The 281471-nt window shown below is 50.3% G+C and overlaps 7 protein-coding genes and 1 long non-coding RNA gene across 21 annotated transcripts; 4 read left to right on the top strand and 4 right to left on the bottom strand.

The window, feature by feature from the left end:
• Positions 1-42760: 42760 nt before the first annotated feature.
• On the bottom strand, positions 42761-52869 carry UBIAD1 (UbiA prenyltransferase domain containing 1). 2 transcript variants are annotated; one of them, XM_007078373.3, is made up of 2 exons: positions 52255-52869; positions 42761-45210 (listed from the first exon to the last, which is right to left on the bottom strand). In XM_007078373.3, exons 1-2 carry the CDS (start codon positions 52778-52780, stop codon positions 44723-44725), a joined length of 1014 nt encoding a protein of 337 aa, XP_007078435.1. In that variant the 5' UTR covers positions 52781-52869; the 3' UTR covers positions 42761-44722. The 2 variants fall into 2 exon arrangements, with proteins under 2 accessions (XP_007078435.1, XP_042852542.1); XM_042996608.1 differs by lacking the exon at positions 42761-45210 and adding an exon at positions 51650-51723.
• A 4010-nt stretch (positions 52870-56879) lies between these two features.
• MTOR (mechanistic target of rapamycin kinase) lies at positions 56880-188992 on the top strand. The gene is made up of 58 exons (XM_042997977.1): positions 56880-56966; positions 58935-59102; positions 59748-59856; positions 60560-60792; positions 62302-62502; positions 63454-63588; positions 71219-71494; positions 71577-71685; positions 74441-74627; positions 75306-75434; positions 76148-76392; positions 77471-77686; positions 78019-78224; positions 85164-85286; positions 85898-85987; positions 86104-86196; positions 86883-87017; positions 87259-87388; positions 88705-88955; positions 99984-100070; positions 102621-102788; positions 103268-103380; positions 103707-103869; positions 105000-105092; positions 105805-105951; positions 111467-111609; positions 114221-114383; positions 114490-114635; positions 145129-145204; positions 148160-148299; positions 154866-154966; positions 156786-156901; positions 158353-158430; positions 158638-158745; positions 162060-162185; positions 162284-162415; positions 166508-166623; positions 167582-167699; positions 169931-170182; positions 170829-170929; positions 171578-171674; positions 171924-172022; positions 172312-172434; positions 172804-172986; positions 173395-173529; positions 173739-173913; positions 175436-175571; positions 176126-176273; positions 176909-177031; positions 178635-178717; positions 179841-179913; positions 180467-180541; positions 180922-181057; positions 182477-182542; positions 184532-184612; positions 184891-184971; positions 187250-187355; positions 188047-188992. Exons 2-58 carry the CDS (start codon positions 58941-58943, stop codon positions 188060-188062), a joined length of 7653 nt encoding a protein of 2550 aa, XP_042853911.1. The 5' UTR covers positions 56880-56966; positions 58935-58940; the 3' UTR covers positions 188063-188992.
• ANGPTL7 (angiopoietin like 7) lies at positions 122047-128125 on the bottom strand. Its single transcript, XM_007078370.3, has 5 exons — positions 127410-128125; positions 124906-125006; positions 124132-124326; positions 123273-123471; positions 122047-123056 (listed from the first exon to the last, which is right to left on the bottom strand). Exons 1-5 carry the CDS (start codon positions 127777-127779, stop codon positions 122887-122889), a joined length of 1035 nt encoding a protein of 344 aa, XP_007078432.1. The 5' UTR covers positions 127780-128125; the 3' UTR covers positions 122047-122886.
• LOC122241531 lies at positions 182371-191774 on the bottom strand. Of its 2 annotated transcripts, XR_006221731.1 has the most exons (4): positions 191747-191774; positions 190241-190368; positions 190119-190160; positions 182371-183206 (listed from the first exon to the last, which is right to left on the bottom strand). It is a non-coding gene; the product is annotated as an uncharacterized LOC122241531 (long non-coding RNA). The 2 variants fall into 2 exon arrangements; XR_006221732.1 differs by lacking the exon at positions 190119-190160.
• Positions 191775-191843: 69 nt separating this feature from the next.
• EXOSC10 (exosome component 10) lies at positions 191844-217510 on the top strand. The gene is made up of 25 exons (XM_042996549.1): positions 191844-191967; positions 194507-194643; positions 196810-196933; positions 198781-198885; positions 199175-199340; positions 199720-199834; positions 201678-201753; positions 201959-202069; positions 202271-202414; positions 202940-203130; positions 204139-204295; positions 204449-204597; positions 204780-204830; positions 205484-205595; positions 207388-207438; positions 207600-207678; positions 207765-207874; positions 209574-209669; positions 209990-210064; positions 212628-212715; positions 213828-213901; positions 214428-214599; positions 215362-215423; positions 216323-216399; positions 217057-217510. Exons 1-25 carry the CDS (start codon positions 191857-191859, stop codon positions 217085-217087), a joined length of 2664 nt encoding a protein of 887 aa, XP_042852483.1. The 5' UTR covers positions 191844-191856; the 3' UTR covers positions 217088-217510.
• A 4713-nt stretch (positions 217511-222223) lies between these two features.
• Positions 222224-226273, top strand: SRM (spermidine synthase). Its single transcript, XM_042996105.1, has 8 exons — positions 222224-222492; positions 223100-223220; positions 223715-223807; positions 224632-224785; positions 225330-225413; positions 225506-225651; positions 225736-225858; positions 225965-226273. Exons 1-8 carry the CDS (start codon positions 222326-222328, stop codon positions 225983-225985), a joined length of 909 nt encoding a protein of 302 aa, XP_042852039.1. The 5' UTR covers positions 222224-222325; the 3' UTR covers positions 225986-226273.
• A 4908-nt stretch (positions 226274-231181) lies between these two features.
• Positions 231182-244885, top strand: MASP2 (MBL associated serine protease 2). Of its 2 annotated transcripts, XM_042995598.1 has the most exons (11): positions 231182-231325; positions 231434-231665; positions 231848-232025; positions 232732-232863; positions 234802-234998; positions 235072-235219; positions 238336-238454; positions 240094-240172; positions 241901-242035; positions 242537-242611; positions 244122-244885. In XM_042995598.1, the coding sequence occupies exons 1-11, from the start codon at positions 231279-231281 to the stop codon at positions 244883-244885; spliced, it is 2106 nt and encodes a 701-aa protein (XP_042851532.1). In that variant the 5' UTR covers positions 231182-231278. The 2 variants fall into 2 exon arrangements, with proteins under 2 accessions (XP_042851532.1, XP_042851530.1); XM_042995596.1 differs by lacking the exons at positions 234802-234998; positions 235072-235219; positions 238336-238454; ... (2 more) ...; positions 242537-242611; positions 244122-244885 and adding an exon at positions 233493-233593 and having other exon boundaries at positions 231201-231325.
• LOC102966136 (TAR DNA binding protein) lies at positions 242258-255852 on the bottom strand. Of its 11 annotated transcripts, XM_042995589.1 has the most exons (9): positions 255514-255852; positions 254303-254554; positions 252235-252398; positions 250928-251068; positions 249977-250147; positions 249472-249598; positions 248364-248433; positions 247358-247391; positions 243825-246577 (listed from the first exon to the last, which is right to left on the bottom strand). In XM_042995589.1, the coding sequence occupies exons 2-7, from the start codon at positions 254538-254540 to the stop codon at positions 248366-248368; spliced, it is 909 nt and encodes a 302-aa protein (XP_042851523.1). In that variant the 5' UTR covers positions 254541-254554; positions 255514-255852; the 3' UTR covers positions 243825-246577; positions 247358-247391; positions 248364-248365. The 11 variants fall into 11 exon arrangements, 8 of the variants coding, with proteins under 8 accessions (XP_042851523.1, XP_042851524.1, XP_042851525.1 ...); XR_006220966.1 differs by adding an exon at positions 242258-242608 and having other exon boundaries at positions 246479-247391; positions 248364-249598; XM_042995590.1 differs by lacking the exon at positions 247358-247391.
• Between the last annotated feature and the right edge of the window lie 25619 nt (positions 255853-281471).

The raw sequence follows: 281471 nt of genomic DNA, 5'->3' as shown, positions 1-281471 counted from the left end.
AAGGACCCATGGTCCCCTGTGAGCAGCGAGAGAGAAAGACATTTCTGGACCCCCAGAGGAATCGTCCAGAAATAGATTAGGTAAGAGGGTTCCTGCAGCTTAGACGCCCTCCCCTGCCTTTCCCCCAGCCCCACACTCCAGGATTCTGAGGGCCAGAGATGCCAAGGGGAATTTGGGTCCTCCAGGCCCAGGACTCCCTCCCTAGCAATGGAGAGGGCAGCTACAGCCAGAGTAGACAGACTATTTCCCCCTCCAATTGAAGATGTCTTCGGCCAAATGAATAATTCATTGTAAATGACTTTGAGATGAGTCGAGTCTCCATGTTGCCACCCGATTATATGTACCATAAAAAGCAATGACAGTAATTTATCTCCTTTCTCTTGAGGGGTGGGCCGTGGGGATGGGGCGGAAATACTCGGTGCGTGGCACGGGGTGATGAATCATTCCTCTCAGCGGTTAAGCTGCAAGCTGCTGACACTTTTACTGATTTGGCATTAAATAATTCCAGCCTTGGTCTGGAAGCAGAGAGAGGGGCCGACTTCCCTTCCCAAGGAGGGGCCAAGGGGAGTGACAGAAGGGGGCCACGGGGCCGTCATGCAGAATAGGGAGGATGGGAGGGGTGGAGGGAGGAAGGGGTGTGAAAATTTGGCCTCATTAGTTCACCCCGAAGTTGTCTTTTCTCTAGGCTACAGGGACACAGGCAGCAGGGACCTGCTGCTCCCCGGAAGCTCCCAGGCTTTCTAACCCTCAGGCAGCTAAGAGATGAAAGCTCACAATCCCCCAGTTCTTTCTGTGGAGGGGACCCCAAGAATTTCATAGCAACAGCTGCTTTCTTCCACCGTAGATAGCCGTGGGAGCGAAATACGGTGCCCAGTTAGCAGGAGAAACTGAGGCCCATAGGGAGTCAGCAGTGAGATAAAAGGCACACTATGGAGAGCAGTGAGATGCCACAGCCTCCGAAATCCCGACCAGAACTTTCTCCCCAAACCCAAATTGTCTCTTCGACTCACACACAAAGAAGACAGACGTAATCCCAGAGAAATCTGGAGCCACTCATACAGGGTATGTATTTTTATTTTGACAAAAATATTTTTGTTTTGCACTTTAGAGGCAGGCTGAGGACGCTACGGAAACCAAACTCTGTTCCCATAACAATACATTCACGCCCCACCCTCATCAGTGGCTGACTGCACATTTTCACACAATCCCAGGTCCTACCCTAGACCCACCCTCATTTGAGTCAGAGCCTTCAAGGGAGGTGTCTGTTGGCTGACATTTTAAAAAGCTTCCCTAATAGCAGCTTTATATGCAATAGCCCCAAACTGGAAGCCACCCAGACATTCTTCACAAAACAAACCGTGGTACATCCATACTGTGGAATGATGCCCAGCAATAAAAAGGAGCAGACTAGTGACACACGTAATAGCTAGCATAGATTTTCAGAGAATTATGCCAAGTGAAAAAAAGGCAATCCCAAAAGGTTATACACCATATGATTCCATTTATATAACGTTCTCCAAATTTCTCCAAAATTATAGAGACAGAGAACAGATCAGTGATTGCCAAGGGTCAGGGACGAGGTTGGGCGTGGGGGGGGGGGGCAGAGAGGTGATGGGGTTGGGTCGATGTCATTATAAAAGGGCGATGTGGGGCCTTTGTGCCAATGGAACCGTTCCGGGTCTTGACTGGAGGCGGATATGAAAACCTCTATGTGTGATAATATTGAATAAACACACACAAATTAGTACATGTGAAACTGAAGAAATCTCAGGTTGGTAGATTATATTAATGTCAACTTCCTGGCATGATATTACGCCACAATTTTGAAATATGTTAACACTGGGACAAACTGGGGAAGGGAACACAGGACCTCTCTGCATTATTTCTCACCACTGCTTACAAATCTACGGTTATGTCAAAACAAAAAGTTTAGGGGCGCCTGGGTGGCTCAGTCAGTAAAGCACCTGACTCGATTTCAGCTCAGGTCATGATGTCACGGTTCATGAGGTTGAGCCCCGGGTTGGGCTCTGTACTGAGCGTGCAGAGCCTGCTTGGGGTTCTTTCTCTCTCCCTCTCTCTCTCTGCCCCTCCTCCACTCTCTCTTGCTCTCGAAATAAAAAAACTTAAAAAAAACCTAACAAGTTTAATTCAAAAAAAAATGTTAAGCTAGTGATTCTATTCAACCAGGAATAAGAATGCCCTGCCATATTTAGCGTTTTTTGTAGTCACTGTCCCAATCCATACAGTCCATGCACTTCCCCCTTCCCACGTTCAAGGAGAAAACGCGCTCCCATTCAGGACGTGGGTGTCCGTGCCCGGCCCGGGGCTAGCCAGACAATAGACCAGTCCCTCATTGCAAAGCTATGGAAAGGCTGGGACTTTGGACAGGCCCAGGCTCTCCCAGTTCTGCAACTTCGGGCAAAGCACTAAACCTCACCGTCTCTGCAAAGTGGCACCTTCGTTACACCTGCTTTCAAAGGTGGCCGAAGGTCGGAGATAGGGAGGTGGTAAGCCTGAAAGATGGCGGTTGCTGGGTGACAGACTCTGTCCTCAAGTGTTCGCTAAGAACTTACAAAGCGATCTCCCCTCCCGAATGACACTCCAGGATTACAGCCCCAGAGGGGAGGTTGGAACTCAATTTAACTAGGATGTATCTGATGTGTTCCCTGCTCATGTTTTGCATAAAACAAGGCCTTTCTGTCGATTGGAGCCTTCCCGTAGAGTCTACCGTGCAGACAACCCAGCTGCCCTGACCCGTGTGTGCAGTCCCCTCCCCGGGCGTGCACGCGAGCACACACACGTAAAGCACACACACTCCTGTGCCACACACGCCTCCTTCCTAAGAAGGACTTGGATTCTGGCGGGGGGAGGGTGGCTGTGGATGCCAAGGCCGCTCGGCGCGTGGATGCCAATCCCTTGCGGAGCCCACGTCCCCACCTGGGCCAGGCGGAGGGAAGCGGAAGAGGCAGCGGGGACGCGGGCTCTTTCATTATTTACGAAGCTTTCGTTATTTCATGTATAAATAATCGATGACTGCAAAGAGTGGCGCACACCGCCCGTGGAATATTCATGAGCCACGTTCGCGGGGCTGTGGGCTGCCGCCCCGGCCGCAGATGCACCGCACTGCACGCACACTCACACACACACGCTCACGCACGCCCCCAAATAAAACCCGGCGTAATAAAGACTTCAGCTGTCAGGCGGGGAGGGAGGCAGCCTGCGGGTTCGCAGCGCCCAGAGGGTTTGCCCACCTGCTAAGGGCTGGAGCCCAGCCCCCGGCCTGTCGCCTGTCACTTGGAGGGAGGAGGTGTCCCCCGGATGGCCTCGCCAGCCGCGGCTAACCAGGAGGTTCTAGGGGAAAGATCGGGAATCCTCCTCGCCGTGTGTGCCAGTGAGCCCCCCGCCCCGCCCCCGGGGCCCTCGAGGCGCCTGCTGCACGCGAGAACCCCTGCGTGTTTCCAGTCGTCCTGATCCAAAGAGTGGGGGGGACATGATCTCTGCCCATCTTGGGGCCCCGCCGGGGGAGGGGGGACAGCGTGGCCCCCAGGCCCGCAAGAGGCTGGCCCTTACTTACCTCTCGGCCCCCGCCCCCAGCTCCCATTCCAGGCTGCAACTCCTTTCCATTCTCTGACTTTCGATGCATGCTGTCCTGTTGTTTATGCTGTTCCTTTTGCTTGAAACACTTTTCCCTTTTCCACCGATGCCCTGCTAGTGCCTACCCGCCCCTCAGGTCTCCCCCTGTAGATGCCAGCTCCTCTGAGTTATCTTCCCTAACCCCCCAAGCTAGGCTAGGCCCCTTCTCAGGGCCTGGGGACCCGGACTCCCCAGCACTTGTTCCATCTGGTTTTAAGGATCTCCTTGTTAACAACCCCCTGTCCTGGCACACGCAGGATTGTAAACTCCGGGGCGATGGCAGGCATTGGCTCCCCACAGACCTCAGTTCGAGCCCAAGCTCCGCCACTGGCTGTGTGTCCTTAGGCGGGTTATTTAACCTCTCTGTGCCTGGATGTCTTCTTCATTTTTTTAATATAATTTATTGTCCATTTGGTTTCCCTACAACACCCAGTGCTCATCCCAACAGGCGCCCTCCTCAATGCTGGTCACCCACTTTCCCCTCTCCCCCACCCCCCATCCGCCCTCGGTTTGTTCTCTGTATTCAAGAGTCCCTTATGGTTTGCCTCCCTCCCTCTCTGTGTGTAACCTTTTTTTCCTTCCCCTTCCCCTCCCCCATGGTCTTCTGTTAAGTTTCTCAAGATCCACATATGAGTGGAAACGTATGGATGTCTTCTTCTGTGAACCTGAAATAATGCGAACAGGCCCAGCCTCATAGGCTCCGGTAGGAGGATTTTAATACATTCATCCAGCGAGAGTGCTTGGCCCGGCGCCTGCCCAGGGCCCAGTAAGTGGACAGGCCCTCTTGCTCTCTCCGCAATTCCGACAACCCCTAAGTTCTGAAAACCAAAAAGCTTTTCAAAACTCATTTGTCAGCAGAACCTGAACTGCACTGACCTTGGAAGTACTTACGGTCTTTATCCACTTGCTGGAACGATTCCTACGCGTTTTGCTGCAGAAATACGAAGATGCTGGGCCGTGCCATGACACATAGGACATTACATTTCTAAAATCTGGAAACTCGTCAGACCTGAGATGCGTCTCGCCCTGAAGGTCTCTATGAGGAAGCGTGGACCAGTAGAATCCTCGTGATTCGCGTTGTCGGGAGTGTCGTACCCGTGAGCGCTGGACAGCCGGCACCTAGCCTGGCTCACATGACGCCATGCCTGGTACAGAGCTGCCCTTCCTCAATACTGGGAGACGGCTGGCAGAGCGACTGGACTTCGCCCTGGTCCCCTGACTTTCTTGGAGACTGTGTCGTCCCATCCCTTCCGTCAGAGCCCCCAGCCCCCGGCTCCAGGCCCCTTGCTGTTGTGGCAAGAGCAGGGTCAAGTTAAAACCGTCTCCTGGCCTGAGCACTGGTTTTGCACGGGGAGCGAATCACTCATTCCAAATCCCAGCTGCAGAGTGGTGGGGGGGGAAGGGGGGAGCTACTGCCTTTGTCCCCGGCTCGTGGTTAAGTGGCTCCATTCTTCCAGGAAGGCAGTGGAATGTCCTCTGGCCCTTCCCGGCCCCTCCCGCAGTGGCATCAGAGGAAGAGCCTGGAAGGGAAGGACCCACGAAATGAAATGATGCTGAGCGCTGGTCTGGGCTGGGTCCTAAGGTGTACAGGTGGTGTCGACGCTGGCGACAGTGATGCCTACAGCGGGTATAGACAGACGACGTAGATAGACGTGGACGACGATACAGAGAGATGATGGCAGAAACAGAGACGGAGATATATAGATGGCTGTACCATATCCCATCATTTTTTTCCATCCTTACCCCAAGCTCACGGGGTGGGAATTGTTAAGGATTAACAGGTCCTAATACATAAACCCACCACTTCCCCCCGCCCCCGCCGCTGAGTTCAGATCCAACTGAGGGAGATACCCCACGGTTAAAGGTCAAACGCCTGGTCTGAGCACCTACCAAACGCTCAGTTGCAGAAGGTGACAAGGTGGGGAAAGGCTGAGAGCCTTTATGGAGACCATTTTGCAAACGGGGAAACTGAGGCAAGTGACCGGAGGACAAGGATTTGAACCCGGTCTGTCTCTACTTCATTCCTCTGCCTTTCCCGTTCTCTCAACAGACCCCAGAAACAAGGGCCCCGGGAACAGAAACACGGGCCTCCAGGAGCCCATGATGAAATGGATCCCCTGTGAAACACCATTGGGAGTTGGGGAGCCTGCAGCTCTGGCCGAAGGCCTCTCCCCAGTCTCTCCCATGTCTCCATCCCTGCTCCTCCCCCCCACCCCACCCCACCCCACCCCACCCCCTCCCCGTCCTTATTCTCCTCTGTCAGATCAGCATCGCTCATTTCCCTCTGGTTACCGAGCTTGGAGAGGCAGCGCTCCCGGTTTCGTATCTGATCTGCACACCTGAGCCAAGGAAAGGACTCGCTTGCAGAAGCCACTTCTGTCTCCAGCTCATTAAACAGCAGGTACTCTTGTCTGGGTTCACCAATCCCAAGCCTGATCCATGTCTGACAGCTGGAACAAATCCCAGGAGGGATTCCGACAGCCCCAGCTGCTCTGAACACCTTCGGGGAGGGCATCCCCCACCCCCACCCCTACCCCTGCCATCCCGGAGCTGGAAAGCCCAGTCTCCCTCAGAGGCTGCCCTGATTCTGTCTCTCACACACTAGACTTGTGGTCAGTTTATAAAGCAGGCAGAGAAAGCTGCCAGGCGTTCAAGGAATGGAGTCCCAAGTCCAGAGATTAGGCCATTGCTGTTTCCCACCCCCTGCCCGCAAATGGCAAATACGTTCCCTTTAATGAACCAAGCCCGTGGTGGCTTTCCAGAATTCCGAGGCTGCACCTGAGCTCAACAGGAAGAGCCCTGTGATTGATTAGGGATGTTCGCCACAGCTGTAGCCCGGGAGACGGTGGTGCTCAGGCCATGTGTTCGCTTTCTCAGCATTTTTGATGCCTTTGGTGATGGGTGGCCTTTAAGGGAGGGACCCTGTGATTATGTCCCTCTGGGCTTGGGGGTTCTCGGTATGTGTGTGTGTGCGTGCGTGCACGCGTGTGACTTTGAAAGATACACATTTACAAAGCTGCTCATAAATCAGTGGTCAGTGAGATCCCTCTCTTCCACACCATATGGGCTGTATGACCTCCGGCAAGCACAGAACCTTCCAGAGCCTCCTTGCCGCATCTACAAACCGAAGGTGAAGCCGCCAGTTGGGACAAGGTTGAATGCATTAAAGCCCTCCCTCGCTTACGGCAATAAAGAATTTAGTTATTTTTAATTGTTACTAAAAAGCCATACATTCTACAGGCCACAAACCAGCGGTGGCAAGCAGGGGAGGGAGCCTCGGACTTGCTGGTCTCCCGGCCCCAAATAAGTAGGAGAAGCAGGAAATTCAATTTCTCCAGGACGTTGGAACCAAAGGGCTCCCTGTTGCGGGTGAACGCCACAATCAGAATTCTGCCGGAGATACTGGTGTGGCCCGAGTGGCTCAGTCAGTTAAGCAGCCGACTCTTGGTCTCCGCTCAGGTCATGATCTCACGGTTCACGAGTTCGAGCCCCGCATCAGGCTCTGCGCTAATGGTGAAGAGCTTGCTTGGACTTCCCTCTCTCTCCCTCCCTCTCTCTCTCTCTCTCTCTGCCCCTCCCGTTTCTCTCCTCTCTCTCCAAATAAGTAAACTTTAAAAAGAAATGTTGCAAGAGCGTGGCAATTCCTCGGGGCAGTAGGTGAAGTCGTTACAGTCGGCTCTGTTTTCTCGGTGGATTCTTCTCTTCTGCTCCGCTCCAACCACACTCTCCCTCTGGCCCTAACCCTAATCCTCTCTCTGCCGCCCACTCCCTCACTTCCCGCAGGTCTGTTCCAGATGTTACCTTATCAGAGCAGCCTGTCCTGGTCCCCTTTTATAAAACAGCCTCTCCCACCCCATCACTCCCTATCACCCTCATCCTGTCTCACTTCCTCATAGTACATATATCTGTTTCTTGGCTGTCATCCCCCACCCCCATTAGAATATTAGCTCCATGAGGTTAGGAATCTTGCCTGTTGTGCGCATTTCTCTATCTCCGGTGCCTAGAACAGGGTCTGACACACAGCAGGGGCTCAGTAGACGTGCACTGAGTGAGTGAGCGAGGGTTAGACATTCAATTTTATGGATGAAGAAAATGAGGCTTAGAAAGTTTGAGGATTTGCCCAATTAATCATAGCTTTCTAAAGAGAACTTTCTAGAGAGTCGTCTGGGCCGAGCACTGTGCAGAGCACTTTACATACACTGTCCTTTAACCTCACAGCAACTGTACGAAGTCCTGTCCCCACTTTACAGATGAACACCAGCCCGGGGAGGGGGTGACTGCCCAAAGCACACAGGGGGTCAGCGGGGAAGCCAGGACCTGATGCCGTGCTGGCTGTGTCCTTGCTCCGTGGCCTCTGGAGCCCGGAATCGAGGTCTTCTGACCGCCCCCCGGTGTCCCCTCCCACCAAGCGAAGGTTTCTGTGTTGGGTGGGTCATTTACTCCACCCCCCTTGTCTTTAGGAGACGCTATATCTAAATCACCGGACAGACTCTTCCCAAATTTTATAAACTCCTTGCTAAGGAAGTTCACCATTTCCCTGGTCTCCCCTGGCCAATGAATGATAATCCTCACTACGGTAAGTTCTTCTGTCAGTCTCACCTAAATCCCCTTCGCTTCATATTTGACCTATTTCTTCTCGTCCCACCTTCTACAGAGCTGGGCAAGGCCAGCTCCCAGCATCCAACAAGGCGCCACAACCAAAGTGTTCCGTTGGGAGAGAAGCCCCGGGCTCTGTGCCCCAGCAGGTCACCGCACCCCCGAGAACCTCAGCCCCCCAAGCTGGTGCCGCATCAGCCCTTGGGGGCCCTGCCCACCATGGCGATTTATGGGCTCTGTAGATCTGTAGGCTGTGCCAGAAGACAGGGGGGAGAAGCAAGGGTCAAGAGCAGCCACCATCTGGCTGAGGTGGGGTGGGACAGGGAGAGGAGGCCCACGGGGGACTCAGGGGTCATCAGGAGCATGGGGGAGAGGAGAGGTGTGGGGTGAGGGGGCAGAGACCCAGACACCCCAGATGCCTGTAGGGTGGAGACTTAGCCATAGCTGGAAAGGCAGGGTCCGAGAGGCCACCGCTCTGCTGGGCTGTAGCTGGGGGACAAAGAAGCTCAGAGCCGAGAACAATGAAGACAGAAGGGGGGTGTGGCATGAAAGTTAGCGCAGAAACCCACCTAGGGAGTTTCTAATTCTCTTTCTTCCAAAGACAAAAGCGAAATGAAGAAGGCACCCGGTGAGAGGGTGAAAGGCGTTTAGTGGAGTTTGTTTCTCTGCAGACGACCCCAGGCCCTGGTTGAAATCACAACCTAAGGGCGCCTGTGTGGCTCAGTCGGTCAAGGTTAAGCATCTGATCAAGCCATGATCTCACGGTTTGTGAGTTCGAGCCCCACGTCCAGCTCTGTGCTGACAGCTCAGAGCCCGGAGCCTGCTTTGGATTCTGTGTCTCCCTCTCTCTCTGCCCCTCCCCCACTGGTGCGCGCTCTCTCTCTCTCTCTCTCTCTCTCTCTCAAAATAAACATTAAAAAAAATTTTTTAAAGAAAAGAAAAGAAATCACAACCTAGCACTAGGCTTCCCCACAAGCTCTCAGTGTAGGAAGCCCCAGTGAGGCCACAATTATCTGTCCCCCCGCCAGCCCCAGCCAAGGCCACTCTGTCCCTGCTCTGTCCCTCACTCCCTGGTTCCTGTCTTTTTGGCAGCTTCCCAGTTTGTTGCTGGCCTCCCTCAACTTAGATTTTTCTTGCTCGATACGTTGGGGCCTCCTGTGTCCCTCTCGAGCAACCTTACTCCCCTAGGAGCTACTCTCTCAGTCAGCCTCTCGGCACCTGGCACTTTCTACCCCTTGAGGGCGTCTCTCCCTACTTCCCCCCTCCTGGTGTGTCCCCCTGGGTCTCGCTATTGTCTTTGGTCTCCCTCCCTCAGCTGGCACTGGCCTGCGTCTCTAACAGGCACCGACCACAGGTGCTCCGACCTGGCCCTGGGTAGTGAGTCCAGGCAGCCTAGGGAGTGGGACATGGGGTCTCCCAGCCAAGAGTTGCCGCAGAAGAGGGACCTCCCCACCCCCCCGCCATCTCCCCCTGCAGCAGGCAGCCTGGTCCAAAGAGGAGGCAGCACCCCTGCTTAGGGCAAACAGAGCAGGCAGCCAGAAGCTCCCTTTCATCGGGAGTGGATCTGGTATTCCAGGCCAGGCCCCGCTGAATGCTTAGGAACTCACGCGCACACACACACACACACACACACACACACGCAGCGACACAGAGCACAATAGACCAGCACTGAGCAGTCTTCTTAGCCCGCCGGGCCTCCAAACCAGACTCAAAAATTCACATCTCCTCACAGGCATCGAGGAACCAGAGACACCCTCCTGCCACCCCCAAACCACCCACCAGGGAGATGTCCCCCCTGCCCCTCAGGCTCCCAGAACCTCAGCAGGCAGGAAGGCACTTTGGACATGTCCACTGCCTGCGGAGAAGGACAAGGGCCCCCCGACTTACACCCGGCCGCACCACGGTGACGCCGGCTTCTCCCCCGCAACCACAGAAGCAGGAGGAGGAATGGCTTTCCGGACCAGCCTCTTCAGTCGGAGGAAGAAAAAGCTTTGTTCCCGGTGCACCGTGTTGGCCCAGAAACCTGCCCCTCTCCTCGGGCGGGGAACTCGGGGCCACGCAAGCCCATCTGTTTTCAGGCTTCTGTGATCTCTTTGTTTCCCACTTCCTTTGTACCCTCCTTGATTTATGGGACTGGGAAAGGCGATCTCTGCTCATTTAACTTACTTTGAAGCTGATTCAAATTGTTTCAATAACAAATTAGCCTGAATAAGAGGCAAAGTTTCCACCTGCTTCCGTGGGGTCTAGTGGTTCTGGCAGGGAGGGCAGCATACCTCCTTTGTGCGGAAATGGCCCCCAGGAACCAGGCAGGAGGGGCATCACCACTGAGCATTATATACACTAATCATATACATGGACTGGACTACATATGCATTATATATACAATAATCATATACATGCACTACATATGCACCTTATATACACTACGTACACTATATGCTATAGACTGAATGTGTCCCCCCAAAATTCATATGTCGAAATAATCCCCTATGTGATAGTATTAGGGGGTGAGGCCTCTGGGAGGTGATTAAGTCATGAGGGAGGAGATTACAGTATCTGATCCCACACACTGTTCCAGACCCAGCTTCTCCCCTGCACCTCTGATCGAGGCTTTGCCACCTGGAAATGCCTATACAGGTCCCCCCAGTCAGATATGGGGCAATATGAGCCCCAAGGACCCAGGCCGGAGCCACCCCAACCTATATCCTGATCATGGCTCTGCCAGCGCTTAGCTCTGTGACCTTAGGCAAGTGGTTTGGCGTCTCTGAATCACTGTTTCCAGGGCTGACAACAAGGATAATGGTAATTCCCGGCTGTGAGGTCACGGACACTATCCCAGGGTTGGGTGAAGACACGGTCGCCAGCAGAGAGACTCAGAGAAGACCTCTCAATGGATGGAAGGGGACTGAGGGCTGCGAATAATGCTTAAGGCCCCTTGGTGACACCCCAACACAGCCATACCCCAACCCAGCAGAGGGGAACAACAGAGAGAGGTGGCTGGAAGGAACCAGAGGACCAGGGCATTTCACGAGCACATGCTGGGAGTCTCAGGCACCACCCAGGGAGTGAGGTGTAAGCAGTGTGATGTTTCTCTGGCACAGGGCACAAGCTGTCCCCACAGCCAGAAAGTGTGGCCCAGTTAGGAACCTGCTAATAATGACATTCCCTATCAGCTCAGGACGGAAGGAGCAGGTCTCCCTGCCAACTCCAGGCTGCCCCTGGCAGTGGGAGGTCCTGGCACACAGTGCTGGGTGGGGGGGGGCCTGTCTGGGCTTGAGGGACAGGGCTGGGCTGTGGACATGGTCTCAGTGGGTTTGCTCAGAGGCTGTTTGGATGGGGGGGGGGGGCTGGGGCTTCTGAAGGCACCTGAAGGATTTTCAAAGACCCTTGGTCGTGGAAGTGTAGACGTGTCTAGGGCCACAGGACTCAGGATGGGGGATCAGGGCTCAGAGAAGGGACAGGGCTGGGTGGCCCCAGGCCCAGTGAGAGGCAGGGGCTGGGTCTAAAGACGGACTAAGCTGGCCGTGAGGAGGGGCTCGGCGAGCGATAGAGGTGGGGGCAGGGGCTCTAGGCAGACAATGGAGGGGGGACCAGAGGGGCCACAGATTGGACCACTGAGGGATCCCGTCAAGGCATCTGGGTCAGTGTGAGAAGTCAGAGCCTCAGGTGGGGGCGGGGCTGTCCGCAGCACCCCTATTTCGCAGGTGCTGGGAGCTACTGTCTGCTGGGGACAGAAGGTGACTCAGGAGGTGACAGGTGTTTCCCCTTAAAATAACTGTGACAAGGGCTCTTGTCAGGAGAGAACAGCTCAGCTCTGCCTCTGTCAGCAGCACTGCTGGCTCCTCAGAGTCCCCCCCACCCCGACACCCCCTCCGGGGCTAGAGCTAAGGCAGATGCCGGATAGGGTCTGAACCAGGCCTTCTCACCCGCACCCCAACTGCCACCGAGCCAACTGCAATCTTCCTGTCTCCCCTTCTCCTTCTCCTCCCTCCCATACTCAGCTTGATTTTTGTCCCTCAATTCCACCCCCAGAGGTAGACGTCAAGAGGAGTCTGGGCAAAGTTCACCCTCCCCGGTCCCAGGGCCCAGACTCCTCCCTTCTCAGCTGAGGCCTCCATGGAGGCCGGGTCAGCCAAGGACAGAGATGGGAAGGGGACATCCCTCTGCCTCTCCCCGGCTGGTCTGTGGGGTCCACCCCGCTGGGGCAGAACTCTCCCTGGATGGGCTGTCCACGGGATCAGCCGCCCACCCAGGTACCAGCCAGCCCCAATAAAAAAGGGATAGTCTTGCCTTCTAGAAAATATGGTGGCAGTTCCCCATTGGTAGCCTGCCCGGCCTGTGTGTCTGACGGGTGTGGGAGTGGAGGGATTATCCCCTCTCTGTCACAGCTGCCTCCCTCCCCACGGCCTCCTGACATGTGCTACTGCCATTATTAATAGGCTGCCCGCTGCAGGTGCATTCGTCTGGCCTGGAGCACTCAGCACCCATGGGGGCAGCATTCCGGCTGGGAGCTCCAGCCCCGCTCCCCCTTCCCTCCCCACCTTCCCCACCTCCCAGTATTGGCATATCAAGGCCTTGGGGCAGGAGGGAGCTGAGCCGCCCAGCAGGGACGCCCCAGAGGAGCCTCCCACCAGAGGTGAAAGGTTCATTCATTCATTCAACAAACATTTATTGAGCATCAACTGTGAGCATCATCAACCGGTCTAGGCCTCTGGGTCAGAGCAGCAAACAGACACAGTCTCTGCCCTCGGGGAGCTGACATTCCAGGGGAGGAGACAGACAGGAAGTGAGTAAACTACAAGTAAATGAATGAAATGAAAGGGAAAGCAGATTGGAGCGCCTGAAGCTGCTTTCAACAAGGGGGTTAAGAGAGAGAGCTCTCCCAGGAGGTGACATTTGTGCCGAGACCTAAGTGATGACAGGCAGCCAGCCTTGAGAGGATCTGAAGACAGCGTGTGCCGGGCAGAGGGCAGGGCAAGGGCAAAGGGGCAGAGAGGGCAAGTAAGGGCCCGTGTGGTAGGTGGGTGGGGGAAGGGTCACGGGATGAGAAGTTGGAGAAGGAAGCAGGGGCCAGATCAGGTCCAGGACATGAAGAAGAGGATTTTGGATTTGTTTTGTCGGCAGGATGGGAAGCCACTGGGAGTTTTCAGAGTTTTGTCCTCCTGAGATCACTCTGGGTCACGGGGGAGGAGGAGGCTAGCTGGGCTCTACAGATGCGACGTGGTGGGGGACCCGCCAGCGGGGAGGGGACCGGAGATGCCTCGGATTCAGGGCATATCTCACAGGCTGAGCTGGCCGAGACGTTCTTGGCCTCTGCCACTCCCTCCTCTCCCAGCAAGGACGACAAGCGTGGGAGCCAGCCATCTGGCGGCTGTGCCCCCCTCTGTTCCTCTGCCTCCCCAGCCTGAAGCTCGCTCCCACCCCCAGCTGGGTCATGAAGCCACGTCTCTGGTTACCTGGAGGGAAGGAGAGGGGGACCAGCTCCGGGGAGACTCCACCTCCGCTCCTAGCACCTCTGGGAAGTTCAACCCATTTTGCAGAGGAGAACGAAGGCACAGGGTACGAGTTATTCTTGGCTTCTGTGTTGGGCCTGGGACTCCCGCTTCCTCCCGGCAGCAGTGGGGGAGCAGGAAAGTACTCCACACCGTGCTATCCACAGGCTGCAGACGTCCACGGCCCGTGTGAATTCCAGCTCCACCAGATACAAGCTGGGTGACCCTGAGAAAATGACTTACCTCGCTGAGCCTTTTCACTTAATTAGGTCCTTCAGTGATTCAGCAAATATTTAGTGAGCACCTACTATGCGCGAGCACTTAGCGCGGATGCTGGGGATGCTGCAGCCAACAAGGGGAATTTACAGTCTCCGAGGGAAGACAGGCAACAAGGCAACAATTACTACCGGGACTTGGGATCTGCGCGAAGGGGTGGAGAGGAGGGGTGAAGCAACGGGTGACCGTCAGGAGGAAGGGGCCTATCTAGAGAAGGTGGTTGCGAGGCTGAAATCACACGTGGGAAGCCCTTGACGCACAGCCTGGCACGTGCTAAGTGCCAGTGCCCGCCAGCCACTATTGCTAGGGACTCAGAGAGAGGGTGAGGGCATCAGAACGGGCCTTCGGCTCCAAGCCCAGAGCCGGCCAAAGCAGGGCCAAGGGACAGCTGGAGCCGGCTTTCTCTCCTGCCACAGGTTGGATCTCAGAACTGGCCCCTCTTACGGGCAGGCAGGAATAGCTCGGCTCCTGACCCTCAAGTCTGGTGCTCACCCTACTTCCCGGAGTTGGAGAAGGACAGGGGACTCCCAGACCCCTCCTCTGATGGCCAACAGTCTGGGCCCAGACAATGGGACACGAACAGTGGCTCCTCACTGAGCCGCCCATGAGGAATCCGTCTCTCTAGGCTCCAGACAGAATTCGCAAGACCTCTGTTGCCCCTGATCATCGAGGGCTGGAAACCCCTCCGAGACCCTTCCTGGGGACAGCTGGAGGAAGACATGAGCCCCCTCCCAAAGTGGGATTCAGCCCTGCCTCCTGCCCTTCCCCCACTTCCTCTACCACACTTTTGCTGCAGTCATAATGATGGTTTATAACCCTCTGGGCGGGGAGAAAGTCCAACAGAGCTCCGGAGCTGGCCCGGTGGCTGCCCTGGCCTTCTACCAGACCAGAGGGGAGGGGCTGGCATCTTTTCGGGGTTCAGAGTTGGAACAAGAAGGGACAGGTGGATATCGACCTGGGATGGTCCTCTTCTGTGAGCGCCCCTGCTTCCGGCCCAAGGAACAGACAGGAGAGGTGAATTCAGGCTCCCCTGAGAAACCCCTCCTCCCCCCCCCACACACCCAGTCCCGCCTCAGCCCCGTTTCTCTCCTCTTCCCCTCTCCCAGCCCTCCCCGACTCCCCTCTTCCCTCCCCCCTGGGGCAAGAGAGAGGCACACAGGCACCTTGAAAATCATCCCGGACTCCCAGGGGGACCCCTGCTCTTTTCTAGGCATCTCCATTTCCTAGCGGAGATGGAAAAAAAAAAAAAAAGACAGACTTTTTTAGAGCAGCTTGGGACTTATAGAAATATGGAGGAGAAAGCACAGAGGGTTCCCATATATTCCCCCTCCCCCTGCACACAATTTTCCCTATTATTAACACCTTGCATTGGTGTGGTCCTTTACCCTTTGCAGTTCCCAACTTGGGGCCTCAGTGCCCTGCTCTGGTTCTGCTTCCTCACCCCTGCTGTCCAATCTAGTGCTCACCAAACGTCGGATGCACCAGGTAACTAATGTGCCTCGTGACTAACGCACCAGGTAGACAACGTGCCAGGTGACCGATACAGCAGGTGACTGATGGACCAGGACACTGATGTGACTACCGCCCTTCCTGGTGCCTGGCCCTGAGTCCCCCTGTGCCCAGCTCATGCTACCTGGCCTCCCAGCCCCTACCCACCTAGAAAGACTGACCGGTGAGAGTACAGGAGGGAGGGGCTTTGGCATTCTTGATCTCCAAGGTCTGGCCCCAAATACCTCCTCTCTGGGGCCCCCAGCCAGGTAAGGGACCGTGCTGAGACTGGACGGGACAGAACACGGAGGAAACACTGGCCTCCTTCTGGTCCCTCTGACCTCTCATAAGAAGTTAATAAAATTGCAGGCAAGGATTACCCAGAGGACATGATTTACTCAAGCTAGGGAAAAGCTTTCAATAAGGTCCCTCCATAAAAGGCCATTAAGGGAGTAGAATAACCACAGGCTAAGGGGCAAGTGTTATGGATTCCTGAGTGGTTTAAGCAGAGGAATTAAAGAGGCATTCGGAGCCGAGAGACGTTATTAATAACCACACTGGGCACTTAGAGAGGTTTTTCATCCGAGCAGCTTTGCAAGCACTACCTGCTCAGCGCTCAGGTCTCTGGTGGGTGTGGCAGGAACGAGAGGCTGGGGGATGGGCTCACTCTACCCTTAAGCGGGACTAGTGGATGGGATGGGCTGCGGTCTCAGAGCTCTGGGGTCCCTGAAAGATCCTGGGTGACACACATTTAGTGCTTAAAGGATGAGCCTCTGGAAGGAAGGGCCACCCCTGGTGGGGGGTGGGGGACATGGGGGTAAGTACTATGTCCAGCCCCCGGGGCTGAGAGGGCATGTGACATTTGCAGGATGTGGGAACAGAGAATCCCCATTTCCCATCCAGAGGCTCCAGAGGGAGAGTTCCCCTGAGGAAGAAAAGGCTACTCCTTGGCCTCCTTCTAGCTCGTTCATGAGGACCCTTCTAGAGCCTGGACATAAGCCTGAAGAAGCCTGGATCTTACCTTGCATTTGGGCTGCCCCATCCCACCGGGATCTCCTGGATGAACAGTCCAACATCCAAAAGGTCCCACCTCCTCCTCCTAACCCCTCTTTTAGGGCTCAGCCCAACAACACCTGCTCCAGGAAGCCCTCCCAGGCCCTTACCTTGACTCTGCCCCTCCACCTTGACTTTGTTCCTATTCTTCACAGGGCAGACAAGGACCCCTACTTCCACAAGTTTCTAGCCCAACAGAGCCCAGACCTAGGTCCAGAGTCACCCCATGCACCCCAGTTTCTGCTCTGGCCCTTCCTAGGCCTGTGTTCCTAGAGACGGGTGGGCACAGAGAGGCCCTCAGAGAACCACCCCGCAGTGCAGAACTCTGAGCAGGACCCCCCCCCCCCCGCCACACCTCTACCCCAGCTCCACCCTTCTGCATCCCTCTCCCCAGAATTTCTCCTCTCTCCTGCTGAAATTAGCATTCCTTTTAAATGTTTTCACACTCTCAAATCATTCCTTAAGTGCGCACATTAACTGGGAAAAGGACTGCCTTAGCTCTTTCACCCAGCCTCACATTAATCTCCACACAACCCCATCACACTTAATACGCCTGGCCCTCTCGGCTCAGCCTCGTGAAACTTCAGGGCAACTCCAGAACAGTCCCTGGTGCCCACGGCTTCGCGGCTGCAGAGGGACGGATGCCACCTGGAGGGATGAGAGTGGGGGACCCTGCCCTTCTGGGCTTGACACCCACAGGCAGAGACCCAGGGAAGCTGCCTGCCTTGGCCGCCCTTTTCCGAATGACTCAGCTCCACCCTCCTTCTCTGTAGGAGAGGAAGCTGAGAGTCTGAGAAGTAATGTCACTTGCCCGAGCTGAGGCCAAGATTTGAACCCGGAGCGTTCTGGGCTTCGAAGCCCAAGCCCTTGGCCACCACGCTGGACTCCTCCAGAAGTGGCTTGTGGAAAGAAGGTGATGGGCGGGAGGTGGTCCAGTGATGTGCTTTGGCCACCTGCTGACTATGTGACCTTAGGCAAGGACGACTGAGGGATAAGAGCAGATTTTTATTTAGAGCTCTTCATGTATGATAACCCTCATCACAACCCTACGAGGTAGATACTATTGCCACCATTCTACGGATAAGGAAGTTGATGCACAGAGAGGTTGAATAACTTGCCCAAGGACGAACAGCTAATACATAGCAGAGCCGGAACTCAACGCCAAGGAGTCTGTCCTCTTGACCTCACATTCGAATGTCCCCTCAGTAACGACAGGGGAAGCCCATCATGACTCCACTCTTCCAGGTGGACTCCCAAACGCTGACACCCAGAAACTTCTTGTTCTGAGTCCAGTGTAACTTTCAGCTCAGACTGCATTTTTAGAGCCCTCACAACCTCTCATTCGGCCAAGTGAAAATGTCAAAGAGCAAGGACCTCCCCACCCCCTGGCTCTGCCCTGCACCCCACCCAGCCAATCACTACTTGCTGAGAGCCCCAGAGGGCAACGGTCATCTGGCACCTCGCTGTGTGTGGCTTCATCCTAATAACTCCTTACTAGAATTCTTTGGACTTTTCCACCAGGATGGGCCTCCCCCTTGACAGGTCGGGAACACCCTCTCTGAATCAGCCTCCGTCTAGTAGGCAAGTCAGGGCAATGTCCAGGGGGTTCAGGCCCCGGTACTCCTGTCCCCACAAGGAACATGCCAACCGGACAGGTGACCCAGAAACAGTCCCTTTCTCCCAGGCCCCTCTGCCACTGACAAATGTTCCAGAATCCCCACTGTCAGGCTAGAGATCCGGCCTCCAGAATCTGCAGCCTGTCCCTCCCTCTGCCCCTAATGAGGGTACTCAGGCCAGTTGCCGGGTCACAGGGACAGGAGATTCCTGCATTTGCTCCAAAGCCTGAGGGCGGGAAGGAGGTGGGGGAGAGGTGGGCCAGTTGGGGGTGGGGGATGTGTAGCCGGGTCAGGAGCACGGGTCTTCACTCTCTCCCTGGGATACAGCAGTCCTGGGGCCTCCCTGATGTGATTTACCAGACAATGACAACCTTTAATGTCTGCTCGGCTATCATCTCCTTTATCTTAATACAATCTTTTCCTGTTGAACTTTCCAGAGTCCCAACTGCTATTTTCAATGGAGGGATTTTTTTTTTTTTTTATATTACGACTTGATACTGTGATTACTGCCGAGCCCTCAGTCTTTGTGGAGGGGAAATTAATAAGTTTTTCTTAAGCACTCTGCACGGGCACTGCATACTGATGAGGCCGGGCCAGCTCCCCCCATGGCAGGAGTCAATTATCGACGTGGCCTCTCGCCTGCTGGGACCCAGCTGTTCCCACGTCTGCAGGGAGCTAGCCGGTCAGCAGGTGCCAGGTCTGGTGGCCGCGCTTCTGGCCAGTGCTGGACATCCCACGAGGGGTCAGGGGTCCACCCTGCTCCATTCCCGGCTGTGTCTTGGGGCAGGAATTATAGATGGTGAATCCCGGAACTAGAAGAGACCTTTTCCTCCTATATTACAGATGGAGGGACTGAGGCCAAGCAGGACGTGACCTGCCTCCATGGCAGACCGCTAGTGGCAGAGCTGAGGCTACCCTTCCCAGATGACATCCAGGTCTTCTGACTGGCTTCCCTCCAGGGGGGAGGTGTTCTCTCTTTCAGGCTGGCCACAACCCTCCCCCCACCTTGCTGCCTCTGTCCAGTTCTAACTGGGCAGAAGGATTGACGGGGGAGGTCTCTTGCACCCACAGGGAGAGCAGATGGAAACACAGCCCTATCCCCACCAAACCCTGCCCGGCTCCCGGCACCAGTCATGCCTGGCTAAGCCGAGGGAAGGTCTCCCTAGAGCATCCTGCCAGCCAGCTGCCTACTCGGGCAGGCAAGCGTGGCAATGAACGAACAAAACAAACACCACTCCCTTCTCCCCTGACCAAGGCCATCCACTCAGCCGGGCTTGTCCCAGCTGCCCTGGGGTGGGGCTGGGGGTGGGGGGGAGGGGAGGGGCTAGGCTGACACCACTGACCCAAGGCTAGGACAGTCTTGGCAATAACGGTCCTTGGGCCTGGAGGAACCAGGAGACCTGAACATGGTCTCAGGATTGGCCTGGAAAGTAGGAGAAAGCTCCTAGGTTGGCTCTGAGAAGACAGCCCCCTCCTAGCTCCCCACTCAGACGCGATGCTGCAGAGCAGTGTTGGGTGCAGAGGTGGGGAGTCAGGCCAGACAGCAGGAGAAGACGGTCTGTTGATCACAAGGAAGCTTTGCCCCTCCCGGGATGGCTGTAAAAATGGTAGCAGTCAAAGGAAGCCCAGGCGGGAGGCTCGAAACCATCCTCTAGAAGTGGGGACCTGGGCTTCTCTGGCTGTAGGGCAGCACATTCTGGTCCTGATGTCCTTGCTCCCCCCACAATGGGCTCAGATCACCAGGCTTCAACTTCCGTTCAGCTTCCGTGCTGTGTGGTCTTACATCGCTAAGGTTGCAGAATGAAAAGTCTGGGCCCCCGTTGCCTACAGACGTCACCTGGGAGTAGAGCCGAGAAGGGAGACACACAAGATCTGGAGAAGGAAAGCGCCAGGATCCAAAGTCATCCTGTTACAAGGCCTGAGGCACATGGGGTGGGGGGGGGGCGGTGGTGAGGTTCTCATGGACCTTTCATGAATGCACTCATTCACACATTCATTCAACAAACAGAGCACCTGAGAAGCTCCCTGTCCTCCAGCATTCATGCCCTAGAGCCGGAAGGTGGCCGTGAAACAGGGAACCGCATAAAATGGCTTCATCTAGGAGATGAGATAGAGGGGTGGGAGGTGTGGTGGCAACAGGAGATGGGGGCTCTCTGCCCCGTGCAGTGGTGACCCAGGAAATGGGAAGGTCTACCCTTCCCAATGAGCTGTGGCCCCACAACTCTCTGCAGTGGAGACACATAAGGATTCTCCCCCTACTTGGGGTGCCTGGGTGGCTCAGTTGGGTTAAGCATCCAACCCTTGATCTTGGCCCAGGTCACGATCTCGTGGCTCGTGGGTTCGAGCCCTGCTTCAAGCTCTGCGTTGGTGGTATAGAGCCTGCTTGGGATTCTCTCTCTCCCTTTCTCTCTGCCCCTCCCCTTCTCTCTCTCTCTCTTTCTCTCAAAATAAATACATAAACATTAAAAAAAAAAAAAAAAGATTAAGAATTCTACTCCCCTTGCCACCAGAGGAGGCAGCAGACAGGTCCCAAGCAGACACGGTGATGAGCAGGCAAGGGCCTGGGCCACCAGTGGGGAAGCTACAAGAGCTTGGGCAGGCACCTGTCGGGGAGAGGGGAGGGAGCAGACACTGGGGCTGATCTCTGACAATAGAGTGACAGCACATTACTCTTCCAAGTAAATTAAACCCATTCATCACTGTAATTAGCAGAACTGCTCAGCAGGCCTCCGTCCGGGCTATTGCTACGTTGGCACAGGTGCGCCCTCCCCCATGGACTGGGTGACATCCCTACATCTGACCGTCAAGGGAAGGCTTGGGGGCTAGTCGCAAGGCTCATCAGAAAGAGAATGGAGACTGAGGCCCAGAGTACTCTGAAAAGGGGAGAGGCCCCTGTCTCTTCCACATGGTTCCCTATGGCCTCTTTTTTTTTTTTAGCATCTTTATTGACGAATGATTGATATACAAAAACTATACATATTTAACGTGCACAACTTGGTGACTTTAAGGTGCATCTGTGTTTTGTTTTGTTTTGTTTTTTGTTTTAATTTACATCCAAGTTAGTTAGCATATGGTGCAACAATGATTTCAGGAGTAGATTCCTTAGTGCCCCTGACCCATTGAGCCCATCCCCCCTCCCACACCCCCTCCAGTAACCCTCTGTTTGTTCTCCATATTTAAGTCCCCCTCCCTGTTTTTATATTACTTTTGCTTCCCTTCCCTTATGTTTATCTGTTTTATATCTTAAAGTCCTCATATGAGTGAAGTCATATATTTGTCTTTCTCTAATTTCACTTAGCATAATACCCTCCAGCCACATAGTTGCAAATGGCAAGATTTCATTCTTTTTGATTGCCAAATAATACTCCCTTGTATATATATACCACATCTTCTTTATCCATTCATCCATCGATGGACATTTGGGCTCTTTCCATCCTTTGGCTATTGTCCATGTGCTGCTATAAACATCGGGGTGCATATGTCCCTGTGGCCTCTTTGGAGGCTGTGTTCCACGAGCACATAAGCACCCTGATGTTGGGACACTGTGTGCCTGGCTCACCACTATAGCCAGCCCCAGCATCTAGAAGAGTCCCTGGTGCATAGTAGGTGCTAGAAAAGTATTTGTTGGATGGATACATGCGTGTGTGCATGCATTTGTACAAACTGACCACGCTGCTTGCGACACTTTTCATTTTGCCTAGCTAATTCTCGGCTCTTTTGGGTCTCAGCTTAGAGGTCATCTTTTCCCTGAGAAGCCTTCCTGTCTCCCACGGGAGAGGTTAAGTACGTCCTGTGTGTACCTGGAGTGTATGTTAAGTAACATACAACACAACAATTGGTTGGGGGCTCTTAAGTCTGTTTATCTTTTATTTTTCATTTTATTTATGGATTGATTTATTGATTTATTTCAGAGAGGGATAGAGAGCAAGCAGGGGAGGGGCAGAGGGAGAGGGAGACAGAATCCCAAGGAAGCTCTGCACTGTCAGTGTAGAATCAGATGCGGGGCTCGAACTCACAAACCGTGAGATCGTGACCTGCACTGAAACCAAGAGTCGGACGCTTGACCCACGGAGCCACCCAGGCGCCCCTACAATGGCTTGTTTATGCATCTCTCCCTTACGCGCCCCCCAAGACTAACTGCTCCATGACAGCAGAGGCTGCGTCTGGCTCACCATGGTCTGTATCTCCAAGGCCTAGCCCAGGCTTCACACGTAGAGGTGCTCAAATATTTTCTGAATGAATGAGTCAGTGAATCAATGAATGAGGAACACCAAAGCCGCTGATGGGCTGCTGAGTCTCACGTGCTCTCTTCTGGCTTCCAGTAAATGTGAGCAGCAGCAGCGGACAGAGAAGGGGAGGCAGAGCCTGAGGCCACAGCTCTGGCTGCCGGGGCTCCATTTCCAGCTCTTCGCATCTCCCCAGACTTATTCTTTAATCGTGGAGACGCTGAGCCCACAGACCAGAGCCTCTTGGTCTCCGGAGGGATCATCCTGTCGGGACACCCCAGTCTCCATGAGACTCTTGGCAAGACATCCCCAGCGCCCTCTACAGGGCCCCACCCCTCAGCACCCCAGAAAGCCACAAGGCCACGCTGGGGGCTCCCTCTAGCGGCAGACGGGCCATGGGATTCAGCTGGGGTTTGACCTTGTGCCTGGGATGGGCCACCTGGGAGGAGGAGGTGGCCTCGGGGAATAGATGATGTTCTCCCTTCCATGGTGAGAGCACAGGAAAAGTGCTCAGGAACCCAGAAGATGCCGCCCAGATGTAAGTGGGAGCAGGGGAGATGGTACAAGGTGGAGGTGCAGGAGGGTTTGCTGAGCCTCTAGGAGTGGGTGGGCTGGAGAAGGAGAGGCAGGGACCAGGAGCTGAAACCCCGTCTTCAAGAGGTCATGTGGGAGGTGGTGTGGGGAGGGCGCCCTCTGCTTGAGGAGTGTCTCTGTGGGCTCAGTGGGGGGCCTTTGGAGCCAGCACAGCAGAGTGAACCCATCTCTGTTACCTTACCTCTCTGAGCCTCAGTTTCTTCACCAGCAAAACGGGACGACGATGCCTCCCTGGCAGGTGCGGATCTTACATGAGACAGAGCAGGTGAAGCTCCTGCCACATAACTAGTACTCCATGTTCATCAGACCCAGTAAACCCCCCCACCAACCCACAGGCAACTGAACTGGGAACCCCATTTAGGCCCTGATCCTTGACATGGACACCCTCCAGACAATCCCCTAGGCTCCATCATTTTTCTTCTTTCCCCAAACTGAAAGTCACGCCCACGATGATGTTGGGTAAACAGTCCTGACCCATGACCTTTCTGAGCAAGACCTGAGGAACTTCTCACCTGTGATAGGCGGATGGCTGAGCCCTTTAGGGATAGCATCTCCCCATGCAGGTGGGAAAGTTACTGGCCAAAGAAGAGAAGGACCAAGACTTTCCCGGGACCCCACAGTTCAAGGGATGTCAGTTACCTCTGCAGCCTAATCTTCCGATTTCCTCGGAGCAACCACCCAGGTTCTAGGTGGTCCCGGTGAGGCTGTCAATCAAGTGCCCTGGGCAATCGTGATTGGTCCAAGTGTGGTCATGTGACCCAAGCAAAGCCAATTGGATCCCTTACCAGAATGTAAGCTGCCAGAGGGCAGAATGTTTGCAGGAAATTAGTCAGTCCGTGTCCCATGGTAGGGGCTCCATGAATATTCACTAAGTGTATGGATCTGATAGAGTTGCCAAGTGGGGATGTGGGAGTGCTGGTGTGCACCTGGTCCCGGACCCCAAGAGAACGGGTCAGGATTACCCATGGTCTATACAAATCTTACATGTATTAGGAATAGCTGAGGGGCACCTGGGTGGCTCAGTCGGTTAAGCGTCTGGCTCTTGATTTCGGCTCAGGTCATGATCTCACGGTTTGTGAGTTCGGGTCCCACATGGGGCTCTGCACTGATAGTGTGGATGGAGCCTGCTGGGGATTCTCTCTCTCTCCCTCTGCCCCTCCCCCGCTCACACCCTCTCTGTCTCTCTCAAAGTAAATAAACTTAAAAAAAAAAAAAAGGAATAGGTGAGTCCTCCTGGCAGAAAAACCAGGAAAAGCGCCCCTCTGGGCCAACACTGCTTTGTACATCAGGAGACAGAGCTTGGCAAGCAGAGTGTCGGGTATATTTCAGCTCCCACTCAGCCTCTTAGCTGGGAGCCTTGGAGCCGTGCCCACACTGCCAGCATATGCAGCCCCCCCCACCCACCTCCCTACCACGAGGACAGAAGAGATCACTGCTGGTGAATGAGGTCCAGAGGCAGACAGACTGAGCCCTGATGATGTCATTTGATCCCTGGATCCACCCCTGGACTCCCCAGTCACTGGAATCAAAAGAGCCCCTCTGTTGTTTAAACTACTTAAGTCGGGTTTCTATAAGTTGCTACTGAAATGTCCCGAGCAAGACGTCCATCCAAGTTTTGGCCTTACAATTGCTGAGATCTTTAGGTATGTGGATACAGTCCCTCAAACCCCATCCTTCCGCATGGACGGGAAGGGCACCAAGCCGAGAATACCTGTGGTATTTAGGAACCGGGTCATGAGCCAAAGAACTGGATGGGATTTCTAGCTCTGCCACGTGGTCCCTGGTGCTGGCTGGCCCGAATTTGGACCCCAGCTCCATCACTTACAACTTCTATAACCTGAGGCAATTACTCGATCTCACGGGACTTTAGATTCCTCATCCGCAAAATGGGAATAATAGCAGTACCTACTTCCCAGGGCTGTTGGGATGCAATGAGTTAACGGGGTGGAGCTCATTGAGTGTAACCGGCTCATGGCAAGTCCACGTAGAAAGTAGATGTCAGCTGCTAGTGTCATTACTAACTACGGACTCTTGAAGAAGTCGCCTTCCCCATCTGTAGAATGGGAACAAGAATCCCAAACGCAGAAGGTGGCTCCAAAGGTTCCGTGGCGTAAATAAAGCCATGAGTGCAGGGCTTCGCACACAGTAGGTGCTCAGTTAATGCTAGTTGAATCCGACTCTTTGGCTGCTTCGCTGAAACCTTTCGGGGAGTTCTCCTGCCCGAGCCAAGCGGAAACAAGCCGGCCCTTAGCTGGAAGCCCAGCAATGAGGAAATAAATCCTCATGCATATTATTTCTGAACAAAAGTCCTCCTGGGACACTACTTGCTGGGAGCCTTCTTGCTCTGCAGCCAGCACACAGCAGAGACCGCAAAGCCTCCCCTCTGGCTCCCTCCCTCGCTCCATCACTGCTCAGCTTGCAGGGGCAAGAGCCGGGGAGAGGAAAGGAAATTGAAAAGTCTTTGATTTGTTGGGAACCTAACAGCACCTGGCAAACACCAGGTGTCCTGAGGCCCACCCAGTCCATCAAATCACCCGCCCGCTTCTCTGCCATAGCTTCTCTGCTGTTTCTTGTAATTAGTCTGTCTGAACGTTTAGGGCAGCCCGGGGCAGAGTGGGATGTGGGGACAGGAGCATCTGAGGCTGCGGCCAAGCAAAACAGAAGGGAACCCACTGGGAAGACGACCCCTCCCTGGATGAGAAGGAGCAGAGGGGACCGATGCCCTGACACCCTGGCTGGAGACATGGCCTTCCACAGAGCCCATTTGTGGTGGCTGAGGGGTCCGCCCGCCTCTGACACCACAGCATAAGCCAGGACCCGCTTCTAGCCGGCCTCGGCCATTTACTAACTGTGTGATTGAAACGGCAAAGGGGAGAGAGGGAGGGCAGGGCTGAATTTCCCCATCTGTAAAATGGGCACATTCACCAAGTCTCCATGAGACATGGCGAAGACACCATGAATCAGAGGTGTGGACATCGTCCAGAAACGAACAGCTTTCCCTGCCTTTGGAGGAAGTTTATCCTTTGGGAGAGCTCCAAGCTTTGAGCTTCCTGGCTGGCTCGCCTCCTACTTCACGTCTGGGGGACATGAAGTTGATTCTCTATTTGGGAGATGAAGAATCAGACTGAGAGAGGGGAAGGTGGCATTGTTAAAGTCAAGCCCAAGAGAGGCGGCCCCCAGGATGAGGAGCAGCCGTGTAAGGCAGGGGGTCAGGCCCGAGCCCTGCCACTTTTGACAGATCGCTTGGCCTCTCTAGGCCTCGGTTTCCTTATCCGTAAAGTGGGCGGGTAATGATAATAAATCGCTAATACAGTCCATAGCAGATAAGAAACGTTCCCAATAATACCTAAAACACACTGGTGATTGTCTCCGTGACAGACCCGGCTCGAAGTGCAGTTCTCATCACTCTTGTTCTCATCAGCAAGCAAAGGACTCCCCTCTTCTTTCCCGTTTCTGGTGAGAGCTAGATTTTCAAGCTCCTCTGTCTGCTCCCCTGCTGCTGCTTGATTTCTTTCTCTCACAGAAACACCCTCCAGAAAGCTCCTTCCCTGAGCCTCTCTGTAGATAATAAGACAGCCCATATAGGAGCAGAATTGCAGCCTCCAGGCTTGGAGGTGGCCCAGGAGAAGGGAGGGCGGTTTGGTGCCCTTTCTAGTCCCTTCTCCGAGCCTCCGATCATGTTTTCCGTCTGAGGGCATGAGGCTGGAATCCAACGTCAGCTCGGAAAGGGGGCAGGAATGCAAGTGAGCGGCCGGGAAATCCTATAAAAAGGCTCCCTCGATTTCCCTAATTTTCAGAGATGATGATTTATAGAGACATCTATCTTCCAGCCGAAATCTACTTCCGAGGACTTGAGCCATCATCGATGTAAAACTAATGAAAGGTTTATGAGTTACCGAGCTCCCGGTACTATAGATAAACTCCCTTTCATGCCACGTTACAGCCCATCATCCGTGCTGCGGCTGCGGGCCTTTGAAGCAGAGAGCAGACCTCAGAGGTGGATCATTTTATTTTTTTTAATTTTTATTTTATTTTTTTATGTTATTTTTGAGAGAGAGAGAGAGAGAGACAGAGACAGAGCATGAGCGGGAGAGGGGCAGAGAGAGAGGGAGACACAGGATCCGAAACAGGCTCCAGGCTCCGAGCTGTCAGCACAGAGCCCGACGCGGGGCCCAAACCCACAAACCGCGAGATCATGACCTGAGCCGAAGTCAGATGCTCAACCGACTGAGCCACCCAGGCGCCCCAGAGGTGGATCATTTTAATCCTCCCCTCTAAAGAGCAGAGTCTGCTCTTGGCCTCCGCTGGTCTCAGCCCCGGCAGCGGGAAGGGAAGGGGGCCAGGTTGGCAGGAGAACTGGGGACCAGCAGAGACCTCAAGGTGTCACAAAGACGTCCTGGGGATGGACGGTGCCTACAATGTGAACGCACTAACTGTACTCTTAAAAAATGGTTAAAATGGTAAGTTTTATATTATGTGTATTTTACCACAATTTTTTAAGTTTATTTATTTATTTTGAGATACAGCACCAGCAGGGGAGGGGCAGAGAGAGAATCCCAAGCTGGCTCCACACTACCAGTGCAGAGCCCGACGCAGGGCTTGAACCCACAAACTGTGAGATCATGACCTGAGCTGAAATTAAGAGTCAAATGCTTAACTGACTGAGCCACCCAGGCACCCCTATTTTACCACAATTCTTAAAAATTAAAAAAAAAAAAAAAAAAGGCCATAGCCCTTTGGCCTGGCTGCTGCCTCAGTGATCCCTAGAGTCTGGAAGATCCGTTTTCTGAACATAGGGGACAAAGCTACTCTGAGGCCTCGTGGCCTGGAGAACCTTCTAGATGTCTAACCTCCATCTCTCTCGCTGCACTGTGAACCCCCACCTCTGTCTGATGAACCGTGGCTTCACAGATGCAATAAATATAAGGTTAGCAGGATGGGCTGTGGAGGTAGAACCCGGCTCTGCCACTTAAGGGCTGGGTGGCTTTGGGCAAGCCTACTTACCCTCTCTGTGCTTCGGTTTTCTCATCTGTAAAATGGGGACACAGCAACCCCACAGAGAGGCTGTAAGAGGTTAGCCCCTTTACTGTGCTCAGTACTCACCTAACACACAGTCAGTACTCCATAAAGATGGGGTCGTTGCTTCCCCTGTGCTCCAATTGTGCTCCAATAGCATTGTCCTTTGATATGAAAGATAAAGCAAGGCAGGGGGTGCAGCAAGCAGAGGGTGAGGAGTGTGGGGAAACACAGGATGGTGACAGAGTTTCAAGTGGGTGTGCGGCAAGGGTCTGCCTTCCTGACTACAGGTACTCATGTCAAGATTTCCCAAACAGAGTCATGGGCACACCTACATCACAATCTTTAGGGGCTGGCCACTCTGGGGGGCAGGGACAACCACCCCAGGGACCCCCCCAGTAGCCATGCCGTCAGCAGTGCTTGTCTGGAGTATAGAGGAAGCTGCCAGCCTTCATGATGGACTGTGACTTCTGAGGCCGGTTCCCCAAAACCATGGCAGCTCCTGCCTCATTCTCTTTCGTATCACTCACTCTGGGGGAAGCCACCACCATGGGGGGAGGAACTGAGGCCTCCTGAGGCCAATAACCAGCACACGGGAGTGAGCCATCTCGGAAACGGTCTTCCAGCCCCGGTCAAGCCTTCGGATGACCACAGCCCAGGCTGACCTCCTGACTGCAACCTCAAGAGAGACCCCGAGTGAGCTTGCTCCTGAAATCCTGACCCGCAGAAACTGGGAGGGATCTCAGGTGTGGATATTTGTCATTATTTTAAGCTTCCAGGTTTGGGGGTACTCTGTTGTGAGGTGATGGTCACTCACAGAGGTGACTCTGTGTCAGGTAGGAGGGAGATGGGCGGGCAGCACCAGGGGTCTCCACCTGGGGTGTGGAGCTGAGAGAAGACATCCCCGTGTACCTTCTCCACGCGCTTTAAGTGAAGACCACTGCTGTGTTCTGCTGTCTTCAAAAACACCATGCTCTCCCCGCCTCTGTGCCTTGAATAGGCTGCTTTCTCTGCCTGGAATGCCCTTTCTGCTCCTCTCATCTCCACCCCTTCCTCCTCACTTTCTTTTTCCTCCTGAGAGGAACTCCTGCTCAGCCTGCGAGACCCAGCTCAAACATGCCCTCTTCTGTGACAGCCTTCCCAGTCTCGCGTGGACCGTTTTTGTCACCCTTTGTTGGCACCCCCATGATAGCGTCTATTTTCATGGACTCCTGAGCGGGGGCTGAGCTGCAAGGATTGGTTCCATAAACTCTGGGATTTAGAACTCACCTTTCATTAATCAACCCGGCCCTTCCTGCCTGTTCACTGGCAGCCAGGGGTGCTCCATGTCAGGATGTTGAGTGAGTAAATGAACGAAAGAGCAAGCGTCAAAGGCAGCCTTGGGCAGGAAGACGGGAGCCATATGAAGGCAGGAGGAGGGCATGTGTGTGTCCCTGTCACCCTCCTTTCCTGAACCTTGTCCTTCCTTACCCATTGTTCCCTGTGCCCCCACAGGCAGCCCTCCAGAGTCCCTTCCCTTCATCCAAACCTGGAGGGGAGATGTGCCGCAGTCAGACAAGTCTGATTTCCAAAACAGGTTTAAAGGTCTTTTCCCAGAGACCCTGAGCTCATTTCTTCTTCCTCCGTCTCTGAAGTTCCAAGGCAGCAATTCGGATCTCAAACGTTCAGAACAGGGGTGCAGCCAAGTTCTTTATTACACAGAATGAATTTGTTATGTGGGGATTCTTTGGCCTGAAGGATTGCTTAATGTCCTTATGTCACACAGCATCCCAGCCTGGCCGGTGCTCGGAGGCAAGAGAGCTGTCTTGCTCACCTGCTGAGCGAGAGGAAGGCTGGGGTGGGGGAGGTGGGGCACTGAGATCGGGGAGGGGTCACCTGCGGACTCAAGTCTCACGGCTGGCCATTCCTACTTATTGAGTGCCCAGCGAAATCGAATGCCAGAGAAAAAAGCCATTTGTCTGAAGCCACACGGCAGGAAGTGGCAGAGCTGAGATTTACTCTCAGGCCTATCTGACTTCAAAGACCCCTGCCCTTGACCATTAGGCCTCATGGCATCAGGCTGACCAACCCCTCCAGGGGTACGCAGCTCCCAGCCCATCCAGGGGGGGCTGATGGGATTTGAGAAGGCCCGAGACAGAGGCCAAAGGAAGTGACAGCCTGAAGTGGAGGTTCCCAGGTCCCTGACTCCTGCAGGCTTCTCGAGCTCCCAGAACCGGAGAGTCTGTAGCTTCCTGCTTGGCTGAATTCTACTCCCGCTGGAAGGACAGCAGGGTGGATTGCCATGTCTGGTTGTGGGGCTTATCTTTTGAAACTCTGCAGTGCATGTGGAAACATGTGAACCAAAGGAAGTGAAGGAAAGATTAAACAGGGAAAGGATTGAAATCTACAGGGCTCCCTGTGCTCTGCAGAGCCTCCCTTGCAAGCACTGCTGTGATCACTCTATTAGACAGCCGGCTGGCCGCCAGCTCTGGTGGTGAGAAGGGCTGGGACCCCACCCCAGCCCTCGAGTCACCGAGAGAGAGTAGCGTATTCAAGGCTCGGGATGGGAAAGGCAGGGTATGGGAAGCAGTGAAACACACAAGTAGGTTTCACTTGAATAAAAATCAGGTCGTCCCTCAGCTCCACACCCCACATGGAGACCCCTGGTGCTGCCCCCCCACCTGTATTATTCTCCCTCCCACCTCCCACCATCTCCTTCCCAACAGTATTATTATCCATCACTGAACAACAGAGTACCCCCAAACCTGGCAGCTTAAAACAATAACAAATATCTATACTATGATCCCTCCCCGTTTCCGGGGGTCAGGGATTCAGGAGCAAGCTCACTCGGGGTCTCTCTGGAAGTTGCAGTCAAGACATCAGCCGGGGCTGTGGTCATCTGAAGGCTTGACCGGGGCTGGAGGACCTGCTTCCAAGATGGCTCACTCCCCTGTGCTCGTTGTTGGCCTCAGGAGGCCTCAGTTCCTCCCCCCATGGTGGTGCCTCCCCCAGAGTGAGCGATGAGAGAGAGCGAGGCAAAAGCTGCCGCCGTTTTTATGAACTGGCTTCAGAAATCACATGCAGGGGTGCCTGGGTGGTTCAGTCAGTTAAGCGTCTGACTTTGGCTCAGGTCATGATCTCGTGGTCCGTGGGTTCGAGCCCCACATGGGGCTCTGTGCTGACAGCCTGGAGCCTGTTTTGCATTCTGTGTCTCCCTCTCTCCCTGCCCCTCCCCTGCTCACATCCTATCTCTTTCTGTCTCTCAGAAATAAATAAACGTTGAAAAATAATTAAAACAAACAAAAAAAGAAGTCACATGCAGCCATGCCTGCATTATCTTGCTGGATCCTCGGATCAGTCCTATTCAGTATGAAAGAAGGCCACACAAGGGTGTGAATGCCAGGAATTGAGGGTTCTCGGGGACACCTCCATGGACGGCCCTGGTCAGGACAGAATTTCAGGGAAGCAAACACTCAGACGCCAAAGAAGACTCTCCCGTCACTTTCCATGAGGCTTTTCAAGGTGTCTTCCAAAAGCGACTTGTCATGTGGATGTGGTATATAGGGCAGGACTGGTGCTGACCTTCCATGGGGAAGGGGTCAGGTGGGTCAGGAGGATCATCTGTGTCTCTCAAATCATGCCAGCCCATAGGACTGAGCCCACCCTTGGCCATTGTCCAACTGCCCACGTGGCTTCTGGAGTGCTTACCTTCAAAGCAGCCCTGTAAATGTACCCTCCGGCAAATCCCAGAGACACTGCCAGTTGGACACCCCCAAATGGCAGGGACCAGAAGGGCCACTGAGATCCACGCAGGGGTCTGGGATCTACTCAGAGTTTAGTGTGGCCGTTGGGGCGAGTCTCCATATGCCCAGCCCAGGTCCTGGGCAGCTCAGACCCGCCTGCCCCTCAGGCTGTGCAGGCCGTGTGTAATTGGAATGCCAGGCAGCACCTGCCGACAATTTTATCACACTCTGTATAATGTGTAAATACCATTAAGTTAGACAGATTTTCTCATTAATTCTCGGTCCCAGTGACAGACTAGGAATTAACACAATTGATTTTCCAGTCCCTACTCATTATCAATCATCCCCCAGAACTTAGTCACATTTCATCTGTTCCACCTGGGCCCCAGCATCTATTTGGAAGCTTCAACATATATTAAACTAATAGAGAGCAATGGGCACTGCTGTGTCAGGCCCGGAAACTGGTGGGGATGAGCAAAGAAGCAAATCTTAGGCAAAAAAGTTGCTTCCGGGGTTTCTAGAAGGAAGAATGGACAAAGCATTTGAAGGCACAGTCCTGTCCCCTAGGGTGCTGGCATTGGCCAGTGGGTGCTCAGGCAAGGGTGTCAGTAACTGTATCAGTTATGAATTTCTGTGTGACAAACCACCCCAGAACTTAGTGGCTTAGAATAACTGTTTATTTGCTTGTGATTCTGTGGGTGTCTCGGGCTGCTTCTTCCCGGACTCCCTCGTGTTCAATCAGCTGGTGGCTGGGATGGCCAGAGAGCCTAAAACTGGCCTCGCACACACGTCTGGTGGTTGGTGCTGGCTTGTCAGCTGGATGGTCTGGGGACCTCAGCTGCGATAGTTCATCTCCACTTCATGTGGCTTCTCACCCTTCAGGAGGCTGGGTCTGACTCCTTCACCTGGCGGCCTCAGGGTAGTCCCCCGTGGAGGAGGGCAAAAGCTGCAAGGCCTGTCAGAGACTAGGCTGGGAAGCATTACGTCCACCATATCGTATTGGCCAAAGGAAGTCAAAGACCAACCCAGGTTCAAGGGGATGGGAAAGAGACTCTGCCTCTTGACAAGAAGACTGGAGAGTAGGCACATTGCAAACGGGCGTGCCACGGGGAGAAGGGGGGCTTGTTGCATACAGGGCACCATAGTCATCAATCTGGAAGCAGCCCCTAGCGCCCTCCTCCAATGGGCAGTGTCTTTCTCATCCTTCATACCAAGAGGAGGTGGCTTTCATTCAAGACCTGACATTGGTACCCGTCAAAGCGGGAGAGAAATGTGCATTTCAGCAACCTGACAGCAACCACATCAGACACTGAGTCAAGGGACAAGAGGTGGAGGGAGGAGATAACCTATGTCAAATTCTTACTTCTGCCTCAGTCTGACTTCACTGCCACCTGGAAGCTTCTAGACGATTTCACCCCAAAGCTGAGTAGTATGTATTCAGAAATTGCCACCTAATTTTAATATTAGCAACAGCACACACACTTACAGAGTCAAATCTTTTGCAGGCGCGCCTGGGTGGCTCAGTCGGTTAAGCGTCCAACTCTTGATTTCAGCTCAGGTCATGATCTCACGCTTCCTGGGATGCAGCCCCATGTCAGACTCTGTGATGACAGTGAAGAGCCTGCTTGGGATTCTCTCTCTCCCTCTCTCTCTGCCCCTCCTCCTGCCTCTCTCTCTCTCTCTCTCTCTCTCTCAAAATAAATAAGCTTTAAAAATAAATTTTAAAAAAAAGTATATTCAAAGGGAACATGCCTTAAAGAGGCCCATCTGCCCAGCCCAAGTCCCAGACATGGGAAATGACTTAGGCACAGTCACTGCCTTCAGGGCTTTTGGATCAGGAGTCCCTGGTTGGGGACAAGGAGATGGTTTTCCAACTTCCCAGGTTTCCTCTCCATACTAAGCCTTTTGAGTGTTGTCCCTACGACAAAACCCTGTGCTCCAGAGAGCACCCGTTTTGCCACACCAGATCTGGGAAAAGGGGAAGGGATGGATAGGGATAAGTGTGCAGGGGGGCAGAGGAGTCTGGGGGAGGCATAAAGAGCCACCAGAGGTAAGCAAGGCTTTGGGGACTCTGGCCGGATTCCTTCCATTTTCTCCTGAACGATGTTCCTCATCCAACCCCTTATCACTCAGGGGTAGGGGGCAAGCTGCTGGATGGTGGATGGTGTATTCACGCTGCTGTGGAAGGCAGTGAGGTGGGGAGGGGCCGGAGGGCATTAAGAAACATTCCAAAGGCCCTTCCTGAGAGATTCCTGGAGAACAAAGTGGGGCGAGGGGGCGAGCCCTCCCTCAGCTCTGGTATTCTGTAAGCTCACGCACTCACCTAGAATCATCACTAGATAATAATTGTCTTTATGGAAACCATTTCAAATGAATTCTAATGTGCTTTAATTATGTGACTTTTTTAGCAGTTCTGCTACAGGGAGGTGAAATAGGTTTGGAATATTAAGTAGTAAGAGGTTACAGAGGGCATCGCTGCCTCGTGGGCACCTCCCCAGTTAATTAGAGGCCTAATACCCATCAGGTGAAGGGGGTGTGGCAGGACAGGGTCTCCCGCACCCCCATCAGTGATGACGTTCTCTCTTCTTTCATCAAACTCATCGGGATGGCCCAGGGAAGCGGCCGGCTGGGGGCCTGAGCTCACCTGCAATCAGCCCCTGGCCCCAGCTGGGAGAGGAGACGGGCACAGAACAGAGATGGCCAGAGGCAAGGCAGTAGGGGCATGCGTCCATCTCTACCCGTCTCTGCCCCTGCCACCCCACTGACGTGGCCCCATCTCTGAGCTTCTGAGGTTTGAGGGTCAGCAGAGCATACAAAGTTTCCCCTCACTCTTTAGTAAGTGTAAGACTTACTTTGGCGTAAGACTCTTTAGGCTTACATCATGGGTCTGAGCAGAGCCGGGCAGCCAGTGACACGCAGGACCCGATCCCTCTAGGAACCGCTCCCCCGCGTCCTTAATTTTCTCACACAGCCCCTCAGGCTGCCCTCCCAGGGCAGCAGCCCAGAGGCTGGACATGTCTCTTCTTCTGTGTCTCTCCGTCCCTGGTGACGGGCAGGTCTTTTTTTTCCCCCTCTGTGAGCCCTCCTCAGTTATGCACTTGTGTTTCGGCAGGGCCCTTTGGGAAATACAACGCCTTCATCCAGAAGACTGACTGATGGCGGGATTCAAGGCACCGGGCAGGTTGCTGCAGAGCAATTTCTGTGCAGCAGAGCCTCTGAGCTCCCATTAAGTCAGAGCCACGGTGACCTGATGCAAGAGGATGTCCTGTTCTTCCACGAGAAGTTTTTACCCGCAAAGCAGCACGCTGCTGTCAGAGCTTGGGTTAAACTGAAGAAATGTGCTCAGCAGCAGGTCAATGAGTGAATAGATGAATGGATGAATGAACGAACGAACGAATGAATCCCAAATAAGAATAGGACTCCAGACCTTGATCCCATCAGCCCTTGACCTTATCCAACCTCCCAAATTCTGGGAGTCAAGGCAGAAGGCCAGGGGTGGCCCTTTGCCTAACGTCAGCCAAAGGTCCAGTCCAAGCAGGGCACCTAGGAGACATGGAGTCACCCCCTCCCAGAACCAGTCCTCAGCACCTGCGAGCCCTGGGCACTCAGGGCAGGGAGAGGAGGTCCTTCCGTGCACCCATTCTACCCCAAGCAGCAAGTCCCACCAAAGTGCAAGCTTCCGGAAAGAGCCTGAAATAGACGCAGATTCTGTCCCCGTTTCTCCATTCCCCCTCCTGCACTTAAGTGCCTATTAGGGACAAAGGGATGGGAACAGAGGACAATAACATCTGTTTTTCCAACAAGCAGTGACAATGCGGATCTGGGGGTGGAGCTCACGTCAGCACTGGGCCCAGATGCAGCCCTGCAGCTGCGGAAGCAACTGGCACTTGATCATTTCTCAGAGATTATCTCCCACTCAGCAGCTCCTCGCCTGTTTGCTTTATCCCCACCCGGGGAGCCATCGCCGCTCCCCGCGCTCCGCAGGGTCAGGCCTGCCTCTCTACTTGCGTTTTGTCTCTGACGTGGGTGTTTCAGGAGCAACCTGGAAGCCACAATCCTCCAATGCCACCCCTGCCTTCTAGAGGCTGGGATCGAGGTTGGCGGCATGGTTGGGGAGAGCACTGGACTCGGAGTCACAGGACCTGCCTTCCAATCCTGGCTGGGCCACTGGCTCTGCCACCTTGGGTGGCTGTAAGGTGCTTAATCTTGCCGCAGGAGCCTCGGTTGCCTCAGCTACAAAATCGGAACTGTTTTAACTCCATCGTGGAGTCGCCACGACTCTCAAAGGCGAGAACACACATTATGTGAGCCTCTCCCGGGTCAGACGGCAAAAGGGCGGAGAGCAAGGCTGGTGAGACCCTGCAGTGTGGGTCTCCTTAGATGATATTGTCTGGCGTGAAGATGATGCCTCCCGAATTCGCGGGAGCCATGCATCTGCTCCAGATGGGAGGGATGGCTGAGATAATCTGTGGGGTCAGAGAGCACCACGCACAGAATCATCCAGCCCCTTGCCAAACAGTGGGAACGCTGAGACCCTCCCCTCCCTCTGCCAGGCCCCTTGACCCTACCTCTCCTATCTCTCCTCCCGCACTCAGGGTGGCCGGCATGTGCAGGGGGAGCTCAGGGCAGCCGGTGAGGGGAGGGAAGCGAGGGGAGAGGCAGGAAGGAGAAGGGGAGGGAAGACGACAGACAGGCAGCTGTGGTTCTTTCAACATTTTTAAAGAGATTTAAATTCAAAATGAGATTTATTAAAAAAAAAAAAAAAACCGTCATGTGTTGTCCCCCCCTTCACACGAAAGTTTTGAAAATGAGATTTTTAACCAAACGAGAGCCACATTCAGAGTCAGAGAAGCGCCAGGGCAGGTCCGCCATTCCGTGGCCTTGTGACCTTGAACGAGTCACGGAACCATTCAGCCTGTGAAGCCAGCCGAGGCCACACCTCTCGGGGCTGCGGGGGGAGGGGGGGGGAGGCGGGGGAGGGCGGGCTGAGAGGTGCATGGAGAAGGGCCTTGGTGAATGCCACCCAGCTTCCCGGACTCGGAGGAGGGAGACTCACTCTGACCACGGTCAGGCGGGGTGAACGGTCTGCTGTTACCCCCCCCCCTCCTTCAACTTCTCCATCTCGGGACAGACCCCAGGATGTGAATGCGAGGACACCCTCCCCACAGAGCCCAGGAAGGGGCTGGAGAATAATATAACGGTCCGCCAGGCAGCCAGTGGAGGTTCCAAGGCAGGACCCGGCTTCTCCAGGGGGACGGCCCCTCCTGGGGAAGCAGGTGTCCCAGCACTGCCTAAGCGCGCTGAGCTGCAGCCACCCGATGGCCCGGGGGGCACAGACTACACAGCCCGCTTCCCCACTTGACTAACTCGGTTATCTTTGCTCTTCACCGTCCCGGCCTCGCCCCTTCTTGGAGAAAGAATGTCTCTTCTCAGCACAGCAGCCCGCCCCTGTGCCTAACCTCTGTTCTGAGCTGGCAAGATAACGGACGGTTCCATCTCCCTGCCTCTGCCCGCAGTTCTGGGCTCTCATTTGCTCACAGCCCCCGTGGCCTCTTTTTATCCTCTCTGGAATTGCACGGAGATTGGTTATCTGGTAATTGAGATTGTTTTACAAGGTGTCGCTCATTGCATCAGGTTCCATTAATTTTCGGTTCTTCCTGAATACCCAGAATAATAACTACCCTGTTGGTGAGGGGGCAGAGGGCAGGTACCCCCCCCCACGTACACAAGTGCACACACACATTCGCACACACTTACACATGAGCAAATGTTTGTAATTTAATGGCGACCCTGGTAAAACAGACTTCAGATATTTCCTGGATGTTCTTCCCTTGTTGAACTTTGACGGGAGCTCAAGGAGAGATGTTACCTCTCTCCACGGTACATTTGGGGGAAAGGACCCCCTTAAAGGGGTTATATAGCGTGGCTGAGCACGCCTGGTAGGCAAGCGATACAGCCTGGACTTGACTAAACTCAGTGCCGCCAGACTCCACGAGTGATACAAGGAGGGCCTGTTTGTCTGTCTTTCCTCTGGGATTGTGCAATTCCTGAGGATAGGACTGGGTCTATCCCCCAGAGCCTAACCCCAGGTGTAACACAGTTTGTAGGTGCTCAATTAATTGTGAGTGACTGGCTTGCCCCGCAGCCGCCTACAGGTGGCGCCAGAGAAGACCAGCGGTCAGAAGCCCCAGCGAAAAAGGTTCGCGTCAACAGTGAACTGGTGTTCCGGGTCTGGAGCAATAAATCTCTGCCACCCTCATTCCCCCCACACCCTTTGGGCCCCTATTATGGCACCTGCGACAGCATGAGAATAACTTATCCACGTAGGCTGTCTCCACCCGCACACCTGAGTCCTTAAAGAGCAGGGAGGGGGGCACCCCATTTATCATCAGTCCTGAGACACAGCCGGCCCAGAGCAGGCTCAGTAAAGGTCCTCGGCCAGAGAAGCGTCAACCGGAAAGCCCTGGTTGGTGACAGTTGGTGACAGTGGTGACCTCCAACCCCGTTGGCATCTCTCTGGAATCTGGCCTTCCAGGGGCCCTAGTGCGGTCTCCCATCTCCTAACACAGGGCTGTTCCTGGGCTTCATCTCTCAAGGCCATTCATCTTGATTAGGTATTGGCAGCCCTGGCTGATTAAATGCCCCACCGTCCCCTCCTGTTTGTTTCTCAGCAAGGAGGTGTCAGGGTTTTTCATCCTTCTGGCTTTGACCTTGGTGGTGGTGTCATGGCCCTTAGCACACCTGCCTCAGTGAGAGGCTGATGAAGCTTCACCCAAACTCGCGGGCAGCGGTCAAGGGACTTTCTCCAGCCGAGGTCCACCAGCACCTCAGCTTCCAAGGAAATAATCACCCTCATGGCCACCTCTTCCCGGAAGCCTTCCTGGAAGCCTCGATGATTAGCTCCATCTAGCACCCCCTTCTCTACCCTCAGGGCACCGTGGTGGCCAGTGTTTATTCTTTAGGTGACACGCCTCACTCAGCCTCCTCCCACTGCGTCTTCTGTGTCCCCAGCACTGTATGATCATCAGCTCCGGGGGCTGCTCACTCTGAAGGTAGGGAGGGGCTCCTTCGGTCTCCCCCACCCCCCGTCCACTTGGCAGCCAGCCACACCCTCGGGAAGCAGAGTGACCCACGTTCCTGACGTGGGCACTCTGAGTCAGTGGCTGGGTGGGGACTGCAAGGAACAGAGAAAATGAACGTAGGCTGGTGGGTGCAGGAGTAGAAATGTAACCTGAACGGACCTTCCCGTGTCACTGTGGGGAATGAGACTGACCAGAGCAGGTTCGACAAGCTGCTTAATTACCGTCCCTGTAGAGTTGGCCCCCTGGAGGCGTTGGAGGGTGCAGGGCTGAGGGCCTGGGCAGGGGTGGGGGATGCAGGGAGGTGCTCACCTTGAAGTTTAGAGGCCAGTGCCCAGCCCATGGCACCTCCTCAACCTTCAACAGTTCGTCTCTTCTGCCAGCCTCAGGCTCTCTGTGTGCCTCCCTCCCCGGGGCACCCGCAGCCAGGAGGTGGCGGTCCCTCCATGATGGGAACCACCTGCCAGGGCCCCAGGCCACCTCTGTGGGCCTGCAGCCGGCCCCATCACTCACCCTTGGGAGTGGTTCCAGCACCGACGAGCAGTGGCGAGGCCAGGGAAATTATGAAGGCTGGTCCCTCTTTGATGCTTCCGAAGCGCCCTTCTCTGGCACCCCCACCTTCAGCCTTGTCTGCTCCCTCGACGCCAGCACTGCCAAGAGTAGACCAACTGGCTGAGCCCCGTGTACAAGGCCACACAAGACACACATGACAGGCATGAGGGGCAGACCTTGCCCTGAAAGAGTCCAAGGTTTGAATTGTGCTTCCTTCACTTACTACTTGGATGACCCTGGGAGAATTGAATCAAGTCCCTGAGGCTCAGTGTCCTCTCTTCTGAAAAAGAGACCTTAATACTCCATTCATGGGGTTGTCCTGAGCATTAAAAGAATGTATTTTCGCTTTCAGAACAATGCCTAACACACACCTAATAAAGCTAATTAGCTATCACCTAATAAAGTGATAGCTTTATTATTGTCATTCACTCAGTCACTCAGCAAACATTCATTTCGAGGCTTCCAGGCGCCAAGAAGGCGAGCTGGATCTGAAGTGCTACCTTAGACAGTAAGTAAAACAGGTCCTTGTGCACCAGTCCTGCCACCTACTGGGGGAGACGGACAGCAGTCATGTTGACATGCCCCCAAAGGCACCAGGGCCAGCCCCCGGGCTTCCCTGTTAAACCCACCATGACCCTAATGGCAATAATGCTGAGGCTGGCTGGGGGACAGAGAGACAAGGATATGGCAGGAGGGTGGGGGTGTGGACTTGGGGTGTCCCTTGAGTCACACAGCACAGAGGGCTGCCTCTCTGGATATATTAGCATCACAGTGCGCCCCCAGACCAACTTCCCTTTCTGCCCCAAACGTCACTGACATCGTGTGATCAACACCCTCCCAGGGCTCTCCGGGTGTCCAGTGGGTCGGGGGCACTGAAGGGGTCCGTGCCTTGCAATTCTAGCCTTTTCCCCACTGAGGAACCACCTGCAGGTGCTCCTGAAGAGCCCGGGCTCAGCCCTTGTCACCTCTGCAGGCAGGGGACCTGACCTGGTTTATACCGCCCTTTGGCATCCTGGCTCAGTTACTCACGGTGGGAGGGCTGTACCGATTTGAAGAAGGGCAAATCACAAATGTCAACTGGCTGAGACCCAAGTGCCAGGTTCTTGCCAGAGGCGCCGCTTTTACACCAGCCGGCACACAGTCGAGCCCGGAATGAAAGAGGCTGACAGTCCATTAGCAGCAGAGTGGTCTGCGAGGCTCGGAGGAACAGAGCTGTCATCCACTCCACTTCAAGGGCAAAATCAACTCTTTGTGTGCGTGTGTGCGCGCGCACGTATGTGTGTGCGTGTGTGTATAGTCTCTAAAAAGAGGAACATTAATCACAGCTGTGCCTGCTAAAATAGGCACACAGACAACAATCTGACAGCACAGAGAGGAAGTGGTGACATATTTCTTGTCCTCTGTCCTTCCAACCCCTGGGAGCAGGTTTGAGAGAAAATCCCAGAAAAACAGAACCACTCTATCACAGGATTGGGAGACCCTTAAGGTCTTCTTGTCCACCCCTCTGACATCCAACGCTTTGCTTCAATGTTTCTGACAAGCCATCCTTCACTTGAATGCCTCCCGTCACAGGGAGCTCACTACTACTGTGATGTTTTGAATATCCCACCTGCCAATTTCTCTAATGGCTGGAAAGTTCTTCCTGACCTAAGAGCTTAAACTTGGGGCCATGTTAACTTCTATCCATTGGTCCTAGGTTTGACCTTTGAAGTCACGCACACACACACACACACACATCCCTCTGGTTAGTCTCCTTGACATGCCGACATTGTTCTAAGTGTCCTGGCCAGTGTGCCTATCGCTTTCGGGACAAGATCCAGTCTGTTAATCATTATCTTCAAAATGCACTTCCCATACCGGGGACATAAAATCTCTGCTGCAGCTGTTACCAGCGTGAAAACACACACGCACGTGCACACACACACGCACGTGCACACAGAAATAAAGTTGCTCTGACTGCATTTTCATCCATTTCTTATTTCATACCATATTGCCAAATGCCTTGCTGAGATCCAAGTGTATGCTATCCATGGCATGTTTTTGACCCATCCCCAGATTGACTATCAAGAATAAAAATAAACAAACAAGAAAGGAAAAGAGCTCAGAAACGGACCCAGCCCCCTATATAGAATCCAACAACACAGGGATGGCAGGGCCTGCGCTTTTCCTTGTTCTGGACACTAATCGCCTATTAATTTGCCTCGGATCACATTAACCTTGACGGAAGTCAGAACTCATTACTGACTCAAACTGACCTTTGGGCCAGGTAACAGGCTCAGATTTTGGTGTGTTGGTTTGAACACAGGACTAACGGAAAGATTAATAACATGTGATGTATTTCATTGCCCCACTCCAGAAGAAGCCAGCATGGAGTCCCCGGGTTGGGATTTTGTGCAAAGGTCCTGCAAGGGCTGGAGACGCAGGAAGTGCTTTGAATAGGGGAGGTGGACTTATTAGATTGTGCAGCGAACAGGTGCTTCCCGCCCAGCCAACACCCCTGGCCTCCTACTCCCCCCACCCGAGACCCAGGAGTCCTGGGTGATCCCAGAGGGATGGGAGTGGGCCCAACAGGTGACTGAGGTTGAATTTCCAGCTACCCCTCTGGGAAGCAGAATAAATCTGACTCACAGAAATAAAGGCACGGGATATTGTATCCCAGGGTCATTGATAAAATTCACACCCACCACATCTACTGCTGCCGTGCCACGGATCTCCCCCTTCTGATGTCACACAAGTTGATCTGGGGACCCAAGTAGACTCATTCATGCGAATTTTCTCCTTTGACCCATCAAAGCAGCCTCTCGATTTATGAGGATCCTAATGGTCAGCCATTCTCTAAGCTCTTCCTCCAAGGTTTAAAAAAGCCTGTGATTTAGGCTAATTCCAGTCACTGACAGGTGTTGGATCCGGCCGGCTGGAGGGTGGAGGGCAGAGGGCAGGCTCACATGGGCTACTAAAGGCCTCCTTGCCCCTTGACAGGACGCCCTCATCGGCCAGCTCTCTCCCCGCAGTGTGTTCCGTCTCCCACAAATTCCTCTGACTAGACCGGTATCCGGTCTGCATATCTCTGCTCTGTTCCTAGGGACACATTGTCAAATGCCAGCTGAAACCCAAATGTACTCTGTCAACTACACGTTCTCCACCCATCAGCGCAGCGACCCTACCGAGGAAACAGAAAACGAATGCAGGACAGGACAGAGGAAGTGAGGATGACCTGGCCCGGCTGGTTCTAAGCGGTCCCTCCCGTCTTTCCTAAAGGCCCCTCAAATCCGGCCAAACCCCTATCCAGATTCGTCGGCGGAGGCCAGGCGCCACACCCGCACCCCCGCCGAATGGCCCGGTGTTCCTGCGCTGTCCTCCTGAGATTCATGAATCAGTTCACAGCAAGACAGGAAGTAGGAGAAGAGCAGAGACAACTGATAAGACATTGTTTTTATTGACAAGTCTAAAGAAAACCTTCATTGAATCAGGGGGTGTAATACAAATTATGGTGACCTGTATAGAAAACCTGGCACCAAATCCGGCCTTTTAGAAACATTTATATAAAAAAATACGCGTTAAAATCTGTACCATGATGCAGTGCAGAGGCCGGATGTCACCTCCCGACACGTGTGCTTGCAAAGGTGGGTCTGGTCTGGGGATACAGGGAGCTCTGGTCCTGCGGCCACCGGAGTGAGCCCTGTGTGAGAATGGCCTGCACTGAAAAGATGCCACAAGAGCCTATCTTTGAAGGCAGGACCCCTATGAGCACCAAAATGCCACAAGCCTGGCGTCAAAACGACAGTGGTGCTGGGAAGAATGGCAGGAGAGGAGGGCCGTCCTTCCTTCTCTTGTCACTGGGCTCTAACCACCATTCGAGGATCCCGGAGCTCTGCAGTCAAACCACCTTTAACTTTGGAGGAACGTTTGCAATTTCCAAGTATGTTTTTTCCCCAAGTAGACTGACCGATCTTAAGGAACCAACTCATACTCAGCCTGCCTTTAAGGGTGAAGAACTAATTCTTGTCATTTTTGGCAGGCCGGGCCCCTGAATCACCTATCTGAAAGGCTGCTGTAATCACAACGGAAAAGCATGATGATGACGGTCTCAATCTATTTCAGTCTTGGACCAAATGCAACTGGGCAACTGTAGCCCAGAAATTACACTTTGCAGGCAATGAAGTGAAAAGCAGCATTGGAATTCCCCCATTCTGGGCACAAATGATCTCTGCACAAGGCCACTGAAGCCTTTGGGAGCAGCGGGGTCAATGCTGCTCATCTGTCTTCAAAGACGAAGACACGGTTCCTTCTCCGGCAGGGCCTTTCTTCCAGCTGAACAGGGTCAGGACTGTGTCTGTCGGCTTATTCGTTCAGGGAAGAGCTGATTTCCCTGGGGCTCTGTGGAAAGTGACAACTGTCCTCAACTCAGCTGCTAAGCTGCGACCCAAACAGTCAGGCTGCACGGACAGGAGACGCACAAATGGGAACTGGACAGAGATGGGGGGTGGGCACAGGGGAGCATCAGGAAAGGCAATAGGTGGGGGAAGAGGCGACCTTGTGGGCTTTACGGAGTCCACAAGGACAGTGCTTCTACAATTTCAGGGCTCCTAATAGCTACTGAAAGGGCTGGAGTCATTCCAGTAGATTCTATACAGGGAAAACAGCTGCCCCACCAAATTCTACCCAAAAGCAGAGTGATTTTCTCAGCTGACTCCAGGGTGGGTTTTTGGTTTTTTTTTTTTTCCTTTCCCAGCCCTCAGCTTGACTATCTTGCTGCAGGACATTCAGCTGTGGCAATAAGTGAAAGGGGGGACGAAGGACAAACGCGCCTGACACACAACGCAGGCACAAAGCTGGGAGCCACGCTGGACTGCTAACGAGGGACTCTCTCTCAAGCAGTGTATTTTAGGACGCAAGGGCTCAGGGTAAGAGACGGATGCTCCTGTGTCCTGGGGCCCAGCGCCGGTCGCCAGCGCATCCTGCAAGACCAGCATACCGGGAGGAAGCTGGCTGCGTGTCAATGGAGCAAGGAGGAGCCCAGTTACAAGGGCTCTTCAGGACCCGAGGCCAACCTGGTGGCTCCTTCACAAAGTCTTAGGGCCTTTGAATCCACTTTAAAGTGACCCAACAGCACCCCCTAGTGGAAATTATAAATAAAACAAGGGCCATGCTTCCAGTTCACCTTCTGATATGAGTGGTTCCAAGAGTCACGGTCAAACGGAATAATACAAAAACAAACCTTATCTTTAAAAGCATAATAATTAGAAAAAAGGTGGGAGTTCCGAAGCCTTCCTTAGGCCCGACTGCCAAATCAGCCTCCCTCCCGTGATTCTCCGCCTTCGACAAACACACTCTAAGGTGAGGGGGCACGGACGGGGGTGGGGAGGGCTCCCGGGACCCTCAGAGTTTGGGCAGACTGCCCGCTGGGGCCAGGACGATGCCAAAGACGTAGAAGAGCCCCAGCAGGAGGTTGAGTTTGGCAGTCCTCTGGGGCAGTTTGTTGAAAGCCTGGCTCCGGAACTGTCTCTCCAGGGAGAAGGCCATGGGAATGGTGAGCAGGGGCAGGGCCAGGCTGATGCTGCAGCGTGTGGCCAGGATGCTGAAGATCAGGTAGGGCAGGAAGAGCAGCGTGTTGTAGAGCATGTAGGAGAAGGTGGGGCCGATGAGGATGGCGAGCGTCACGATGCCGGCCTCCCTGTCGGAGTCCATGTCCCTGGTGTTGTTGGAGTGGAGAATGGCCTCGGTGCTGAGGGCGAGGGGGATGGCGTAGACCAGGGGGAAGACCGCCAGGGACCCCACCTGGACGGCGTAGGCGAACATCACGGCCAGCGGGCCGAAAGTGATGAGGATGACGAGGTCTCCCAGGGCCACGTACTTGAATCCGATTCCTACGGCCAGAAGACCCAGAGAGGAGGTATGAGATCCAGGGCTGGAAACGGATGGCCGGGAGCAGGGAGTTCTCAGACAGAGACCACAGGCAGTCGGCGAGCTCCCTGCCCTCTGGAGCCCACCTGAGGTCGTCTCCAGTGACACAGAGGGGCAGGGAACACTCCTCTCTTAGCACCCAGTTGGGCTTCGGGTCGTCCCCACGCTGTCCTTCCTACTGTCCCCCGGCAAGTCCTACAACAAACAGCAGCGGGCTCCCACCACACGCGATTCAACGGGGGAGCCCACGGAGGATCTAAATGGTCTCACGGGCCACTCTGGTTTCTCTGTCCCTTCGCCGGCCCATGCGAGACATCGCTTCCGTCGGTCAGTACCTCACAGAAGGCCCATCCCAGTCTCTTACTTTTCTCCCTCCTTCTTCCACAGCCTCTAGTTTAGAAAACCCGCAGCGAATCTCAGGGAAATCTGACGGTGCCCAAACTCCACATAAAGAAACCTTCGTCCACATAACGAGTAAAACGGCTAAGACGAGGCTCCCATGCTGCTTCCCTTCTCTGGTTCCCATGAAGTCCAAACTAACTCCCCCCCAACTCCTCCTCCCCGACGAAGTTCAAACTAAATCCTCCCCCCGCCCCGTGAACTCCTCCTGGACTGCCAACCCGCTTCAAATCCTGTCTAAACCACTTCGTCAGAACCTGCCCAGTTCTCTCCAGCGATGCCACAATCCATCCGGCCTCACTCCCATCTCCAAAGAGGAGTCATGGTCATCCTATGCCTGGAACATGGTGACAGCCATGCTTATGACCCCACCCCACCCCCAGATCTAATCTTCACGGGCAGCCAGAGGGGTCCTTCCAAAATACTGACCTGAGGCACCTGGGTGGCTCAGTTGGTTAAGCATCTGACCCTTGATTTCAGCTCAGATCATAAATTCACAGTTCATGAGGTCAAACTCTGAGCTATCAGGGCAGAGCCTGCTTGGGATATTCTCTCTCTCTCTCTCTCTCTCTCTCTCTCTCTCTCTTCCCCTCTCTCTGCCCCTCCCTTGCTTCCTCTCTCTCAAAATAAATAAATAAATAAACATTTAAAAAAATATATAATCTGACCATGCCCTTCCTCCAACATACACCTCAAAACACTTATCACAAGCTGTCCTCGGGATCCTTCACCGGCACACCTCTGGCCCCGCCTCCCTCCTCCCCACCTCACCTTAAGCTCCCCTCCTCCACTCATACTTCTGTCGGTTCCCCAAGGCCTTCAGGCACGCCACCCCGCCTTTGCCTGGCAGACTCCTACTCACCCTTCAAGACCTTAAAGACCATTCCTCAAGACAGCCCCTCCTCACCCGCTAGGCCACAGCCGGTCCCCCTGCAATATGCTCCCAGGGCACCCCAGATTTCCCCCTTCATAAAGTTCATCGTGGTTCTAATTACTCAGTCTGCATCCTCCCCTCAAACCAGAAGTTCCATGAGGGCAGGGCCTGGTGTCTGGCTTGTTCACAGCTCGCTCCCCAACGTGGGCACAAAGGCTGAACTGAACACAGAGCTACAGTAACAAGCACCTGGAGCTGGGGCTGAGGTTAAGGAAAGTGACCCACTCAGAGGGAGGCAGCATGGAGTGGGTGGGGTGTGGTACACACACACACACACACACACACACACACACACACACAGAAGCTTGGGAAACCTCCCGATCTGACCAAGCTTCCAACGAGTGGCCTCAGGATCAGGAGACAAAGAAAAGTACTGGGTCATCAACTGCATTTTAACCAGCCGAAAACGATAAGGGACGGTGGTCTGCAGATGACCTAAGGCCAGGGCAGCCAAAGAATGGGTTCAGCCCAAGATCACCTTCACACTGGTAGCTGGGCTTCTTTGCGGTTGTTTCTCTTCCAGCTTTCTTGAGAGAAAACTGGCCTAGAACACAGCGTAAGTGTAAGGTCTACGACGTGTAGACTTCCTACGTTCATATATCGCAAGATGACTGCCACCACGGTATTAGCTAACGCCTCCATTTAGTTGGGGTGCTTTGGTGCTAAATGACCACCCTCGGTTCTTTAGACTGAAGCGTCCCCAGGGAAGTGTTGTCATAGCCGTGGCCCCCGGTACCCGCCAACATGCAGCAAACGAATTCCGCACTCCCCAAGCAGTGTTGTGGGAAGTCCTCTGAGGACATGCCCTCCAGGAGGAGGTTCTCTCAAGCAGAGCAACTGGTTCCTGTACTAAGTTAGCCAATCAATGTCTCCTGCAGAATCTCACAGATTCTGTTGAGGGAACAACCTCTGCCCAAGGAAGATGCCAGGCAGGAAGGCTCCCAGCAGGGACCCGGCATGCTTCTCCACCAGCTGCCCACTCTTCTTTTGCTTACATGCCCAGCTCTCCGGGTGGATGTCAGGGCTGTAGCTACGGAAGAAAACACAACAGCTCTACAGCCTTGACAGCTGGCTAGATTACCCAAGAACATTCCCTTGGGTCACCTGGCAAAAGTGAGGTGAGCAACGTGGAATGAAACCTGGGCCTGCAAAGATAGGCCCCCACCTTGAACAGGTCCCACACGAAAACCAACCACAAACCCACTCGAGAGCCGAGAAAGGTCTGGTAGCCTTCTTGAGGTTATGTGACACAAGAAAACGATAGAGCCCTTGGGGAGAAAGCTGCTTCCTAAGAGTCGGGGCGGACGTATGGCCCGGGGCTCACGCGCTCCACCTGCTTCAGAATGCGGCCCACCTCGGAACTTCCCACCACCATTTTCCAAATGAGCCAACACAGTGAAAGACTGGATAAGTTCTCCACACAGCGGCCAGAATGAATTTGTTAGAACATAAATCAAAATGTTGGCAAGAATGTGGAGTAAATGGAACTCTTAAACATTGCCAGTGGGAATGTAATAGTACAACCACTTTAGAAAACGCTCTGGCAGGGCGCCTGGGTGGCTCAGTCGGTTAAGCGTCCCGACTCTAGATCTCATGAGGCTCAGGTCTTCATCTCGGGGTGGGGGTGGGGGTGGGGGTGGGGGTGGGTGGTCATGAGTTCAAGCTCCACGTCGGGCTCCCCAGCGGGCATAAAGCCTACTTAAAAAAAAAAAAAAAGAAAATGCTTTGGCAGCTTCCCATAAAGTTCAACATTCATCTACCCTATGACCCCAGCAATTCCATTCCTAGGCATTCATCCAAGAAAAATGAAAACATATATTCACAGGAAGGCTTAAACATGAATGCTCAGGCATAAAAGCCAAAATAGGGACACAATCCAAATGTCTCTGAACAGGAGAAAGGATAAACAAATTGTGGTATGTCCACACAATGGATACTACTCAGCATTTAAAAAGGAACTACTCAAGACCACCACGCTGAGCAAAGACACCAGGCACAAGGATTCATACTGAGTGATTCCACTTATATAAGGTTCCAGACCAGGCAAAACAATCTATGTGAAAGAAATCAAACAGTGATGGCCTCTGGATAGGGTTGGGGAGAGTGGAAATTGACAGAGAAGTAAGTTTTTGAGTCATGGAAATGTTCTGTATCATGACAGGGTGTGGGTTATACAACTGCCTGCATTTGTCGAAATTCATCAAACGGTAACACTTGAGATCTGTGCATTTCACAGTAAGCAAATTATACCAATAAACATCAATGGTTTTTAAAAAAATATATAAATCATATCATTACATAATATGCTCAATACTTTTCAGTGTTTCCCCATTTGTTCATTCAATGGATATTAAGTACTGAGTATATGCCAGGCAGTGTTCCGGGTGCCACGCGTTCAGAAAGAACAGAGATCCAAATCCCTAATCCCAGGGAGCTTACAGTTTTAAGGGGAAGACAATTAACAAAGTCTGTTATGGTAGAAGTAGTATGAACTGTGGGGCGTCTAGGTGGCTCAGTCGGTTGAGCGTCTGACTCTTGATTTCAGCTCAGGTCGCGATCCCAGGGTCGTGGGATCAAGCCCTACTCTGGGCTCTGCACTGAGTGTGGAGCCTGCTTAAGATTCTCTCCCTCTCTCTCTCTCTCTGTCCCCTCCCCTGCTCATGCTCTCTAAAATAAAAAAAAATAAAAATTTGTAAAAAGGAGTAGTATGTGCTGTGAAGGAAAATAGAAAATAGGAAAGGTACTTTGGGGGAAAACACAGGGTGTGTGTGTGTGTGTGTGTGTGTGTGTGTGTGTGCGCGCGCAGGCACTTTTATTTTACTTTACTGTATTTTATTTTTATCTGCTGCAAAAACTTTGTATTGTAATTTTAAACAGGGTAGAAAGTAAAGCCTCACAAAACAGCAGACATGTGAGCAAATGGGTGGAGGTCAGAAAGCGAATCCAGCAGACAGAAGGAGTAAGGGGGTTCCAAGCCAAGGAAAAGCATCTACAAAGGTATAGCACGTCCTGCCTGTACCAGAAAGAGCCAAGAGGACAGTGTGGCTGGAGCATGATGAGCAGGAAGAAAGAAGGGGGCAGGTCAGAGAGCTGGAGGGAGGGGAGAGGGTGAACAGATAATGCACTGTCCTGGGGGTCACTGTGAGGACCCCGGCCTTTCCTCTGAACAAGATGGGAGCCATTAGAAAATTCTGAGCAGAGGACTGATGTAGCTGCCTTATGTTTTCACAGGACTACTCCAGCTCTGATTTGGGAGCACCCTGAAAGGCATATCGATAAAGAACCTGCTGCCATTTTTGAGGAGATGACAGCGGTGGCCGGAGGTGGTGGGACGCAGCCAGATCCCAAATGCATTTTGAAAGTGGAGTCAACAGGATTTGCTGATGGACTGGATGGGAGAAGGAAGGGCCAAGGATGATGCCCATGACTTTTAGCCTGAAGAACTGGAAGGAGGAAGCTGCCACGGAATGAGATGGGGAGAGGTGGGGAGTAGGACAGGATTCTTAGGGGCGATCAGGGCTTTGGTTTCAGACACAACGGGCTTGAGATGCCTGTGAGATCTTGGGGAGAAGCTACTGAGGGAGAAGTTAGGCGAGTCTGGGGTTGAGTGGAGAAATCTGGAACAGAGGAACACCTTTGAGAGTCACCAGGTTAACAGATGGCATATGAAGCCATGAGACTGGCTAAAAGCAGCCGGAGAGTGGATGAAGTTAGAGGAAAGGGGTCCAAGGACTGAAGCTGGAGGCTGGGAGTAAGGAACAACTAACTAGCAGGGGAGCCAGAGGCCCTGTGAGACCAGAATGATCCAGCCCTGAGTGGCCTCCCCAACAGTACCTCGCTCTTCCTCTGAATCACACTGGCCTTTCATGGATCCTAAAGCACGCTGAGCTCTCCCTGACCCCAGGGCATTAGCCTGCGCTACTCCTCCAGCCCTGAAGGACTCGCTCCCAAATCAGACCCAGTTACTCTGCCCTGTAGCTTGCTCCTTATCCTTCAAGGGCCTCTTCACCACCGCCCCATGCACGTTCTACCACAGCACCCTACTGATTTCCTTCACAGAGCTGTTCGCAGCTGGCTGCTCTGTCACACTCTCCCCCACCCCTTCCTTCTTCTCTCCCCCTCTTCACATCAGAGTGCCCCAGGTCACAGTCCTGGTCTCCATGGGTCTCTATCACCACTCTTTCCTCTGGTGATCTCATCCAGTCACACAACTTTATCCCTGTGCCAGAGACTCCCAAGTATCTGCATCTGCAGTTTAGGCTTCTCCTTGGAACTCAGGTGCTTACATCCAGCCAGCCATCTGACATCTCCACTAGGAGATCTAATACATTAAGATGTCCCAAGCCAGTCTCCCAGTTTTCTCCCCCCCCAAACCTGTCTTCATCCTTCTCTAGCTCCCTTGACATCAAGTCCATCATTTCAAGTGCTCAGGGCCAAACCTCTGAGTTATGTTGAATTCCCCTGTCTCTCTCCCGTGCTTGTATCTCATCCATCAGCAAACCCTGTTCACCTTCCAAATATACCCAAATATATTCAGAATCTGACTACGTCCTCCCTTCTCTACTACCACCCTGATCCAGGCCACCAAACCTCTCTTGCCTGGATTGCCGAACAGCCTCACCTTTTGGCTTCCGTCCTTGCCCACTCACCTTTACCCGTTCTCAATACCGCACCCAGACTGATTCTTTTAAAACATGAAGGTCTCCATAATCTCTGTGCTTCTCTGCCTCCCCAAACATACTTCTCTCTGGTTTTACCTTTTTACTCACTCCCTCACTCAATATCGGACTCTTGTGGTTCCTTAAACTTTTAAGCACACTCCTGCCTTAAGGCCTTTGGTAACTGCTATTCCAAGATTTGAAACATCCTTCCTCTAGGTACATGCTTAGCCAACTTCCTTCTATCTGTGCTCACATTACCTTTTTGATGAGGCCTACCCTGATCAAACTACTTCAAACAGTCGGCTATGCCCTCCTTCCTTGCCCTACTTATATTTTCCCCATAGCACTAATAATATTTTCATATACGATGACCAGGGTACCAACTCATCGGGGCTTACCTGGAACTTTCCCGATTTCAACACCAAAAGTCCAGCATCTTGGGAACCACCTCAAGTCCTGAGCAAACCAGGACGTTGGTCATCCTAAATATAATTTATTATTTTTATTTTCCAGGTCTCCTCAAGATCTACGAAATAACTTCCACAAGGGCAGGGATCTGCGACTCCCGGGTTCACACAGAACAGTGCTTGGCACATAATAGGCACTCAATACGTAGGACTTGACCACCTGCCCATCACTACCTTAATCAGCCTGTTGCAAGGAGTCACACGGCAAACCAGCTGCCAGTAATTAGCTGTATAATTCTGAGTTCTTCAAATTTAATTCCTCTAAAATTTGAAACCGTGGCATCCTAAGATACGACCATCGAAAGAAAACCAAATAGAAAAATTTACATACACGGGATTCTGTGCTTCCTACCATCCATAAGCCAAGCTGGGATCTTCTCAAGTCACTACTGTTTTCAAAAAGTCCACATGACCTACACGTTACAGGTTTCACCTAAATGGCCTAACTCAGAAAAGAACCTTTGGAACCTCTTCTCCAGCCCTGAAACTCCGATGCAAACCAGCAGTTTCCCGTACATGCAGCCAGGAAAACAGGCCAATTCTTACCTCCCGTGTAGAGAAAGGAGCCAGACAGGCCTCCAAAGTAGATGAGAGCCAAGTGCTCCAGTTTCAGAGGGGACAGGTAGTAGAGACAAGCGGCACAGACACAGCCCAGAGTGTAGAGGAAGACTCCAAACCGGACAACATCCTGGGGCTCCAAGATTCGGTCCACCAGGGTCCTGTCATCACTCTTTTTGTGGTCAATGCCCTTGGAAAAGTCATAGTAAGTGTTGACCAAATTGCCAGCCCCGTGCACGGCAAGGACGGCCACGGCACAACCCACCAGCAGCCTGGGATCCAGGACGCCCTGGGATCTGTAGGCCAGGGCACTGCCCAAGGCCACCGGGGTGAGTGAGGCACTGAAGCTCCACGGCCGCAGGGCCAGCACGTAGGAGGCGCATTTCTGCCTCCAGGAGCGTTGGGGAAGCCTGTCCTGCTCCGGACAGTCGTTCCCCAGCAGGTCCCTGTCCCCGACCTTGGCCGTCTCTCCCGCCTGTATGTTAATCTCCCCCGGAACGTGAGAGGCCGCCATGGAAGCTGCACGTGGCTGAAGTCAAAGTTAATAGTGAGCCACCCACGGCACAGCTGCCGCTCAGCGGCGAAGAGGGGCGGGGCGGCCGGACCTGACCTTCCTTCGATTCCGCCCCGGGGCAAGGCTGGGGAGGCGGCGGGCCCCGGGGGCAGCACCGAGCCGACCAGGCAGCCCACGAGGCCCGACGGCACCGCCCCGACCTCCTGTCACCTGGGCGAAACCTGTCTCTGGACCTCAGTCCGCGGCTAGAGCCCAAGGCCGAACTGCGGCCACGCGCCTTAGGATACTGGAGCCGCCATCTTGTGCGCCAGCCTCCGAAGGCCCGCCCGGAAACAGGGACAGACCGCGCGGGCCGGGCCGGTGCTGGCGGGGCCGGGGCCGGGGCGGGGCCGGGGGCGGGGCCTGGCGGGCCGGGGCGGAGCCTGGCGGGCCGGGGCGGAGCGGCGACCCCGCGGCCAAGCCCCTCTCCCGCCGGGGGTCCGAGGCCCTCAGCTACCCGCAGACTCGCAGGAAACAGCCTCAGCATCACAGGAACGACCTCGACCGCGTGTCGCTTTACGACTTACCTAGAGCTTCCATTCACCAAAATAGGACTCACTCATTTTTTTCATTCAACAAGTATTTATTGAGCACTTACTATGCTAGGCAGCAGTGAACAAAATGGACAAAAATCAGGGAGGGCATTGAGGGCAATGAAACAGGTAGAATTACCTCCCACTTTTTAAATGGGAAACGAAGCTCTGAAATGGGAAATGATGTCTAAGAAATTATTAGCTCTAGTAATAATCACCACGGCAATAATTCCCGCTTTTTATTGTGAACAATTACCATTTGCCATGTACTGTCCTGCCTGCCTTTTTATCCATACTCTAGGTTACTCACTTATTCATGCAAATAACCGTCTTCCTCCCCACTCTGTCTCGTGGCCAGCTTTGGCTCTTCATTGCCCGCCTTCTGGAAGCTTATGGGCCATAGCTGTAGCTCATTCTGGCTGGAGGGAGCCAACAGTTAAATTTTCAGGAATTTTCTGAGCCCATCATTAAGCACAGCCATTATTAAAAATTAAATTGTACCAACTTACAATTAGATAAATTATATTTAAAACAAAGTTAACAAAACTCATTACTTCCCAATTATCTCACTCCATGTTACCATTTGTTTCTTTTGTCTGTTGTCTATCGCATTGTGGAAATATGATATAATGACGGGCTACCACTCATCTCTCCCAGCTTGGGAGGCTCTACGATATCCAAAAGACGCATCCTGTTAGAATCAATTGGCCATATGGAATTTGCAATGAAAAGCATTGTGTATTTTATTAGTACTTAGAAGTTATGTGCTAGATACATCCTTTATATTGGTGACAGTTATAATATGCACGTAGCATGTATGGACGCGGGACAGACTCCATAATTTTGGTGCCTAGTGCAAAATAAAAATGTGCAGCCCCTTAGTCAAAAAGCATTAAGAGTTTCATTAAGAGCAATACAACCTCACACAGCCCCAAAGCCAGCCCTTGTACATACAAACATACCAACATGTCCCTCCCCCCACCCCCACCTTATCAGCTAGCTGGTTGTTAAATATTTACATCTCTACTATGTAGCACATACCTGTGATGCTGGCCAGACCCAAGTGTCCTCTCGTGCCAACTTGGACAAGAGGAAGAAGCAGATATATCAAAACCCCGGCTCCATCGTTTACCAATTCTATAACCTAATCCCTCTCTATCTCAGTTCACTCACGTGTAAAGTCTGAACAATATACAACATGCCTCCCAGTTCAAGAATGTTGAATGCCTCAATGTCCAAGAATAACAGCGATAGAATTTATTGACTGCTCACATGCGTCATAGAGGGTTTTAGGTACTTTACGTATGTTAGCATTTAACCCCACCACACTACTTACTGAGGTAAGTGCATTATAATCTCTTTGGTTTTATGATAAATAAATAGGTATACAGAGATTAAGTACCTGGTCGTATAGCTAGTCAATGTTGGAGCAAAGTTTCAGATTCAGTTAGACTCCGAGCTGCTTTTAACCACTACTTTATCATGTCTAGCAAAATGCCTGATACTTTGTAAGTGCTCAATGAATATTGCTTACCATTTTAACATAAGAAAGCTCTTCGTAAACTGAAAAGAGACCTACATATGTATTGCTTACTGTTGTTATAAAACCATGTGATTGTTAATTAGAAAACAGGGCCTTATCACAACTTAGCGTGGCAAAAATCTCATATATTGCGGGTGGAAATGAAAATTAGTACCTCCCTTATAGAGAACAATATGACAATGTCTGTCGATTATACATGCATTTACCCTCTGACCCTGTAATCTGATTTCTGGGTATTTATTTGCTATAGCTTCCAGGGGAAATATTATGTACAAAAGCATTCTTTGCTGCATCATTAGTAATAGCAAGAATACAAGTGTCCATCAACAGAGGACTGGAAAAATAAATTACCATACATCCATGTGATGAAATACTATGTACCTATATAATAACAAAAGAACAAGGGAGCTTTCTATAAACTAAGAAACATCTCCAAGATCTACTAAAATTGTTAAAAGTGCAGAACAGTACAGATAGTAACAAAAAAGGAAAATAAGAGTACGTATAAAAAGAGAATCTGCCAACACGTTTTATTAGCCACAGAATATTGCCAAACCTCTTTAATTTGGCATTTCAGAACTTCTGGAAACTTAAATATCTACAATGGGCACTTCTTTCTTTCCTTTCAAATTTTTATCTAAATTCTAGTTAGTTACCATATCATATATTGTTTTCAGGAGTAGAATTTAGTGATTTATCACTTAGCATACAACACCCAAGGCTCATTGCAAGTGTCCTCCTTACTACCCATCACCCATTTAGCCCATCCCCCATCCATCTTCCTCCATCAACCCTCGGTTTGTTCTCTATCCTAAAGAGTCTCTTATGATTTGTTTCCCTCTCTCTCTCTCTTTCTTTCCATATGTTTATCTGTTTTGCTTCTTAAATTCCACAAATGAGTGAGGTCATATGGTATTTTAGACACTTCTTTTTATTACACAAGTAATTGATGGTATTGGATAAAGGAAAAAATATGCCCTCTCCGTATTTCATTGCATCTTAGTTGCATATCCCTCCCCCACCCCCGCCCTGAATAGACACACAAGAAATATATAAATGCTTTATAAGGGGTTATATTATACTTCTATTGTTGTACAGCTTGTATTTTTAAAAATGTTTATTTTGAGAGAGAGAGAGAGAGAGAGCGCACCTACACAAGCGGGGGGGGGGGGGGCAGAGAAAGAGAGAATCCCAAGCAGGTTCCGCACTGTCAGCGAGAAGCCCAATGCCGTCAAATGCCATTTTTGCCATTGATTGTTTGAAAAGATGTTTTTATTTTAACTAATTATTTTAATTTTGAAAGGTAAGCTCCACATCCAAGGTGGGGCTTGAACTCAGGATCCTAGATCAAGAGTCACAGGCTCCACCCCCTGAACTACCCAGGAGCCCCTGGATGTTTTTAAGTGATGTTGCTTTAAAAGTATTTATTTAGGAGTAGGTCATTCAGTTAAAACTTGGTTATGGGAATGATCTTGTGAGCTAGGTAATTTTGGAAAACTGGGAAATTCTCACGAAAAACGCTTTTAAACGCACACTGCATTTCAGAGAAGAGAAATCACGGGTGCATAATTAGCGCTGGTCCCAAAGTTCTACATCTTTGCTCTCTTAAAGACAGGGCACCACGTCGCTCACACCCTGGTTACAGCGGTACCCACACACCAGGATCCGGACGGCCACAGTGTCGATGCAGCGGGGAATAATAGTAGCGATGCACCGGATGTGCGCGTGGAAGTGGCAGAAATCAACTCACGAGCGATTGGTTCTCCCAAGTGGACGCAGTCCTCTTTCAAGCCTCCTTTCGTCTGCCACTGGCCGCGTGGTTTGTCTATTTGAACAGTCCCCGCCCCCTAGAGAAGCCGGGTCCCAGGCCTCACTTCTCCTTCATTTCTATTGGTCTGCCTTCCAGTCCATCTTCTCCTTGCGCCTGGCGATTGGTCCTCAGCGCTAGGAGTCCGCCCTCCCTCCCGCCCGGCTTAGAGGACAGCGGGGAAGGCGGGTGGTGGGGCCGGGGGCCTGAAGCGGCGGTACCCGCACAGGTGGCGGCAGCCGAGGCCTTGGCCGAAGCCGCGCGGTGAGTCTGGGGCCTGGCACCGACCCCTCTAAGGTGGAGGAATCTCCAGACCCAGGGTCAGCCTGGTCCGTTGGGGGGGAGGGGGGGTGCCGGGAAGTCGTCCGTCTGGTCCGTGAGGTCCCTACGGACTTGGGCGCCGTCTGAGCCCTTGACCCCCACCCGGCGAGGCAGCACCCACCTCCTTCCGGACCCCCAGGAGACCCCCGGACCCCTCAGCCTGCCGTGTGTCCCTGGCGCGGCGAAGGGCCGCCCATCAGCTCCGGTACCGCCGGGCGCCTTTGGGTCTCCATGCCCCGCAGTCACCCCATCTTCCGAGCCACCTACAGGTTGTCCTCAGAGAGGAGCAACGTCCGTGTGTGCCCCTTGCACTGCACCCTGGGGACCTCTCAAGGACCCAGTCCCCAGAACTGAGCTGGGTTCCATCCTGGGGTTTCATCCTCTCTGCCCTCCCCACCCCCATCTCCAGTTTCAGCCACCCCAACTTTAACTTCTGCCAGCCGTCACCAAGACTCTTAGGATATTGGACTTACAAGTATTTTAGTTGAATTCTGCCTGGAGCAGATGGGCCTGTGGGCCTTAGACCCTGTGAAGATACTCTGGTTTCTTCCTGAGAATGAGAATTCCTTGCCAGCCTCCCTCCCCCTCATCGCAGAGGCGGGGCACACACCCCTTCCCAGTTTTCTCATCAGGGATCCTTGGGTTTCCTCTCCCCTGAAGGATGACATTTCCTTCTGCAGCCTTTTTTTGGCATTGAAGTACTTAAAAGCCTTACAAAACGAATTATTCCCTAATTTTTTTTTTCTCTGCATCTCACAGATAATTTCAAAAATAAGAATTTTGGAAAAATTGGTGTTCTAATATAATGTGGACATACCTCCGACCGGTATATGTGTTCCTCCCGCAGCAGTCTGGGCTGAGCCCTGTTATGGCCACTTTATGGTGGTTGCCTGATTATTTGTATTTTCCTCTAGATTGTAAGCTCAACTGAGAGGAGGGACAGTATATAATTGAGGAACGAATGAGTGATCTCAGGAATGAATCAGTCTCTTTTAGCTCACATTCCAAGTTCTGGTACTTAAGAGAACTGCACTGTCCAATATCATAACCACCAGCCACAGGTGGCTTAGAGCATCTGAAATGTGACTAGTTGAAGTTGAGGTTGCCCTGAGTGGAAAATGCACAGTACAAAAAGAGAACGGAAAGTATATCGGTAATTTTTATGTTGGTAACATGTTGAAATGATATTTTGCATCTGTTAGATTTAAGAAATGTATTAATTTCATCTGTTTCTTTTTGCGTCTTTTTGATATGGTTGCCAGGAGATTTAAAATTACATTTATGGGGGCAACCGGGTGGCTCGGTTGGAGAAGCATCTGACTCTTGATTTTGGCGCTGGTCATGGTAATAACAGCTAATGGTCATTAAGAACGCACTGTGTGCCTGGCACTGAAGCACTTTTTAACATTTATTAACTCACTTAATCCGTAATTTAATACATAATTTTGGACTGGATTCGAACCCAGGCTCTGGCTTCAAAGCCCACAGTTTAACCCTGTCTGCTACACTGCCTCTTTTTTTTTTTTTTTTTTAAGTCTATTTATTTATTCTGAGGCAGGGAGAGAATCCCAAGCAGGCTCCACACTGTCAGCACAGAGCCTGATGTGGGGCTTGAACCCGCGAGATCAAGACCCAAAGCTGAAATCACGAATCGGACGCTTAACCGACAGAGCCACCCAGGCGCCCCCCACCCCTGCCTCTTTTAAAACACCAGTCATTGTGGAATGAATCAAGACTTTCTCTACATTCCTCAGTGGGGTCTCCCAACCTTTTTAGGATCCCCCTCCCCCCGCCCCCTGACAACGGGCAGAGAGGAGATCCGTGTTGAGGAACGGGCACCATAAATATATTCATGACACCATAGTTTGTTATGCAAAATATTGAGGGAAGTTTCTCTCCAACGAACCTCAGGTCAAGATGCTGGGAACCGGACCTGCCACCGCCACCACAGCCACCACCACGTCCAGCAACGTGAGCGTCCTGCAGCAGTTTGCCAGCGGCCTGAAGAGCCGGAATGAGGAGACCAGGGCCAAAGCTGCCAAGGAGCTCCAGCACTATGTCACCATGGAGCTTCGAGAGGTCAGGGCTTCTGGGCTTTGTCGTGGAGTGTTGGGCCTGAATGCACCGGCACTGGTTTCGATTCCTTCCGACGGCTGAGTGAGGATTTGGAAAACAAAGGCACCCAATTTTTCCTGTCTGTAGGGTGCGCTGGTTCCTTTGTAGTGGCACATTTCTGTGGCATTTCCTATGCTGTGCTTCCTTCCTCCTTTCCTTTCCTTTCCTTTCCTTTCCTTTCCTTTCCTTTCCTTTCCTTTCCGTTCCGTTCCGTTCCGTTCCGTTTTCCCACCATATTCCAGACCTTCAGTTCTTTCTATCTGATAACCGTGGTCGGGCTGGGTTTGAGGAGCTGGTAGCCTGGGGCTTTCTAGAGAGAGAGCATGCTTGATGTCTGGACGGTGTCTCTTGCTCATCCTTGTAACCCCAGGATGTCGCCTGCCATGGGGTAGATACTCAACAGGCATTTGGTCCACATACAAATGAGCTGTGGGTTCATCTCAACAGTTTATAGCTATAAACGTGGGCAGTAGTTCTGTCCTCTTTGGCGTGAGCCAGATCTGCTGGCCACCTCTCAGTCCTGACCTTTGGGAGCCTCCCCCCCCCCCCCCCAAGTCCCCAGCATCAGGGAGACATTAGAAGTTGTTCTGAGTACATCTTCCTCCGCAGATGAGTCAAGAGGAGTCTACTCGCTTCTATGATCAGCTGAACCATCACATTTTTGAACTGGTTTCCAGCTCGGATGCCAATGAAAGGAAAGGTGGCATCTTGGCCATAGGTAAGGGCAGGGCCTCTGGTGACGGGGACAACTGGGAATGAAGGGCGGTCACCTCTGTGTCCACTGCACCTGCGTCCGCTGCTTACTAGATGCTGAGCTCCTACCCGTTTCACGAAATTTTGAGGAGCCCTGTGGCTTTCAGTGTACTTATTCAGGTGTTAATCTTAGCAACGGTCCTGGGATGGTGGCACAGCTGATGTCTTCAGATACAGAGTCTCAGAGCCATTACGCAACTTTCGTAATGCCTGAGCCGGTGCCTGAGCCGAGACTGCAAGCCAGCTTTCTTCCCCCCACCCCGTGTGGCTCGTTGCAGGCTCTGGTTTCCCTGTCGGGCAGTTCGGCGTAGCGGGGCTCACAAATGGAAAGGCGAAGTTGGGGTACGGTGATACAAAGCATGTCATTTTCACATCCCAGGGACCGGTCTGGTGCATTATTATTCATTCTCCGTTTTACTCCTTTTCTTCTTGGGAAAACAGATTACGTGTCCTAAAACAAGGTTGTTTTGCTTTATGTAAGTAGTTCTGGCGCAGACGTCAAACCTGCTGCTTAAAATGAAAATATTGTCTGCATCCTTCCCACCTGGAAGTTGCGCTTGGTACTCAAAGCAGAGGAAGGGGTCACGCGCCAGCCTTCCTGTCAGGGCCGCGCGCTCTCCGGGACCGGACGTGCCCATCCTCACCTTTTGTCCTCCTGTCTTTCCCAGCCAGCCTCATAGGAGTGGAAGGCGGGAATGCCACCCGTATCGGCAGATTTGCTAACTATCTTCGGAACCTCCTCCCCTCTAATGACCCAGTTGTCATGGAGATGGCATCCAAGGCCATTGGCCGCCTTGCCATGGCAGGCGACACTTTTACAGCTGAGTATGTGGAGTTCGAGGTGAAGCGAGCCTTGGAGTGGCTGGGCGCTGACCGCAACGAGGGCCGGAGACACGCAGCCGTGAGTGCCCGCGGGGAGGGATGCAGCTGGCCGGGGAGCAAGGGGGCCCTGTCGGGGTCCTCCACACCACCTGTTCGGGTCCCTGAAAGGCAGGCGGTGAGGGGACGCACCAGGCAGAGGCGCTGTGCTTCTTAAAGAAGAGGGGCCTTCGGTTCTGTCCTGAATCCCTTTCTCTTTTTGCCCCAAGCTGCGTACCCAAAGAGGAAACTTGAAAGTTCTCTTCTGTTGCCCAATAGGCACAGCCCTGAGTGCGGTGCTGTCTGGACCTCTGATTTCCTAGACTCAAAACTGCCTCCTGAGCAGAAGGTTCTCCCCTTGGCCACAGGCAGACGAAATCACAAGCCAAAAGGCTCCTAAAGCCCCAGACAGCTGTCCTATCTGTGTGATCCTGTCAGTGTCTCTGTCAAGGTCTCTCTGCTGTCCTATGGGAACACAGAAATACTAGGAGGAGGAGAGGAGCGGGGGCAGTGGGAGCGGTGGTCTGCCTCCTTTCAGGCCTTTCTTGTTTATTTTCTAGGCGTTTGTTGATTGATGGGCACCTGGCCCAAACTCCCTCTTTCCCCATTGGCTCTTCTGCAGTTGGGGGAGTGGGAGCCTCTCATCCTCTCATGGTGCACCCCCACTGCTTTTTTGAGGCTCGGCCCTGAAAAAAAGCCTCGTTTGAGGGACCAGGCTTCCAGGCCGCGAGATGAGGGAGAATCTGTCCTTTGAGAATCTGGGAATGAACGTGGTGGGGATCAGAGCATCATTTGGATCCTTTCCTGTCGGCTCTGTCTTCAGGAGCCAGTACCACGAGGAGGGACCCTGGTACTGGGGGAGGGACAGCCATGTGGACCCTGCTTCAAGGCGGCTTTGTCCTTCCTAACTCTGAAACTCGGGCCAACCTCTGACCTTCAGTTTCTTCCACTGTCAGATGGACATATAGCAAAATTAAATATTGAACGGGATTCTTAACTCATTTAATAAACGTTTATCAAGGGGCGCCTAGGTGGCTCATTTGGTTAAGCGTCCCACTCTTGATTTCAGCTCAGGTCGTGATCTCACAGCGCCTGAGCTCGAGCCCCGCATTGGGCTCTGCCCTGGCAGTGTGGAGCCTGCTTGGGATTCTCTCTCTTTCCCACCCCGCTTGTGCTTTTCTCTCTTTCTCAAAGTAAATAAACATTTAAAAAATAAATAAATGTTTATCAAATACCACTGTGCTCCAGGGATGGTTTTAGGCTGTCATTGGGACAGAATGCAAAGCGTGAACACGTCTCCCTTCCAGAGCTCATGTTCTAACATTATGAGAATCCTATGTTTGTAAACACCGTAGGATAATGAACACTGAGATTTTCGATCAATTTTTCTTTTATTCCTATGTCCCCAGAGGTTCCCAGCTAGAAGAGAGGACGAGTCTGCTCCTTTCCTGATGTATATACACACAGGCTCCAGGATGGCAAGAAGCCGCATCCTGATGGGACGAAACTCTCTGATACAGACGAGGGTTCTCTGTGTGCTTTTCTCCCCCAGGTTCTGGTTCTCCGCGAGCTGGCTATCAGCGTCCCCACCTTCTTCTTCCAGCAAGTGCAGCCCTTCTTTGACAACATTTTTGTGGCCGTGTGGGACCCCAAACAGGCCATCCGGGAGGGAGCTGTGGCCGCCCTTCGTGCCTGTTTGATTCTTACCACCCAGCGTGAGCCAAAGGAGATGCAGAAGCCTCAGTGGTACAGGGTGAGGAGATGGTTCCGTTGCATTCGCCTGCAAAGCACATTTTTTAAAAATGTTTATTTTTGAGAGCACGAGCAGGGGAGGGGCAGAGAGAGAGGGAGACACAGAATCGGAAGCAGGCCCTAGGCTCCGAGCTGTCAGTGTAGAGCCCGACGCGGGGCTCAAACCCACGAGCCGGGAGATCGTGACCTGAGCCGAAGTCAGATGCTTTACCGACTGAGCCACCCAGGCGCCCCACAGCACATTTATATACAGCCCCACCTGGCCTAAGGGCCGCAACAGGGCCCTCGCCACAGAGCAGATGTCACTTTTGTGTTGGTCTCAAGTGGTTTCTGAAGCTCAGTATGAGTCAGCACTTATCTCATTGGCTTTCATGAATGCAAAGATCTGTTGGTGGCCACACCATTATTGTACGTGCCACTGAGGATGAATGAAAACGTGATACAGTAAAACTGTGACTTTACTGCCGTCTCATCACCAGTTATAAGAGCTCTCCTCTCAGAGGTGTGAAAATATAGAAAAATGGGTGTCTGAGAAGCAGCGACACACAATGATACTAATTTAAGAAGTGCCAGGGCTTGTGACATTAGACGAGAGAGACCTAGCACTTCTTAACTAAGAGCTGGTGCTACAAAGACATTCCTAAACGTGGCATTGGAGACCTGGGCTCTAGGGTTGGCTTTGCTATGTGACGTTGGACAAGTCATTTAATTTCCTTGAGCCTCTGGTTTTTATCCATTAAATGGGGATGGTCATGGCCTCTGCCTCATGGTACGGTGCACGTTGAAGCTAAATTAAACGAGAGAGCTTGGTGAATCCCTATCGTTGATGTTGCTGGCACAAGCCACTGAGCAGGCATGGTAACACCTCAGGGTCCCCCATGCAGAAGGGGCGGGCTGGTGGTCTTTCTCCCTTTGGACATTGGGTAATTAACACGTCCCGTGTCTCTAATAGCACACGTTTGAAGAAGCAGAGAAAGGGTTTGATGAGACGTTGGCCAAGGAGAAGGGCATGAATCGGGATGATCGCATCCATGGAGCCTTGCTGATCCTCAACGAGTTGGTCCGAATCAGCAGCATGGAGGGAGAGGTGAGGAAGCATGTCAGAAGGGAGTCTGGCTTCCCACATGCCGTTCTGTGAACAAGACAAGGCGAGATCCTTGTCCTTACAGAGGACGTTTTATAAGGGAACCAGGAAATAAGCAAGTCGATGAGGTCACTTCAGAAGGCACCAAGTCCTGTGAAATAACGGGTTGGAGGGTAGCAGTGGGAGGGGACTTCCTCTCTGGGGTGGTGCTGTTTCAGCTGAGACCCACATGATGTGGAGGAGCGAGCTTTGTGCTGCGTGGGGGTGTTCCAGGAAGAGGCTTTGAGGTGGGAGAGAGTTTGGCAAATTCAGGGAACAGAAAAAAGGGAAATGTGGTTGGGGCACGGAGAGCAAGGGAGGTTGGGGGAAGGGTCAAATTCTTAGGCCTCAGGGTCGCGGTCGACACTGGCTCTTATTCTCATAAACGTTGGAGATGCGTGCCCAGGGGAGCGGGGTGAGGGCCTCCATTTTTAATAATCATTGGCTACTGGTGCGGGGAAAGCTCGTGCAGTGGCGGGAATGAAAGCAGGAGACTCGTTAGGGGGTTGTGTTTAAAAGTGCAAGGACTTTTGTCAGGGAAACAACTTACGGTGGGGGCGGGGGACGTGGAGGGAGCAGGGAGAGGCTGGCTAGCCGTCAGCAGCCATGAGACAGCAAAGGAAAGTGACGGGAGCGTGCTAGGCTACCGCGCAGAGCCACCACGGGGGGCTTCCGGCCACCATCGCCCCCCCCCCCCCCCCCCCCCCCCGCCGGAGCCCTGCCTCAGCATCTCTCCTGCATCCTGCGTTGGCTAGCTAGAGGCAGCCCGTGGCAAATGTGGCCGTGGCACAAACATGGTGATGTTTTCAGAGTCGTGGCCGGGGCCGTTGTCAACTGCACTCCTTGTAGTTGATCCTGTTCTCCTGGCTACCGTGGGAGGCTTCTGGAGTAGTCTGGGCAAGTGATGGTGGTGGCTTCCCTAGGGTTGGCAGTGCGGACACTGAGAAGTGGATTCAGTGTCAATCCACTGACACTGGATTCGGGATACATTTGGGAGTAGAGCCCCATCCACGGGTCTTCCTACGGGGAGCAAGTTGGTGTGGAATTTTGCCCCAGGGCTTCTTGCTTTAATAGACCGGATGATCATTTGGTGATGGCTGTGCTGTAGATGCGGGCGGCCTGGGCTACACTGTATGGACAGCTCGGGAGTCCGGCTCGGAATCCCCATTCATGTGTACACTGTGTGACTTGGGTACGTTATTTTACTTCCTTTAGCCTCGTTTTCCTTGCTGTTAACGGGGATCTCCACCTCACTGGGCTCCTGGGAGGTTTCCAAGTACACTTGACCCTTGAACAACACAGGTTTGAGCTGCATGGGTCCACTTCTAGGCGGATTGTTTTCGGTACACATACTGGAAAACTTTTTGGGAGGTTTGTGACCGTTTGAAAAAACTCACAGATAGGAACCTCATAGCCTAGAAATTAAGAAGCTGAGTATGTCACGAAGGCGTAACATAGATGTAGATCCTAGTCTTATTATTGACCATCGTAAAATATACACAAATCTCTTGTTAGAGTTAAACGTTACCTAAACTTACGCACACGAGCACTCACAGACTATACCTGGTGCCATTTGCAGTCGAGAGAAATGTGAACAAACACGAAGGCACAATATTAAATCCTAACTGCATAAAATTAACTGTAGTACAACCGTACCGACTGTAGTAATTTCGTAGCCACCTCTGTTGCTGCTGCAATGAGCTCAAGTGTTGGGAATGTCTGGTTAAAACACCGTGCGAGGCTGATCATCTCCGTGTGCCCAGTTCACCCCTCCAGTAAGCCGCGTGTCGCAAAAGCGATCTGTCGATCTGTCTCCGTCCTCGTGTGTTTTTCGTCGTGTTCGGTGCGATACTGTAAATAAACCTTGAATAATTCTGCGGAACCCCTGTGAAGTGCCACTGGCGAAGTTCTCCCAAGAAGCAAAGTCATGATATTGTAAGAAAACGTTGCCTTGCTTGAGACGTACCGCAGCTTGCGGTCCGCAGCTGTGACCGCCCACCGTTTCAGGATAAATGAATCCAGCATTTAATCCACCGTTGCAAAAAAAGAAAAGGAAGCTGAAGCGTGAAGCTGTTGCCACAGCTGTGCCTACAGGCGCAAGTCTCTTGCACTTTTTGAGAAATAGCTTTTACATTTATTTATTTTTGATGGAGAGAGACAGAGCACAAGTGAGGGAGGGGCAGAGAGAGAGGGAGACACAGAGTCCAAAGCAGGCTCCAGACTCCGAGCGGTCAGCACAGAGCCCGACGCGGGGCTCGAACCCACAGACCGCGAGATCATGACCTGAGCCGAAGTCGGACGCTTAACCGACTGAGCCACCCAGGTGCCCCTTGAGAAGTATCTTTTGATCGCATATGGTAAATGTAGCTTTTACGTGGGTGCAGGATTGCCTTAAGGAAGGCATACTTAAGGACTCTAATGTGATTTGAGAAAAAGCAAAGTCATTATATGACAACGTAGAGCAAAAGGAAGGTGAATGACCTAGCACCGGAGAATCGGATGCCAGCAAAAGATGGTTTGATGAGTTTGGAAACAGGTTTGACTTAAAAAAAAAAAAAAGTCAAGATAACAGGAGAAGTAGCTTCTGCTGACCAAGAGGCAGTAGATGAGTTCCCAGAGGCCGTAAAAGAAAATCACTGAGGAGAAAGGGTATCTGCCTGAACGTGTTTTTATTGCAGACGAAAGTGCCCTACTCTGGGGAAAAAAAATGCCACAGAGGACATTTATTAGGAAGAGAAGCGAGCACCAGGATTTGAGGCAGGAAGGGGCAGGGTAATCCTGCCATTGTGCAATACGGTCCAGTTTACAATCAGGACGGCCCTTATCTATAAAGCCACTAGCCCTCGAGCTTTGAAGGGAAGAGGTATAAACACCAGCTGCCAGTCTTCTGTTTGTAAAACAAGAAGGTCTGGACACAAGAGCCCTTTTTCTGGATTGGTTCCCTTGATGCTTTGTCTCTGAAGTCAAGAAGGACCTTGCCGGTAAAGCGTCGCCTTGTACAGTTCTTGCCATATGAGACAATGCCCCTGGCCACCCAGAACCCCATGAGTTCAATACTAGAGGCATCGAAGGGGTTGACTGCCCCCAAACACAACATCCCTATTTCAGCTTCTGGATCAGGGTCATGACCTCTAAGGCTCGTTACACATGGTACTTTATGAAAAGGATTGTCAACACTTTGAAGAGAACCCTGATAGAAAGTCTAGAAGGATTCCGTCGCTGAAAGTCCATTTTGGTTGTAGAAGCCACAAATGCCATCAAGCCTGGACCAGTAAATTCCTGCTGGAGAGAACTGTGGCCAGATGTTGCGCGTGACTTCACAGGACTTAGGACAAAGCCGATCAAGGAAACCATGAAAGAGAGTGAAAGAACGTGGAGGTGGCCCAAAAGATGGGCGCTGAAAGGTGATACGGATCTTGGAGAAATTCAAGAGCTAACAGACACCACACCAGAGGAATTAACAGAAGACGGCTTGAGGGAGACGAGCGTTTCCGAACCAGTGCCGGACGACGAAGAAGACCTCGAGGAAGCGGTGCCAGGAAACCGATTGACACTGGACAGTCCGGCAGAAGGGTTCGAGGTACTCAAGACTGCTTGTGACTTCTTTTATGACCTGGATCTTTTTCTGATACGGGTACTGAAACAGAAGGAGACAGTGGAAGAAAGATTAGTACCGTATAAAAACACTGTTAGAGAAGGCGCCTGGGTGGCTCAGTCGGTTGAGCATCCGACTCTTGATTTCAGCTCAGGTCATCACAGTTCGTGAGATCGAGCCTCACGTCAGGCTCTGTGCTGTCAGCATAGAGCTTGGGATTCTCTCTCCTCTCTCTGCCCCTCCCCTGCCCTTCTCAAAATAAACATTAAAAAAAAAAAAAAACCATTGTTAGAGAAACGGAAAAGCAGTCAGACAAATTACAACGTATTTCTGTAAAGTTACACAGAGCGCTGCGCCGTGTCTCCAGCCTCCCCTTCCCGCTCTGCCACCCCTGAGGCCTCAAGCCGACCCCTCCTCTGCTTTAGCCAACTCACCAGGGAACTAACCAGGATAAGGACCCTTACGGTGAGCCACTCCCATTTAGTGAACGGTAAATCATCATCGTGCCATACAGTTGATGAACTCTGTGGGTCTTCGTGTGACAGTCTATTGACCGTATGGCAAGAACGGTAAGAGATGTTTTTGTATCCTGATCACCTGACCGTTCATCGTGTCAGACATCGTGTGCAAGACTCGTGTGGCAGTGGACCGCCTATTCCCGTGTGGGCGTTAGGTGAGTGAGATTTACTGTGAAGTTAATAGCATGTTGGTTTTCTTCCTGTTTTATAACTTTGCTTTCAAAGAATTACGTCACCATACGGTAGAGTTCGTGTCTCTCTCTGGTAATTGGAGAAAGTGTGTATCAACCTATCACAGGTACGTGGTTTTTAAAAAAATGTATCAGCGTTTCCGGCACTGTAATATGAATATGACTGTAATACCGTGCGCCATAAAAACTTGGTAACGACTCATTCGTCAGAGCATAGGCGAGGCTACCATGAAGCAACCGTATTGATTACACTAAGCTACCGTGATGCAGTCTTACTGCTGCTGCCTCATTATTAGTGCCTGAATCATTATACCTATAAGTAAACACGAATTTCTTTCTCACATCTTTTCATTTTTGCTATCCGGTGTTAGTAATGCATGTAACGTCCACATTGTTCTGCTTCATGGGAGATAATGTTCACGTGGGAGCTGACAGATGATTCATCTCATAAACAGACAACATAAACTTACAGTATAGAGAAATACAGGACGGGGCTGTAAATAGATTTTTCTCTTCCTCGTGATTCTCTTAATAACATTTTCTTGTCTCTAGCTTTCTTCGTGGTAAGAATACAGTGTGCAATCCATACACAAAGTATGTGCTGATTAACTGTTCTTATTATCAGTAAGATTTCCAGTTAACAGAAGGCTACTAGCAGTTAAGTTTGGGGGGAGTCCAAAGCTACACATGGATTTTTGACCTCACAGGGTATCTGTGCCCCTAACCTCTACGTTGTTCAAGGGTGGGCCGTCTACGCGAAGTGCCTAACACATCATCTGATAGAGTAGCCATTCCATGAATGTTAGCCCTCAGAGGTTTCCCGTCTAACTATAACATGGGGCTTCCCATGGATGAGCACATACAGCCCGAGGATCTTTGTTTTCTCCTAGGAAAACAGAACAGTGTCACCTAAATAGATTAAATGCATAGTACTTGGGCGGCGCCTGGGTGGCCCAGTCGGTTGAGCGTCCGACTTCGGCTCACTCAGGTCATGGTCTCGTGGTTCGTGAGTTCGAGCCCCACAGAGTCGGGCTCTGTGCTGACAGCTCGGAGCCCGGAACCTGCTTCGGGTTCTCTGTCTCCCTCTCTCTCTGCCCTCCCCTGCTTGCACTCTCTCTCTCAAAAATAAATATTTAAAAAAAAAATAGTACTTGTGATGGTACTTTATAAATCCTAAAGAATTATCCAAATGTAAGGTATCATAATTTTGTCATTGTTCATTCATTGAACAAGTTTGAGTTGAGCACCCACTGTGGGCCAGCTACACCAAGTCCTCAGAGCTAGAATAATGCAGCAGTGGACAAAACATTATATTCTAGCAGGGAGAGACAAGACACAAATAAGTGAAAATATATACGATTGACCTTTGAACATGTGGGGTTAAGGCATCAAGCCCCCCCCCAACGCACACACAGTTGAAAATCCCCATATAACTTTTGACTCCCCCCAAACTTAGCTACCAATAGCATACTGTTGACCAGAAGCCTTACCGATAACAAACAATTAACACATATTTTGTATGTTATACATATAATATATGGTATTCTTACAATAAAGTAAGCTAGAGGAAAGAAAATGGCGTTAAGGAAATCATAGGAAAAAGAGAAAATACATTTATAACCCTGCACTGTCTTTATGGGGAAAAAAAATCCGCATATAAGTGGACCAGTGCAGTTCACACTCCTGTGATGTTTGAGCACAATTGTGAAGGACGTAAGACAGCAAGCCATACAAATACATATCTGGGGGGAGCAGTCTAGACAGCTGGCTCTGCAGGTGTGAAGGCCTCATGGCGGCAGCACACTGCCTTTGGCTGGGAGCGAGATCACCACTGCGACCGAGCCGTGTGACAGGAGGGAGGTGGCGGGAGATGGGGTCAGAGGAATACCTGGGATGAGGTAAGGGGCACATCGTGTAGGGTCTCGGGAGCCACCGTACGGACCGTGTGTGAAATGGGAAGCTGTTAGCTGCTAGCTGAAACGCACGTTTCAGAAGGATCGCTGTGGCTACATGTTGAGCGGGATTATCCGCGAGGCAAGGGTGATGCCAGGAGGTCTTATTTGGGAAGGAAGTGCGGCAGCCTTAGCAGAGGACTTTGGCGGCTTGCACCCTAGCGGGAACCGTGCAGGCACAAGGAGGGGCTGGATTCTTGAATTTGAGATTTGGGGGTCAATGAGGGAGAGAGGAGTCCAGGTTTTTGTCCTGAGTGACCGGAAGGTTAGGGTGGCGTTTGCTGAGTCAGGAGGACTGAGGTGGAAGGAGCAGTGCGTTTTGGGGTAGAAGGTCAGGAGTTTGCTTTTGAACGTGTTTCAGACACCTGTTGGGCTTCTGAGCAGAGAACTGAGTTGTTCTGGGGGGATCTGGGCGGAGACCCAGATTTGGGGAGCCGTCAGCACATAGCTGTGATTTCAGGTTCCCCAGCAGCATACCAGCGTCGGAGAAGGGGGGTGCTGGGGACCTGAGGTCAGGAGGTGAGGAGCAAGCAGGGGAGACCAGCGGCGTGAGGAGGAGAGGAGACCCAGGAAAGCTCGGGATCCAAGAAGCCAAGGGAAGAGAGTTTTCGAAGAGGAGGGACTGTTAAGTTGGACCAAATGCTGTAGCCGAGGCAAATAGGGTGAAGGCTGAGAATCGAGCATCCGATTTAGCAGACTGAGAGTCCTTGGTGACCTTGACAAGGAGAGTGGAGAAAATGTCTGAGAAGCGAAAATACCTGTGTCGAGAAAAGTGTGCAAGTTGAGAAATTGTTTCCTGTCCTTCTCAGTTTGGACTGTCTTTAAGCAGCCCTTTGGCTGGGAAATAGGTGTGAATTCTCAGCCAGTCCATTTAGTCCGTGCTGCCCATGGAATTCTTCAGATTCTGAGAAAATAGCTTGCCTTAGTTGTTTCTACCTGGGTTTCCGGCGACAAGGAGAGTAGCATGTCCTCAACGGGACCCTGGCGTGGGGCCGCCCAGCACCCTGTCACCCTGTCACCCTCGCCAGAGGGTGACCTCATCGCTGTGACCTCAGGTCTGCAACTCAGCTTTCCCAAACCAGGGGAGGGGTCCTTGGCGGCCAGCCCCCTGCCGCTTCTTCGTTGTTCAGTAGGTGGTGCTCTTCTGCCTAAGTTAGAACAAAACCAGGCCCCCTGCAAGGTTCTGGGGGAATCCAGCTCCTAAAGATGAAGAGTGGGCTCCCTCCACTTGGCAAATAGTTCCCCTGCAGGGTTGGGCAGAGGAGTTGCTCTGTAGACCCCACAGGGGCTTGGCAGGTGGCACTTGTGAGTACAGGTGATCTCCCTCCCCACGTGCAGCGCCTGAGAGAAGAAATGGAAGAAATCACGCAGCAGCAGCTGGTCCATGACAAGTACTGCAAAGACCTCATGGGCTTCGGGACGAAACCTCGCCACATCACCCCCTTCACCAGCTTCCAGGCTGGCCAGCCCCCGCAGTCCAACGCCTTGGTGGGACTGCTGGGGTACAGCTCTCACCAAGGCCTCATGGGTTTCGGGGCTTCCCCCAGCCCAGCGAAGTCCACGCTGGTGGAGAGCCGGTGTTGCAGAGACCTGATGGAGGAGAAATTCGATCAGGTAGGTGGCGAGAGGCCTGCCCCCTCCTCTCCCAAGCCCCGTGCTCCCTTTCCGTGGCCAACCCTGTGTTCTCCTGTCTCAGGTGTGCCAGTGGGTGCTGAAATGCAGGAATAGCAAGAACTCGCTGATCCAAATGACAATCCTTAATTTGTTGCCCCGCTTGGCTGCATTTCGACCTTCTGCCTTCACAGGTGAGGATGTCCGTGGACACGTCATATCATTACCTGTTTAAGGGAACTCACACGGAAGTGATTCCAGAAAGTTACGTCTGCCTCTCGTTGGAAGCAACAACTAAGGGGCTAGTCTCTGGTTTCTCTGCCTCTCGTCTGATTTCAGTGGGGCCCGGCGTAGGGTTTCCACAAGTGTCTGAGGCAGCCGACACGGGAAGGACCAGAGTGTGTAGGCAGAGAGGCAGTCCTGGAGCCAAGCGACTTCGTGCGTGTGGAAGCCAACAAGTTCGTGACGGACGTCACAGGGACCGAAGGAAGGGCAGTTTGGGTTGAGCTCCTCTGCAGCAGCCCCTCTGTGGGGCGGGGAGGATGCGGTGACCGCCCTGCTTCTGCCCCTGGCGTGGTCACCCACTGCCTCACCGCTCACGGGGAGGAAGGACTGGAAGTTTCAGAGGCAGGTTTCGGGGATGATGGCCTGGGGGCTCCTGTATTCCTGCCCTGTTTTCACTGGGCAGCAAGAATCCCCGGCTCCCGGAGCTGCCCCCGCCCAGATGCTGGCTTCTCCCTTGGGCCTTCGTGGGCTACTCCGGCCGGAAGTGCTCTTCCCCCTTCCTCGATAGCCTCCGGCCGTGGAAAGACTTTGGCGTCAGACCCGGGATGAATCCTGCTTCTGTCCTTCACCGTGAGGTTTCAGACAGGTTATTTGACCTTCCCAGGCCTCCACTCCCTGACCCGTAGAGGCGGAATAACAACAATCCTTGCCTTACAAGGTGAATCGTGTTAATGCCTAAACACCTGCTCTAAATGCCTGGCACAGAGTAGGCCCCCATAAGTGGAAACCATTATTCTGTTATTACTGCCTCCTCTGCCTCCTCAGATCCATCTTAGAAGTAAGGTAAAGGGAAAAATTATAACAATACTCTAGTTGCCTGTTCATACTTAATATCCTTATCTTACCTCCCTGCTTGCTGAGTGCAGAGCCGCCGTCTCGAACGTCTCTTTGCACTTCACTGTGGTGCCCGTCGCCTGTGCTTAATAAGCGTTCAGGCCCAAATGAGAGCCAGGAGTGGAAGTGGAAGGTCAGCCTGACCCTCCACAGACGCCATCCTCTAGCACACAGACTCATTTCACACTCCCCAGTCCAGATGAAATAGGAAAAAAATATAGTTGGTGAGGTGTTAAATATGCTGTGTGTGAGAATAGAAGGTGTTGAGGAAGGATGAGACAATTAGCCACATAAAATCAATGAACCAGAGAGAAATGATATCATGAAAATTGCCCATATTTTTTTCAGTTTTCCGTTTTTCCCACCTGGTACCCAGCAGCTATTCTCTTCTTTAATGACCAGACATGCCCCTGTTCAGTAGAGCTTTAAATAATTGTGGTGTGAAAGTCTCTGGTTCAAAAGAAAGTAATAACTAGGCCAAATTTGATCAAAGTCTGTCATGTTGTGGAAGCAGTTACCCCAGTAAGTTCAAAGGACCGCCTAGCAGCAGGATACAGAGGCTCAGAGGGCCCCTAGGTTTATTCTTTTGATGTGTGTTTTTGTTGTTTTATTAAATAATATACTAAAGCGTGTCGTTGATGTTCAGCCTGGGCAGCCTCCATCCATGGAGCCTCATTGGGAAAGTGCCACATTTTTAGAGCTTACAGTTTGGACGTCGCCGCTTAAACTTCCTAATGACGGAAGCTCTGGACCTATCAAAAATGCCCTAAGATTGGGCTGGGCTCTCTCACAATATCAGATCCCTTAATCTCTTAGGGTGCTAAATCTGGCAAAGGAAATCACCCTCTTGATTTAAGCTCCCTTCCTGCTGAAATGCCGTTCCCGTCCAGAAGTCCCGTCTTCCTTGCTGACGTGATGTGATTTTCAAGCCCCAGCATGCTTCGGTGTCATTTGACCGCGCGAGCCACGAGAGAAGATCTTTCTCGTCAGAATAAATGCAGGGAGGCATATGTGCTGTCTGGGACTTCAGCTCACTGCCTCCTAAATGAGCTGTGGCCCTCAGCACCCCTCACTTTCTAATGGATGTGCGGTCTTGCCTTCTCTGCTGCCGTGTATATTCTGCGGGTGCACGGACTTGAGGCCAGCAAGATGGAAGGGAAGAAATAGAGAGAGGCAAAAATCAGGAAATTCCAACCTTCAGAGGAGTAATAACACTTTGGCTTAAATTGCCCAAGAATCGCCTACCCGTGCACATTGGCTGATGTAAACTTAATGAAAATACACTTGTGGCTTCCCAAATTACAGACTAAATCTTGTTCTATTAAATATAACTATAACAGAAATCTCTGGGTAATAGCAAAGTGATTTCCAGGCCTAAGCTGAATAGAATGGCCTGTTTATTGCAAACAGTATCCAATAGTACTTTAAATTTCAACATAATATAAAATCGTTTAGATGATTCTCTTTGTTTTTAAGCAAGATTTAACATATACTTCGTAAGAGCATGTAGTCGTTCCCTCAAAATATAGCACTAATGGGGACGATCGTGCCATGTTATTGTTTCAGAGGCTCTTTTAAGTTTTTGGTGGGTTTTTTTTTTTTTTAATTAAAGGGGAAAAAAAAATCTTACGTTTCTAATATTTCCAAAAGATGTATCTGAGGAGTGATTGCAAGTGATTATCAAGACTGGTTAATCCTCTAAATTCTTCTTTACATCTTTCCAGGCGGCTCTCTTTATTCCTAAATGTAAGTGTTTTATAGGAACTCTGGCCTTTGGTACATACACCAACCCTGACCTTGAGCCATATGCCTTGTCTTTTTTGTGATCAGATACCCAGTACCTCCAAGATACCATGAACCACGTCTTGAGCTGTGTCAAGAAGGAGAAGGAACGGACGGCAGCCTTCCAAGCCCTGGGGCTCCTTTCTGTGGCTGTGAGATCTGAGTTCAAGGTCTATTTGCCTCGTGTGCTGGACATCATCCGAGCAGCCCTACCCCCAAAGGACTTTGCCCATAAGTAAGTGTCTCTATTAGGATTTCACCCTCCGCCCCATTTGGTTGGGGAGGAAGGATGCTCTATCCCAGTTTCCATGGAGCCCAAGCCCATTCTCTGCATCATTAACCACCAGGGTGTAGCAAGTCATACAAAGAACAACCCTTCCTCAGTTGAGTTCCAACCTTTTTCAAACTAAGTGATATACGTGTGTGTGTGTGTGTGTGTGTGTGTGTGTGTGTGTGCATATGTATATATGTACGTATAAGTAGATTGGCCTGGTGAAGGGATAAGCCTCCCCATTCTAGAGCCCAGCCTTCTCGTTGCGGGGAGAATTTCTTTCCGCCCGGTGGCTGTGCTGTGCACCCTGGTCCCTGATGTACACATTGTTCAGTTCGCTTCCTAAATAGGTACCTTGGCCAGCACCGCGCTAAGCCACATGGTGCCTTTTGTGCCAATTCAGGAAAGGGGCCCCTTCCTCAAGACACGTGACTGCCATCTGCTGGGCTGTTGTAGATTCAAACGTATGGTGACTAGGGTGTGGTGGGCCCCCTAGAATTGGGCAGGAGATGACCGGCACACCAGCGAGTCGTGGCCCTGCCTGGGTAACCTGCCCTCCTCGCCCCAAGGTGATTTTGAGGTGGGGCATCACAGAATGTCATTGTGTCTCAAGTGGCCACTCACTCTTTCTGTCCTCTGCAGGAGACAGAAGGCAATGCAGGTGGATGCCACAGTGTTCACCTGCATCAGCATGCTGGCCCGGGCAATGGGGCCAGGCATCCAGCAGGATATCAAGGAGCTGCTGGAGCCCATGCTGGCAGTGGGACTGAGGTGGGTGTCGGAAACCTGAGCTCCCATCTCGGGGAGTATGAGACTCGAACCGCGGTTTCGGGGTGGTGCTGAAAGTGAGGCGTGGGTGTGTGTGTGTGAGATTGGGTAGGCGGGAGAGCTCGCGCTAAACACGGGCTAGTTTTGAATCCTGGTTTCATCTCTAGTTAGCTGTGTGATCCTGACCCGGTTACTTAACTTCTCCGAGCCTCCATTTTCTCACCTGAAAAGCGGGCACAGTAGCAGCTCCTGTTGTCTAGGGTCGTCATGGAGGTTAAGTGAAGGAGTTCATGAAATAGCCACTCTCGGCACACGACTTTGTGTATAAGAAGTGCCCGACCGATGTTTGCAGCTATTTATGTTATCATTGGGAAATGGCCTGGCTTTCCTTGCATTACTTCTCTTTCTCTGTAAAATAAGGACGATGCTCTCAGTTTGCTTCCCAGACTTTTAATCGAGACTTGGTCTTCTGCAGTACCTAAATTATATTAAGCAAGTTCCTCTCTGGCAAAGACCAGAAATTCGTAGATTGATCTGAAACCTCTGACCAGGCCAACAGAGTTCCGGTCATTTATCCTAGTTTGTAGTATCCTTTCTACTTTAAAGACCAAGCGGTGATGGGCCTAACCCCCTGCTGGACGAGAAGGGCTGTTTCTTCTCAAGGACAGACAGATGTCTTGTCCAGCGCCATACACGCCTGGCTTCCTTCCCCTCAGCCCTGCCCTCACTGCTGTGCTGTACGACCTGAGCCGTCAGATTCCACAGCTGAAGAAGGACATCCAGGATGGGCTACTGAAGATGCTGTCCCTGGTCCTTATGCACAAACCCCTCCGGCACCCGGGCATGCCCAAGGGCCTGGCCCATCAGCTGGCTTCCCCTGGCCTCACAGCCCTCCCTGAGGCCAGCGACGTGGGCAGCATTACTCTTGCCCTGCGAACTCTCGGCAGCTTTGAGTTTGAAGGTAAGAAATTGCCCCAGCTCTTACCAAGACACGGAGTGTTGCTGGGAACCCCGAGGAAAGAACAAGGGCGCCTAGCATTGCCGGGTCTTGGCTGGGGATCTGGAGACCAGGTAGCTGATCGGGTAGCGGCTCAGCCTTCTGGGCTCTTTGCATGCTTTGTTAATTCGTTCTCTTTGTTTCTCTGTCCCACCCTGAGTTTGGGGGCAGATGGTGTTCAGGGAAATTCTGCATTGATCCAAGGAATGAATGCTTCAGAGAGACGAGAAAGTCAGAGATGGAGCCCCACCCCATCCCCCTACATCCATGAAGCGGAGATGGCGTTTAATGCTTTAAAATGTCTAAGCCAGAGGCTTTAAGGTGTTTCCGTTCCTACGGCAGTATGATTTTCAGCTGTGGCGTCCTGTGTAGTTCGGTTTAGAGTTCTAAGCTGCAGATAAACCCACATTAATGCCCCTAGGGGGATCTGTTTCAGGAGAGAAAAAGGGATACTTTTGAAATTTAAGATCACGTAGGTGGTATTGCTCAAGACTACAGGGAAACAAGCAAGTACAAAAAGCCTAGATGTGCAGTCTGAATGCTTACAGCCATCTGTGGTTTCCCTCCTGTAGCTCCTTCACTTGCCTTGATTAACACCCAGCTTAATATATTTCTAATGAATAGAAAGTAGCTATATTTACACCCAGCCGACATCAGACTCTCTTTTGCTATTCAAATCTGGGAACTAAAATAGACAAGGTAAATTTGATCAAGAATTGTTTTACTCTCTGGGAACATAAAGAAAGGTTTGGGTCAGAATAAAACGAAATAATTCATCCTTTGAAGGGAATAAAGAAAAGATTAGGATGGGGGGGTGGGGGGGGGGGGAATGCCCTTTTTCTGTCTCCCAGCTCCTCTGCTTCCCTTCTGCCTCTGCTGATTCGAAACCCACTTGTTACCTTCTTAAGAGAAGAGTTCTGGGTCAATATCTTGTTGAAAACTGAATTCATCGCCATGAAATGAAAAACGCAGCCAGCAAGTTGTGGGCCTACCGTCCAGAGCAGCGGTGTTTATTTTGTCTTCTCTCTGCCTTTGTATCCAGGCCACTCTCTGACCCAGTTTGTCCGCCACTGTGCGGATCATTTCCTAAACAGCGAGCACAAGGAGATCCGCATGGAAGCCGCCCGCACCTGCTCCCGCCTGCTCACGCCCTCCGTCCACCTCATCAGCGGCCACGCGCACGTCGTTAGCCAGACTGCGGTGCAAGTGGTGGCAGACGTGCTCAGCAAACTGCTCGTGGTCGGGATCACAGATCCTGGTAAGGTTCATGAGACAGGAGCAGTCTCGGGGAGTTTGGACGCTCGGGGCACCGGGAATTAGCCAGTTTCATGGCGTGCCCTCAGGGAGGTGATGGCCGGCTCTTTCTGTGCCAAAGCGTTAGGCTTGGCTACTCCAGCCAGGTGGCGTAAAATCTTTAATCTGTCTTTAATCCTGTTGTCTTTGCTCCTGTGAGCAAAGAACGACAGGTTAGACGAGAGAAGGGTAAGTGGCAGCCTCTCACGAGGCCGGGGGCAGTGTGGGCGGAAACTGGGAAAGGACCAGAGGATGACGGCATCGAAGAGGCATTCAAAGGCTCGATTGCTCTTGCAGACCCCGACATCCGCTACTGCGTCTTGGCATCTCTGGATGAGCGCTTTGATGCACACCTGGCCCAGGCAGAGAACTTGCAGGCCCTGTTTGTGGCCCTGAACGACCAGGTGTTTGAGATCCGGGAGCTGGCCATCTGCACGGTGGGCCGGCTCAGTAGCATGAACCCGGCCTTCGTCATGCCCTTCCTGCGCAAGATGCTCATCCAGGTAATGGGGTGACCGTCACACCTAGTGGCAGTCTGGAAGGGAGTCATTGTGAGAGCCATTTGGGGAAAGAGAGATGAGGACAAGGAAGGGGAGAAAGATCAAGATGCCTGGTAAAAGCCACATTTGGCTCCAAGAGTCCCTGTTTTCCCAGCTCGGCAGTTACAGTTCAGGGCTGATCGCCTCATGAGCCTCTTCCCTCCAGCGGCACGACTCCAGGGGCCTCTTATCCCCGGCAAACCTCGTCTGCAGGCAGCTCTTTTCTTCTTCCTGGCAAGTCACCGGAGATCCCGCTTCTTGGCACGTTTGGCTCAGTCTGCTGCCGATGGTGTCAGTTTTGCTAACGCCTCTCTGTCCTCCTGCTCTCCTGCTCCCACCAGGTCAGGCACAGAGGCCCAGGATGTGAGCTTGAACTCACAACCCCGAGGTCAAGAGTCGCATGCTCCACCAACTGAGCCAGCCTGGTGCCCCAGGATTTGCAATTCCTGCTAAAACCTGACTCCTCAGTTTTTGTCTCCACCTAGCCGCATAAACTCTCTGGCCTCCTGGTCAGGGGCCCGTGGTCCAGTCCTTCTTGCCTTGAGTGATTTCCACCCACCTCTTCCGGGTCTCAGTGTGGCTCACCCAGTCCTTTCCCGCCCCCTGACTCCGCCTTGTCCCTACGTCCCCCTCTGCTTCCTGAATCTCCCATGGTTTCTTTCGAAACAGATACTTTTCCTAACACGTAAAAACTTAAACGCAGAAAAACCATTGACGTGTAACTTTCATCCGAGACAAATGTCACGTATTCACAGTCTGTCCTAGCTAAAGTGAGTGTAAGTTATATCAGTCAACAAATTAGAGGATTATATTATGTTGGCACTTCTGTTTTTATTTTTATTTTTATTTTTATTTCAAGTTAGATAACATAAAATGTAGTATTGGTTTCAGGAGCAGAACCCGACACTCAGTGCTCATCCCAAGAAGTGCCTTCCTTAGTGCCCATCACCCATTTAGCCCAACCCCCTACCACCTCCCCTCCAGCATTTAAGAGTTCTCTGCATGTAAGAGTCTCTTATGGTTTCCCTCCCTCTCTGTATTGATCTTAATTTTCCTTCCCTTCCCTTCCCTTATGTTCATCCACATATAAGTGAAATCATGTATTTGTCTTCCTGTGACTGACTTATTTCACTTAGCATAACACATTCTAGTTCCATCCATGTTGTCGCAAATGGCAAGATGTCATTCTTTTTGATTGTCGAGTAGCATTCCAGTGCGTGTGTGTGTGTGCGTGTGCACGCGCTCACACATTCTCCCCATTTTCTTTATCCATTCATCACTCGATGGACATTTGGGCTTTTTTCGTACTTTGGCTGTTATTGATAGTGCTGCTATAAACATCGGGGTGCGTGTGCCCCTTTGCATCAGCGTCTTTGTATCCTTTGGATAAATACCTAGTAGTGCAATTGCTGGGTCGCAGGGTAGTTCTATTTTTAATTTTTTGAGGTACCTCCATACTGTTTTCCAGAGTTGCTGCACCAGTGTGTGTTCCCACCAACAGTGCAAAAGCGTTCCCCTTTCTCCGGATCCTCGTCAACATCTGTTGTTTCCTGAGTTGTTAATGTTAGCCATTCTGACGAGTGTGAGGTGGTATCTCGTTGTGGTTTTGATTTTCCTGATGATGAGTAATGTTGAGCATCTTTTCAATTGTCTGTTGGCCATCTGGATGTCTTTGGACAAGTGTCTGTTCATGTCTTCTGCCCATTTCTTCACTGGATTATTTGTTTTTTGGGCGTTGAGTATGATAAGTTCTTTATCGATTTTGGATAATAGCCCTTTGTCTGATATGGCATTTGCAAATATCTTCTCCCATTCCATCCGTTGCATTTTAGTTTTGTTGACTGTTTCCTTCACCGTGCAGAAGCTTTTTATCTTGATGAGGTCCCAATAGTTCATTTTTGCTTTTATTTCCCTTGCCTCTGGACACATGTCTAGTAAGTAGTTGCTGCAGCCAAGGTCAAAGAGGTTGCTGCCTATTTTCTCCTGTAGGATGTTTATGGTTTCTTATGTCACATTTAGGTCTTTCATCCATTTTGAGTTTGTGTGTCTGGTGTAAGAAAGTGGTCCAGGTTCATTCTTCTGCATGTCGTCGTCCGGTTTTCCCAGCACTGTTTACTGAAGAGACGGTCTGTTTTCCACTGGATACTGTTTCCTGCTTTGTTGAAGATTAGTTGGCCATACATTTGTGGGTCCATATCTGGGTTCTGTATTCTGTTCCACTGATCTGTGTGTCTCTTTGTGTGCCAGTACCATACTGTCTCGATGATTACAGCTTTGTAATGCTCCTTGAAGTCCGGGGTTGTGATGCCTCCAGCTTTGGTTTTCTTTTTCAACGTTACTTTGGCTGTTCGGAGTCTTTTGTGGTTCCATACAAATTTTAGGATTGTTGGTTCTAGTTCTGTGAAAAATGCTGGTATTATTTTGATAGGAATTGTGTTAAATATGTAGATTGCTTTCAGTAGCATACGCATCTCAACAATATTTGTTTTTCCAGTCCGTGAGCATGGAATGCGTTTTCATTTCTTTGCGTCTTCTTCAGTTTCTTTCATAAGCTTTCTATAGTTTTCAGCATACAGACCTTTTACCTCCTTGGTTATTCCTAGGTATCTTAACGGTATTTTTGGTGCTATTGTAAATGGGATCGATTCCTGGATTTCTTTTTCTGCTGCTTTGTTGTGTTGTATAGAAGTGCAACCAATTTCTGTACGTTGGTTTTTATATGCTGCGACTTTGCTGAATTCACGTATCAGTTCTAGTAGTATTTTGGTAGAATCTTTTGGGTTTTCCACGTTAGGGTATCATGTCATCTGCGAAGAGTGAAAGTTTGACTTCTTCGGCAATTTGTATGCCTTTTATTTCTTTTTGTTGTCTGATTGCTGAGGCTAGGGCTTCTGGCACGGTGTTGAACAACAGTGGTGAGAGTGGACATCCCTGTCGTGTTCCTGACCTTAGCGGGAGAGCTCTCAGTTTTTCCCCATTGAGGATGATATTAGCTGTGAGTCTTTCATATATGGCTTTTATGATGACTTATGTTCCTTCGACCCCTACTTTCTTAAGGGTTTTTATCAAGAAAGGGTGCTATACTTTGTCAAATGCCTTTTCTGCATCTATTGAAAAGATCATATGGTTCTTATCCTTTCTTTTATTAACATGGTGTATCACATTGATTGATTTATGAGTATTAAAGCAGTCCTGTAGCCCAGCAATAAATCCCACTTAATCATGGTAAATAGTTCTTTTAATGTACTGTTGAATTCGATTTACTAATATCTTGTTGAGAATTTCTTCATCCATGTTCATCAGGGATATTGGCCTGTAATTCTCCTTTTCAGTGAGGTCTCTGGCTTTGGAATCAAGGTAATGCTGGCTTCATAGAGTAAGTTAGGAAGCTTTCCTTCCATTTCTATTTTTTGGGACAGTTTGAGAAGAGTAGGTATTAACTCTGCCTTAAATGTCTGGTAGAATTCCCCTGAGAAGCCATCTGGCCCAGGACTCTTGTTTCTTGGGAGATTTTTGATAACTGATTCCATTTCTTTGCTGGTTATGGGCCTGTTCAAATTTTCTATTTCTTCCTGTTTGAGTCTTGGTAGTGTGTGAGTGTTAAGGAATTTGTCCCTCCCTTCCAGATTGTCCAGTTTGTTGGCATATAATTTTTCATAATATTCTCTTATAATTGTTTGTATTTCTGTGGTGTCGGTTGTGATCTCTCCTCTTTCATTCGTGATTTTATCTATTTGGGTCCTCTTTTTTGAGAAGTCTCACTAGGGGGTTAGTAAATAAACAAATAAAAATGTGTTTATTCTTTCAAAAAAACAGGTTTTAGTTCCGTTGATCTGTTCTACTGTGGTTTTTTGTTTCTATTATCACTTACTGCTCTCATTTTTATTATTTTTCTTCTGCTGCTGGCTTTGGGCTTTATTTGCTGCTCCTTTTCTAGCTCCTTTAGGTGTAAGGTCAGGCTGTGTATTTGGGACCTTTCTTGCTTTTGAGATAGATCTGAATGACAATGTATTTCCTTCCCTCTTAGGGCTGCCTTTGCTGCATCCCAAAGGGTTTGGACTGTCGTGTTTTCATTTTCATTTGCTTCCATGTATTTTGTAATTTCATCTTTAACTTCCTGGTTAACCCATTCTTTAGTAGGATGTTCTTTAACCTCCATGTATTTGAGGGCTTTCCAAATTTTTCCTGGTGGTTGATTTCAAGTTTCATAGTGTTGTGATCTGAAAATATGCATGGTGTGATCTCAGTCTTCTTGTACCTCTTGAGGGCTGATTTGTGACCTAGTATGTGATCTATTCTGGAGAATGTTCCATGTGTACTCGAGAAGAATGTGTATTCTGCTGCTTTAGGACAAAATGTTCTGAATATGAGTCCGTCTGGTCCAGTGTGTCATTCAAAGCCATTGTTTCCTTGTTGATTCTCTGCTTGGTTGACTTGTCCACTGCTGTAAGTAGGGTATTAAAGACTTCTATAATGGTATGATTATTAATGAGTTTGTTTACGTCTGTGATTAATTGATTTATATGTTTGGGTGCTTCCAAGTTGGCGACATAAATATTTACAATTGTTAGATCTTCTTGATGGATAGATCCCTTAATTATGATAATAATGCCCTTGTTCATCTCTTGTTACAGTCTTTGTTTTAAAATATGGTTTGTCTGCTGTAAGTATGGCTACTTTGGCTTTCTTTTGACTTCCGTTAGTATGGTAGATGGTTCTTCATGCCCTCACTTTCAATCTGCAGGTGTCCTTAGGTCTCAAATGAGACATAGGGTAGCAGAATGGATTAAAAAAACAAGATCCATCAATATGCTGCCGGCACTTCTGTGTTTAGCCTAATGGTTTATTTCTTCAACTGCTGCCCTGTGTGAGGAGTGTCCATCACTTTAAGTCTTTTTAAAATACCTAAGGTTTTACGGGGCACCTGGGTGGCTCAGTTGGTTAAGCGTCCAATTTCAGCTCAGGCCATGATCTTGCGGTTCGTGGGTTCGAGCCCCATGTCAGGCTCTGTACTGACAGCTCAGAGCCTGGATCCTGCTTCAGATTCTGTGTCTCTCTCTCTGTCCCTCTTCCGCTCATGCTCTCTGTCTCTCTCTCAAAATAAATTAAAATAAACATTAAAAAAATATACCTGGGGCGCCTGGGTGGCTCAGTCGGTTAAGTGTCTGACTTCAGCTCAGGTCATGATCTCACAGTCTGTGAGTTCGAGCCCCGCATCGGGCTCTGTGCTGACAGCTCAGAGCCTGGAGTCTGCTTTGGATTCTGTGTCTCCCTCTGTCTCTGCCACTCCCCTGCTCGCACTCTCTCTCTCAAAAATAAACATTTAAAAAAAATTATGTATATGTATATATATATATGTATATGTGTATATATATATGTGTATATGTGTGTGTATATATATATACACAGACATATACACACACATATATACATATATATATATATATATATATATATATATAAAATCTCTAAGGTTTGGGGAAGGAAAAGAAATCATTGTTGAACCTACCAGCCCAAATCCTGCTAAAGAAGCTTGAAACAGAAATATCTCCTAATGAGAATATTACTGAGCTCAGCCCTGGTAACACCAAAATTTCTAATTGTTTTCAAATGCATATACAGACCTTCCCAAGGTGAATTGGACATTTTCATGCCTTGATAATAAGGGACATTACCTAAATGTGCTTTGTCCTTTTTCTGATGCCTTGATCACCAGAGAGGGCGCTGGGTATTGTTGTGGGGGCACAGCAATGCTCTCTGGCTCTGGAAATGAATCGGGGATCTTTGAAGTGGCCCTTGCCGCCCCCGAGAGTTGTGCTCTCCTCACAGGCACTCATTTTCTCCCCGCCTGCGTCTCCTTGCTCACGTGGGTCCTTTCTGAGCATCCCTGTCCATCCCCTCTCACGGCTGTCTGCTGTGACAGGGGAAAAACAGGCTGCCAGGGGGATCCAGAAAGTCAGGATTATTAAATCAATAACCGGAGACAAGATATAATGTGAAATTGTAGACTCCTCCTCTGGGTAGCTGAGTTAACATGCACTGTTCTCATGGTTCAGAGATTTCCTTCTGGCAACTTCAGCTCACCAGAAGTCTGTCTATATTAAGTTGTTTCTATGAAGTCACTATGAGTAGAACGTGCTGATTTGCAGGTGTTTTAAGGATGTCAGAACAAACATGTTATTTCTGTTCATAAAGGTCCAAGGGGAATCTATTGATATAATCCCTCACTGTTGGGGTTTAGATGTGCCTGAAACCACTACTGAGTATTAATATTTCTTTCAACATCATAGCTATTCTGACTGTTCTTGGATTCTTTTGTCATTAGTTATAAGCCCTCTTAGTGATTTGCTGTCTGGATGGAGATTTTTCTCAAAAGAGAGCCCTTCCTTCATACCTTATTTCTCTCTCTCTCTCTCTCTTTGTTTTAATGTTTATTTATTTTTGAGGGAGAGAGGGAAATAAAGTGTGAGCAGGGGAGGGACAGAGAGAAAAGGAGACAGAGGATCACTGTAGGGCTCGAACCTACGAACTGCAAGATTATGACCTGAGCCAAAGTTGGATGCTCAACCACCTGAGTCACCCAGATGCCCCACTTCAATCCTTATTTCTGCAGACCCCTGCTCATACTGTCCCTGGTGGTTTTCTCAGTCTCCTGTGACTGTGCTGCACTGTCACAGCTCTGCTCGGGGACGATCGTGGGACCGTGGGAGCTGGGACTGGTTTCAGACCGTCTCTCTTCCCACCACTGCTGTGTCCCACTGTTTGCCTTTGTGGAATATCTAGCAGCCACTTGATCCGTAGTGGAGTTCTGGTTCCTTCCTCTGGTTCCCTGCCACCTTTCCCCTTTGACACACCGTTCCTCTCTAGAATTTCCTTTATCATACGAACCTTTCTTCCCTCCAGATTTTGACAGAACTGGAGCACAGCGGCATTGGGAGAATCAAAGAACAGAGTGCCCGCATGCTGGGCCACTTGGTCTCCAATGCCCCCCGGCTCATCCGCCCCTACATGGAGCCCATTCTGAAGGTAACCCACAATAGCTAGAGAGACTGGCACTTTCTCTCCAGGTGATCTTATGTCAGCTCATTCGGGACGATGGGAGTGTTTCAGTAGAGAAGTTCTTTGGCCCCAGGCTTGGGGACGAGGGCCCCATCAGGCCCTTCTCAGCGAAAGAACTACAAAAATCCCACCAATTGCAGGAAAGGGCTCTCTTTATAAGAGATAAGAAATGATGGTTCCAGCACATCATCAAATGTGCCTGGAAAGAAGTAGGTAAATAGTGGCATAAAATTGTTCCTTCAAAATGAAGAAAAAATGAGCTTTAAAATCTGAATGCGTTTAGAGGCATGTGAAATCTTTCAGAACCTACGTGCATCTGGGCAGATGATCACACAGGTATCATTTGAGGAGGCATGGGAAACATTTTTAAATCATGGCACTTCCCAGCTCTCTCGTATGTCAGACTGGGCTCAGAAAAGTTTTAGAATCCACATTCCAGAGAAATCCTGGATTTGTAAAGCCTAGAAGTAATTTATCTGTGACTGAGATGGTCTCTTGGGTGAATTTTACTTATGTAAAAGAAAGGTTCCTGGTAGATTTCTGTCCTGCATTCATTTTCTCATACCTTCTTTTCATAGGCTTTAATATTGAAACTGAAAGATCCAGACCCTGATCCAAACCCAGGTGTGATCAATAATGTCTTGGCCACAATAGGAGAGTTGGCTCAGGTAAGGGGACAACGACTTTTTCCACAGGATGGAAAGAATGCTGTTTAGCCTCTGAGGAAATCAAAATAAGGCCATAATTTCTAATCTTCTCTACCGCGGTCTTTTTCGTTTTGTAGGTCAGTGGCCTAGAAATGAGGAAATGGGTTGATGAACTCTTTATTATCATCATGGACATGCTCCAGGACTCCTCCCTGTTGGCCAAAAGGCAGGTGAGTACTGCTCTTTCTGGACTGAGCAGGACAGGCCCCTGGGAGGCCTGGGCCCTTGTCTCTCTTCATCACTCACTGCCCCCAGCCAGTGCCCGACCCAGAGCTCGGCACACAGTAGGTGCTCAGAAGTATCTGCTGAGTAAAGGGAAGGAAGATATGGAACCAGAATTCGTTGTCATCCTGACCTGGAGACAACTTTGAGGAAGTAGCAGCTCAAAGAAAAATCCAGATCATGTATCAGAGCCCCGGCCCCCAGAGGGAGAAGGAAAGCCTGGGCCTGTGGCTGGGGAAGCAAAAGCCACGCTTCAGCAGCCCCCACCCCCACCCCCACCCCCAGTCCTGGCTTCACTTTGGCCACTGAGGCCATTAGGTGACTAACATTAAGAACAGTCTTAATTTCCCTCGAAGCTCGATTTCTCCCATTAATCATTCAGGATGTGGAAGGACTGTGTGTTTCCTTTGAGGAAGATGGGGCTCTTCTGTATCCAGTGATTGTTGGCATCGGTTTGTGGCCTTGTTTTTATGCCCAAACTCTCAAGGATTTCTGTTGGCGGTTAACAGAACTCTACTGGAAACATTTTTTCTTGGAAAAGCCTCTAATACTTCGCTGTAATTATTTAAGGAAGAGTACAGACCATGCTTTCTCCTACTGACTCGACCGACCACACGATCTGTTCCTTGTCCAGGTGGCTCTGTGGACCCTGGGACAGTTGGTGGCCAGCACTGGCTATGTGGTGGAGCCCTACAGGAAGTACCCCACTTTGCTTGAGGTCCTGCTGAATTTTCTGAAGACTGAGCAGAACCAGGGTACACGGAGAGAGGTAGGGCACGTGGCACACTCGGTCTTTAAAGATTTTGCTGGAAGAATGGAGAGAGATTGTGGCATTAACATGCTCTTGAGAGCATGTTGGTTAGACGTCCTGTCCTCCTGTTTCGTTCTCATAGCTGGCCGTTCAGGTATGAACTGGGTATCATGGAACATCGAGAGGAATACGCATCAAAGCTATGGTCATCGGATACTGTGATGAATGTTTTCTTCTTCCCCTCCCCCTCCCCACCCAGGCTATCCGTGTGTTAGGGCTTTTGGGGGCCCTGGATCCCTACAAGCACAAAGTGAACATTGGCATGATTGACCAGTCCCGCGACGCTTCTGCTGTTAGCCTGTCAGAATCCAAGTCAAGTCAGGATTCCTGTAAGTTGAGGGGACTGATGAGAGACTTATCACATCCTGCCTCACGAAGCGCTTGCCGGCTGTGTTTGGAAAGAGCCTTGGGCTGGTTAACAAATGACAGCACGTCGGCTCACTTCATGACTTTTGAGTGGAAAGTTGAGTTTTGTCTTAAACCGCAATAGGGATGCTGCTTCCCAATGTGTCTGGAATCCTTACATCTGTCCAGACTCTTTGCCAAGGGTCAACAGGCTAAGCCTGTACCCGCTTTTTGGTGCTGATGAGAGAGATGTGAATCATCACTCCCTCACCTCTGTTCATCTGTCGTTCTTTGTTAGTCCTTCTTTGATGTTTTCTATTCTCCTGGTGTCCAAGGAGCAAGAGGGTAGAATTTATCCTCTCTGTTTTAATCGGTAGGGAAATCTGAGGCCAGGCTCGGGGGCATAGACAAACTAGTAGCTCTCAGAATCCAGGGCTGTTTTTTCCATCAACTGGTCTGGCTCTGGAGCCCCTCTGTCTGTTGACAAGTAGCCTGAGAGATTGGGTAGGGTATGGGGTTACAGCAGATTCTTCTAGGGTGGACTTATTTCCGAAAGTATGAAAATCCAGCAGTGGCTCTCCCAGCCCTTCCAGCAAAATGTTGTGTTCCCCAAATAATTTGTTTCCAAACTCTATGGAAGGAACCTTGTTGCTTCCAATGTATTCTTCTGTGTTAGAGAAGTGTACCTATGATAGCACCCTGTCAGACCCAGGGTGGGTCCTGGGTCTCAGCAGAGTGGGGGCCGGGTCCCTGCGGGTTTTGTCCTTACTCGGCAGTGCCTGTCCAGCCTCTTGACCCACTGAGTTCTTACCCTCCTCAGTGTACCGTTCAGCCTCCCCTCACCCAGTCTTTGAGATCCTTGCTGTTCAGGTCTGGTGGCATTTGCCACCCCCTTCTCTGAAGTCCCTAGAGGGACCGAGCAGCTACTGAACAGATGCTGGCCTAATTTGGGGGTTACTGGGGAGTTGGCCTTGACTTTCATTTAGGGGGTGTGATTATTTTTACTGACGGTTTCAACTTCAGAGTTGTCACTTGTAATGATAAGAAGCTAAGTTAAACAGAGCAATTTAAGGAAAACCCATCATGTACCATTCTAGGCTTCTGTAGTTGGGGTCAGAGAAAAGCCAGAAACTCTTAGAAGCCTTAATGGTGACAGCCTATTCATTGGGTCCTGATGTTCTCTGTCCTCCCCGTGAACGCCGATGGCGCTCGGGCTGTTGGTGGCACGCCAGGCTCTACTCCAAGTCGGAGTCACATCACGCACGTATAGCTTGTGACTGTTGCCGTCGTTCTGTCCTAGCTGACTACAGCACCAGCGAGATGCTGGTCAACATGGGCAACCTGCCCCTGGACGAGTTCTACCCCGCCGTGTCCATGGTGGCGCTGATGCGGATCTTCCGGGACCAGTCCCTCTCGCACCATCACACCATGGTAGTCCAGGCCATCACCTTCATCTTCAAGTCCCTGGGCCTCAAGTGTGTGCAGTTCCTGCCCCAGGTCATGCCCACGTTCCTCAATGTCATTCGCGTCTGTGACGGGGCCATCCGGGAGGTAAGTAGCTAAAACCCTACCCCTGCTCCCTCCGCCTGAGCCCCAGCTGGTCCGCTGAGGCAGATTATTTGCATATCAGCTTCCTGTCGCTGCCCTCTGCTGGCTGTTGAGCTGAGCACCTGTCCTCCCTCCTCACACTTGACGGAACAGGTGCGGTTGGCTCGGCCCGGTGTCCTGGGTTATCCCCTCAGAATGGCGATGAATGGGTGGGTGGGTGTGTGTGTGTCTAGAGTTCAGTGCATTTGTTGGGGAGAATGTTCCACTGTGTGGACTTCTGGTTGCTTTCTCATGATTAGATTTAAGTCCATCAGTTTTGTGGTTGTTGTTTTAATGTTTATTTATTTTGAGAGAGAAAGAGCAGGGGAGGGGCAGAGAGACAGAGAGACAGAGAGAATCTCAAGCATGCTCTGCGCTATCCATGCAGAGCCCGAGGTGGGGCTCGATCCCACGACTGTGAGATCATGACCTGAGCCCAAATCAAGAGTCGGACACTCAACTGACTGAGCCTTCCAGGCACCCCTAAGTCCATCATTTTTAGTGAGAATACTGCAGAGGTGACGTTCTTATCAGATCTCATAATGTCAGCTTCTCCCATTAGTGTTGATCATGAGTTCGAGCACACGGTTAGATTGGCATCTGTCAGATCTTTCCATCGTAAAGTTGCCTTTTTCGTGAGCCATTGAGTAATCTGTGGGGTGATACTTCGAGACTACGACTGTCCTGTTCCCTGACTACCTTTTACCCTGTGGCTGAGTATTCATAGGTGACCCTTGCCTGAATCAGTTGTCACACTGATTGCAAAGTAGGGACTTTCTAGTTCTACCATTTCTTCGACTTTTAACAGCTGGCACATTCCTGTGAAGTAGAATTTTCCCCTTTCCTTCCCCACAGCTCCCTTTTGTTCTCTTTCCTTTCTCTGAACCACAGAACCTGCAGAGTGCTTCTGTGATTATTATACTTATGCCACTACTGACCACAAACCTGCTAAATAAAGTTTAAGGGGGCTTTTTTTTTTTTTTTAATGTTTTTGATTTTTTTTTTTTTATGTTTATTTATTTTTGAAGGAGAGAGACAGAGCATGAGCGAGAAGGGGCAGAGAGAGAGGGAGACAGAATCCAAAGCAGGCTCCAGCAGGCTGTCAGCACAGAGCCCGATGAGGGGCTCAGACCCACGAGCTGTGAGATCATGACCTGAGCCGAAGTCGGACGCTTAACCGACTGAGCCATCCAGGCGCCCCTTTAATTTTTTTTTTTTAAAGTAAATTCTGCATCTAGTGTGGGGCTTGAACTCACGGCCCTGAGATTAAGAGTCGGTGCTTAACCAACCGAGCCACCCAGGCTCCCCAGAGTACTGTGTTATAAAGATACTTGAATTAATTTTTCTGATCAGTTTTTCTCTCTGTGATAATATATTCAACTTGATGTACATTTGGAGGAAATAGTATCTTTTTAGAAAGTATATTTTCTAACTTTGTGCCTGGAGGACAGAAGTGCAGTTTATTTTTATGTGTTCAACCTCATTGAACTCTTACTAATTCTAATCATCTAGCTTTTCACTCTAGATAATCATACAGTGTACAAAAAGAGAAAGATAGGGGGGCCTGGGCTCAGTCGGTTAAGCATCCAACTCTTGATTTCAGCTCAGGTCATGATCTCGTGGCTTGTGAATTTTAGCCCCACATCGGGCTCTGTGCTGACAGCGTGGAGCCTGCTTGGGATTTTTCTCTCTGCCCTGCCCCGCCCCGCTCACACTTGTTCTAGCAATGTATGCTTTCTCTCTCTCAAACTTAAAAAAACAAGGAAGGAAGGAAGGGAGGGAGGGAGGGAGGGAGGGAGGAAGGAAGGAAGGAAGTTAGTTCTAGTTTTTGTTTTAGTCTGTAAACCAGTTAGTTATTGCTTTTCTCATTGTATATCCAGGACCTTCAACCCAATGTTGATTGGCTCAGTCAAAGTGGAAATCTTTCACCGTGGTCCTGATTTCAGTGGGACAGCTGTAAAGATTCCACTGCTGAATATAACGTTTGCTGTAGGTTTTTGGTAATTAGCTTTGAAAGGGTTATAAATGTTCCCTTGCGTTCTTAATTTGCTAAAGTTTTTATCACGAACAGGTATGGGATTTATCAACTGCCTTTTATTTGTCTGGCGTGATAATCGCATATTTTTTCCTCTTTCAGGGTGTTCATATGTTGAATTTATGGATATGTTCTAATGTTGAAGTATTCTTGAAGTCTTGTCCTAAAACCAGCTTGGTTATGATGTATTTTGTTAATACATTGACTTTACATCTACTACTTAATTGAGATTTTTTTACATCAGCAATCCTGAGTGGAATTTGCCTGTAATTGTTACTATTTCTTTTTTTTAACTATAGGTTCAAAGATCTGTTTATCTTTTCTGTTGCTTCTTAAAACAGTTTTGGTCACATTTTTCTAGGAAATTACTCATTTTATTTACTTTCTGTCTGTAGGTTTGCCTTCTGTGCACATTTCATAGAATTGGAATCATATGTGGTTTTTTGTGTCTAGCTTCTTTCACTTTACGTGATCCTTTTGAGTTCATCGTGGATCAGTAGTTTATTCCTTCTTTCTAGCTAAATAGTAATGTAATGCTATTATTGCTCGGAGGAAGTGTTTTTAATGTTTCCTATGCTTTCTTCTTGCGTCCCTGAGTTATCCAGAAATGGATATTTTAATTTGCAGATTTACAGGATTTCAGATTTCTTCTTTGGATATCTACTTCTGACTTAATTGCATTGGGTTTGTGATTCCTCGATGTTTGCTGAAACCACCTTAATAGTCTAATGCTTGGTCCATTTTCGATAAATGTTTCCTCCATGCTTGGGAATAGTGTGTATTTGCTAACGTTATCCACAAGGTTCCACGTATGTCGTTAGATTTGAACTTACTACTTGCTGCGTTCAAGTCTTTTGTATTCTTGTTAATTTTTTGTTTGCTTAATCTGTCCATTACTGAGAGAAGTGAGATAAAAACCTCCCTTTACAATGCTGGCTTTATTAATTTCTCATAGTTTAGTCAGTTCTGTTGTATGTACTTGGGGGATATATTATAGGTACGTTCAAATTTAAAATCATATCTTCCTGATAAGTCGAATCTTTTATCATTGTGCAATAACTCTTTATATCTTTAATACCTTAAAATTTATTTTGCCTAGTTTTAATATAGCTACACCATCTTTTTTTTGGAGGGAGGGAGGATGTCTTTTATTATCTTTTTACTTTTAATTGTCTTAAGGACTTTTTGCTTTAGATGGGTCACTCATGATCATGATATGTATAATAATGCAGCTAGGTTATCCCTTTAATCTAGTTTGAAAATCTTTGCATTCAGTCCAATTACATTTATTGTGATTGCTGGTAAATTTGGGCTTATTTCTACCATCTGATCTAGTGCTTTATCTGTTTGTTTATTTTCTTTATTTTCTGTCTTTTTGGGGCTTGATTTAAGCTTTCATTTTCTTGTCTTTTGCCCTCTACTTGTTGGCCATCTTTAATTTTAATAAATGATCTATAATGGGATATTTCAGTTGTAAACAAAAGCGGACAACTTCTATCAAATTCCCATACTCATTAATAATTATTAGCACTCTGTCAATTTGGTTTCATCTTATTACTACCACCCCCACCAATCTCTTCCCCCCCACATACAAACATTTTTTCTGGGGTATTTTAAAGCAAATTCTAGGTATCATACTATTTCACCAATAAAAAGCTTTTCCCCCATATAACCAAAATTACAAGACCTACAAAATTAAAAATAATTCCTTAGTATCTTCTAATATGAAGACTTCTTCAAATGTCCTTGTTTGTCTTCTTTTCTTTTCTTTTCTTTTCTTTTCTTTTCTTTTCTTTTCTTTTCTTTTCTTAAGTAGGTTTCATACCTAGCGCAGAGGCCAACACAGGGCTTGAACTCATGACCCCCAAGATCAAGACCTGAGCTGACCTCAAGAGTCAGACGCTTCACCATCTGAACCACCCAGGCCCCCTCCTTATTTGTCTTAAAAATGTATTTTTACATTTGATTTATTTAAATCATAATCCAGATAAGGCCTGCACGTGGCATTCAGCTGATATATCCAATTGTCTTTCTGTCCCCCTTTTTACCCCACTTTTTTTCATACCATTTATTTGTGAAGGAAGCAGGTCATTTTTCCTATAGAATTTCCCATTCTGGATTTGGCTGATAATATCTTCAAGATGTCTTTTAACTTCTTGTAAACTGGTTAGATTTAGATGCTTAGTTAGATTCAGGTTCCTTCTTTTGGTGAGAAATCCTTCGTACCGCATACTTCCTATTTCAACAGTTAGTAAGCAAGTCTTTTCTAAATGATCCACTTCTAGTAACATAAAAGGTAATCGATGGGCTCAGGTACTGTGATCCTGTGTTCCCCATCAGCTTTTCTCCTAATCCTTTTAGTGCTCATTGAAGATTGTTTTGTAGAACCATTATTTCATTGGCAACTGGAAAACGGTGATTTCTAATTCTGTTACCCCTTCTGGATTTATTAGCTAGCAATTATCTATAAAGAACTTTATGTTATCAACTATTTAGTTAATTTGAAATATAGTTCATGCAGGAAGGGCAAAATAAACGCACGATTGTTTTATTTATCAGTTTTTCAGAGTAATGAATCAGGTCCTTTGCAACCTCTCCAATGTGACTCAGGCACCACCCCACGACCCCTGTTGTTTTTGGAGTATCAGTATCAACTTGTGTGCGTGCGTGCGTGCGTGCGTGTGTGTGTGTGTGTGTTTTCTGTTCATTGAAGGCACTGTTTTTTCTCATGATCTAATTATCCCACTCGACGTGGCTGTTGTGTTCCTTTTACATTGCCAGTGGTCTTGGTCTTTGATCGCTTTCTTGCTTTCTGGCAAAAAAAAAAAAAAAAAAAAGATATATTGAGCTTATCAAGTACATTTCACTCAAGCCTTGTCATGGCCACTTTCAAGGAGCTATGGTTTCTTTTTTCCTTTTTTTTTTTCTTTTTAAGTTTATTTATTTTGAGAGAGAGAGAGAAAAAGAGCATGTACACATGAGTGGGGAAGGAGCAGAGAGAGAATCCCAGCAGGCTCCACACTGTCAGTGTAGAGCCTGACATGGGGCTCAATCCCTTGAACTGTGAGATCATGACATGAGCTAAAATCAAGAGTCAGACACTTAACTGACTGAGCCACCCAGGCGTCCCCGGAGCTATGGTTTCTTTAAGTGAGAGATGGTACTTAGAAACTGCAGTTTGTGTGCTAGGGTGCTCATTGCTACTGACATATCATTATTCTCAGCCATTTCAGTGAACAGACCTAGAAATAAGTAATTTTTAGAAAGAGGAAAATTAGGTAATGCATATTTAAGTTTTAAGAGTTTTTACTTTGATTTTATACTTGTTTCTCACACTGAAAAACTTGTTCCTTGGTTCTGACATTTCTATAATTACTTGCTTTATCTTGCAAAATACATACCTACATGTATCTTATATACATGTAAATAGCAAATGACCAGTATTAGTAATAACAGTAAGATTACTGAATGCAGTTCAAGGTTTTTTGCAATTTTTTGTTGTTCTTAGGCTGTGTCCTTTTGGAGATATACACCAAAATGCTGTGTTTATTTTTTATTTAAAAAAATTTTTTTTTTAATGTTTATTTCTAAGACAGAGACAGAGAGAGAGAGACAGAGCATGAGCAGAGGAGGGGCAGAGAGAGAGAGGGGGACAAAGAATCCAAAGCAGGCTCCGGGCTCTGAGCTGTCAGCACAGAGCCTGACTCGAGGCTCCAACTCGTGAACTACACGATCGTGGCCTGAGCCAAAGTCAGACACCCAACCAACTGAATCACCCAGGCACCCCTTAAAATGCCGTGTTTAAAGTTGCTTGAAATTCTTTGAGTGATTGTCCAACCAACTTGATTTATAGTTAAATTGTTTCTGCTTGTTTTCAGTTTTTAGAAATTTCTTTGAGGTTTTTCCAATTTAACTAGGTTTTCTGATTTAACTTTGAGGTTCATTCTGATTATGTAAGACATTAACATGGTTCCAGGGCCAAAACTATAAAATATGTTCAGTGAAGTCTGACTTCTCCCCGCATCCCTATTCCGTGTTTCTTCCTTCCTCTGCCATTTCCTATTGCTGCTATAACAGATCACCGCCAACTTCATAGCTTCAAACGACACAAATTTATTATCTTATGGCTCTGTAGGTCATACGTCTGACAGAGGTCATACTGAGCTAAAATCAGGGTGCCATTGAGGCCACATTCCTTTCTGGAGGCTGTAGGGGAGAATCCATCTTCTTGCTTCTTCTAGCTTCTAGAGGCTTCCCACGTTCCTTTGCCATCTGCCTCCACCTTCGGAGTCAGCAACATTGCATCTCCCTGACCTTTCTTCTGCTGTCAGATCTTTCTCTCTGCCCACTGCCAGGAAAGGTTCTCTGCTTTTAAGGTAAGGACGCCTTTGATTAGATTTGCCACACCTGGATAATCTCCACATGTCAAAGTCCTGAACCTTAATCACCTCTTCTCAAGTCCCCTTTGTCATGTATTGGTAGGTTCTGGGGATTGGGGCATGGACATCTGTGGCGTACCGTTGTTCTGCCACCGCACTTCCCCCTGAGGTAACCGGGCTTTGGTTGTTTTTTTTTTAATGTTCAATTATGTATTATTAAATCTTCTCTACTGGTAGTTAATTTTTTATTATTTTTATTTTTTTAATATTTCTTTACATTTTATTTTATTTTTATTATTTTTTTTAATTTTATTTTTTATTTTTTTTAATTTACATCCAAATTAGTTAGCATATAGTGCAACAATGATTTCAGGAGTAGCTTCCTTAGTGCCCCTGACCCATTTAGCTCATCCCCCTCCCACAACCCCTCCAACAACCCTCAGTTTGTTCTCCATATTTAAGACTCTCTTATGTTTTGTCCCCCTCCCTGTTTTTATGTTATTTTTGCTTCCCTTCCCTTATGTCCATCTGTTTTGTCTCTTAAAGTCCTCATATGAATGAAGTCATATGATTTTTGTCTTTCTCTGACTAATTTCACTTAGCATAATAGCCTCCCGTTCCATCCACGTAGTTGCAAATGCGAGATTTCATTCTTTTTGATTGCCGAGTAGTACTCCGTTGTGTATCTGTACCACATCTTCTTTACCCATCCATCCATCGATGGACATCTGGGCTCTTTCCATCCTTTGGCTATTGTCGATAGTGCTGCTAGAAACATGGGGGTGTGTGTGTCCCTTCGAAACAGCACACCTGTATCCCTTGGATGAATGCCTAGTAGTGCAATGGCTGGGTCGTAGGGTAGTTCTCTTTTTAGTTTTTTGAGGAACCTCATACTGTTTTCCAGAGTGGCTGCACCAACTTGCACTCCCACCCCCTGAGGTAACTGTTTTGGTCAGTTTTTGAATTTATCTTTCCTTCTTTCCTTGAGAGATGATGGCGCTCCACTCTGTGGATATCCCCCCGCCATTTAACCCATCCCTGTGGATGTATTTTACGTTTTTTCCACTCTTTTGATACTTCAAATAATCCTGTAACAAAAAGCTGTGTGTGCATATAATTTTTACCTCTTTTTGTACTTGATTGGCCTCATTTTTTACATTTTTAAAAAGCTTTTTATTTGTTTTTTTTTAGTAATCTCTACACCCAGTGTGGGGTGTGACCTCACAACCCTGAGATCAACAGTCACGTGCTCCTGTGACTGAGCCAGCCAGGTGCCCCCTCATTTTTTACACTTCGATCTTTGAACTCTTTGGAATATGTCCCCATGTACAGGATGGATTCATGTTATCCTTCTCTACCCTTACGATTTTGCCTCACATGCCTAATTTTAATACCTAATTTTAAAAATGAATCCGTATCTCTGTCCTTCCCCAGAATAACATACAAAACTTAGAACGATTGCTCAGACTATGTTATTGTGAAGTATCCCTTTTTTTTCTACCACCAAACTAAACATTATCGCTGTTGTGTGCAGAGACACTTGCCAACTCACTTCTCCTTATTCTGTCTCCCACCTCAGTGCTTCCTCCTAGCATCATTATCCTTCTGTAGAGCCAAGGCACATTCCTCTTGTGAACATCCATCAGAGTAAGCTCTCTGTTTCTGTTTTATCTGAAACCATTTTTATTTCACCCTCTTTTAAAATCCTTACTTAGCTGAGAATATGATTGTGGGTTCTGCAACTGTAGATAAGATCCCACGTTTTCTCATTTCTTTTGTTGAGAAATCATGATTCCTTTTCACTTAACCTCACTTTTCTCAGTGTCTGTTTCAGATCTTCTCATTGTGTTTGTTGCCCTGAAGCTCCACTATTGTGTGTAGAGATACGGATTGCTTTCTTGCATCCTCTTTGGGATTTGTGGACTTCCCGAATATGAGGATTCCACCCTTCGATTTTTTCCTTGCAGAATTCGTTTCAACCTGTAGAGCTTCTCACTTTGTCCTTAATGTCTGTTAGTTTCTTCTCTGTATTTTTCATCTTTATCTCTCTGAGATTCCCTTCTAGATATTTCTTCACTTTCTGTTTCTGTTCATGAATTCCTCAACTGTGTCTTTGGACCTGTACCTGTCCTTGAGTTTTTTGGTTCAACTATATATATATAATGCTTATTTATTTTTGAGAGACAGAAAGAGAGCACCAGTAGGGGAAGGGCAGAGAGAGAGAGGGAGACACAGAATCTGAAGCAGGCTCCAGGCTCTGAGCTGTCCGCACAAAGCCTGACATGGGGTTCAAACTCGTGAACCATGAGATCATGACCTGGGCCGAAGTCAGATGCTTAACCCAGGCGCCCTAAATTCTCACATAAATAAATGTGAGAATTTAAGCATTTTAAACAGATCTGTTTTATATTTTTATCCAATAATTCCAATATGTATAAAATCCTTGATGGGTCTGATCCTGCTACTTATTGTTTCTGCTGAGTCATGCTCTGAGTGGCCTGTCCTTATGTGTTTTATAATTTTGGATCGCATATCCTAGTCCACTGGCATTCCTTGGCTCTGAGGTCGCATCTCTCCAGATTTACATTTGCTTCTGCCCTGTGATCCAAGAGAACCTTAAGTTAATTTCTTGGCTTAGAGTTTCTCAGTCCACAGAGATGGTCCAAATAACCCATATCTAAACTCATATGAAAATGAACTGAAATTACAAGCTCTTGGGGGAGACTTTTTTCCTACCTAGATGTCACATCAAGGCTGACAGATGTCTTTGTCTCCTTTTGCCATTGGACAGCTTTAGGGGTGGGAGGGTCACCATTTCTCTTACTATGTAGCCCTCTGAAGGTCTGGCTTTCTGTGACAGGTTTCAATTCTCTTAGTATAATAACAATATTTATTACCTTTTATGCATTATCTTTAGGCTTTTCATAGTAAGGATATCTAACCCACCATATTTTCAGAACAAAACTATATGTTCTTTTAAAATACTAACGTTCAGGGGGAAAAGAGAAGAAAAATCTCATGAGAGAATCTACAGGAGAAGAAATGAGGTGGCTGCTGTGGAGGGGACACTTGTGTGTGGGTACCCTTGTGTGGCCGCTGCAGATGACTTAGCCACAGAGAGGCTTCCCCGTTACACCTAATATGAAATGACAGCAAGGATCAGGACGCTTTGTCCTTTCTGCCCTGCCATCCCCAGCGCCCTGCTCTTCCTCCAGCTTTGATTTTCTACCTTTTGTCAGGTTTCCCATAACAAAAATTTAACTAAAAAACCATTATATTTAGAGTCCCACGTCCCTTGACCTCTGGAATGTCCTTTATAGAGAACATTTCACGAAAACTGTCAGCGATTCAATGAGGAGGCACCCAAGAGATAGGTAGGAACGGCCGTCCTGAGTTGAATCGGAACTGTGCCATGTGGTGAGCAGATTGTAACTGCTTAGAATCCATTGGTGTCCTTGTGGTTAGAGAATGCGTCCACACTCCCTTCGAGCCCAACCCTGTCTGTCCTGTCAGTCTCTCCTCATCAGATAATGAGTCCGTAAGTCCGTTGCTCACTATTTGAAACAACACTTTTTATTTATCCCCAACTTACTCAAGTTTCCAAATGTGGAAAGAGTGAAAATATGTATGTTCGCACTAAATTGTCCTTATTAATGGGGGGAGGCAAAGGCATAGAGGGCTATAAAAATCTTTTGGGGAGGGACATTTAGAATATGATTCGCCACTGAATATTGACACGTAGCACTATCTGAAGATCCTAACAAGATAAAAACTATGCCCTAAAGACCTCTTTAGTAGCAGAGGTTGCCTTTCCCCCAGTCTTTTCATTCCCAGCTTGTTTTAGCAGAAGGCACCTCTTCTTAACTTTTGTACCGTATCAACCTGAACAGCTCTCCTTATCCCATCCCTCCCCCTGTTTGCTTACTGTTTTGGTTCAAAGTTTCTTAGAGTTACACTGCTAACTAATGAATTAAGATCTAATTAATTAATTACTATAAATGAACCATAATAGTTAGCTGTGTTTTTAGAAAGTAAGTGGTAGTGAATTAGAACTGAAAAGACAAGACACATTTACATTTGATTGCAAATTTCCTGTCCGTTTTTAAGTCTTCAGTAACTCCAGAAATCTTTCAGTGATAGCTGGTGTTCATGGAGCACTTAATCGTATTCACATCCAGGTATTATCCCATTTTACTTAAAATAAGCCTCGGAGACAAGTGGCCTATTACCTGCTTTTTCCAACCAAAGAAGCTGGGCGCAGAGAAGGTAAATGAAGGTCATAGAGCTAATAGGTAGCATCGTGGCTCACAAAAGCCAGTGTGGCCCCAGGGCATCTGCTGTGCAGTAACTAGCTCACCTGGGGTATGATGCCACCTGACAGTTGTTTTTAGCCCCAACCACTGTCACCACCAAAATTTTCGGTTCTGGGTTTTTTTTTTCTTAGACTTACTCTCAGTGCATAGAATGGTGTGGAAACCGATCCCATAGTTGTTTTCGTTTGTTCCCACGGACTTAGGGTAAGCCTGGGAGTTCTATGTCCTTCCTGATGCCAACTTGCTGACCTCTTCTCCATTCCAGTTTCTGTTCCAGCAGCTGGGGATGCTGGTGTCCTTTGTGAAGAGCCACATCAGACCTTACATGGATGAAATAGTCACCCTCATGAGAGTAAGTAGAAGTTAATATTTTGGCCAGTTCATCAGTGTTTGGGTCAAGGAACGTTCGGAGGCAGATTTGGATAACGTGGGCAGTTTGTGGCATGGGTCTCCAGAGAGCTGTTCCAGCCCGAGGATAAAAAGCGGGGCCCGGTTCCCCAGCGGGTGTTGACAGGGGAGGGGGTACCCCCTCAGAGGCTGTGGCACCCGAGAACAGGGGAGGGAGACTGAAGTCATTGTTCTGCCAGAAATAAACTCTCGAGTTTCTTGCCTCACACGCAACAAAGCAATTTCACTTTACTATCACAACAGTGCTCTATTGTTCCCAGGAAAGCCCTCCTTCTTACGGCCCATAAAACCATGGCCTTAAGAGAGGTTGGAGGATTGGGTTTTCGTAGGGCTATTAAATACGATGAACTCCTGGCAGGCACTGAGGAAGAAGGCGAGGCTTTCCCCCACTGCCTTTAAGAGCATAAATGCCACCTTCTGACTGTAGCAGCACCGGAGGAAAGGCTCACATCCCAGATTTTATAACCTGCTTTAAGCAGGTGCAGAGGACTCCCCATCGGTGGCGATGTCGTTTTCCCATTTGAGGAGGAGGCCTGCTTCCTGCTGTTCTGTATCATTTAAATGTCTCTGCTGGGGGACTTGCTTTGCCGAGATGGCTGTGCCCTCAAAGAATTGGAAGACAATTCATCCCCGATTTCTGTTCTTCTATGCCAGCTCTTTGTAGTTAGCTTGGAGGAAGCAGCAGGACTGAAATCAAAGTGGCTGACTTCAAAACTGGAACTTCCCAGAAACTGGGTCTCAGAACTGAAAAATCTCCTGTCTGTATAAATAATTAAAACCACTCTTGCTCCCCGACTCCTGCCACAGAGGCCTCCGTACAAGGAAGTTGAGCAGAGTGCTGGAGAGCAGGCGGATGGCCGGGGGGGAGGGGCCCAGGACGCAGCCGTGTGTACTCGTGGTTTGTACTCGTGGTTTGAAGCTGGACTAATCGGGGACCTAGTCCCCGAAAAAGACTTGGGCCCAAAACAGGGGTTTGAGGCAGGGAGCCTCACACCTGCAGAATGCAGCTTTCATTTCCTCCAAGATAGATAAGGTAGTCCAGGGCTCTTCCTTTCTGTTGATCTTGGGCATTTTCATGAGTGCCCCGAGCCTGGGACGAGAACAGTCTCTGTTAACAGTGATCCCTGGGCAGGCTGCCTGGTTTCTTTGAGGTAGAGACGCCCATAGTAGCACAGCAGAAAGGTGGGTGGGCTTTCTCTGAAGAAGGCACAGTGCGGTCCAAGTGAGTGAGCATCAGACAAACCGTGGAGGTCATAAAATCTGTGGTGTTTCTTTGGCAGAGGTTTTGGTCTAGAGAAAATAGCTTTTTCAGAGAGAATACTTCTCTCTCCGAGCAGAGAGAAATAAAAGTTTTACCAGCATCTTTTAGTATGGTTTTTACTTTCTGAACTATTAGGATTTTTTCAAAGCTGCAGTAAAAATACTTTAGGCTTCTATAAAGCCCTTCTTCTGAGGAGCTCTCTCTCTCTCTCTCTCTTTTTTTTTCCCCCTTTGACTTTCCTGAATTATTTGGGGGCCCTAAAGTATTAATATGTGTGTGTTGCCGTCATCAGTTCAACTTCTGTCATCATTAAGTCTCCCTCTCCAGAGGTTTTAGGCAAGGTAGTAGGCAGCTCTCTTTTTGAGTTGACTTGAAATGACAGCTTTTCCTGGAGTCAGAAACTCAGACCAATTTGGGGGTACCAAGGCAGGATCTGTGGCCGATCAGCCAAGTTTTTAGTAACTTATATGGAACATGACTCTCTGGGTATAGAAAAAGTGCTCCTTTTGTGGCATCACCCAGGCCTGAAAATGATGTGGGACAAATGGCAGGTGCTGTGTAGCAAAGTCTAGATCCAGAAGGGGCAGGAAACCTTGTTAACACTGGAGTTACCCCTGGTAGAGACCAGGTGGTACCCAAAGTAAAGAATCCACCCTGGGTGACCTGGGAGCCCCTTGAGTGATGTAAGCCTAGTCACTCATTCACTGTGTCAACGTGTTCCGGTGGCTGGACTCTGCCGGGTGCTGTGCTAGATTCTGGGGAGACAGAGATGGCTCAGAGGGGTTTCTTGCCCTTGATTAGTTTATAGTCTAGAAGAGGGAAGGTGGCAAAGAAAATTAAGTATTACAGGTGCTAGAAAAGAGGAGGGCAGAGGGACCCAAAGCGTGTAATGGGAGGAGAGCGAGAAAGCCTTCGTGGAAGTGAGGCTTGAGCCGGGGCTAGAAAGACCACGGGAGCTTAGCGGTCTTAGGAGTTCTAGGCAAAGAACACAGGCAAAGCACAGAAGAGCAAAGCAGCCTGGTTGCATTCAGGGAAAGGCGGTTTAATTTGCGCACTGTGACCGTGACAGGGGCTACAAAGAGGCCCGGGGAGAGGAGGGTAGGCAAGGGGTCTGTCACGGGGCAGACTGCGCTCACTGCGTATTTCCTTCTTTTTGGACCATCTCAGTTCCTTGGTTCATGTTTCGGCAGAAGGGCACCTGGCTTTGCTTCTCTGTCTCTTCCCTCTTTATAGGAATTCTGGGTCATGAACACCTCGATCCAGAGCACGATCATTCTTCTCATTGAGCAAATCGTGGTAGCTCTTGGGGGCGAATTTAAGCTCTATCTGCCTCAGCTGATCCCACACATGCTACGTGTCTTCATGCATGACAACAGCCCAGGCCGCATCGTCTCCATCAAGGTGAGTCCATGAGGGCGTCCTCTAGAGAGATTGCCGGCATCCCTCACAGTCCGGGGATGATCAGCTAAGAGCCGAGACCCTGCTCTGAGTGACAGGGTGATGCTCCATCCGAAAGAACGCTGATCCCCGAGGCGTGCAGTTAACAGGATGTTTACAGTCCTCCCTCGATTGTCCTTGTGTTTTGTCTCCTTTCATGGCTTATTCGTGGTGAATGTTTTATCCCACACCAGTTTTCTCTGTTGTCTAGCAGCTGATTCCATATCAGTTGAAATGAGCTCAGAGAAAGCAAAACAATCCCTAAGCAAAATGAAAGAGGGGGGAAGTGCTGCCAAAAGAATGTAGTTCAAGACCACTTACTGAAGGCCTTTCGAGTCCCCACAGAATTTGGAGTTACCTAAACCATCACCCCCCTCCGTGTGCTTAGATACGTGGTGCCTGCCCGTGTTTGTTCATCACCAGCCTTCTGCTCCCTCTCGCAGCTGCTGGCTGCCATCCAGCTGTTCGGCGCCAACCTGGACGACTATTTGCACTTGCTGTTGCCTCCTATCGTGAAGCTGTTTGATGCCCCTGAAGTCCCCCTGCCGTCCCGCAAGTACGCACCTGCCCTTTGGGACTAACCATCACTAACCGCAGTTAAGCCTTTCATGTTCTGTTGAAAATGTCCCTTGCTTAAGTTCCCAGGCCATCTTTCCATTTGTTGTTGTTGTTGATACCTCAGCTCCCTTTATTTTAGTTCAGAAATGTCCCAGGTTGATGGAAATCTTAGCTGTCCCCATCCCCCTGGGATATATGTTGGATCCATGTCATGTGATACCGGAGAGGCCATTCCTTCCCGTTTGGTGCCGTTAAGATAACCCTGAGCCACTTCTCGCACTTGAGGACCGTATGTTAGCAGCTACTGTCGGTTAACAATTGCAGGGCAGCGTTAGAGACGGTAGACCGCCTCACGGAGTCCTTGGACTTCACTGACTACGCCTCCCGGATCATTCACCCGATCGTTCGAACCCTGGACCAGAGCCCGGAACTGCGTCCCACGGCCATGGACACGTTGTCTTCGCTTGTCTTTCAGCTGGGGAAGAAGGTGAGGCCGCACCCCTGTGTGAACGTGCTCTTCTGCCCGGCTTTGGGAAGATGACCTTCTCTCTGAAGGTCTCTATATGTTAGTCTGTAGGTCTCAGCAACTGTCAGAGAACTGAAAGTTGTTTGCTTTTTTTGTTCCTTCATCTGTTTAGCAAATCTTTCTTGAGCCACCTCTGTGGGCTAAGTGCTGTTCCGGGGGTAACGCAGTAAACAGAATGGTGTCCTTGTTCTCATGGAGCTTCGATTCCAGTGAGGCAAAGCTAGTAAGCACAGCCTGTCTCATAAGAGCACAGAGTGTCGGTGGGGGAGGGATGCTGTGTATTTAGGGTAGAGCGCGAAGGCCTCTCTCCTGAGTTGACGTTTGAGCAGAGATGTAAACATCAGAATCCGAGTGAGCCCACAGGGTTGGATCCCAGCAGAAGGAGTGGCAAATGCAAAGGTGTGAGGAGGCAGCATGCTTGAAGGGTCTATGGAATCACGGAAAGGCGTGTGTCTTCAGAGGAGTGAGCTTCAGGGGAAAGGCCTTGGAGTTCAGGTCATAGAGATGAGGCAGTGGGGCACAGAGATGCAATAGGCCAGCGGTTCTCAGATGTCCCTGGACAGGCAGTGTCCGTGTCAGTTGCCGGCAGTCTGTTAGAAATGCAGATTCTCGGGCCTCTGCCCAGACCTGAGCCAGAAACTGCCTGTGGAGCCTGGCAGTCCCTGGTTTCATAAACCCTCCAGGTTATTCTGCTGCTCGTCAGAATTTGCACATCACTACCGTGGGTCATGATACGTACTCTGGCTTTTACCCTAGGCAAGTCTAGAAGTCTTTGCGGGCTCTGGAGCACAGGGATACTGTGATCTGAGCTGATTACCCTCAGCGCCGTGTGGAAGAACAGACTAGGCCAAGCGGGGGAGCGGAGAGAGCACAGAGGCCTCGCAGGAGCCCAGATGGAAGATGCTGGGGACGAGGAATGTAGTGCGTGTGTGCGTGTGTGAAAGGGAGACAGAGAGAAATGATTCTTCTGAATAACACCAAGCCACCCCAAACCCAAAAGAACTAGCTACAACATAGTGGCGGTAATGATCCTTTCTCTGCTTCCCACTCTTCGGAGTGGCATCTCTGACCTCTTCCCTCTTCTCTCTCAGTACCAAATTTTCATTCCAATGGTGAATAAAGTCCTGGTACGACACCGAATCAACCATCAGCGCTATGACGTCCTCATCTGCAGAATCGTCAAGGTGAACTGCACTTTCTTTCTGTTTCAGAGTCCCCCGTTGTCTTTTCTCGTTGGTATTCACGTGGTCTTAGCTGTGGGAGCACATCTAGCTTTTTAGTTCTGAACCGGCGACGGGCAGCCCATTTCTGTAAAGATAGCCAGTTTTGCTCGGCTCTCTAGGCGACCTGGGCTCTGACGCGATGATTCGGCCCTGCCGCCGCGGCCCGCAAGTGGCTGTCCGCGCGTGGACGGGAATGAGCCCGGCCACCTGCCGGTGCGTTTTTGCTTGCGGTCACCACAGCGTGCTTCTCTAGCAGCTTGCATGTGTTACAAAATCCTCATCTTCCTTTGTTTGTTCTTTTTCCCAACCATCGGAAAATGAGGAAACTCTTCTTGGCTGTAGGGCCAAGCAAAGCCAGGCAAGGGGCTGTTTGCCACCCCTGCTCCTGACACTTCGTCCCTTTGATCACTGCCCCCAGTTGTTGGGGCTTCGCCAGCTGCGTGGCTCATACTACGGAGTCCGTGCGGTCAGTGTGACCAAGAGTGACCAGCGGAGATGGGTCCGCAGTGGGGAGTATAGCCGACCCGTGGTTCATTTTGTCCGTGCGTCAAACTTTTTCCTTCTTGTTGAGGTCCTGACGTTTCCAGAAGGTGGGACCCTCCCGGGGTTTAATTAAGGGTATTTTCCAAACTGGGAGGAGCTGCAGGGTTTTTCTGTGAATCTCTGGTTGCAGGGATACACCCTTGCTGATGAAGAAGAGGACCCTTTGATTTACCAGCATCGAATGCTGAGGAGTGGCCAAGGGGATGCGTTGGCCAGTGGGCCGGTAGAAACAGGACCCATGAAGAAACTGCATGTCAGCACCATCAACCTTCAAAAGGCAGGTCCATGCTTTCCGGGGGACTTGGCAAGGAGAGGCCTGCTCTTCTGTCTTGTCTAGAACTCTTAGCTCTTGCTGCCATCAGCGTAAAACAACCAAAGACCAGCCCAAGCGTTTTTCTGAAACTCTAGGTACCGTGAACTTAGGTCATTTTGTCTGTCCCTAGGTGTCCAAATTACACATTTTTTTAATAGAGGGTAAATGTAGAACAAAGTTCTAAACTTCCTTGCAGCTTTGATAGAGTCCTTCGTTGTGAGTAACATTCTCATCTCTTACATGACTGGAGCAAAACCAGTGAGCTCCTTAGTTAGCACCGAGACTGATGCGGGCCCTTTAAAGCGGGGCTTCTCAGCCTCCCGAGACTCACAGGGCTCGCCGAACGCTGGCAGCGGGTGGAAGATACTTGCTCAGACTCAGGCGGTCCAAGGTCAGGCCTACGTTCTGCATTTCTACCGGAGTCCTATGTAAGGCCACTGCTGCTGGTCCACGGACCACATTTTGAGTAGCAAGCTTTTTCTTTTTTTAACGTTTATTTTAGTTTTGAGTGAGAGCAAGAGCGAGCGGGGAAGGGGCCTAGGGTGAGAATTCCAGGCAGGCTCCGTGCTGTCAGTACAGAGCCTGATGCGGGGCTCAAACTCACATACCGTGAGATCGTGACCTGAGCCAAAGTCAGACACTTAACTGACTGAGTCACCCAGGCACCCCCAGCAAGATCTTTTAGATCTTTGCAGACAAATACCGAATTCTCTGTGCTGACAAAAGCCTGGGATGTAACCAGTAGTCTCACCATATATGCCACCAGCCATCCACTTAAAAAATAGGCGGGTTCAAAGCATCACTAGTCGATCGGAGCAGAATAATGGTGACGTTCCTGACTTTTAAATACATACACCGGGTTGCTTATTTCCCACGTTTTGTATTAGTGTCAGTGCTTCTGGAGACTGTAAGCAGCTCCCTGTTTGGATTTCACCATCGTAGGAGTCTTCCTTCATTAGCAGCTGCCCTTCAAGTGTGGCATGGACCGAGATAAAGAACTGGGCAGGATTGGGTCCCAGCTGCCCTGTTCTCTGCTTTTGGCCCAGCCCATAACGATTTGAGCACGTGTGTGTGTGTGTGTGTGTGTGTGTGCGTGCGCGCGCGCGCGCGCGTGTGTGTTGACACACAGCTTGGGACCACTGAGGCCTATCACTGACTGTTGAGCCAGGCTTCTGCACCCGCACAGCCAGCTATAAAGTGACCCCTGCTGAGAAACGTTGGATGATCCGAGAGGGAGGTGGTGAAAGACCCCGGGGGCAGGTGTGACGCTGCTGTCCCTGTGTGGAGTGTGTCCTGCTAGCCCGGGACTCCAGGAGAAGGAAAAGGTCACCAGTCACCCGGCACTCCCGGGCGGTTGTCGAGGCCACCCTGCTGACACCTCACACTCCAGGGAGGGGCCGGGCAAAGAGGCCAGATGCACATTTCCACCCAGATGTGTTTTCAGCCCGCCTGGGTTCAGAATGTCCTTCCAACCAGGCAGCTGTCCACCTTCTCTTAGAGCTTTGTTCGGGCTATTTTAGGAAATTCCCCAGTAGTCTAGTTTGTTTCCAGGAAGGCTTGCTTTCTACCCAGGACTTGGAGAAAAAAGCGTCCCCCTTGCCAAACAGAAGGAAGAAAGAGCCTCTAGGTTATCTCACCTGAGAGAACAGAGCCAGTCCAGAAGGCCTCAGCAGGATCTCCGGCGCTGACTCTCAGACCCGTTTGTGCTTCCCCGTACTCGCGTGCTGAGCGCTCGGGGTCGGCGCGGCCCCCGCTTTTAGCCGCTTTCAGAGCGACAGTGCGCCACCTCGGCCATCTTTCTACTGGCTGTGCTAATAGAGGAGTTACACGGGACCAGAGACAGAAAAACCATTCGTATATGCCTCTAGGATGCCCGCCAGGATTTTCAGCAGCTTTACTGTCCTAGGAGAGGCTGTCTGGGCTTACGTTCTAAATGAATCAGCTGATGTCCTGTCAACATGCGCCAGCGTCACCGGCTGAGGCAGCCCACGGCGGGTGGCGGCAGAGGGACGGTGGCAGGTGTCAACAGTTACTACAGACCCCAGAGAAGCAAGAGTGGGTTATGTTTTCAATGAAAGGCCCATATGGGGGGCTCGGCCTGTCTGATAGATGGCGCAGTTGTCCGTGAAGCTAAGCTTTCCAAGCACTCAGTTGCTACCGTTTCTCAAACGCTAACCATAATGATAGCAATAATAACTACCGACATTTGTTGAGTGCTTTCAATGTGTCAGGCACTGGTGCGAGCACTTTATGTACATTGACTCATTTAACCCTCACCCTACGAGTTAGGTGCTGTCATTACTGTCACCACCGTACAGACATGGATGTTGAGGCCCTGAAAGGTTAAGTAATTTATCCAACGTCAGCTGGTAGTGGTGGAGCCAGGATTTGACCTGGATGTCGTGACTACAGAGTCAAGTCTCTTAACCACTGTGCTGAATCACCTCCGCCTTACCCAGGCTCAACTTCACGTCATTGGAGGGAAAAGACATTAGTGATCCTCCCTTTTGTATGTCCTCAGCTTTTGAAATGCCATGCACCGAAGGGGCGCCTGGATGGCTCAGTGGGTGAAGCATCCAACTTGGGCTCAGGTCACGATCTCACAGTTTGTGGGTTCGAGCCCCACATCGGGCTCTCTGCTGCCAGCACGGATCCTCGCTTCAGATCCTCTGTCTCCTTCTCTCTCTTCCCCTCCACCCCCGGTCAAAAATAAATAAACATTTAAAAAAAATTTTTGAAGGGGGAGGGCGCCTGAATGGCTCAGTCAGTTAAGCATCTGACTTCAGCTTAAGTCATGATCTTGTGACTCACGAGTTCAAGCCCCGCCTCGGGCTCTGTGCTGACAGCTCAGAGCCTGGGGCCTGCTTTGGATTCTGTGTCTCCCTGTCTTTCTCTGCCCCTCCCCTGTTCGTACTCTGTCTCTCTCTCTAAAAAAATAAATAAAAACATTAAAAAAAATTGTGGAGGGGAGGCACCTGGGTGGCTCAGTTGGTTGGGTGTCCGACTTCAGCTCAGGTCATGATCTCGCAGTTCATGAGCTCGAGCCCCATATCAGGCTCTGTGCTGACAGCTCGGAGCCTGGAGGCTGGTTCGGATTCTGTGTTTCCGCCTCTCTCTGCCCTTCCTTCGCTCCTACTTTGTCTTTCTCTCTCTCTCTCTCTCAAAAAAATAAATACACATTAAAAAAAAAATTTTTTTAAATGCCATGCACTGCAGAGCAGCTGTTCAGAGATCTTTTGTGTAGGGAGGAAGCCACAAGCCTCTGGATAGAAAAGAACTTGATGCTCCCATTTTGTTCAATAGAACAAGGTCTAAAAGTCAAGTAAGTAGTGTCAGTCTTCTTCCGGGTTCAGGGTTCTCATTGTATGATCATTGAGAATCATGCATGTAGTTTTTCAGTTTGTCTCGTAACATCTCTCTTTTAGTTTCTGACATAAAATAATAGTTTATATGATGTCACTCACTGATAACTCATCAGAAGCCAGTGCAGGTCTCCAGGTGACCCCAGGGAAGTGAGAGGTTGAGTTGTTGATGGTTAGGTGGTGTAGCACATGGGGATGTCTTTCATTCCCTGGACAATTTCACTTGAGAACCTCTGCTCTAGTTTACTCAGTTTCCCTAGTTGCGGGAAGATCCATGTGTCTGTTCTGCCAGAAAAATCTTTTTTTTTTTTATTAAATTTTTTTTGAATGTTTTTTTTTTTTAATTTTTAATGTTTATTTATTTTTGAGAGAGACAGAGACAGAGTGTGGACGGGGGAGGGGCAGAGAGAGGGAGACACAGAATCCGAAACAGGCTCCAGGCTCTGAGCTATCAGCCCAGAGCCCGACACGGGGCTCGAACTCACAACCCATGAGATCGTGACCTGAGCTGAAGTCGGACGCTTAACCGACTGAGCCACCCAGGCGCCCCTTGAATGTTTAATTTTGATAGAGAGAGAGAGAGAGAGAGAGAGAGAGAGACAGAACATGAGTGGGGGAGGGGCAGAGGGAGAGGAAGACACAGAATCTGAAGCAGGCTCCAGGCTCTGAGCTGTCAGCACAGAGCCCGACGCGGGGCTCGAACTCCCGAGCCGTGAGATGATGACCTGAGCTGAAGTCGGATGCTCAACCGACTGAGCCACCCAGGAGCCCCTGGAAAATCTTCTAAGAATATATTTTAGGGGTGCCTGGGTGGCTCAGGCATTTAAGTGTCCAGCTCTTGACTTGGGCTCAGGTCATGATTTTGAGATTTGTGGGATCAAGCACCATGTTAGGCTGTGCACTGATGGCGTGGAGCCTGCTTGGGATGTCTCTTTCCCTCTCTCTCTCTCTCTCTCTCTCTCTCTCTCTCTGCCCCTCCCCAGCTTGCACTCTCTCTCTCTCTCTTTTTCTCTCTCTCTCTCAAAAAAATAACATAAAAAATTTTTTAAGGGTATGTTGTAAAAATTGGGCTAGGCCAGTTTAAAGAAATGTCATTTTGATAATAATAGCAATCATTTTTTGCTCTTCCCTTCCAGCCGGGCACTTTAGATATTTTATCCCTTGATGCAGAAGACTGAGGCTTAGATGCAACACAAGTAATTTGCCCAGAGTGCTACACCTGCCGAGTGGCGGATCCAGGATTCCCACTGGTGTGCCTGACTTCGCAGTTACAGGTGCTCACAGGAGCGCTAACTTTGTGCCAAGCACTGGTATAAATCTCTTACACATATTCAACCTAATTAATCCTTAAAACACCCTATGAGGTGGGACCTATTGCCCTCATTTTACAAGTGAGGAAACAGGCACAGAGAAGTAACTTGCCCGAGGTCAGACAGCCAGTGAGTTAGATGACAGCTGTTTGAGCTCAAGCTGCCGAGCTCCAGAGGCTGGACCTTCCCGCCCCGCTCCCTGAGCTTCCCCTGGTCATAACCCTTCGTGCCTGGAATGCTCAGAGTCTTGAGGAAAGTTGGAGGGAATAGATCAGAAAGTAAAAACTGGATCTGTTCCATTCCTTCTGTCCCATTCTGCCACAGTGCTGTGCGCTCTGGGCTCAGACTCGCCTGATCGTAACGTGGTTCACGGTAGCGTGAACCTGAGAGTTTTCCCTCTCCCTGTGTGACCCTCTGCTGTCAGGTGAGCCAGTGTCCTCATGCAGAGGGCCCAGGGCCCATCACACACTGCAGGGGGCGTTAGACTTTGTTGAACGCATCCTGTGTGTGACGGCCCCATCCATCATGGGTCTGTAGAGCTGTTGGCTTTGCTGATAGAGGTAGGGTCCGGCACAAATGAGTTGTAAAACAGTCTTTTTCTTTATCGTGCTATATTCCAAAGGTTGCCGCTTTTGTTTTATGACTGCTAATTAGATGTTACTCTTTTGTATTTGCGCTCTGAGGGAATTTGGTCACGGGAGGTAACGACTTCATAAATCAAAGACAGAATAATCATTAAATAGATGAGGGCTCTTCACAACTGGCCCTTGAAGCTGATGGTTTTCCGTTGTCGCCTGGGGATCGCAGGCCTGGGGAGCTGCCAGAAGGGTCTCCAAAGATGACTGGCTAGAATGGCTGAGGCGGCTGAGTCTGGAGCTCCTGAAGGACTCGTCTTCACCTTCCCTGCGCTCGTGCTGGGCCCTGGCTCAGGCCTACAACCCGATGGCCAGGTATGTCGTGGCCAGCCGCCCGCCCTCTCCCCCCCACCCCCCCGCTTCAGTGTGGGATCAAGAGACTCAGCACAGAGAAAACCATATATAAGTTCCTTTTTATCAGCGGTAGCAGTAAAAGGGGCTAGTATTTTTAATTTTGCCAACTCGTGGTGGAAAAAAATAAAAAGGCAAATTGAACAAGCTCATGTCACAGGAAAAGCACCCATCTTAACCTTGCTGAGATTTAGGTCCAGAATTTTAATTACAACGTCCTTTACAACTCTGAAAACAACAATGTAACGGTTTACTCTGCTTTCCGATAATAATGATACTCTAATTCTTTACTGCTGCATTACACATAACCCCAGAACTTACTGGTCTTAAACGACGACAGTCATTTGTTTTGCTCATGAGTCTGCAGTTTGGACATGACCTGTGGGGACAGCTCGTCTCTGCTTCAGTGTCAGTGGGGCTGTTTGTCCGGGGGTCAGAGGACCCACTTGCAAGGTGGCTCATCCACACGTCTGGCAGGTTGGGGCTTTTTTTTTAATGTTTATTTTTGAGAGAGAGAGAGAGAGAGAGAGAAAGAGAGAGAGAGAGAGACCGTGAGTTGGGAAGGAGCAGAGAGAGGGGGAGAGACAGAGTCCAAAGCAGGCTCCAGGCCCGAGCTGTCAGCAAAGAGCCCGATGTGGGGAATGAACCCACGAACTGTGAGATCATGACCTGAGCCCAAGTCGGACACTTAATCGACTGAGCCCCCTAGGCGCCCCGTTGGAGCTTTTGAGTGGGAACTGCTCTGGCTAGGAGCCTTGGTTCCTCTCCGTGTGGCTCATTCTGTGGGGATCATTCACAGAATACTGGCGGGTTCAAGACTGAATGTCCCCAGGGGAACAAGGCAGAAGTGTATGATATTTGTATGACGTGGCCTTGGAAGTCACACAGTGTCACTTCTGCCACACTCTGTAGTTCAAGGCAGTCACAGAAGCCCACTCACATTCACGGGGAGGAGATTATGGATGCTGTCCATCGATAGGGGAGTAGGAAGATTCTAGGAGAACATGTGGAAGAAGAGAGACTGTGGCAGCCATCTTTGAGAAATAGAATTTGCCATAAAAAAAATACTGTTTTAAATAATAAATCGCAAACAGCCATTGAAGATTTGGTTTATAAAAAGTTTCACTGCATGTAAAAGATTTACAGTATAATGTAAACGAACGAAATGGAATACAAGATGGTGTGTGTGATTTCAACTATTAAAAACACTTGTACAGAGGGAAGAGATTAGAAAGTAATACAGCAGTGATTAAGTAGGAAGGCCTAAGGAGTATTTTTTTTAATGTTTTTCTGTTTTCCAGATTTTTCTATGACGGATAATTATTTATGATGGGGCATAAAATGCTATTTTTTATGCTTTAAAAATAGTTCCTAGGATTTCCCTGGTCGCACAGTGTGCAGATTTCACATGCTCAGCTGATGGAGCGTATCTCTCTTCTGCCCCAGGTCATGTTCGAACACAACGTCATCCAAAAGAGGCTTGTGATAAAACGTGCACGTATGCGTTTATCACTGTAGTGCCAACTGTGTGCATTTGGCCTTGGATGTAGGTCAGAAAGTTTATTTCTTAATTTACACGGGACTTCTTTTGGTCTTCGTGTTATCCTTTGAATTTCACATTTTGTTTTTTCCAGAAGATTCCAAAATTAGATGCTTGGTCTGGTTTAACCTTTTTTAATGTGTAATAAAAAGCATATGTAGAGGCATGAAATGATCAACCCATCCATTATAAGCATATCTTATAGTTTCCAAGCCTCTTCCCCCAACATTCACCACAAAAGGGCATGGGATTAAAGTTCAGATGTCGTCGGGCACGGCAAATATGTCTGTTCGTGTGATGCTTTGATGGTTTAAAGTAGTCGTAGTGATCTTAGAAATGACACCTCTGGTTCCAGGTCTCCAGTGGTGAGGTTGGCGTAGGGGATCCTTCGGGATTCTATTCGCTAACGCTTTTAGTTTCTTAAGTCCTGTTGTGCGTCTGTGACCATTCAGCTAAGGGTTCTGGTCGTGTTTTGAAAGGCAGTCATAGGTGCTGCCTCTGCCGCTTCCGATCGTAGGAATTTGGACATTACCTGAGAAGGATCCCAAGAATCCTTTGGAGATGATCATATTCTGAATCGGCTGATGCCAACTTCTGTGCTGGAAGTCCCCTTTCTGTTCGTCCCCCCGCCCACTGAAGAGAAAAAATGCGAACTCTGCTAAGAAACGTGCCTGTGAGACAGGCTATTGCCCCTCGCACCCCCACGCAGCTTGCTGTGCGCACAGCGTCTGTGCCTGCGCTGTAAATACAGGAGTCACTGGCCACGTGTGCTTGCACGAACGGAATTAAAATTAAACAGAACTTAACATTCCGTTCCTCAGGCACACTTCACCACGGTTCAGGTACTCAGTGGCCAGTGGCTACCGTATCGGACAGATACAGAGCGTTTCCAGCACGTTCTGATGGACAGCACCTGTCTGTGTGTCCGAGCAAAGTCAGTGACGCCGGGAGTAGATTGGCGGGTGTGACTTGATGGCACCGGGCAGAGGCACGAGAGGCATTGCCAACATCTTTTTCCGCTCTCTCCGCCTTCAGGGATCTTTTCAACGCCGCGTTTGTGTCCTGCTGGTCTGAACTGAACGAAGACCAGCAGGATGAACTCATCAGGAGCATCGAGCTGGCCCTCACCTCGCAGGACATCGCCGAAGTCACGCAAACTCTCTTAAACTTGGCTGAATTCATGGAACACAGTGACAAGGTGAGATGCTCCGCCGTTGTCCGGATGGAGCCCGACAGGAGCCAGGTGGGAGGGAGAAGTGGCCCGGCCCCCGCGCTCCTACGCTGTGGGTTCTGTTCTGCCCTAGGGCCCCCTGCCACTGAGAGACGACAACGGCATCGTCCTGCTGGGCGAGAGGGCCGCCAAGTGCCGAGCATATGCCAAAGCACTACACTACAAAGAGCTGGAGTTCCAGAAAGGTCCCACCCCCGCCATCCTAGAGTCTCTCATCAGGTAGGCTCGAAACCCTTTTTAATCGCCGCCTTCATCTGAAATGACCTCTCTCCCCTCCGCCGCCTGGTACCAAATCGCCGCTGTCACGTGGAGACTTCTGCTCCGTGAAATTGGCCGCCCGGTCCGGCCAGCACGTTTAAATGCGATGTGGTTGCGGACGGCTCTCCCCGCTGTCGGAGCCGTAATTGTCACTTCTGTTAACCCTCAGCACATGGGCTCCCGTTGTTTTCCAACCTGGGCCTGCTTGTCCCGGGGAAATCAGTCCAGAAGCGATTCTGGGGCAGTAGCAGCCTAGGAGCGATGAATTTGACACGGAGGTTCCATCGCCGTCTCTGGTGGGAGTAAAGTACTGACTCCACTGCCCCAAGGGCCACTGGGGTTTTGCTGCCCGAGTCTTCCTCCTCTGGGGTTCTTTGAATCTAAGAGGCAGAGCGAAGTCTGAGACTCAGTGATCTTTTCCCTTGGTTTGGTCATGTGTTCTCGTTTCGTAAGACGGTTTTGAGTCTTCTGGGCATGGACAAAAATAGGTTGTTTAATAAATTTTCTGCTGTTACGAAATTAGAAGCAGCCTCAAATGTTAGCGCCAGCTCCCAGAGAACCGTTCGCTTCCCCTAATGATTATCAGAGAATATTAACTCTGGGATCTAATTATCTTCATGTAAATGCTAACACGGTTGATTGTTTCACTACAGATAGTTTAGGGGAAAATCACCCAGCTAATAAGTACCTCCTTTGTGGCTGAAACAGTCTGCTGTGTGTGGTGCTTCCTTCATTTGAGAGAATAATCAAATAGCCAGCTTCCCCGCCAGGCCTGCTTTTGAGTCAATGCTGAGTATTCCTTTAAACACCTTAAAAAGTGACCAAAAGGCGAGAGAGTCATGTTTTTGTCCAAGTGAAGTGAACTTGGAGAGACCATTGATTTCTACGATATCACATACCGACAGATATAAACATGCCATCCTCTGGGGTCGGCTTCCATTTCAGATTAGGTCCAGCAGATGTGAAAACCTGCATTTCTCCCCCCCCCCCCCCGGCTTTGGTAATATTGTCTTCCTTGATAACTGATAGAAAATCTGGCAACTGAATATAATAACCTCAGTGTCAAAGAACCAGATTTGCGTGTCAGTTTCCTTGCTGAGCTTTCTCTGTTTGACAGCTCTCTGAAACCTCCGTGGTGCCACCCCAGGTTTTTCTCCGTATTTGAAACAATCACAGAAGCGTTAGTGTGTATACGGATTTGTAACAGGAAGGTATAGTCAGAGGCCGGGAAAAGTGTCCAAGAAAGCCATTAACTTCTTATGCCAGTATAACTGAAAATGAGTCCTCAGAAATCCCTGCAGACTGATCTTGACCTTAAGAACACAGACAAATAGAGACCTGTGCTCCCAGATGGAGCCAGTGCTCTGAGCTCCGGTTTTGTCCCGGCCTGACTGAGCCGAGTTCACAGTGCCGCCTCCCGTCTTCCCGTAACGTCACTTTTCTGTTTCCACTGGCCGCTTTTCCCACTGAAAACTGCACTTCCTACGCACCGTGGCAATGTTCTGCCATCGTCGTCCCCACAGAAAGTTTTAAGAAACGGGCTTAGGCAAAGGTGCTGTCAGAGAATGTGCGCCCAGCACCACCCCAGTCCTCTAGCCGAGCCTCGTGGAAACCCCTCCCAGGGGTCCCACCGCTGGTGGTTGCCTGTCCCTGAGTTACTGCTTGGGTCCCGTGTTGGAGACACGGCTCCTCAGTGATAGATTGAACTCCCTTCCTCGCAGTGGCTGCCGGGGAGCTCACAGCTCGCCTCACAGCTGGCCCACCTCTAATAGACTCTAACTTGACCTCTAACAGACTACAGACCCTCGACCTCTTTTGTCTGCCGCCCTCTCTCCCCTCCCAGCTTTCTTTTGTCTTTCCTGCTCTTTGCCTTCACTGTTTGTGCCCTTTCTGAAAGGTTATTCTGGTATCTATCTTTGAGTCGACCGCCTTAAATTCTCTTTGAAACAATCAGGTTAACTGTTCACAAAAATGTCTTTGCACAGCTGTTCCTTAGTTTTTGTTTTTGTATCTAAAAGCTGTGCTGTGCTGACAGTACTTTTCTCTTGCTACTGGTCTGACTTCCCACCTCTTGACGTTTCTACTATTTACTCCAGGACAAATTAAATCTCACATGTAATCCTCAAACCAGGCTCACAGTGAGACGTTATAAACGACTCCCATCTCCTCAAAGCTTGTATATATCAGTAAGTATAATTGCTTCATAAGGGAACAGAGGATTAAATGGTATTGAATTATTTGTAAACATACACACACCCCGGCTTTTACTTGGTTAGCCTGTAGCATTAGGTTAAGGTCTAGTGCCTGCTGACTCAGACCATTAGGGCCGCTGTAACAAATTGCCATAGACGGGGGGCTTACACAAGAAACACTTTTCACAGTTCCGGAAGCTGGAAAGTCCAAGGTCAGGATGCCAGCACCGTTGGGTTCTGGCGAGTACCCTCTTCCAGGATGCCCCACGGACGACTTCTCTCTGTGTGCTCAAGCGGCAAAAAGCAGAGAACAAGCTCTTTGGGCTTTTTTTTTTTTTTTTTTTTTTTTTAATGTCTCTTTTTATTTTGAGAGGAAGAGAGAACGCGTGAGCAGGGGCGAGGCAGAGAGAGAGGGAGAGCAAGAATCCCCAACAGGCTCTGTGCTGAAAGCACACAGCCCAGCACAGGGCTTGAACTCACAAACCATGAGATCATGACCTGAGCCAACACCGAGAGTTGGATGCTCAACCGACTGAGCCCCCAGGCTGTTTTTTGATGAGGGCCCTAATCCCGTTTGTGAGGGCTCTACCGTCACGGCCTGATCACCTCCCAAAGACCCTACTTCCCAATCCCATCACACTGGGTGTTAGCCTTCAGCACAGGAATTTGGGGAGACATAAACATTCAGTCCACAGCATTCCTCTCCCGGCCCCCCAAATGCATGTCCTTCTTAAATGCAAACTCCATCCATTCCATCACAACAGCCCCAAAGTCAACCCATTCCAGGATCAGCTCTAAAGTCTCATCTAAAGATCATCTAAATCAGGGGTAGACTTGAGAATCTAGGTACAGTTCATCCTGAGGCAAAATTTGTCTCTGGCTGCGAACCTGTGAAAACAAACAAGTTATATGCTTCCAGAATACACTGATGGGGCAGTAACAGGAGAGCCATCCCCATTCCAAGAGACACGGGGAAGAAGGAAAGGGTGACAGGTCCCACGCAAGGCAAACTTCATGAGATCTCCAGAGTAATCGCTTTTGGCTGGATCCTCTGCTCTCCAAGCCCTCTGGGTAACGGTCTGCCTTCTGGACCTGCTGGGCAGAGGCCCTGGCCCCACAGCTCCGCCGGCTACACGGCCCGGCGGTGGCTCTACCCCCACAGCTTTGGGCAGAGTTCATGGGCCTGTTAAAAGCAAGGCAATGGTCCTCCTGTTTGAAAACAAGCAGGCAGCCCTGCTGATCTCTGAATCAACTTCAGGATCATTCTCTTCTTGTTCACAGCCAAATAGCTCCATAGTCCCGTCCTGTAAAATCCAGGAAGTTCAACAGCCTTCCTTCATTCCCTCCTGTCTCTTTGCCCGTCTGTTCAATGTGGTAGTTTTCCTGCCGGAGTAGCTGATTAGGTCCATGCTTCATGACACCCAGTCCCCTGAGCAAAGCCTCACGTGGCCGTACCCTCTGTGCTCTCCCCGAATGCACGCACTCATTTCTCACAGCAGAGATAGGCTGAGAATTTCCCAAATCTTTAAGTCCCGGCTCCTTTTTCGCTGTTGCTTCTCTCCTCTCTCATTTTACCCTAAGCAGTCAGGAAGAACCAAGCCACTCCTCCTCAGTTTGCATAGAAATCTCCTCAGCTGATACCCAGGGTCATCATTCACAAGTTCTACCTTCCACCAAACACTACGGCGTTGAGCACAATTCGGGCAAAATTTTTGCCACTTTATAAAAAGGCTTGCCTTTTCTCTCTTCCCCGATAACCCGTCTTCCTTTCCGTCGGAGAACTCGTCAGAATGGCCTTTACCATCATATTTCTATCACTGTTCTGTTCACAACTATGCATGTTCTCTAAGAAGACAGAAGCGTTCCCTCTGGTTCTCTTTTTTTTCTTGCTGAGCTTTCACCAGAATTTGCCTTTGAGAGTCCATTCACGGTAGTCTGGGCTTTCTCTAGCACGCAGCCCAAAACTCTCCCAGCCTCTGCCCATCACCCTGTTCCAGAGCCACTTTGTCGTTTCTAGGTGTTTGGTACAGCAGCACCCCGCATCTTGGTACCAGTTTCCTGTTTCAGTCCATTTGGGCCGCTGTAACAATATACCACGGACCGGGGGCTTAATCAGCTTTGACTTCTCACGGCTCTGGAGGCTGGGCAGCCCACAGTCAGGGAGCAGCACGGTTGGGTACTGGTGGCACCCTCTTCCAGGTTGCCACGTTGCCACCTTCTCACTGTGTCCTCACGTGGCTGAAAGCAGAGCTCAGCCTCTCTGGGGTCTCTTTCATAAGGGCCCTAATTCCATCTGTGAGCCACCCCACCCTCGTGACCTAATCCCCTCCCAAAGGCCCCACTTCCGAATACATTGGGAATTGACTTCAACGTAGGATTTGGGGGGGACGCACACATTCAGTCCACAGGACCTGCTTCTCACCCAAAGTAGAAGGAAGCGTCTGATCCAAGCTGGATGCTTTCATCACTGCCCAACCCCTAGCAAGTAATCCCATTTTTTAAGAATTTTCTGACTGAGATTAGCAGAATTAAGACCAAAAACAGGGGCCGGCACTTCCTGTGCAGCAGCATACCTCGTGGAGGATGAAACAGAATGTGCTTTACTTTCCGGGATGACACTGAGTTCTCCTTTGGTTCCTGGTGATTCTGTCCTCTTTAGGGCCAGAGACTGTGTTGGCTCCTCTCTGAATCCTTGGTGTCTGTCCTCTGGCTGCACCCGGAGACGTGCTTGGAAAGTGGTGGTTCTGGTCAGAATCCGCACCGTAGGTTAAGTGGCTGGGGGCGTCCTCCAACATGAACATTGTCACGAAAAATTTGTACTTCTGTTTACGCAATTGTGTACACGTAAAAATAGGAGTGAGTTTCAGCAACTATAGGCTTGGATTAGGACGGTGTAGATGCTTTCACCCCAACTTTGTTAAGGAATAATTAGTAAATATAATTGTGTATATTGAAAATGTACAACATGAAGGCAGGTGCCTGGGTGGTTCAGTCGGTTAAGCTCTTGGTTCCAACTCTTGGTTTTGGCTCAGGTCATGATCTCATGGTTCATGGGATTGAGTCCCGCATCCAGCTCTGTGCTGACAGCATGGAGCCTGCTTGGGATTCTCTCTCTCTGTCTCTCTCTCTCTTCCCCCAAATAAATAAACACTTAAAAATAATAATAATAAAATAAGATGTACAACATGATAACTTGATACACATTATGGAATGCTTATCAAGCTCAAGATCATTAACACATCCATCACCTCACATCGTTAACTCGTGTGTGTGTGTGTGTGTGTGATAAGGACACTTAAAACCCACTCTCAGCAACTTTAAAATGTGCAACACTGACTATAGTCCCCATGCCGTGCATGAGATCCTTGGAATCTACTCATCTTACAGTGGAAAGTTTGTGCCCTTCAACCTGTCTCCCCATTTCCCCGGCTCTCTGCACCCCCTGGCAACCATGGTTCTGTTCTCTTTCTGTGGAATCAGGTGATGGTTATGGTTTTTGTTTCATTTTGTTTTGTTTTTTTAGATTCCACACGTAGGGGATACCATATGGTATTTTTCTTTTTCTATCTTACTTCACTGAGCATAATGCCCTCCAGATTCATCCATGTCATCATAAATGGCAGAGTTTCCTTCTTTTATATGGCTGAATGATATTCCTCTGTGTGTGTGTGTGTGTGTGTGTGTGTGTGTGTGTCTTTATCCACTCATCTGTCACCAGACACCTAGGCTGTTTCCATGTCTTGGCCATTGTGAATAATGCTGCAGTGGACATGGGAATACGGACATCTTTTCAAGATACTAATTTCCTTTCCTTTGCATATGTACCCAGAAGTGGAATTTCAGGATCATATGGTAATTTTATTTTAAAAAATCTCCCCATCTGCATTCCCACCAACGATGTACAAGGGTTTCCTATTTTCCACATCCTCATCAACACTTGCTGTCTCTTGCCTGTTTGATAACAGCCATCATACCTGGTATGAGAAGATACCTCACTGGATGGTTTGCATTTCCCTGATGATGAGTGATGTTGAAAACCTTTTCACGTACCTATTGGCCATTCCGCGAATGTCTTCTTTGGGAAAATGTCTATTCAGGACCTTTGCCCTTTTTTTAATTGGGAGTATTTACTTTTTTGCTATTAAGTCGTATGATTCCTTTATATATTTTGAATATTAACTCCTCACGAGGGGCTATAGATGGCAAATCATTTCTCCCATACTGCAGGTTGTCTTTTCAACGTATTGCTTCTTTGCTGTGCAGAAGCTTTTTAGTTCTAGGAGAGCCCACTTATTGATTTTAGCCTTTGGTGCCTAGAGCTTCAGATGTTTTTTTGGTTGTGGGGTTAGAGGAGATGAGAGAGAGAATTATTAGCTACTTCTGCCAGAGGCGTTTACGCTTCTCCTGCTCTTCTCTTAACCCCCTGATCTTTTTATCCTCACTTTCTAGGCAGTATTGCGCCGGCTGCTGGCGCCTCAGACTCCCCGCCTGCCTCGGGGAGTTTGTTTGAATGCCTGTCCTGTGGAATGCCCTGCTGCAGCGCACCTCTTCTCTGCTCACTCTGTTCCTTGGAAAATCCCCGCGTTCTTGTTTTTAAGATTAAACAGGCTCCCAGCAGCCCAAGAACTATAGGTACAATAGGGAACACTGAGTAGGAGTAATGGCTCACCTTACACTGACTGGCTCAAGGGAATGGTTCTTTTTGGCAAGGAAAAATGACTTCCTACCACTCAAAATGAATTTAGCATCTGTTACGGCTGAAGACATGCCCCCTCTCTGTGTTAGTTTGCTCAAGGAGAAAGAAAGTAGGAGTGTTGGTTTGAAAGTATTTTGAAGCCAGGCGGTGGCATTGGGCTCCGTGGTGATTAGGTGGCTAGATCTGACCTCTCCCAGCGGCTGCTGCCCTTGTCGGCCCCTGCCTTTTCACCTTTTCGCTTCCCTAAAGACTGTAACAAAATCAGTCTCTTTCTCACTGCTCACCCTCTGGTTTTTCCCTTAAGCTTTTTACCTTGCTCTAAATGGTAATGGTGATAATTTAAAAACCAACAAGTTTTAAAAGAATTTATTGTGGAAGGAAAAGGAAACTTCAAATGTTTACAACATCCTACAGTGTTGTATTTTTACAAAGCAAAATGCTTATAAACAGCATGAATCATTAACCATAGTGTCATCTACCTTCATTTTGCAGCCACTTTTATAGGCAAAAGAGGAAGCTCTTTGAGCCCTTTTCTTACAAAGTAAAAAATAAAAACCAATATATCTGTATTGACTGAATATCTTCAGGCAGTTTTGTGCAAGCATCCACGAGGGACTTTCCCCACCTCCTACTGGAACTCCCCAGCCGCCACTAGACCCACTTCTGCCTTTCAGCACACCGCACCCTGATTGACGTTGGGCAGGGAGGAGGCAGAGGCCTGCCGCCAGGCCCGGGACCCTGGAGATCCCTCCTGGGTCAATCCACTGCCAGCAGAATAATTTCTGTCTTTAAAGAAAAAATGTGTAGACTGAAGGTAATTTCGTTGGATTGGATTTAAAACTCGAAACTCCTTTCCCCCACCACTCCTCTCTTTTATGCCTTTCTCCATCACCCAAGGCCTCTCCTTGAAGATCAAAATCACATGATTCTTTTTAGTAAAGGGGTCTATTTTCTCCCCTCACATAACCTAGACCTCCAACTAAATAGATACAGTGATGTCACAATTACTTTCCTTTTACAGAAAAATCAAGTGGAAAGGAGAGGCTTTGAGTGATATGTCAGGGATCACCGGCACAGAGAGCCCACTCGGGCCAGGCCCCTGGGAAGTTGTGTGATGGCCCATCGTGTTTAAATAATTCATCCCATTTATGTAACGTCCTTGTCCTCTCAGTTTTATTGTGCTCCCTAGAGACAGACTCTCGTTGGAGATTCTAGGCCATTTTCCGTCCCTACCCTTTGTCCACTCCCTTCCTCCCCTTCCCTGCCCTCACCCAGCCTCCGTTTGTCCCCATTTCCCTGGCCGTGCCCCCCGGCACGCCTGCACTCAGGGCTGGAAGTCTTCCGGGCGGATTTTCATCTCCACGCGCCTGAGGGAGTAGCTCGAGCCGTGCCAGCCGTACCACGTGATGCCGTCCAGGTGCTTGTTGTGCTCCCCGAGGCGGTAGTAGACCCCGTTGAGGTTGGAGTCTGTGCAGCAGTTGTACCAGTAGCCGCCTGGCCCAAGAGAGAGATCGGGGCCGTGAGCCCGCTTCGTCCCCGCCCCGGAAATGGCGGACACACGGGACAGGAGGCTTGGCGGAGCTGCCGTTCGAACCGTAGCTCCGCAGTCAGAAGCGCCAAAGCCAGAACGCCGGGCCGTGCGGCTCTAAATCCGGCTTTAAGTTGGTCCTTCCCCGCTGGGACCAGCCCCCGAGCCCCCCCGCACCTCACCTTTGCGGAGCTGGGCGCACTTGTCCAGGCAGTTGTCGTTGTCCTTGTCCTTGGTGCTGAAGGCCGTGTTGTTGTGGTAGAGGAGGGCGTCGTTCCCCACGTCGCCGCTGTAGTTCCCCAGGAAGAGGCGGTAGCTGTTCAGTTCGTTGCCCAGAGCGAAGCGGCTGTACTCGGCGTGGCGCAGGTTGCCCTCCCAGTCCTGTTGGGGAGCAGGTGGAGCCTTAGAGAAGCAGCGCGGGGGCTGTTTCCCGCCACGCCACCGGCCTTCCCTCTCTCGGCTCGCAGCCACACGTCCGTCTGTCCGTTTGCGCGGGGGCCCAGCGAGGCTTTATCGCTTGTTTGCCTCTAGCTACCACACTAGGCTTGGGAGTCACACAACAAGGGTCCCAGAGCAAGGCTCGCTCCTGAGTCGCCATCTGGCCTGGATCAGCCCCTCTTTCTGCCTCCTTCCTGTCCCTGTTTGTCTGTGAGGTGTGGGTGTGTGTGTCTCTGTGTCCCACTCAGAGTCACTGGAGAAGGTAGCGGGGCCTCCATTCCCTTCACGACCGTCACCGGTCAGTGTCGATAAGGTTTGCACATAGAGGAGCTCAAGCCCCAGGCCCGAGTGGGGACCGCAGTGTGTCAGCACAGCTGACTGTTGGATCCCCCCGCTCTGGCCCGAGTCCAGCCTCTTGTGTATCTGCAGCCTCGCTTTTGGGAGCAAATAGGAAAAACTCTCTTCTCAACTGCACTACAGCCTGCAGGAAAAGCGCCGTAATAAGCACACAGGCCTGTAGTCAGCAAGAGTGGAAAGGGCGCCCCCAGAGTCGTGCACAGTTGGGTGTGGCACCTGCTCCAGTCCTAGGGGCCTTGTGCTCACCTCCATCTCCACACGCAGCCGGGTTGGCCGTCTGGAGAGCCGGTGGATGTGTTCGTTGCCCAGCCAGAAGTCCCCACGGATGCTGCCAAAGCCCTGCTTGTACTGCTTCCAGTCCCGGAAGAAGGAGACGAGGCCACTCTTTCGTCTCTGGATGGTGGTCCAGCCGCCGCCTGACGTCTCCATGTCACAGAACACCTGTGGCAGAGAGGATGCTCTGGTCAGGGACCCACAGAGGCAGGCAGAGGAGCCCGAGGGCGGGCCTCGTCGCCTCCCTCCCATTGCCGCAGGGCCAGTGGATGTGTGCGGGCTCACCACAACTCTACCCCAGTGTCAGCGAGCAGGAGTGGGGTGGTGGTGGCTTGCTAAGGAAGAATTGTCAAAATTGAGGAGGGGGGCAAGCGCACGTATAGTTGGAAGAGAAGAAAATCCATGTGTGCTCTCTACGTGTTCTCTCTCATCTCCTTCCCCAAGAATAACTGCTCTGGGTCGTGGCAAGAGATGTCAACAAGTCGGGTGGAGGTTATAGAATTATCTGTGTCGGAAGATTTGGTGTTTGGTCGGTAATGATTTGAAGGGGCAAAAGAGATGCCGGGGGAGGGGTTTTCTCCCCCACAAACTGAGTGTGTGTGTGGATAGCTCTCTGGGTATTCGGTGTGTTTGATTCTGTCTTGAGTTGCCCATTCTCTAGACCATGATTAGTCCTGTTGCCCCCAGCCCTGTGAGGGGGCAGAGGACCGATGGTAGAACCTGGGCCGTGGGCTCTGGTGACCTCACCTCCAGCTCAGGGCTGCCCAGAAAGTCATCGGGAGGAAGCTTGTACACCCCAGAGATGCGGTAGTTCTTCTGGTAGAGGGACGAGCAGTCATAGATGGCGTCTGTAATAGGAGCAAACCGCAGGAGTGAGCATCCAAACCCAGGGGCTCCACGGCAGGTGGGCATTCGTGCTCCATCTCCATTGAAAGTTTAAAAACTGAGATCTCATTTCTACCACGCAATTCACACGAGTGTTCATTACTAGACAGGGTCTGGGTTTTGGAGGGGTGTGGCCATTGGGAGACCAAAAGGAGGTGTCTTTTGGCTTCATTGGTGGTGGGGAAGCCCTCACCTGGATAGCAGCATCAATGGGACCGTCAAACAGGTGGTTTCAGGTTAACTCTGAAATAGATCATCCCGCTATGTTCTATTCTTCTAGGCCACCATCTCTGGGAACATTACAGTGTGCGAGGGCCACGTAATAGATGCGCCTGTTTAATAAATTCCACTTCTGGGACCGCTAGCCTCTCTTACCACGTACGTCATGAGCATCTCATAGGGTCTGATTTTGTTGTTTTCTTGGTTTATTTGGGGGTGGGGGTGGTTTTTCAGAGGGAATGGCTATTTCTACCTTTGAGAATGGCTATTTTTATCTAGATTGCCTACTAGGACCCTAATTAAGGGAGATCAGTTTAACATCTTCTTCCCCGAGCCACCCCCCCACCCCCCGCTGCTTCGTCTAACACTGCTCATTCCTCAAACGGAAGTGCAAACACCCTGAGGAACCCGTGGAGGCCTCCCCTGGCAGCATTATTAAAACAAGCAAATCAGAGCATCGAACAGGCTGGTGTTCACCCTGGGGTTGATTTAAACGCTTCCTTGGCCATCTTGGGGCTACAGCTTTGTGCCAGATTTTGTCTCCAGGTCTCAAATATCAAAGAAACCGCCTTTCCTGATGGGATTCAAAGAGCGGGAACTCTTGCTGTCCAGGAGACGCTTCCTGTCCTCTGTCTCTGGGGTTCTTTTCTTGGAGGCCCCTGTGCTGGGCCTTCGAGAAGAGCCCTTAGAGAGACGCTCACTGCCACCAGGAACTGTCCCAGGCAGAGCACATTGAGGGAGGGGGAGATGTGTGCCTTCGCCATCAGCGTCCTTCGTTTTCTGTTACTGAGGAGAGCATCAACTTACTGCTTTCTCCGATGAGCTACCTGCTTAGAGAGTCTAAAGGTGACCCAGCAGCTGGCAATCGAGAAGAAAACGGAGGAAGGATGTCCTGGGCTAGAAGAGTAGGAGGCCCAGCAGGAGAGCTGCCTTTGACCCCCAAGAAGCTCCCTGCTGGGAGGGGAGAAAACCCCAGTTGGAGGAGTAGGAGGCGGCACAATCCGAGTCCCGCCTGGCCTGCTCTGCCGCGCCAGGCCAAATCGGGACGCGCTTGTCTGGAAAATGTCCTGAGGATACCTTTCTAGTCCCACACTGAGGGGCAGGAAGTACATGCTTAGGAAGTGATTTTCACATGGTGGTTTATTGGGTAACGGGCCGTTTAAGCTTATTTCACGTTAAAGCTTTTTCTCCGTTTGAACTGAGAGTCACCAGTGACTCACCCTCTTCTATTTCTTGACTTGGTCTATGATGTGACCGAAAGTTTTTATATCAGTAATAAATGACATATCTGTAGGATATTCGCCTGACAAGTAACAATTTCCTGATGATTTCAGAAACCCCAGTTTCTTCTCTCTGAGCAATAAATTCACCTTAGCCGGTCTGAGCCAACCTAACTAGAAACCAGAAGTTATTTTAAGAAAGAAAGCATTGGATGTATCTGACGTGGGAGGCTTCCAAAAATCCAGATTTCAGCATCGCATTTTCTTATTTGCTGTAATGGGAGAATTTTATTTGAGATCCTGGGGGAAAATAGAAATCTCAGAAGTGAGGAACCTCGAGCCTCTCCTTCCTGACCCAAAGGAATTCTTCTTCTGGCTCTAGGCAGCATCTATACCTAATTCTGAGCCAGTGGGCAGAGTCAGGTTTGCAGAGACAGGACACAAAAACCCATTAATGCCCATTCCACTAAATCTTAGGGACACAGGAGAACTGTTTTTGGCAAAACTTGGTTCCTACAACGATAGATGTTACAGTTTTGGTGCTCAATCCTGGTTCCTTAGGACTGTGGGTGCAGCCTGTCGGCTCTGGGTGAGGAAGCGAACCCATCAGGGAGACTTAAACCCTGTTTCTAAGGCTTGCAATGTGACTCTGGGCAAACCACGTCGTCCCTGTGCGCTCCGGGATGGGGATTCATACCTTCCTTATGCTGAATCATGGTGTGAGTAAAGAGACTGTGCAGACATTGGGGAAATTGACAGAAATTTACAGGACATTAGAGCCGGTGGCACGTACCCGGGAAAATACACCCCCAAAGAACCCCCAGTCATCATTCTGATGGCCAAGCCATCTAGAAACCATGCCACACAGAGACGCTCCGGTGTTTGACCGAGAAGGTGGCAACTAGCGTGAGGACACGTTCTCCTTACCTGCCGAGGTCTGGGTGACAGTCTGTGCTGCCTGTAGCTGCATAATGTCGATCTGGTTGTTCATTTCCGAGTACTTGCTCTCTGCGTCTGTGAGCCGTGACTCCATGCGCTTGGTGCTGCTCTCCAGCTCCATCACCTGCATGACCACGCTGACCCAGTCCCTCTCCTGCTTCTCGCTCAGTTCGCTCAGCAGACTGCTCAGATTGGCAATCTGGGCCCTGAGCTCCTTCGCCTCCTCACAGCAGGCGGCCGCCTTGAGCTGCGCAGGTGTCTTGCGCTTCGGGGGCTTCTGTGGCCACGCTGGGTGGCTGACAAAGGCCGTGATGAAAATGCAGAGCCAGGCCATAGCTGAGAGAGTCTTTTTCAGCATCTTTCGCGGGCCTGGGTGGGGAAGGATCTTCCTTTGGGGGATCTGGGTATGCCCGGCTGAGGTCTGCAAAGCCGCAGCAAATTACAGCTGTGCACTTTCACTCCGGATGGGCTCACCACCCTGTTGCTTTCTGTCCTCCCTTGCTCTTTCTTAGCCTTTCTCAAAGCTTGGGTTTAAAAGTGCAGCCTAACTGGGCTCCCTGTACCTTTCTTCCCAAGCCTGAACGCTCTACAAACTCAGCATCTTAAATATTGTTTGCTGCCTGCACCTCCACCCCCACTGTGGCCGTGCATGGTGCCTTAGCCCCTCCCAGCTCATCTGGGAGGGTCAGGTGCCTGTTGGGTGAAGTCAGCGTAAACTTAGGCCAGAGGGGAGGAGGGACACAGGGGCGAGTCTTTCTTTCCTTGCCTGCACAGTCTCTGGGCTGAGACAAGAGGACTATGAATTTGTGTGTTTCCAATTTCGCCTGGTAGATTATGCCCCTGCCAGCCACTGGCTCAGCTCTATCAGCGAGCAGGGCAGGGTCGGAAGAATTTCCAAATTCCATTCTAAAGGTTACATAACCGTGGGGTGACTGTAAGGTAGGCAAAGAGAATTGGGAATACGACTCCCGCTCACCCAGGGAGGCCTGTTAATGTAATCCATGCTGTTTATATGAGGATCTGGTATATTTTGGCATCCTGCTGAGTGTGCTCTTAACAAGGCTGGTTATTCCTCTTTCTGATCATCACTCAGAGAATGATGTTTTACAAAACCCTCGTTCCGCCTAGATCTAACGCTGTCACGGTGGAAAATCTCCAACTTAGAAGAGCTCTAGAAATAGAAAGAGTAAGCATCTTAGGAAGCAAAAAAAGGCTTTGTGGTTTGTATCCACAGGATTTGCTCAGTCATCTTTCTTCTTACGTACTTCCTTCTTCCACAAGTGGGCCCGTATTGGCTCCTCGCACGTGGCATTTGACAAGGAGGTGTCGGAGAGGACGGCAGGGACAAAAACTCAGGAGTGCCGGACACGGTCCTGGCACGGTCATGCCGATGTACTTCCGTCGGTCTGTAGGCACAGCGGAGAACAGGCCTATCCTTGGCCCGTGATTCAAAACTTGGAACGTACGTTAAATCATAGGGAAAAGAATCTCTGTCACCTAACCCATATCGACAGTCTTATGTCCCTCTTCCTGTACAACACAGTTTGCAAATCTGAAGCTCTTCTCTATATCTGATGTACGTCCCTGAAAATACGGATGCTGTCACTTCTCATGTATTGGAACGGAAGGGCACTACTCCTTTGAAAACAAATGGGAAAAACCTGGGGCTTCGGCAAACCTTAAATACTTAAAATGAGCTTTTCACTGAGAACGAATACAGAGGCCTCTCCATCCTTAAGCAGTAACTGCCCCTGTCTTTGGAACGTGCTCCTTCTGCTTCCATGTTACGGAGCCACCGAGGCAGACCTCGTCCTGTTGCTGTTCCATGTGGGTCCTTCACACACAAGCCTGGTGCCCGACAGCCCTCCTTCCCTGCCATGACCCCCGGAGTCCCTTTACAGGTGGCACTTCTGGCCTCAGAAGGTCATTTCTGTTCAGCAGCTAGAGTTACCAAACAGGTTTTCTCCCCCCCTTTAAATCACTAAGCGGTTGTGGCTCAGGTGTCCCAGGGTTCGTTTTCTCCCTTCCTGAGTCCCCTTGCCTCCTGAGGGGTGAGGGTGTGGCTGGCCCCCCACAGCAGCTTGCCATTCCTCTCAGAAGAGCCTGTTTAGAATTGGCAGCCAGTCCCCGCTCTTATTTCGCAAATACCCAGCCCAGCTGGGCACTGCGGTCTCGGCCACATGGAGTTCATTTCACTAACACGAACCCAGCCCCAACCATCCGCATCCAACGGCCTCCTGAACCCGGTGAGGATCTTCACGTCGATCTCCCAGCCATCAGCTGACACTGAGCTTTTGCCCTGTGCCACACAGGCATGTGGGGCATCCTTTGTGACCCTGCCGTCCTGGTGCTCCCCCCGCAGCAACGTGATAGAGAGAGGATCAGTGGAGCTTTATGGATTCCCAGCCAACTTTCTGTTTGTTCTTCCCAGTGGCCACTTCCCCGGCCCAAACAGGAAATTGTTACGAATAGATTTTCATATCTGGGCAGAAAGTGAATCAGTCATTTGTATTTGCAGCCCATGTAGCAATCCCTTCTGGGGGTTCATAGGTTTGGATCAGAAGCACCTAGCTGTTAGCATGAATGCCTACTCTCTGACATTTGTTTGCTGAAAGCCTATTTCTAACATGAGGTACAAGTTAGAGACAGAAGCTTTCCTTATTTGAAGATTTTCTTAAATCACCTAAGCTGCCCAAATGTCAATAGCCCTCCCAATTAAAAAAAAAAATAGCAAATTAAGAGTGTTTCCCATGCCAGAAGATTATCAATCCTGCATACATCCACAACCCTGCGATGTCCTAGATTCTGAGTTTCTGAAAGAAAGAAAAGTAAGCCCTTGTTTTGAGTACAGCTAAGCCAGTGGAGAAAACCAGGAAGAATGTGGAGGACGAGACCAGTTTTCCCTTCTCCAAGAGGCTTTTACCTTCTCTGCCCTTCAGTGGATAAAGTGACCATAAAAATGGGAATTAACTGAGAAAATAAGGAAAGCCTGTGTTGGACATCTTGCAGTTTTTCCTTTTCTCTATTTTGCTGCTGGTGAAAGAGGGTCAGCTTGGTGTTCCTGGGGAAGATGTTTGTGAAAATCAAATTTATAGTCTTAATGAGAAAAAGCCAGTGAGCTTTTACTTAGCCTGGAAGTTCTCAGACACTTCACAGTCTGGGCCGTACTGCCTTGGGCTGGCACCAAGGACGGGAAGCCTCCAGCAGCCTGAGGATTACAGAGCTGGGTAAGACCTAGAGGTGGTCTCTCCTTCCACGCAAATGGAGCGTCATGTCGCATTGTCTCGAAAACGTCCCGATTGGAGAGCCTCCTCCTTTGCTAATATATTTCTGCCCCTGCCTGCCCTTAAACCACCACTTGCACAGTTGGTGAGGGAAACAGCTACCCTTAGAACCGGACTCTCAGTTTGTGGCATGAGTACATCTCAGAAGAACCTGCCTGCCTCGTTGTTAGTTTGATAGTGTTCTTTATGGGGATATTTTACTTCTCCTAAAGTCTTAGTGAGTCACGGCTTTGCCTTACTGTATGCGGCCATTTAATACCCGACGCTTCTTCTTCCTTTTTTTTTTTTTAATGTTTATTTATTTTTGAGAGAGAGAAAGAGTGCGAGCAGGGAAGGGACAGAGAGAGAGGGAGACGGGAGACACAATCTGAAGCAGGTTGCCGACTCCAGGCTCCGTGCTGTCAGCACAGAGCCTGACTCGGGGCTCGAACTCATGAACCGCGAGATCATGTCCCGAGCCGAAGTCGGACACTTAACCGACTGAGCCACACCCACATGCCCCAATACCTGACACTCCTGTTGCTCAGTCCTATTTCTGCCTCAGTTAAATGCCACCCACCCCAGGAGGCACATCCATCTCTTCCCTAAGTCTCCTGATCTGCCACTTGTACCAGAGTGCATTCTGGACGTGTTAGAAATCGTTTCTCTTGTGCTTCCTTCTAGAGTCTATTATTTCACGACAGCACCTGGCAAGAGAGTCTGTCTCTGCGCTCAGACTTTGTAGCAAACGTCTGTTCTGTTAGCCAGCATGTAAATTGCAGAGCATCGTTAACAATGCCGGCCCAGCCTCAACTGCCTCACCGTCCAGTTGGAGAAACAGACAGCTGAGCTCTGGGACAGTGTGACATGCTAGGAGAGGGACACAGAGGAGGAGGAGTGCCCAATTCAGATGAGGTCCGGAAGGCCTCCCAAGGGGAGTGCTACCCAGGTTTCACAGAGAAAGGAGGAGGTAGCCAGGGGTGGGAGGCCGGCATTCTGAGCAAGGTGCAGCTTTGTGAAAGACCTTGGCTTAGTAGGAGGACGTAAGTAGTTGAGTGTGGCTTAAGAGGCAGGGGCGGAGGACAGTAAAGCCAGAGAGGTGGAGGGGAGCCAGGCCTGAGGGCCCCGAGGAGTCCACGTGAGGGGCGTGATTGCTACTCTGAAGACAGACGAGTTTCTGGAAGGAATCTAAGCAGCTCCTTACCCTTGTTGCTCTGTTTTCCTGAGTCTCACCGGGAAAGGGGCTTTTTGTACTTGCCCCACAAGATTTTTAACTGGAAATGGGACGGCCTAGAACATCCGTATTTCTTGAAATTGTAATGCGTTCATATTAAATGCCCCGAAGGGATCATCTGGCTTGAAGATTAAGGAGGCGGTATATGAAGGACTTGAAATAGTTGGGTCTAGAATCAGACAAATCTGGGTTCTAATCCCTTCCCATCTTTGGTAGTTCCATGACCCTGGGCAAATTATTTCTCTGAGTTTACAGATCTGTGCAGTGGTGATGCAAATCCTAACTACTTTACCTCATTTCTGGTTCAATAAAGCAAAGGATTAAAAATAGTTAAGGCGGGGCACCTGGGTGGCTCAGTTGGTTAAGCATCTGACTTCAGCTCAGGACATGATCTCACCATTTGTGAGTTTGAACCCCGCATCAGGCTCTCTGCTATTGGCTCAGAGCCTGCTTTAGATCCTCTGTCTTTCTCTCTCTCTCTCTCTCTCTCAAAAATAAAATAAACATTTAAAAAATAATCATAAAATAAAAGATAAAAATAGTGAAGGCATTTCTGAATAAGATAAATAAATTTGGAGGAATTAAACTACGAGAAATCAATATTTATCATAAAGCTACTGTAAGTGATTAAAGGCAGCGTAGTGGTGGCACAAGGCTAAACTCACAGATGAATGGAGTGGAATCAAATGTCCAGAAACACCCGCATGTGTGTAGACAGTTGATTTTTGACAAGGTGGCACCACGGAACACTGAGGAAAGCACAGTCTTTTCGGCAAGTTCTTCCAGGTCAGCTAGGTAGCCTTACGGGGAGAAGAGGGCTCTTGACCCTTACCTCACACCACACATAAAACTTCAAGTTCAGAGGAGGCTTCCGTTCCACATGTGGAAGGTAAAACCAAAGCTTCTAGAAGATAACATAGGCTATTATCTTCGGCATCTTGGGGTAAGCAAAGATTTCTTAACCAAGATACAAAGAGCACTAACCATACAAGAAAACATTATCAAATGCAATAGAAAGAGTCATCTCTGTTCATTAGAAGACACCACGAACAGAGCGAAAAGGGAGGAAGATTATCTCCAATAGATATCTTTGTGTTTATTGCATCCAGAGTATACATACAGCTCTTCTCAAACAACTTTGAAAAAGGTAGCCAACTTAAAGATTGGCAAGAGATGTCACAAGGCACTTATTTCACAAAAGAAGATCTCCACAAGGCCAATAAACATATGAAAAGCTGCTCAAGCTCCTTAGTCATTATGGAAATTCAGATCAAAACTCTCCCATGCCGCCAATACACACACACTGCAATGGGAAACACGGACAGTACCAAGTGTTGACAAGGATGTGGAGCCATTGGGCTTTGCAGATATTTCCGGTGGAAATGTCAACTGCCGAAACCACTCTGGGGAGCAATTTGTCCGTGTCCTCGAAAGCAGAACACACCCTGTAACCCAAAGGTGCTACTTCTTGGTAGGGTCCCAACAGAAACGCCAGCACCCTTGCACCAAAGCCAGTACAAGAACGTGTGTAGGGACAGCACTCGTACGGCCAAGAGCTGACAGCCACCTACATGCCCGTCAGCGGGAAGATGGATACTTTGTGATATATTCATAGAGTGAACGAGTCTTCAGCACTAGAAGGAAGAACGACCGTGGCATGTTGGTGGCACATAGCAACACGGACGTATGTCCCAGACATCGTGTTGAGCATCAGGCGAGGTTCAAAACATGGCAAAACTGTAGGGCGCCTGGGTGGCTCAGTCAGTTAAGCGTCCGACTCTTGATCTTGGCTTAGGTCATGATCTTACAGTTTCGTGAGTTCAAGCCCCACATCAGGCTCTGCACTGACAGCGCAGAAGCTGCCTGGGATTCTCTCTCTCTCTCTCTCCCTCTCTCTCTGTGCCCCTCCTCTGCTCGTGCTCTCTCTGTCTCTTTTGATGTAAATAACTAAACTAAAAAAAAAAAAAAAAAAACCGGCAAAACTAACCAGTTGCATCAGAGGTCAGACAGTCGTTGCCTCTAGAGATGAGGAGGGGAGCCGCGGTCAGGAGAAGGCTCAGTGTTTCTGGGACGCTGGCAGCGTGTTGTGTTCTGGTTCTCGCTCTGGGTGGTATTTACAAGGGTATCTTCACTCCGCGATTTCTCAAGCTGCACACTGTGTGCACCTTTCTGTATGTGTGTTACACTTCAACTAGGAAGTTGATTCAAAAATCGATAGAGCACATGATACAGGTTAGTGACGGACACATAGTCAATGTCCAGCAAATATCAAGTATTACTGGTTAGGTATGCAGTTATCGTCTCATCAGAAAAGCCCTCCCTGCCCTTCCGAGTCTACACTAAGCGCCCCCCCCACCCCCCGACGTTAGTCTCCATCTAGGCTCTCTGTTTTCTTCTTGGTGTTTACCTTCACAGCATTCATTTCAGGGTTTTTTGGTTTGTTTGTTTTGGTTTTTGTTTTCGTTTTTTTGTGTGTATCTATTTCACCAGCCCGTTAGCTCTGCAAAAGCAAAGACCTCGTCTGTCGTATTTACCACGGTAGCTCTAACATCTATCTCTTGGCACCAGACTGAGACCAAAGAGCTCCTTATTTGGAACTCGTCAAGTGAAAGAATGAATCCCCAGCAGAAGGTTCTTTTCGCCTAAAACATCTGTTGTGGAGACTCAGAGTCTCTATCCATGGTCATTGGCGGTACTTTGTCACCGCGAGGTCTTCATCGTTGGCCCCTGCGTTCTGTCCTGCTCGGAGTCCATTTTCCTTCTGTAGGTCTTAGACACAGAATCAAAGGAAGTGGGAACTGAAAACACTGAGATCATCTGGCTCAACCTTGTATTTTAATCAATAACTGGGGGTAGCATCCTCACTGTGTAATCCCTTTGTCTCCCTGGAAACCATCCATTTGTGTCTCCCTCCTCTTTCTTTACGTATGAAGACCAACAGAAGGACCACAGAGCATTTGGAGCAAGGTTTTGTCCCGCTCCACTTTATTCCAGAGGCCTGGGTAAATGGCCTATCTGATCGCTTCCGCCTGCATCAGCCTGTTTGTTCACCATCACCGTGGCCTGAGGGGCCACACGCAACAGCTGACATCGAAGGCAGAATGAAGTCGCACGTCCCCGTAAAAACAGCCACATCTCGGGGCAGCTGTGTTCACCAGAACTTATCCAGTAACCTGACAGATCTTGCTGTCCCCAAAAGGGGATGAAATACCCATTACGTTGCAGTAGCAGAAAGTCACTCTCAGCCGGAGACAAGACCCCGTCAGAAGTGCAGGATAGGATCACACGTTCGTACCCAGGTACCCTGGCATCCCCAGAGCTTCCCTTCGGGCCGGACCTCTGCCGCCCTGACGTAGGCAGCACTGATGGGAAAAGGGGACTGTAATTCTTTGAGAACGTTCGAGAAATTGTGCCACTTGTGCCTGAGCAACCAATTAATGGCAAGCGTGACTGCGCTTTGCCGTTTACCGGCGAGGGGCTAGAGGGGTGAATAAAACCCTCTCTGTCTTAATTCTAAACACATGTTCCCAGGGTGTCACCGCTGTGTTGCTTGGAAGTATGAGTCCTGCTTCCACAGTCGTTTCCTGGCTTCTAGAAAAGGTACAGAGTCGTGTTCTTTTCCCCTACCTCTGCTGGAAGAAAAAGCACTCCGGCCAGAGGGGTGAGGATTTGCTCAAAGCTCCTCGCTTCTCGACAAAAACACATTCCAGACCTCTGGGCTCATGCTGACTTCAAAAGTGCAATGTGCCTCTAGGAATCTGTACCCCTTGTAGGGCAGCTCCACACAGGAGAGAGCGGATGAACAGAGGAAACCCCCGTGCAGCCAGAGCACAAACGCAGATTGTATCTTCCCGGGCCCATCTTTTTCTTTAGTGCCCTCTTAACATCCAGCCCTACCCAAGAGGTCAGGTCTCTCACCAGTCGCCAGGAGAGCATAAATGTATCTCTGGCTGTTCTGAAGACTTTCTGCAGGTTCACTGGACGACAGCTTGTCTTTATAGAGCACCTCAGAAACCCCAGGGAAGCTGCCTGTCAGTGTAGAAAGCCGGCCGTCCGCAGGGAGCCGTACGAAGGGAAGAATCCCGGGGTTTCCCCTAAAGCTGAACCAAAAGGACACAGGGTCTTTCACTGCAGCCCAAGACCATCCCAAAGGGAGAAGCTCGCGGTAGTTCGGTAGTAAATGTCTGCCCTTCCACTGTACGTAGCTCACCTGCCGGAACCCCTCGAGATTTAATGGGACCAGTAAATGGTGAGTTAGAGACGCTGCTTCTGATTTTTATGTACTTCTGGGGCGGGGCGGGGCGGGGCGGGGGTTACTGCTGGCAACTAAACCACGTCACAGCGCTCTCAAACCTTGAATTATATGCCCTATCATGATTCAGAGATGTTAAATTGTGTGTCTTACAACTGGTGGAGTACAGTAGGGGTTGGGTTCTGCCCCATGGCCACCCCTGACAACGTCCGTGCAGTGATGGCGAAACGTATTGGTGGTGACACCGTTGGTCTCTCCAAATACTTTTGGTCGTCTCATAGACTTTGAATCTCGGTGGCCCGTTTATAGCGTGTCATGCTCATCTTCTACTGGCTTGGCCTTACCAAGAAGTAGGTTTATTTTTCCCTCTTCCCTGACTCCAGAATGGGCATCGGTGTTCCTACAATGTGGCCTCTCAGGGGAGCGGAGGGCCACCTCACGTCCGCCTTCCCAGTTAGGTGGGGAGAAGAGCTCAGCACTGCCAGATCAGCAGACGCCAGCTCATTTGCCTTTCTGTGTCCCAACTTCGTCCCCGCGAGAGACTGAGGCAGAGCTCCCGGACATCGGGAAGCCAGGAAATCAGTATTTTACCCAAAACATCAACTCTGGTTTGAGTGAAGACATTTGGTCATGAGCCTTGGGTTCACTCTAGCGGCCCTCGTCGCTTTTGTCCTCTTCCTGACAGCTCCTCTTTCTAATCGGCTCTCTCAGAGCTCTTCAATCCACTCTGGGTACGAAGAAGCGGAAAGGAGAAAAACCTCCAGGCATCACCAGAAAAGGAGCAGTGCCCGTTGTTGTAGAATAAAAAGATAATGGCCAATTTGTCAAGAAGTGTTGACAAGAAAGATAAAGTTGGAAGTAATTAACTGGCTGACATGCTGGGAGTGATGTGTCTGCCAATGGCTCCCTAAATCAGCCGGAGCCTTGGAAATGTGACAGCCATTCATCATTTTTACAGCGCGCCTCTGACGGGCCCCTGGGTTGGAAACCCGGCCGGCACAAATCGTGCGCTTTGACACTCCGGGGCTCTGCGGCCTCTCCGTGCCTTATGCCGGGTTGTGCTAGGGCACCTGGGCCCCGCGTCCAGCCAGGGGCTGCCTGGAGGTGACGTGTCAAATGGGACAGCCTTCCGGGCTTGTCGCTGAGCGCTGTCTTCATCTTCGGGGCTTGGATTCCCAGAGCGGGCCTTGCAGACTTCTGCCGGACAGATCGCTTACTGCGCGTGCGAGAGCGCCGAATGTGTGCTCCTGAGCGGCGTGCCTGCAGGTCGGGAATCTAACGCGAGTGCTGCCCGCCCACCAGCCAAGAAGGTGCACCCGTGAGACCGATCGCAGGCCTGGGAGCCACAGGCAGGACGAAATGGTGGAGCTGTTTAAAAGTAATTGCCAAGACTGGATCGAGTGGGAAACGCCTGTGCTACGTGCAAAAGCAACATACGAAATTGTACGAATGATCTGCTCACTGCTGTGTATAGAACACATACCTGTTTATATAGAATATGCGTAGGTGAAAACAGTATTTTGAAAAGTGGTTGAATTGCAGTGGAGTTTAACCAGAAGATACACCTCCCCTCTCCAATCTTGGAAAGATAGGATTTTTTGTCTCCCCTGTCCCTAATCTGTCCCTCACACAGCTGTTGGTGTTCTTTTTTCCTCTTGACATCTCCCACTTTCTCAAATGCAGGGTTAGCATGTCCTCCAAGTATCGTGACCGACACGCCGTTTAAGCTGTGACCGAAGGAAAGGGTGGAGACCAAGTACGAGCTCTTTCCCCTTAAGCCACTCTGGACTGAGACGTCGGGAACCCATTGACTGTCCAAGGCAGGCCGCTTCTTCCGCATCAAATCTTTTTCATCTGGATGCCTCAGGTGCCCTAGAACACCAGGGACACCGAATGTCCCAGCTTTGAAACCTTCTAATGAGGCCAGCCTCCTGTCTGTGAATATGTAAAAAAGGACTAAAGTGACTTTTCCTGAGTTCCTAGAGCAGAAAAGGGAAGTTTGACCCTAACAGAGCCACAGGTGCTATCGTCATCACCTGACCTAGCTGTCCGTGGGCGACGGAGGCCAACCAGCCTGCCTGCGTTTTCCTGCTGCCTGAGTTTAAATCGTCCTCACGGCCTTTGTCCATGTCGCAGTTCAGATGCCCTCACGTGGACTTCTGTCTTCACTTACCCTCTTCAGAAAGAGGCTGCCACACCCTTGGGTTCCCCAGTCTACCCTGCTGCTCCCAGAGTCCCGGGGGAACTGCCCGATGAAGACACGGGGCCCGGCCGGCCGCAGATCTCCCTGGCTCTGTGCGGGGATCACGCTTGGCACACAGAGCTAAGCCTCGGTGCTGGGAGAAGGGACAGGGAATGGTCTGAAGCAGCTCTGCCTCTACAAGAGAAGCAGGAGGGACTGCTCGATGTAGGTGGTAAGGATGCAAAGCCACGTCCCCTTTGGCCTCATCTTGGCTGGTCAGGAGCTCCTCGGTCGGACCTGCCAAGGTCCCCAGTCAGCTGTGTTGCATGTGTCCGCAGCCTGGCGCTAAGGGAATTCAGAGAATTCTTACTTGACTGGGCACCAAATAAAACACAGACTGTGGTCTGCACTAGAAATAGACAGGAGAAAGAAGGCCCGGAGCCATTTGGGAAGCGAGTGCATAACGTTCTCCTAAATTCCTGATGGGAGCGCTAGGAAAGCCTAAGCGGTCCCCCAGATGTGACCACAGATGCTCCTTATTTGACTGACTTTCCAACAGGCTTGGGCTGCGTCCTTTTTTTTCTTAATTTTTTTTTTAAATGTCTATTTTTGAGATAGATATAGAGAGAGGACAAGCAGGGGAGGTGCAGAGAGGGAGGGAGACACAGAATCCGAAGCAGGCTCCAGGCTCTGAGCTGTCGGCACAGAGCCCGACACGGGGCTCGAACCCACGAACTTTGAGATCATGACCTGAGCCGAAGTCAGACGACCAACCGACTGAGCCACCCAGACGCCCCTCGGGCTTTGTTCTTAATAGCCTGAAGGTCGCTGAGGCAACGAGGCTAAGAGATGAGGTCAATAACCAAAGGAGTCATCCCAGAAGGAATTAGTTATCAGGCCAAGCCACTTGGGATTTGACATCAATCCAGAAGCATGGGGAGCAATGACTTTGAGAACGCTTTGGGATTTCTTCCCACGAGCCAAACCCTTTGAGGATTCTTCAGGTGGTAGGAGTGGCATTTGGATGCCAAGCCAGAGACCGTCTTACTGCTATGCTGTGGGTCAGCATTAAGACCCCGAGCAGCTAGTGACTTAGTGACTGACCCTTTCGGTCAGTTTCATCCTCGTGGGGCTGGTCATCACCTGCACGGGAAAAGCACTGAGGAGAAGCTCGAGAGGGAGAGCCGTGGAGAAGTAAGCAGGCCCTCCCGCCAGCACTGGCTCTTTCGCCATCGTTCTTGACGGGGCATCTGCCGAGGCGGCGAGAGAATCTCCTTCACATCTGAGCCACTGGCCCACCTGACCCGCTTCCCCTGCTTCTGGAGAAGAATTCTCAGATAGCAGGGAGAGAAGATACATGGTTTAAGGTGTTTGCCACGGAAGGCATGGAGGCCTTGTCTCGTCCTTATTTGTTAATTCGGCGCAACTCTAGAAAGTGTCTCCCTCAATTGCCAAGAATTTTCCCAGTTTCTAGCTCTCAACTCCACTTCCCTTAATAAAAATTAAGTCTTGGGGTGGGGAATGAGTGAAAGTGAATGTCGGTAGAATGGCCTCTCCCCCTCCTGCTGTCCTACCTTGCTGTCTTCTTGTCTGTCTCTTCACGGGCTTTCTAACGCCAGGTTCAGTTGTGGGCTCCGGGATGATCACGTGGACAGGGCATTTCTGTTTGCCCTGTAGATTCGTGCCTGTAAGATCTCAACCGGCTGCTCCCACTGGAAGACAGAGCAGAATGCAGACAGACCCCTGCCGATTGGGCCTCCACCAGCTGGCAAAGCTCTGTGTTCTTGTGGCCTCAGCCCCTGTCGAGAGGAGACAGGAAATTCGTCAGCCTGTCCTTCTGCACTGTTCTCGTGGGCACGTTGCTGCCGAACCTCCACCTCTCTCAGCTTGTTTGTGGTCAGATCTTGTCACCTGGACTGATGTCCGTGGGGTCTGGTTTGTGTCGTTAAGCGCTTCTTTGTTGTGGGGTTTGGAACGGTTTGCCCTTTTAAGCCTCCAGCAGTAACACGGAGCGACTGAGGGGCACACAAGGGAGCGTTTATAGAACGGACGATAGAAAACTCCCAGCTGCCCCATGAAACAAGAGTTCCTCATTAAGGGGGCTTTGAGTGAAGGTGATTTCTCCCCACGAGCCAAACATAGAGCCTCTCCCTTCAGTCTCATAAAACCACATCTGAGTTTTATTAAAAGGGGACTATTTCAGGGCGCCTGGGTGGCTCAGTCGGTTGAGCATCCCCACTTCGGCTCAGGTCATGATCTCACAGTCTGTGAGTTCGGGCCCTGCATCGGGCTCTGTGCTGACAGCTCGGAGCCCGGAGCCTGCTTTGGATTCTGTGTCTCCCTCTCCCTCTGCCCCCTGCCCCCTGTCCATGCTCTTTCTCTCTCTCTCTCTCTGTCAGAAATAAATAAATATTTTTAAAAAACATTTTTTTTTTAAAGGGGACTGTTTCAGAGGACAGCCCTGTGTCACCCAAGTAGGCAGGAGACTGGGCACTTGACTACAGAGACTTAGGCAGCCCACACTTTGTAGCCTGGGCTGTGTCTGTAAGCCCAGCAGCCTCGAACACGCTGCCTTGGAAAAAGCCCACGGTGGCGCTCAGGTCACGATCTCACGGTCGGTGAGTTCAAGCCCCGCATCAGGTGCTGTGCCGACAGCTCGGAGCCTGGAGCCTGTTGCAGATTCTGTGTCTCCCCCTCTCCCCGCCCCTCCCCTACTCATGGTCTGTCTCTCTCTGTCTCAAAAATAAATAAACGTTAAAAAACAATTTTTTAAGATCATTTTTAATGGTACGGGAGCCTGTGACCTGGGCCACAGCTTGTTCATGTGTAAAATGGGAATATTAATATTAGTGCCTACTTCATGAGACAACACATAAAAGCAGTAAGCCCCGTGGCTCGTACATACGGTAAGCGCTCGGTAAATTTAGGTCTCTTTTTGTTGTTGTTCTGATACGTTGCCTCCCGCAGTGGAATGCCAGAAGTCATGGCGGAAGGAGAAAAAATTAAGGTCCCAAACAAGATGACAGACTCTTGTATCACCAAGAGTTTTGTTTCCTTCCCTCACCAGAACCTCCTCTCCGCGTCCACAGCTGCATTCTCCAGCAGCCTCGTAGCGTGCGCGGAAGACTCCATGGAAGGAAAGAAGAGGGAAGCGTAGTCAGGAAAATAAAGAGGGAACAGGGAGGAGAAAAGAATAAATGGGGATAGCGGCCGGTCAACTCAAAATGTTTACTCTGAACGGTCGCCCGTAGGTGCGCACAGTCTCCTCCTTTCCTTCAGGTCCTCAATCCAGAGACCAAGGATTTAATAAGGGACCCTTTCCTCAGGCTGACCCCGGTTATTTTTCATGGCTGTGTTTTAGTCCGTCTAGTCAAAGCTGTAATTTTTCAGTGATCATCCTTACTGTTGGACAGAATCTCAAGGTACAACCCCCAGTTTTCTGGCAGGTTCTAAAGTCCTGCTCGGTGGTTCCCCCAAGGGAGCCCAGCACCTCTGTCTGTATTCTACAGGTAGGGGACTTATTTGGACTTTCCCTTGAAGGAGTAGGGGGCATACGATGAGTTTTGGTGGCGGGGGGGGGGGTTGTTTTGTTTTTAATTTGCAAAGCTAAGTCAGTCTCTCCTTTGATGAGGGATATCAAAGCCATAGCAATATTAAGGTAAAATTCATATTTCTCCTCTGGTTCCTAGTCATTAATTTCCTGATTTTGATCAGCTTGTTGTAAAGCTTTCCTTTTTAGGCATAATGAGTGGGAGAATGGGGTGGGAAGAGGCTTTTGCTTGCTTCCGTTTTTGTGTTGGCTTTGTCCCAAGTGAGGCAAACTTTGGCAATGTTTGTAATTTGCTCTTGAAAATAGCATATGCTCCAGAACGCAAGATCGGAAGGCATTTATTGGAACTCCTGGATTTTTATGTGTGATTCTTAGAGTTAACTTCTTTTGCTTTAGGCAAGGAACACATTGTCTTCCTCACCAGAGTAGTTAATATCTCTGCCACGGTCATCCCAGAATCCACACTGGAACCAAAAAGAATATACAGACTATGTAATTATATGTATTTACGTATGGCATATTACATGTTTCATTATAGAAGATACATTGGCTTTTTTTTTTTTTTCCATGTCTTCTTAAGCTTCCAAAATCTGTGTTTGGGTTCGGGGAACTAGGTAATCACAAAGCTGTATGGATACAGCTAAGAGTGATATTAATAAAATTCACCTAACCCTGTGTGAGTGAGCTCATTAGAAAAACTCACATGGGGTGCCTGGCCGGCTCCGTTGGTAGAGTATGTGACTCTTGATCTTGGGGTGGTGAGTTCAAGCCCCACATTGGGCATAGAGCTTACTTAAAAAAAAATAAACAGGGGCACTGAGTAGCTCAGTCAGTTGAGCAGCCATCGCTTGATTTCGGCCCAGGTCACGCATGATCTCATAGTTCATGAGATCAAGCCCCGAGTCAGGCTGTGTGCTGACAGCATGGAGCCTGCCTGGGATTCTCTCTCCCCTCTCTCTCTGCTCCTGACCCACTCTCACTCTCTTTCTGCTCTCTCAAACTAAGTAAATAAACTTTAAAAAATTATTTAAGTAAATATATACATACATTCATATATACACAATTTTTTTTTTTTTTTTAAATCTCATAGGACTTCTGGAAAGAAACCATGGTGTTATTGCTTCTCTTTGAATGTTTCTGAGTCCTGCAGTGGACTGACTTATATGGAGAACCTTCTGGCTCATTGCTTAGGAGCAGCACAGAAGTGCCGGTGGGTCTGCCCAGTAGATGCCACCTGAGGTCACCTGTCTGCTGTAAATAAAGGAGAGAGACATCTGTATGTGACTCTCCCCTCCAGTTGCAGGGCCTAGAGCCTGGGCACCCTACTCAAATAGTTGTCTTCAGGATGAGTTGATGATTTCTTAGTGCTGGCTCGAGTCTCAACCTTAGAGGAGTGTTCTTTCTGTACACAAGCATACAGCTACGTTTCTAGCAACCTTTATTCTTAGACAAAACCAAATGAGGGAAGGAGCATTTACCAGGATCTGCTTAGTAATTTCATACCCATTATTTCATTTTGTTCCCTGAGGAAGCTTGAAAGGAGTGGTATTAGGCCCATTTTATAGATGAGAAGCTTAAAACTCAAAAAAGGGAACTTGCTTATGGTCGTACAGCTTATATGTGGCAGGATTGGACCTCCAGAAATGGAAACCCAAGCTCTCTGACTCCAAATCCAAAGCGGCCCCCCTCCCCCCTCCCCATCCTCACCTTAACAAAGGAGAGTCATAAAATTGCTTCAGATCATATGGAGACTCTCCCCATTCATTGTGGGCCTCGGGGAACATTGCTACCCTTTCAGGCCTGAGTCTCCCCAGGAGTGAAACAAGACTGGTAATACCTTTCCTTTCCACTCTCTCAGGGATGCATGAGGTTAAAGCAGTGATAGGTTGGAAAGATCATTTGAAATGTGCTTTGTAAACATGAGGCATTAGATTATTACTTTCACAAATGTTAACTTCTCTAGTTTGACAGATTGTGGGCAGTTCCCTCTTGGTTTTATTGGAATAAATGTGGTGGAATTTGAATTTTTAAAAATAATATTTATACCAGCAATCTCTTGCCATATTATTACCACATTCCACCCAAATCCTGGAGTTTCCCAAAACCACTTAAAAATTAATTCTAGTCAAGTAGACAGTTTGTACTTCGGGCAATAAACTGGATCCCTTGCTCGTTAAACAGTCTAGACTCCCAAGTTGGACTGACATCGTTTGCTCCCCACCTGTGAACAGATAAAGAAACTGCTGTCCTATGAGTTTCTCAGGCCTGTTTCGTCCCTCGTTCCCGTCCTTCTGTAACTCCAGCTTACGTTCAGGGTTGGCTTAGTTTCCGCTTCCCCTTTCGTGTATGTTACCGTCGGAACAAGGGTCTCGGCCCTGCTGCTGTCCAACTTCCGGGGCCTCTCTACAGCCTCCCTGGTTAGCCAGCGCCAGGCACCCACCGCCAGCCTACCGCCTAGTTGTCCTAATACGTTACAGTCCCCCAGTCGGTCCCAGTGGCCACATGCTGCCCACAGATGACAGCAGAGTAGCGTGTCGTTAGTGAAAAGCATCGTTCCGCCAGGCATGTGACCCTGGATGAGGTCCCTGGCTGCCCACTGCAGAGGGAGGGGGTGGTCCTCGAAGAGGGACTAAGGAAGCGTCCATCTTGGAAGGAAATGGGCTATCGGGGGAGCAGTCAAGATGGTTGCACAGCCACAGTCCCTGGGGTGCTCTGTCATTAACGTGGATGACCCAGCCTCCGTGCCACTTCTGTGTCACCCACAGAGCCTGATGGTTTTTGTCGACTTTGATCATTCTGATTCCTGGAGGCAACTGATGAGCGGAAATAAGAGTTCAAAGTTCAGAGGGACCTCATCTGGTCGTGTTCAACGACAGGGCCAAATACGGACCCAGGGCTTCTAGTTTTTAGAAAACAGACACAAGGTGCCTGACTGACAGTATCTGAGAGGAAGCCAGTCCGTGCTGGTTGGAGAAAGGGCCCCAGAGCCGGTGAGGCTTCCTGTCTACCAGACGCTGCCCCCTCAAAACCAGGAGTGTGGGGTCGAGATGAAATCATTCCTTAGAAGAAGTCATTCAGACTGAGCTTGCTGGGTGGTAACAGACAGTCACCTTCTCTGCAAGACACTGTCTCCGATGGGCTGGTGAGCCATCTACCCGCCACGACCCCCACGCCTCCCACTCTCTGACATGTTGAGTGTAACCCCCTCTTCCTTTTGTCTCCCCAGCATTAATAATAAGCTACAACAGCCAGAGGCAGCTGCCGGGGTATTAGAATATGCCATGAAACACTTCGGAGAGCTGGTAAGTGCAGAGACCTGGCTAGGGAGGCACTCAGCCACCCCCTGGAGAAAGTTACTTTCCTGTTCTTTTCCCAATTGCTGACATCTGACTTTGCTGTACCGTAAGGATGAAGGAGAGAGCGGCTGTATGGATTACATTCAAATTGAATATAGGTCGGGAGGACGGAACCTGATAAATAGTAATAGCTGGTGTGCATCAGACTCTTGGCACGTGCCCGACCCTTCGCTGCGTACTTTATGTACACCATCTCATTCGGTCCTCACAACAGCCCGATGAGTAGAGGTGCAATCGTGACCCCATCCTACAGGAAGGGAGCCGGTGGTCCCAGCAGAACAGCAACCTCACCTGATCTGACAGCGAATCACTGGCCGAGCCAGGACTTGAACCCAGGCAGTCTGGCATCATCCATTTAACCCTGACCTGAGTTATTTTGTGTCATCTGTGGCGGCTGGCATCGCCACCGGCCCACGATTAACGCTCAGGACATACCTCAGAAGAAACCATGGCCAGTGCTCCAGAAAAAAATGTACTATAATTTATACCTCCTGTTAAGGAATTGTTCCATTTCATTATTGCTCACATAGCTTCTTCTCTCCTGCCATCTTTGACTTATCAATATTAAAATGTTTCCCTTACCCTCTGTGGTCCGGGGAGGGTGCTTTGGTAACTACCTAACCATATATAAAGCATTGACTTAATCAACTCGGCATTGACTTCTGGGAAGGTCAAGATGTTCTGGGTCCGTGCATTTGATGAGGAACCTTTTGTTAGTCGCGTGGGTCACTTACTCAGGTTTGCCGTAATCAAGAGCCCAGTGTGTTAGAGTGAAGAAATCCATGGCCGCTTCATAGGCTTTTGCCTCACACAGGGGCTAGTCAACTGGACTGGAACTTTCCAGGGAGTATTTTGCCATCTTGAGCACCTATCTGTAACTAGACCAAGACAGCATCTGTCCAGATGACAGGGCAGAAGGGACTACGTCTCCACCTTTGCCTCAATCCTTGATTGCAGAGGGGGCGCTTCACGTAGTCTCTCAAAGACATTCATTCTCCTCCTTTGCTCTCCCTAGAGCTTGGGCCGCAGTAAGGGCGATAGAAACGGAGCTCCCATGACCATCTGGCATTCGGGTGACCTGCCAGCAGCTAGCTAATGCCCAGCGGCTCAGAGCGCCAGCCTTAAGTGCAAGTTCCTCCGTCTCCAGGTTCTAAAGGTGGCCATTAGGTCCAGGATTGTTGCTAAACCCGTGGTGGATTTTCTGTTATATTTAGGGAGCTGAAGCGTATTAAGCCTGACAATGGTTTGGCTTTTCTTGGCAGAACCTGCGCTTTCTCAGCACAATTTATGTAACAGCAATCTCATTAGAATTTCGTGTGATTCATTGCTTAAACCTTATAGTTTCTGCAATCTATTGCAATTCAAAATATCCTGCCCCCTGCCTGACCTGCTCCATATGCCGCTGCCTCTGCTTTCTGCTTGGCTGCGCCTAGCGTGTGCCATCCGCTGGTCACCGGCCCCCTTCCTCTTTCCCACTGGGGTAGAAATCATTTACTTCCCAATTTTAGCGTTTTTCATTTTAACGCTGTCTTTACAGCCACGCTTCTAAGTTTTCGCTCTCATATTCTTCTAAACAGCCTCGGAAAATGAAGTTTAAGTAGTTTTCCCTTCTGCAGAGCCAGACAGGCCGGTTTGGGTGAACCCTCCTGTGCACCGACACAGGGCAGAGGGCTGCCGGGCAGTGGAATTCTTGCAGGGGCGGCCGAGGGGATCGGCTGTGCCAAGAGCCGCCGAGGGGAAGTCGGCACGAGTTAACGACTGAAAATAGAAATGACCTCCTTATGGAGGTTCGAGAAGAAAAGGTCCTTTCAGAGAGCTTAGCAGAGTAGCGGTCGGCTACTCAAATAATACCACTCAAATAAGACTTTTATTCAGAAAGGAAAGGAGGGCAATGGGGGGAAGCGCGGGTGGGCCCTGGATCGTATCGTACAGAATCCGCTGCAGACTCCTCTTGTTGTTGGAGAAATCCCTGGAGAGCCACTGCCCTGGCCTGTAGAGAAGTAGCCTTTCACTAGGCTGGTGAGGAAGAAGCCCAGAAGACAGACTGAGGTGGGGTGGGGGGGGGAGGCTGCAGGCAAAGACGTCTCGGGAAGCGGTCTGTCCCCTGACCATTTGGAGAGCCGGAGTCTGCCCCTTTTAGCCTGTGGCCCCTCTTCCTCACGTGGCCAGCGCTGAATTTCAGCGTGGCGCACCATCTGCCCGGGTAATGGAAACCATCCTCTGGCCCCCGACACTGGCAGACCTGCCAGGCGCTGAGCAGGAGGGAACATTGGATGCAGGAGTCGAAGAAGGGAGGAAAGGTTTTCCAAAGAATTTTAAGTGGTGGCGCTCTATCGTATTTTAAATCAGTATTTCCTGAAAGTTTAAAAACGCATTAAGAAATGCAGAGAATCAGGAGCTTTTAAAAATTCGAGTTATTTTCCTCCAGCAAATGTGCAAATATGCCTGGTCTTTCCGGCCCCATCAGGAAAGCAGCTCCCGGTCCGGTGGCCCGCGGCCCGCGCTCCAGCGGACCGAGGCCTTGGCATCCTTGCAGGAGCTCTGGTCGGGGCCTCCTGCTGTCCCAAAGGATCTCCCCTGTCATCGCATCCCCACCTGCCGGGGCTCTGGTGGCCCCTGCATCTGGGCAGGACGTGACGGGGCACGGGGACATGGCCCGCCATCTGCTGTCAGGTTATCACAGGGTCACTCCATCAGTGTGCCAAGGCACCTGTGTTTGCACCGCCACCCAAGCTGCCTCCAGATATGCTGAAGTTCTTTTCCACCAAAGCCAGGACATACGGTGACGGGGGAAGCACCTAGCACCTTAAGAAAGGCAGCGTGGGGTTTAAAACGTGCAATTTTAATTTGCTCTCCAGCTCTCCATGCGCACAGCAGTCTTCTCTCTTTCCCACCTGGCAGGAGATCCAGGCCACCTGGTACGAGAAGCTGCACGAGTGGGAAGATGCGCTCGTGGCCTACGACAAGAAGATGGACACCAACAAGGACGACCCAGAGCTCATGCTGGGTCGCATGCGCTGCCTCGAGGCCTTGGGGGAATGGTGAGCCGCCGGGGACGTCCTCTCTGGGGTTTCGGATTTGGAGGGCTTCCCCCACGCAGAGTTCTCACCCAAGACACTCCTCTTTGTTTCACTGGGCATCTTCCCGGGGATCATCTAGACCTTGGGTGTTTGGAGGTTTTTTTTCAGACCTAGACTTTGTAAGTCCTCGAGGACAGGGCGGGCTTGGGTGAGCTGCTAGGATCTACACCTGCTCCTTCCCGTCTGCCTCTTGACCTTGACTATGCAGACCTCACGTTCTTACTGTGCAGCCTTTTCTTTATTAGTTCTTGCTAATGATTTTGGGAGAGAAGAACAAGTTACCGCCCTCTTCAGATGCTTCATCTATATTGAACGCTTACTACGTGCCCGGCACTCTGCCAGGCCCCAGACATAAAAGAAGCACAGAAAATAAGGCCTCCCTCCATCAGGAGGCTCGTGAGACAAGCATATCGCAGATAGTCATTAAGGCCGGAGAGTACAGTGACGGTGGTCTGAGCAGACGACTTTAACCACCGGAGGGAGCAGGATGGCCTTGCCCTCCCCCCTGAAGGGAGGACTAAGACTGGGGGACACTGAAGGGGAATGGGGAGTTTAGCTGCAAACACTTGCCGAGGTCTTGGTCTGGGGATTTTTGGGGGGACATTGAAGGGAAAATGGTCCCTATTCTGTTTCCCAGCATCTAGTGCAGGTTTAAAAAAATTTTTTTTTTAAGTTTTTATTCATTTTTGAAGGAGAGAGAGAGAGAGACAGAGCATGAGCAGGGGAGGAGCAGAGAGAGAGGGAGACACAGAATCCAAAGCAGGCTCCAGGCTCTGAGCTGTCAGCACAGAGCCCGATGCGGGGCTGAAACCCATGAACTGTGAGATCATGACCTGAGCCGAAGCCAGATGCTCAACTGGCTGAGCCACCCAGGCGTCCCTGTGTGCAGTTTTTTAAATAGTTGGAACAAAAGGCCACAGTACAGTGGTGAGATGCTATTTTTTTAATGTTTAATTTTTATTTTGAGAGAGGGAGAGAGAGAGAGAGAATCCCAAGCAGGCTCCGCACTCTCAGCACAGAGTCCGACGCGGTACTCAACCTCACGAACCGTGAGATCACAACCTGAGCCGAAATCGAGTCAGGCACTGAACGGACTGAGCCCCCCAGGCGTCACAATGCTGAACTACTGTAACAATAGTTTTAAATAGTTGAAATGCCATGCTGCTTCCCCACGAGTGGATTATCCAGACTTTCTCTGAGACAGGAGACCGGAGGGCCCCTATGTACCCATTCAGCCAGTAATTACTGAGCACCTCTTCATGGCCAGTGTCCGTGCCAGGTCCCAAGGACGCAGCAGCGAACCAGGCGACACAGCCCCTGCCTTCCCAGAGCTCACAGGCCAGGTAACTGGGCCACAGTAGTACAGAGTGAATACAGTAATAAAGAGGAAGTGCAGGGGGCTGTGGGAAATAGAAGGGCCCCCAATCCAGGCGTAGAAGCGTTTGGAAGGCTTCCAGGAGGAAGTGATACCTAACTTGAACGTGTGTAGTGAGGAGTGAACACAGTGTGTTCAGTGTTCTGAAAGTTCAGTGTGGCTCGGAGGGTCAAGTGTGATGTGGAGAGGTAACAGGGGAGGCAGAAGAGGTCGCCCGGGGCCAGGTGGCGTGGGGTGTATACCACGTGAGGAGTTAAGGCTACTGACCGGCCCTCCGAGGAGTTGGAGGGCCGTGACTGGCAGGTTTGCATTATACACAGAACCTTTCGGAGCAAATTGAGAGAGTGGATCGAAGGGAGACCAGAGAAGGGTTGGAAGGGCCTGTTCAGAGGCCGCCCAAGGGGAGAAGGGGGAGAGGGAGGGGGCTGGATCCCAAGGTGTTTAGGAGGCGTTGTTGACAGGATTTGGATTAGGTGCGGAAGTGAGGACAGAAGAAATTACGGTTTCAGCTTCCAGCATAAAGGGAAGCCGGAACACCCCCAGAGCTCCTCAGAGGTCAGATCATCCCAAAGCCTAAGGTTCCCCTGAAACCAGGCCTCCAAGGAGCCGTCTGGGGGAAGTTCCACAGGCCCGCACCCTCGCATTTGGATCTGCATTGGCAGCCTCTGTCCCTGAAGGACGTTTTTGTTTTTTTGTTTGTTTTTTTTTTTTACTCTACGTTCTTGTAATCATTTTTTATTTTTAAAGCGTTGTATTTTTGAAAAGGTAAAATCCACCGTGGTACAGAATCCACTAGTACAAACCAGTGACGGAACTGCGCAAACCAAGTCTTCTCCCCATCCCGCAGCCACCCAGACCCGCAGGCGCCGAGGCCGGGTCCTCGTGGAGACTCCCGGTGACGGTCCGCGTCGGTGCACCATGTACATTATGATGGTGAATTCTGCACACCTCTTTGCACCTTGTTTTTTCACTTAACGCGTGTGAGCCACTCTCCCGTCACTACCTGAAGTGCTGTCTCGTTTTCTCAAGGGCCTCACGGTATTCCATTTTGTTATTATTAGGAAATCTCAGTCTGTCTAAATAGGCAAATTTAGATTGTTCTGAAATGTTAATACCTTGGGCAGTTTAAAGAATATTATTGGAGAAAAATCAAAGGAAGTCTTCTGAGAAGAACGCAGAACGCTCTCCCACTACACATCCTTTCTGTACCTAATTATAGATATTCTTTGGCAAACGATGGCTATTTTTACTTCTTAATATAAAGTTATTACTGTATTCCTAAGACAAAAGATCTAATTGTACTGCATGAAAATTTAATGTCAATGATTTTAGCCTTAGGCATTGGATCACATATATGCAGATAATAGTCTAAAATTGCTTGAAATTGGTTTGTCTGGTTTAACCATTATTAGGGAGATTGAAATGTTATTATTTATTTCCATAATTAGCATTCTCCTAATGAGTCGTCCACCTCAATAAATGAGGAAGCATAGCCTATCAAATCTGCTTCATTAGTTTGTACAACTAAGGTTTTTTTTGTTTTTCATGTCCGACAGGTATCCAAAACTGCTGTAGCCACTAGCCCAAGTGTGGCTATTTAAAATTAAATAAAATTAATGATTCAAGTCACACTGGTCACATTTCAAGTACTCAGCCACATTCAGATGATGGCTGGTGCATTGGACAGTGCAGATCGAGAACATTTCCATCACTCTAGAAACCTATTGGACAGTACTGATCTAAAGCAAGAGTAGTATGTTGAAAACTAGCCACATTATTTCAAAAACAATTTTTTCCACTTTCAAATTGGTTATCATACAACCATGCTATTAAGAGAAAGATTAAAAAAAAAAAAAAAAACAAGGTGTAAACATTCTTAAAATTCAACTCTAACAAATCAATTCCTAAAATGTTTTAGCGTCTCCATTTTGCCCTTGAATTTATATGTAAGTGTCACAGCCTAGCATCCAAGTCTTTTGTGTCGTGACCCCAGCCCATTTCTCAGTGAACTTTACCTCATAATCCGAGCTCTGGCCAAACCTTGCTCTTCAAACTCCACAGAATTTGTTTCCTCTGCGTTTGTCGATTCAGTTTCCTGAAGTGTACCCACTTCCTCCTCTGCTCCTTTTTCCACTTTTTGAAACTCTGCCCCCCTTTCAAAGTCCATCCGTACTGTTTCTTCCTCCTCAAGGCCGTTTCCAGCCCCCTTCTCACTTTAGGAATTCGAGACGAGCACTTTCTTACGTTGGTTATGTAGGGGTAGCTTGGATATATTGAAGAGGCTTTCATTGTGATTCTGTCCAATCCCCTGTGACACTCGGGGAGGTTGACACAGCCTGCCTGCGGGGTCCCAAGAGCTAAGCGATCTAGGTCTCCTGCCGTGGCGGGGCTGGGTCCCCTTTGCCTCTGCTCTCTTGGATCCGTTCCAGTTCCATAATTACCTATAAAGTGTAAGTGGCTGGTGATGCTGACCAGGGGATTTAGGAACGCGGCCGGCTGAAAGAGATTTTAAAAAGAGATGAATGAAGCAGGATCCTTTTCCCGATCACCTGCAGGGTTCTCACATGGTTTGTGCGGTCAGTTCTATCGAACGTGTGATTTCTAAGCAGCTTTTGCTTCGAGTATGTGTCCTGAACACGCCCGCAGAGGCGGCGTCAGCAGTGACCAGGGGTTACCAGTGAGCTAAGAACCTACCCCTTCCCCATGCTCGTCTGCCCCAGGAAGCTAAGCCCCCAGCCCAGCCCCATGGCACACACAGCCACACCTGCTGCCAGGGTGAGTGTGAGTAAGCCCTCTCCCTAACTACTCCTTCACAGGCCCTTGGGTCCTAGAGAACAGATTGCTCAGGAGCGAGATCAGAGGCCGTCAGCCACTTAGGTGTTCAAATGAAAGAACACTTTTGGAGCTTTCTGCCCCTGTGCTCAGTGGGAAGGTCAAAGTCTTGGAGGACAGGCGTTTTACCCAGTTCTCCCTGGAGTGCCGTGAGAGGTGCCAGAAAAGAGATCGTACTGTTTGCCCCACACACAGACTCATATTTTTTTTTTTTTTTAACATTTATTTATTTTTGAGACAGAGAGAAACAGAGCATGAACAGGGGAGGGGCAGAGAGAGAGGGAGACACAGAATCTGAAACAGGCTCCAGGCTCTGAGCTGTCAGCACAGAGCCCAACGCGGGGCTCGAACTCACGGACCGTAAGATCATGACCTGAGCCGAAGTTGGACGCTTAACCAACCAAGCCACCCAGGCGCCCCTCATATTTTCTTATGTATTTGATTTTGTTCTCCCCTTGCCTTTGAGCGTTAAGATTCAGTGTATTCTGCATTTTTGTTTGTGACAAATGCTGATGGGAGAGGAACCCCCCTCTGTGTGTGCTGGCAGCTGTTAACACGGCCACGGGTTGGAGGCGGTGCCCATGTCTGCCGTCGGGGGCCACTGCTCCCTGCTGTGTCTTTTCAGGTAACAGTTCATGGTGTTTCACACTGAACTCGCTCCCTGCCTCTAGATGAAAAGCACAGCTGGGTCCGCAGACCTACGGCACAGAGCTGGGTGGTCCTGACAAGACTGGAGGGTGCTGAGTTGCCTGTGGCCCCCAGCTATACAGATTTGAAATCTAGGGTTAGAAGAACCGTTCAGAGATCAGGCAGCTTCCTCCCCGACGTCTAGGCAGGACCCCAACAAAAATCTGCCACTGAGTCCGTGATTTTCAGACACAGGGCCGCAGTGTCAGTATCACCTAGAAACTTGTTAGACATGGACCTTCTTAGGCCCCAGTGCACGCCTCCTGAGTCAGGCTCAGGGAGTGACGCCCAACAATCTATTTGAAGGAAGGAGCCTCCGGGGGATTGTGATGCACAGACAGTTTGAGAACTGCTGCTCAAAGGTCACCCCTTGCAGGGCCCAGCGGTGAAGGTTTTGGGGGTGGATGGCAGGAAGCCAACAGCGACCTCCATCCTGCTCCCGTCACCGAGCTTCAGTGAGTGCCTGGGGCACAGAGGCGGCCCACTCCCCTTCCTCCTCTTTTTGATCCTAGCTGTGTACTGAACTAGAATGTCGTGGCCCCGGCTCTCTTGATCGTGCGCCAGAGAAGTTAGTGACGGCTGTGCCACCGTGCTGGATCACGGCCCTGAGCAGTTGTCCTAGCAGTGGTCGCTAGTCCGCTTCTCGGTGAGCTCAGCCTAGAGCCCTTCAGAACTGACTGGCTTCAGCATCTTGACCACACACCGTGTAGCTCATGTCCCACACAGCTTCTGATCTGGGCCACTTGGAACTTGTACCTTTTCTCTTGACTCCACTGCCAAGACCAAGTTAGAACATCCTAAAAAAAAAAAAAAAAAAAATGCTGCAGCGTCTGTTTCGGAAAGCGTGAAGGATTAGAGTCTCCTAGCTGAGTCTTGAAGCTGACAGGAAAACAGAGGGTCCTGTCCGCCCACCAGCAAGGTTTGACATCCATTCATTCAGGAGGGGAACATGGGAAGGCAACGGTGTCAGGAGTCAACGGGACATCTCGCTTCTCGAGAGGCCTTCTGCCCTCTTGGTGGATTGAAGTCTCTTGAGCACCATTCAGATCTCGGTATCTCATAGTCCTTCCCCACACGAACGGCAGTTGTATAAAATCCGGGAACGAGCATCTGGGTTTCTGGTGGGCGTGACCACGGTTGAGCCTTCCTCGTCCTGTGCTGATGGATTTCAGTTGCGTCTCATTTCAGACCACAGCCGTTTGTATCACACTTTCAAGAGCCCGTTCTCCCTAAACCTTTGAGCCCAAGATGCATGTCCAGATGTCGCTGTGTCTCTTCAGATTGCTTTCTCCGTAGGCCCGCTAAGGGGAAAGAGCCCAAAATTCACTGGCCTAGGAAAGAAGCTACTTAGTATTTATGAAGGGGGCGGGATGCCCAGGACATCTCCGATCCCAGAGTTAGACACAGTCCCCAGCCTCGATAAAGTCATCCGCCGACAAATGGTGAGCCACCAGGCCGTAGAAAGAAGTCACCGACCACTTCTCCTATATCTTAGGACCCAGTCAAAAGTGCTTTTTATTTGAAGGCTCCCGGTTCACGGCAGGCCCCAGCTCACCCAGGGGGCCAGAGAGGACGACGCACAGGTTGTGGAAGTGGTTTCGGGTAACACAACTGTCTGGTTCTCTTCCTTCAGGGGGCAGCTCCACCAGCAGTGCTGTGAGAAGTGGACCCTGGTTAACGATGAGACCCAAGCCAAGATGGCCCGGATGGCCGCTGCAGCTGCCTGGGGCTTAGGTGAGGCTTCCCTCCCAGGCACCCCCGTCGGGGTAGGGAGGGGGTGGCTGGGGGCTCGCATTCAAAAATTAAGGCAGCTGTGGTTACAGGTAGAAACGTGAGGTCCATAGAAGTGTCAAATAGCCTGTACCCACGTCTGTCTCTCCCACCCGTGCCTTCTACCTGATGACCGTGACTGACTTGTTAGACACGGGTAAAAATGGCTCTCACCAGGGAAGCCAAGAAAACCAGCCAGCAAGCATCAAAACTGATATATTTAGTGAGGTTTTGTTTATTCTAAACAAATTACTGGTTTATTTTTCTCTCTTACGAATAATATCTAGAAGTAGAAATTTCCAACCTAGTGTCTGGCTCCATTGCCATTAGCCTCTCTCCATATTTTCTGCTTTACGTGGGACCTCCATTTTCAAGTCCACCTCATGATCCAGGATGGCTGCTGGAGCTCCGCCCATCATGTCTTTACCCCTAGCAGGAATAAAGAGAGAAGACAGCTGTCTGTCTCCTTTTATTTCTTAACTGTTATTCTAGAACTTTCCTAACACATATAAAAGTGAAGAGAATAGTATAACGAACTCCCATATGCCCTCACCTTCTCCAACACTTATAAACATTTTCACAGTTCTGTATTTTCTGTTCTCCTCCTTGCTGCCTGATACCCCCCTTACTCCCTGAGTATTTTAAGGCAGAAATCTCCTTTCAGTCCCCACAGACAAGTGTAGATTTCTGACACCAGGCCCCAGCTGAGATTACCAATGTCTGGTCCAGAGATGTTCTCAATAAGCGGAGACAGAAGCCACAGGACGCCCCAAGTGAAAAGCTTCACCTGTGGAGTCCAGAGGAAGGTTACATAACCCTCTACCTCCATTCCATCCCTCTTGAGTCACAGAGCTTATATCCTTTCCATTCATGAGCTCTGGGCTGGATCCAGGACATTTTTCAAAAACAAAGTGCTTCCTGAGGAATCATCGTTTGCCATTTGCTTTTGCCCAGAGGCACCGAGAATGAATGAGTCGATGGTCTGGAGTGAAAGGCAGGAAAATGCCTTGTAAAATCGGCTGCCCTGCAGTCTGCAGCTAATGAGGCTGATAGCGTTTCTGCAGATGGGCTTGGAAACGCTGGCATCTGATGCGTGCTCCCCCCGTCAGGGGAAGTCAATGTCTCTTTCTGGATGTAGCCCTTTCCCCGGTCTGTGCCCTGATACAGAGACCGCTGTGCTATGACCCAGCCCATCTTTCTGTTATAACAGAACCTCTTAAAATATTTATCTCCTCCCTCCTGAGGCACAGGTAGTGCCAGAGTGAGGCGGGCGAACTCTTTGTCTAATCCTGCCCCCTGTCTGGGTAATGGCCTCTTTCAGTCGTTGAGGGGAAAATGTAATTTCCAATGTACCGTCAAACTGCGAGCTGCTTTGCTAGTAGGGAAGAAAGCCATCCCGTGTCACCTAGGGAAGCCTGAGCGAGTCCTCTAGGTTAATGAGGTGCTACGTTAAAGCCTCTTGACAGGTAGGCTTTGCACTCACTGGGTTTCTCCCATCTTTCACGGAGCTCCCTGGGGCAGCAGTGGAGTCCTGTGTTTGGAAGACAGATGTGGCTTTGCTTGTTACACTGGCTCGCTCAACCCTGTAGGGTAGAGAGTCTTGGCAGGGTTTTGATACATCAGGCACAAGCCGGTCTCGTTCGAACCCCAAGCTAAATGCAAGGTACAGTGACAAGGCCAATTTGAGCTGCTCCCTTAGCATCCTAGCAAGCTGACCACCCTAATGCTTTCCTCTCTCTCTCTGTCTCTGTGTGTGTGTGTGTGTGTGTGTGTGTGTGTGTAGGTCAGTGGGACAGCATGGAGGAATATACCTGTATGATCCCTCGGGACACCCACGATGGGGCATTTTATAGAGCCGTGCTGGCACTACATCAGGACCTCTTCTCCTTGGCGCAACAGGTAAAAGCCTACGTGTACTCAGACTGTCTAGCAAAGGAAAGGTGATTAGTTGTGCCCCGTCAGTTCCGAGGCACGCAGCCCCTGTGGAAATGGGCTAATGTCCTTCCGCTCTGGGGTTCGGCTCCATGAGCACATCAGAATCTAGGCTTTGGAGCATAAGACTCGCAAGAAGACTGCCAGCACATCAGCCAGGGCCACTTTCTGCTCTAAGAGGGACAGAGGTGTTCTGGACTTTGCCATTTACGTGGTTTTGGAATTCGCTTCTCGGGTCAGCACTGCACCCTCTGATCGCTCTGCTTTAGCAGCGTCCCTTGTAGTACAGAAGGGTTGTGTGTCTCACCCGAGGAGGGTTCGGGAAGCAGCAGCCCCGTCTGCAGAGGTCAGTCTCCAGGTTCTTCGGCTGTTCAGGCGTGTCACATAGCGATGGCCTGGGAAAGGGAGCTCTGTATTTGAGAACCCTGTGCTGGCTCACGGGATAAAAGAACAAAGTGGTCACATCCTAACAGGCACCAGGCTGTCTTGGGTGAGGTGCTGGGGTAAATGACCCGAGCACCCAAGGGATGGGGGCACAGTAACGAAGCTCAAATATTCGAGAAAGGAAAAGCTTTGCATGCGGGGTCTTGAGTTGGGGAAACACAAGACTCAAACCACAGTCCTGGGGCCATCCCCTGAGCTCGGGCTTACATGATGAGAACTGAGGCCTGGGCCGTCGTTTCACAGGCACAGAGGCGCCTGTGACATGGACAGGTCTGGACATTCCTCTGCCAGGAGCCACGGCACTCCTGCATGAGGACAAGACGCTTAGAAGCCAGTGATGGCCACCTGGAGCTAGTAAGGGTTTGCACAGTTTAGTTTCACAAATACGTCCAGCAAGGAAAAGATGAAAGAAGGCAGGTCCACAAGCTGTCGTCTTGAGACAGGAGAACACAGTGATTCTTTTTTTTTTTTTTTTTTTTTTTTACTTAATGTTTATCATTTATTTTTGAGAGAGACTGAGCACAAACAGGGGAGGGGCAGAGAGAGAGAGGGAGACCCAGGATCCACAGCAGGCTCCGGGCTCTGAGCTGTCAGCACAGAACCCGATGTGGGGCTCGGACCCACGAGCTGTGAGATCATGACCTGAGCCGAGGTCGGACGCTCAACCGACTGGGCCACCCTGACGTCCTGAGAACACAGTGATTCTCAGCATACCTATTCCTTCCCTCGTTACCTAGGATTCGGGATGTTAAGCTTTTGGTTGCCATACGTTCTGTCTTTTCTGGGAAATTGGATAATGCTCTTCTTTAGCCTTGCAAATCTGGTAAAAGGCTTCTTTCCTTCTTCAGTGAACTTTTCTCTCCATCACTAGAGTTTAAGTGAAACGGATAAGCTCCAACTAGTTAGGAAGCCGAAGACCACGCTCGGCTCCCGAGCCCATGGCTCAGTTCCAGGCTTCTCTGTTTCTCTTCTAGTGTATCGACAAAGCCAGGGACCTGCTGGATGCAGAGCTAACTGCTATGGCAGGAGAGAGCTACAGTCGGGCATATGGGGTGAGTGTCGAGCATTCTGCACAGTGTCGTTTTAAAGGCTCATTTCAGTTCTTTCCTCAGCGCGGGCCAGTGAGGAGTCACAGGCCGCTGAGAACATGCCTGTGTGTTCTCAGCAGATACCCTGTCGCCAGAAGGAATGATTGAAATGAATCCTGGCTGTGGATTGTTCATGCCGTATTAAGTTGGAATGTGATTTGCTTCCATCAGGCCATGGTTTCTTGCCACATGCTCTCCGAGCTGGAGGAGGTTATCCAGTACAAGCTCGTCCCCGAGCGACGGGAGATCATCCGCCAGATCTGGTGGGAGAGACTGCAGGTGAGGCCGGCAGAAAGCCCCGGGGTAGCCCGTCCACTCTCCCTCCCCTGCTCTGGCTCGCCATGCGCTCCCTGCCTCCTCACAGAGGCTGGGGCCGCGTTCAAGGCAAAGCGCTCAAAGTCCCGGCACCTAAGCCCTTAGGTGTGAGAGAATGACCAGTTCTCCAGCCTCCTCTTACCCTTTTCGAGGAGGGCAAGAAAACGTCTTTAATAAGTGCCACTTCTAGACAACCTGTTGAGAATCTTAACCCCGGATTCGGTGGTTCTCCACTTCAGCTGCATGATAGAATGACCTGCAGAGATTTTCAAGTCCGGATACCTAGGCTGCTTCCCAGACTAAATAAATCCAAATTTCTGGGGACAGACCGAGGCTCAGTATCTTTTCAGCCTCCCCACATGTTTCCAGTGTGTGGCCAACACTGAGAACCACTGCTCTGAATCCACTTCCTGGCCACCCACATCCAGCTTTTTAACCGGGGTTACCTGATGCTTCGATTGACCGACCCCTGCCGTGTACAGTTCCTCAGGCCGTAGTCGTCCACAGTCTCTCTTCTGACTGAAGTTTCCCTCACGGAGGAACTTCTCCAAGTCCTGCATCAGTGTTTTCATTGTACATTCTGATCGTTTGAAGCGTGAGGAGCAGTCCGTTCCAGATGTGGGAGTCAGCAGTCTTAAGTGTTCTTGGAAAGGACAGCTCTCCCATTCCTTGCTTTGGTAGGAGGGCAAGTTCATTTGCAAAGGAGAAAAAGCCTTCACCGCTCCAGAAGCCACTCGTCCGTCGTTCCCCCCCCCCCCCGCCACGGTTTTAGACAGTTCCTCTTGGCCCATCCATACCTATTTCCAGATTCGGCTCCAGGCCCCTCCTCAGTGGGCTGTGAGAAAACCTTTTCACTCCAGGCCGCATTCCTGTCTGGGGAGCTTTGGGCACATTCCGCTGGCGAGGGGAGAGCAGGAGGCAAAGAGCGTGTGTGAATGCAGAGTCACTTACGCTCTGCAGTGAGCACATGCAGTTCTTTGAGATGTTTTATTAGCAATTATGAAACGCCCAGTGAATGTTTTGATGGAAAATTGTCCATTGGCCACCAGAAAAGAATTCCACAGAGCAAGCATTTCCCACCTGCCTTGGACACACCCCGGTTTTTTTTTTTAAGTGTCTGTAATGGGGTAAAGAGTTTCCGCATCAGAGATCTGATGAATCTTTTGCCATTCTGACAAGGGAGACCTTGTCCAAAAAGAGACCCGGACGGGGGTGGAGTAAATGAGTCTTGGAGAGGGGAAACCCGTGCTTGACTTTACCGTGTCCAAAACACTGTCGTCATCGGAGGCCTTCGTGACTTTCCTACCTTGAGACAGCAAGATGCTTTTTGGCTCACAGGGGGCCCGATCATTTCGGCATCTGGAAGAAACTAGCGGATGGTGAGAAGTTCCCAAAACAGTCACTCGATGTACTTTTTTCTGTTTTTATAACTTTCCAAATCACTGTTGCCACACTTAATGGGACGGAAAGACACGGTCCGAGGCCTGAAAATAAAGCACTAAGTTTGTGGCAGAAATTTGGCTCTCATGGATGGCTTGTCGTCAAAGCACTCGATAAGCCGCCTCAGCTGGAAGGCCGCCATTTTGTGATCAGGTCATTTCCGTGGAGATCCCCCGCCAGGGTCTCCCGTGGGGAGCATGAGAGGTCAGCCTCATGTGCCTTGAGTTCTGCATTTAAGTTCACTCTGGATCCTGTTACACTTAAAAGCCTGTGGCCATTGCTGCTGGGCTTCAGAATCGCCTCCATGGAGGGATGGTTCATTTGGTTCCATTTGCCTTTTGAACGGATGAATTCACCAAAGGAGTGACAGGTCTCAGGAGCTCTGCTCCCCTGCAGGTCTGTCTCTGAGCCTGACTTCTTACAGTGAGGAAGAGGAGAGGCCCACTCTCCCTCAGAAGTTTTTGATATAAAATTAGCCTACCCCTTTTAATAATGATGAATTCATTCTATTTTTTTATTATTACTTTTATTTTTTTTTCGAGAGAGAGAGACCAAGAGCATGAGTAGGGGAGGGGCAAAGAGAGAGAGGGAGACACAGAATCTGAAAGCAGGCTCCAGGCTCCAAGCTGTCAGCACAGAGCCCGACGCGGGGCTCGAGCTCGTGAGATCATGACCTGAGCCGAAGTCGGACGCATAATCGACTGAGCCACCCAGGTGCCCCCACTCTATTGTCATTAAAAGGAATGTATAGATGTGAACAAATGAGGCACTTTTCCTTCTCCGTGCAGTTTTTGCTCTGGGACAAATGAAGAGGAAAGAATCTAGGCAAGTTTTCATGAAGGTTTAGGCATCAATAACTGGTCACAAGTCTGGTTCGGTTTTTCAGATTCCTCATCACCTTTCCTATCATCAGTTGGGATTAATAACTTCAGGACTATTTATGCCACCAATTTACGAGCAATGTCATGTGAAATTTTAATTGTTTAAACTTCTTTTGTGCTTAATTCATCTTCCAAATCTTGAATGATACATTTTTAAAAAGATTTTATCTTTAAGTAATCTCTACACCCAACGCAGGGCTTGAACTCATGACCCCGAGATCAAGAGTCACAAGCTTCTCCAACGGAGCCAACCAGGCGCCCCTGAATGATACATTTTTTTTTAATGTTTTTATTTATTAGTTTTGAGACAGAGAGAGAGCACGAGCAGGGGAGGGGCAGAGAGAGAGGGAGACACAGAATCTGAAGCAGGCTCCAGGCTCCGAGCTGTCAGCACAGAGCCCGACGCGGGGCTCGAACTCACGGACCACAAGATCGTGACCCGAGCCGAAGTCGGACGCTCAACCGACTGAGCCACCCAGGAGCCCCTGCATGATACATTTTAACATTGCGTTTGTCAGTGATAGTCCACTTCATCCAGAGAAACTGAAGCAAAAAAAAAAAAAAAAAAAAAAAAATCAAAGTTAAAGACGCATTATTTACAATCCAGAAAAGCAGTTTAAATAATTTAACTCCTGTCACCCTCATCATAGCCCTATGAAGTTGGTACTGCCTTTACCCCCTTTTACCAGCTAAGTAACTTGCACAGCGTCACATAGATGGTAAGTGGCAGGGCTGGGATCCAAGCGCCAGAGTCCATACTCCCCTGGTCCTCAGATTTTGAGAGGTTCCTAAGAAGTGTTTTGTTTTCTTGTTTTCTTCGCAGTACCCCTCCCTTGAGAAAGTTGAGGTTGTAAAAATGAGTTTCTTTTCTTTGGCTCAAGGTGGGTTTTGCTGTTGCTTGTCGGGGATGAAGCGACAGCAGGAGACCTACCTAACTCTCACCCCCGAATGTTCCAGGGCTGCCAGCGCATCGTGGAGGACTGGCAGAAAATCCTGATGGTGCGCTCGCTCGTGGTCAGCCCCCACGAGGACATGAGGACCTGGCTCAAGTATGCCAGCCTGTGTGGCAAGAGTGGCAGGCTGGTGAGTCACCCCCGCCACCAGGGCAGGGTGGGAGGCTGAGGAGGGCCCGGCGCTCCCGGTCCCGTTCTGTTTATAACCTGACCTCTCTTGGTTTTAAGGCTCTTGCTCATAAGACCTTGGTGTTGCTCCTGGGAGTTGATCCGTCTCGGCAACTTGACCATCCTCTGCCAACAGTTCACCCTCAGGTGACCTACGCCTACATGAAAAACATGTGGAAGAGTGCTCGCAAGGTCTGTGTCCCGATTCCGTCCAGCAGTAGACCGCGTCGCTCCAAAATGCTCACTAATCGGCTTGTCACTGCCTCGGGGCCCGAAGGGAAACAGCATCCAAACCACCATGTCAGGGAGTTAGCTCCTGGTAGGAAGCTATTTGGCCCGATTTCAAAAGTGAATCATATTCGAGGACGTGCACGTATACAGTTGATGGAACCAATGAGTGTAATCAGTTATATTACATAGAGCATGCTAGAACATAGAGAAAGCTGAATTTCTGCCCCCCCCCCCCCCCAAGAGAAGGTGGGCTATTCAGTACCGAAAGGGCAGCCTATCTGTGAGAGCACAGATGGGAAATTTCACAAGACCAGTTTGCGTTTTCAGACTTCTCGTCTCCTGTCCTATCATCACTTGGGATTCAGAAGCAGCAACACCGAGTGTAATGTTGAATCCAGTCGGGAGCGTCACCTTGGAGCCAGCGTAGAATTCCTCTTACTTTAGTTACAGGCAGGGCCTTCCCCAGACAGGGAATTAGATGCGGCTCCTGGCGGGGGTTTTTGGTTTTATTTTTTTGAAACCGTCTTCCTGGATGATGGCGATGATTAACAAAAAGTTGGCCCCGGAGGCAAAATCAGCATCCGCTTTGGCTCCTCGTCCTCCTTACCGGACAGAGAGGGCGTCCCAGCTCTCCCTCTCTCGCCACTGTGGTCCCCGTGTTGGGACCCGTCGTGAGAGGGGTCAGCACTGCGGCCGTGGCTGTGGAAAGATGCCATAACATAGCAGTCGTGTCTCAGTAGGAGGCATGCTTAGGGAAATCTAGGACTGTGTCTAGAAACTGCCTTCCTTTCGGATGGTCGACTCTGACGATGAACGCCGCCCAGAGTGGGATCGGGAGCCCTGGAGCCCAGCGCTGGTCTTTGACAGGGGTGCGTTTCAGTCGTATCGACCCGAGCTGCATTCCCCACTCGTATGGTCTGGGGCGGGGAGGGGGGGGCGTTTTCTCCTGTTGTTCGTTGGGGTCTGGTTTGCTTTGGTGTGGTTGCAAGGCTCTGCAAGCTTCCCAGGCCAGAGCGGTTCCGATGCAAAGCCTGACCTCCTCCAGGCAGATGAGAAAAACAGAAGGTACTGGATCTGAATCTAGTCCGGTTTCCTTCCTACGTGCAGCCTCCAAGTCTTTGAACGTCTTGCCGAAGGCAGGCAGCGGGAGCCTCCTGGCTGATGTCTCAACCAAGGGGTGGCTTGTTTCAACATGGGACCACAGCCCGGCTTCTCCACACATTACAGCCTCTTCTTGGAAGCCCACATTCTGGTGGGAGCCCATAAAATGACATGGATTAGAAATTGAGAAACCTCTTTCAAGTTAGGGGCTCGAACTTCAAGCCCAGAGCTAGAGATGTTCTGCCTTCGCAGACATTCGGGAGCTACTCAAAGAAAACCAAGTGCTTAGTAATAACTGTGCTGTTGAACCAGGTGCTTTTCTTCTCTGAGCTCTGCTTTCCTGCCACTAGAAACAATTCAGTAAACTGTTGTGTTCTGCCCTGCATAAGGCAGAAAGAGTTTGAGAAATGCAGCGTCGGCTTTGCAGGAAGGTGTCAGGCAGTAGGTGACCGTACCGTGTTTTCCTAGGTGAGCCGCCTCCCGGAATCTAAAGACAGGCCGGTCCTTCCATGACATTTCGCTAAGCTGAGCTTGTCCGTCTTGCCCACAAACCACTCAGGCATCCAGGAGCCAAGAGTATGATGTGCAGCTTAAACTCTGGGCATGAGAGAAACCCCTTCCTCTGAGTGGCCGGTCCCTCATCCGTCAGAGAGAGAGAGAGAGAGAAAATCAGTTTTTCTCTCCTCGCTTCCCAGGGGCGGAGCCAAGAGGGATTTTAATAGAACATTTTCAATTCCTTGAAAATAAATTGCCTCCATGCCACAGAGGAAAAGGATATAGATTCTCCCGAGTGGGATAAATTTACTTTATACTGAGCTTCAAATCCAAAGTAATACCCAGTCCTCCCCGGTTTGGGCAATTTATTTTTTGTTCAGTGCCTTGTTGAGCCTCCCCAAAAGACTCTAACCTGTGTGTCTGGACTGTCAGTGACACAGAGCTCATGGGCTCCGAACAGCCCTGACCTCAGCATTCCTGGTGTAGTTCTTACCTGCTTGATGGACACGCTCGTCACACTGAGTTATCAGTCAGCCACCTTTCTCCCGATTGATCTTCTTTTTTTTTTTTTTTTTTTTTTTTTTTAACATTTATTTTTGAGACAGAGAGAGACAGAGCATGAACGGGGGAGGGGCAGAGAGAGAGGGAGACACAGAATCTGAAACAGGCTCCAGGCTCTGAGCTGTCAGCACAGAGCCCGATGTGGGGCTCGAACTCATCAACTGCGAGATCATGACCTGAGCCAAAGTCGGCCGCTTAACTGACTGAGCCACCCAGGAGCCCCCCGATTGATCTTTTTACTGCTGCCTCTCAATTCTTTTTTTTTTTTCTTCTTCTTCTTCTTTTTAATCAGCTCTAAGTCTGGTCAGTGCGGTTTCTTGTAGAAAAACTAAAAGAACATTTATCACTTCCCAGGTGTGGGATGCTAACGTAGTTCATTTTTCAAAGCCAGTGGTGAGTAACGGGACCCTATGAAGGCAGCTAGCTGTCTGAGGGGGACAGTTGTCTTGTTAACTGTTGAACATCTGTGTGTCTGCAATGTCCCCCTGCACGGATTAGCTGCCTGATAAATCGTTTTGTCACATCATCCTGGCTCTGGGGTGAGCCCATCCCGTTGACGCCAATTAATTCCTTACGTTGAAAAGTGTCTGAGGTTGGTCTCTGCCCCCAAGCCAGGGAGTTTTATTTTTCCTTCAAGACTGTCACCGCTGACCTGCTTCTGTGTTTTAAAAACACGGAAGAAGACCGCCCTGACCTTATTTATTTAAAACGTTAGCTTTTCCCGCCGCCCCCCCCCCCCCTTCTACAGGAAAGGACACGTAGCCTCTTTTTCACATCCTCTCACGTAGCGTTTCCCCTCACTGTGTTGGTGGGTTTAGACTCCACCATTTTTTTCCGTTGGAACGTTTGTGTCCATGTGCTGTCTCCACCCGTGAAGCCCTTTGAAGAGCATATGGACCCCATTTGTGTATTTATTTATTTTGAGAGGGAGAGAAAGAGCGAGGGGCAGAGCGAGAGGGAGGGAAAGAACCGCAAGCATGCTCCATGCCACCGCCGGTGCAGAGCCGGGCACGGGGCTTGAAGTCACGACCCGTGAGCTCACGACCTGAGCCGAAACCGAGAGTCGGACGCTTAACCGACTGAGCCACCCAGGCGCCCCTGGACCCCGTTTATTAAGACACTGGTGTGTGTGGACATGTGGGCTTCTACAGACGGCTTGTAACTTATTCCCAGGTCTCTGGCTCCGTGTCTCCCTCCAGTCTTCCCTCACTCGGCATCCCGTTCCTAGCCCAGGTGCCTTGTTGGTATAAAACCCCGTGGTGTAAATAGATCTGACTGCTTGAGGCTGCTGTGAGCATTTTGCTCCTAAGCTACCCCGTTCAACTGGACGTCTGCTCGGCCGGTGTCTCCCCCCACCCCCCGTTTCACCTGCACGTATGAGGGGCTTCTACGCCACCTCTGTATTCTCAGTCAGGCACTGAGGGTTCTGTCGGGTTTTTTAAACCACGGTTTTTGCCCCGCCGGAGTGTCCCAAGGTACCAGAGTGTTTGAAACAAAACTAAAGTTTTACGGGCCCCAAATGGCTCCCCATAAGCCTGGTTTGCCCCGGGGCAGTGTGTTGATAGCGAAATAAGCGGTCATTTCAGATTACCTCATATGAATTGGTATTTTGGGGTAGCCGGGCCGTAGCTTTTCCCAGACTTAGGAAAATAGTACTGCAGTTAACCAAGGGGAGCTAAGGCTCGAGTTGGAAAACTACGAATCTTTTTGAAAAGCCTAACCACCTCCCGGCATCACGCCCTGCTCCCCTGGCCGTGGGAGACCCTTCGTCACCGCTCCGGGGTGTCCCCCTGGGAGGGGGGGTCGGCTCACGCGCCCGTTTGATGGACAGGAGTGTCTTGCCCCTGAGGCCGGGCCCCAAACCAAGCAGCTCCCTGTGCCTGTGTCCTGCTCCAGATCGATGCCTTCCAGCACATGCAGCACTTCGTGCAGACCATGCAGCAGCAAGCCCAGCACGCCATCGCCAGCGAGGACCAGCAGCACAAGCAGGAGCTGCACAAGCTCATGGCCAGGTGAGGCCCTCCGGGCCGGGGCCGGTCGTGCTCCGGTCCCGCCAACGCCAGCCGCCTCTGCAGCACGGGGAGGGGGAGCGTGCAGGGCTCCGTGGGCCACTAGTTGCTGACCCGGCTCTTTCCGGTGGGGACCCCAGGCGGCCATCGAATCGTGCCGCCCCAGAGCCCCTGCTGCTGTTTTCCCAGGATTCAGCAGCCCGAGAGCATCCACGTGCTGTGGTCCTCCCTCCTGGTGTCTGGCTTTAGAGTTAGACTCCTTATCGCTTCTCGGCCTCTCGGCTAAGATCAAGTGTAGAGTGAGACTCCTCGTTTGCAAACGCCAGATACGCCGCTACCTTGCTGTGTGACTTCAGATGCATGACTTAACCGCTCTGTGCCTCAGTTTCCCCACCATTTATAAAGGGGATAATGAGAGCTCCTACTTGTGAGGGTGGTATGAGGTGATATGAGGGTTAATAGAACAAACATGGCAACGATTTAGAGCCGTACCTGGAATGGAGTAGCAATCAGTTAATGTTGGCTCTTAATGTTATTAGTATATGTGTAATATTTTGATATGTATTGTATCATTCATTATAAATGGAGGAGAAGGGAGAAGTGAGGGGGAAGCCAGGAGCAGTCGATCAGGAAAGTTACTCAACAGCCAACTCCCACCAAACACTGACATGGGGGTGGACGGGTCCATACAGACCTGCCCATCCCAGGTACTGGTTTATGCTAGCATTGAAGGACGCGTCAAGGGGAATACGATACGTAAAATACGCATCCCCGAAGCCCGTTTTTTTCCCTCCTGTGCGGTTGAGAATTCTGATGGTTCCACCACGTCGCTTCCCGAGAGCAAGCACGACTGTCCGGGAGGCTTTCGTGCCCCCCTGACACAATCAGTTGTCCTCCCTGGTGGAGGGCGAGGGCTGGTGTGCGGGCACGGCGACACGGTGGCCTGTTTCTCTGTTTCCAGGTGTTTCCTGAAACTCGGGGAGTGGCAGCTGAACCTGCAGGGCATCAATGAGAGCACCATCCCCAAAGTGCTGCAGTACTACAGCGCCGCCACGGAGCACGACCGCGGCTGGTACAAGGTAACCGCGGCCCAGGCCGCGGCCCAGCCCCGCCTCCTCCGGGGGCAGAGCCCGGCTCCCGGCGTCCCGAGCGCTTGTGCTTTACGGCAGAGCCTCGTGGTGCCGGTCCGATTCTGGGCATTTGCTCGTTGGACTGCCAGAGGCCCCTTACGAGCTTAATCGATACAGAAAGATTGATCGAATCTTTTATCTGCGAGATACTTTACTGCACCGTTATTATGTGTGTGGCTCTGGGGAATGCTGTTGTCTTCCAGACTCTTAGCGGATTGTTTTCCTACGAGCATCTGGACACACAGTTAATCTCTGGGACTCTGTCTTCCCTTGGGTCATCCGCTCCTTCCCGGCTTCTTCCTGATTTCCATCCCTGCCTGGTCCTCATCTAAGAACTTGACTTTCTCTTATTTGTATTGGAAAGCTCTGGGTAACATCCTGTTATGGCATAGGAGACTTTTCAGGAAGATAAACAAAATTAGAAAATGTATCAAAGATGTGGTTGACCGGTAGAGGAGGGATTTTTGGAAGAACACATCTTTGAGGAGAGCACATACCCTGAGTTTTTAGACCTTCCTCAGGGACCTCCTGGTAATGGCCACATGCTGTAACACATGTCATCATTTCTTTCCAGTATTTCTTTAACTTGTTGATACTTTGTGATTTAATCCCTCTGGGATCAAAAGGCGCATCTGAAGACACAGAAGCATCCACAGTAAAAATCTTACCCTGATTTAAGCATGCTTCATTCTGATCGGAAAAATGCCTATTTCGTGGTAGCAGCAGTAATTACTCTATCTAGAACAGCTTCAGTCCTACCCTGGAAAATATAGCCAGTAAACCCTTGACTAGCCAGAACCTTACCAATTAGAACTCTCTCCTAACCAGATGAGAAAAGAAACGAGTCATGAGGGGAAAAAAACGGACTCCAGGAATTTAAGTTTTTCTGTCGTATGAGTCCTTTGGGGTCTATGCTGTCTTACTGCCCATGGTGTGGTCCCATCGGTGTGCAGAGACTGGTTCCGTGTTGCTCACCGTGTCCCCTGGCTCAGTGCCCATCATGCAGGGGATATAGAGGAGTGATCTGTTGACTAAATGAAGGTATTGGGAAACTGAGCCTGTGTCATTGTAGAATTATTTCTCATCAAATAAAGGTCAACTGTGGTCAACCTACTCTGCTTAGGTGGAAAAATGGAGACATTTATGTTAAAGAAAGGTTTCTAGCAAGGGATGCAAAGGAATTGCCTGCTTATCCAAAAAGTCCAACTCTTAGCGGATTATTTAATGTCCTGCCCGCACTGCAAACTCACGAGGCCCCCAAATCAAAGCGTGCCTCCTGCTGTCTACACCAGGCAGTGCTGTACCGTCCTTGAACATGGCACGGGGGTGGATAGTTCGTCCTTTACCAAAATAAGCACCAAAGGCTTCTCCCAGCAAACAGTCATGGCGCATCGGCTCTCTGACAGGCCGCGCGCCCTGGCCGGATGGGAGAGCTGGGTGGCGGAACGCCGGCCCCCATACGTGCTCTCGATGTGCTCCCCTTCCCACTGGCCCGGAACCTGGTCAAGACTTGCACCACTAAGTCTCTGCTGTCTTAAATAAGCTGTTTCGTATACCAGCTGCCAAGGGAATCTTCCAAACCTAGAATGAAATGGGACCTCCTTGACCTAATATGTCAACCCGTCCATAATCTGACCCCGCTGCTTCGCTAACCCTCCCCTCACCTCCTCCTGCGCACCTGCACTCCAATCAGGTCTGTTTGTTTCCTGTGAACCGCCCTATGCTGGCCACCCTGCATCTTCGTCCCTGACCTCCCCAGGCCAGGAAGTCCCTGCTGCTGGCCTCTTGTCCCTGCCTTGTCCGTTGAAGGCTGCTCTTCAAGCCCTCCCCTAAATCCCTCCCCTCTGTGAAGCTTGCCCTGGCCTGCCCGCTGCCCGTCTCTCCTTGCCCCCCCCCCCCAACGTTTGCCTGTCATTGGGTTGCTGGGCCCCCCACCAGACCAGAAGGGCCCTGAGGTGAGGACCCGGCGTGCCTCTCCTGGGGCGCCCCTCCCCCGCAGCACTCGCCACAGTGCTGGTACAGTAAGGGCCCCACAAAATGAAGGAATCGGGCTGCGTCTAGTAAAAGGCCCCATTCCCCAGTGTTTCGGTGAAGTGCAGTTTTGCTCTGCTGGCCACTGAGAGGGAAGGGCAGCCCCTTGGCACTCAGGCCTCCTCATCCTCGACTCTCGCCACACCCAGGCCTGGCACGCGTGGGCAGTGATGAACTTCGAAGCCGTGCTGCACTACAAACATCAGAACCAAGCCCGCGACGAGAAGAAGAAGCTGCGTCACGCCAGCGGGGCCAACGTCACCAGCACGACCACTGCCGCCACCACAGCGGCCACCGCCACCGCCACGGCCACCAGCACCGAGGGCAGCAACAGCGAGAGTGAGGCCGAGAGCACCGAGAACAGCCCCACCCCGTCCCCTCTGCAGAAGAAGGTCACTGAGGTACCCTTCCCTTCCTCCCTCACCGAGGACAGACCCAGGCAGCAGGCGCTCTGAGGACTGGGGTGTTGGCAGGGCCCTCACGAACCCGGGCTTCACCCCGAAGTGCCACGTACAGCTAGACGATGTTGCTCATTTGCCATCCGCCGTTGTTTGAGACGGTGCCCTTGTGCTCGTATTTGTATTTGAGGCGTTGCTATGGCCCCAAAGCTGAAGGTTCAGTTTCTTGTCGTTCTTCCCATGAGAATGAGCTCATTCCCTGAAAGCCCTGCACCTGCGCGCGTGGGTGGCCGTGCACATCTGCGGGTCCACTTGAGGACAGAGGCCGACGGGATCCGTCCTCTGCCTTCGCCTTTCCCCCCCGCGCCCCGCCTCCCTCCAGGCTGTCAGTTCAGGGAGCAGCGTGTACAGACTCCGCGTCCCTCCTCCTGCCACCCTGCTCAGGAAGCCACCGTTAGCCCAAGATGATAGCCATTGTGACACAGTCGCCATTTATTGAGTGCTTGCCGTGTGCAGGTACTAGTCCAGAGGCTCTTCGTGCATTAACTGATTTAACTTGGTAACCACTCCTTGAGGTAGATACTGTTGGGATGCTGCTAGGCCCCTCTTACGGATGGGAACACTAAGGCAAGAATGTGTGTTCCAACAGGATTTGTCCAAAACCCTCTTGATGTACACCGTCCCTGCCGTCCAGGGCTTCTTCCGTTCTATCTCCTTGTCGCGAGGCAACAACCTCCAGGACACGCTGAGGTATCGAAGGGCGGGCCCTGCTAGGCTGCGTGAGCCTCTGCGGGGACACAGAATGACACGGAGTCCCCTCCCCCGCCCCACCCTGATGGGTGTGTCCAAGGGGAACTGCTGACAGGCCTCCCCCTGCCAAGACCCAGGAGGAGGAGTGGCCTGGGAGCACTCCGTGCGCTGTGTTCTGTCGGGAGGAAGCCCGAGTGCCGAAATGCCCTCGGCTTTTAGGGGCCACTTAGGAAGGCCTAAACATGGCACAGACCGGCCAGTCCGGAGACCATAGGTGACAAGGGGCAGCTAAGTCCCGCATTTAGCCCGTTGACACTGTTCTACAGGTGATTTTCTATACGTGCAAAGATTATCCATGATTAGCCCTGGGCTCATCTGTCCGATTTCCGAGCTTGCACCGTGCCGATCCCTCTACGTTGTCTGGGATAAAATAAGCATTCACTTGGGATGCCCCTCCTCGTGTGAGCCCAGTTCTAAACGGCCATCACCACCCACCCTCCCAGGCGGTCCCGAGACCAAACACTGGGGAGCCACCGATTTGAGGCCCTGCCAGTTAATTCTTTTCTCAAGAACCTTGAAGATTAAAACACACACACGCACAAGCTGGGAGACTAAGTTTTCTGTGACTTTCTCATGTTTCGTTTCCAGAGTCCTCACCCTGTGGTTTGATTACGGTCACTGGCCGGACGTAAACGAAGCCTTGGTGGAGGGGGTGAAGGCGATCCAGATTGACACGTGGTTACAGGTAAGGCGGGGTCAGACTCACTCCTGGTCTGCCTCCTCCTGGAGTCGCGCGTGTTCAGTCAACAGTGGTAAAGAGGTAGGGGTCGAGCCATAGTTTCTTTAGTTTCTCCCAGAGGACTGAAGGGAACGAACCGTTTCAGAGCTTCCCAGCATCTCCCGCGACAAGTTGTAAGAGCTGGTCGTTGCCCGGGAGAATAACTAGTTGTTTCTGTGTCTCACGTGCTGTATTCCGGGTCTTTCTGAATACCAGGTCATACCTCAGCTCATTGCAAGAATTGATACGCCCAGGCCCTTGGTGGGACGCCTCATCCACCAGCTTCTCACCGACATTGGCCGGTACCACCCCCAGGTACGTGGGCGCCTGGGCGGTTTCTCCTCGAACAGCTGGCCTTTTGACCTGGTGCTCAGCCTCTCCCAAAGCTGCTCTAGAGATGCAAGTGCAGGAACTGGGAGCCAGGCATCCCACCCGTCCAGCTGGAGGTCCCAGGCCCGGGGCGTTCCCGAAGACAAAGAGCCCCCCACCCGCCCCGAGACTGAGCAGCGCCCCCGCCTGGTGGACTCACAGGAGCGCTGGCGGCCATTTCTCTTGTCCTCCTGAAAGTCAGAGTTTGCGAATGTTCCTTCTGTGTCTGCCTCAGGCCCTCATCTATCCCCTGACCGTGGCCTCCAAGTCCACCACCACGGCCCGCCACAACGCAGCCAACAAGATTCTGAAGAACATGTGTGAGCACAGTAACACCCTGGTCCAGCAGGCCATGATGGTGAGTCAGGAGTCCGTGTGGGCCTTCGTGGACCCCACCACCTAGCCAGAGGTCTTGAGGGAGATGGTTTCTTCCTCACGACAGTGCTGCTGAAAGGAGTACCTCCTGTCTCTCCAAGACATGCCTTTTTTTTTTTCTTTTTTTTTTTTAAGAGAGCGCGAGGACATGAGCAGGGGAGGGGCAGAGAGGGAGAAAGAGAATCTCAGGCAGGCTCCGCACTCAGCACGGAGCCCAAGGCAGGGCTTCGTGACCCGAGCCAAGATCAACAGTCAGACGCTCAACCAACTGAGCCACCCAAGCACCCCCAAGACAGGCCTTTCCGAGGTTAGCTCATCCTCAGCGCTTGTCTCTTTCCCCTCTTTGGTCCAGGTGAGTGAGGAACTGATCCGCGTGGCCATCCTCTGGCACGAGATGTGGCACGAAGGCCTGGAAGAAGCGTCTCGTTTATACTTTGGGGAGAGGAACGTGAAAGGCATGTTTGAGGTGTTGGAGCCCCTGCATGCTATGATGGAACGGGGCCCCCAGACTCTGAAGGAAACGTCTTTTAATCAGGTATGGGATAAGAAAGTGCGACACGACGTGACCCAAAGCCGCCACCAGACCCCTTTCCCTCTGGCCTTTCTGCTGACTTGAATACAGTGTTCTCCAAACTGAGGTCACAATATAAAAACACCAGCACAAGTTTAGTTGTCACTAACTTATGGGGACCCTCCCCAGATTTTAACCAGAAAACCACAAGATTCTTCCCGAGGTCATCTCGCCTCTCCTCTGACCTTACTTTGCCCATAAGCCGTCCTGGGATTGGGGCCTCCAGGACCGGAGAGCTACGCCTTGCCAGGGGCCGGAGCCATCCGGCCATAGCGTGTGCCCGAGCGGCTCTGCTGTCTGGGCTTGGGGGTTCAGCCCGCGGCCTAGTCCGCGCCTTGACAGCTCGCATCCCTCCCCCACTTCCCCGCTCAGGCGTATGGGCGAGACTTAATGGAGGCCCAAGAGTGGTGCAGGAAGTACATGAAATCGGGAAATGTGAAGGACCTCACTCAAGCCTGGGACCTCTACTATCACGTGTTCAGACGAATCTCAAAGCAGCTGCCTCAGGTGGGTCTCCGGGTTCTGGCGGGAACTGTCAATAGAGTCCTGTGTGTCTTACTTTTTATGAACGTTCTAACGCTAACTCTGAAGCATCTGGCTGCACTTCTGTCGGCAGACAAGTCATTGCTATCAGCAGTCCGTTGAAAACTACCTAAATGGCATTGAAATTCCTCCCCGGAGGTAGAAAATTAAATCCTGTGGTTAATTATTTACAGCTCACATCCTTAGAACTGCAGTATGTTTCCCCCAAACTTCTGATGTGCCGAGACCTTGAATTGGCCGTGCCGGGAACATACGACCCCCACCAGCCGATCATCCGCATTCAGTCCATAGCGCCGTCTCTACAGGTCATCACCTCCAAGCAGCGGCCCCGGAAGTTGACCCTCATGGGTAAGGACCCCTGTGCTCCCGCCACCAGCGTCTCCCTCCCACCCTGGCCGAACCCCCCCCCTTTTCTGAAATTACTGCTTACCGTTCACACCACCCATCTTTCATATGCGACACCTCGCTCCTGCTTATTGAGAGAGAAACAGAGGGCAAGCGGGCTCCTTATTACGTCCTCCTCAGGACTCCCACTGCGTTCATATCACGTGCTCGCTTACCTGAAGCCAGACGGCCCTGCAGCGGGACAGGTGGAGGGAACCGTAAAGGTGTTCAGCGTGGGGACGTGGGGGTGGGGGGCGGCTGTAGGGGACTGACCAGGCCAGCAAAGAGGAGCCTGGATGCAGGTGTGGCAGGGGACGAGCAGGGCTGGAGAAAGGGCTCCTGGGCTCTTGAATATTCTTTTACCGTCACAGTCTCTCTCTGTGGGAAATGGTTGTGTAAAATGAACAACCGAGGTAGAAACGAGTTCTCACGGGCAGCTCTGTCACCTCACGTAATTGCAGGACGCCTGGATGCTCTGGTGGTCCTTTGAGGGTTCTCACCTTTAAAAAGGCTCGTGCTAATTATTTATTTAATAAAGGTATTCATTTTTGAGAGAGAGAGAGAGAGAGAGAGAGCGCGCACGCGTGCATGCAGAGGGGGGTTGGGGACGGAGGATCCGAAGCCAGCTCCGAACTGACAACAGCGAGCCCCATGCGGGTCGCGAACTCCTGAACCGTGAGATCATGACTTGAGCTGAAGTTGGATACTCAACCGACTGAGCCACCCAGGCGCCTCAGAAAGGCTCGTGCTTTTTAAATGCAGTAGTTATTCACCACCAGTTAGTCGTGGTACACAAGTGATTGTGCCCGTGGGCTGGCGTCTCCTGTACCAAATTGTGTGTCACCCAGGTTCTCCACGGTGTCTCATTAGAGACTTGGATGAAGGACCCGTGTCCAGGGTGTGACAGGGTTAAGAGAGCCAACAGTGAGAAGCTGTGACTTGCCCCCACCCTCCAGACCCGAGAGGGCAAGGAGCCCGTCAAGGGCATGTGACCTGGAAAGAGGGGCCATTCACCAGAAGCTGTAGCCCAGACGGAGGGAACACGGCTGTTTCTAGAACTGGAGCCTGGCCGCTCGTCAGGGGCAAACCCTTGGGCCTCTCCGTCTTCCCACCCTCTGACCTCCTGCCATGGTCCCAGCCCAACCGGGAGCCTGGGTGATGAGGTCTCTAGGGGTCAGGCTTCACAGGGCCCAAGCACACCAGAGAAGGGCGGAGAGTGGGTTGTGAGGGAACGTCCGGAGTGACCATCTCTGTGCAGAGTCCTTCCTGATCCTCAGAGACAGAGCTTTTTAAAATTTTATTTTTCACTTGAGACCATTTTTCATTTTGCACTGGGAGACCATCAAAACTGGCGCCATTCTTTTCATGAGGTCCAGGGCGTTTTTTCGTGTTTGGGGGAAGTGTGACTGGGTAGGGTCCGCATAGTCTGTAGGAGCTCGTGAGTCCGGGGCCGGTCTGTGCTAACTGCTCCCACCATTCCTCACAGGCAGCAACGGGCATGAGTTTGTTTTCCTCCTGAAGGGCCACGAGGACCTGCGGCAGGACGAGCGAGTGATGCAGCTCTTCGGCCTGGTGAACACCCTCCTGGCCAACGACCCCACGTCTCTTCGCAAGAACCTCAGGTATTCGGGACATGGGGCGGGGGGCACGGCAGTGACAGGTCTTCTAGGGTCTCCTTACGTCCCTTCACGAAATCAGTTACAGAACTATGTACCCAGACAGGAAGTCCTCAACAGCCAAGGTGGCAAACACAAAGAGAAGAATTCGTATTTTTAACGTGCTTGCACGGGAAATGCCCGTGACGACGCCAAAGGGTCCGGAATAGAACAACCCGTGGCCATTAGACTAGAGATGCTATACATTTGGTGTGTTTGACCTTCCCTGTCCACCCTGCCCTCCCTCCTCTTCCTGTTAAGAACACGGATGTTAAGTGGCGAGGCTGTTTTCGGCTGAGAATCGCTGGGCCGCTCCCCCGAAGCAGGGAGGTTGTCAGGCAGGTTGAGGAGGCTGATGCCGTCCCCGGCCACAGCCATATCCTTCTGGGAAGCGCCCTCGTTGCACACCTCACGACAGCCCTGTGCAGGGGACTTCGTTCGGCCCATTTACGTGTGTTGCGAGCGGGTCAAAGATGCACCCTTTTTACTGTCCGATAACCCTCCTTTCCTGTGGGTGCCAGCATCCAGAGATACGCTGTCATCCCCTTATCAACCAACTCGGGCCTCATCGGCTGGGTCCCCCACTGCGACACGCTGCACGCCCTCATCCGGGACTACAGAGAGAAAAAGAAGATCCTTCTCAACATCGAGCATCGCATCATGTTGCGGGTACGTGATGAGGCTGCCAAGCCCAGCGCTTTCACGTCTGGACATAACTCACAAGTTGAGAAGTTTAGGCAAAGCTGCACTTGTCGTTCTTCGGTGTTTGTAAATCACCGAAAAGTCTATTGAGGAGAATTAGCTACGGAAGAAGTTTTAATGAAGTGAGTCCTACAGCAGATTACCTCTAAGAAACAGAAGGACCCTAGAGCCCAGAAATTAGGTTTCGGTCATTCCAGGTGAGACTGGACGGGATCGTTAATCGGGCAGTGTGTATCTACCGAACACCTAATGTATACAGGGCACTGGCCACGTGGGGAAATGTGTAGTGGATGCATAAGTAGTAAGAAAGAGACTCGTTTGTTACCCGGAAGCTTGACGTCCGCACTGCTGTCATTCCCACCAGCAGGCCTGTACTCAGGGTGGGGCCTGATGTTTTATCCTCAGGCCCTGGCAGTTCCCCTGTGGTCATTGGGTTTGAGGGGCCACACCCTTTTGCCTTCTGCACTGTTCTTCCTTCCTCTTCCTTTGGGCCGGGGTGGTGAAACTAGCACCCGGCTCTGCCCGGGCCCCGAGCCTTGTTTCTTCCTGGGTCCACGCTGCTAGTCTGGGGCCGCTCTCAGAATGGTTGTGTCCTGATGCAGATGGCTCCGGACTACGACCATCTGACGCTGATGCAGAAGGTGGAGGTGTTCGAGCACGCCGTCAATAACACGGCCGGGGATGACCTGGCCAAGCTGCTATGGCTGAAAAGCCCCAGCTCCGAGGTACGACACGCCACGCCCTCTGGCCCACTCGCTTGTCGGGGATGGCCTTCTTGTTCCTTCACGTGTGCTGGCGGACTTGTCTTTGTAATGATTCTAGATTATGTGCGGTCTTTTCTAGCAGCAATTAAATGGGTGAGCCGTGCAGCTTAGCAGATAGAAATTTAGTAACTTAATGTTTCTCCCATTTCTTGCAATAGTATTTGAGTTCTTTACGTTAAGGCTGTTACATCTTTTTCACGTACAGTATAAATTTCCTGTCCATTTGGTTTTTTAATTTTGTTAATGGTATGTTTCCTGGTTTGGGATTTTTGTTTCGTTTTTGATACACAAACTTTTTTGAAAGTTAGAAGTTACCAGGTTTTTTATCCTTTTCTTTGGAGTTTCTACCTTTGGCCCTACATTTAGAAAGGCCATCCCCACCTCAAGGTTATGTGTCTTTTTACATTTATTTTCTTGTACTGATTCTAAGATTTATTTATCCATTTAAATCCTCAACCCAGGGGCGCCTGGGTGGCTCAGTTGCTTACGTGTCTTGTTTCTTGACTTTGGCTCAGCTCGTGATCTCATGGTTCGTGAGACCAAGCCCTCACATCAGGCTCTGTGCTGACCGTGCAGAGTCTGCTTGGGATTCTGTCTCTCCCTCACTCTGTGTCCCACCCCTGCTCGCACACTATCTTCCTCTCTCTCAAAAATAAATAAATAAACATTTTTAAATATATAAATCCTCGACCCAGTTCAAAATTTAAGAGTAAGATTAAAAATTTTTTTTTTAAGTTTGTTTATTTTGAGACGAAGAGAGTGAGCACGTGCAGGTGGGGAGGGGCAGAGAGAGAGAGAGAGAAAGAGAGAGAGTCCCAAGAAGGTTCCACACTAAAAGCGTGGAGCCCGAATTAGGGCTCAACCCCATGAACCTCAAGTTCATGACCTGAGGTGAAGTCAGACACTTAACCAACTGAGCTGAGCCACCCAGGCACCCCTTAAATTTTGCTTCTTTAAGATGATTAGCCAACACCGTAGTATTCAGCAAATAATCCATCCTTTCCCTACTTTTAAGAGAATTAATTTTTATTATACAAAAATTTTTTTCTGTGCCATTGGATTTCTCTCTAGGGCTTCTGTTTTATTTCATTGATCTTTATTTCCAAAGCCTATTCTCAAGTACCATACTATTAATACAACTATTAGTATAAAGTCTCTTCTCATTGGCTATTTTAATTTTTTTCTTCTTCCAGATAAATTTTAGGATCATTTTGTCACACTCCCCCCAGAAAAGTACTGCTGAATTTTTAGTGGAATTACATTAAATGTATCAAATAATTTGGGAGGTTATTATACTTTTTCTGTCTTACATGGATATTTTCATCTACTCAGGTCTTTATATTCCAAAGCAAAGGTTAATTTTTTCTATTCATCTAGGTTCTGAACATCTCTAAGTTTATTCCAAGCATACTTTATTGTTATAATAATAAATGAGATTTTTTATTCCATTTTATGTTATTAATGAGTTACCGATGAAATATTAAAAAGCAACTGATTGAGGTATAATTATGTTGAAGCTAGTTAGCTTCCAGAGCCTTGGTTCAAGTGTGCTCCTGTGTTCCAGGTGTGGTTTGACCGAAGAACCAACTACACCCGCTCTTTAGCGGTCATGTCCATGGTCGGGTATATTTTGGGCCTAGGAGATAGGTGAGCAAACTTAATTTGTTTTTTTTAGTCTTTTTTCTACATTGTACCTTTCTTAAACAGTTTCCTTTTGTTTTCTAGTAACGTTTATGACCATCTAGTAAATATTTGTATTTTGTACCCCAGGCCCTCGTTTGCAGCATCAGCCTTAGGTCCCAATTTATTACCCACACAGCAGCCACACAACAAACTAAAGAGAAGAGAAAGCTTAGTCCTAGGGTACTGCTTTCTCCATAGGTTGGTTTGATATATTTAAAGCCACGTACAAGGGCACCTGGCTGGCTCAGTCAGTAGGGGGCGTGACTCTTGATCTCAGGGTTGCAAATTCAAGCCCCACGGTGGGTGCAGACCTTACTTAAAAGACAAAGAACAATCTTGATTGGTTGTATTGATTCAGTAAACGTTTATCGGTCACCTCTGTGCTGAGATAAATAATTCTATTTCTGTAAATGAAACCAACCAAAGTAGATCCTCCTGGTAGTTCTACATAAGAAATTATATCCAAATATACTGACTAAAAAAGTAGTTAAGGAATATTCAGAAATTGACTCACCAGAAGTCTTTGAAAAACTAGTTCTCTGGTATCTACTCTCTCTTGGGCTCATGTCTTGTGCAATTATTTGAGAGTAAAATAATTTTTTCCCACAAAAATAATAAATTCTTGTTTTTGAAAAGAACCAGGAGAATTCAGAGGTGAGACCCTGTGACAGATGCTGAGGGGTAGTGATAGAGCCTTGTCACTCTGAGATAACAGCACCACCAGGAATGATTTATCTTGTGACCAAAGACCTTGGGAAAGCAACTTGGGATTCACATAGATAAGCCTTCGTTTCAGACCTGGAGCAGGGATCAACAAACTTTCCCTGTAAAGGGCCAGATTAGAAATAATTTAGTCTTTGCTGGCCATATGACGTCTCACAGCTACTCGTGTCTGCTATTGTAGCACAAAAGCAGCCTGAGACAGAACGTGACCAGTCAGCACGGCTGTGTCCAGTAGAACTTTGTTTACAGAAGCAGGCGGGGCTGGCTTTGGCCTGTGGACGGGGCCTGGAATATCACATCCTTGTTGATTTATTCATCAGTGCTGCTCTAGTGACCTCTCCCCGGTCTCTCTCCTGTTTCCCAGACACCCATCCAACTTAATGCTGGACCGGCTGAGCGGGAAGATCCTGCACATTGACTTCGGGGACTGCTTTGAGGTGACCGTGCGTTCTCAAACACCACATAAAGCTTTCCTTTCCAGATGACCACTTTCCCCCCTCTGACCATTCCAGCAAATTTAAGCCCCAAATGCTTATCCTGACTCCTGCCTCTCCTACCAAAGCAACAGAAAGTCAATCTAAGAAACAAAATCAGTGCTCATTGATACTTGCTGTAATTGGTCTCTGACTTCTCTGGAGGCAAGCAAGACTGTTCACACACCCTCTCAAGTGGAGGAATCCTCCTTCCCGACACAGCCTGCCGGTCAAAGGCCTGGCATGATGCACGCTTGTCCTTTTTCTTTTTTCCCCTCTATCCCTTTGTCTCTCTCTCTCTCTCTCTCTCTCTCTCTCTCTCTCTCTCTCTCTCTGTCTCTCTGTCTCTCTCTGGTTGTCTTTTAAATCCCTGTGACAAGTCCCCTTGCTAAACTCAAGCTACTTCATCTCTGCGCCCTAATTCAAATCAGTACAAAGAAAAGCCGTCTGCCTTCGCCTGGCTTCTAAAGAAAACAATTTAACCATCAGACTTGGTTTTTCTCTCTTTTCCCCACAGGTTGCTATGACCAGGGAGAAATTCCCAGAGAAGATTCCATTTAGACTAACCAGAATGCTGACCAATGCTATGGAGGTGAGTGGGCATTGGGAACGAGCTACTTTGGAATGGGGGCTGGTGTAGTCAGGACCCGCTCTGAAGACAGACTTGCTTGTTAGATCTCATCAGTTCCCTGAAGTACCTGGGTGGCTTCTGTGGTGGTTTCCTGGTATTTTCCATTGTGTTAGAAACGATCCATCTTTGAGATGCTTCACGTCAGACCTTGTCTCCTACGAGCCACAGGCCTGACCCCACCCCTTGCTCCAAACACCTTCCCATCCTGCTATATCATTAATGGCCTGTGTCTGCTTCCTAAGTGTGGGGAGCAGACCCTCTTGACTTGCTTCTGCTTGTGGGGCCTTCAGGGGTGGGGCTGGTACCAGCGACTTCTGTGGCGAATGGCTCTGGTCCTGCAGGTTACTGGTCTGGATGGCAACTACAGAATCACGTGCCACACAGTGATGGAAGTGCTTCGGGAACACAAGGATAGTGTCATGGCCGTGCTGGAAGCCTTTGTCTATGACCCCTTGCTGAACTGGAGGCTGATGGACAGTGAGTATGAGCAAATGTCTGGGAGCTGGAACCCACACCCTCCAGACAGGGAATATCTGATGTGTTCCATTTCACTGATCTTTCCCCTGCCAGCCTGGAGCCTGAGGTGTATCACTGGGCTATCGCATTGTATTTTTTTTTTTTTAATGTTTATTTATTTTTGAGACAGAGAGAGAGATAGAACATGAATGGGAGAGGGTCAGAGAGAGGGAGACAGAATCTGAAGTAGGCTCCAGGCTCTGAGCTGTCAGCACAGAGCCCGATGCGGGGCTCGAACCCACGGACCACGAGATCATGACCTGAGCCGAAGTCGGCTGCTTAACCGACTGAGCCACCCAGGCGCCCCTATTGCATTGTATTTTTACAGAGCTGTTCTAGTGGCTGGAAATGAATTTCAAGGGGTTTTTTTTTGTTTGTTTTTCTAAGTAGAACAGAAAACACCAATCATCAATTTAAATATTAATTAAGGGGCGCCTGGGTGGCTCATTTTGTTAAGCGTCCGACTCTTGATTTCAGCTCAGGTCATACTCTGGTGATTCTTGAGATCGAGCCCCGAGTCAGGCTCTGTGTTCTCAGTGCGGAGCCTGCTTGGGATTCTCACTCTCTTTCTCTGCTCCCCATGCCCTCCCTGCCACCCCCCGCCACCCCGCTTGCTTGCTCTCTCTCTCTCTCTCCCTCAAAAATAAATAAACTTAAAAAACAAAATCCATTTAGGGGTGCCTGGGTGGCTCAGTCAGTCAAGCATCCGACTTCGGCTCAGGTCATGATCTCGCAGTTGATGAGTTTGAGCCCCACATCGGGCTGTGTGCTGACAGCTCAGAGCCTGGAGCCTGCTTCAGATTCTGGGTCTCCCTCTCTCTCTGCCCCTCCCCCTGCTCACACTGTCTCTCTCTCTCTCAAAAATAAACATTAAAAAATGTATAAAAATAAGACATCCATTATGAATGAATGAATGAATAAATAAATAAATAAATAAATAAATTCAGGATAAATTAAGTACCCTAGTGATTTCTGTTTGTTTGCATTTCATACAGAGTAGCAAGCGGGCATCTTGTCAGGAGACACAGGCAGTTGTGACCCAGGGCAGCAACCTCTCCGTCTCCCCCTTGCTCCTCCTCCTTAGAAGGGGGTGACTAACACGGGTGTCTCTACCACTGCCGACAAACCCTGTTTTCACCCTCTGTTATCTGGTCCCCAGCATCCACATTCAGCTCCGTGACACAGCGCGTCCCACAGGACTGGACACCCATGCTCACATTCCCCTGCCGACTCCTGAGGGATCCATCCTGAGTTCTCCCCGAAGCTCTAGCTTTTCGAAAAATTGTATTTTTATGGTTGTAAGAAAACATCGTCTCAACCAAATTTCTTTCAAGTGACAGTTGGAAGCACTTTTTATCCTCTCTTTATTTCTTTCCCCAGCAAATACCAAAGGCAACAAGCGGTCCCGAACAAGGACGGATTCCTACTCTGCTGGCCAGTCAGTAGGTGGGTGCATCCCATGGGAGATTGCAGATTCTGTCCCTTTTGTGCAGAGTTTGTCTCAAACAGGGTGAGCTTTGTTCTTGCCATTAGGAGGCATGATGGAAAGCGGTAATGGATGCTGAATATGAAGGAAGGAAGCATGTGTTTCCAGAGGCTCTTACCAGTGAGACGGTCATGCAGAAGTTGTGTCACTGCTAAAATATCGTCTAATGGGCATTTATGTAACTTCAGAAAGTTAGTCTAGAAATATTTACTGAGCACACTTTTTTTTTATTTAATGCCTCTCAGGATGGGGTGGGTACCTGAGGCTCAGAAATTTTGATCAAACTTTCCAGTCTTAATCTATCTGTAAACACAATTGAAAGTATGTCTGAATATTAGCCAGTATATGCCCTTGAATGCTGTCTGGATTGGGATAATTATTAGCCGTGTCCACGGGCCTAGAGAATTGTTAGTAGCTTAGAAATAGCAGCAGACGCGTATTCACACTGTCGTCTGAGGAAAACCACAGAAGGTGTACTCACGGGAAGTGTATTCACACTGCTGGCTGAGGACCCAGGAAGCTACTGGAAGCGTACTCACACTGCTGTCTGAGGGGCGGGGAAGCCACAGGAAACACTGCTGTCAAGAGTGGGTCCACAGAACAGGGTCCCTGGAAGATAATGCCCTTCAAGAGCCAGAACGGGGTTTGTGTGAACCTCTCAAAAGTCTTAAGAGTAAAGCGGTTTAACTTTGTTTCACCTTCCCCGTCCCTCCTCCCGTTTCCCCCATAACATCTAACAACATCCTACGTAGTTCGCACCTTGGAAATACTGTTGGGGTGTAAAAAAAGGTAAATATTCTCTACAAATACCAATGGAACATCTGCAACTTGTTACTTAGCTAAGCCAAATAATGTTTAAGGGTGCAAAAAGAGTGTGACATACAGAGATTACCTTCGAGAAGCATAGAATCACATCACAGAATCAATCAAAATACGTAGTCCACGAACTGATCAGAGAACCGTCATCCCCCCGCCCCGTGTGGTCCCACAGCTCACGGTTTGCAGTTTGGTTCAGAGGAGAGGCTGTGGGGCTGAGAGCAAGGACCCACCACTCTGAACTGCAGTGGAGAAGGGAGGTCCCGGGTCAGTGCGATTTAGGCTGGCCATTTCAGACGGGTGGGAGGGAAGAGGGTGTTCTGGGCAGGACACCGAGGTCCTGGGCTATGGTGCAGTCTGTGAACCGGTGCGGACTCTACCGCGGACACTACGACAGGATTTGTGAATGATGCCGGAATTACTTGCGGTGTCTGGGATACTTTGTGCGGGTGACTGGTCTTGTCCAAAGTATGTGAGACTTTCGTGCTCAGGGTCCACCTCATTCGTACGTTATCGCGTGACTCCTCTGTGCTGCCTACGGGGAATTAGGACAGCTGGTTCCGGTGGCACCAGAGAGTGGTGGGCCCGGCTGGTGTCATGTGGCTTAAAGTGAAGCTTCATAGAAGTATTGTTACTACTCGCTTCATTTTGAAGGCCTGTGCTGTGCAAGGGCGATGTGCAAATAACCTCACACTCCTGCTTCCAGACTCTTTTCTCCTGAAGGCCACAACTGGTGGAGAGCGACCCTAAGGCCCGAGGACTTTTTCTGCCCAGAAATGGCATATAGATTCCTCCAAAGAATAACACTCGGGTCATGAGCGTGACCCAGGGAAGGCTCGTGTTTTTTATATCATCAGATTTTGTCGAGCCAAACAAGTCTTAACAGCAGGGCTTTCATTCCCGCTCCTGTTCTCTACGTCAGAACGTTTTATAAAGGCCGTTTGCTTGAAAATTCGTGTTTGGAGACGTAAGATCTTTCAAATCCATGGTGACCCTTCTTCCTCTCCTTTCCCCTCAGAGGTAGCAGGGCGAGCTTGAAAGGGGAGGCGGTGTGTGGAGAAGTAGAGCTAACACTTGAAACAGTGGTTTCTTGGTGGTGGAATGTTCTGCCAGTCGATTCTTTTTCCTCCTAGAAATTTTGGACGGTGTGGAGCTTGGTGAACCCGCGCATAAGAAAACAGGGACCACGGTGCCAGAGTCCATTCATTCCTTCAGTAAGTGCAACGTCCGAGGAACTGCACCGAGGACCGGCTCATGAAGAGCACAGCGGCTGTGTTGTGCCATGAGAGGGGCCAACAGGGCGAGGCAACAAAACTGCCTTTGAGCAGACAGCGCTCTGTGAATTCCTCTTTATATTCCGAGCACAAAGACAGACACAGGGGGAGAATTACCCAACACTTACAAAAGTGAATATTTGAGAAAAACAGGGGCATCCGTTGAGACTGTTGAGATGATCCAATCCTACTGTTATTTCTACTTTTGTGTATTCCAGTTGGAGACGGTTTGGTGAAACCAGAGGCCCTAAATAAGAAAGCTATTCAGATTATCAACCGGGTTCGAGACAAGCTCACTGGTGAGTATGTGTGTGCGTTCGCTTAAAAGGAACATAGCATCTTGAGAGATTTCTCTGTCCTCGAGTGGGTGGTCAGCCTCTTCCCGGCGGTGTTGGCGCCTAAACTTGGACTCTGCAGCTCACTGGAGGGTCTCCGAGACTGTATCCGTTAAGGACCCTCTCTGATTCTCTAAAGACCAATAAACCCACTGTAAGCAGACGTTAATCTCATTTTAACAGACAGAGGTGGGTACAGTCCTTTTGGGTCCAAAGTCCACCAGATTCAGGAAAAAATTTTTCTTCTCATCCTGGCTTGACACTGGAGCAAATCTGACCACTCTCATTCACTGCCTTCCTGCACTTTGGTGGCTGTTACGGAGTGGAGGGCGTGGAGGGAGAGAAATGCATACTTTTGAAAACGAGACGTGTCATACAGACCAGAGGGTATGATGGGGTGGGGGGGGGGGTGGGGGGCAGTGGTCACAGGGACCGAAGACCCCAGCTCTGCCGCATCCTGTGTGACTCTTGGGCCTCCCTGTCTGCTCATGTAGAAGATGACGACAGCGCCTCTCTCAGAAGGCGGCGGGGCTCAAGTGAGACATGGGATGCCAAGCCTTAGCATGAGGGGCTGGCACAGAAGTGTTGTGGTCAAGTTGTATTTATTGAGCGCCTACAAGCGCTAGATGCTGAAGAAACTGTGCTGGTAAAAGCAGCTGGATTTCCTGCCCTCGTGGGCTCAACGTCTGAAGGAGACACTGTGTCAGGTGCAAGAAAGGGCTTGGGCTGTGATGCCGGTAACGGGGAAATCTAAGTGCTGGTGTTCAGGAAAGCTTCCCTAGGCAGACAGCCCTTGAGCTAACACCCGAAAAAGGACGTAATTAGAGGCAGATTGTTCTAGGTAAGGGAAACGGCACATGCAAGGGCCCCGTGGTGGGAAGGAAGCTGGCAAGAAAAATGGTCTGAAAGCCGACAAGTGTGACTGCCGCAGAGAGCGACACGGGAGGAGCACAGCGCAAAATGCTTCGCTCTGAGGGGGCTGGGGCGGGGTCACGCGGGGCCTTGCGTTTTCGTTCTCCATCCTCAGGGCAGTGGGAAGGCCCTGAGGTCTTGAAGTGGGGTGGAGAGGCGGGAATGGCCCGCTGGGTTTACCCTGGGGAATCCTGCCTGTCCTGCCATGTGGAGGCCGCATGGAGGGAGGAAGCAGGTGCCGAAGTGGCGGCCGGACAGTTGACTAGACTGAGGTGGCCTCCAGAACTTCAGGAGGCAAAATCCAAGGGACTGATGATGATGGGGCGTGAGGATGGGAGGCACCCAGGAAGCCCCGAGTCACTGGCAGCCTTCTGAGAGTGTGACAAGGCTGGCAGCCAGACCAAAGGGGTTGAAGAGGATGTGAACTTGGGGAGAGAAGCCAGGCAGGGGAGACAAGTGTCAAAAGTGTGAGAAGCTGGCTGTGCAGGGACGGGAGGGTCCCTGGCTGCAGAGGGAGTAGTTGGGCGGGAGCCCTTTGTTCTTTAATGGGCAAGAGGACCTAGTTTACAAAATTTAAAGACAGGGAAGGAGGGCAAGTGACCGTGCGAAGCCCCCCTAGGCACCGGGAGGCCTTGGGATCCGAGTGCAGAGGAACTTCGCCTTCAGCGGGAGGAGAGGTGCCTCCAGACGGTAGCAGCAATGAGGAGAGAGCTCGTGTCCGGCAAACCCAGCGCCTCGAGCGCTGCCTGACACATCAGGGGTCCGAAACCACGAGCTCAGTGAATGAATTAACTTGTAAAGGAGGAGCCGAGGGCACGTGCTGGCGGTGAGAAGCCCGCGGTGAAAAGCCAGCTCAGCCGTCTTGAGCCCTCGGGGAGGCGGACAGGCACGTTCACCTGAGGCTTCATCGGCCGGCCACGAGTGCCTGTTCTGGTTTATGACGGAGGCAAGCCGGCCCGTGGGAGCAAAGGCTCAACAACGGAGGTTATAGGATTGAAAGGGGGAAGGGTTTCCCGTCCACTTGCCTGAAGATGGCAACAGATAAAGGAATCTCCGCAGACCCACCAGCCAGACCTGCACCACCCCAGGCCTCAGCCAACCGCAGACCTTTACCCTTACCCTCTTCACACCCAGTCTCTGTCTGGAGGAGGAGACCGGTGTGTGTTCATGTCACACGGAGGTGAATTTAAAATCCAGCCACCGCGTAGCCTTCATACTCACAGGCAAGGAGAACCTGATACGGGCTGCACAGACAGGTCAGCCGACCCCGGGGCAAGGACGGAGCTGAAAAACAGGTGCACAAGAGCTGTTTTTGTTTCTCCTGTCCTAGGTCGGGACTTTTCTCATGACGAAACCCTGGATGTCCCCACTCAAGTTGAGCTGCTGATCAAGCAAGCAACATCCCATGAAAACCTGTGCCAGTGCTACATCGGCTGGTGAGTGGGCGTGCCGGAGCGCCTGTGCTAAAACCGGCCAGTGGGGCCCCGTCCTGTGCCCCAGTCCCAGAGCTGCAGAAAGCCTGGGGTGGGGGGGTTATCCATAAAGGGTAATCGTAGTGTCAGATCTCTTTAAAAGTTGGTATTCACCGTGTGGGCTCACAGTTCTAGAAAGGGAGCCACTTGAGAAACACGGGTGCCTACTTGGAAGGCAAACACCGAAATAAAATTACATTAAAAAGTGGTTTAGAAAAGTAGGTGAGTCCCCCTTTCCTTAGGGGTGGGGAGAGAGGTTCTTTTTGGATTTTTTGCTGTCAATTCAAAGATGGAGGGAAGGGCCACAGAAAAGAAGCCAGAGCAGTGACAGAGCAGGAGACGCAAAGACTAATTAATGCTCTGGGACTGTAACCTCAAGGACCACGCTGGGGTCTGCTTTGATGAATTGCCGGAGGCACGTTTGAAGATAGAAACTTGAGAGGGAGGGGGATGGCGAAGTGTCCTTCTGGGACCGCAGCAGTCATCAGCCCTTGACTGGAAATGATGAGTGTGTCTGACACAATTAGTTGTGGGAGATCTCAAGGAATGTCCCCAGGGGTTGTCAGACCTTGGTCTCTCCACTTTCAGTGTATCTGTGTAAAGGCCTGAAAAAGCCCAAATTATTAAAATATTCCTTTTGTCTCTGTCTTCTTAGGTGTCCTTTTTGGTAACCCGAGGCCCAGAAGGGCCCACAGCGTTTCTCTTGAGGCTTTTGTACTTTGGATATGCTTCCACTAAACCGCAACCATGGCCAGGAAGTTCGACTTTGTTAAATATCTTGAAATGTAAATGAAAGAACTACTGTATATTAAACGTTGGTTTGAACCAACTTTCTAGCTGCTGTTGAAGAATATATTGTCAGAAACACAAGGCTTGATTTGGTTCCCAGGACAGTAAACACAGAAATACTACATAAATCAAGCCATTGATTTGGGGGAACAGAAGATCCATAACTTAGAAATACGGGTTTTGACTTAACTCACAAGAGAACTCATCATAAGCATTGCTGATGGAAGAATGGCCTCCTTGTCCTTCCCGATAAGGACGCGGCAAACTCTGCACAGTCAGGAAGCCTCAGGCCATGGAGGACACGTGTTAGAAATCGGGAGGAGCTGACTTGGTCACTTCCACCCATCCCGTTACCTCACTGGTCCGCGGACGGCAACAACATTTGTAAGATGGGCCAAAATGGGTGGCAAGCGCCTGTCTTCTGCCTCACTCGTGATGCCGCGACTTGACTCACTTCAATCCAAGGCCCCAGTGCTAGGAGGGGAGTTTCTTCCAGTCGCTGGGTGGCCTTAGCTGAGCAAATGCACAGAGATCGTGGTGCGGTAGGGTGGCCCACAGTGGCCTTCCCCAGCACGGTTTTGGGATGTTGTCAGTGAAGTCCGAACGCTCTGTGTTTAGAGCAAGGGCTTGGAAATAGAAATGCCGTCGTGGAGGTGCTCAACACAGAGAGGGAAGGTCTGGTACCCGCTGGGAATTCTGAGCAAAGGAAATATTAAAGTAAATGCACAAAGTATCAAGTGTAGCCATTCTAGACACCATGTTGTATCTGAATAATTTTTGTGCCAATAAACGACATCAGAATTTTAAAAACATGTAGGAGTGTCTTTTCATAATTACAAGTTCATAAAGGAAGCGGGTAGTCCTCCAATAGTCAGCATTATGCACGTGGCACTATGGACTATGCAGGATGTGGGATCTTCGTGACATGGTCCCCTTCCTTGGGATGTTCACGGGCCAGACAAGGCGGGGCCAGCATCGTGTAGGAGTGGACTGGTAACTCCCGCCAAGCTAAGTGGGGAGAAGAATCACATCCAGGGTGTGAGCCTCTGCTGGGGGCACTAATTCCACCGGGTGAGCCAGGAAAGCCTCATGGAGAGGGGACATCCGCCATGGGTTTTAAAGGATAAGTGGGAGCTTATCAGATGAAGCAAGTGGAGACATTCTGCGGAAAAGTGGTCTGAAAGTACAGTATCATGCAGGAATGGCAAGTGTGAACTTGAACTGTATTGAATTGCAAGTCTTAGACCATTTTTGATATGTAAAACGGCAGTTTCACACGGTCGGACCTCACAGTTCAGCACATCTGGCTGAGTGGTCACTGGAGAACAAAAGGAATAATAGCAACTAAAAGGAGGCTAAAAAGTAGAGTGTGGGGCAGACCGTGGCCTGCCTCACAATTCAACAGCAAGGAGTTTGAACCTGACACTGAGAACAACAGGGAACCATGTGAAGTTCTAAAACAGAAGTAGAATCTGAGTAGTGTTTAAAACAGATCAGGGCGCATGGCTGGCTACGTCGGTAGAGCATCTGCCTCTTGATCTCAGGGTCATGAGCTCCAGCCCCACATTGGGCGTGAAGCCTACTTAAAAAATAGAAAATAAAACATAACCAGTGTCAAACGGGTAAAGAGAAAACTAGAAGCCACAGGACCTATTAAAGAGGCGTACAATAATGGGAAGGAGAGACCTCTACGTGGAGCTGCCAAGTACTATATAGAGAGTCCTCTAGAGAGAGCATGCCTAAGGAGTTCTTCCGAAGAACAGCATTTTCAGTTCAAGTAAATTTCCCATTTCTAAATTCCCATGGGCCGCAGCTACCCAGTTTGAAATACTGAGTCATAAACGCTGTTCAGAGAACTTGTATTAGGGAAAGCATGAGAATTGCAAGGCCAGGAGCCATTTCTTGTAAGACTTTGTATCCCCCAAACCTGCCAGAGACCTGGACCACAGTGGTGCTCCGTACACGTTTGTTGGAGGACTCCTGTATTAAAAGCAAAGATGAGTTTAAATACTGATACTATTTTAACCCCCCCCCCCCCCCCCAGTTAGAAAGTCTCATACCTGTCTTAGATTTTTCTATAGTCACTCTACGCCACGCGTCAACTATTCTGCTCCAGAAAATACGGGCACCATAACTTTCTTGGTTCTACGTGAAATCACTATCAGGGACTACAGTGACATTACCATTTCTGTGAAAGATAAAGGGTATGGGAATGAATGGACTCGGGAAAATGGTGGCTATCAATGGAAAAGACATACTCTTTGGACATGAGTCACCAGGATTAAGATCTTTAGTGAATCTAACGGGTTTCAGGTTATATCTAGACAAAAACTTCCAACTCTATTGAGATGAATGACCCAAGGAAGATGAGCTGATGGAAACCTTTAAGGACAGTCGTAATTAACCTATCCATCCCTGATGGCTTCACATAACCCTGTGTGAAGGGAGGCATGTAGCAAAGGACTTTCAGGATCCCTGCAAGCCCTGGTACCTTTCTATAGGTTAGGTCTTAAAACTCTGGGAGGCATGTAAAGTAGTTTGAAAGAACTAAGGCTGTGGCGTCAAATTACCTAGTTTCAAATCTCAACTCCACCTCAAACTACCTTTGTGCAGTTATTCAATCTATGCTTGCTTCCTCCTCGGACGGTATGGAGAATAGTATGATCTAGCCCATAAGGTTGTTTTGAGGACGAGATAATACATGTAAAGCACACAGCACAGCCTGAGATGTGGTATTAGGTTGAGCCACACGGAATAAGTGCTCGAAAATATTTGTTGTTAAAATGACCCAGGCTAGGTCTTTGTTCTGCCAGGGTACCACCCTGCCAGTGGGGAGGGGGGAGAGTGAAAACGAGTGTTCTCTTAATAGGATATTCCTGTTAATAGGACAGTCTGAATAATGGGATCTGTTAATGTTTACTGAACATTTACTAAGCCAAATGAATTGTTAAAGGTGTGCCACCCCTGAACTTAGGAGAAAGGCTACACCCCACTAACCTTCCGAACCATCTCCTGGGCTGCCAAAACTGCCTCCCTCGGAAAAAAAGCCCTTCTTCCCAGGTTCACTTAACAAATGTGTGAGTTCCCCATATGTGCCTCAGCAAGAGTGCTTCCAGCGGTGTAGATGGGGAGGAATGACTGATTGGAGGAGGTCAAGAGAGTTGGAGGGCCCGCCCGTGTGGCAGGAAAACGCCTTCTCCAACAGTTTACCTAAAAAGGGCAAGAGAAACGTGACGGCTGTTGGAAGGAGGTGTGCGGCGATGTTTTGTGTCTCTGTCGCAGGGATGCCAGCACACGTGTAGGCCGTTAGGAATGAGAAAGGGCATCATTACAAGGAAGCCTGGGTGGCTCACAGTTGTGCGGAGAAAGGGCATCATTACAGGAGACACGACCAAGCGGGTGAAGCGGGCACGGGACGAGCTTGCGAGGAGCTGGCCTTAAATGAGGATACTTGGATCCCCCGGGTCCCACCGTAAAACACAAGGTTATCAAGAAGATACGATAAGAGGTTAAAGAGAAAATGTAAACTCCCCGGCCGCGGCGCTCAGGGACGGAAAGCAACTCACACTCCCAGCCAGCACGTCCCCCGAGAAGACGAACTTTGCGCTTGCGTAGTGCGCGCACGTCGCGTCGACCCGAGGCGCTCTCGCGAGAAGAGCCGTGCAGGCTGGGAAAAATGGCGCCTCCCAGCCCCCGGGAGCCCAAGGCCCAGTCGGCCACTAGCGCGGCCAAACCCGACGGGGAGATGGTGCTACCGGGCTTCCCGGACGCGGACAGCTTCGTGAAGGTAAGTTTGCTGTGCCTCTGGGGCATCGGGAGCCGCCCGAGGTCGGCCAGAGGTAGGCCCGGATCCAGTCGGCGGCCGCCCAGCCGGCCGCACGCGCGCTGCTGCCGGCCCCGGGTAGGGATCGAGAGGCCGCTGTCCGAGCCGGGCACAGTCTTTCACTTCCCCTCCCGGGCGGTGATCGCACGCGAACACTGAGGGACGCCCCGCTTCCCAGGACCCTCGTTCTCACATTGAGCCCATGCAGCCTCCGGTGTGGAGAGCCGTGTCAGCGTCTTGGGAAGAGCTTCCTTGTCACCCTGATGTCCCCAGCCCTCGGGCCCTCGTCCCCGCCCGGGCCTGAGCCACCTGACCAACTCCCCGGAGGGGCTCGGCTGCTTTACGCCGCATGGGCATCCTCCTCTCTCGCGGCCGGGATGATCCCCCTTTCCTCTTATGCGGTGCAGTCCTATGTAATCCCAGACCCTGGGTTTAATGTCACCTGTAACAGCTGCCACCAACTCAGCCTCCTCTGGGTGCCTTAGAACATTTACCATTGCCTCCTCGGAGGAACACAGAGAGGGTTCATCTAAATTATTTGTGTAATGCTTTTTAAATATGAACAAACAAAAGTAGGTTTAGTTATACCTCGTGCATAACTCTTACAAATCCACAAAACTAAAATAATTTGTAAATTAGCACTGTGTATTCCCCCAACCTCCACTCAGCTAGGTGGATCATCATTAGCAGATGTCATTATTAATTCATTTGTTTGGCTGGGATAGTTCCTGGACCACTAGCCATGGTCCTGATTGGGTGGCGTTCAGGCTCACCAGCTGCCATGTGTCCCACCTCCTTTCTCTCCCCCACCCCCCCCCCCCCCCACTTGAACCATTCGTTACACAACTCACAGTGGTGTCGTTTGGCCTTCATGTTACCAACCATGATTTCTTTATGACAGCACTTCAGGTTTTTTTTCTCATGATCACACAACAATTAAAATAAAGAACCACTTGGCACTAACTGGAACATAAACACAAGTCCAGTCGTGGGCAGTGATGGTTATACTTTGGTCAGTGAAAGGATCTAGAATGTTCTTATGTTTTAGATGCTTGCCTAAATGGAAACATGGAAGTCAATTCCCATAGAAAATTCATGGACCTCAATTTGAGTAGTAATAATGGTAGCACTTAGGTGCTTACCAAGCACTACCTTTTGTGACTTCATTAGCTCAATTAATCCTTACAACAGCTCTATGGGGTTCACACTTTTATTATGCCTCTTTTTCAGAGGAGAAAACTAAGGTCCAGATAAATTCAACAACTTACCCAAGATCACAGCTGATAGGTAGCAGAGCCAAGATTCAAACCGAGGCCATTTGTTTTTTTAATGTTTGTTTATTTTTGAGAGAGTGAGAGCACAGGGGAGGGGCAGACAGAGAGGGAGACAGAGGATCCGAAGCAGGCTCTGCACTGACTAGGGAGCCCGACTCAGGGCCCGAACTCACGAACCGTGAGCTCATGACCTGATCCTAAGTCGGACGCTTAACCGGCTGAGCCACCCAGGCGTCCCCAAACCCAGGCCATTTTGAATATTAGTCTTGTATGTATTTAGTCTTTCTCTCCCACTCTCCCAAGAATGTAAGCTCCAAAACTTGGTTCCTGAGGTAAAATCAGCACTGAATGAATATTTGTAGAATGTGTGAAGATGCATCGTCTAGCACAATGTATTGTATATAGTAAATCTTGAGAAGAATGAGCTTTTTTAAAAAAAAATTTTTTTAACGTTTTATTTATTTTTGAGACAGAGAGAGACAGAGCATGAATGGGGGAGGGTCAGAGAGAGGGAGACACAGAATCCGAAACAGGCTCCAGGCTCCGAGCTGTCAGCACAGAGCCCGATGGGGGGCTCGAACTCACAAACCGCGAGATCATGACCTGAGCTGAAGTCGGCAGCCCAACCGACTGAGCCACCCAGGCGCCCCTATTTTAACATTTATTTATTATAGAGAGAGAGAGAAAGAGACAGACAGACAGAGCGTGAGCATGAGAGGGGCAGAGAGAGAGGGAGACACAGAATCCGAAGCAGGCTCCAGGCTCCGAGCTGTCAGCACAGAGCCCGACGCGGGGCTCGAACTCACGGACCGCGAGATCATGACCTGAGCTGAAGTTGGACGCTTAACTGACTGAGCCACCCAGGCGCCCTGAGAAAAATGAGCTTTTGAATGAATGGGGACCCCTGTTTAAAGTATGCTTGTTATAATAAATAGATAGATAGATAGATAAAATGCTTGTTTTGGGGTGCGTGGGTGGCTTAGTCAGTTAAGCGTCTGACTCTTGATCTCGGCTCAGGTCATGATCTCACGGTTTATGGGATTGAGCCCCAGAACGGGCTCTGTACTAACAGTGCAGAGCTTGCTTGGGATTCTCCCTCCCTCTCTCTCTCTCTCTCTCTGTCTCGCTCTGCCCCTCCCCCACTGCTTTGCATGCATGCACACACGCTGTCTCTCAAAATAAATGAATAAACTTTAAACAAAAAATGCCTTTTTTCTGGTTTTTGACAGTTTGCTCTTGGGTCAGTGGTGGCAGTCACCAAGGCATCTGGGGGCCTACCACAGTTTGGCGATGAGTATGATTTCTACCGAAGTTTTCCTGGTTTCCAGGCATTTTGTGAAACACAGGGAGACAGGTTGCTTCAGTGGTGAGTACTCTATTATTTTATTACAGTGAGAATAATGAATATAAAGAAGACGATAATTTTTCCTAGATTAGTTTGATCTTAATCATATTTTTCTGTGCTATCAAGACCTATAACATATAAAAATGAGACAGTGGGGGCACCTGGGTGGTTTAGTCGGTAAAACATGTGACTCTTGATCTTGGGGTTGTGAATTCCAGCCCCACGTTGGATGTAGAGATTACTTAAAAAAAATAACACCCTTGGAGCACCTAGGTGGCTCACTAAGTGTCTGACTCTTCGTTTAGGCTTAGGTCATGATCTCACTGATCACGTGATCGAGCACCGTATTGGGCTCCACGTTGACAGCATGGGGTCTGCTTGCGATTCTCTCTCTCCCTCTCTCTCTGCCCCTCCCCTACTCATGCACTCTCTCTCTCAAATAAATAAACTTAAAAAAAAAAAATAGGGGCCCCTGGGTGGTTCAGTGGGTTGGGTGTCCGACTTCAGCTCAGATCATGATCTCACAGTTTGAGTTCAAGCCTTGTGTCGGACTCTGTGTTGACAGCTCACAGCCTGGAGCCTACTTCAGATTTTGTGTCTCCCTCTGTCTCTTCTCCTCCCCCACTTGTGCTCTGTCTCTCTCTCTCTCTCTCTCTCTCTCAAAAATAAATAAACATTAAAAAAAATTTTTTTTTAGGGGCACTTGGGTGGCTCAGTTAAGCATCCAACTCTTGGTTTCAGCTCAGGTCATAATCTTGCAGTTCATGAGTTCGAGCCCCACATCGGGCTCTACGCTGACAGTGCAGAACCCGCTTGGGATTCTCTCTCTCCCTCTCTCTCTCTCTGCCCCTCCCCTGCTTGCTCTCTCTGTCTCTCTCAAAATACATAAATAAACAAAAAAATGTTTTAAATAAAATTTAAAAAAATACTTTGACATTAAAAAAATAAATTTTTTTAAAGAGTGGATTTTTCTCATCTATTTCATTTTTTTATTATTTTGTTTAATGTTTGTTTATTTTGAGGAAGAGTGTGTGCACATGCAGGGGAGGGGCAGATGAGAGAGAGAGAGAGAGGATTTTGAGCAGGTTCCGCACTGCTATGAGCACAGAGCCTGACGTGGGGCTCGATCCTGCAAACCCATGAGACCATGACCTGAGCCAAAACCAAGAGTCAGAGGCTTCACTGACTGAGCCTCCCAGGTGCCCCAATTTTATTTATTTTAGAGAGAGAGTGAGCGGAGGAGAGGGGCAGAGGGAGAGAGAGAGTGAGAGAGAATCATAAGCAGACTCCATGCTCAGAGTGGACCCTGATGCAGGGCTTGATCCCACTACCTGGGATCACGGCCTGAGCTGAAATCAAGAGTCAGGTGCTCAACTGACTAAGCCACCCAGGTCCCCCAAGACAATGGATTTTGATTAGGGAAATGTTATTTGGTACCTTTTGAGTTTAACTTTTTTTTTTTTTTTTTTTTACGTTTATTTATTTTTGAGACAGAGAGAGACAGAGCATGAACGGGGGAGGGGCAGAGAGAGAGGGAGACACAGAATCGGAAGCAGGCTCCAGGCTCCGAGCCATCAGCCCAGAGCCCAACGTGGGGCTCGAACTCACGGACCGCGAGATCATGACCTGGGCTGAAGTTGGACGCTCAACCGACTGAGCCACCCAGGCACCCCTTGAGTTTAACTTTTAAAAAACATATTGACTCTTGCACTATATGTGAATCTTTTTGAATAACATGGGACTTGAAAGCCTAGATCCAAGAGTCTCTCATACAGCTTGCAGGGACGTGAGGATTAGCTTTTTAATAAGAGTATGAGGACAGACAGTACACAGACAGTGTTTTTGTTTAACTGTCATGTGACAGAGTTAGAGAATCTCTTTTAGATTTCATGATAAAGCAATGAATGCAGAGTGTATTGTTTACGTAGTATGATGCATTCTTTAGAATTTAAAGGAAGCTTTCAGTAATTTCTTCCATCCCTTCAATTGACAGATGAAGAACATGAGTCTGAGTGAGATTTAGGGAATTGCCCAAGGCCACATAACTTTGCTATAAGGGTGCAAATATTATTAGTTTGATCACAAAGTATCGGGAACAGTCTAAGCCAAGCCTTTCAAGCTGTCTCTCAGACTGGGAACAAATGAATAAAGGTATACAAACTAACCTTGGTTTTCCTGTCCTTTTAGCATGAGCAGAGTAATGCAGTACCACGGGTGTCGAAGCAACATTAAGGACCGAAGTAAAGTGACAGAGTTGGAGGACAAGTTTGATTTGCTGGTTGATACCAACGACGTCATTCTGGAAAGAGTGGTGAGTGTTTCACCCTACTCTTAAGATCATTAACAAATGGGGGCACGTGGCTGGCTTGGTCTCAGGGTCATGAGTTGGAGCTCCATGTTGGGCATAGAGATTACTTAAAGATGAAATCTTTAAAAAAAAAAAAAAGGTAATTAACAAATGAGGAGGTTTTGTATTATTAAAATATGAAAAGAAACCCCAGCATCTGAGGAAATGAAAAGGAAATTTAGCATTTCTTTTTTTTTTTTAAGTGTTTATTTATTTTGAGAGAGTGGGGGGGGAGAGAGAGAGAGAGAGAGAGAGAGAGAGAGAGGGAGGGAGAGGGAGAGAGGGAGAGAGGGAGAGAGGGAGAGAGGGAGAGAGGGAGAGAGGATCCCAAACAGGCTTTACACTCAGCACAGAGTCCAGCGTGGGGCTCGGTCTCACAACCATGAGATCATAACCTGAGTCGAAATCAAGAGTCAGATGCTTAACTAGCTGAGCTGCCCAGATGCCCCAGAAATTTAGCATTTCTTGTTCCAATGACATTCCCTTCCTGACAGTTGGCCTTTTTTCCCCAAAGATAACACAGTTGTCTTCAAATAAGTTATTTCAACCTATCACTGCTCAGTGGAGGCCTGTTAAGAAATCCACGTTCCAGGTTTGCAAGTCCTATTTGCATTGCGAGAGAAGAGGCTTCTGGGTACAGAACCTAACCAAAATTGAGTCTTTTTTTTTTTTTTTTACTGTTATCTACTATACAGTAGATTTGCCTGATTTGCATGATTAGAAGGAGATGTGGATCATATGATCTGGCTTACTGTCTACTTAGGCCCAGTTCTACAGCAGAGTTATTTACAGAAATACACAGAGATCGTCCAAAACAAATTGAACCCTCAACCATGTGACAGCCCTGCAGATATTTAAATCACACACTCCTGGGGCGCCTGGGTGGCTCAGTTGGTTAAGCGGCCGACTTCGGCTCAGGTCATGATCTCGCGGTCTGTGGGTTCGAGCCCCGCGTCGGGCTCTGTGCTGACAGCTCAGAGCCTGGAGCCTGTTTCAGATTCTGTGTCTCCCTCTCTCTGACCCTCCCCCGTTCATGCTCTCTCTGTCTCAAAAATAAACGTTAAAAAAATAAAAAATAAAAAATAAATAATCACACACTCCTGTCCTGTGAAGTCATCCCTCCCATAGTCTCAGTGCCCACGGGTCCTTCAGCAGGTTCTCATATTTTATGATTTCAAGTCCGGCCATGCTACTGTTTGTCATCTGGATGCCCAGACTGATACCCTACGTCTGCTTCAATGGGGCAGAATGGATCAAAACACCCTCCATTCTCCCTCTGAGTACCATCCTTCCTTGTTTAATAGCTACAGTCTAGGGTCTTTTTAATTCTTTTTGTGGGCCAGATCACACTGTTCAATCATTTTTCAATTTTCAGTTCAACTGAGAGCTGTCAGGGGAACTGATCAAGGGTTGGGAGTGGTCAATTACTGCCCTGTCTTTGAGCAAATAATGTTTTAATTATTTGGGCTGACTTTCTTGTGTGTGTTTATATATGTTCCCACGCATGATTCTTTGAATATATTTCTTTTTTTTTTTTTAAGTGTATTTATTTATTTTGAAAGAGAGACAGAGAGAGCAAGTGGGGGAGGGGCAGAGAGAGAGAGGGAGAAAGAGAATTCAAAGCAGGCTCCGCACTGTCAGCACGGAGCCCAGAGCAGGGCTGGAACTCACAAACCGCGAGTCCATGACCCGAGCTGAAACCGAGAGTCAGACGCTTAACCCACTGACGCAGCCAGACGCCCCTGAATGTATTTCTTAAGAATGTCAAATAATTAACCTGTTAACCCTGAACTGTTGTCTCCTGCCCCTAGGGTATTTTACTGGATGAGGCTTCGGGTGTGAATAAGAACCAACAGCCAGTCCTCCCTGCAGGATTACAGGTCCCCAAGACGATAGTGTCCAGCTGGAACCGCAAGGTGAGGGGGGCTTTTCACATGGACTAGAGCTTCTAATGTCAGCTTTACAATAGGGCCCCTGGCCGTGCAAGTCTGCATTTCCGTTCTGATTCACTGGGCACAGAACTGGCCACTGCCCAACTTGTTCTCGTGGACAGGCACCACCTAATTACCTCTTGTCTCCTTTGCACCCTGCAACCTAATCCACAACATACACTCTCAAATGAATGCTCTTGGAAGGCAGAAATGGGATTTATATTTCTCATCGACGAGTTGCGATGTTACAAGCTATCTGTATGTGTTATCGTAGGCAGGAGAATATAGCAAAAAAACAAAATCTGAAACTTTCCGGTTGCTTCATGCCAAAAACATCGCCCGGCCTCAGCTTAAATTCCGAGAAAGGATCGACAACTCCAACACACCATTTCTTCCTAAGATCTTCATCAAGCCCAACGCTCAGAAACCCCTCCCTCAGGGTAAGTCGTGCAGACTCTGCCTAAAGAAAGCGGGAAAGGTCTCCCCCCGCCTCCCTGTCTTGGAAGGAGCCAGCTAACTCCTCCATAACTAGACAAGATGTGAGTGTATTCACCCCTTTTGTGATGGCATTTTTGTTTTTGTTTTTTAATGTTTATTTTTGAGAGAGAGAGAGACAGAGTGCGAGTGGGGAGGGTCAGAGAGGGTAGGAGACACAGAATCCGAAATAGGCTCCAGGCTCCATGCTGGCAGAACAGAGCCCAATGTGGGGCTCGAACTCATGAACTGTGAGATCATGACCTAAGCCGAAGTTGGATGCTTAACCGACTGAGCCACCCAGACGCCCTGGGATGACGTTTTTGTTGTTCCTTGGGTCTCTAGCACTCTCTAAAGAAAGGAGGGAACGCCCACAGGATCGTCCAGAGGACTTGGATGTCCCCCCTGCCCTGGCTGATTTCATCCATCAGCAGAGAACCCAGCAGGTGGAGCAGGACATGTGAGTATTTGCCTGTCGGGACTTTCTGCCGTGAGTGATTATTGCTTTTATGCCACATTCTCACTCAGCTTCACTCTTGTAAAATATATCCGTGTAAACAGAGAATCTGAGGCATGGGTGATTGTTATCACTATCCTAACAGTGGATCTCTTTGGTCACACCTGCTGCTGGTGTTCACAGAGGGCCTGCACAGGTGACATCTTGGGTAACCGTCACCAGTCCTCAGAGGTAGCACTCGCTCTCACCCCCACCACCCCCTCCGAGAGATGCTGACTTCCCACACAACCAGAACTCGAAACCTGCAGTTTCTTAAAACTATCCTTCCTCTAGGGGCGCCTGGGTGGCTTAGTCAGTTACGTGTCCGACTTCGGCTTAGGCCATGATCTCACGGTTCGTGGGTTCGAGCCCTGCGTCGGGCTCTGTGCTGACAGCTCAGAGCCTGGAGCCTGCTTCGGGTTCTGTGTCTCCCTCTCTCTCTGCCCCTCCCCTGCTCATGCCCTGTCTCTCTCAAAAAAATAAATGTTAAAAAAAAAAAAAAACTGTCCTTCCTCTCTGACATTCTGCCTTTCTCACCAGGCATGAGATAGGGGCCCGCCAATAAAGTCAGTAGGGAGACGGCATTTTTCACTGGCAGCGTAAGCATCTGCCAAAAACTGCGTAGGGGTGCCTGGGCAGCCCAGTCGTTAAGCATCTGACTATTGATTTTTGCTCATGTCATGATCTCCCAGTTCATGGGTTCAAGCCCCGCACTACACTGACAGCACAGAGCCTGCTTTGGATTCTCTCTCTCTCTCTCTCTCTCTCTCTCTCTTCCTCTCTCTCTGCCCCTCCCCTGCTCACATACACACTCTCTGTTTCTCACTCTCTTGAAATAAATAAACTTTTAAAAATTAATTAATTAATTTAAAAAAGAATAATTAACTGCTTAAAATAGACAAAGGGACCTTGCCTTCCGTATGAAAGAAAAAGGTGGTAAGGACTTTGCTGGTGTTGGTCTTTTTCTCACATATAGCTGGAGTCTGCCCTAACGGCATGCCCTCGGCCCCAGCTCTGCACCATGAGGCCACAGGCAGGTGCAAAGGAATAAAGGTGATGACTCATGGCCCTGCCCTCAAGGAACTCAGAGATTTAGGATTTTTATGCAAGTAGATGACAGAAAAACAAAAAATAGAGCCTTTAGCATATGACCAATTGAGATACCTGCCCCATTCCCTCTCTCTCTCCACAGGTTTGTGTTTTTTTCCCCCCAAACCACAAGGAATTCTACATTGCACATTTTTTTATCATCCACAATGGCAGTCATACAGTGTTTTGAAATAAGAGTTCAGGTTTTTATAAATGAGATTTTTTTTTTTAAGTTTATTTATTTTGAGACACAGAGAACGCAAGCAGGGGAGGGGCAGAGAGTGGGGAGAGCGAGGGGGAGGGGGAGAGGGCAAGGGAGGGAGAGAAAGGGAAAGAGAGAGAGGAGAGAGAGAGAATCCCAAGTAGATTCCACACTATCAGCGCAGAGCCCAGTGTGGAGCTCGAACCCATGAACCTTGAGATCATGATCTGAGCCAAAATTAAGAGTTGGATGCTTAACCGACTGAGCCACCCAGGTGCCCCATGAATCAGTAGATTTTTAATTAATCGCATTATAAGGGTGAACCAGTATGACATGATCTTTTTTTTTTTTTGATGCCCTTGAATTCTCACTGAAATAATGGTGCTTTTTATAGAGAGAAGATATTTTCACAGTGTTCTTTGCTCATTTGTCTTTACAAATTGGATTAAAGCAGTTGTTCTTCCTTGAATCACAAAACTCCTCAAAAGGACTTTTCTTTTTGTTTTGTTTATTCAGGTTCGCACATCCTTACCAGTATGAACTAGATCACTTCACTCCACCAGATTCAGTCCTTCAAAAGCCAGAACCCCAGGTTAGCATCCAAACTGAGTTTATGGATGATGGCCAGGTAGCCCAGGAGAAATCCGATCAATGCAATCTTGGCTTTCTTTAAATATCTTTTAAAGTAGAAGGTTGCAACTTTGGGTCGTTTCTTGAACCCCTAATTCATTTTGTGCTTTAGCGAAGGATGATTCGTAATGTTCCTCTCTCTTCCTACCTGTGCGTTCGTGCTCCAGTTATATAGGCCTGTGGGAGAAACACCCTGCCATTTTGTATCTTCCCTGGACGAACTGGTGGAGCTCAATGAGAAGCTCTTGGCTTGTCAGGAGTTTGCGGTAGACTTAGAGGTAAGTTGTGAATGACCTTGAGTGAAATTTTACATCCTCTATGAGTGCACCTCCTTGAGGAGTATAAAATTAATACCAACAGATCTATTTTTTGGCAAAGACCAATCAGCCTTGTAACTTTTATAGCTGGCCTCCTAAAATCCGTGAAGGAAAGCCTAGCAAAATCATTTTTCCCTGTTCTCCCCTCTTTCCGGGTTTTAGCACCACTCCTACAGGAGCTTCCTGGGGCTGACCTGCCTGATGCAAATCTCCACCCGAACAGAAGACTTCATTGTCGACACCCTGGAGCTCCGAAGTGACATGTACATTCTCAATGAGAGCCTCACAGACCCCGCCATCGTTAAGGTCAGCCAGCCTTTTCCAGCCCTGGCACATGAGCGCAGGATTTAAGTGCTTTCGTTTTACTGTTTCATTATTTCAACATGGACCTGGTGACGTTGAGAGAAATCATTGTAATTTCCTGCACTCGGATCCCCCACGCTAAACTGCTTTTGTTTCTAAGCCCCAATTAGAACAGCCTAAGATACAGCTTACAGCTCGTTACCACCCGGGGCGACGGTACATCATGTTAAGGATTCCTGCAGTGAGCCCGTGCCATCAGGATCCTGCGGACTTAATGACTATCCTTGAAGCTAGTGGAGCTGTTTTCTCAGAATCACTGGCTGTTAGCAGTTTCAGACTTGAAGAGTGTGCCATTAGGAGTGTAGAAGGCTGTCGGTCCAAATTAAAAGAAGCGTTTAAAACTGAACCCATCTGAATCTGCCTTCTGGCTTCTAATTCCAGAGTTATAATCCCCTAGAGGTAGAGTGTGTTTCGGGGCCCAAGTGGCCTCGTGCACATTGTACCCCCTGACTCCGGCTTTGTTTTCAGGTCTTCCACGGTGCTGATTCAGACATAGAGTGGCTACAGAAAGACTTCGGGTTGTATGTAGTGAACATGTTCGATACCCATCAGGCGGCACGCCTTCTTAACCTGGGCAGGCACTCGCTGGACCATCTGCTGAAACTCTACTGCAACATGGAAGCCAACAAACAGTTTCAGCTGGCCGATTGGAGGATACGGTCAGTTTGTGCTTAACGAGGAAACGCTGATGGCGCAGGAAGCATGGGTGCCCATCAGCGTCTCGTCCACGCAGACCTTTGTTCAGACTGTGATGTGAGCCAGACCTTGAGTTGAATGTCGCTGGTCTTTCTTCCAGCTGTTTCCAGCACAGCTGGAAGTTTTAGGGTGACCACGTGGAGTGTATGTGGGGCTATCACACCATGCTTCTCGGGAATAGACGTTGGAAGAGGTGTGCCATGTTCGTGTCTATATCCCTCCCGGTCTCTCGTTTGAAACTCAGATCTCTGCAGTCGGGGTGGGTGTGTGCGTGCGTGCGTGCGTGTGGTGAATTCCCAGAGGTCTGAAAGAATTCTAAGGTATGTAGGTGATCGCACCTTATAATGAGTATTTACTGGAGTGTAAGATTTTGGTGGAGTCCTGCCACACTTTCCGGGGTTTGGGCTCAGCTCGGTCACTGTCAGGTGGCCGGCTTCCTGAGTTTGCAGCTGCTGTATGAAGCAGCCTCCTCCAATGAGCTTTCCTCCGCTTGTGCACACCACAACTTCCAAAGAGGATCTAACAAAGCCCAGATAGAAGATGAAAACTGACAAAGCCTGAAAGCCACTACCTGTTATTTAACCCTTGCCATGTGCCAAGCACTGAGCTAAGAGCTTCGGGGATGTTGTGCTGGGTGGTCCCCACAGCAGCCTGTGAGGTGCCGGCCTTCATTTCCCAGGTGAGGAAAGTGAGCCCGGTGACTTGTCCGAGGACAGGTGTTGAGAGCTAAGATTCAAACTCGGGATCCCAGGGTCTCTGTTTTCAACCACATCGTTACCTGCTGCCCTTTCTCCCCAACCGTGGAGACAGTGGCTTGTCCTGTTAAGATGTAGGAAATGTCGCTATAACTGGAGTATTGGCTGTGATACTAAAAGGAGCCCAAGTCTCATTAGCACCCTCAGAGCACATAGCTTATGTTGCCACACCCGGGGCAGAAACCAGCAAAATTATTGCCTCTGTTGCAATTCTAGACCTCTGCCTGAGGAAATGCTCAACTATGCCCGAGATGACACCCATTACCTGCTTTACATTTATGATAAAATGAGGCTGGAGCTGTGGGAGCGAGGCAACCAGCAGCCCGTGCAGCTGCAGGTGGTGTGGCAGCGGAGCAGGGACATCTGCCTCAAGGTACAGTGTCACCGGTCACGGCCACCCTGTCTCGGGCCGGGTCCTCGTGCTTTGCTTTGCTCTTTACACAGAGGAAAAGAGCTGAACGTTTTCAAGAGCCCAGGGCACAATTCTGATTCCCGTTGATCCTGAATGTTCTGTAATACATTGCAGAAATTCATCAAACCTATCTTCACGGACGAATCCTACCTCGAACTGTATAGGAAGCAGAAGAAGCATCTCAACACACAGCAGCTGACAGCCTTTCAGCTGCTGTTTGCCTGGAGGGATAAAACAGCTCGTAGGGAAGATGAAAGTTACGGGTAAGGGATTAGACGTTCTTTTAATATCTGCTCCTAGGCTGAGCGGCTCGGGTAGCAAGGAAATAATGGGCTTTTTTCTTTTCACCCTGAAAGTGTGTTACGTTTTCCCCTCCCGGGTTGTAGCCTTTTAATGGGGCTCGCTGGCTGAATTTAACGTGCTACCACTGTGTGTTTTGTTCTAGATACGTCCTGCCAAACCACATGATGCTAAAGATAGCTGAAGAACTGCCCAAGTGAGTCTGAGAACTGATAAATATGTTGACTTTCTCAACAGAGAAATTTTATCCTTCAAAAATCAGCCTCTCTGATAGTTATTACCCCAGTGCTGTTGACTCAGAGAAAATGAGTGCTCTAAGGAAGTTCACGAGTCCAAGGATTCAGAATTTCCTCCCTTGGACTGCCCAGTAGGAACTAAAGCTCCTGAACTGCAGCCGTTTTCAATGGTTACACCTCAGATCGGATCCACTGTGAGTCTGAGCCTCCAGTACCCACTCTGAAGGGAGGAAAGTGTCACAGATGCTCTCCTCTGTAATTTGAAATCTTGGGGTTTTGAATGCTTTATGATGTTCATTGAAGCATACACAGAGAATCCAAATTCGTGATCTCCTGTTGACCCCGTTGCAGTGCAACGGCTCGGCAGGGCTGTGGTGCCCCTCTCCAGCTCTCCCTGTTAGCGGGAGGCAGGCTGCAGGGGCCACCTCCTCCAAGCTTGCCGCAGCAGAGAGCACATGCGGAAGCGGCTGGCCCCGACTGCCCCCCGCTAGGAGCTCGTCTCCCTGGTCTTCCCCTCAGCCATAACGCTCGGGCTTCCCTGATCACCGTGCTTGTCTGGAAGCCTCGGAGGGCCGTGTCCCGGAGTGATGAGTTTGTCCTTCCTTGTCTTCAGGGAACCCCAGGGCATCATAGCTTGCTGCAACCCTGTCCCACCCCTCGTACGGCAGCAGATCAATGAGATGCACCTCTTGATCCAGCAGGCTCGGGAGATGCCCCTGCTGAAGGTAAGAAGCTTTGCTGCCAAAGGTTCTCAGCTCACCAGCCTCTGTCTGCTGGCACCTGTGGTCTTCTCCATACACGATCTGGTCTCCATGCTAAAGAGAAACCCCAGGAGGGGCGCCTGGGTGGCTCAGGCAGTTAAGCGTCCACCTTCGGCTCAGGTCATGATCTCGCGGTCTGTGAGTTCGAGCCCCGCGTCAGGCTCTATGCTGACAGCTCGGGGCTTGGAGCCTGCTTCAGATTCTGTGTCTCCCTCTCTCTCTGCCCCTCCCCCGCTCACACTCTGCCCCCCAAAATAAATAAAAATTTAAAAAAAAATTTTTTTAACCCCGAGAAAATAATAGGGGCTAGGAAAGCCAGTAGACATGTCTTCTTGATGACAGTGAAAAGCTGAAGCTCATCTTTGTTATTTTATGATCCTGTCTTCAATAAGTCGACAGCAAGTAATGTCTAATGGCTGGGCCAGTTAGCTGTTGTTGGGAGGCAGTTAACCTGGTGGAATAAAATGGATTGGGGGTCACAGCGCCCGGCTGGCTCGGAGGGGCGTGCGACTCTCGATCTCAGGGTTGTGAGTTTGAGCCCCACATTGGGTGTAGCGATTACTTAAATAAATAAACTTAAAAAAAAAATGGATTGAGGGTCTCAGTCCAGGGAGCATGTTTTGGAAGCCTGGCAGGGGTCCAAGATGTGAAGCGATAACGTCTTGTGAGTTTGGCGGTCCCAGAAATGGAAGGAAAGGAACACGAACAAGAAGCGCCATCAGAAGAAAGGTCGATGGGAATTAGTAACAGACGATGAAAGCGACTGCCATTTTCTTTGAGCACCGTGCGAAGTACCCCGGCGTGTTCTCAGACTGTGGATTTGGGGATAGTAGAAGTGGAGTCCAGGACAACTCACTCCAAATATAAAGCCTAGGTGACTGGGAAAATAGGAGGGCCTCGGATAGAAATGGGGAATTCAGGAAGAGCTGATTTTGTGAAGGAGATGCCAAACTTTCGACAAACTCAGGTGAAGGCAGGCTAGCCAGCCGGAAGTCCGGTTACCTGCATCTCCACGCACGTGGTGCCCGGGTGCGGACACGGTGGCGGATGTGTGTGTGTGTGTGTGTGTGTGTGCGTGTGTGTGTGTGCGCGCGCGCACACGCCTGTGTCGATGCTACAGCATGTTCAGATAGATTTACGTGTCTTGGTTTGTATTTGGCGGGGGGGCAGTTTTTTTCTAATCTTTATTTTTGAGAAAGAGAGAGAGAGAGACAGAGCGTGAACAGAGGAGGGGCAGAGAGAGAGGGAGACACAGAATCTGAAGCAGGCTCCAGGCTCCGAGCTAGGAGGGGACAATTTTTAACGGTGTTGCCTCAGTGGTAATATTGGTATATGGTAAACCATATTTGTAATTTTTTTGAAAGATTATTGACCCAGAAAGACTTAAAATCAATTCCTTTAGGATGTGTAAAGATATACACATCTCAGTCCTCGTGTTCAAGCTTCCTCTGTTGGCTCTACAGCTTGTCCAGGGAAAGAGAAACCCTGGTCTCTAGACAAGAATCTCTTTCAAGCTCTTGCAAATCTGCTGCGTCGTCCCTTTGCCACGAGAAAGGCTTTCATTCTTTCATTCAACAGATAATTACCGAGTACCAACTGATCATATCGCCAGGCGCTGTAAGGGATGAAGGACGAAAGAAAATCTCTGGGCTCGTGAACGACAGTCTAGTGAAGGGCACAGTCTATGCCAGGGAAACACGTGCGGGCGCCCCACTGGCGTACCTTTCCTCAGATGCTTTTTGTTTTTCCTCCTCAGTCTGAAGTGGCAACCGGCGTGAAGAAGACCAGCCCGCTGCCCAGTCCCGAGGTATGGTCCTGCATCTGTCCTCTCTTTCCGGTGGGCGGGACACCAGTCAGAGCCGGCGCAGGACAAACCTCCCTGTCCAAGGCAGCCCCCAGCACGGTAGTGAAAAGCTGCTGCACGCTTGCAAGGCTTTCATGAGGCGTGTCGGTTTCTTTCTGACGCAGAGATTAGAGAATGTTCTCTTTGGACCCCACGACTGCTCCCACGCCCCTTCAGATGGCTACCCTGTCGTCGCAAGCGACGGTAATGTAGAGGCCTCTGGAATGTCCTGGAAACTGCCTTGCACGCTGTCCGCTAGGCTTTGACCTTACTGACTTCCATCCCTGTAGGGCCCGTGCCCGTGCAGAAACAGGCAAGCCTCTTCCCTGACCAAAGAGAAGAGGACGCCCCTCCAGAGACCAAATGCCTGATCGCTACCGCTGTCATCACGTTATTTAACGTGAGTAGTGGGACTCGCCGGTGAGGTGATGTAGACCGGCAGGGATTTGTTGGCTTTATCAGACAGGCTGTGTGCCTGGAGCGTCGCATCCACTGTGGACGCTAATGCCAGAAGTAAAACCCAGGGCGGAGGGGACAGGCGTGGAGACAGATCTGCTAAGCAGTCTGTGAGAGATGGGCAGAGGATTGTCTCCTGAGCTCTGTGTGAAGAGATCCTCGAGGAAGGGTTAACACCTTGACGAGAGCGCTAACGCCTGGCGGGGAGGAGGGTGTGGGCCATGGTGATCCGTAAGCAGGACTTCCCGACAGCCACAGTGGAGGTGGCTTGGCCTGAGTCCCGGAAGGGGCCTGCTGAGCACTCTCGTGAGCGTAATGCACTGCTCGTTGCGCCCCAGCACGCCCCGGTGCCATCCGCGTGTGCTCTGGATGCAAAAGAGGCGGCTTTGAAACACGTTTCTCTACGCTGGCCGATTAAGGAAAGCGAAGGGCAGGATATGAGGGCGCTGGGAAGCGGGGAGATATGTGTTTCCCATCCCAAAGAGGGGCTGAGCCGTGGTAGGTCGTGACCATGTCCAGTATGGGACCGAGTGTGGCCAACCTGGGTCAGGCCGTGTTCCCGGAATACGCACTGGGTTGTGACGGAGCCTGTCCCGGTCTGTCCTCCCTAGTGGGTGTTTCTGCCAGTACTGGAATTTCAGGCTGTTTGCAAAGGGAGGGTGAACGGTGTGGTTGTTGGTCAAGATAGGTAGATACCAAAATGACCAGGATGAAGGGAAAATACACAGGTAAGACTGAATACTGCCAACAACAGAGGGGGTAGAGGAAAAATTCAGAATTTCTGGAAAGAAAGAGAAGCAAGCGTCTGATCCGTTTGGACAAAGACGAGGATCGAGCTTAGCAGGTGTTCACGTGAGAAACAGCTGGGTGGTTCCGTAGGTTCCAGAATCACCCCAGAGCGCGAGGCCGCAGCCAGGAAGACAAAATGCCGCCTGCGAGACGTGGTGCCTGAGAGTTAACTTTCTCACTTAATCACATAAACTCAGATTGGGTCTGGCTTCAGTAACTCGTGACCAGAGAAATCTAGGCGCTTTAACTGAGTCATCAAGGTGACTCAGCAGCTACAAATCCGAGCGTGAACTTGGGGCCGTGTGAACACGGAAGCTCTGTATTTAACAGACCGTCGTGTCTCTGTGCCCTGGGTGGCAAGACTGCTGCCACAGAGCACGCGGAAGGATAGCGTGCATGCTGAACCCGGTTGGAAGCAACACCCCGGTGCAGAATTGTCCTGATTCCCCGCAAAAGTGTGTGATTTTTTTCATTTGTGAGTGTCCGGTTACAACCTCGAGTTCTAGAGCCAGATGGACCTAAGTTTAAAGTCCTCATTGTGCCGCTGTTAGCCGTCGGGGTCTGGAAGACCTAGCCTCTCTGTGCCTCAGTTTCCTCATCTGTAAGATGGGGAGAATAATACCACATACTTTAATAGTCTGTAAGGACACAGTGAGAGTTCATTCGTTTAATAAACAGATGTTAAGTACACCCCACTGTGTGCTATTATAGGCTATTACAGTGCTTTATGCAGACGAGAGCCCTAAAAAATTAGCCAGTATTCTTATTACTGTTAGGATTATGCCGTTGCTTGTATCGTATTGCCACAAAATGATGACGGTGATGAGTTGATCGTTTTCTGTTTGTCCCTGCAGGAACCTAGTGCTGAAGAGAGTGGAAAGGGCCCACTAACAGTTGCACAGAAGAAAGCCCAGAACATAATGGAGTCCTTTGAAAATCCATTTAGGATGGTGAGTAAGCGTGGTGTATCTAGTTGAGGGCTGACGGAACAGGCAGAGGTTTCTGCCGCTGTAGGGGCCTTTTGCCTGGAAAAGAGGCCGACAGCCCAGGAAAGAGGGAGCCCCTGAATCCAGTGTGTCCGTTGTCCCTGGTGTCCAGGTTGGGATGGAGTCGGGATCTTCTCAGATGAAACCGGCAAGGATACCTCGCTCAAATGCCAGTGAGCTATGGCTCGGCTGACGGTCTGAACGAGGCCTCCCACGCTGACACCAGCCGAAACCCCCCGCCCAGTTCCTGACCGCCTTTAACACGACTGTTTCCGTCCCTCCAGTTTCTGCCTTCTCTCGAACGCCGCGCTCACGTTTCTCAGGCAGCGAAGTTTGATCCGTCATCAAAAATCTATGAAGTAAGTGGACTCGCCATCCTTTCCAAGAGTGACTTTCTAGGAAAAGGAGACTTCTTAATTATCTGAACTAGCTCTTGTCTTAAGTCCATCTTGAACCTCCTGAATACAGAAAACGCTTTATATATAAATACATATAAGCATAGTTTCTAGAGAGAGGGGCGAGAACTTTATTCTGACTTTCAGAAGCATTTGGGAACCTTTTAAGAAAGAGGCTTTTGGGCTTTTTTTTAATGTTTTTTTTTGTTTTTGTTTTTGTTTTTTAATTTGAGACAGAGCGTGAGCAGGGGAGGGGCAGAGAGAGAGGGAGACACAGAGTCTGAAGCAGGCTCCAGGCTCTGAGCCGTCAGCACAGAGCCCGATGCGGGGCTCGAACTCACGGACTGTGAGGTCGTGACCTGAGCTGAGGTCAGATGCTTAACCGACTGAGCCACCCAGGTGCCCTGAGGCTTTTGGTTTTAATTGAAGTTCAATTTATATGTCACAAAGTGCACAGATGTTAGGTGTACAGCTTGATGCCTTTTTTTCCTTTTTTTTTTTTTTTTAATTTCCATCCAAGTTAGTCAGCATATAGTACAACGATTTCAGGGTAGTTTCCTCAATGCCCCTTCCCCATTTAGCCCATCCCCCCCACACACACCCCCTCCAGTAACCCTCTGTTTGTTCTCCATATTTAAGAGTCTCTTCTGTTTTGTCCCCCTCCCTGTTTCTATATTATTTTTGTTTCCCTTCCCTTATGTTCATCTGTTTTGTCTCTTAAAGTCTTCATATGAGTAAAGTCATATGATATTTATCTTTCTCTGACTAATTTCGCTTAGCATAATACCCTCCAGTTCCATCCACATAGCTGCAAATGGCAAGATTTCATTCTTTTTGATTGCCGAGTAATACTCCATTACACACACACACACACACACACACCACATCTTCTTTATCCATTCATCCGTCGATGGACATTTGGGCTCTTTCCATCCTTTGGCTATTGTTGACAGCGCTGCTATAAACATGGGGGTGCATGTGCCCCTTCGAAAGAGCACACCTGTATCCCTTGGATAAATACTTAGTAGTGCGATTGCTGGGTCGTAGGGTAGTTCTATTTTTAATTTTTTGAGGAACCTCCATACTGTTTCCCAGAATGGCCGCACCAGTTTGCATTCCCACCAACAATGCAAAAGAGATCCTCTCTCTCTGCATCCTCGCCAACATCTGTCGTTGCCTGAGTTGTTAACGTTAGCCATTCTGACAGGGGTGAGGTGGTATCTCACTGTGGCTTTGATTTGTCTTTCCCTGATGATGAGTGAAGTTGAGCATTTTTTCACGTGTCGGTTGGCCATCTGGATGTCTTCTTTGGAGAAGTGTCTATTAATATCTTTTGCCCATTTCTTCGCTGGATTGTTTTTTGGGTGTTGAGTTTGATAAGTTCTTTGTGGATCAGCTTGATGCATTTTTATATATGAATATTACTTTAAGGCTCTTATAGATGACAGCTTAAATTTTAAAACACTCTGTCTTCTGTTGTTTGGTTTGTTTTTAATAGCATAATGAGGAATAAGGAAATACCTTCCCTGGAGCCCCATGAGATGTTCCTGGGAGCCAGCGTTGTTAATTGTCTGTTAAAAGCCTTCTTCCTTCCTGCAGGAAGTTTCTGCTCCAGTCAGATGGACGGCCTGGCTCCATCTGCCTCCCGCTCTTTCGTTAGGCACCAAGAGTCAGGCCAGAAACCTGACGGGCCCCTGCCCTGTCGCTGGTGGTTAGCCTCCTGCCTTTAGAAATGGGGAGTCAGAGGGGCGCCTGGGTGGCGCAGTCGGTTAAGCGTCCGACTTCAGCCAGGTCACGATCTCGCGGTCTGTGGGTTCGAGCCCCGCGTCGGGCTCTGGGCTGATGGCTCGGAGCCTGGAGCCTGTTTCCGATTCTGTGTCTCCCTCTCTCTCTGCCCCTCCCCCGTTCATGCTCTGTCTCGCTCTGTCCCAAAAATAAATAAAAAACGTTGAAAAAAAAAATTAAAAAAAAAAAAAAAAGAAATGGGGAGTCAGGTGGATCTTATGCCTTCTCCCCCTCTTCCCCCACCAGTTGTGGCCCATTCGGCAACTGTACGTCCCTTACCGTGCTTCTGTCTAATGTCAGCGAGATGCGTCCTGACCCGCAGGCAAATGTTCATACAGAAGCAAACGGCCCTGAGAAGTCCTGCCTTGAATCCCAGCTCCACCATTTGCTAACCGTGTGCCCTCAGACGAGTTATTTAGCTTCTCTGAACCTATTTCCCATCTCAAAGTGGGGGTGATGATAATGCCTTTGTCCCGGGGATTATTAGAAGGGATTGAATGAGACAACGGACGGGAAAGCATCCGGCTCAGTGCCTGCAATACAGTTGCCCTTTGTCCTTCTTGATAAAGATTTTATAAATAAAATGGATTTTTGTGTGTGTGTGTCATCAGATTTGGAACTTCTGACTTAGAACGTGTGTAGTTGTTAGGTTAGCATGTCCGGTATCACCCCATTAAAAAAATACAGCGTTCCTCGGTGGCTGAGTTTCGGAGCGTTTTTGTCTTGTTTGTTTTCATTGTAGATCAGCAACCATTGGAAGCTGGCGAGCCAGGTGCAGGTACGCAAAGAATCTAAAGAAATTGCCAAGGAGAAGGCAGCGGAGCAAACAGGTAGCGCTCACTTCCTTGTAAGTCAGCCCGTCAGTGTGTCTGTCAAAGAACAGGCCTTGTACATCATTCTGTTTGTTCAACAAAGTGCCCGTATGGCAGCAAACAGAACGGCACGGCCCCTGCCTGCGGGGCTTGCCTTTTCCTGGGGGACAGTGGACAGCCTACCGTGAACGTTTGTCCTTTCAGATGGCCAGAGACACTTCCACGGGAAGAGGGGTAGGAGGTGCTTGGGGGCGGGCACGGGGGAGTGGTGGCTGCTTCCGTGTGGCGTTTGGTGAAGGCAGTCTAATCAATGTGACACTGAGCAAAGACGGGCTGCTTCCAGGGGAAGCCCCACAAGTCCAAGGCCCCGAGGCGGTCGCTTGTCGGGCGCGCGCAGAGAGAGGCCGGGAAGCCAGCGCGGCTGAGGGGAGGAGAGCAGGAAGGGCTGTCGTGAGGACACGGCTTGTACTCCCAGCGGACTGGGAAGCTCTGGAGGGTCTGAGTGGAGCAGTGACCTGCACTGATCTTCAGGGGTCACGGAGGGCCCAGTGGAGAGGGCAGGAGTGGGAGCCCAGGTAGGAGACAGGGCGGTAACCCAGGTGAGGGGCCGCTGGCTCAGAAGGCACGGTAGCAGAGCTGGGGACGAGCGGCTGGAAGCCGACGTTTCCGGTGGGGACACTGACAGCACTTCATGACGAGTCGGGTGAGGCACAGGAGAGGAGGAAGGGAGCCGTGGACGCCAGAAGGTTTGGGCCTGAGTGATTAGAAAGACGAGGGTGGCCAGCCACAGAGTAAGAGCGCACGGGGCACCGATTTGGGTCTCGTTCTGGTCCTCGATGTGCCGTGGTTGAGGCCCATCCGAAACGTCCTCGGAGGAGTCACGTAGGTGGTGGACGTCTGGCTTGGGCTCTCAGGAGAGGGGCAGGTGGGCCGTCAGATTGAGAGTGTGGGGAGAGCGCCCGGGCCTGAGCCTCAAGGCAGCCGTTCCTCCGAGCCTGGGGGAGAGGGGCCGGTGCGGGAGGCTGGGGAGCAGGGAGGGCGCCCCGGCTGTGGCGGCCCCGGCAGCCGGGTGAGGAAGGAGGCTTGGCTGCCGGAGGCGGCAGCTCCACAGACAGTGCTCTCTCTTGCAGCCGCCCGGGACCAGGCCAGGGAAGAGTACAAAGCAACAGCGGAACAGGCCGTGTCCGTCCGACAGCAGGCTGCCGTACGTGCCGGCCCTTCTCTTTCTCTTAGGAAACCCGATGCCCCTGGTTGTGGCCAGGATTTTCCTCGAATGGCAGGAGGGCTTGCCCTGTGGTTCAAATTGAATGCTATGTCTTCCCCGTCCATTTTGGCTTGTCAGTTAGTGCCTGCCTTATTTCCCCTCAAAAAAGTTTATATCGTAATTCCTCTTAGATGATTTCCTCTGTTGAATTTACACTCAACAGACCGTACCCCTGACTCTAGTAGCAGATAAGGTGCTGAAGCTTCTAACAGCCAAGCCTGCTTACCGTCCTGCTCTGCCCTAGTGTGTATTTCGTTCTCCACCCCACTAGAGCCCTCCAGAGTGCATAGCCCATCTTTCCTCAGTGACCTGCCGCCATTCTCCCGCGAGGGATTTGTTCCACGTGGCCCTAGCCCTGCCCAGACTCACGGCCCGCACTCCCCTTCCAGTTGCCAGCACGGCGGCGGAGTCCCTAGTGGGGCCGTCCGTCCGTCTCACCCACCCCCGTGCTTCCTTCCCTCTACAGCTAGAAAGCGCCGCCAAGAAGAGAGAGCGAACGACAAGTGACCCGAGGACCACAGAGCAGAAACAAGAGAAGAAACGACTCAAAACTTCTAAGAAGCCAAAAGACCCAGATCTGCCAGAAAAAGATTTTACCCCTTACGACTACAGCAAGTCGGACTTCAAGGCTTTTGCTGGTGAGGCCGGGACTGGTGCCCTTTAAGGAATGTCTGGCCGCCTTAGGGGGGAGGAACTGTAGCGCAAAGAAAGCGTGCCCTAGGCACCGGCTAAGCCCGAGAAGGACAAGGCACCGGTGCCCTAGGAGCCTGCAGCGCCCGGACAGAAAGCCCGCCCTCCTGTGCTGGCCCTTACTTGCCGGGGCCTCCCTGGTAGCTGAGCGAGATGGCACGCGTGGTCTTTCCTCACTGTAGCTTGTGCCCAGAAACACATTTTCTCAGACACACAAACATGGTAAGGAGTTGACTGAAGAAACCTGATGCCCGTGAGGTGCTCTGCGGTTCCTTGGCCCGTCAGAGTCCGTCTACGTTGGAGGGGCTACAGGCGGCGTTCCTGACTCTAGAGCAGCCTCCTTGGCACCACGTCCCTCTGAAGAGAGAGAAGGTAGCGCAGGATTGTCACCTCAGAGCCCAAGTTCCCGACAGTGGCATCTGACCAGCACACAGACCAGAACGGGTTTCCTCAGTGGAAAAAGAGCCAGTGCTGTAGCCACCTGCCCTGAGCTGAGAATAGATCTGTGAGAAACGAGTGTTCGGGCTGTCCTTCTATACTGGGAGCGTGACACGTGGAAATGTGTCAGCCATCGGTCCCTCCTCGTAAAGGGGTCAGCAGGCTGACAGCCCCACCCTTCCTGAACACCGGGCACCCACCCAGGAGTCCGCCCGTTGGGTGTACGAACTCCTGTACGTGATCACTGGCGTCTCTCTTCTCTTACCTTCCAGGAAACAGCAAATCGAAACCTTCTTCCCAGTTTGATCCAAATAAGCAGATGCCATCTGGCAAGGTAAGACATGTATTTGACACCGAAAACTAGTAAGATTGTATATGTCAGCTATATTTTGATTGAAAGTTAAAAAACAAAACACAAGATACAGCTAATAAAAAAAAAGAAAAAAGGAAAGACAGGGCACCTGGGTGGCTCAGTCGGTTAAGCATCCGACTCTTGACTTCGGCTCGGGTCGTGATCCCAGGGTCGTGGGATCGAGCCCCGCGTCAGGCTCCGCATTGAGCATGGAGCCTGCTTAAGATTCCCTCCCTCTCTTTCTGCCTGCCTCCCTCTGCCCCTCTCCCCCACTTACGCACACTCTCTCTAAAATAAAAAAATTTTTACATGAAAAATAGAAATCTGCTTGAGAATTCTCACGTGCTCGTGGTGCTTTTTTTTTTTTTTTTTTTCCTCTTCCACTGCTGGGAAGAGGGCCCAGCTAGGAATCATCAGTCATCTTCCTTTGCATATCTTTGCCCTCACCTCATCCCTTCCCAAGTCCGGACAATACCCATCAGCTCTTCCAGCAATAAAAAGAAAAAAAAAAAAACAGCTTTTTTTAAAGAGGCCGTAAAGGCTGGCATGCGGTTTGCTACCATGGGAATCACAGCCGCAGGCCACAGACACTCCTTTCTGTGCCGGCACAAGCCTGCATTCGCCCCCGTGGGTGTTGGTGCCAGTCAGAGCCAAAAGTGGCCGAAAATTTGCACGCGGAGGCTGAGGCCCGTGTGGAGCCCTCCTGTCCCTTAGTAGCTCATCCTTTTCTTCAGAGCACCCAGAAACGTCCAGTGGAGAGAAAACCAGTCACACCGGTGGCGCTGGTGTCTCGGGAGGGCCTTCTGAGCTGTTTCCGGTGTCTCCTGCAGTCAGGTTATCACTCAGCCGAAGTGATTTATTTTTTCGTTTTATCTTTTCAGAAATGCACCGCACCCAAAAAACTTAAACAGTCGGTGGGAAACAAAAGCATGTCCTTTCCAAGCGGAAAGCCAGACAGGTATGTGGCCAAGGCCGGCGTGGCCCCGCAAACCCAGCAGCGGCTCAGAGGTCTCAGCTGGAAAGACCCAGAGAGCCTCACTGGAGCAGATCCCTCCCGGTCACTCTAGGAAAGCCGAGCTGGGAGGAGGGGAAGGGACTGCCGAGTGCTGTTACTGTGTCCTGGACTCAGATTCCTGTCACTCACCACCTATCACCACTCAGCTGCCTCGGGGTCACCTCCGAGCAAATAGGCTTGGAATTTTCCTAGATCGGCCCAATTCTGAGGAATGGGGGGGAAAAAATCAGTGAAGTAAATCTGGGTTGTCATTTCAGAAAATTTTAGTTAAGAACGTGAAACGCTTATCCTCAGGACAGACCCTGAAACCAGAGGACTCACCCCTGGGGGGTGGCCTGATGAGGGAATCTGCCTTTAGATCTTAGCCAGCACAGCCACCCTCGTTGGGCCCCAGGGCACTGCCCCAGCCCGCTCTCGTCTGCCAGGGTTGGGGGGGCACCCTACTGCCAAGCTCAGTTGTCCAGGACCACCGCCCCCCCCCCCCAACAAACCAGGCTCCCCCAGTTGTGCATTAAGGTTTGCAAGGTTTTATGAACAGCGGAGAGCAGCTCTCCAGCCAAACTGGAAGAAGTAACTCTTGTTTTCATATTGTCTCCGCAGAGGTCTCAGGCACAGCTGGCCAAAGAGATAGCACTGGAAGAGACCCCTGGAATTCCCCAGCGGACCGGAAGCACCAGACGGTGGTGCTGGTTTTGTACAGACTCATTTTTAAACCATTAAAAATAATTCTTACTGGAAGAAAGCGGGTTCCTGACTTTTCCTTTGCTGCCACCACAGTTCCGGCAGGAGAGGACAGATCCCACCCCGTTCAGATCACCGTCTCCGGCTGTCTGTGGGTAAGCGTGCCCTTGAGGACACTGTGATTTCTGGAGAAGTCCAGAATCATTCCTGAGAGAAAACACAGGAGAATCTCCTATGACTCAGAAAAGGGCAGCACCCACAAAACACAGAGCACCCTGTTCATGGAGCATCGACTCTCCCTTTTAAGAGGGTTCCATGAGGGGCGCCTGGGTGGCACAGTCGGTTAAGCGTCCAACTTCAGCCAGGTCACGATCTCGCAGTCTGTGAGTTCGAGCCCCGCGTCAGGCTCTGGGCTGATGGCTCGGAGCCTGGAGCCTGTTTCCGATTCTGTGTCTCCCTCTCTCTCTGCCCCTCCCCTGTTCATGCTCTGTCTCTCTCTGTCCCAAAAATAAAAAAAAAAAAAAAAGAGGGTTCCATGAGCCGTGCTCCCTCCTTCACATGCCTTCCAGTCATGCCAGTGAAAGCCAAATGGTAAAGACCCCATGGGGCCGGGGCGGGGTGGGGGGGGTGGGGGGTGAGGGGGCGGGGTGGAGCAGGGGTGGGGGGCGGCTGGTACAGCTTTAGAGCCAACTGTGGCCTCTAGAGGGCCCGGTCTCTTCCCTGTACCTGTCTCCCCCCCCCCCTTTTTTTTTTTTTAACTTCCCCAATTAAAAAATAATAGCATGTTCACTGTAGGAAATGAGGAAAAGAGAACAATTATATCGTCTGTAACCCTACCACACAGAGATAAGCTTTCACGCTTTGGTAGAAAGGCTTTCTACTATGTGTGTGTTCATTTCCAAACTTGGATTTATGCTTCTGCAGTTTTTCACCTTTAAAGTTTCCATCTTTTCTCATTCCAAAATTTATTCTAGTTAAGCACCATTATTGAACATGTATATTTGCATTTTTATGTTCTTCTTAATAATGGAGCATTGAACTTCTTCAGAATTCCATTTGATTTTAATATCGAGATGGGATATTAAGCCAAGAAAGCACAAAATATACCATCATTTTTGTTTTCACAACTACTTAAACAAAGAACGTATGTTCATAGAAATTTTTCCCAAGAGATCATCGAGAGGGCTGGCTGTGTGCGACCCCCGGAGGGGCCGTGAAGCCAAAGCAGGCGCACTGCCAGGGAGCAGCCAGTCAGGCAGAACAGCGAAGAACAGCCCAGGCCCAAAATGGGCTGATGTCTGGCCTAGTCAGGACTGGAGCGGTCGCAACCAACAGAAAAGCCAAACTGTCGGTGGCTTAGCAAAGCAGATGTTTTTTTCCTCTCTCCTCAGTCCTAGTTAGTCCAGAGCTAGTGGGACAACTTTGCAGTCCTCCCTCTGGCACTTAAGTATGGCGCTGCCATTCTCAACAGGAACGTAGGGCTTCCACCGCATGGGTTACGGGGACCTGCCATGGCTCCATCCATCACATCTGCATTCCATTCAGCTGGAAGGAGTGGGAGATGCACACCCACCTCTCTTTACGTGGAAGTTGCCCGTTTCCACTTCCCGTTGGCCGGCCTATAGTCACATGCCACGGCAAGGGCTACTGGGAAAGTCATTTCCGTGCCCACGTGCCCGTAAAAGTCCAGGATTCTGATGCAGTTTGGAGAGAATGGACAGTGAGGCACAATAAGCAGTCTCCCCCAAAATCTCAGAATCCCTGCGACTAAAAAATGGACAGATGGGAATTTTTAAGAGTGAGCAATCATTTTCTACTGAGGATGGCCCGAGGAGACTTCGTGAAAGGCACATTTGGGTCGGGCCTGGAAGAGGAAGGGAGAAAGTCCAGAGAACCTTGTAATACAAAGAAACCCAGGCCCCACCCCACAGCTGCCAACCAGGCTGGAGCTGCGGCCTCGGGAGCCGGGCTCGGCAAACTCTCTGGGTGATTGTCACAGTGGCCTAAGTCTGAGGACCGCCATGGTAAGCGGGGTGGTGGGCCCCAGGCCTCGCTTAGCGGGCCGCAGTGGGCTTCCCGCACGCAGGCCAAGGGGGAAACGAGAACAACAAAGACCGTGTGTCAGCTTCTTCCGTGGCTAAAACGATTCCTTGCCCTTCACTTGGAAATTATCTTTATTAGTTTTGTCTTTGTGGCAATGGTTTTCGGTGCGTTTGTTTTCTAAAAAGATGGGGACCGTGAACAGTAGTACTAGTTGAGGTCTTTCTAAATGTCGTTCCTTGCAAAAGAAAGAGCTGGCAAAACCTGAACGTCAGTCCCCAGATGGGTTTTTGAAACTTGGCCGGGCCCTGAAACCACAAGTCCAGGACTCCTGAGCCACGGGATGGAGACCTGAACCTTGGGGATGTTTGGAGAACAGCTGTATTTCCATTCACTGATGTGTCAAGCCATGGGGACAGCACGTGGATCCCCAAGGCCGTGGGAGGATGGGTAAGCCTGCGGAGGAAAGGCTCGGTGATTTGGAACCGCGGAGGACCGCGCCTGGGCTCTGGGGGAGTGAGGTTGCAGGGTCAGCGGGCTGGCGGCGGAGAGAGGATCTATGAGGAGGGCTCTTCACTCGAGGAGGCGTGCTGCTCTTTGTGGCACTTTGGTCAGCTTGCCATAAACATCTTCACCAAGTAATACCGTGCGGTGGCCAAATTCATTCCCACTCACGGCCACAGCTGTCAGCCTGGCCGAACACAGTGCCTAAAACGTGCCTCAGGTGCCAGCTGCTAAAAGTCTCCGGTGACAGACACACATACCTTTCCCACGGCGGTCCCCCTGAAGCTCCACCTTGGACAGTGGCCAGTCGCCCACCTCTGTCCTCTCCCCTCTCCCCCTTTTTATATATTATCTACACTTTAACAGGTTGGGATAGTTGACCCGCTAGACAGTGACGCGTGACAACGGAACCTTAAATGCACGTTGGTCTGAATTCGGGGAAACATTTCGTGCTGTACCTTGGTTGCCTCCATCCTGGTCTTCCCTACCTGCTTTGAATAACTGGGCTCCACAATATGGCCACTTCTGGCAGAACCACTGTGTTTCCTCCTCGTGATCTGAAGTCGAGTGGCATTTATGGGATGGATCATGGTCCTGTACATCTAGGGACTTTTCTGCCTGTATTTTATTCAGGGCCTTTGTCTTCTTTGAACTTGGAAGGTTTGAGCTACTGCTTATACACACCATCCCAGAGATCCCATTCCCTGTTGGTGTTGAGGCGGAGACCGTGGTTTCACTTCCTCTACCGGAGGCGATAAGATGTCGTTTATGTTCCTTCTCTTGTGAGGATGCGCATGCTGGGAGCAGCTTTGTTCAGCTCACAGGGGGCATGGGATGGACTTGATCTTCCACTCCCCCCATCCCCTGACCTTGCAGTGCCCCAGGAATGCCAGGGCCCCTGTCTGGTCTCAGCTGTGCAGTCCCTGGAAGAAAGCCGCGACAGCTGACTACGAGGGGCCTGGACTAGGGCCCAGGCCGCCAGCATCAACTCAGCCTGTTACCCAGTGCTGCCAGCTCTAGTCTCATGGAGCTTCCAGTCTGCCTCGGGACACAGAAGGAAACAAGCGATCAGAGCTCAGAGGTGCAAATGTCTTGACGGAGGTTGTACAGGCTGTGATGCAGATGCCATGACCCCGGTACAGGACTGAACGCAGGCAAGCCTGTAGTAACTGGACAGAGGGGTTGACCGAATCTTACCTGCTGTGCGACCCCCTACTGAATGACCTCGTGTCCTGAAACGGCTTTGTAGGAGACGTCTCCTAGCAATTCTTTTATTGTCTTGGCTCACCTTCCCTGTGAAAGGAGCTTAAAGCCAACCAAGATACGTTGTTGCCGTAAGGCTTGAGGCTTGCACCAGCTGGTAAACACCAGCCTGTTACTCATCTGAGGTTACAGAGAACATGCTTCCCACCTCCGAGGGGAGGCCGCAAAACGTCAGTCAAAAGACATCCCTTCTCATGCCCCCGGTAGTTTTACACCAGCTTCAGCTCCCTTCCTTGGCGTGCAAAGAACTATGCGTGTAGAGCAATTAGCATGTAATATTTGGTAATTAGCATGCTTAATGCGATTCAGATAAGTTCCTTGACATTTTCCTAAAAACAGCACGTTCCCGCCCACCCCTTCAAAGAGCAAAGCCCAGTTTGTTTGAAAAAATAAAAAGACAAATTAAAAAAAACTCGCGTGCCAGTCTTATTTGGTGCCGAATATACGTGGGTTGGCCTCTTCCGGGACATTGCTCGTAAATTTAGAAACTCGTTTCGAAAAAGACTCCTTATCCAGCAGCCAGCCACACGGCTCATGGGTCGGAGGAGAATCTGAGAGAAAATGGCTAGATCTCGCTTAAGTCAGGGAGCTAAGTCGGTCCTTTTCAAGTAAAAAAAAAAAAAAACAACAGTGCGCCTGGCGACAAGCCACACTTTCCGTCCAACAAGGAGCCAAATTTGGGGACACGGCGAGAGCTACGCTCTCCTCGTCCGCCCTGGCGCAACAACGTAACTCTGCGCCTTGCAGTGTAGCCGCCCGCTCCCGCTTCTGCAGACCGAAGGCTCAGGCGGGCGGTCCGCTCGTCCCAGCGCTCGGAGGGTCCGCGCCCGGCCCGAGACGCCCGCTCCGGTCTCCCCTCCCGCGCCGGGGCGCCCCCTCGCTCCCTCCCTGCGGCCCCCGGCGCCTCCCGGACCCCGGGAAAGGGGCGGGGCCCGGGGGCCTGCACCGCCCGGCCAGCGCGGGGCCCGGGGACGGACGCGGACCCGACCCCCGCCGCCGGCCCGGCTCGCCCAGAGCCGGAACCCTCCCCGCTGCCTGGGCCCGTCCGCCCGGGCCCGTCCCCACGTGGCCCCTCGGAGCGGGCCGCACTACCCTGCTGCCGCGGACGGACAGCGCGTCCAGCCACTGACACCGCGCTGAGGGCCGACAGCCAATGAGCGCGCTCTGAGCGCCGGTGGGGGCGGTGCCTCCGGGCCGCCGCACTCCCGTACCCGCGCCGCCATTGGCGAGTTTGGGTTACACCCCTGCCGGCAGGCCCCGCCCCGCCGGCCGGGTTAGGTTGCCTCACGGGCGGCGGGCGGAGCTGGTCCCGTTGTGCTGCGGCTCCGCGCGGCCTGCAGTCCCGGGCCCGCGCCCCGCGCAGCCCGCCCGCCCGCCCGCCATGGAGCCCGGCCCCGACGGCCCCACCGCCTTCGGCCCCGCTGACATCCGCGAGGGCTGGTTCCGCGAGACGTGCAGCCTGTGGCCAGGCCAGGCCCTGTCGCTGCAGGTGGAGCAGCTGCTACACCACCAGCGCTCGCGGTACCAGGATATCCTTGTCTTCCGCAGGTACCACCGCCCACCCGGCCCCGCGCCACCGAGCGCCTGCGGCGGCCCTCAGCCCAGACCGCCCGCTGCCCGCTGCCCGCTGCTCCGAAGCCAGCCGGGATTCCTCCTACCCGAATCTCCGTCCCGACCACCCTTCTTCCTGCCCGACCCCTGCCTTGCGCCCTTTACTTCGCCCCCCGCCCCCGGCCGTCTCTCCCCCCGCCCCTCCCCATGCAAAACTGTCAGAAGTTCTGAAGAACTAGGCCCGTCCCCTCCCGCGGTCCCGTCCCCTGCCGCGATGCCCTCCCCACCCTGCTCCCCGTCTCCCTGGGCCGGGGGCCGCCGTTTGGGGCGGTCCTCTTCCGCGGGGAGGGAGTCGGAGTCTGCGCCGACCCCACGCGCCGCGCTCCACGTGTCAGTCCCGGACACGTCAGAGCCGGGACCCTGAGTCCACCCCCACCCCCCACCCGGCGGGCCTGCCTGCCCAGCTTCGCCACGTGTCATCCCCAGTACTTCCCCCTGGGACCCCTTGGCAGGTCGGGGGAGATCCTTCTCGCCCAGGGCGAGTGGGGGCACATCGCCCCCACTGCAGGGGACCCAGGTCCCTAACTGTCACTCCTGCCTTCAGTAAGAGCTACGGCAACGTTCTGGTGTTGGACGGCGTCATCCAGTGCACAGAGAGGGACGAGTTCTCCTACCAGGAGATGATAGCCAACCTGCCCCTCTGCAGCCACCCCAACCCACGCAAGGTACCCCGGCTCCGGAAGGTTCAGCCCCCACACAGGAAGCCCACCGCTCAGTGTCCCGCAGAACATGGATGTGCCCATGCTCGGCCCAGCTGCTTCCTAAATGGTTGTCAGAAAGTGTTAGCAAGCACAAAGGGAGTAAGTTGGGTGGGGGTGGCGGCGGGCCCACTTCACAGGGTGGGGGCTGACACAGCCTCTGAGGAGCAAACCCTTCTCACTGAGGCCCGAAGCTTAAGACGCAGCAGCCCTGGGAGGAGTTTCCAGGAAAAGGGGACGCCTCGTGCCAGGTTCCTGAGGCAGGACAGCGTTGCTGAGAGTAGCAGATGAAATAATAAGGTCTGTGCATCAGCGGGGTTGAGAAACCTACCCTGTTCAGATGGTTTTGCGTGAGTGTATCTGCCCCGTGCGGGCCCAGGCCGCTGAGTCCTGCTGGAGCCTGTTTGGTGAGACTGATGTTCAGTTGATGCCCTGCTTCTGACTGTTCCTCCCGCTCCTAGGTGCTGATCATCGGGGGTGGGGACGGGGGTGTCCTGCGGGAGGTGTTGAAGCACTCCTCCGTGGAGTCCGTGGTCCAGTGTGAGATTGATGAGGTGAGTGTTGGGCTCTGGGGTCATGTCCCAGCTCAGCCCTGGGACTTGGCTGTGTTCCTTTTGGCAAGTTGCTTAACCTTGCTCAGCCTCTTTCTTCGTTGGGAGGATTCAGTAGAAGATCTGGGTAGTAAAGGGCCTTGCACGTAATAAGTGTGCCTCAATGCTGGCTCTTAGTAAGACTAAGCTGGTTTTCAAGTCAAGATCCAGGAGCGTTCCAACTACTCGTGCGTGCGTTTACCCTTTACGCTCAGCTTGTTTTTAATGAGCATCTAGTACGCAGCAGCCATCGTCCTAGATGCTGGGGCACAGTGGTGAATGGACCCGTCCAGTCCCCACCCCCTTGGAGTCGGTCTTCCAGGGAGGAAGAGACTTAAGAGGGTGATCTGGTGAAGGTGCGGTGGGAGCCGGGGGTGAAAGGAAAAGGCAGGCTCAGAGCTCACGGGTGAAGGCTGGTCAGCGCAGGCCTCCCGAGGAGGTAGATTTCAGCTGAGGCTTGGATGGAAAACAGTTGGCCACGTGGAGGCAGGGGAAGGTCCTCCTGGAAGAGGCTGGACTCGCCTCCCTCTGAGATAGCAAGAAAGTCACTCAGAAGGGACAGTTTGGTCTGGGGACAGAGAACAGGGACAGTGGGATGTGGGCCGGGGAGCAGAGAGGAGCCATCCTGCCATGACTGAGAGGGAGGTACCAGAGTGCCCCCCATCTTACAGATGTGGAAGCCGGGTTTCCACAAAATGAATGGCTTGCCCAAGTGACCGGGCGATTAGAGGGACTGCTGGAGGGCCTCCAACCCCCACGGCAGAGCCCGGTCCCTCCTCCCTCCTCAGGACGTCATTCGGGTCTCTAAGAAGTTCCTGCCGGGCATGGCCGTGGGCTACTCCAGTTCCAAGTTGACCCTACACGTGGGTGACGGTTTTGAGTTCATGAAACAGAACCAGGATGCCTTCGATGTCATCATCACTGACTCCTCAGACCCCATGGGTAAGCGAGGGATGGGCCTTGGGCCCCCCTGGCAGCCACCGTCCAGACGCGGGGGTCCCGCGTCTTTCCTGTCTTGGTTGCTACCTCCCCAACCCAGCCCTGGCTCAGCAGAGGCAGACCACGCTGTTGCCCAAAGTTCACAGGTTGATTTCCTAGAGGAGGGTGGGGCTCTGGTCTTGGCCCACTGAGGCCTAAGTTTCTTCTTCAGCCTCTTCTCTGGTCTTAATAGGCCAGCATCAGGGCAGGGATCTAGTCTCAACCCAGGGCCCAGGGTGGAGAGTCCCCCAACAAAATGGCAATGAGAACCCCCCACCTCCCTGCCCAGGAATGGGACGAAAACATGGAGCCCTCCTCAGGTGGACAATGGATCCTTGCGCTCCTGAAAAGCACTCTCTTTGTGGTTGGTTTCGGAATCCACAGACCTGGGCTGAAATCCCGGCCCTGCCCCCTTGGCAGCTGTGAACGTGTAAAGGGGCAGTGGTGGTACTTGCCAGAGCCAGGCTCAGGAGGTCTCAGCCATTGTCCCTTGTCCCCACCACTGCAGGCCCTGCGGAGAGTCTCTTCAAGGAATCCTATTACCAGCTCATGAAAACGGCTCTCAAGGATGATGGCGTCCTCTGCTGCCAGGGTGAGCAGGCCGGCGTCGGGGGCGGGGCGGGGGTCCTCCAGTGTCGGGGGGCCCTGCCTGCCGGCGCTGATACTGCCCCGCTCTCTCCCCAGGTGAGTGCCAGTGGCTGCACCTGGACCTCATCAAGGAGATGCGACAGTTCTGCAAGTCGCTCTTCCCTGTGGTGGCCTACGCTTACTGCAGTATCCCCACCTACCCCAGCGGCCAGATAGGCTTCATGCTGTGCAGCAAAAATCCGGTGAGCTGCGCTCCCTCCTGGGGCTAGGAGGGGGGCAGGTGGGCACGAAGGCGCTTCCCTGACGCCCCCGTCCCCCGCCCCCAGGGCACCGACTTCCGGAAGCCCGTGCAGCAGCTGACACGGAAGCAGGTTGAACAGATGCAGCTGAAATACTACAACTCCGACGTGCACCAGGCAGCCTTCGTCCTGCCCGAGTTTGCCCGCAAGGTGAGCCGCTGGCAGGAGCGGGCAGGGGGGCCCGGGGCCTCCCGAGGGTCCGCCTGAGCCCCCGCGTGACCCAGCACTCCCCTGACGAGGCCTTCTGTCCCCCCAGGCCCTGAATGATGTGAGCTGAGCCCAGGTACCGCCGCCCGTGCTGCCCAGGATCTCAGGCCAGGGAGCCTCCGGGGCGCCCGGGTGTGACAAGCCCTGGACAGGACCCCCCCGACCCTGCCCCACCGGCGCGCCCACCAAGCAAGTGTTACAGGCCCCGGAATGCTGCCCAGCCTGCCCCGCTGGGCGGACTGTCTGTCTCTCTCAATGTGGCGTTCAGCCTCCAAGCCTATGGCAGCTGTGTATGGCACCTTCTCCGCCTTCTGTCACCCTCACTCACCAAACACGTGTATTTATAACAAAGTCTGAATCGTGTGTCCCCCGATCTTGAGTGGGCCCAGGCGGGCGCCACCTCAGCCACGGTTGGACACTCCTGTGTAGCAGGCTCCAAGCTGGCCCCAGTGTCGGGCCTCTAGGTGTCTGGCCCTCGACCTCAGGCACCGGGGGACACAGCAGTTAACAAACTGGGCCCGCATCTGTCCTGAGACACTGCCTTAGTCATTCCTTCACCAAATCCCACAAGGACAGAGGTGACAGACCCCTGGGGCCGGGGCTGTGGGGCTGACAAGATCACGGCGGGGCCGCTCGGAGGCTTTGTCGTCTCAGAAGAATTTGGGTCACTCACAGGCTTGTCAGGTGCCATCCTGGGGATCGGGGTGGAGATGCTGGAGATGATTCCAGGCAGCTGGCTGGGGCACGCTTGGGGTCCGGTTACTTGGGCCTGTGTAAGCACATCAGGTGCCCTAACGTGGCTCAGGATTCGGACTTAGGTTCCGATCCTGCCTGCCAACCCGTGAGTGTGCTGTGGTCAATTCCCAGAAGTTCCCCCGAGCGTTGAGAGAGCTTGAGAAAACAGGTGTGGGTGGCTATACCAGGACTGTGGGCGCAGGACTGTCCCCTCTCCAAGGTGCTGAACCTCCATCCTCTGCCCCAGGCACCTTACCCTTCCCGATGACCTGCACTGAGGCTCTGCTGGTACGAGAGAAGCCACAACACGGTGCAGGTTCAGGGGGGAGGCCTCCAGCCCACCCCCACCTCAGGGTCTACAGGAAAGAGCCCTGCTCCTTGGAAAAGCCGACCTCACCAACCGCCTTCTCCGCCCTCGACAGAGGCACTGCCAGAGGATGAGTTGACCTGGAAGGGGACTTGGCAGGGCGGTGACAAGGGAGTGGCTCCAGCAGGGAGGAAGGATGCCAGAACACCCCCCTGACCTGCACCTGCCCTGGGCAGCTACCCCAGACCCGACAGTTTCAGGGGCTTGGAACTGCAGTCATCACGGGGCTGGGGAGCAAGCCTCCAGCTGCACAGATAATTCCTTGAGCGGCCGCAGGCAGATCACTTCCCTGCTCTGGGCTCCACGCACCCCAACCCCACACCCTCACTGGACCCGGACCACCTTCTGACCCCTGATCGCTAACTTTGCCAGAAACCCAGGCTTGGGGATCGGCGTTGTTCCCCCAGGTCTCCCCACTCCCAGGGAGGCCGGGTGGCGTCACGACAAGTCTGGGCCGCAAGGCAGAGTGTCAGTTAAAAGAAGACACGGTGGCCAATTACAAAGCCCTGACCCAACACAGGTCTTCGTTCCTTAAACCTTCACAGCTGCCTGTAAGGTACTGAGCCCAGGAGAGGCGGATGCTGCCCAGGGCCACATCGAGTCAGCACACGGTGGGGGGTACCAGGCACCTGGCCTTCTGAGAGCCACTCCACTCTGCCTGCCCCACGTGCCTCTGCAGCTCAGCCCAAGCACCCTCGGGCCCCAGCAGGGACATCACCGGGCCTCTGCTCTCAGGGCGCCTCCTGCCCCAGCCCATCTTACCAGACTCCAGGAAGTTCTGTCCCAAGGTTAACCCGAGGGATGCTGCTGGCAGGGGCTCTGGACTCGGACCTGAATCTCAACCCTGCCTCCTGCTGGCTCTGTGGCTTTGAGCCACTCCGCTCCTGACTTGCTTACCCTGCCTGTAAAATGGGAGCTTCATAGCCCTTACCCATGACGGGCTTCATTAAGGCGTGTAGGTGACGCAGTGCTTGCTGAGTAGGTGAGAATCAGGATTGCCTATCCGGACAGAGAAAGAGGAGAGGAGGCCCCAAGGTGTAGAAAGAGGGAGGCCATCGGGAAACAAGAATGCCTCACCTGGACGTTGAAGTTGTCCGCAGCGTAAATCCCTCCACTTACCCAACTTTTAATAAAGCCTCCTTGAAGGGGTGCACGTTAGTTAGGGACTAGCACTGGGCCCCACATCGAGGTGGGTGTGATGTAGACACAGACTAATGGACCAAAGCAGAAGGGGGGCATTCGGTGCAGACGTGGCCTGAGCCTCGAGGCCCCAGAAATGCCGGAGAGGGCCACAAACAGGCCCCCTCTGTGGCATGGCGGATAAAGACGTTTTGGGGTTTTGTTTTTTGGTTTGTTGTTTTTGGTTTGTTTTTGTTTGTTTGAGTTTTGGGTTTTTTTGTTTTTTTTAAGCTCTATGCCCAACACGGGGCTTGAACTCGTGACCCTGAGATCAAGAGTCACGTGCTCTACTGACTGAGCCGGCCAGGCACCCCGTAGCTTTGAAGTTTACTTATTTATCAAAACTAGCCCTGCTCCGATGTAAGGATTCCAGTAGGTGGACCATTTGGAAGGAAAATAGCGGGCCTCCTCGGCCACTGCACTTCTCGCAGAGGCAGCCGCGTGTACCTCTTCCAGCCGAGGCTTCTGGTCTTTGCCTTCACGTCTGGAGCATCCTGAGTTACTGCCTCTCCGCGTGGCAGCTTCAGTCATAATCTGTTGACTTTCCACTAGGGAAGCTGAGGATTTCGTTCTTCCCTTCCCTGACCCAGCCACACTCTCAACAACTAAACGATCATCTTGGTCGGGCCACATTCAGCACGGGTGCCAGTACAGCTCTATAAACGTCACTCTCGGCTGGGACAGGAGACCAAGTTCATCTGCACACCTCACTTCCCCTGGGGGTGTTTCACATCTGCTTAAATTTCTTTCAAGTTTATTTTGAGAGAGAGAGAGTGTGTGTGTGTGTGTGTGCTCTCACATTAGCAGGGGAGGGGCAAAGGGAGAGGGAGAGAGAGAATCCCATGCAGGCTCCATGCTGTCCGTGAAGAGCCCTGTGCGGGGCTTGAACTCACAAATTGTGAGACCGTGACCTGAGCTGAAATCAAGAGTTGACGCTTAACAGACTGAGCCACCCAGGCGCCCCTCACATTGTCTTAATTTTTAATAAATTCATCGCCAGTTCAGCCCCGAACTTTTTACCAAATCTTGAAAGCTCTTTTTAAGATCTTTGGACTCAATATACTTCATGAGGGTCTGGACAGAATGCTAACCAGTTTTTTGCTATGAGACCCTAGTAACTGCCCCATTATAATTTGTAGTTCATTCATGATTATGTTCAATGGAATGTTCAGTAACAGGAAATAGTAACATACCTAATATGCATTTGTTCATTATGATTTATACCGGAAAGTACATAGCACTCTTTTAAGAAACAATAACTACTGAAAAAGTAGGGTTTTTTTGTTAACGTATATTTATTTTTGAGAGAGAGAGACACACATAGAGTGTGAGTGGGGGAGGGGAGGAGAGAAAGGGAGACACAGAATCTCAAGCAGGCTCCAGGCTCCCAGCTGTCAACACAGAGCCCAATGAGGGGCTTGAACTCATGAACCGTGAGATCGTGACCTGAGCCAAAGTCGGATGCTTAACCGACTGAGCCACCCAGGCGCCCCTGAAAAAAAGTTTTAATGTTTAGACTCAACAAGTGTTCTGACTACCCCTGAGCCTCGGACCACCCCTAGTGGAACTCCCTATCGGAAGTCTTGTCTCCTGGACCTCATACCTTCCCGTTTCATGGTTTACTCCCTGGTCTTGGTGGAGCATATTCCCTAGTAACTTTCTGAGAAAGGGGGCAGGGGATGCTTGAAAAATCTGACACACATGAAATGTCCCTGTTCCACTGCTTGACTGATGGGCATAGAATTCGGATAGGTACAGAATTCTATGTTGGAAATCATCTCCCTTTAGCATTTTGAGATTTGCTCTTTTCCATTTTTATGGATTATCTCTCGCGGTGTTGCAAAGTAGCTCAAAGGTGGCAGATTGAAGTGCTTTTCTGCGGGTCAGGAATTTGGGAGTGGCTTAGCTAGCTGGTGCAGCCTAGACTCCTCCGTAAGTTTGCGGCAAAGCCGTCGGCCAGTCACCTGGCCTTAACTGGAACCAGAAGAGCAACCTCCAAGACGGGTCCCTCACCACCTTGGTGATTTGACGGGTGACCAGCAAATTACGCCAGTGGTTGCTAGGAGGCCTCAGTTCCTCCCCCATGTGGCCCCCACAGGGATACTGAGTGGCCTCACAACATGGCAGCTGGCCTCCCCCAGAGCAAGTGATCCCAAAAAGAGCCAGACAGAAGTTGCAGCGTCCCTTAGGGCCTGGCCACAGAGTAACACACATCTCAGCCGTGTCCTACCCCCAAGCTTTAGTCTGGCAGAGGACTGTGCAGAGCCCGACGCGGGGCTCGCTCTCATGACACTGGAGTCATGACCTGCGCTGAAATCAAGAGTCGGGCACTCAACCGACTGAGCCCCCCAGGCATCCCGGGATTGGCTAGCTTCTTAACGCTTCCAGAAGGACTCAGTGCCGCCAATCCCCAAGCCGATTTCCCCTTCCGTTGCCGATTTAGAGTTGCTTTCTAGAGGGTTATTTCCACCTGTCCATTTCCCCAGCTTCCAAAACGGGAACGCTGCCTCCTCTCCCACAGCCTCCGTCCTCATACGTTCATGTGTTTTTAAAAATTCTCCTTCCCGGGGCGCCTGGGTGGCTCAGCCAGTTGAGCGTCTGACTTCAGCTCAGGTCACGATCTCACCATTAGTGCGTCTGAGCCCCACATTGGGCTGCTCTCTGCTGTCCCTGTGGGAGCCCGCTTCGGATCCTCTACCCACCCCCTCTCTCTCTGCCCTTCCCTCACTTGCGGTCTCTCTCTCTCAAAAATAAAAGACATTTAAGAAACCTCTCTCTCCCATCTTGCATAGGGTTTCAGGAGGGAGCAAACATAAATGCATCCCCCACCTCCGTCCAGAAGCCATCGTCGTCACGGAGGCCCCCCTCCGGCCTTAGGAGGAAGTTAAGGGTGAGGGACGGAGCCAAGATTCATTCCGGGGCCATCTGTCATCCAGGTGCAATTCCTGGCTCCTGGAGCGTCCTGTCCTCCCTGCCGGAAAGCCGGGGCAAGCAGGAGTCACGGGGTCAATTCCCAGAATCCCAGGGTCAGGGAGGCTGGGGGCAGGGCTGGGCACTGGACAAACAGATCAAAGGTGAGACCATGAGGCTCCAGATACGGCCTGGTCAGCTGGATGGGTGCACGATGAGGTGAGTGGACCACTGCGCCCCCCCCGCCCTCCACCAGCCTCCCCCGCAGGGGCGAGGGGTGAGGACAGGCCTCCGGGCCCTCACCCACCCCCGTGCCGCCGCCCTCAGGCTGCTGCTGATCTTCCTGGGCCTGCTGTGGGGCTCGGCAGCCGCACCCCAGGGCCCGCAGTGGCCCGAGCCCGTGTTCGGGCGCCTGGCATCTCCTGGCTTCCCCGGGGAGTATGGCAACAACCAGGACCAGCGCTGGACCCTGAGGGCTCCCCCCGGCTACCGCCTGGGCCTCTACTTCACCCATTTCCACCTGGAGCTCTCCTACCTCTGCGAGTATGACTTTGTCAAGGTGCCGACGGAGCGGGGGGTGACCCGGACCCTCTCGGGGGCTGGGGGCTCCCGACGAAGGGGCCCCGCGGGGGGGGGGGCTGGGCAGGGACACGTGGGAGCGGGGTCTGGCCTCCGAGGGAGGGAAGGAGGGACGGCGGGCCTTGCGTCTTGCCCTCCCTCCCTGTGACCCCGACCCTACAGCTGAGCTCAGGGACCAAGGTGCTGGCCACGCTGTGCGGGCAGGAGAGCACAGACACGGAGCGGGCCCCCGGCAACGACACTTTCTACTCGCCGGCCTCCAGCCTGGATGTCACCTTCCACTCCGACTACTCCAACGAGAAGCCCTTCACGGGCTTTGAGGCCTTCTATGCGGCAGAGGGTGAGCCGAGAGGAGGTGGGGGCGGGGGAGGGCCCATCTGCGGGCCGGGGGCGACTCTGTCTTGGGCCAGGCTAGCTCTCCCTTCAGCCTCACCTCCCCGAGGCTGGATTCCTGCCAAGCCAGCGGGAGAGAAGTCCGCAGCCCAGTCCGACACCATCCCCGGTGCAAATATCGGTCACAGCCATGCCTTCCGCCCTCCGACTGAGCCTGACGGGGCGGAGCCAGGGACATGCCCACAGCCCCCCCTGTGGTGCAAGGGCCAGGGAGCCCACTTACCCCGCCGAGAACGGACGGCCCGGCACACTGTACTTGTGCGTGGGCCTCGAGCCTGACCCTTGATTTCACACGGCGGCTCCGGGGTGGGGGGGCCCGCTGTGTGACCTTGGGCAAGTGGCTCAACCTCTCTGTGCTCCTCAGGAGGGTGCAGCGGGGTTTGGCGGAATCTGCTCGGTGGGTTCGACCGATCACCCGCTAGCTGGGTGACTCGGAGCAGGACGCTTCACCTGTCCCTGGTTTGGAGAAGGTGGTGCTGACCTCTACCTCCAAGCGTCCCGGGGACGTTACGGTGCCCCTGGGCCTAGAACATGCTTGGCCGGGCACCAGCCTCTTTGGGACATGAGGAGACTCCTCTCGGCTCAGCTGCGAGGCCCCAGATCGGCCTCCTCTCCTTCCCTCTGACCACCCGCCTGGCCCGCTCCTCCCCCAGACATCGACGAGTGCCAGGTGCCCCCAGGAGAGGCGCCTCCTTGCGACCACCACTGCCACAACCACCTGGGTGGCTTCTACTGCTCCTGCCGCGCGGGCTACATTCTCCACCGCAACAAGCGCACCTGCTCAGGTGAGCTGTGGCCGTGGGGGCGGGGCGGACACGGCGCCCAGCCCAGCCCCCACCTTGGCCCAGGATACAGCCAGCTCCTCAAGGCCATAGCCGCTCTGTCCAGGGCTCCGGAGGGACCCCTGGCCTTGGCCCACTGGGCACTTCTCCTGGCAGGCCGCCGGCCCACCTTTGATCTTCTGTCCCCTCCTGCCGTGTGTCCCATCCACTCACATTCCCTCTGCCCTCGGCTTGGCCATCGGTCCTGAGCCCGTTCCCGTAAATCGCATGTGTTAGGCCCCCACCGTGTATCCCGTCTGGGCTCCAGGCACCCCCCGCCCCCATTCAGCCGCCCTGGGCCCCCAGATGGGAAGAGTGGGGGACGCGGGCCTGGCTCACACAAGCTTCCCTGCACAAAACTTCCCAGTGTGGACAGGGCGTGCTCAAAGCGGCTGGTTCCCAGCAGGCCAGCCCCTTCGGCCTCTGCTGCCCGCCCCCTCTGAACTCCTGCCAGGCGCCAGGTGGCCAGACGGCAGGAAACCCGGGGGTGTCCTGGGGAGAGGGCGGCCCCCAGCCTCAGTGCTGACCCCGCCTCCCCCTGCTCAGTGTCTCTCTCCCAGTGTCTCTCCCTGTCTCTCTGTTCTCTCTTCCAGAGCAGAGCCCCTAGCCTCACCTCCGGCTCCGGTCTGGGTCGGGCCGAGATTGCTGCAGCCCCCCCGACCGCCCCATCCCCGGACCTAACAATAAACCTGCCTCCACCTCTACCTTCTGCTTCGTGTCTCTTGGGGGGCCCTGTGGGGAGAGGGCCGTGGTGTGCACCCTGGCCGCCTCCCCTCTCTCCCTACCCTCATCAAGGCCTGGAGGCACCTCGGTCAGTGGGAGTCCCCTCCACGGGCCACGGGCCTCTTTGCTAGAAAGGCTTACTCAGCAGCCTCCAATCCATTTGGAAGATGGGGCACTGAGGCCCAGAGAGGGGCGAGGGCTGGCCTGAGTTCACACAGGGAAACCGAGCTCTCTCTACGCCCCACTAGGTCCCCAGGGGCTGAGCTGGGAGCATCCTGAGACCAGCTCCTGTTCAGAGGATGGCTCCTGTCCCACGTGTGCTGGGCTGGGGGAGCCTGACCCCGAGCAGAGAGGCCCGGCAAGATTGTGTTGATGGGGGGTCTGGTCCCCCACACCCAGGGGCTGTTCCCTCTGCCCCTGGGGAGCAGCCACACAGAGCAAGGAAGGCCGTGCTGGGACTCCTCAGTTCTGGAAATCTCCCGGCTCGAATGCCCACACCCCCTGTCTACAGCCTGGGGCAGGGGTGGTCGGACACCTCCCATGGCTGGTATAGACGCTCCCTCAGCAAGTGCACAATCAGCTGGCCCAGTGGGGAAAGGGCACCAGACACGCTTGATCAGTGTGAACTTGAACTTGCCTCAACCAACCCCTGGGGCAGAGCCCAGGCCCAGGGTGGGAGGGGAAGTGGACAAGAGAAGGCCCCGCTGTTCCCCGTGGGGAACCAGGGAAGGCTGGACTGCTCCGGGCCGGGTGCGGGCGGGAGCCCCGTGGTGGATGAACTTGGGAGTTGCTGGGGTCAGGGGTAGATAAGGAAGGGATCCCTCACCCCCCCCCCCCGTCTCCACCGCCCTCTGTCCCCCCCCAACCCCGCCGGTGACCTCGCTCACTTCTTTACCCACCCCCCCCCCCCCCCGGGGTTGTGACTCTGGCCCAGGAGCCCCAGGGGTGTGAGTAGGGCCTGGAGGATGTACATCCGGGTGTCACCTGTTTCAGCCAAAGCCAGGAAGCCCGAGAAACTCCAGATTGTCCCTTCACCACTGGGGCGGGGTGTTCGGTCTGAGGAGGTGTCTGTGGGGCGGGCCTGCGCGGGGCCCCCGGGCCGAACCGCAGTGAGGACAGCCGGACGGGGCGGAGCCAGGCTGCCTGCGGCCCGGCTCACAGGAACACCCCCTCTCTCAGCCCTGTGTTCGGGTCAGGTCTTCACCGGCCGGTCGGGGGTGCTCAGCAGCCCTGAATACCCGCAGCCGTACCCCAAACTGTCCAGTTGCTCCTACGGCATCCACCTGGAGGAGGGGTTCAGCATCATCCTGGACTTCGTGGGGTCCTTCGACGTGGAGACGCACCCTGAAGCCCTGTGCCCCTACGACTCCCTCAAGGTCAGGTTCCCGGGATGTGGAGCTCATCTGGCTCTGGCGGGTCCTGAGGTGACAGGGCCCTTTCTGCCTTCAGATTCAAACAGACAAAGAGGAGTATGGCCCATTTTGCGGGACGACGTTGCCCAGCAGGATTGAAACAAAAAGCAACGCGGTGACCGTCACCTTTGTCACGGATCAGTCGGGGGACCACACGGGCTGGAAGATCCACTACACCAGCACAGGTGAGGGCCAGTGGGTCTCAGATCCCAGCAGGAAGCTGTTTCGGGAGAGTCAAGGAGCCACACGGGATGGGACTTTTCCTAGCTGGGCCTGGGAAGTGCAGGGGGAGAAAAAGTTTTCCTCGACCCTCTTAGGGTCCCTGGCTGGGTCTGAAAAGTAAACTGATAAAGACAGATCAACAGGAGAAACACGTCCGGATTTATTTCACGTAAGTTCTACAGGGGAGACGTCATAAGGAAAGAAAGACCCAAAGAAACAGGCCTGTGTACTTTTGTGCCGGGTTTGCAGAAAGGTGGATGGATGGTCACGGGGGAAAAAATGACACGTTAAGGTCAGTGTCGTAGACGCGGTGGGGGGTGGGGTGCCGGGAGGAGGACTCAGCGAAGGCCTGTTTATTTGGATCCTTCTTGGCTCCCTTTGTCTTTAGAGATAAGGATGCTCCTTCCCTCCTGGCACAAGGAGGGCACCTGTCACATGGCAGTACATGAGGGTCTTCTGACTGTGACAATGACAAAGGGCCGGGGAGCAGAGGTCTGAGGGATCTCCCTGTTTCTGTTTTCTCAAACTCCTTCAGTTTAAGAAGATATTCAACATGCCAAGGTGCTGTAGTTTGGGATAGTATGTCCCAAATTCCACCAGAAGACAAAGCAGGCTTGGGGGGGGGGGGATGGCCTGTGAGAGACAATGGTACCCCAAGAGGAAATGCCATCCGCCCACGTGTCCATCCCTCTCCTCACCCCTCCTCCTGTCCCTCCCTCTTCCATCCACCCAACCAGCCCTCCTTCCTCTGTAAGAGAGGAAAAAATAATTCCCTCCTAAATTCTTAGCTGGGACCAAAAGACAGATTAACAAGAGAAAATCAGACAAGTTTGTTAAGAAGTACGTCTCATGCACACGTGGGAGATTACCCAGGGGAGAATGGGGACTTAGAACTCAGGCTTCGATTACCATGTTCAGCTAAAGACAAAAGAGAGGGGGGCGGGGAGCCAGTTACGGGCAGGTGACATGACCAGGAGAAGTATGGTGAATGAAAGTAAGGTCCGTAATTCAGATTTAAGACCCTGCCTTCTCCGGTGATGAGTTTTCTAGTGACGTATTCATCCTTCTTCTAGGGCAGAGAGGGGGACACGCTTACAAAATGGACGTGTCTTTTGTCAACCTAAAGGTCCCTGACAAAAGCAAAACTTCGACTCTGTTCTCAGAGCCTCTCCTGTGTCTGCAATGTCTGGAAATAACCAGCTCAAAACAATCCTTATGCTAAAGAGTCATATTTTGGGGTGCCCTATTGCACCACCCCTCACGTCCAGCCATCAAAACCAGAAAACAAGATCCCACTGAGTGAATGTGAAGATCTAATTGGTTTCATTAAATGATGCATGATTTGGGCAGCATCCCATCTACCAAGTGGAGGGGAGCTCTGAAGGGGGGCGTGCAAACATGGAGGGTTTTCCTAGGAAGAAAGAGGGGGCAAGACAGTTATAAGCAAAAGAAAAGAAAGGATTGTCCCAGGCAAGATCACCTTCTCTTAGGGGAAAGAGTATGTCTCCCTCCTTCCCTCCATCCTTAGTGCCTGCCTGCCTTCCATCCATCCATCTTTCTATCCATCCATCCATCTTTCTATCCATCCATCCATCCATCCATCCATCTTTCTATCCATCCATCCATCCATCCATCCATCTTTCTATCCATCCATCCATCCATCCATCCATCTTTCTATCCATCCATCCATCCATCCATCCATCTTTCTATCCATCCATCCATCCATCCATCCATCCTTCTCTCCACCCACCCACCCATCCAGGAAATCAGAGTGCAGGCTTTGATGTCAGGCTGCCTAGGTGTGTGTCCAGGCACGAACCTGTTGCCTGGCTATGTGACACCGAACCTCTCACGTAACTTTTCTGAGCCGTAATGTCCCAGTCGTCCCAATTAAGCACAATGTCTCCTTCGAAAGGTGTTCCTTCCTGGGCTGATGCAGGGAAGGCGCTGAGCACAGGGTGTGGCTCAGAGGAAGTGATAATTGGGATTATGGGGATTGGAGTCATTTTTTAAACGAGGAAACTGGATTAGAAAAGATTGACCCTTGGGCCACCTCCGTTAGAAATGTGGGAAGGGGCGAGACTGGTTGGGAGGAGGGAGGCCGGAACTAGGAGACCGATTCGTTTGTCCCCGGTTCATTCATTCTCCTGTAGGTCAGAGTAATAACACATCTTCAACGGAAGTGCTGCTTTCAGAGCAACTCAAAGGGGGAGTCAGGTTTGCCGGGCTGGTGGGTGAAGGGCCAAGGCTGAGCGGAGCAGGGCTCTGGCCTGGGTGCAGGGCAGCCACCAGGGCTGTCCCTGGAGACAGGGAAGGGGTGGGGGTGGGGTGGGCAGGGGGCGCTGGTGGGCAGGGCTCTGGGACAGCAGGGGACTGAGAGCCACCCCAGGGCACGGAGACCCGCTGCTGGGGGGACTTAGCAAACCACTGGCGTGGCAGAGGGGAAGCGGAGGGTGACACCAGGCTGGGGTTTGGGGGCCGGAGTGGAAGGCAGTGTCCCCGGGGGCCTGAGCGCTGTGAGCACGTGCTGGCGAGGGGGAAGCACAGGCTCCCTGAGCGCCGGTGGGGATCGGAACCCCAGGTGTCTCCGGGCTGTTGTGGGCGGTCACCCGCACCCACTCTGGCCCAGCGCTCAGCAAGGCACTGGCCTTTACATCCGGCCCTCACGACCCCCAGAGGAATCGGAGGCCCAGAGAGGCTAAGAGTAATTGCTGCGAATGCGGGTCTAGCTCTTTTCCTCCAAGCGACACTCTCTCTTGGTTTGCGGCAGGGACTGTAAGGTCCCCGGGGGCAGAGCAGACGCCCCCCCGGGTGCCCGGCTCGGCAACGCCGCTTTCCGGGAGGCCCAGGCGCGGCTACTAATCCCGATCGGTGCAATACGCGCCCCACAGGGTCATCTGGCCTCTGGTTTGAACTCGGAAGCGGTCTGCCCCACTTGTGGCGAGCTCTCTCTGTGTGTTAAGTGTTCCGGCTATAAAATCAAGACCTGGAAATGGCTGCATTCAGACTGGCCTTCGAGAGGCCGCATCAAAACCCTAAACCCGGTTTCCAACACCCCCCCCCCCCCCACCCCGCGCAGCTCGGCCTTGCCCTGGTCCGGTGGCTCCACCTAATGGCCGCCTCGCGCCTGTGCAAGCCCAGTACGTCCTGAAAGACCGCTTCGCCGTCTTCTGCGAGACTGGGTACGAGCTCCTGCAGGTAAGTGAGCACAGAGCTCCAAGCGCAGCGGGATCATGACCGGTTTTTACGTGGCTACATATTCGTGGCGGCAGATGGGTGCAAGTGGAAAACTAGCTGTGGTCAGCACGGGGCTTTCTTCGGCCCACGATTAGCCACTAACATTCAAAGAGATAAGCTGGCCCAGAAGAGAGAGGTCTATGGAGAATTCTTTCGTTCTTTATGCAAAAAGCTCTAAGGGGCACCTGGGGCGGCTCAGTCAGTTAAGCCCCGGCTTGTTGATTTCGGTTCAGGCGGTGATCTCACGGTTTCTGGGTTTGAGCCCCACAGCGGGCTCCATGCTGAGCATGCTTGGGTTTCTCTCTCTCCCTCTCTGTCTCTGCCCCTCCCACCCTCTCTCTCAAAATAAGCAAAATAAACTTTAAAAAAAAGAAAGAAAGAAAAGAAGAAGCCCTTTTCTTCTCCGAAGCTGGTGATTAAAAGGGATTTTTTCCCTGTTCACATCCTATAAGGCAGCTTGAGGGGCCCGGGCTGCCACCTGGCATTAAATTAGGCCCTGCCCCCGGTCACGTGACGACCTTTCCGTGCCACAAGCCCCGGGCGCACCAAAGATTAAACGGCACTAGGAAAGGGTACATTCTGCAAAGTTATAAATAGTGACCTCTGTGAAGGGTGAGGGAGGATAATTTTTTTTAAAAATGCTTACTGTGTTGCTTCAGGGGCACAGGTAAGAGATTAACACGTCCTCTTTATGTTCTTCAAAATTGTCACTGAATCCCAGCGGTACAAAGTAATAACAGGGAAACGATAGCTAGCTATTCAGTCCAGTCCTGCGGAGGAGTGAGTCCAAAACGAAGCAAAACAAAACCCGGCACTTTTCCCACCTTGCAAAGTTCCCGGCCAGGGTCTTGGCCCGCAGCTCCTTGGACTGCAAACCTCTTCAGTTTCTGCTGGGGGGTGGCTGGGGGGGGGGGGGGGGGCGGAGGGGGGGGGAGGTGGAAGGGAAAAAGAACGAACAACAAACCCTCCTGCTTCCTTGAAAGCATAAAGGCTTCTTCTGCTCTGCCCAAGTGATCTTTCACTTCCAACTTTAAAATAACGTTTCAGTAAGTCAGACACGTTCTCTGCAAACCATTCTAGCAATCACTGAGAACGCACAGGCGAGGCCTAGGAAAGTATTTTTAGTAACTGTCCCCCCCCCCCCCCCCCCCAGCTGATGGCCACAAGGCTAGAAAACTCCGCGCACATTCGCTCCACGCGGGAGCCGGCTGGCCTTCCCCAAAGTTTGGCCACCGCCCTTTGGCCCTTTATGTAAAGAACTGGTGAAAAAGCGGCAGGCACTGGACGTGTTGTGTTCCCGGACTGCAGTGGAGAGCGAAAAGTGTTCCGCAGTTGCCGCAGAGGTCACCATTTGATCCCTGCAGCGCCAACACCTCTCTTAGGGAGAGGTCTGCGGCATCGGCGACACAACGGGCAGAGCTGTCGGCCGCCAGCGCGCATGGGCACCGAGGCAGAGTCGGGGGTGTGGCCGGTCACGTGGGTGCGGCACCCCCTGACCCCCCCCCACCCCCCCACCCAGGCACTGCTGCGGGAGCGGAGCTTCGGGGAGTGGGGTCCCGATACAAACGAGTAACGCAACCCTTTCCGGCTTCTTCTTTAGGGTCGTCTGCCCCTCAAGTCATTTGCTGCCGTGTGCCAGAAAGACGGATCCTGGGACAAGCCGACGCCGCAGTGCAGCAGTAAGGCCCCGGGACCCCAGATCCCCGCGCGGCTTGTGCCGCCCGTGCCTGCTTCCGGTCTCTTCTGAAATGGTCCGCTTCTCGGGGACCGGGTTCCAAACCTGCTCCTCCTCGCCGGCCTCTCCGGGCGCTCTTACAGGTTAAACGGGAACCAAGCCACTAGGAAAAGTATCGCCTTTGGACGAGCGTAATCTTTAAAACTGTTTTTTTCCAAGTATGAAATCTCCGTGCGGGATGGGAAAGAGAAAATGGCACTTTAAGGCCCGCGATCCCGCTGTTAGAACACGCCCGCGGTCACACACGCTCTCACACGTGTGCACAGGTACAGGCCACCATATTGTAGGGACGGGGGTCACTGCGTGGACACATACACACCAGACTGGAGCGAGGGTGTCCTTACCAGCCTGCGAGTTAAGAATCACATCGTAAGTTGTTTTCCCAACGATAAAATGCAAGTTAAGTCGAAAAACTAAGTTTACAGACACCTACAGCGAGAGCCTCTTTTGCCCCCAACTACCCCTGCGAGTTTGGAGGTCCGTGCCTTCACGTGCTTTAGCTCCCGTGCTGCGTGTGTATCCTAACGTATCTCGCCAGTCCACACTCTTCAAGCAAAAGGAGACTCGGTCTGATCGCACGGATTCCCCCGTGTTGTCGGGCTCTCTTTCCACGTCCACCCAAGGGTCAGGAGAATCACGCCCTCGTTAGTGGCTGCGTGGCCCCCCCGCCACGGCGTGTGTGCTGTCCTCAGGTCTTTCCGAATACATCCACTGCTGTGGGTAGCGCCCCTGTAAATGTATTTGTGCGTACTTTGTGCAAGGGTTCCCACAGAGTCCACAGGCAATTGAAACACTTTCACTTCATGGCTTCGGCCCCACCACCGAGACTACCAATGCTTAGTTCCAAAGCAGGAGAGCCGGCACCACGGGAGCGTTGGGAGCTGGGAGTCCGGTCCGAACCCCAGCGCGGCCACTTTAATGAAGCCAGGTAGCCGTGGGCACCTCTCTGCGGAGAATCAGAGCAGCACTCGGCACAGAACCAGGCTCACGGCTATTAGGTTGCCATCTCAGTGTAAGCTCTGAATATTCGGAGAAAGAACATCGAGTGTCGGGTTTTCGACCTCCTTGCGTGAAGCAGGGCTTCTGGCCTGCTATCACTTCATCCCCGAACCTGGGTAGATCGTTCACACTCGAGTCCTAACGGGTGAACATTCTAATGCAAATTCAAGGTACTAGGGCTTCCAGATCTCCTAAAAAGTTAATTTGGGACAAGGAGCCTTAGCACAAACCAAGTCCCCCGTCGCACTGTTGACTCTCAGGGCCAAACTGCAAACGGAATACTGCTCTCCAGGGACGCGTGGGCAGTGCCCCGTTCTTCCTTCCCTGAGGCCCTTTTGCCCCAGAACTTTCCGTCAGAAGTTAGGGCACGGGCACGAAGGAGTCCCAGGTGGCTTCAAACCCCTTCCTTCTGGAGAGCACCGTGCGCTCCCACCCCAGGGGCCTCACCGCAATCCAGCCGTTCGGGTCGGAACGGGAGGAAGGCGATGCTCTACGATCACAGTAAGGCCGACCTCTCCATTTTCAGGGAAGGAGGTCGGCGTTGTTCCCACACAGGGGGAGCTTCGGGCTACAGCGCCCGGCAGCACGGCCACCTGCCCGTCTGGCCTTTCGCGGTCAGCGCTGGACACGAATCAGGTTAGTGCGACCTGACTCCTCCCTCTCCCTTGACCAGTTGTGGACTGCGGCCCGCCGGAAGACCTAGCCAACGGCCAAGTGCGGTACGTCACAGGTCCTGAAGTGACCACATACAAGGCGGAGATTCAATACCGCTGTGACGAGATCTTCTACACGATGAGATCGGAGGATGGTAAGCAAACTGCTCCAAGTTGGGGGTGAGTGATTTGGAACCTAAACCCCCAGGATCCGAAGATAAACTTCAGCCAACATTTTTGGCCAAGGCTGCAGGGAAGATTAAAAGGCACTACTCCCACCCGCTAAGTGAAGTATTACAGCTCAAGTGACTTTAATGTCAATTTGCGAGAATCTGAAAACAGATCTTATCTAGTAAATGACTACTACAAACACACAATATATTCCAAATGGTTTAATTTAACAAGTCAAAACCTTATCATTAAGCACTTGAGATCTTGATACATATTCAAGTTACACATCTAAAAGGTTTCCACTTTGCAAGCAAACATGGTTAATGCAGAGACCTCCTATTTATGAAATCATGTAAAATGGTTATTCAGACACCTCTCTTTCCCGATGATGCTCCAGAATCAACATTCTTCAAGGGGCTATTCAAGCAAATGACAACCACCTTCTCCGTGCAGTTAAACATTTTTGCTTTTCCAATGATTTGCAGGTAAATATGTGTGTGGGGCTGATGGATTCTGGACGAGCTCCAAAGGAGAAAAATCGCTCCCGGTCTGTGAGCCTGGTAATGGATACATTTACACAAGAGACACGTAACTGATGGAAAGTACAGCTGGGCGGGAGGCGAGCGAGCTCTAGCTGGTGTTGGGCAGAAACGGAACCTCAGCACTTGGCTCTTACACCAAGTTATTATTTCCAGATAATACGTTCTCACTCTCCCCTTTCCATGCGGAGGGGCTGCGAGGTGCCGACTGCACGTCGGTCATTGGATTATTTTTGACTTCACAACTAGGCGAGCGTAAAAAATTAAACCATTTTCAGAATTATCTTGAACCATTTTCATTTATAAACACAAGTCCTGCTGTGGAGTTAACTTTTTCTTCTCTGTAAAACTATTAAAACCCAAAGCTAATAACTCATTTCCCTAAGCAACTGTTTTCAACGACATCTAGTTTTTAAACATTAATGCAATCTGCCTTTTAAACAGTACCCCCCCCAAAATTTTTTTTTTGCCAGAATTGGCTCTGAAGATGTAGTTGAGTACAGCGATTAAAAAAAAAAAAATCAGAAAGGTAATAATGTATTCATTACTCCTGCGTTATCTGGCTTAAATTAGTTTTCTTAAAAAAACTACATCTCAGCTGACACAACATTTGTACGTTTTAGTGCAAGTATTCTGCCACAACAGGAGACATATTTGCTACATTAATGAGTGTATTTAGTTAGCAATACACACAGGGAAATTTAGTTTGGAAGAACCAACTAGACTAAAATAGTAATTTCCGAACCTGAAGGTTCCTGGCTACAACTGCCAACATTCTGATTTGCAAAACGTTTCAATGTTCAAAGGCGAAAGTGATTTTGCAAATCCTGCAACAGTGACCTTAGTTCCTGCTTTCCCAGAACTACAGGGTAAATACCCCATTTTACAAGCAGGAAAACAGAAGCAATGAAAAGGTTATTTCCTCTCACTGGACTTGTAATCACATCACCCCAGTACATCAGCCCAGACAATTCCTGTCTGCCCTATTAATACTCCCTATCGTGTAGGCCAAATTATTTCAGCAAAACAAATTAGTTTCTAAAAGCTAATTTTCAGGGGCGCCTGGGTGGCTCAGTCGGTTAAGCGTCCGACTTCGGCTCAGGTCATGATCTCGCGGTCCGTGAGTTCGAGCCCCGCGTCGGGCTCTGTGCTGACAGCTCAGAGCCTGGAGCCTGTTTCAGATTCTGTGTCTCCCTCTCTCTCTGACCCTCCCCCGTTCATGCTCTGTCTCTCTCTGTCTCAAAAATAAATAATCGTTAAAAAAATTAAAAAAAAAATAAAATAAAATAAAAGCTAATTTTCATACACCTCATTTTCTGAGGAGCCAATGCTAATACCAAAAGGTTTCCTCAGGTTCGAACTGTGCCGTTTTAAAGCAGTCTCACTTGCCTGTGTGGGTGGACACCCACCAATTCACCCGATGATATTTTTGGATGATATTAAATAGATACAATTCCAAAGTGGGGATGATTATGGAAAAAACCACCACTGGGTTTCTGTAAAGGCTCTATGTGTCTGCTTCTTTCCCCAGTTTGTGGACTATCAACTCGCACCGTAAGAGGGCGTATATACGGAGGGCAGAACGCAAAGCCTGGCGATTTTCCCTGGCAAGTCCTATTACTAGGTCGAACTACGGCAGCAGGCGCACTCCTACAGGACAACTGGATCCTCACAGCTGCTCACGCTGTATATGAGCAAAAAGAAGATGCCGCCTCCTTAGAGATCAGAATGGGTGTCCTGAAGAGACTGTCAGCTCATTATACACAAGCCCGGGCCGAGGCCATTTTTATACACGAAGGCTATAGTCACGATGCCGGCTTTGATAACGACATAGCACTGATTAAGTTGAAGAACAGAGTTGTAATCAATAGCAACATCCTGCCTATCTGTTTGCCACGAAAAGAAGCCGAATCCTTCATGAGGACAAATGACATTGGAACCGTGTCTGGATGGGGATTAACCCAAAGGGGTTTTCTTGCCAGAAGTCTAATGTTTGTTGACATTCCAACTGTCGATCATCAGAAATGTGCCGCTGCGTACGAAAAGCAGCCCTATCCAGGGGGAAGGGTGACAGAAAACATGCTTTGCGCTGGCTTAGAAGGCGGGGGCAAGGACAGCTGCAAAGGGGACAGTGGAGGGGCACTAGTGTTTCTAGATAACGAGACACAGACATGGTTTGTGGGAGGAATAGTGTCCTGGGGTTCCATGAATTGTGGGGAAGCAAACCAGTATGGGGTCTACACAAACGTTGTTAACTATATTCCCTGGATCAAGAACATAATTAATAACTTTTAATTCGTTGCGTCTTCGATCAGAAAAGGATTCTTTATTTTTAGAAACCCCTTTAAAAGACCGTAGCAGCAACGTGACCCGAGAGACATTAACATGGCAGTTACTGCCCTACCGCCAAAACCAAAAGCAAACTGCGGGGAAGAAGGCCACCACAGGTGCCCCTCCCTTGGGGCTTCTCACCGCTTCCTGCTGGATTCGAGGGGACACAGGCAAGTGAGATCACCTGTGCCAATCCCACAGGAAACCACCAGTTAAATCTGCATTTCATGACTCACAAAGTCCAGTATCTGCAGCAGATATCTGCATTTCTATAAACTGCCCGTTCATGTTCTCTGACAACTCTTCCATTGTCTGGGGACTTGTTCTTGATCTCTAACAGAGCTTTATATATTACAGCAGTACTGGTTCAGGGATAACCTTGAATCGTGATTTTGTAGATAAAATGGAAACATCAATACTTCAGGTTAGGTACTGACTGATTCCCATGTGCAAAACCAATGCCATCAACTGGTGAGAGGTAATTTTTCACTTATCCAACTGGCAGACAAGAAAAACACAGAACAGCACTATTTCACATTGTCAAAGACAACACAGGTTTTTCTAAAGGACAACTTGGCAAGGTATCCGAAAAGTCCCGAAAGCACGCAGTCTTTGACCTAGTAACGCCAACGCTAAGAATTTAATTCAGCTGTGAGGATGTTCCCGGCACTTGGAAATAATAACCTAAATAATGTTCAAATTCAGAAGACAGCTGAATCAAACGTGGCAATTCCTTAAGAAGAAATACGACATCAGAGCTAAGTGGCGATAGCACAGATAAGTCTGTAGTTGTTTTTTTTAATTTTCACAATGAACACGAAAATCCTTGGGCATACTTAAAACAACAGATCACAAATCACAAGAGCGGAGTATAGAACTCATACACAATGAAGAGCTACTCTCCTGGCACTCAACAACAAATTATTCCAATTATCACATACATCTTTGGAATTATCAAGCGGTTAAGATACTTTCCCTAAGGACACACTTTAAGCTCAGCTAACCTTAAAGACCTCAGGTTATTTCGGCTGGCTATTCCTCCTTAAAGTTTTAATAGCTAACATTTAACAAAGAGTTTCATTCTAGCCAAATATTTACCACTCATGTAAAAATTCATTTTGAGTTTCTGCCTGATTCCTCTTATGCATATTAAAGGGGAACTTCTTGAGACTTTTCCAAAGTAACTTTCCATCACCTTTGTCACATATAAAAAAGAAATTGAATTTTTCCAGTAAGACTCCAGACACTAAACTGTGGTGGCAACAAATTTTTTATTCAACTGGTTCAAAAAAGTTTTAAGAATGAATGCATTGAGATGACCAAATAAGACTTTTAATTTTAAAAACAAATCTTTGCCAAATAGTTTTACTTCTAGACTTCATTTTTTTCTTTCTTTTTTTTTAACTTTAAGGGTAGAATTAAATACCCACAGCTACTAGTACCACAAACATTGTTAACAGAAGGCTGCTGCACATTGAAAGCCTTCTAAGACCGGAAACTAGATTCACAACAAGTCAAGTAAGGGATTAAAACCATGCCATTGACAAGTGAACTTACCCCTGGGCTCCTTGAAGGCTTGTCAGTTTAGTCTTTGGAGGTCCCCGAATACCATTTTAAGTGTTACCATGTTACTGCTGCTGAGTAACAGTGCAAGGGCTAAAATGCAAAATTCAGATGGTACAGGGTTTGGAAATCATGCAATTGAGATGCAGAAAAAAATTAAAACAATGCAAGATCCTTTTACAGAGGAAACTGAGTAACGAAACAACGTGGCGATCACAAGTCTAAAGGACGACTTCATTTCTAAAAGCTTAAAACACGTAACTTGAAAAATGACAAACCTAGTTACCATCATCTAATTAGATAAGGGCATCAGGTAAACTACCGACACAAAAATGTTACCATTCTTCCATCAGAAAACAAGCTCAACTCTCACAGCAGTTACATAAAAAGTACAACAGAGAATCATAGATTATTGCTTTTACATACTGCACAATGCGCCGTGAGAGTCTAATCTGAGTTTTCTGTAAACGATTTCACTCAACGTTACTCTATTCCCCCACCTGTGGAGGACAAAGCCCATTTCCCTTAACACTTTCAGACAGACATCCCACCCTGCTAGTTCTTAAAGCTATCAGGCTTTGTAATGGATTTCAGGCACAAGATAAATTTGTGGTTTCTTCTACTTTATCCCTACTGCAATTAATTCCACTTTTCAAATCCCAAACTAGAAAGGTGCTGAAATGCCCTCCTTTCCAACTGCTATGCTTTGCTACAAAGCATTTGAAAATAATCAACGTTGTTTTTCCCACTCCCCCCAAATAAGAATATTTTTAGAAGGCATGATTCCCAATGGAGATTTATACAGGCCATGTAAATAGAACATCACCCAAATGCACAGAGGCGCTAATAAAAAAACTGGAGGGTACTGCTTACCATTTTAGGTGCGGTCACCCAGACTTATTAAAAACTAGGTTTAAAAAGAAAAAAAAAAAACTTTTCACTTTGGACAATGCAAGAACAAATAGCAATTAAGTCTGGGTATCAGGTGTCAATGCATGACAGGTGATGAATCCATTTGACTTGAGACAACTTTTCAAATAAGTTTATTTGAAGCAAAATAAACTACTGCCAAGAAACTTTATGAAAGTTCCATCTCAAAAGGGTCAAAAAAGGGGAATTAACTGCTATGAATTCTTTGCATTCAGGGCTGCAAAACAAAGACACATATTATTTAAATCAGTTTTATTTAAGAATTTCCAACATTGACAACTCTTATAAAAAGCATCCAAGCACAGGACACAGAACTGCATCAAACAGCATTCTTATGGGTAGCTGACAGACATTAGAACTTCCACCCTTCGTGGCGACACCCCGAGCTCACTGGTGAACTCTGCTTCCCAGTACTCCTGCAAAGCACACCACAAGCTCAGTCCATGTTCTCAACCCACCAGCTTCAGTTCACAGGACCACACTTACAGATCAGGAACAGAAGAGAACACACACCATACAGCATTCACAGCAGTTGACAAAAGGGGAGGGGAAATACAAGTATCGTTTCACTTAACACATCCAACTAACGGGGTTATCTAAGAACAAAACTCACTTAAAGTCTTCCAACAGATGTGGATGTCCTTTGAATGCAAAAACATTCGTACGTTATTTGCTATCATTGCTCTCTGCACACTCTCGCACCAAAGCCACAGGATTGAGAGACACATCTCGCCAAGTTAAAAAATATCCATTATGCACCACCAAGTCTCTGCACGCGCTCTCTCCTTTCCTCGCTCATACTAGCCTTTCATGCCTCGGCACCACCATCAATCCCACACAAGGTTTCAAAAGTTCAAACAGCCTTCTGGTTCCATATCACAGCCTTGCGTTCATAGCGTTGATACGACTCCATGAAATAAAGAGTAGCGGATAAAAATGGGACACCCACCGTCAAAGACGCAGCCTGTGCAGTGTGATGACGAAGTCTTGAATGAGAGAGCATGTAGACGGAAGTATTCCTATGGCAGAATATTTACAGCACTACTTTCAATGAAGTGCTTCTTCCATAAACATTTGAAATGAGATGAACTGCAGAGATTAAATGAAGGCTTCATATTGTACTTTTGCATATGAAGGGAGACAAGTGTTAAAAAAAACAAAAACGAAAACAAAAGAACCAAACACTGTGACACCATGATCTCCAAAAAAGGAGATTTTCCTACGGAAAAAAATTCATATGGTGGGGTTCAAATTAAAACAAGGAGAAAAGAATGTAGTTCTAATCAATGGTTTCCATTTTGAACATGCAAAGAATTCACTTGACAAGTCCAGGGATAAAATATTACAGGAGAAACCTTTTGATATCAATTGTAGTGTGTTGGGTTTTTTGTTTTTTGTTTTTTTTTTTAACCAATCAGGCAAACAGCAGTTCACTTTCAAACACTCAATATTTCAACCCTTTATGTAACAAAACTTATAAAATTCCTTTAGCTTTTCCTCTTTTTCTAAAGAAAAATGTCAAAAATACTGCTGAATATACTCCACACTGAACAGACCAATTCTGAAAATTCTCAGTACATATGTATTTTACAATATACTTACCATGTGTTTAGAAAAATTTGAATTCCCACCAGTCTATACCAACCCCACCGTCTACATTCCCCAGCCAGAAGATTTAGAATCCATGCTTGAGCCAAAGCCTCCATTAAAACCGCTGCCTGACCCTGCATTTGATGCGGATCCCCAACCGATCGCTGCACCTGAATTAGAACCACTATAGGAGTTATTTCCAGAACCAAAGGCCTGATTTGGCTCCCTCTGCATGTTGCCTTGGCTTTGGTTATTACCCGATGGGCCTGACTGGTTCTGCTGACTGGCTAACATGCCCATCATGCCCCAGCTGCTCTGCAGTGCCGCCTGGGCAGCCGCCATCATTGCCGGATTAATGCTAAAAGCGCCAAAGTTCATCCCCCCACCCATATTACTACCTTGATTGTTTCCCAAACCAGCTCCACCCCCTCGACTGTTACCAAAACCACCCTGATTCCCAAAGCCACCTGGATTACCACCAAATCTTCCACTTCTTTCTAACTGTCTATTGCTATTGTGCTTAGGTTCAGCATTGGATATATGGACGCTGATTCCTTTAATGATCAAGTCCTCTCCACAAAGAGACTGGGCAACCTATAAGAAATAGGGGATGTAAATAAAGGAAATTAAACCATTGACTCATGCACCAGAGTAGCAATCAAACTTAGATTTCAAGCCAGTGTCTACGCGGGAGGAAAAATAAGCTCATTTCATTTAAACCCGTAAAATGGACTTTAGCTGTAGTAACAGCAGCACGGACTTTTTCAGCTTATTTTCAAAAGATAGAAAACACTCCCACTTAAGTGCCACATCCTGAAAAAATACCTAAAGGGTTTATGACGACTATCTAGACCCATACATATCCCAAAGCTTACAAGGTGAGAAAGCTCAGCTGAGGACGGCAATCAGCGGGATGGGAAATCTTCGCGACAAATTACCCAGTCAGAGGACTATCATTAAAGAGAAAAGTACCTGATCGTCTGCAAACGTAACGAAGGCAAAAGCCCTGAACGGTTTGGGAATGAAGACGTCTACCACTTCTCCATACTGGCAAAAAAACTGCTGCAGCTCATCGGCGGTCATGTCCTCTGTACAGCGCCCAACGAACACCTTCCTGCTTCTCAAAGGCTCATCTGGGCTTTGCTGGTCAAATCGAAAGGAAAGAAAAACATGAGAAATGTTTTATGAGCTATGAAAGAGCATTATGATAGAGGATGTAACGACAGCGATCTGCCTCTTATATGCGATTAGTCATTAAAAAGGAGATACATTCTTCTGTATTAGCACTTCTCTTTAATGCTTCAGCGAAGAGTAACATTTTATTTTTTAAAGATTTTATTTTTAAGTAATCGCTACACCCAACACGAGGCCCAGATGCACAACCCGAAGATCCAGAGTTGCACGCTCTACGGACTGAGCCGGCTAGGTGCCTCCGAAGTCTTAAGGTTTCAAGTTCAAGAAGGTTTATTTGGATTAAGGAAAGTCAATGACTGAGGAACGCCCTGGCAAAGATGGTAACTCTCCAAATAAGTCTTGCTTGCTAGGAACAAATTAAATTAGGCCTTCGTGACAAGATTAATGTGTTCTCACTGTCTTTGTGCTTTAACACGTAACCACGTAAGAAACTGTTCACTCACCAGAAATAACAAAAAAAAAAGAATAAAATGAACGAAGTTTTAGTAAGAGAGGTAATAAACTAAGTATTTCAAACAAACATAAAACATTCACCATGCATTAAGGTCCTAAGGCTTTAACGAGACAAAATGTTTCAGGAATATACCCGCCCCTACCTTTTCCAAGTACATTTACTATTTTTCTACAGTGTCTTCTAACGGAGTTTTGTCAAAATTTGACAAAAATTCCCAAGGCAGAGGAAATTCCCAAAGCAAAATTCCCAAAGCAGAGGAAAAAAGAGTAAAGTACCTTAGAATTAGGAAGTTTACAGTCACACCATCGTCCGTCTATCATATGTCGCTGTGACATTACTTTCACCTGGGTTTCATATTCCGTAAAACGAACAAAACCAAACCCCTTTGAATGACCAGTTTTAAGATCTTTCTTGACCTAGGGGGAAAAAAAAAAATCACTGAAATTTACTAAAATCTCACACACTCACACACTCCCAAATCAGAGTTCCTTGGTTAATTTGAATGGCTTCACTCGGATGGAGTTGCTTAATTAAAATTTAAACCAAGTTATTCTTGAAGTAAAAACAACAGGAGAGTAAATGTTGAATCCAGATCATGTTAATAATCATGTTATGAAACAGAATTTTAACAACTTGGTTTACAATGCAAAGATAAATTAGATCTAACATTTACATTTTTTTTAAACTACTTATTTTTGAGAGAGAGAGAGAGGAAGAGAGAAAACACGTGCCTGCACAGAGAGTGGGAGAGGGGCAGAGAGAGAGAGAGGGAGACAGAGGATTTGAAGCCAGCTCTGTCCTGACAGCGAGAGAACGATGCAGGGCTCAAACTCACGAACAGTGAAATCATGACCTGAGCTGAAGTCAGATGCCTAACCAACTAAGTCACCTAGGCACCCCTCTAATGTTTACATTCTTAAATTGGAAAAAACAGGAAATAAGTGTTTTTATCTTTCTTTAAAAGTTATTTATTTTAGTAATCTCTACACCCAACATGGGACTTGAACTCACGACATGGAAATCAAGAGCTGCACGCTCCTCCAACTGAGCCAGCCAGGTGGCTCCCCCTTTTAAAAAAAAAAATAGGTGTTTTTTTTAGGGACCCAGGGTGGCTCAATTGGTTGCCTGGCTTTTGATTTCAGTTTAGATCATGATCTCAGGGTCCTGAGTTTAACCCCTGCATCAGGGTCCACACCTGCGTGAGGTTCTCTCTCCCTCTCTTTCCCTCCCCTACTCATGCTCTCTTCTCAAAGTAAATAAACTTAAAAAAAAAAAAGTTGTTTTTTTTTTAAATCTCCCAACAATCTAAGTTAATATAGAATATATGCATAAAGGGAAAGAGTATAACCCAAATTTTTTAAGTGAGCTCTAGACCCAACACGGGGCTTGACATCAAGAGTCACACACTCCACCAACTAACCCCGCCAGGCACCCGAACCATTTCGGCATCCCCTATGCATACATGTAACAAATGTTAAAGATACTATCTGCTGAACATGAAGGGCAGTGTCACTAAACTGCAGGAATTCGGGGAAAAGAATTCACTGGAGAAGAAAAACTGTCAAATGAAATCAAAGTTCACCTGAACCATAAGAACCTCTCCAAAGGTACTAAAATATTCTTTTAGATCCTGTTCAGTCGTTTTCCACGGGAGACCCAACACTATTAAATCAGATGTTTTCTGGACCGCTCTTTTCACTTTCACTGCTGAAGAAGCATCCGTCTCGTCCATTTTTCTTTTGTTATCTGAACAAAATGAGCAGAAATCTCTCAGTGAACTCCCCATTTAACACTTCTTAGGACATATTAACTCCTACACCTAACAACGGCAAGCAAAAAGATTCTAAGAACAATAAGACACTGAAAACTTTTGGCAAGGAGTGACATCAGCTCTCCAAGACAGAAGGAGGGACTGAATAAGTGGCTGAAGGGCTTTTCTGGTGCGAATGCAGGGACTCCCTCCCACCTCTGGTTTTGCAGGATCTCAAGATTACCATGGTTTGTTCTCTCCTCTCAAAAGGCACATCAAAACAAAACTAATTCTACTTCATTTTGGACTTTAGAACACATTAAGAAGGAAAAAAAAAAAACAGGTTAAAAAACAGTGCTGTAATATCTTTATGCCTACTAAACATATCTGCTTACCTTAATGCCTATCAGTTAAAAGTTACGGACCAAAACACAATCAACTTTTATCTCCAGCTGTGGATTTTAAGGGTAATTTCAATTTTCTTTTTCTTTCTTTTATAATCTTTCAACAGTGAACTCACATTGATTTTGTAACAGAAACCAAAATCTTAGGTTATTTTTCAAGACCAGTATTTGGGGGGCACCTGGGCGGCTCAGTCGGTTAGGCGTCTGACTTTGGCTCAGGTCATGCTCTCAGTTTGTGAGTTAGAGCCACATGTTGTCAGGCTCTGTGCTGACAGCTTGGAGCCTGCTTCTGGGATTGTGTCTCCCTCTCTGCCTCTCCCCCACTCTCGCTCTTGCTCTCTCAAAAATAAACTGACATTAAAGCAAACAAAAATCCTCAGTATTCAGAAGAGGAAAGGAACTAAGTGAGATTTTCAGAAAGACTATTTGTTAGAGCAGCTTCAGGTTCCCAGCAAAATTGGAAGGATGGCAGAGACTTCCCACCCCCTTTTCCTTCACACATGGATAGCTTCTCCCCATTATCAATAACCCCCCAAACCAGTATGGGACATTTGTTACAACCGATGAACCTGTACTGACACGTTATCATCTAAATGGCATTTTATTTTTTAATGTTTGTTTCTTTTGAGAGCGAGCATGGGGAGGGGAGAGGGCGGGAGGGCATATCTCAAGCAGGCTCCTCACTGTCTGCGCAGAGCCCTACACGAGGCTCGATCTTGAGAACTGCAATATCATGACCTGAGCCAAAATCAAGAACTTAACCAATTGAGCCACCCAGGTGCCCTTACGTGACATTTTACATTTGGGTAAATATTAATCTATAGCCAATGGCTCGAAAAACAGCATACGAAAAACAAAAAACAAAAAAAACCCCAAGTTGCTGTTAAAAATGTTCTCAAAGTGGAAGTCAAAGTCTTGCATACTAATCAAAAATGATACTTTGTTGGTATCGCGTTTTAACAAAAGAGATCAACTACAGCAAATTCCTTCTGCTGAAATGTACCTACTTCCTTGGCACCATTCCTTCATATTTCCTTTTTTTAGATTTAGAACATCAGTGATAAGGGGCAGTGAGAATAAGACCAAAACCCCAAATTATAGTTGCACTAATTCAGATTTGGGTTACAGCAATCGATTTAAGGGGCAAAAACATCAGATTAACTGAATGACTCATGGAAGCCTGCAAGGACCAAAAACCAAAGCAAAACATCAGGGCACCTGAAAAGAATCTATTTATAAGAGGCTGATTACTGCAAAGCATTCTCAGCGGTTCCTTAAATTTGGCATTAACTTGGCAGCATCTGTTCACATAATACATAGTCTTCTCTCAAAAAAATTCTGTATTTCCAATTTTCACTAATTAGGACTAGCAGCTAACAGTAACGTTTAGAGAAATACTTGGGTTATAGGAGACGTTTCGCCGTGAAACGAGGCCATGATCGGACTTAGAATGAGAAACAAACGCTTGAGCGTTGCAAAGCCAAACGGCAACGAACCTTTGGGATAGTTGACAACATATACCAGATTTCCCCAGCCGGCTTCGGGGGCGTGCAGAATTCCTTCCACCAACCGGACGCCTCTCATACACTGAGACACTGGATTCCTGTAGCGCAGCCCACAGGCCCCTGGAAACTGGGCTGTCACCGTGGACAGCAGCACGGTCCCGTCGTCTTCTGAGGGTATTTCAATGGGCTCGTCGTTCTCATCTTCGGTTACCCGAATATATTCAGACATCTTCTCTTAGTTTTCTTAAAGGAAAAAGAACCATTAATGACCCACACTCGAGTCAGAGTAATTGTTTCCTTATCATCACCTGGTTACCACCACCACCACGTCCACGTTCCGGGGACATCTCTGCTGTTTGGGCTCTTACACGTGCGGGTTACCACCGAAACGAGGCAAAGGCAAGGCCAGTGACTCCTAACAAAACACGATGCCTGGCGATTTCAGTCCTGCTATAAACACTTGCCGCGTGCCTACTAGGCATCAGATGCTCAACTGAAAACAGTCGCAGATGGCAAGGTGGTTACTGGGGGCGGGGGAACATCCGGAGAGGACACCAAACAGTTATTTATTACGACCCTGATATACGCTGCCAGAAAGAAGTAAATAATCATCCTGGGGGCTGAGACGTGTGTGGGAATGAAAGCTGATGTCCCTAAGAACCAGATGCAGAAGCTGTGTCTTGAGAAATAGCAGCAGCGAGCCAGGTGAAGAGAGCAGGAAGAAAAGTTCCTCCCTGTTCCTCACTGTGGGACTTCCGGGGGCTCCCCACACTCGGGCGAGGACAGCGACAACAGGTCCTTCGCGACGCGGGCCGCCACCTCCCACAAGCCAGCGCGTGGCGGCCGAGGGAGGGGTTTTTCGGCGCGGCCCGAGGACCAGACGCAGGGGCACAGGGCCCAGGCTGGCGGCGTCCCCCGGCGTGCGAAGCGCCGAAAGCACAGAGCCCTGCCAGGGCCCGGAAGCTCCGCCCCGGGCTGCACGGCACCGCAGGCCCAGCGTCCCGGCTTCGGCGCCGGCTGCCACCCAGCGCCAGGCCCCTAACGTCGCGCCCGCGCGAGCCCGCTCGGGCAGGACCAGGCGGACCCGGCCCCACGACTCCCTTCCCGGGGCGGGGGCGGAAGCCGCTGCGTCCGCCTCGGGCCGCGGCGTGCGGAGGCCGAGACCCCCAGGGCGTCCTCGGTGAGAAGCGGCCGCGACTCACCCGTGAGGCCGCTGCTAGGAAGCCCGACAGGGAACCCGAAGCAGCGACGGTTCCAGGAGCAGCCCAGCTACCGCTTCGCTCCCACAAAATGGCGCTAGGGCCGCCTCCTCCCCCCGCCGGCCGTCGTCCTCTCCCACCGGCTCCCCGTCGGGAGGGGAAGGACGCCGCACCGAGGCACAACGACCTTCTCCCCAGAGCGGCACGGCTCCCTTCCGGGAGGCTGAGCAAACAGAACGGACTTAAAGGCGACAGTAAAACCAGCACCTGAGCCTGAAAGGCTAAAAGTTGACAAAAATATGGAGGCGTAGGCTGCTAGCTCCCCCCACGTAGCGTAACAAATGGCTTCGCCCGGCCAACCGTCGGTCCCGGGTCTCGGCCGAGCTCGCGCACTTTGAAAGTGCGCGAGACTAGCGCAGGGGCAGGGCTAGGAGTGGCGGGGCGGGGCCGGGAGACGCCAGGTGGGGCGGGGCGGGGCCAGACCGGAGCTGGGAGCTGGATCCCCGGTCCGGTTGACCTTCTGGAGGCCTGAGCGAGCCCGGGAGCCCAGCCCCCTTTGTCTATAAAGCCAGCCGAGTGCATCCACTCCTCCCTCCCCTAGCCGATCTCCACACCTGAAAAGAATGACCTTGTTTGAAATAGTCAAATGATGGAGCCTACTATGTGCCAGGTGTTTTCCACGTACTCACATATCCGATTGCCCCTGCAGTCTTGTGTGTGGTAGGTACTATTGATTCTATTCGCCTGTGCCGATGAGGAGGAAACTGAGGCACAGAGAAATTAACTGTCTTGCATAAAGTCCCTCGGGTGGTAAATGGTGGACCTGGGGTTTGAACTCTAACCCCAATGCTAAAATATTCCAGCTCCAGGCCTCTGATGATAATACTGTACTTTGTCTACATTAGGACACACCTTGCCCAAGCTCACAGGGCCAGTAACTGGTGGAACTGGGATTTGAACCCAGGCAGTCTGGCTCTGGGCTGGAGGACCTCCACTGCCACCCCCTTGAAGCTTCCTAGGGAGTAAATGTCAAGACCTGCCAGTCCTGATGCCTGCTGTGCATATTAATCAGATTATGCGTGAATCAATTCCCGGGGATAAGGGAAGAGAGGGTGGGGGCAGACAGACACCCAGGGGCGGCCCTACACACAGGACGGCAGAGCTGGGCATGTGGCTCCTGATGGTCACTAACGTTCTGCAGCACTAGATAAAGCGCAGAGGCCTGAGTCATGTAAACTCATCCACCCAGCCATTTGGGGAGAGAAGTTAGTTTTTTGTTTTTTTTTTTTTTAATTTTTTTTTTCAACGTTTTTTATTTATTTTTGGGACAGAGAGAGACAGAGCATGAATGGGGGAGGGGCAGAGAGAGACAGAGCATGAACGGGGGAGGGGCAGAGAGAGAGGGAGACACAGAATCGGAAACAGGCTCCAGGCTCCGAGCCGTCAGCCCAGAGCCGTCAGCCCAGAGCCTGATGCGGGGCTCGAACTCACGGACCGCGAGATCGTGACCTGGCTGAAGTCGGACGCTTAACCGACTGCGCCACCCAGGCGCCCCCAGAAGTTAGTTTTATTATTCCCGTTTTGCAGAAGAAGAAACTGAGGCTCGGAGGCCACGTGACTTGCCTGAGGTCACACACTTGCCCATATATGTCATCCAGGCCGTAAATTGCTCTCCCCCGTTCTGTCAGACCCTGAAGCTGTGTTCCATCCTCCAGCCTGGCCCACTCTCCGTGCCGTGATTGAGACTGAGGCATTTAGTGTGGGCAGCCCTGTGGGCCCTGGATGCCAGCCATAGGTGGGTGGAGCAGGGTGTGCAGAAACCGGAGAAAAGTCAAGCAGGGACAAAACCACAAAAGCCGTCCCTCCCCCCAGAAGTTTCGCGGCCAGTTGAGAAGACCAGTGAACACCGTCTTGAAGAGGGCAAATGCTCCTTCAGGAAGAGAATCGATAAGGCCAGAGGGAGGCTGGACAGCGTGGAATCCTTCTGCTCTTAATTGCAATTCGTCTCCGGGCTTCAGCTTTACAGCGATGATCATATCAAACGTTCTACTTGTTTGAAATGTGTGTGTGTGTGTGTGTTTTATTTTATTTTATTAATTTAGTCTGAGAGAGTGTGGGAGGGGCAGAGAGAGAGGGAGAGGGAGAAGCCCAAGCAGGCTCCAGCACCATCAGTGCGGGGCCCGACGTGGGGTTTGAACTCATCAACCATGGGATCATGACCTGAGCCGAAACCGGGAGTCAGAGGCTTAACCACCTGAGCCACCCAGGCACCCTGAAATGTGTTTCGTAAGTTCTCTTGGTTGGTTGGTTTGTTTGTTCATATCCTGCACACATTAAGCCTGAGGATTTGTTAGAAGGCCAGACATTCCTGTTCTTACCCATCTCCTCTCTTCTGAGCATTTATTAAATGCTTTCTGAAGATAATGGATCAGAAAGGATATACCGAGCTCTCACGGCTCATCCAGCACTGTGCCAAAATTACAGTGTAAAGACGCACGAGAAAAATGAAAGCCAGCCATAGCCTGCGTGGAGTGGTCTGCAATCCAGGTGGGGGCTGGGACAGAGAGTAGTTGGAAAACAATCCCAGAGGACATAAAGGACACGGGTGCCAGTGCTAGGCAGACGCTGAGGGACCGAGGGGCTCCCCAATAGCTCTTTGGGGTGCTAGCTTCCAAGCACAAGGATGAGGAGTCTCAACTGGAAAGAAAGGACACTAGGCAGAGAATCAGAATGTCTGGGAAAGGGCCCCAGTTTTCACTCTAGTCACTTGGCTGTGTCTCCCCTAGATTCCCAGCTCTGCCAGCTCCAGAAAGTGTACATACATTCCTGAACGCTGAAAGAACTAAGATAATACAAGTATTTAAATAAGGGCAACTTTGTCAAGGTTTACTTTTCTTAGTCCTGGTGTTTTTAAGTCCCTAAATTGGAAGCCGCATCTCCAACTGGTCTAGGTCTGACTTAGATTTTTCTAAAATTTTTTACTCCAAAATATTTTTTTTTAAGTGTACGTGGATGTAATCTCTACACCCAACATGGGGCTCGAACTCACGACCTGGACATCAAGAGTTCATGCTCCTCCGGCTGAGCCATCCAGTTGCCCCCTCTGAAACCATTGAAAACTTATGATAAAGTTGTGAGAATAGGGGTGCCCGGGTGGCTCCGTCACTTGAGCATCTGACTCTTGATTTCAGCTCAGGTCATGATCTCATGGTTCGTGAGTTTGAGCCCTTGTGTCAGGCTATGTGCTGACAGCGCAGAGCCTAATTGGGATTCTCTCTCTCCCTCTCTCTCTCTGCCCCATCCCTGCTCACCCACGTGCTCTCTCTCTCTCTCTCTCTCTCTCTCAATTTAACTAGATAAACATTTAAGAAAAATTTTCTTTCAAAAAATGTCAAACTGGAAATAATTGAAGCAAACTTACAAGGAGTATTAGCATAGTCACCGCCCAGATGCAAGGATCATTACCATTTTGTCCTATTTGTTTAGCTAGCTAGCTAGCTCTCCATTTTTTGCTGGACCATTTCAAAGTAGGTTGAAGTTGTTGTGACATTTCGCTCTTAAATACTTCAACCTGCATCACCTAAGAACAAGGACATTTTTCTACATAATCACAATGCTGCTAACACACCCAAGAAAATTGACAATGATTTCCTAATAGCCCCTTGTATCCAGTCCGTATTCAAATTTCCACAATTATTCCCCCAAATGTCTTTTACAGTTGTTTTCTTGAATCAGGATCCAGTTAAGTTGCATGCATTGCATTTGGTTATTGTGTTCGTTAGTCTTTTTAATTTTCTTAATGTTTATCTTTGGGAGGGGAGGGGCAGAGAGAGAGGGAGACACAGAATCCCAAGCAGGCTCCAGGCTCTGAGCTGTCAGCACAGAGCCCAACGCAGGGCTCGAAAACATGAACAGCGAGATCATGACCTGAGCTGAAGTCAGACGCTTAACCCACTGAGCCACCCAGGCGCCCCATTCTTTAGTCATTTTAAATCTAGAATAATCTCCCCATCCAAGATACTGACTTTTGGAAGATATCTGGCCAGATAGTTTGTAGAAGGTGGTGCATTTTGGATTCATTAGATTGGTTCCTCATGGAATTACTTAGCTCATTCCTCTCTCCCCTATTTTTCCTGAGATCACATTTAGGTTAGACCTAATGGCCTGAACACTTTGTGAGTAAAGCTATGTATGTTCCATTGCGCCCCATCAGGAACACATTATGCCTGGTTGTCTTATTTTCGGTGATGCTAAATTTGATCTCTTGGTTAAGAGTATGACCACCACATCCCTCCTGGAAAAACATATTTTCCGTCTTTGCAATTTGCAAGTAATCTCTGGGTGATACTTTGACAGGGGCAAATATCCCGTTTCCTACAACCTTTCACTTCATGGTTTTGCATCCACTGGTGATAGTTGCCTGATTCAGTCACTTTGTGGGGGTTGCAAAATGGCAAATTAAAAAAATTTTTTTTTCTAAATGTTTTTATTTATTTTTGAGGCAGAGAGAAACAGAGCATGAGCAGGGGAGGGGCAGAGAGAGAGGGAGACACAGAATCCGAAGCAGGCTCCAGGCTCTGAGCCATCAGCACAGAGCCTGACTTGGGGCTTGAACTCACAAGCTATAAGAAGTCAGACGATCAACTGTTTGAACCACCCAGGCACCCCTAAAGATTTTATTTTTTAAGTAATCTCTGCATTCAATGTGGGGCTTGCACTCACAATTCTGAGGTCAAGAGTCACATGCTCCACCAATAGAACCAGTCAGGTGCCCCCCACCTCTCTCTCTCTCTCTCTCTCTCTCTCTCTCTCTTTTGATAGTCACTATGAACTCTTGGATTTTATTTATTCAATGTTTTACAATAAGTTACAGTCATTAATGGATTCAATGATCAGATTGTCCTGATGATGGCCGGGGAAACCCTTTAACCTAGCTTCGGGTCCTTTTAATGTGTCTCCATTAGTCTTTAAGCATGCTCTTGTTTCTGGTACAAGATGTTCCACCTGGAATGAATGAATTCCTCTAAAGAGCCCTGATTCCTTTTTGTGAGAAAAGGCATTTAGAAACTAGAATTTGGACATTAGGTGTACTCATTGCTACTTTGGTTGTCACGAGCATTTCTGAAAGGTAAAATAACAATACTGCTGCAAGCTATTTTGGTTTCTTAGTTTCATTACGATTTACTTTCCTTTTAACTTCAGTATCTTAGAACCTGCCAAAGTCAAGATATGCCTCCCCTGTTTGACTGAGGTCTTAGACTTTCTAAATTATTTTTTGTCAACAGCCAATTAGTGCAAAAATACCCAAAACAAAAAACTGATTTTCCCCATAGTTATACATACTTAAATAATAAATCTATTCTACAATACTTTGATGTATCCACTTTAGAGATGATCTTGTTGATTTCCTATTACTATCAGTGAAGGTTTTCATCTCACACACACTCCTTTATCATTTCCTCCATCCTCTTAAAATATGACAATTTCATTTTTACTGATTGATTTAAAAAAATTTTTTTTTATGTTTATTTATTTTTGAGACAGAGACACAGCATGAGCAGGGAAGGGGCAGAGAGAGGGAGACACTGAATGTGAAGCAGGCTCCAGGCTCTGAGCGGTCAGCACAGAGCCCGACACGGGGCTCGAACTCATAAACCGTGAGATCATGACCTGAGCCGAAGTCAGACACTTAACCGACTGAGCCACCCAGGTGCCCCTGATTGATTGATTTTTTTTTTTTCTAATGAAGCTACTCTTTTTTTTTTTTTTAATTTTTTTTTTTAAAGTTTATTTATTTTTGAGACAGAGAGAGACAGAGCATGAATGGGGGAGGGACAGAGGGAGAGGGAGACACAGAATCGGAAGCAGGCTCCAGGCTCTGAGCCATCAGCCGAGAGCCCGACGCGGGGCTCGAACTCACGGACCACGAGATCGTGACCTGAGCCGAAGTCGGACGCTTAACCGACTGAGCCACCCAGGCGCCCCTGATTGATTGATTTTTAATGTTTATTTATTTTTGAGAGAATGAGAAAGAGAGAGTGAGTGGGGGAAGGGCGGGGGTGGGGGACAGAGGATCTGAAGCAGGCTCTGCGCTGATAGCAGGGCTCGAACTCAAGAACTGTGAGATCGTGACCTGAGGCGAAGTCGGATGCTCAACCGACTGAGCCACCCAGGCGGCCTCACAATTTTTAGTTAAGTACACATTCAATGTTTTCCTTATTATAACTAAATACATTTCATTCAATACTGAGCCAAGAAGTATCCTTTCTTGTGCAACTTTTTCTTTTCCCTGGCGTTGATAATTGCCTGGGTTTTTTTCATTTGTTTTGTACTCTTTGAACATCCTAATCTCCCCCTACACTCTCCGAAAGATGTATAAACTTCTCAAGGTGTTCCTTACAGTCAAATCTATCAGATAACTTACATTTTTAAAACTTTCTTGGAGACTTCAGCCCTCCTTTCTGGACCTTGTTTCAGCTGTCATCCTGGGACTTCCTTACATGTTTGAAAATGGCTTTATTCCATGTTGACACTTGACTGGTAGTCAGTTGCAACAGGATTTTAGGTTGAAAGACATTTTTAATCTTAGGTTGACATGTTTGAAGACATTTTCCCCACCGCCCTCCAGCTTCTCTTGTTGCTTTTGAACAGTCTATTGTATTCTTGGTCATTCATGTACTCTGTGTGTTCTTTCTGGAATCATTCATAATCTTCTCCTTATTATTCGTAGCCTGAAATTCAAGATGGTGACTTTGTTTTCCTGGAGATCTTTTTTTTTGTTCACTGTTCTGGGCACATGGAGATCTTTTCGTTCTAGAGTCTCTTGTTCTTCAGTTCTGGAAACCTTTGTTGTAGTATTACTTTGACAATTACTTCCCTACTCCTTTCGCGGTTCTCTTTTCTGGAATTTCTAGTAGCTAGCTATCGAATCTCCTGCAATGTCCCACCATTAAAAAAGGATTTCTTCTTCTATTGTGCAAATTTTCCTTTTTGTTCTACCTTCTGTGGAATTTCTCCAACCCTACCTTCAATCCTTCTATTGGCTCAAAAAAAAAAATGTTCAGCATCTATATTTTTGTTTTCCAAAAGATCTTTCTCATTGTTTGATTGCTCCTCAATGACAGCAAATGTTCTTGTTGCACAGAACTGACGTTTTTATTTAACTCTCGGAAGACGCTAATGATAGTTTCCTTGATGTTTTCGTGCACTCAGCATTATGTCTGTTTCATCAGGATAATTATTTTCTGTTTGTTTGTTTTGGTCTTGTCTTTCATGTTAGAGGTTTCCTCCACAGAGTCTTTGCTCAGAGTCTCCAGCCCAACTTCTGGGAACTTCTGGAGTATTTCGCAGAGGATTTTTGTTCTGACTCCATTTTGTCCATCCTCTGGAACAAGTTTTTTTCTTCTTCTTCTTCTTCTTCTTCTTCTTCTTCTTCTTCTTCTTCTTCTTCTTCTAAAGTTTATTTATTTTGAGAGAGAGAAAGAGAGCACAAGCAGGGGGAGGGGCAGGGAGAGGGAGAGAGAATCCTAAGCAGGCACCTCACTGTCAGCGCAGAGCCCCGACGTGAAGCCCGATCCCGCGACCGTGAGATCACGACCTGAGCTGAAACCAAGCGTCAGATGCTTAACCGACTGAGCCACGCAGGCACCCCTTTTCTCTATTCTTTATAGAAAACAACCACAACGTCATAACATTTATTGACCCTTTACTAAGTGCCTGACACTGTTCTGAGCACTTTATGTGCGTGGGTTCATGGAATCCTTCCAACGTCTCTAGGAAGTACGTACTGTATTTAGTTGTATTTGAGTTGCAAAGAGCCGCTGAGAGGTTAAACTTATTCAAGATCACCGGATAGTCAAGGCAGCACCAGGGTTTCAACTCTAGGTTGTCCGGCTCCGGACCCCTCACTTCTTTTTCTTTTCCTCTTTTTCTTTCTGGGCCTTAGAAGTGGGGCTGGGTTTACCAACCTTCTCAGTTCATGATCCACCATTGTCCCGCATCTCACTTCTTCCCCATTTCTTCCCCATTTCTCTTATTTTTTTCCCCCACGTATTCCTAATCCCTAGCCCCTCTCACCCTGCCCCAGGACATTCACACTGGTGTTTGCTGCCTGCACCTTAAATCATGCACCGGTCCTTGCAGGACATGCATGGTTGTTCAGTGAGTGTACTCAGCAAAGCAAGCCACTTATGCAGTGCCTACCAGGTGCGAGGTGTTATTCCTGACCAAGGGTCAGCAAACTACAGCCTGTTGGCAGATTTTGTAAGACACACAAGCTAAAAATGGTTTTCACATATTTAATTCGTTGAAACAAAATCAAAAGAAGAATATTTTATGATACGCAAATTGTCCATCAGTAAGTTTTAGGGGTACACGCTCACATTCATTCATTTATATCTTGTCTATAGCTGTTCTCATGCTGCATCGGCTGTATGGCACAAGGCCTAAAATATATACTATCCAGCCCTTTACAGGGAAAATAATTGCTGACCCCTGCTTGAGATGTTAGGGTGCAGATTTAACATATGTTTTAACTTATATAAAACAAATAATGTGTTTTTTTATTTTAAATTTTTTAAATGTTTATTTATTTTTCAGAGAGAGAGAGGGTGTGTGAGTGGGAGACAGAGACAGAGAGAGAGAGGGAGACACAGAATCCGAAGCGGGTTCCAGGCTCTGAGCTGTCAGCACAGAGACTGATAAGGGGCTCGAACTCACGAACCATGAGATCGTGACCTGAGCCGAAGTCGGCTGCTCAAATGACCGAGCCACCCAAGCACCCCAAAACAAATGAGGGTTTAATGGAGTGGAGGCATGCATGTAATTCATCATCCCATCTGGGACTTTTGAGACTGAAAAAGAGGCTGTTAATTTCTAGGACGACTTGGGGTAAACTAGTCTATCCCTGGAAAAACAGGATGTGTGGTCATCTCTCTCCAACTGTCATCCTGCCTGAGATCACTGGCTTTGTTCATTGCATTTTTTAGAATTTGCTGTGTCGTTGGATACACAACTCTCAGCAAACCAGGGCCAGATCTGGGCCATGACAGTTTCAGTATAGCATGCAAACTAAGGTTCTTAAATGGTCCAGGAAAGAAAAAAAATCAAACGAAGAATAGTGTTTTGTGACATACACAAACTACATGAAATTCACATTTCAGTGTCCACCCGTCCATTTGTATATCATCTAAAGCCTAAAGCAACAGAGACTCTATGCTCTGAAAAGCCCAAGATATTTACTATCTGGCCTTTTACAAAAAGGCTTGCCAAGCCGTGCTCTGAGTGACGGCTTCTAACTGCTGCGGTCTTATGTCGTGTGACCCCCTCATCTTACTGGTTCATTCCCCTGTGAGCCTCTGGCTTGCCCCCTGGCTTCCCCGTCACAAACCTCCCTGAGCTACATCGAGGTGAGACAGTTGGCTCATGCTGTGGCTGCACACTTCATTTTCCTTTCTTCTGTGCTAACAATTTCCAAGATTTTCCTTTTGTTTTTCTCTTTTCACTATTTGACATTCCATCAAGCAGTGCTATTTCCTGTCTCTAGACCAGTCACACACATCATTTATGCAACAAATATTAACCGAGCACTTCACTTACAGAACATGCGATTATTCTGGGCAGTGGGTATACAGCAAACGAGCAGAGAAAAGTCCTTGCCCTCTGGGAGCTTACGGTGGCCAGTGCTGTATTCATGGGGCCCTTACCCCGCTCGGGCGCCCTTCTCAGCACCTGATGTCAACAGTGTTGGAACCCTCACAACGCGAGGGTGTGAAGTAGGCAATGTCACCTCCGTTTGCCAGATGAAGAGACCAGCGCAGAAATGCCAAGGTGGGGGCGGGGCGCCTGGGCGGCTCAGTCAGTTGAGTGTCCGACTCTTGATTTCAGCTCAGGTCATGATCTCGCGGTTCGTGAGATCGAGCCCTGCGCCGGGCTCTGCACTAACAGCACAGAGCCTGCTTGGGATTCTCTCTCTCTCCCTCTCTCTGCCCATCCCTCCTCTCAAAATAAGTAAATAAAGAAGAAGAAGAAAAAAAAAAGAAATGCCAGGGTAGGACGTGAACTCCACCCCTGACTGGTTGTGGCTCTCAGCATTTTGATCTCCTGACCCTGCACAGCGTTGCCAACACTCCACCCTTAATTTCCACCTTCCTAATTTTTGCCATTCTGATGAGTATAAAATGCTCTCTCCTAATGTCGTTTTAATTTGCATTTCTCTGATCTCTAGTGAATTTGAGTATTTCTAGAATCTGGGCTCTTGACTCCTGTTCATTTGCTTCTTGAAATCCAACGAGTGTATCTTCTTCTGCAACTGGCATATTTTCTAAACAGAGTGGGGGAAAAAATGTTTTAACAGAGAAACTCCCAGGCGTTTAGGTGCCTTCCTCCCTGAGGAAGTCGCAGCTTGAGGCTTGTGTTCTAGAAAGGGGACATACAGGTCTTGGCATGAAGTGCTTCATGCGGACCGCTTAGGGTCAAAGTGCAAACCTCTCAACAGCCCTGTGACTTCTGGCCAATCACAAGATGCTCTGGGCCTCTACCTCCTGCTCTGTAAAGTGGGGTTAGTGATGGCCACTGCCGCATGGGGTTGCTGGAGAAGCAAAGTGCTTGGCACATAAAAGGTGCCAGTCAGTATTAGCTACTATTTCTAACCCTGTCAGTGCTCATGAGAAAGGGAAAAAGTGTCATTATGCGGTGATGTCAGAGAGTTTAGCATTTTCCAGGGGATCTCCCATGACAGTGTGAATAATCTGGGTACTTGGCTTTTTTCTGAGGGAGATGTTGCTAGACGGAAGGCATTACAGGACCCGAAAGTTTAGGTCAGGAGTAAAACACGATTGTTGGACAGCATGGCTTCATGTGGGGTTGGGATCACTGCTCTCGTCCAGCTGTCACATCAGAAGGGTATTCCAGGGGTGCCTGAGTGGCTCAGTCAGTTAGGCGTCCGACTTCGGCTCAGGTCATGACCTCACGGTTCGTGAGTTCAAGCCCCGCATCAGGCTCTGGACTGACAGCTCAGAGCCCGGAGCCCGCTTCAGATTCTGTGTCTCCCTCTCTCTGCCCCTCCGCTGCTTGCACTCTGTGTCTCCCATTGTCTCAAAAATAAATAAACATTGGGGCGCCTGGGTGGCTCAGTCGGTTGAGCGTCAACTTCAGCTCAGGTCATGATCTCGCAGTCTGTGAGTTTGAGCCCCGTGTCGGGCTCTGTGATGACAGCTGGGAGCCTGGAGCCTGCTTCGGATTCTGTGTCTCCCTCTCTCTCTGACCCTCCCCCGCTCATGCTCTGTCTCTCTCTCTCTCTGTCAAAATAAATAAACATTAAAATTTTTTTTTAATAAATAAAAAATAAATAAACATTAAAAAAATTTTGAAAAGAGAAAAAAAGAAGGGTATTCCAGCCATATGCTCACAGGCTTGGGGCTATAATCGGATGCTCACTCCCCACTGTCCCAGATCTGGGGGCTCGGGTGCCGTAGGAGGCATCCAGGGGTCCCTTTGGGGCTCCTTGTCCTGGGATCCTCACTAGGGGGTCTGAAAGAGGCCGAGTAAAGACCCAGACCCAATGGGTATTGCCCAAAAAGTGGGAGTGGAGAACAGGCTTGACCTTCTTCCTACAAACGCTGACCCATGCCTGGGGCTTCTGTGCTGGGATGTAAGATACGTTTGTTCCCTTCAGGGCCCATCCGGAAAGACCCTGAATGCCCATTGAAACCAGAGTTGAAGTCGTCTCACTGAAAGTGAAGTCATACCATATTAACGGGCTCTGGTGTCTGAGCTGGGCTCGAATCCCCGCTGGGTGACCTTGGGCAAGTGTTTTAACTTCTCTGAGCCCATCTTTCTAATGTCTGTCTCATGGGGCTTCTTCATCTTTTGTGTGTTACATATGGATCCCTTCTATGGTTGGTGAAACCTATGGACCCTTTCTCTAAATAACATTTTAAAAAGCACATAGTGGGGGCTCCTGGGTGTCTCAGTCAACTCAGGTCATGATCTCGTGGTTTGTGAGTTTGAGTCCTGTGTCGGGCTCTGTGCTGACAGCTCAGAGCCTGGAGCCTGCTTCAGATTCTGTGTCTCCCTCTCTCTCTCTCTGTCCCTCCCCAGCTCACGCTCTCTCTCTCTCTCTCTCTCTCAAAAATAAATAAACATTAAAAAAAAAAGCGTATAGGTGTGCTGGGTGGGCTCAGTCAAACATCCAACTCTTGATCTCAGCTCAGGTCTTGATCTCAGGGTCATGAGTTCAAGCCCCGTGCTGGGCTTCTCAAAAAGCGTGAATCCTACTTCAAAATAAAACAAAACAAACTATTGGGGATTTCTGTTGGGGACAGAGTTACAACAACGCTCTGGCTTATTGCCTACCTTCATAACAGAAGCAAATGCTAAATTCCAGTTAGAAGTTAGTGAAAATAAAGAAGTAATTTTTTCCCCACCCAAATGCAAGAACCCCCAGATTCTGTATATCCCTTGGGGTGGACCCTGGGGTAAGAATCCCCAAATTAGATGCTCTAGGTCTCAGAACGGGGCCTGGCTCTGGAGGTACTCAATAAATGATGATTTCCAGCAGCAGAAAATGGGCTCCCCCCTTGGAGAGGGAAGGAGAGTCAAAGATTTGCATTCTGTTCCAGGAGGAGAGGGAACTGTTTCCTAGAATGGATTAAATCACTCCTTCTAATAGAACAAAGAAGAAAGTTCTGTTTCTGCATCACAACTAGTTGACCATTCATTTCCTGGTTCCCAGGGTGCTGTGTGTGTTTTCTAAGGGACTAATCAGGGAGCTTTTCAGCAAGCCTGATAATTGGTTAAATGTCAGTTTCCACATCTATAAAGTGGTAACGATGATGCCAGATCTCACTGAGATGGGCACATTTAAAATGCCTTGGAAGCTTGGCAATGGGAGTTAAATATATTTTATTAATCTTTGACCTCTAAATATCAAAAGAAACCCCGTGAGTGGGTCAGTGGTTTCTGCTTTTGAAAAACCGGCTTAGTTAGTAGGTAGAAGGGCCCTTAGTTTTAAAAGGATTTCGCAATTTCTCATTTGCAAGAGAGGGAGGGTGTTCGTAAATAAAACTGTGGTGAAACCGTGCAGGGGCTGTGATTCAGCCAATCCCGGGGCTTCCGGTGTATCGAGTAAAAGCAGTTTTGAAAATGTGACTTTTCCCAAATGGAGAAATGCAATTTGAGCCCCACTGAAAAGACCCGGGTGAATCTAAGCCTATCCAAGACAGGAGACTTTTCTGTGCGCTTGTGTGTGTGAGGGTGTGCGTGAAGGGTACACGTCAGGTTTGCGTAAGGGTGTGCAGAGGAGTGTGCAGCTATGTGTGTAGGGGTACGTATGTGTAGGAGGAATGGGGTTTGAGATCTGCACTGGAGGGGAAAAGAAGAGGCTAACCTTTGTGCTCTCGGTTCTGTTTCTGGATAAATCTGTCCAGGGCAGAAGAGAGTGGCCACGCCTGAGGATTTGCGGGTCCCCGTTTGACAAGTGCCTACTATGTGCTGGGCCCTGTCAAATGTCTGCCAAAGGTCCCCTCTATTTCGCTTCCCTCCCTACTATTTCTGCCCTCTTGCTACTTTTCTTCATTCATTCAGTGTTTTTTGAAAGCTACGGCGTGCCCAGCACTCTGCTGGGATTTGAAGGTCCTGGACTTTTCAACGATGCCAACTCTTGGGGTGCGGGGGAGGGGGTGGGGAGAAGCTACAGGTACAGATGAAATGGGAACAGTTAGAATCGAGACATATATTTTTGACTTGCAAGGGACATCAGGAGCCAAAGGGTCCTAAGTCGTCACTTTACAGGTGCACTTGTCTGCCGGGGCAGCCATGACAACGTACCACAGACTAGGCGGCTTCAACAGCAGAAGTGGATTTTCTTACAGTCCGGAGGCTGGAGGTCCGGGATCAAGGGGTCTGGAAAGTTGCTTTTGCCTGAGGCCTCTCTCCCGAGCTTGTGGGTCGTCTTCTCCCTGTGTCTTCACGCGATCTTTCCTCCGCGTGTGTCTGGTTCCTAATTCCTCATAAAAGGACACCGGTCAGACTAGATCAGGGCCCACCCTAGCGACCTCATTTGAACTTAATGACTTCCGTAAAGGCCTCACCTCTGAATAAGGTTACGTTCTGAGGTACTGAGGATTAGGACCCCAACCTACGGATTTCAGAAGGACACAGCTCAGCCCGTAACAGCAGATGTGGAAAGGATTTGCCCAAGCTCATTGGCAGCAGAACTGGGACCAGGATGCGTCTCCCAACTTCTGGTCTGATTCTTCTCCTTCTCCTTCTCCTTCTCCTTCTCCTTCTCCTTCTCCTTCTCCTTCTCCTTCTCCTTCTCCTTCTCCTTCTCCTCCTCCTCCTTCTTCTTCTTCTTCTTCTTCTTCTTCCCAGTCTTGTTTACAGCCTTGCTTTGTGGGGCTAAAGCATCACATGCTTAAAACTATCCAACAACAGGGGCGCCTGAGTGGCTCAGGAGGTTAAGCGTCCAAATCTTGGTTTCAGCTCCGGTCGTGATCTCACAGTTTGTGAGTTCGAGCCCCACATTGGGCTCCGAGTTGCCGGAGCAGAGCCTGTTTGGGATTCTCTCTCTCTTTCTTTCTCTGTCCCTCCCTGCTTGCTCGCACTCTCTCTGTCTCAAAATAAATAAACTTAAAAAAAAAAAAAAGATCCAACAACAAGATCCAGGCACACACTGTTAGTCTTGGAAAGCTTGGAGAACACTCACTCCACTGAGTGAGTCTTGCCAAGGGCAGGGGTGGAGGGGAGAGCAGAGCATAGATTGAGGCAGGAAGGACCGGTGTATTCGGGGTTGGGGAGGGGGAAACACCTGTCTCCTGGATGGGGGGGGGTGTTAGGATGTTCTCAGCTGGTCTCCTTCCCTCTTCCCTCACCCACTTCTAGGCCATTCTCAACCCGGCAGCCACAGTGACCCCTTAAAAACCTCAAGTCAGTTCATTTCCCTCCTCTGTTCATGATTTCTCTCGCCTCAGCTGCTTTATTCAGAAATTCTCCATTCATTCTCTCCGAAACCCTCTAAGCCTCAGCTGGCTTGTGTGTCTGCTCTCAGCGACCTCTGACCTCCACCGGGAAGGGCCCTGGGGAAGTTTCTGGGAAGCTGGGTCAAGAGAACGCGACTGTTCCTCAAGTTATACGTGGCTTCTGAGTTTCTTTTCTTTTCTTCATTTGGCCTGGAGACAGCTGACAGGGCTCAGGGCATCATGCTCCCCTAAAACGTGGCACTCTGGCGTATTGAATACCGTAAAGGAGTGAGAAAATGGCAGAGGCAGGAGGCACTCTGAACTTCCCCTGAAGCAGGTCACAGAACCTTCGAGAGAGAGGGGTCCTCTGTATGCCTGGAGAAAAAGAACATCCCTACCCCTGAGACAGAGGGACACTGAGAGGGATCTGAGTGAACGGGCCTTGCCAGGTCTCCCCCAGTTCTCTATCTTGCGTGCACAGCCCGTTGCCTGTAATATCTTTCCACGACTGCCCTCTCTTCATCCAACCTAGCATACAAACTCTCAGGTTTAACCATTCTTTCCAGGTCTTCATTTCCTTAGGAAGGTTCCCGTGTCCCGTAAAACTTATATTAACGTGTGTGTTTTCTCCTACAATCCGTCTCTGTCGGTGGTTTGATGTGTGGACCCTAGTGTGGCCAGGGACCCTAAGAAGTGGAGGGAATTTTTTCTCCTCCCTGCACAAACTTCTCCTTCAAGCTGAGGTGGAGGCCTTGCCTTTCCGGGGAATCTGTCTAACATCCTCCTCCTTAGCATCTTTCACTTGGGGCTCCCAGGGCTGAAGCAGCTGACGTCACCAAAGCGGGCAGGGAAGGGTTGAGACACGGTGGCATCTGCCTGTGCTTTCTGGTACCACAGTGACCCTTGAGATCTGCACTGGAGGGGAAAAGAAGAGGCTGACCTTTGTGCTCTTGGCTCTGTTTCTTAAATCCGTCCAGGGCAGAAGAGAGTGGCGAAGCCTGAGGATTGGAGGGTCCCTAGCAGTTGTCTGCGAAGTGTCTCTTAACTAGGTCATCCAGAAAGGTCTTCCTTGGTCCCTGTGGGAATTGGGAAAAGCCAGGGGAGTGCTGAAAATCCCCACAGGCCTTGGAGCAGAGGCCAAATATTTTCCATCAGAGGCCTGAAGCCTCACGTCTAAGTGGTGTTAAAAAAAAACCAAAATTCATCTGAGTAAATCCAAAGATCAAATTGGCCTCATTCAGTGATTCACGAAATCGGCAGCACCCATCTAGCAAATGCAAAGGAGCCCCGTGGAACGGAAGGAAAGGAAAGGCTTTTAAGGCCGAGAGGGAACAGAAAAGAGGAAATCGTTAGCAGAGAAGGCCTTTAGGCGAGGCCCACGTCCTGAGGGGAGGTCTGTCCGTCATTTCCTAGTGCTGGCCAGGAAATTCCAGGCTGGCTGGTTAAAGGTTTCTGAGGAAGGTCGGGAACAGAAATTAGATGAGGAATTAAGTCTTGCTTTGCTGCACAAATGACTCCATTTGGGGCCTCTTGTCTCCTTTTTCATAGTGGGGAGAGGGGCCCAAATGTGTGAGGCTGGATGAGGTCTGGGGGTGCTTTGGGAAGGGGCGGGCCTTCTCAGGTGCACCTGCCTCCCAAAACACGAAGGAAACCGCACTCCTTGTGTTTCTTGGAGGGGTTCTTAAGACAAATTAGGGTTCGAGTTGGCCAAAAGATGCTTGATTTCAAGGAGTTTTCAAATGATGGGCTTGTGCTCATGAGCTACTAAATGGTAAGGATACAGAGAAAATCTCAATTTCCTTTGCAACAGAATTGCTGCCTGTTTTCCCCAGCTGACATCCTTTTTTTTTTTCTTTGAGCCCAACGTGGGCCTTGAACTCATGAACTGCGAGACCATGACCTGAGCTGAAGTCAGATGCTCAACTGACTGAGTCACCCAGGCGCCCCTGACATCCCCTTTTAAGAAAGATTTGGAGGGATCTTCTATCCCTCTCTCTCTCTCTCTGCTCCTTCCCCACTAGCACGAGAGCTCTCTCTCTCTCTCTCTCAAAAAATAAGTAAACATTAAAAAAACAAAAAAGGAGGGGCGCCTGAGTGGCTCAGTCGGTGAAGCCTCCGACTTCTGCTCAGGTCATGATCTCATAGCTTGTGCTTTCGAGCCCCGCTTGGGGCTTTGCGCTGACAGCTGGGAGCCTGGAGCCTGCTTCGGATTCTGTGTCTCCCTCTCTCTCTCTGCCCCTCCCCGTTCATGCTCTGTCTCTCTCTCTCTCTCTCAAAAATAAAAAAAATAAACATAAAAAAAAAGAAAGAAAGAAAGAAAGAAAGAAAGAAAGAAAGAAAGAAAGAAAGACTTTGAAAAGCTCCTTCAGGGGAGCCGGGAATCGGGAGCGAGGTCTCCAAGGGCTCGAATTGTCAACAATAGTTGATGGTTGCCACTCCCTGGGGAGGGGGGGACGGTGGCAATCGCAGCAGGGTTTTGATCTCCGGTAGGTGAGGTTGGTAAGTCTGATGACAATGAAGGCACAGGAGGTGTGGGCAGGGAAGGGCCAGCTGGGAGGAGGCCTGGGCGCTGTCCCTCTTGCTCCTTCCTGCAGATCCTGGATCCCACCTGCTTCTCAAGAGTGCCCAACAAGGGGGCTCAGCTGTAGGATGGAATGTGGTTCCACTCCAAGGCTGGGACGGGCAAGGTCCGGGGCTGCCTCCGCTGGGTTGCAGAAGCGAGGGGCAAAACCCACAACTCACACCTTCCTCCTAACCGTTTGTCAATCTTCGGCGGGGTCGGAAGCTCGAGGGGGAGTATGGGAGCAGCTAGGGAAGGAGGCGCCCGTGGCCTCCTGCAAGCTCGATTTTGCGCAGCCTTCCTTTATGTGAGGGCAGAGGTAGGAATCTCCCCCAGCGAGGATGGTTGCTCAGTGTCAGGGACAGCCACCTCTCCTTCCCCCGGTTTCTTTCTCTGCCCTGGTGTCAGCTTTGCTCGCCCTTGGAGAACCTTACTTCAAGCCCAATTGCCCCAGCCAGGTCTTTGTTTTGCGAATTAATCGAATAATAATAGCGCTTCCCCCTGCGGGGAACCGAAGGAAGGCCCGCAGCAGGTTCAGCCTCAGGAGTCGCCTGAAGAGCAGGGCCAGCCCGCCTCCTAAGAGAGGGACTCTGCCCTCTGCTCAGATTCCAGGCTGGGGACATCACCTGTCATTCTTTGCCAGCCCCACTCCTGGCAGTTAGCCCGGCCCCCTGTCCCACCCAGGAACTGAAGGACCGGAGGATAACTGCCTTGCACAGAACCATGGTGATGTTTCCTGCCCTTTTGAATGTAATTTGTTTTATTCACTTTTTTTAAATGGGAATCTAACACTCGTACAGGGAAAGATAGAGACCTTGTTAAAGGAGAAATTTTAAAGAAGGCTGTAAGTATGACTTTCATACAAATATGAAATAAACATGTGTCAGGGATTTAAACAATCTTTTTAAAATTTTTACATGTTTAATTACTGATTTTTGAGAGAGAGAGAGAGAGAGTGTGCACAAGTGGGGGAGGGGCAGAGAGAGAGAGAGAGAGAGAGAGAGAGACATGGAGACAGAGCGTGAGCGGGGAAGAGGCAGAGAGAGAGGGAGACACAGAATCCGAAGCAGGCTCCAGGCTCCGAGCTGCCAGCACAGAGCCCGATGCGGGGCTCGAACCCACGAGCTGCGAGATCGTGACTTGAGCTGAAGTCGGCCGCTTAACCGACTGAGCCACCCAGGTGCCCCCATGTGTCAGGGATTTTATTCAATTCATTAACGAATGAGGAGCGGGTACCACGTTACCATCGGTCTGAAGGCAGTCAGGACAGATCAGCCTCATAGATACAACATTGGTCAACATCCACAGTCCAGAGCCAACTGTCACTCTGTCAGACACAGTGTATATTTTTCTAGACAGGAATTATTTGCAGGAGCGCCTGGGTGGCTCAGTTGGTTGAGTGTGTCCACGTCCGACTCTTGATTTCAGCTCAGGTCATGATCTCATGGTGGTCATGGGATCAAGCCCCACGTCGGGCTCTAAGCTAGGCATGGAGCCTGCTTAAGATTCTCTCTCTTCCCCCCCCCCTCTCTCTGCCCCTACCCCACTCATGCTTGCGCGCATTCACTCTCTCGTAAAAAAGAAAAGAAGAGTCATTTGCATTATTCCCAAGAGTCAACAACTTAGTTGTAAAACAGCTCAAAGATGATGACAGCTGCATAGAATAAAATAATTCCAATTCCTACACAACACCCAGTTTTCTACTGAAGAAACCTCGTAGTTTGGGGATCCACTTCTAAGCTTTCACTGTTTTTCTCCTCAGTTCTATGGTATGGCTCAAATCATTGTCCCAAAGAGAACCTTCTTAGAACCACAACCTAGGATAGGAAATAGGACATTCGCTCCTTGGAAGCCCTTCTTGGGTTCCTTCCAACCATTGATTCCTCTTGCCTTCTTCCCGAAGGTAACTGCTGTCCAGATTTCCAAACCCAAGGGCTAGTTGTGTGTATTTTTAAACCTCTGATACGTGTCACCAAAGAGCACGTATGCTTCAACGTCTGGTTTCTTTCACTCGGCAAAATGTTTCTGAGGTTTCTCTGTGTTGTATACACTCATCATTTTCTCACTGCTTTCTATCGCCTCATAGGAGTCCGTTGGATGAACTGAATGAAGAGACCACGGTATCCACTCTACTACTGATGGGCATTTGAGCGGTTCCCAGTTTCAGGAAATAAATGCTGTGGCGAACAATCTTGTGCATGTCCTTTGATGCCCATGTGCTTGCATTTCTGCTGCAGATCAGACGCTGGAGAGGTTCTGTTTTAGTAGATTCTATGAGGGTCCGTAAGCGGTTGAACCAATGTATTCCCACCAGGAGGAGGGAGCTTTCTCACTGCTCCTACCCTCCTACTTCTCCTGCTGTTGTCAGTCTTTCTTCTTTCCAGCTTCTGGGTCCAAGATCCTTTCCTACACTCCCCCAAAGGAAACATCTTCCTGAGAAGTTCAGGCTCTTGCCTACAGTCATTTTTAAATAGCTACTGCCTCAGCAACCGGAGAGATTCTTTAAAAAAAAATTTTTTTTAATGTTTATTTATTTTTGGGAGAGAGACGGAGAGAGACAGAACAGGAGCAGGGGAGAGGTAGAGAGAGAGGGAGACACAATTTTCGAAGCAGGCTCCAGGCTCTGAGCTGTCAGCACAGAGCCCGACGCGGGGCTCGAACCCACGAACTGTGAGACCATGATCTGAGCCAAAGTTGGCTGCTTCACCGACTGTGCCACCCAGGAGCCCCCAGAAAGATTCTCTTAAAACGTAAGTGAGATCCTGTTCCTTCCTTGCTCAGATCTCTCTAGGGCTTCCCTTCATTCTTAAAATCTCAGTCTGTGCTCTGTGGCTCTGCTCCTTGCCTGTTCTTCCCACCTTGTGGCCACCACTTGCCCCTGTCACTGGCTCCAGTCCGGCTGATCTTTTAGTTGCTGAAACACACCAAACTCGTTCCCCGCTCTACACCTCCTGTTCCCTCTGCTGGTGATGCCCTTCCCCAAATATCTGCATGGAACTCTTTGGAAGACCATCTTGGCTCAGATGTCACTTCTCAGTGATGTTTTACCTGACAGTTTGGAATAAGCAAAAAAAAAAAAAAAAACAAAAAACCACCCCAAAAGTTATCGCATGCCTCCAGTAGAAAACTGTATTGTTTATAGGACACCCTTCCTGCTGATTCCCCTCATTCTATTGCCTCAGAGCTATTTTAGTGTTATAAGATGTAGATCTCCTATGGCAATGCGAGTGATTCTTGTCTTTGGACAGGCAAATCAATGGCATCGGGGCGGTTCGATTGACTTCCATCCCCTTCTGCAGAATAAGGAAGAAGCCAGTTTCGGATCTATTCGCAAATTCATTTCAACATTCCCCATCTATAAATGTGTCTGTTCTTTGATTTCTTCTTTGAACTGGTTGTAACTTCTGCCTGGTTCCCTCATTAGTAATGAGTTAAATAAAATCTCTAACACGGGTTCGTTTTCTTTATTGTCTGCACGAGAGCCACGATGTTACCTTTTTTGAAAATTACCTTTCAACACTCACCTTCCTCACCCCAAACCCTTTGTATCTCGTTGCCCTGTTTTACTTTCTTCAGAGCTGGATCATCATCTGGAATGACTTCGTTCGTGTATTTCTTTACTTGTTTTCAGTGGGTCTTTCCCTGTCCTGGTCCCTGCATGGGGTGGGCGCTTCAAATAAACATAATGGGGGGCACCCGGGTGGCTCAGTCGGTTAAGCAACTGACTTTGGCTCAGGTCATGATCTCACGGTTCGTGGGTTCAAGCCCCGCGTCAGGCTCTGTGCCGACGGCTCAGAGCCTGGAGCCTGCTTCGGATTCTGCGTCTCCCTCTCTCTCTCTGCCCCTCCCCGGCTCATGCTCTGTCTCTCTCTGTCTCTCAAAAATAAATAAACGTTAAGAAAAAAAAAATTAAAAAAACCCCAACAAATAAACATAACGGGTTGAATGAAGGAAAGTAGAAAACCAGCTGTATACTAGCCTTCATTCCTTTCCCTTGTCCTTCCTTTCCTGTAGGGCTGTCTGTCTAATCTGTGTTCAACCCATGCTGTTCCCACGGATCCTCCCCTGTAGGTTAAACAAGGCCAGGCCAAGCCCTGCACTTGATGTTTCTGGCAGGTAAATAAATCACGTGTTTATGGCTCGCACCAGGCTTCCGGCCTTTCCCCACTGAGCAGGTTGATAAGCAACCCGGGGAGACTGGGTAACTTTGGGAGTGAGAAAGCTTTCTGCAGAAGCGTGGATTTCATGATCTCATCCTCCCAGCAGGGAAATGGGGCTCCCGGAGTTCAAGTGCTAGAGGTCACGGTGGCTGGCTGGTGCCAGAAATAGGGTTGGGCCTGGGATCCTCTGACTCAGAGATTAGCACTGTTTCAATAATAAAAACCAGCACACGGAGCATGATGTGTGTGCCAGGCCTGCCTTCAGGGATCTGTGTCCATTCACTCATCCTTATGACAGCTTGACTTTTAGAGGAGGGAACCGAGGTCCCGAGGAGAAGGTGACTAGTCTCGGGTCCCACGGCAACGAGGGGTACAGCCAGGACCTCAGCCCAGGCAGGAGAGCTCCAGAGGGTCTACACTGAGCCACCGCGCCAACTAGGAGACTCTAGAGGAGGAGCAAATACCTGTTGAACATGTATTCCGGGCCAGGCTCCCGTGCTAAGGGTTTCACCTGCATCGGCTCATGTCTTCTTGATATCCAATGGGGGAGGTGCTAGTATTCACCTGAAAGTCTCCAGAGTCCCCAACGGCACCCTTGCTTTTGACACCAGCTTCAAAGTTCAAGGGTCCTCAAGACCACCCTCAGTTTACAAAAAGGACTCAGAAAACTCTGAAAAGTTGCTCTTGGGGCATCTGGGTGGCTCAGTCTGTTAAGCGTCCGACTTCGGCTCGGGGCATGATCTCACAGTCCGTGAGTTCGAGCCCCGCGTCGGGCTCTGTGCTGACAGCTCAGAGCCTGGAGCCTGCTCCTGATTCTGCGTCTCCCTCTCTCTCTGCCTCTTCCCCGCTCACGCCCTGTCTCTCTCTGTCTCTCAAAAATGAATGAACGTTAAAAAAAAATTTTTAAAGGAAAAAAAAAGTTGCTCTACTCACTGTTACGGTTCATTATAGCGAAAAGATGCAGATTAAGATCAGCCCAGGGCAGAGGAGCATGGGGCAGAATCCGAAAGTATCCAGGTCCGAGCTTCTGGCTGTCCTTTTCCAGGGGAGGTATGCTAACCACACTACCTTCCAGTGACAGTGTGTGACAGGTACACAGAGAGGCTCACCTGAGCCTTGGTGTCCAGAGTTTTCGCTAGGGCATAGCTGACTTAGTCTCCAGCCCCTCCAAAGGTTGAGCTGACATCACATGGTCCAAGGCGCCCTACCATACATCACATGGAGGCTTAGGCTATCTGGTGTGGCCCAAGGCTCCCACGTGAAATATTCCAAGGGCTTAGAATTTGCCTCCTGGGAACTGGGGGCGAAGGGCCAGACCTTTCCATAGGCAGGGTTAGCCCTTTACTGCACATGTGCCCATTTTGCAGAAGAGGAAATGGAGTCTTGTGGATGTTAAATGGCTTGTCTGGGTCACGTAGCTAGATCCAGCATCTGAGCCCTGGCATCCCAACTCCGGGACCCCTGCGTCTTGTGGTCTTCTGGGAGCTTCAGTGCCTCTGACATTGGGAGACACATTAACCCAGGAGATGAGATTTTTTTCATCTACCCATTTCTCCAGTTGTCAGAGAAGTCACATCTAGACTATATTTAATTTAAGAACTCTATCGACTCTGTGCCATTAGGGGGGGGATGGGCAGGGATCTGTTTGGAAAACGTGTCACATCCAACAAGATTCTACTTCCCTTGGCCAAACCCTCACACTTGACATTGTTCCCGTGTGATTACAGAAAACTCCAGCATACTCGGGGTGAAAACACGTGTTTTTTTTTAAATGTTTTATTTTATTTTCGAGAGAGACAGAGACAGAACGCAAGCAGGGGAGGGGCAGAGAGAGAGGGAGACACAGAACCGGAAGCAGGCTCCAGACATCGAGCGTGTCTGCCCAGAGCCTGACGCGGGGCTCGAACCCACGAACCGTGAGATCATGACCTGAGCTGAAGTCAGACGTTCAACCAACTGAGCCACCCAGGTGCCCCCAAAACACATCTTTAACAGTTACTTATCAGGGGTCTCACACCTTGCGCTGGGCAAAGTCTTGCAGGTTCTACGGTGAATGATTTAGACATAATCTGGGCTTTCTCATAGAGCTTATCAGTTACGTGTTGTGGGAGGAAGGGAAGCAGATGAATCACCACACGTTATTTTCATCATTCCCCTTTTCTTGAGCATGCTAGGATCCAGCTATAGCTATTTATTGTGAAATATTTACTGAACAGTTACTACATGCCAGGCACAGGTCAATGGCAGGGCCTTGGGAACAGAGTGTGGACAGACACGGCCCCTGCCCCCCTTGGGCTCAATGGGAGACAAGCTTATCTGCACGTACCTTCACTCAAGTGGAAGAAATACACAGAAATCCTTCTGAGCCGTTAGGTAACATAGTTCCCAACAGTGATGTAAACCGGGAAGGAAACGAACACAAGGCCAGGGTAGGTAACAGGTGGAGGTGGTCGGGGAGGGTGTTCCATGGGGGGCGACATTGAAGCTGAGACCTGCTGGATAAAGGGGAGCTGGCCGTGTGAAGAATGAGGAACAGTGTTAAGGCAGAGGGAACAGTATGGGCAGAGGACCCGAGGGAGAGAAAGATGAGTTTGGCCGGACGATGGTGATGGAAGGGACAGAGAAGTGGGTGGGGCTGCATGGGCTGGGCAAGTGTTTGGATTTTTCCCAGGGGTAGTGGGGAGCTGTTGAACCATTCTCCGAAGGGACTGGCATGATCTCACATATTCAAGATCCTTCTTAGATGCCATCTGGAGACTGGTTGGGGGTGGGGTGGCATCAGGACGCTGCAGACTGCTTCTTACCTCTAGCCTGTGCATACGCTGTGCCCTCTACCTGGAGTCCTCACCTGAGTTGCAAAGCTCCAGGGATGCCCTGGCTTGCCCCTACTCAACTTTTCGGAGTCAAGTGACCGGTAAACAAGTTCCACAGGGTCTACTCATATCTTCTAAACCGTACCAGGCTATCACATGTCTGTGCTGTGAAGATTCAGCTCAGAGTCCCCATTTTCTCTACTGACTCTCCCAGAGCTTGTGTCGACAGCGATGGCCCTGAGGCCTGCCAGAAGTCAGATGTACCTCCTGTACCAGAAGGGGAACGTTACGATGGGTTCCATATTGATTCAGGGTCATGTGTGTTCTAACACTGGCTCGATTTCTGACACTGTAATTTGTTTGGCTACGTGATGAGCTGGAAAATTATAGGAGGGATGTTTGGGCATCCGGTTCTACTGCTCTGTGACCATGGAGAAGTCGTTTTGTCTCTGGGTGATGGTAGTTATCATCATAAGAGCCGTCACCTTTAGGCACCGCTCTCTACAACGAGCACCCTGTAAAGACCGTAGTATGCACGCATTCGAGCTTCGCATCCACCCTATGAAGTTGTCACCACCATCGTTGTTGCTGTCATTGCCATCATCACCACCATCGTCACCATCATCATCACCACCATCATCATCACCATCATCACCATCATTTCCATCATCACCACCATTGTCATCATACAATCAATTCATAGGAAGAAACTGAAACTAAGCAACCAGCACACACACACACACACACATACACACACACACACACACACACAGAAAAGCACACACACACAGAAAAGAGGTGGGATTCATTTTTTTAAAAAATTTTTTTTTTAACGTTTATTTATTTTTGAGACAGAGAAAGACAGAGCATGAACGGGGGAGGGGCAGAGAGAGAGGGAGACACAGAATCGGAAGCAGGCTCCAGGCTCTGAGCCATCGGCCCAGAGCCTGACGCGGGGCTCGAACTCACGGAGTGTGAGATCGTGACCTGAGCCGAAGTGGGACGCTTAACCGACTGAGCCACCCAGGCGCCCCAAGAGGTGGGATTCAAACCAAGGTGCCCTAACCTGTTGGGATGAGCACTGGGTGTTGTATGGAAACCAATCTGACAATACATTATAGGTATTAAAAAAACAAAACAAGGTGCTCTGACCTCAGCGCTGCGCTCTCACCATTAAGTCGCATTTCTGCTTGTCTCCCCCCGTGAAACACCACGGTTGGACTTAATGACCTCCAGGACCTTTGCCACTCAGTGTGGTCTCTGAACCAGTAGCACAGCATCACCCGAGAGCTTGACAGAATTGCCGAACCCCAGGCCCTACCTCGATGCTACTACGGAATCAGAATCTGAATTTTAAAAAGATTCCCCCAGGTGATTTGTGGCACACTGACGTCTGAGAAACCCCGCCCTAAGACGTTTGGCCTCTAACCTTCTCTGAACTAACACCTCCGCATGGGGTAAAGGGCCC

Source organism: Panthera tigris, chromosome C1, assembly GCF_018350195.1.
Source record: "Panthera tigris isolate Pti1 chromosome C1, P.tigris_Pti1_mat1.1, whole genome shotgun sequence".
Classification (NCBI taxonomy): domain Eukaryota; kingdom Metazoa; phylum Chordata; class Mammalia; order Carnivora; family Felidae; genus Panthera; species Panthera tigris.
This window is presented reverse-complemented; position numbering and strand designations above follow the sequence as displayed.

Bases quoted from the DNA above. Each gene is read 5' to 3' on its own strand.
- MTOR (XM_042997977.1), top strand. From the start codon at position 58,941: ATGCTGGGAACCGGACCTGCCACCGCCACCACAGCCACCACCACGTCC. The intron at 76,393-77,470 runs GTAAGAAATTGC...CTTTGTATCCAG, and splicing joins CGGCAGCTTTGAGTTTGAAG to GCCACTCTCTGACCCAGTTT. The intron at 171,675-171,923 runs GTAAGGCGGGGT...TCTGAATACCAG, and splicing joins AGATTGACACGTGGTTACAG to GTCATACCTCAGCTCATTGC.
- SRM (XM_042996105.1), top strand. From the start codon at position 222,326: ATGGAGCCCGGCCCCGACGGCCCCACCGCCTTCGGCCCCGCTGACATC. The intron at 224,786-225,329 runs GTAAGCGAGGGA...CCACCACTGCAG, and splicing joins TGACTCCTCAGACCCCATGG to GCCCTGCGGAGAGTCTCTTC. The intron at 225,414-225,505 runs GTGAGCAGGCCG...CTCTCTCCCCAG, and splicing joins TGGCGTCCTCTGCTGCCAGG to GTGAGTGCCAGTGGCTGCAC.
- MASP2 (XM_042995598.1), top strand. From the start codon at position 231,279: ATGAGGCTCCAGATACGGCCTGGTCAGCTGGATGGGTGCACGATGAG. The intron at 240,173-241,900 runs GTAAGGCCCCGG...TCCCTTGACCAG, and splicing joins GCCGACGCCGCAGTGCAGCA to TTGTGGACTGCGGCCCGCCG. The intron at 242,612-244,121 runs GTAATGGATACA...TTCTTTCCCCAG, and splicing joins GCTCCCGGTCTGTGAGCCTG to TTTGTGGACTATCAACTCGC.
- ANGPTL7 (XM_007078370.3), bottom strand. From the start codon at position 127,779: ATGCTGAAAAAGACTCTCTCAGCTATGGCCTGGCTCTGCATTTTCATC. The intron at 124,327-124,905 runs GTGAGGTCACCA...TCTCTGCCACAG, and splicing joins TGGGCAGCCCTGAGCTGGAG to GTGTTCTGTGACATGGAGAC. The intron at 123,057-123,272 runs GTGAGGTGCGGG...CTCTTGGGCCAG, and splicing joins GTGCGCCCAGCTCCGCAAAG to GCGGCTACTGGTACAACTGC.
- LOC102966136 (XM_042995587.1), bottom strand. From the start codon at position 254,540: ATGTCTGAATATATTCGGGTAACCGAAGATGAGAACGACGAGCCCATT. The intron at 251,069-252,234 runs GTGAACTTTGAT...TTTTCCCCCTAG, and splicing joins GAGAGGTTCTTATGGTTCAG to GTCAAGAAAGATCTTAAAAC. The intron at 249,599-249,976 runs GTACTTTTCTCT...TATTTCTTATAG, and splicing joins TTACGTTTGCAGACGATCAG to GTTGCCCAGTCTCTTTGTGG.
- UBIAD1 (XM_007078373.3), bottom strand. From the start codon at position 52,780: ATGGCGGCCTCTCACGTTCCGGGGGAGATTAACATACAGGCGGGAGAG. The intron at 45,211-52,254 runs GTAAGAATTGGC...TTCTGGCCGTAG, and splicing joins CTCCTTTCTCTACACGGGAG to GAATCGGATTCAAGTACGTG.
- EXOSC10 (XM_042996549.1), top strand. From the start codon at position 191,857: ATGGCGCCTCCCAGCCCCCGGGAGCCCAAGGCCCAGTCGGCCACTAGC. The intron at 204,831-205,483 runs GTGAGTCTGAGA...CCTTGTCTTCAG, and splicing joins ATAGCTGAAGAACTGCCCAA to GGAACCCCAGGGCATCATAG. The intron at 216,400-217,056 runs GTATGTGGCCAA...TTGTCTCCGCAG, and splicing joins CCAAGCGGAAAGCCAGACAG to AGGTCTCAGGCACAGCTGGC.